This window comes from Grus americana, chromosome Z, assembly GCF_028858705.1.
Source record: "Grus americana isolate bGruAme1 chromosome Z, bGruAme1.mat, whole genome shotgun sequence".
NCBI lineage: Eukaryota > Metazoa > Chordata > Aves > Gruiformes > Gruidae > Grus > Grus americana.
The window spans coordinates 50,669,479-50,957,836 of record NC_072891.1 but is presented as its reverse complement, the minus strand read 5'-3'; the positions used below and the strand labels follow the sequence as shown (position 1 = coordinate 50,957,836).

General features: G+C 39.6%; 2 protein-coding genes across 3 annotated transcripts; both read left to right on the top strand.

The window, feature by feature from the left end:
* The first annotated feature begins 59,674 nt into the window (after positions 1–59,674).
* SPTLC1 (serine palmitoyltransferase long chain base subunit 1) lies at positions 59,675–97,320 on the top strand. The gene is made up of 15 exons (XM_054810285.1): positions 59,675–59,797; positions 61,827–61,934; positions 71,126–71,220; positions 75,229–75,322; positions 75,804–75,876; positions 79,169–79,301; positions 81,029–81,158; positions 83,017–83,106; positions 83,838–83,945; positions 85,315–85,410; positions 85,735–85,831; positions 87,184–87,238; positions 92,265–92,382; positions 93,035–93,108; positions 93,575–97,320. Exons 1-15 carry the CDS (start codon positions 59,738–59,740, stop codon positions 93,666–93,668), a joined length of 1,425 nt encoding a protein of 474 aa, XP_054666260.1. The 5' UTR covers positions 59,675–59,737; the 3' UTR covers positions 93,669–97,320.
* Positions 97,321–123,005: 25,685 nt separating this feature from the next.
* ROR2 (receptor tyrosine kinase like orphan receptor 2) lies at positions 123,006–282,826 on the top strand. 2 transcript variants are annotated; one of them, XM_054810550.1, is made up of 9 exons: positions 123,006–123,244; positions 233,900–233,977; positions 245,289–245,576; positions 246,659–246,689; positions 270,058–270,185; positions 273,539–273,853; positions 275,618–275,863; positions 277,551–277,753; positions 279,440–282,826. In XM_054810550.1, exons 1-9 carry the CDS (start codon positions 123,151–123,153, stop codon positions 280,880–280,882), a joined length of 2,826 nt encoding a protein of 941 aa, XP_054666525.1. In that variant the 5' UTR covers positions 123,006–123,150; the 3' UTR covers positions 280,883–282,826. The 2 variants fall into 2 exon arrangements, with proteins under 2 accessions (XP_054666525.1, XP_054666526.1); XM_054810551.1 differs by lacking the exon at positions 123,006–123,244 and adding an exon at positions 209,684–209,716.
* The last annotated feature ends 5,532 nt before the right edge of the window (positions 282,827–288,358 follow it).

Below are 288,358 nucleotides of genomic sequence, written 5' to 3'. Positions count from 1 at the left end.
TTCAAAGGCATATCAGTAAAACTGATTGGGACTGGTCCCATCTACTTACTCTCACAGTCCATGCTAGCACTGACGTTAATTTGGCTGCTCAGCTGACTGTATTGGGTACTGACCTATAGTAAAGGTTGCTTTTGGGGATAAATTAGTTTTAACCTGGATCAGTTTCTTAATGCTTATCCAGAGTAGACATGGGAGTGAGTGGCATGGGATCAGAAATAATCTGTTATGGGGAACGTTGATAGCTTAACCTGGCTGTGGAAAAGCATCGAGCTTTCTGAATTAAAAAAACAGAACATTCAGACTAGTGACAAAGCTTAGCTGCAGCTGGGGCTGTGAATACATCTACTGAAAAGCTACTTGCACTTTTTGGGAGCTCTATTTCCATGTATTGGGCTCACCAGCTTTGCCCAGGTTATTCTGTTTGGTTTGGGGGTGCAGAGCATGTTGAACACATCACCAGATGGTCAACTACATCTTCATCAAGAGTCAGCCAACCTCAGGCAATATGATTTATTTCTGCCATCAGTACTAATTCCATCTATCGCCACTACAGAAGACATGACTTTCTGCCTTCACAGAAGCTAATAGAAATTATGAGTTCAGACTTCAAGCAGATTTCCTATTAAGCCCAGAAAACACAGAGTGCTGGTGGAGTTGGCAATAATTTGCTGAATACCAAACTTGCTTACTTAAATATGATGCAGAATGGTATAACCACATTTATGAATGATTGAGCTGTCATGGAAAAGACACATTCATTTGTTTTAACATATCCGTTGTGGGAACTTTTCATGGTATGGATTGTCTACAGCCAAATTCATCTTTTTTTTTCCCAAAAATTTTATGATCTATTTTTAGACACAAGATACTAACAGAGCCTATTAGCAGAAAATAAAAGTAGAGTGTTATGTTTGGTTTATCAGTTCTTTCAAGTGAAGTGGATGCTTCACTTTTGGCCTTGGCTTGTAGTAGAAGATACTCCTGGTATGCCATGACACACACACACACACAGAGCAGGACTGGAGACCTCGGAGATAACACTGAAATTAGCTTACTCTGATTTTCCAACAATTCAACAAGGTCTTGGTATATGCAAGGGTCATGATAAGCTTTATCAGTTCAACAGTGACTTTATGGGTAGGAGATGTTTCAGCATGAAACAGTGAGCCACCTGCTATGGATACATGTCATTTTCCCTCAAAACGCTGAGCAATAAGAAAGCTTCATATATTGATGTCAGCAGGGACATTCAGGGAGTGCTGGTCTTCTACCAGTGCTCTGCATGTCAGAGTCATGGGCAATTTCTTCCCAGAAATGTGCTTTGTTTTGCCCATGCTATGCCTTAAGCGCGACAAAGGGGCTGTTGGCTTTTGGTTTGTTTTTTAAATCTGTCACCATTGCACCAGCCTTTTTAGGTCATAATTGCTTTGAAGTATCTGCTAGGCAATCTGAACGTATTTTGCATTTGTGCATTTCCTGGTGGGAAGCTCAGATGAATGACTCCTGTTGATAATAGCCATGGTGTGAGGAGCCCTCATGCACCACACAAGAGCTGGGGTTTGTCTTTACCATCTGCTGTCACTCACCACAATCCCCCACCAAATGCGTGAGATGATAGACTGTTATGCAAGGCCAGTTCTTAAAACATCACTGCTAGGGGGGAGATGTGTATTACTTGGAATTGATTTTGAAGTCCTCAGATTTCATGAAATGTGGCAGCATTAGGGAAAAGGCTATTCTGAAAGTTTTTTAGGAAATTATCTTTACAACAGCAATAAAACATGCAAAGAATCATAATCCTTGGAGAAAAGTACACTCTCCAGGTGGCTAATGCTAATGTACATTTTGGCACTCCGCAGCTTTCCCATTTGCCACAACTTCACCTACTGGAGCAGTAACAATCATCTCGTGTATGGTGTATGCATTAAGCAACAGAGATAATGCATGGATGTGGGGGCATTGTGCAGCATTTTGATTCACATTTATAAAGGAGAAAAACATTTCAGAAGGTGGAAATAAGGAATCAACAATCACATTTCAGCAAGCAACACTCTGGGTTTGGAAGGATGGAGGACTGTGGGGAAGGCAGATATTAATGGTGGGTGAGTGAAAAGAAAGGAGCGTGGAGGAGGGTAAACTTTGGTAGGTGTCCAAGCACTGTACCCAGGCCAATTCCCCATGGTGCTCTTTTCAAGAAGGACCTGTTGGCGACAGCCACAAAACCAGTGCCCAGTGCAGCAAGGCTTGTTCATTTTTCACTGTTTTAGGTAGAAGGTTCCAAGCCAATTACACTTTACGTAAGTTGCAGCTGACATTTGGTTTCCAGCTGGCATACGGAGGATCCATCATAACAGACAGGGTAGGAGCAGCCCAGGGGAACAGAGCTGGGAAATGAGGCTCTTTTCAACAATTTTCAAAGTCTTTATTAAATGCAAACTGTTTTTCTTAATGTGAACATAAATACAGTGGTGCAATAGATGCCCATGTGACTCCACATCTCTTAAAAAAAAACTTCAGAAGTCTGTTTCCAAACTCATTTGCTGGAGCTGGACAACATCAGGATGATAGTGCTGCTGCTGGTCCAAGTCCCAGTACTTCTTTTGATTGACTAGAACCACCCACTTCTATCTGTTTACGTCTATCTGCAATTGCACAGATGCTGTTTTCCTCAGAGACTGCCAAAATGCACCCATCCCAGTGCTTGGATGGGAATTAAATTGCCATGCCATGCTTTGGTTAAGAGCTTCCTCATTCATTCTCTGAATCACAATCAGAGCACTGGGAATACATGACAGAAGGAAACACCGTGGCTATTGCAACAGCTTTGTAAAACTTCTTAGAACTGCAAAGTTACATCAAGATGACTGCTTACTAAAACAATTTCAAATAGGATTTTCAGCCTCTTAAAACACACTTGCATACCCAAACACTTTAAGCGAAATTAAACTGTTCTGACCTACATAGATGCAGTGGCCCATACTGTCCCTAACACGCATGCTATAACGAGACATAATGATTTCTTCTCTAAGAATGAGTGCCTGGCAGTTTCTGGGGCATGAGGCACTTCTCAGCCACTGTGCGAGATGTCCACCTGCCTCGTGCACAGCAGCGCTGCAAATACCCATCCGACAGCAAAGCGGGGGCCGGCACAGCGCTGATAGGACAGACGTTTTGTCCCAAAGCCATTTGGCGCAAGGGACTTGCAACTATTTTTACCAGTGCTTGCAGGCATTGCAGCCACCGGCAGGTGAAGGCTGCCGCAAGCGCAGTGCCCCCAGCTCAGCTTCTGTGTGGGCCAGCGGCGTCTGGCACGGCGTGACTCGCTCAAAAACATGCAACCGCAGCAGCTGCCCTGCTCCACGGGCAGCTGACAGAACCCCAGCCTCACCCCAAACTAAACGAGTTATTTGCATCACATTCCTGGGCAGCGCTGCTAACTTCCTAAGTGAAAATTCGCATAGTATTGCACTGAGTTAAGAAAACTCGATTCAGCTTTTCTAAGTGAGGGCACTTAACTAACTATGCACAAAGATCCTCATCCCTGCCCACAGTTAGCAGGGTTATGCCAGCCCAGTCAGCTCATGGAAGGGTAACTGGAGCCAGTTATTATCAATACAATAATCAGTGCTGTCACTTCCTGGAAAACTGGGATCAAACATGCACAGCTGCTTATTTGGATAGCTTTCCTCATTGGGAAAGCTATCCACACCCATGAAGAAAAATCCTCCATGGGACTGACATGACTTCTAAATTTAAACTTCTCTGTAAGTAAGAAATTTCCACAGTCCCGTCCAACAAACCATGCCATAGGGCCCATAAACCCTCCCACCCCCAATATTAGCAATCTTGATGTTCTCATAACAAGATGTTTAAAAAGTTGCAATAAATATTTGGACAATTGGAAAGTGGACACTGGCCTCCATGGATGGGCAATTGCTTTAGATAGCTCATTGTCCCAAGGTAAAGCCAGTTTCTCAGCGCACTGGACCGTTTCCCAATTGAGAGCCCTGCAGTCCCATCCTCTGACCATAAATGAACATGCCAATGAGAACATGCCAATGAAAATGACCTTTTCTAATCAGGCCAAGAGGATCCAGAATCAGAGGGCTGCAAAGAGTTTGAAGGATTTTACAAAACTAAGAATGCATTTGCATGGTTCAGGATTTCATTGCCTTCTTTTTCCTGTGCACAACCTTTTGCCTGAATTTCTGCTACACCCCATCGTCTGCATTTTTATTCCTTCACTATGTACTACTTAAGGTTTGGGACTTCTGAGAACTATTTCTTAAGACTTTATGTGCTACTGATGTTGCTTGTTTCCCACCTGAGGTAAGTCTTAGTCCTCCCATCACAAATGGCATCATAGTCACATTTACATGGATTATCAGGAATATACACCAAGAGCTAATGAAGTGAAGCTTGAAATAACAAACATAGATAAATTGCCCTAAACATCCCCTAGAATGCTCTTGAAGTAGCAGTTTTTTCATATTTGGTCAAGACTAACATCCTATAAAGGGTAACAGCAGTGCCACATTTTGCTTTTGTACATTGCATCACATGATTGGCATCCCAGGTCTCATCCTCACTTCAGTCAGTAATACTGAAAAGTCACTTCAGAGCTTTCTTGTGAGGCGCACAAGCACACAGAGTATAATAGACACTTTGAAAAACTAATTTATTTTTTATTAATAATTATATAAATTGGATAATAATTTTTTTCATAAACTGATCATCCTGTCCCTTGCCTGTATTCTGTACCCAGAAAGATAATACCTCTTCAGATGCGGCAGGGTAACAAGAGAGTTCTCTCCTGCTTCAAAGCAATTACCACAAGGTAAGAAAAAACACATCTTCTGAGAAAAGTAAAAAGGGTCATAGTACTCTTGTCAAAAAGCCTCATTTGTTTTAATGAAATAATTTATTTGAACAAGGACTGCAAGAACTAAGCCAGGATAGGACAACTTGTCTCATCCAAGGTCACCGCAACTCAATTTTACTTTGCTAATTTATGTCAGTAAGAGCACTTAGGGTTGCCTGGGTGAAGAGAGAGAGAACCTTCACTTCTAATACAGCGTCAGATACAGCTTTTAGTCACTTCTATCACAAATGTTCGTTTGATGGGACATAGGAACAAGACCTATCCTCTGCCAAGCTGCAGCAGAGAGTCAGTCCTGTTACCAACATCTTGGCATGATGGAAGAAACACCAAACCACGAGAGGAAAGACTAAGGAACTTGCAGAGATAGGTGGTGTCATTCCTTTTCCTCTGCTTCCTATAAGCAACACCTCCAAGGGATGTGGGGAGGAGAGCGGAAGGGGAGCTGTCACAGTCATGCCTGCTATAAACAGCACTCTGTCCACAGGACTGCTCATCGGGCATTTTGCTCACACACACTGACCTGGTTGCAAGAGGCAGAGGGCTCTGACTGTGCAACCTTGCATGTTTTCAGCAAATCTCTGTCTATGGGTGTGCCTGCATGTGATTGTCAGTGAGGTTGTTTACAACACCAAGATGCCCCCTTAGTTAGCCCCAATGACACAACATTGTCACTCTGATGTAATACCATATTGAGCCCTTATCTCTGAGAACAGTGGTCTCAAAACATACCATCTATTTTCCTTACAGACAAGGTGATTAATGGAGGAATGCTATTGTGAATACAGCACCGTGTCCTCATTAGAGCTAAATGCTTCAAGTCTTGCCATTTTGCTCCTGTGGTTAAATGCAAAGTGAATATTGATTTTGATTGTGGTTCTTTAATCAGCAAGTGGGTTTGATGTTTGCATTCATAGGTTAAAAGCGAAGCAACAGAAAAATCCCAGCCTGCCTGGACGTGAAATTGCACAAGAAGGGGTGTGCTGCAGCATCAGTGGCTCTCTTAAGAGCCAGACCCACAGCATGGCTGTACACAGGGCCCAGGAGAAAAGCCCACAAGTACAAGCAGCCTTTGGTAGCAGTTCCTGGGAGTAAGAAAAGGAAAATTCAGCAGCTTCTGCACTTCCAGGCTCCACTAGCTTTCTTTGGTCAGGTAAACCTGCCTAGATAGAGGAAAATGGAAAAAGTCTTCGGATTGGTCCCACGGCTGGTCCCTGAAGGAAGGAACACTTTTGAGTTAGACACCTAGTCCTGGGCTAATGAAAACATGGCATTGTGCAAAGCCTCAGCTGGCAGATGACCAGGACTCAAGGAAGATGGTAGGCTAAGATGTGATCTCGTTGTAGCTCATGGAAAACCAGTAATTGGCTTTGAAGTCTGCAGCAGCATCCTTCAGAAGGGGTGTGGTGGGTTGACCCTGGCTGGGGGCCAGGTGCCCACCAGAGCCGCTCTCTCACTCCCCTCATTCACTAAACAGGGGAGAAAAGGCATAACAAAACACTTGTAGGTCGAGATAAGGACAGGGAGAGATCACTCACTAATTGTTGTCACGAGCAAAACAGACCGAACTTAGAGAGGGAATTCATCTAATTTATTACTAGGCAAAACAGAGTAGAGGAATGAGAAATGAAACCAACTCTTAAAACACCTCCCCCCCACCCCTCCCATCTTCCCGGGCTCAACTTCACTCCCGGCTTCAAACCTTCCCCCCCTCAACGGCACAAGGGGGACGGGGAGTGGGGGTTACGGTCAGTTCATCACACGTTGTCTCTGCTGCTTCTTCATCCTCAGGGGGAGGACTCCTCTCATCGTTCCCCTGCTCCAGCATGGAGTCCCTCTCACGGGGTGCAGACCTTCAGGAGCAAACTGCTCCAGCGTGGGTCCCCCACGGGGTCACAAGTCCTGCCAGCAAACCTGCCCTGGCGTGGGCTCCCCTCTGCACGGGTCCACCGGTCCGGCCTGGAACTTGCTCCAGCGTGGGCTTCCCACGGGCCGCAGCCTCCTTCAGGTGCCTCCAGATGCTCCAGCGTGGGGTCCTCCACGGGCTGCAGGTGGAATCTCTACACCCCCTCATCCTTCCTCCATGGGCTGCAGGGGGACAGCCTGCTTCACCATGGTCTTCACCACGGGCTGCAGGGGGATCTCTGCTCCGGCGCCTGGAGCTCCTCCTCCCCCTCCATCTGCACTGACCTTGGTGTCTGCAGAGTTTCTTACATCTTCTCACTCCTCTCTCTGCCTGCAAAAGCTCGCTCTCTCTAAGTGTTTTTCTTCTTAAATATGTTATCACAGAGGCACTGATTGGCTTGGCTTTGGCCAGCGGCGGGCCCGTCTTAGAGCTGGCTGGCATTGGCTCTATCAGACACAGGGGGAGCTTCTAGCAGCTTCTCACAGCAGCCACCCCTGTAGCCCCCCCGCCACCAAAACCCTGCCACGCAAACCCAACACAAGGGGCAAAGGGCTAGGTTTTGGTGCAGAGATGACTAAGTTGAATGACACAGCGGTGCCTACTGATGAACTGAAAGATTAGTCCATTGCAGGAGCCTTTGTGCAACTGGGATTTCCTCATCAACTTGCCTCTTGCATTGCGATGTAGTCTGAGGATTCATTATGCTGAAAACCAGCTTTCTAGTCCTGCTCCCTTCCTGCTGCACTTGACCCTTGTGTCAGTTTGCCAGTTCTGGTGGGTTAACCTTGGCTGGCTGTCAAGTGCCCACCAAGGTGCCCTATCACTCCCCCCCACAAGAGGACGGAGGTGGGGGGGGTGTTGGAAATACTATGAAAAGCTCATGGGTTGAAATAAGGACAGGGAGATCACTCACCAATTACTGTAACAGGCAAAACAGACTTGACTTGGGGAAATTAATTTATTGCCAATCAAATCAGAGTAGGATAATGAGAAATAAAACCAAATCTTAAAAACACCTCCCCCACCCCTCCCTTCACCCTGCGCTCAACTTCACTCCCCATTTCTCTCCCTCCTCCCCCCAGCAGCACAGGGGGACGGGGAATGGGGGTTGTGGTCAGTTCATCACACGTTGTCTCTGCCGCTCCTTCCTCCTCAGGGGGAGGACTCCTCACACTCTGCCCCTGCTCCAGCCTGGGGTCCCTCTCACAGGACACAGTCCTCCACCAACTTCTCCAACATGAGTCCTTCCCACAGGCTGCAGTCCTTCACAAACTGCTCCAGCGTGGGCCTCTCCCATGGGGTGCAGACCTTCAGGAGCAGACTGCTCCAGTGTGGGTCCCCCACAGGGTCACAAGTCCTGCCAGCAAACCTGCTCCAGCCTGGGCTCCTCTCTCCACGGGGCCACAGGTCCTGCCAGGAGCCTGCTCCAGTGTGGGCTTCCCACGGGGTCACAGCCTCCTTCAGGGCATGTCCACCTGTTCTGGCGTGGCATCCTACATGGGCTGCAGGTGGAATCTCTGCTCCACCATCATCCTCCATGGGCTGCAGGGGGACAGCCTCTCTCACCATGGTCTTCTCCATGGGCTGCAGGGGAATCTCTGCCTGGAGCACCTCCTCCCCCTCCTTCTTCACTGACCTTCGTGTCTGCAAAGTTGTTTCCCTCACAAATTTTCACTTCTCTCTTCCAGCTGCTGTTGCACAGCAGGGTTTTTTTTTTTTTATCCTTTCTTAACTATGTTATCACAGAGGTGCTACCACTGTTGCTGACGAGCTCAGCTTTGGCCAGCAACAGGTCCATCTCAGAGCCAGCTCTAGCTGTCATGGAGGCAGCTTCTGGGATCTTCTCACAAAAGCCATTCGTGCAGTCCCTCCGCTATCAAAACCTTGCAACATAAACCCAACAGACCAGTACATCCATGGTATTAGTCCCTCCCTTATGCCTGAGAACTTTTTTGAAAAATGTGGTGGGCAGACATTATCGTCTTTCACACAAGGTGGAGTGGTGAGTGCTAAGCCTTATTTTCTTAAAGACACTGCACAGAACAGGTGCTGTAAGATGTCTGTTACCCCCACTCACACTGGCTAACCGCTGAACTCCCTCCGAGAGCACACTGGTGACTTCACCTAGCAAAGCAGCGTGCAAGAGTTCGGAGGTCTCCCGGCGTACTGCCAGTGGTGGTGTGAGTCACCGTGTATGTCTCTGCAGGGTGCTGCTGCTGCCCTCGGTCCTCTACCTGTGTCTCTGGGTGAAAGTGACACGAACCAGTGAGAAACACAGTGACGTGGTATATAGGTTTCTTGTTCCAAGTAAGAGAAAAATAGAAACACATGAATCTAGGCAAAAATAATAAAACTCTGTATGCTCCCTCCTCCCCTTGACTTTGCTTTCTTGCATTGCAGAACACTCTGCAGCTTCAGAGAAGGTTATCATCTCAGATGTCAAACTTAGGGCCATTTCTCACTGAGAATTTGGCTGTCAGTCACTAAAAGGTCTGAAGTCCTGAAAAATCATGTATGTGAAGAAAAAAACCCAGGGTAAAGTTGCTTATCCACTAGATCCTGAACATTTGTTAAACTTCTCTCTGCTACAAATCAGCTTAAAACAGTTGGCTCAGTTGAGCTGAGTGAACCCAGGACTCCCCCTGTGCTCCCATCTGCACTGTGAGCCTCTCTTACTCTGGGCTGTGCCCTTCAGCAAAGCATCAGATTTTAGCAACCCTCTGTGACCAGCTCAGTGATGATGCTCCTGGAGCCCTCAGTTCACAGGAGAGGCAAAAAAAGACAGCAGAAAACAACGTCCCCTCTCAAGGTTAAAACAGAGCTGCTGTTTGACAGTGCCATATGTGCCATGTTACTCTCTGCTGTACTCTTTTTCTGCAGCTGAAACTGAAAATCCTAACTGGTAGTGCCCTTGGTTTTCTGCTGGCAGCCTCCCCTCCTGTTGCACTGTGTCTCCATGCTGCTAGCTTTGCTCCTGGGCATTTTAGCACCAGTTCCAGCCAGAGCCCATGACCTACCCATTTCCCACCAGACACACTGAGAAGAAGCATTTTACTGCCTTAAGTTAATTACTGCCTCAGAAACACAAAAGCTCTTCTGTGTGTCCCTTAAGACTGTTCCAAATCTCTGAAGACCAAACCAAAGAAGTAACTAGAGACTCTGCTGTTTTTATCCCTTCCCCTGAGCAAGACAGTAACAAGTTCTAACAACTACATAATGCAGAAAAAAGCTACATGTTTTCTGCTGCGTTTGGCACTCATAAATAAGCACTAGTTAGCACAAAAATATGGGGTAGGGAGAAGAAAATGCATAACTCAGACTATGATGCTATCCTCTTTCATCAACAAGTCTGGCTAAATTCTGGATCTCCTTCTCTTGCCTCCTCTTAGACCTGGCAAGCACTGTTGAAAACCATTGTTGGTTTTGGACACCTTCCACCTCCTATATATATATGTGTATATATATATATATATATTTTCATAGCGCTGTTATATGCAATCACCTTTATTCTGGCTAGGTGGAAGAGAAGGCACTTCTGAACTAGACAGGAAATATACTGGTTTTGAAATATGCTGTTCAAGATGAGTGTACACAGGACAAAAGAGTACATGCATAAGCACGCCTGGTTCTCAGGTTATGCCCCAGCCTGGTACTGGTTTTCAAATCGTTCATTGGCTCTAAGCTGCTCGTGAGAGAGGTTATATGAGATGATATTAATTAGTCAGCACGACTAGCTTCCAGCCTTAGCTCAGGTCTTCCTGTAGTGCTTTGTTCTCACATCCCTCTCCAACTTTCTTGCCTCAAAGCTGATCCTAGCAGTGTAGGACATGCTGTACCAGGATGGCAGGAACAGCCCAAAGCTTGACAAGTGGGCATCATGTTGAACACATCACATCCGCAGTAGCCCCAAGGACCTCACACTGCTCCAACACTGCCATGGCCTTTGGGAAGGCTCCAGTCCCTCTCTGCTTGGGAATGGCAGAGCAAACGAGCCTTTCCCACTCTGGGCCTCTGCACTTGCTTTGCCTTGAAGTGCTCCGCCACGGGGACAAGTTGGTTTCTAGCACCACATGTAATTTTCCCTACCAACACTGGGAACAGAAACTTCCCCACCCCACAGCCCTGGCAATGTACACTTTGTACAACAGCAAAGCTCACACACATGCCTCTCCAAATTGTCGCAAAGGATGAGAAACCAGCTCTGCAGACACATGAATTATTCTGAGACCAGATGCGAAAGCTGCTTGCCCAATTTACAAGGCAATCACTGTTGCAATTCTTGATGAAGCCATTTACATTTAGGATACTCTGGTCAGCTACAAAGGGAATAGCCACCCTGTGCTTTGTGCAGCTCTGCTGCCTTGGCTGTTTCCTGCACACTGAAAATGGTGGCAGTGCCGCCGCCGGGTGCAATTGCTCCATCAATCTACGCACCACCCAGTTCTCCACTCCCCATTAAACAGGTGTCTGCACACCTTAGACCGTTAGAAGGTGCTAGGCACATTTATCACACAGATGAGGCCTCTGCTCTCTGCAGTAAAGAGAAAATAAAGATAGTGCACTGTAAAATAAGAAGCAGAGTAATGTACGCTGCAGATATAAGGCAAGTAAAATGTCACGCATGCATTTAATCCACTTACAAAATTTGTTTACTTGTGCCAGTCTGTAGCAAGGCAAACTTCAAGGTATCTGTGCAGCAATTGATTTCTCCCCACCGTCCTACTTGCTCCCACACTCCTAACACTGGTAAAACCAGTCTAATCTCCTCTCAAGCTGCATTGCACAAAACGTGACTGAAGAGGCTTGAATGAAGACACCAGAAGAGGAGCATTTTTAATGCTCTGCTGAGGTTTGAGTGGCAACTCTGAGCTTGGGTCAGCAGTGTCAGAAGGAACCTCTCTTCCAGTCCCCCCCCTCCTTCCCCTTCAAGTCCTTGTGTGATGCTGCTGCCAGGCATGTCCAACCCTGTGATCAAAGCTTTGGCTAGGCTGCTGCTACTGCCGCCTTACACGCTTTATGCCTTGCCTCCGTGCTCTGACAGTCCCCTTTTCTTTTCTCCATGTGCTGCTCATGATGATTTTCCTTTCCTTCTCTTTAGCACTGTTTTAGCCTTGTGTTGTTGCAGCACCCTGTGGTGTGTGTCCCTCTTTCCTGTTCCGCTGTGCATGACCACAAAAGGGTAGTGCAAAGCACATACTCTATTTTTTCAACCTTTGACACAATTAAAAAAAAAAAAAAGCAGGGGGAGGAATAATGAATGAGCATATGAACAACACATCTGGAACTACAATTACTGGTAAGCTGTCTCATAAGTGTGATTATCCCTATAATACACAGATTCACACCATAGCCACCAGCAACTATAACCTCTAGGGTTCAACAATTAGATTCTCTAGAAGAAAGTCCCATGACTGTTGTTTATATAATGCAGGTTTTTCATGACAGCAATGGAGTACTTGGCAAAAGCTGGTCTGGAGAGGTATGGAAGAGAAATATTTTAGCTACTAGTATACTTTGATCTCTGGTGAAACATGTCCTGACCTTTGATGTTAGAGTTATTTCCATACCTTATTACCTCATCTGGGTAAGCTTCTCTTGGGTCCCATTGGGGAAGTCTCAGGAAGTGGTGCATATCAGGGGTGGAAATTTATGGGTGCCTTGATCACCCATACTAAAGCTATGAGTTTTTCTTTAGTGCTTGAGAGGTGGTTAGACACTTGAAGAAAGATGCAAGGAAGATGAAGTTTTAGCGTTAAGACCTCCCAAGTCCACGGCAGAGCACAGAGACTGACAAGACAATAGCATTGTAGATACTACTTTTGCACTTGAACTTAAAGCATTTGTGCAGAATACAGTGTTCTCCTCAAACACTGAAGACCTCTTCTGCGGGCAGTAGTGATGGGAATGTGCCTGTTGCAAAACAAACTGCTAAGTATACATTCAATTATTTTCCTTTATTTTCTTTTTGTGGTTTTGATTCTTTAGTTAAGAGTTTTACTATGGAGGAAGAAACGTCACTTTAGCAGCATATCTCATAAGAACAGATAAATGAGGCATAATGCAGCAAGCTCACAGGGCAGCTGTGAACTCAGCTGTGAGGTTGAGGGTTGTGTGGAGCCTGATGACAGCCAAGAGAGAACAGGGGCTGAATGCAGCCTGCAGCTACTGACACCAAAAACTTCCAACATTCATAGCACAAACGTGTATGTGTGGACTCGGACAAAAGGTAAAAAACAAGGGCAATGTTCTAACATTTCTTTGTAACTCTTGCCATCAGGGATAGTCAGGCTTCTCAAATTCCTTTTCTGTAGTTCATATATAGATGACATAGTTTTGCCAATTTGAGCCAGGATTGAGCAGTTTGGTGAAAAGTGTCTGCTCATCAGCCAGTAGCTGATGAGACACTTCTGGTACCACATGCCTGTATTTGGTATTCCTCCATTTGAACTTTCTGTTTTTCATGAGATATTCACCCACTGTATCAGACTGAAATCAATCTGATTAATACAATATGCATATGGAAACGAACAATTACTACCAACAGGAACTCAGTTGCTGCAGTTTTGGACAACGTGCTATAGCACCCATTCATTTCTTTTCCATGACTCACAGCAGTAAATGCAGTAAGAAACAGATGCGAGTGATCCGCGTACACTCGGAAGTGGTTAGCTGCCAATGCGACTGTATACCAGGGGATCCTAATTACAGACGCTTCTCAAAGTGCTGCACACCTTTCGTGATGTTTTTGGACAGAGCGGCAAGAATATGCAGACAGAAAAGCCTTTAGAATAGTGTCAAAACAGGAGCCAGAGAGTCAGAAAAATACGTGCCAAGAATGAGAAAAGCGTAGTTTGGGTTTGGTTTGCTTTTTCCTTTCTTTGGTTGTTCTTTTTAACTTACACTTTCAATACCTGTGCTAACAAATATCCATAAAGTTCATTATCCATCTTGTTGAATTAAGAAAATCACTGCCACGTGCAAGTATGTAGACTAAAATATTGGCTCTAAAATGAGAGCAGATTGAGAAGGGACAGTTATTTTGAAGTGAAACTTGGAGGCTGTTTCTTGTTGACAGTTTTGGGGATTTTGGAGGAAGAAGAGAACAGCAAGGACTGAGAGAGGACCAGATGTTCTATCTGCCCAGCTGAGCAGCCAGGTCAGGTCATTCTAACCTTTTCTATGTTTTTCGACTCTTCCTTTCCATTTAAAAGCAAGCCCAAAATACAAGAGCTTACTGTCACAAGCTAATAACAGGATTGGTACGCTTCTGAAGTCTCTGCTTATGTAAAAATTTTCCTTAACTGCTCAAGCCAACTAAACTTTCAAACACTGCCAGAAGTGTAGGCTGCAATCCTGACTTACAAGCATGCATAGTGCATGCATTCCCTCAAGGACAGATGGTGCACTGGACAGAGAAGTGTATTATCAGCAATCATCAGACTACATCTGCAATGTCATGCTTGTTAAATAATTAATATACTTAAAAATTAGTCTCAAAGGAGAACAAGGGCTTTAGGGCATCTACAAAATCATTCATGTAGTACCTTGGACTGTTTTTTGTAATAAAATTATGCCGAAAGGCTCCAGCTGAGACTGAGGACCCCATTCAGTCAGTAGGCTCTGTCTGGCAGATGGAGTAGTCACTGTAAAGTCTCCAGGGAAATCTGGACCAACAAAGCAAGAGATAGAATCATAGAATCATAGAATCATTAAGGTTGGAAAAGACCTCTGAGATCATTAAGTCCAACCGTCAACCCAACACCACCATGCCTACTAAACCATGTCCCAAAGTGCCACGTCTACACATTTTTTTTAACACCTTCAGGGATGGTAACTCCACCACCTCTTGGGGCAGCCTGTTCCAATGCCTGACCACTCTTTCAGTGAAGAAATGTTTCCTAATATCCAATCTAAACCTCCCCTGGTGCAACTTGAAGGCCATTTCTCCTCGTCCTATTGCTAGTTACTTGGGAGAAGAGACCAACACCCACCTCACTACAGCCTCCTTTCAGGTAGCTGTAGAGAGTGAGAAGGTTTCCCCTCAGCCTCCTTTTCTCCAGACTGAACAACCCCAGTTCCCTCAGCCGCTCCTCATAAGACTCGTGCTCTAGACCCTTCACCAGCTTCGTTGCCCTTCTCTGGACATGCTCCAGCACCTCAATGTCTTTCTTGTAGTGAGGGGCCCAAAACTGAACACGGGACTCGAGGTGCAGCCTCACCAGAGCTGAGTACAGGGGGATGATCACTTCCCTAGTCCTGCTGGCCACACTATTCCTGATACAAGCCAGGATGCTGTTGGCCTTCTTGGCCACCTGGGCACACTGCTGGCTCATATTCAGCCAGTTGTTGATCAGCACCACCGGGTCCTTTTCTGCCTGGCAGCTTTCCATCCACTCTTCCCCAAGCCTGTAGCGCTGCATGGGGTTGTTGTGACCCAAGTGCAGGACCTGGCACTGAGCCTTGTTGAACCTCATACAGTTGGCCTGGGCCCATTGATCCAGCCTGTCCAGATCCCTCTGTAGAGCCTTCCTGCCCTCAAGCAGATCAACACTCCCGCCCAACCTGGTGTCATCTGCAAACTTACTGAGGGCGCACTCAATCTCAATCAAGTAAAATATTACTTTCAGGTGTCAGACCAAAAACACAAAAAAAACCCCTTATTTCCCCCCCGAAAACTTGAGTGCCTTCAGGTTGTGGCAGAATCTCCTGTGAAGGAGGCAACAGGACAAACTGAGAAGTATTTCTGCAGAAACAGTTCCTAATTTCCTTTCATCAGTCCTTAAAACATGTCACATTTACAGGCTTCATTCTCCCTTTCCATTCTATCACAGAATGTAACTGATGCCCACACTGAACAAGAACTGGTGGATAAATAACTCTTACATTATCATGGGTTTTTTCTCTAGGTGAGAGGTGTGCCAGTCCAAGCTTTAAATAGGCATTAATCTAATTCTTTTTTTTCCCCACAAACCACCTCATGCTAATGAAATAAATACAAGCCAGAGGACTTAGTACATTATAGGTGGCATCTGATGTAATTAAAAATCTAGTTTAAAGGAAAACCACAATGGTGGTTTACATTTCTCCTAAAAATAGCTCTTGAAGAACTTTTCCAAGGAAAATATATTTCTTAGAAGAAAGCTACTAAAAAAGTAGGAATTAGACGAGAAAATCTCCACTCCAAGGTGCTTTCTCCTATTAAAATAGCCTGCCTTCTTCAGAGGTGTATCTGCTCATATCTGGTAGATCTGGAGTACAAAAGATGTTTTGTGCATTCATTCCACACAGAATTTCCTTATGTTTTCTTTCCTGATGTTGCTACACAATTTTGTTAGCATATCTTCATAGTAAACAAACCAATTCTACTTTATCTTCCTCTTCCTTGCATCCTTACTACATGAGTTCCAATGTGCCACCTTCCTCTTGATCAGAGGCACCAAAAGCAATTCTGTCCTTCCAACAACCCTTTGCTAAAAGAAAAAGTGATTTTTGGCTAGCTCACATAGGGTCATCCATGCACAAATGGTACCAGTAAGGAGTTTCTGCTACAAGGAGAGTAGATGAAGGTAAATGTGGCATTTCGTGAGTGAAGTCCTAAGGCTAAAGAAAGGCTCAGCAAACAGTCATATGTACGTTTTATGCAAATAATGGTGGATATGTACAGAAAAGCAGAAAAACATTCACTTAATAAAGGTTTTGTTTATTTTGCACCTTAAGTCAGCTGTCCCGTTGACTGGCAAGTTTGTCACTGGCTGGAGCAAGCCTGTCTAATGCTGAACCTCTCAGTCAGCAAAACAATGCTACTGCAAACAAGAGATTTAATTACTCCCGTGTAGGCAAAGAGATGGTTTCCATGCGTGTAAAAAATGGTTGATGAAAGTACATGGAGCTTCTCCATATGTTCAAATATATGCCTGACTATACACAAATGCACGCAGAAATGTACACATTTCATATCTGTCGGGGAAATTTTTATCAACTATCAGGGGAGAAGAGGTTGTAAGGGCCATCAGTTTATTCCAAAGCATTGTATTAGGTAATTCATAAAGTGTTGCATATTCAACACACCAATTTTCCTTCAAATCTCTAAGATCAAAGAAGAAAAAATAGCTTAAAACCCCACCTCTTTCTCTAATTTTATTAGACATAATTCAGAAACTATTAAAAAATTTGCATTTTACCAACATCAAGAAAGCTACTGTAAGTCTTGAGATACATTGTTACTAGATTCGCTGCATTATTGGCAAGAAACGACCTTGTGGCATTTGGTGAAGACAGAATCCCTGAGGAATCAGTTGTCTGGGTGTCTGGTTCCTTTGTGGCAACAGAATAATAAAAAGGATATGGGTCAGAGAACCCAAGCAATAATGGAGTTATTTATCTTGATGGATGAAGATATCAACATTCTGGGTTAAAATCATGCACAACAGGTGAAGGAACAGTGATGTTTTCCCCAAAAAATGTCTTTTCTTATTGTGAATTCCCAACAGCACTGTTAAAAATTGAGCATTTATTTTCAGCATGAAAGATAATAATGGGAATATTAAATATGTTTTACTGCAACGGCAATTCACTCTTGTCACCCAGCGTATACTGTCTTTCAAGAATTGAGATATTATTTTGGACAGTAAATTTTTTTAGCAGCCCTGAACAGAGGTTTCTGACAGTGAAGGTGGCAGATCCTTTTTTTTTTTTCTGTACACAGGACTTATCAGAGAAAATGTCATTCAACAGAATTAAATCTGTTTTCCCTTTTGCTAACAAAATATGATGCAACTTCTATGAATTAGCAGAAACTGCTGATTTAATGAACCATTAAGAAAGGGATGGGAAACAGGTTTACTTCAAACCAGCCAAAAGCTACAGAGCAAGCTCAGCAGGTAGCAAGAATTACATCTTCTTCCATGTTCAGTTATTGAAAAACAAGGTATGTCAAAGCATGGAACATGCACTGGAAACATTGTCCCATCTGGTTACTGCTCTGAAGCACAGAAGTGCTACAGACAGAAAATTGGGTAAGGCTTTAAAGCAAGTGTAAATGCAGATTTAAAAAGCATCTGACTTCAAGCATCAGTTTGTCTTTATGTGCACCACAGGAGTTTTTTCCTTCTTTGCACTTCTTGATTAAAGAATTTGGCCTAGCATGAAGCAGGAAACTTGGTAGCAAAGAGGAGAACTTTGCATCTCAACATGAATGTGTTCAGTCCCCAAATAATTTATGTTATCTGGCTTATGGTGTTAAAGACAACCAAAGTTAATAACCCATGCCAAATGAGGAAGATAAATTTAAAGAAAAAGAACATCCTGGAAGCTTGTAAAAGCAATTAAAATATTTGTCTTTAATGGCCAAGAGACAAAAATTTTGAAGCATTACTGTGTTCTGTGGTATAGCAAGGGCACGAAATGTGGACTGGGTATTAGTCATACACTGTCTTTTTTGTGCCTAAAGCCACCACCAAGGGACTGCCTGGACCATCATTACATAAGCCTTCCCAAGAGCTTATGTACTCTATACACGTTTCAATCATTCCACTAAAGACTGGACCACTAGCAGCACCAGAGGAAGGCTCTTGCCAAGGAAAAGCTGGAGAAGATGTGCCAGAAACAATGGGTTATGTGCTGTGACAGCTACGGGAGCAGTAAATCACTATGCAGAAGGAACATGTTAGTTTGCGTGGGATAACAGTATCAGCACCAAGAGGAAAGCAACAGAATGCGATGTCTGCCCAGGCAAACCCCTTCCCTTTTTGTTCTCTCTTTTGATATAGATCACTCTCTTCATGACTTCTGAGCATCTCTGTAACTCAAATGCCCTGCCCTAAATCATTCTGAGGAAGCAAAGCTCTCAGAATAGCAGTTTGCTGGCTCCAGGCAGAAGAGTGATAAAAGCTATGAAACGTATTGTTATGCTGTTTAGAACTATACTATCACAAGCCCCAGGGGTCTTTGCTTTAGAAGTTTACTGTTGGCAGTAAATCTCAAAATACTAAACAGTAACAGCACTCTGCTGACACAGGAATTGAAACAATTTGGGGATGCTTCTCTGAGCCCTTTGACTTACTGACCTCAACATACTTCTGTCTTACAAATACAAACCTGTGAAACATCACTCTAGTTTTCCTGGATCGTCAAACCAGTCACAAATTTCCAATTAACCTGCTGACCTAGCACTAGCAGATAGGATTGAATTGCTAATCAGATAAAGGCTTTGGCTGGGACAGCAAAGAGTTATCTTGTGGAACCACGTATGTGTTAGTGCTAACGCTACACTCATTCCTTGTACGGACAAATCAAAGCTCTAGGCAGCACTGTGAGTTAGGAAGCCTTGTTACCTAACTTCTACATCTTAAAGTGCACTTCTGGATAATTTTTGTGGTACTGCCACACAGCAAGATAGCTTCTTTCCTGCCAACAAATGTGGATTAAGCACTATTCTACCCAAAAGATTCAGACACCAGCAAGAGGAACTGACGCTATACTGACTTAGCCTGGCTATGGTTTTCTTTGCAGGTGTAAAATCCTCTGCTTTCCCTGACTCACCTGTAGCCTGGTTTTGGATAATTTAATAGTTAGATCTTCCCAGGTGATGTAGAAACAGGATGTTTCCTCATGAGTAGTTGCATAGAACTTGGCATCTTCATCACATATACAGTGTGGAGCAGCAATTCAAATCGACAATACATCTACTTGACATATATGCAAAGCCAGGAGCTGTTTGTGTTTATCCTCAGTTATATATAAGCACCATGTAGTATGCCCTGCTATGGAGGCTAGATAACAGGCCTCAGAAAATGGGCATCTCTATGTAAAAACATCTCAGTATTTACATCACAGAGAAATTTCCCAGACACACAGGTTATAGGAATCTGGGTGGGCAGAGGACTCTGTAACAAAGTTTTGCTGTATTAACCAGGGCTCAAGTAATAAAGTCAAATTGCTTAATAAGATTAAAAGTCACTCCAGCATTACAGGATAGAAATTCAGACATTTTTAAAAATGGAGTTGCTTATTTTTTAAAATGATGTGATTTGTTTCAGTGGTCTTTTTTCATCTATATTTCTAGCTCACTGCAGATTTATGTACTGATAACATGGACTTTAATATAGAAATCCTAAAGATGGTGCTCAAAAACATCCGGCCTCTGAGCCTAATATAAATGGAAGTAGTTTAACACCTAGGAAGACACTTGTGAACAGGGCTAGGGAGATTAACAGGGTATTCTGCAGAACAGCTGACTAGAGACACAAAGTGCTATGGACTGCTGAGTTAGTTCATCCTTGAGACAAATGATGGAGTTCACATGCTGACTAGACAAACACCGTTTAACTGCACTTGCATTAGGCTCAGCTGCAGTCACGGGAGCAGCTCCTGTCCCCCACAACCAACACTGTCCCCTGCCCTGCTGCTGGCTGTGGAGATACAGACATTTCCTGGCAAAACCAATGCAAAAAGTTCCTGCCTCCCTGTCCTCTGGTCTCTTCCCCCTGCCACATTCTCCCCCAATTTTGGTAGTTGTGAAGTTTGTCAGACTGCTTCTAACGCCACAGGTTAACAAAACCAAGGAACTGACTAAGGTTAAAAATAACTATTAAATAAGCAAATAAAAAGCAGCAGCTTTGCTCTGGGGTCAGATATCCATGGACCCACAGCTTTTATAGTGAGGATGGCACGTTCTTCACAGTCCTACCATTGATTCCAGCCTGACGTATAAATTGCTGATGACCTTAGCTTGTATTATGAAGTGAGGAGAATAAGGAGCAGAGAGATGTTCTTCTTGGCTGCTCCTGCAGTGCTGGGGACAATAGCCTCTGGTGAAGGCTGGAGAGAGGAAGAGAAAGCAACTACTGGATCTGAAGTTCCTTGTGATGGTGAGTCAGCGCTCTTGGGCTTTAAGTAGCAGTATGGATCTGGTTCAATTTCTCCCATATTTATTTTTCCTTTTCAGAAATAGCAGTATTAAAATGAAATTCCAAATTCTGGAGTGCAATTCTGTGGCAAGGGCTTGTGCAGAAAGCCAAAGAGACTTGCTCAGTAAATTGGGTAGGAGTCTGTGGTTGTTTGCTTCTGCAAATGTTTTACTTCCTATCACTTTAGAATAATTCCAGCTTGGTGCTGTGTAGCTTTTACCAGACTTTTTCATCCCCTTTTAGAACATGAGACCAAATTAATCTTAAACCACTCAGTAGTGGTGATTTCTGTTCCAGTTCCAAGAAGAAGAAGAAGAAGAAGAAGAAGGAGAAGTAATTCTTCTTCCACATTCTCATGACTAATCAGGAATCTCTGGTTTTCACATGATTAGTTTTACATTACAGACTTCTGTCACTAAACATTGCTCAGGCATCCATAGATCCTGTCACTACCCAACATAGGTAGGTCAGCAGAATCCCCTTATAGAGGTACCATTACATTGGTGTCTCTTGCTTCTGCAGGAGATGAGCAATGAAAAAAAAAAAAAGCTTTTACATTACCATGTATAGTTTTGTCCATATAGCTATGTCTATGCTATTGCCATTTTCCTGGCACTGTTGCACTTGTTGCTGTAAAAGACAGAACTTTCTGTTAAGCACCAGAAGACTTTTCATTAGGTAGAATTTATCCCTTTCAGTAAAGCCTGGTGCTTTTAATATATTAAAGCATACCTTATTTGTTTTTTTGTAACGATCTGTTAACTACTTTTGGCACACATAAAATATCTGAAGAAAAAGAAAAAAATCCCAAATAATATATCTTGCTTCTATCTAGAACTTAAAATTTTAAATAATGTACAAAAAATGATTTTTGTAGAAAAACAAGTGACACCACTAATGTATTTAATGTCCCAGATCTTATTCTTGGGAGTACAGCTTAAAAACAAACACATCTCCTAATGCATACTAAGCAATAACATCAGTTAATCATTATCTGCAGTCATATAATTAAAAAGAAAGGCCTTCACTAATTAATTCCAGCATATTTATGACAACAAGCTGGTTTTACTTCTGTAAAACTAAATCTGCTTTGACAATGCCTCCAGATTTCCCTCTGCTGGGATTATGGCAACATTGCTCACCAGAAATAAACCAGTGCAATCTGTTTGTGATAGTTTTGCAGGGAACACTGGGTTTAAGTTTATAAACTTAGGAAGGTGGTGCAATTTTCCTTATGCATTTGCAGAGAACTGAAAATAATCAGACTGATCGGGTATTACAATCTTGTCTCTGATGACAGCTTAGATGTATCAGCCACTTCAGTCTTCCAGGACGTACCTGGCTGTTGAGGGCTTGAGAGCAGATGTAGCAGAGGAGATGCTGAGAGATACATCGCAATGCTGCTATCCCTTTGGGAATTTTAGCTTTATGTTTTCATTAGCTGCTGCCCAGCACAACACTAAAACCTTGCTGTCATGACCATAGCGTCCCGTCTTCCATGTTCCCTGATCTCCCATGTGTAAGCACTTGCTCTGAAGGCTCCTTACTTGTTCGTGCTCAAGCCAGCAGAACTGGCATCAGCAGCTCTGGCTTGCATTCCTGTTAAGCCAATTCACTACTGGTACAAGAAGGTAACATTACACATCACAAGACTGATCTGACAAAAAATAAAAACTAACAGGCTAGGTCCTGTTCTGCTTGCTGGAGCTAAAGAGAGCAGGGTAATGAGGCACAGTGTTTGTCTTTGCGATATGCATTTACTTGCTGTTTTGGAGAACAGGGTGGTTAGTGAATTCAGCCTACTGAGTTTTCCAAACTCTTTTGGCTCAACATGATTGCAGAGGGTCACATGTTAGAGGATATAACTCTATCTGGGGAAAGCAGTGGAAAGAGTAGCTAACAGTTTATTAAGGCCAGTTTGACAGCTTCCAGTGAGGAAAAACTGTAAAACCCTTTTGTGCCTCCATGAGAGACCACAACAGATCTGCTCTGGACACAAGTTGGGAAGCTGCTATGTTAAATATTAAATTAGGTGCTTTACATATATTTTTCATGTTAGATAATATTTTGCTTCCTCTTACTTTGCAGTCTCTTTCAGATACTCTTTTTTTTCCCCTACTCCTGCATTTTCTGCAGAAAAACATGCATGTCACTGACATTACTCTTATCCCAAGGAGGTCAGCAGTTTTGGCTTGACCCTGCACTCCCACCAGCTGGAAGGTTCCTCTACAGCCCTAGATCCCAGTGCACACTGAGGTCCTGCTCTGCTGAATACAGACTGCATTTGCACTGCTTGGAGATTATTTCAGTATTCATGCATATGGACAGTATTATATTTGTACAACTAGATACCAATTTGGTTCAGGTATCATCACATTACGTAACAACATTTCTTTAGTTACTTACTGCTATAATTTTCATATGCTCTTGCAGTTATTCTTCGACAAATAACAGAGCTCACTCAGTTACAGTGTGGTATGTTTGACTCCAGGATATAGATCTACTCATTGTTCCCTGCAGCCTGCTGCAGAACTATACTACTCCAAGTAACGTACACAGAAAACATTTTCATCTAATACTTTCCATTCGATCCCATACCATCTCCTCTAACTCTCCTTTGAAGATCTATGTATTTTATAGACTTAGGATGAATTTTTGGATTGTCTAGGAATCTAATGTGTCTCAACTGCCTGGGATAATTCATCTTGCACAAAACTAGCAGGGTGAAAACTAAACCAACACTAGTTCAAACAAAACTGCCACCACTGACTCACTACTGTATCATGCACAGCTGGTGTATTGGGTCTGGCAGAGATGGAGTTAACTTTCCCCATAGCAGCCCTGATAGTGCTGTGCTTGTATTCCTAGCTAGAGAGGTGTTGATAACACACCAGTGTTTTGGCAACAGTGCTGCTATAGCATCATGGCTGTCTTCCAGCCCCTCCCTGCCAAAGGTCAGTAGGCTGGGCGTGGACAACAGCTTGGGAAGGGACATAACCAGGACAGCTGATGTAAACTGACCAAAGGGATAGTCCGTACCATATGACATCTGCTCAGCAATAAAAGCTAAGAGGAAGGTGTGGGGGGAAATTGTTAGTAAGGCATTTGTCTTCTGGAGCAACCAATACATGTTCTGAGGCCCTACTTCACTTGATGTCACCTGCTGATGGGAAGTGGAGAACAAATCTTTTGTTTGCCTTTGCTTCCACACACAGCCTTTGCTTTTTCCTTATTAAACTGCCTTTATCTTGACTCATAAGTTGGGGGTTTTTTTCATCTTATTTTCTCCCCCTCTCCATCCTGCTGAGGAGGGCGGTGATAAAACAGCTTGGTGGGCACCTGGTGGCCAGCCAAGGTCAACCCACCACAGCTGGTCAAAAGCAAATTTATTCCTAGTGTTGAGGTTACATTAACTTTCACAGCTTATTCAATCTTTCATCCTTCTGCTCAGATCATTTGGGAGGTAAAGCCACCTGATTGTGGATTTTACGTCTCAGACATCTTGTTCAGGAGAACTGAGTTTGCTTAACCTATTCTGTTCACAGTGGTTACAGGGTGATACCCAGCATCAACACCTACCGACCTAAACTCAGTTCATAGCAGTTTCTCATAAAGGAGACACACCCACAAAATCCTCAGAATTGGCACTACGTAGTTTGCTCTGGGTATAACCTGGTCATCTTATCTAGGGCTGCTCCTTAAGTTGAAATATTATTGCTAAATATTTACTGGTACATTTACTTGTACCCGTCTTACAGGTGGATTTTACAGTCCATTGTCAAAAATCACACTACACACACTGGCAGCATGAAAAGAGCTAGCATGGTAATCTTACTGTTAAAGAACTAAGGAAAGCAGAGAATTGAATGCATGAGCAAATGGTATGGCATGTACTCAGAGATTATGTGTTCTCATTCTACAATTAAAGGCTGAAGAACATTCACATGTCTGGTTGAATTTTCTGTAGCAACATTTAACTAACATTAACATTTAATTAAGCTTTTAATTGAGACAATGCATAAAACTTCGGATAGATTTTTTTCTGCCCTGCATGTACCCTTAAAGTCTACATTCTGTCATTTTTAAGATGTTTGATATGAAACAATTGGGTTCCAGAATGTTTCCACTAGCGGACTGTGATCCACAGAGCTGCAGCAGAGCTGCTTCCTGCCCAGGAATGCTGTGGTACACCATTAGCAGTTAGGGTGCAGTGTGGAAATCTCTAAGAGTGTGGTTTGTGCTTGCATCCCAGTGTCTGCTCTCACATACATCAGAAAACCAGGTCCCATTTGGACCTCTATTTAAATATACTGAATAGGACATTATTTTATTGTTGCCTTATGTTCTAGAAAGCACTCTGCCATTTGGAAAAGAGAAAATCATTCTTCCTACACATGGATCTATAAGGCAGAATAAACCTGAGCATTTTAGTCTGGAGAAAAGGAGGCTGAGGGGAGAGCTTCTCACTCTCTACAACTACCTGAAAGGAGGCTGTAGCCAGGTGGGTGTTGGTCTCTTCTCCCAAGTAACAAGCGGCAGGGTGAGAGGAAATGGCCTCAAGTTGCGGCAGGGGAGGTTTAGATTGGATATGAGGAAACATTTCTTCACCTAAAGTCTTGTCAAGCACTGGAACAGGCTGCCCAGGGAAGTGGTTGAGTCGCCACCCCTGGAGGCATTTAAAAGATGTGTAGATGTGGTGCTTAGGGACGTGGTTTAGTGGTGGACTTGGCAGTGTTAGGTTGATGGTTGGACTTGATGATCTTAAAGGTCTTTTCCAACCAAAACAATTCTATAATTCTATGATTCTATGATTCTATATCCAACATGCTTAATTAAGTTTTGTCTCAGCCACATTCACATTTTCTGCATTGCTGAAGTTTAGAGGACAAAATTTGGGAGAAAATTTCTAATAATATAACTTTGTAATATTGATTGCTTGCTATAAGGGTTTTATCCATCCAGGGACAGGAAACAACAACATGACTTAGTTAACTGAAGAGCGGTGAACAATGTTGCACCTATGGCATTCATATAAACCATTTGTAGTGATGTAAAGAGTACCCACTGGCATGGAAGATACAAATAGACACTACCCACCTTTCTTTCCTCAGCAAGTCTGCAGTCGCATTAGATGAATTGTAATAGAATTCCATAATTTTTAAGCAACCTGTGGCACTTATCCCCAAACTAACACTGACTACCATCTCCAAAGCAATACTGCCTACCAAGCCTGTCTTTTGTAGGGAGCTAGAATTTTGCTTTACAAAGCTCAAGAATCTATATCCTCAAAAAATTCAGAGCCCCTTAACTGTCATTAAAATCAAGTCTAAACAGTTAGGCATCATCCTCCCTTACAGATCCCCTCTCCTTTCTATGCTGCTACACAGCGGAGCTAAGGTCAAGCCATACCCCAGCTGGTTATAAAAAGAGAATACCTGAAGGGCATCTTTCCCCCTGCCTCTCTTTTTTATTTACTTCGGCAGGCACAGCTCCATCCAAAGCAATTTGAGTCCAAAGCATCCTAGGCATGCTGTGAAGCTGATCTGTGTGTGTGTGAGAGGGAGGGAGGGGGAGAGAGGGAGGGAGAGAGGCATTCTGGCTGGCACACGGAACACCAAATTGAACGGTACAGTGCTGGGAGGAGTGGAAGAAAAGGGTTACAAGGGTTACTCCGCTTTTGCTTCCACAAGGATTCCTGTGTTGTATTTGCATTTAAGGGCAAAGCTACTGGAAGACATCTCACTATCCATATCTAGACACCCCTCAGTACTGTTCCTTTCTCTCCTTGGCCTTCTCCAAATATGCTTCCAAGAAAAGATCACACTCGAAATTTTTTTCAGGTACAACTAGATGGGAAGATAAATGGCTTGGCTTTTCTTTAGTTACTTTTATAAGTTATTCAGAAAGAATGGCACATTTTAGTGCCCTTCTTACTTAAAATATCATTTTGTTTCATTCCTAAAAATACATGGGCTTGAACTAGCACACCAAATCTTTTCAGACATATAAAAAAAGTAGTTTCTTCCAAACAAAAATATCTCAGGTCAAACTTATCTCCATGAGAGTAGCTACAACTTAGACTTTTGTCTCCCCTAAATTTTATATATAATTTTTTTAGATTTAATCCAACAGTAAAGAATAAGAATAAGAATAAGAATAAGAATAAGAATAAGAATAAGAATAAGAATAAGAATAAGAATAGCAGCAGCAGCATATAAATAGATACGTTCTATGTACAATTGGAAATACACGAGACAACTTTCTGCAAAAAAATACCAAGCCAAGCAATCTGGCAAACTAATGTCATTCTATAATTTTCAATACTATTTTAAAAAGTTGTTTTCTATGTACTATTTATACTTCTGAAACTATTTCAAAGTACTTTTAATGAAACCAATACAGAAAAGGCAAAGCTGAAGACATTATACATGAAGAAATGTTATAGACTAGGATTTATATACTAGAATCCCAGTTTAGCATGACACTTAGTAACAACCTCATTTTACTCTTTTGGGCAGATCTCTCGATTTAGAGTAACACTACATGGTGTCAGTTTTAGACCTTCTAAAGCTAGATTTTTACAATTTGTAAGACAAGCGGTAGTCCCACTGTGTTGTCTTCTCAGACAGTGGAAAGGAAACTTTCCATTTGGAGAGATGTTTAGCCTCACCTAAGGATCAAAAACTAGACTAATTATAAACTGGCCACACTCTAGCTTTCTAACCAAACCAAGCTACCAAAACCGTGCCAGTTCTTTGGCGTCTAAAATACAGTGAAGTATACAGACTCAAGTCTTCAATTTGTAAGAACAAGCAGGCATAAGGCCAGTAATTGAGCACAAAAATTGAGACTTTGGGTTTTTTGAAATTACAATGTACCACAAATTGCCTGGGGGGGAGGGGGGGAGGAATCAAGCAAATTTGTACTAATTTTCTCATCTATTCCAAATTATGATGGAGTTAAATGCATTACTAATATTCTAATAATGGTAGTTGTCCTGATTTTCAGCTAGGATAGAGTTAACTTTCACCAGGAGTTGGGAGGGGACACAGCCAGGACAGCTGACCCAAACTAGCCAAAGGGATATTCCATACCATGTGACATCATGCTCAGTATATAAGGGAAGCTGGCCGGGAAGGATGCATCGCTGGTCAGGGATGGGCTGGGCATTGGGCTTCCGGGTGGTGAGCAAATTGCATTGTCTATCACCAGCTTTGTATATTCTGTTATAAATATTGCTGTTGTTATTTTCCTCTTCCTTTGCTGTCCCAGTAAACTGTCCTTATCCCAACCCACAAGGTTTACCTTTGTCTTCTAATTCTCCTCCCCATCTCACCAGGGCAGGAGGGGTGAGTGAGTGGCTGTGTGGTGCTTAGTTGCCAGCTAGGGATAAACCACGACAGTAGTTTACCTAACAAAAATAATCCAGAAAAGAATGTTTCTTTATGTAAATGTTGAATTTCTCAAGCTGAATGAATTGAACAGGATGCTAGGGAGAGGTGCATTTCAGTGTTAAAATAACCTTTGAATGACAAAGTTCTATTAAGTAATGCAGAGAAGTTTCTTTCTACTTTTTTTCTTTTGAAATTAAAGTATATTGAAACTACTACAGATTTGGATCGAAAAATTCAAATGCTGTACATAATCAAAGAGAGAGTGACAGTTTCCCCACACAGAGCTTAGAAAAGACTCAGCTGAGAAAGGAAGTCTGAGGTCTGTAGGGAAACGCAAGCCAACTTTCATTACTGAGGCCACTGGTAAACAGCCAGCTACTAGCTGCAATGAAAGTTCACTAGAAATAAACCAAGACTTAAAAAGCAGAATTGGCTGAGGCTCAAAATCTAAGCCAGCTGCAGCTTTTAAATGTTAGGCATTTTCAGGAGTAATTTAAAAAAACCAACCAAACAAACAAACAAAACAAAACACAACAGAAAAACCCAAAGCACTTTACAACTCAGATAAATTCATGACACTGTTGATTTTCAGCTCCCTCATGCTTATCTAAACCCCATGGCAAGCAAGGCTTTTTTCCAATAAGGGTTTCCAACTGACATTATAATTTGGGGTTTTCAACTCCATTGGTTAAAAAAATTATTACACTGACTTTTATTAAACTTGGCAGCCAGGGTGAACTCCCTAACCTAACACAAACCATGTGCCTGGAGAAAGTACCTTCTAAATAGAAAAGATTTTTTTTTTTTTTAAGTTAGTTATAGGCTGGCATTTTCGTAGAATAAAGCTACCTCTAAAAGTTTGTCTAGTTGACTTTTTCCATTTGGCTGACAACTGCTGCTTTTTCTAAAGGCAACAAACAATATGAGTCATGTTGATGTATGTTCATATTACTAAACATGAAAAAATTAAATTCAAGTGCATTTGATATGTAGTTGTTAAATGGTTTCAGAAATCTGGATACAAATAGAAATGGCTCTGTAGTTAATCGACTATCCAGTCAACTGCTATCCATACACAAAGTTTAGCAGACGCAACATACTGGGAAAGAAGTTAACTCTCTCATGGCATGTCTGGCTTGGCGAGTTACCTGAACCAAAGAGACAACTATGGCTCTTTAGGTGCCATAAAGGCTTAGTCAAGCGTTCAGGAAACATCACAGCTTCACTGTGCTGCTTGTACCCACATTCTGCCTCACTCAGGACCTCTGGTGCTGGAGATGGTCTTAGACAGAAAGGATAAGACAGGGCTCTGTTGAAAGCCAACAGACCGGAGAAAATGCAACCATTAACAGTGAACGATCTTGATGAAACAAATGTATTTTCTCCAACATTAACTATTCATGATAAAAAAAATTGTAAACAAACAAACCAACCCCTTCAAATAGGAACTTTATGCCCCTTAGGTATTCTGGAGTTGCTTTCCATATGTACAGCCACCTGCCAGTTTCCATCCTGGCAGTCTATTGTTACCGCTTCAGTCCAGCTACTGGTGATTTTTACAGCACTTCCATTAGGAAGTAAAAAATGCATAGAAGCAGTGTACCACACAGCAAGAATTCCAGCAGCAGCAGATAATAGTAATTGGCAGTAAAACTGTCCTTGCGGATGAGCAAAGACAAGACCAGTTAACTGCTGGAAAATCAAAGATGCTGCATGTTACTACAGGGTAAGTTGCACCTGGAAAAAGGAATCTGGTATGACCATTTAGGATGGGAAACACATGAAAACAAATTCAACCATATCTCTCCTAACAAAAGAAAAATAGACACTTTCATCAAAAACTTCTGTGTGAGGAAAGGAAGCAGAAACAGCTTCATTTCTCCTGCTTTCTGGGCTTCAAATATAAGTATCAGTAATGCAGAGCAAAGTCCAAGTAAACTTCACATCTACTGCAGTCAGTAAGAGTAGAAGTTAACTTTCTAGTAAAAGCTCATTTGTCTGAAAGAGGCATCAAAACACTCCAGGCAGCTAACCTCTCACAGCTTCTTACACTTCTCAGGTGGTTCAAGTTATCGGTTTTATGCCTCTTGTTTCAGAAATTAATTTCTTGAAATAGCTACCATGAAGTACACTTGTTTTTTTATTGCTTAGTTAATGACAGAGACAAAACCTAGCTCTAGAAGTGGCCCTCCAACTTTTCCGACAGTCATGTCAGACAACAATATATTCCTAAATAATTGCAATTTAAGACTTGAGAAATCTTCTGAGAATGCAAGCGCATGTTAAAAAACCCCTTTGCTTTTCTAATGACAAGTGTTTACTTTCCTTTACGATAGAATTAATTTAGCACAGTCCATGGCTTGCTTCGTAACACAACTCAGAGCTAAAGTAAGCAGAGATCTAGTACTCTCTAGACCAAACCAACAAGACAAGGAAAGCACATCCAAGATTTTTCATTACGAGAAAACTGAAAGCCATGTGTTTTTTCCCTCACAATGCTAGTGGCTAGAGCAGTTCCCTGCATCAGTTGCCCTGTGCCAATTCAAAAGGACACTAAACTGGACTGCTCTTCATCTACCCAGGACTTAGGCTGGTCACACGTTGCTTTTCTCCCCACAACGAGTCTATGTGGGAACAGGAGGGTTACAGTATTGGGCTGATGTGAAGAATGTATGCCCATAAAAAAAATCTCTTCCTTTACCTTCCCCTCACCCCCAAAAGATGTTAAATTCATCAGCCCTTTGTGTTGCAGAAGCAGTTACAAAAAAGGTAACTTTGGGTTAAGAATGCAACTCCAGCACAGATATTTTGCAACGTTTTTGGTGTTTAAAAATATCCAACACCTATTTCAATATTAAATCCAATTCAGTCATCACTACCCTTACTGATTCACAAGTTGGACCAATTTAGGATGTTTATATTTGCTTGAGTTAAATAAACATACACTTCCCTTAAATAGGAGTGGATGAACCATAACATGTATTTGTACATGCTCAAAGTCTGTTTTCTTTGGTGGTATGGTCCTTCCTAGCAAGTGATCTCAAATTTAAACGAAGTTGTTCAGGAATATTTTCAAGTCAGTAGTATTCATGTCACCACTCCAGGCAAGATACTATGGGTCTTCTCTTTTGCCTCTCTTTTCCAGTGTTTCTCCCCTTTTCTTTATTACATGTTTTGGGACAGACAGTTCACAGACCACTTGCTTGGTCCGATTTCTAACAATTTGTCTATTGCAGCAGCCACTTGAACAGAGTATTCATATATCAGATTCAAGAGCCCAGCCTTTTGATGGCTGGGGTTTCTCTCCTGATTCACAATTCTGCGCTCAGACAGTCTGAAAAGTATATTCTTTATTTCCCAAAAACTCACTTTCTGCAGACAAAGGCCTCCTATAGCTCAAGAGAATTTCTTTCAAATTGTGTTGAAGTGTTTATTGAAAGTGATTCATATTCAAGCAGTAGGCAATTAATAACTGGTTGTAAGGCCTAAGCTCATTCAAGGGGAATCCGAAGCTCTGTGCTCCATCACACTAAGTGGATGTGCTTTGCCAAAAAAGGAAATGTTCCACATTTTTGTCATTATATACCATATACAGTGTGACAAACAAAATCCCTGGTTTGATTCCCACCCATGCTGCTTAATTGTTAATATAGGCACAAGGTACACAGTTTTTTATTTAGGGAAAACCTATTTTTTCCCCGTGCAAAATGGACATACAAAACAACCACCTCTATTGTTTCATCATTCATATGACACTGCCTAATTTCTAAACTATTGCTTATGAGAGTTTGTAGTAACAAATCGGTCCTTATAAAGAATCTTTTTTATCCTGATCAGACTGAGGAAGGTACAATGAGATTTTTTCCCCATACAATGCTAACTGATTTTCTCCTGTAGTACAATTGTGTGATCCCAAGAACTACATGTAAAATAAAAACACTTGGTCAGGATTATAAAAATTCAGCATTATGTTTTAATATTTTCTTTTTTAGATTCATTACCTGAAAAATAGGTACCAGTCCAATTTGCTGGCATGAGACAGGAACTTTATTATATTTATTAAAAAGTGAGACGCAACAATGTAAATCACCAGATCCTACTTGCCAGTAAAAGTGCTTTACACACAGAATGGTGTGTAAACACAGATGCTAACACACAAAGATTGCCTGGTATTTGATGGAAACTGAATGTCCTGAGAGAGAAGTGAGGGGGCTGGAGCTTGGGTTTTGCGGGGGGTTGTGTGTGTGCATCTGAAATACACAATTTTTCTGCCTCTAGGGCACGCATCAGTTGGTCGTGCATCAGCTTCAGCACAAGGTTGGCAGTCCCCCTCACATGCAGCAGTATGTAGAAAATGAGTAGTGCTGAACAGACACTCTTTGAGGCTTTTAGGCTGATACGTCTTAAAAGCAACAGAGGTTTTTTAAGCAGCAATGAGAATGGCATGGGGCACAGGCAGAGGAGACCCACACTCCAGCCAAGGATTCTCTTGCCACAAACGGATTCAGTAAAGAGGCATTTCTTACCTACTAGTTTCACTATTTAGTAACTTTAAATTGGTTTTGATTCAAGCACTTCCTACTTACTCTTTCTCTTTTCTATTCTTTAAGCTTCCTCCTGTGCTAAGCTCAGTGTGAAACCACTAAAGAAGTCATCTGCCTTTTGAATCCAAACACAGCGTGTTATGAGTAAGGAAGCAGGATATGAAAGCAGCAATTAAAATTGCACTTTTTCTCCATGTTGTGTGTTACAGAGCTAGAAAAGACAGTAGCAATTGCCCTGTTTTATTCTTGTAGAGAAAGTAAAGTGAGGTAAAAAGAAACTCTAAGTAAGTCTAAGTAAAATCAGCACTCTTAAACCTGCTGCAAAATAGTGAAGATCACTCATAGTTTACAAGTATGTTAAAGACTATTTTTTATTCAAGTTACTTGATAAACACAGCATCTTTACCTTGGACCAGCGTTACTTATAGAATTATAGACTATCTCAAGTTGGAACAGACCCATAATGATCATTAAGTCCACCTTCCTGCTCCTCGCAGGACTACCTAAAACTAAACCCTGTGACTAAGAGCATCATCCAGATGCTCCTTGAACTCTGACAGGCTTCGTGCTGTGACCACTTCCCTGGGAAGCCTGTTCCAGTGACCAGCCATCCTCTCAGTGGAGAACCTTTTCCTAAGGTCCAGTCTGAACTGCTAAGAGAAGCATTGCAGAGATGGAATCTAATCTTGGTTGGAGATGAGCAAGTCTAGTAGAACTGAGTTTAGATAAGCATCTAAATAGCTAAACAGTTACCACCGGTTGCTGTAAGATCTTATCTTTATAATTTCTGCCTCTAGCAGGAACTTCTGAGACACTAGGTTTGGGTTTTTTAAATTTTTTCTCTTCCTACCTTAATATTAATTATTAATTTTACTATTTACATTTTTAAAAATTAAGTTTAAAATTAATTAGTTTCAAATTTAATTGTCTACTTAAGACAAAAATCTCTTTCTAGAAACAGTTAGTAGGCATGATGGATGATTCCAAGTCAGAAGCAGTAAACTGTACATCAAGAAAAGTTTACTTCTAGTCAGGTTCAAGATTGCAACTTTTAAGACTGCACATATTTTTGTGTGAGAGTCAAAATAAGGGCTAAAATTCATTTAATCAGAGCTTTTTATTAGCATAGCTATATAACAAAGAAATTAATTCCATTCTCATAGTTCTAGCATAGGCAAAGTTCCTCAGTTAATTAAAAGTTTTGTGTAAGACAAACTGCAGGGTAACTCTAGTCACATCTTTTGTAGAGTCATCCTGAGAACACTAATGAAGGACATTGAGAATCCAGATACCCTGCTGGCTAAGATAATTTAAATTAACTGGTGATTTTAGAGATCACTTGAGATGATTTTCAGGAAATGCAACTAGTTTCTGAAATAACCATTTCAAAATTTCAGGTAGGACAACCCAAATTGATACTTCTCAACTGTGAAAGTAGTGACCCAGTATGAAAGTGTTACACTCCATTGAAAATAAATAGCTTATTAACTGGGGGAGGAAACCTTAAACATGGTTGGAAGACAGACTCTCCCCTTCACTATTCAAACTATTAACATAGAGGAGAAAATATTCCATACGAATCTTGCAAAATGGCTGCAGCACTTTCACACCATATTATAGAGATAGGTTGAAAGACTTGACGTTCTGCAATGTTTATGCATTATTTCCTGCATATTATCGTTCTGTCCTGAAATGTATACTTAAAAATGTCAGGACCTATAAATACAGGGAGTAGAGGCACACAACACACACTTTCTTTGTTGGTGTTAAAGATTGAATATGAGACATCACTACAGAAATTGTTTCCTTAAGCTAATTCTTAGCATATCATTTAAGAGGAAAACAAAAGCCTTTTACATAATTGGACTATGTCTTCTGCAAAGCTCACCAGTGGAAAGAGTTTAGCATCTAGGATTTTGTGGAGCCACAGGACACACATGGTTCTTACAAACTAGAAATAGTTTTGAATAAACGGTCCACAGATTTTATTTTAAAATTTGCACTGTCAGATAACTGTCAGCTAGGTTTTCTATATTCTTATGTGAAGATTAGACAAAAGAAATCAAAGAGCAGCGTGAAAAGAGAGTGTTGCTTTAAGTGCTATTTCTTGGTGAAAGTTGAAAAAGTAACAATGAAAACATTAACACTTTAAAATTCCATAATATTAAGATTTTAGAAAGGAGAAAACCAAGCTGACAGATCAAAATTCATTATAAATACCACAATTCCTGGGGGCTAGGGGAAAAAATCACCAAAACCTAGCAAGTAAATGATGCATAGATGGAAGAAATGACAGCATAATATCCTTCAACTTCCAGTAGAAGTTTTTAATTGCTATGTAGTACTGCTAAGTAATTATATGAGAGATTTTTTGTTTTGTGGGGGCTTTTTTCTTGTTTTGTTTTGTTTTACAAAACATCTGTATAATTGTACGGTTTGTACCTCAATACTGGAGTCACATTGAAAACATCACATTTGTCATTTGTATGCAAAATTGTACTGTCACCCAACATATAAACTTACTGCATGCACAGAATATACATAGAAACTAAGCACTGAAGTTGAGCACTTGCAGTTTCTTATACCATATTCCAGCAATAGCTCCAGTTGTATGCAAGTTAAGTCAATGGACCTGCACGAGAAGCACTTCTAAACCCTTGCCTGCATAAATTACACAATTAGCATGCTGCCAGGTCAATACATTCAGTGAGAAGTTCTCCATTGCCCTTAAACAGAGAATCAGCTAACTTTGTAATGATGACTAATTCAGATTCAGAAAAGACCTTTGTAGATCTGTAATCTGACAGCCTACATAAACACAAGCCATGAAACTTCCATGCATTAGGTTCTGCATTGAATTTCCTAGATAGTTTAACATACTATTTTTTAAAAAGATGTCACGCAATCTTATTGCTAACATTGCTAAGACTTCTTGAGACAGCCAAATGCCTAGAAAGTCTATGTGAACGTGTGTGTTGAGAATTTTTTCACAGGGAAAGGAAGCAATACGTAAATTTCATCTGACCCAATGAAGTCCTTAAGTAAAGCCTCTTTTTAGAATAAAGTCATTAATATATTCATTCTGATAAGAATTCTGTCCTTCTGCATCAGTCAGCATCATTGAGGTGCTGTAACTTTCACAAAAAAATGGGTTCTGCTACTTACCTCCTTTATATATTTGAACCAGGCAATTAAGGAAACTATTCTGCTTGGACAAGAATTCTCTTACATTTTGTTTCCACTTCCCACAAATACTACAGTAAAAAGGAACAGTAAGCAGGCCAGATTCCCATCTATTAAAACATGGATTATCTGGAACGGCTCCATTGTGGCTGACAGAAACTGTCTGGGTTCACAGACTTGTCACGAAAATCAGGAGCTGGGTGACATATATTGTTAACTGGGCTCAGAGTTTTTCAGAAGATGAAGCTTAAAGTCACCGGAGTGACATACTGGCAACTAAAATACCTAGTGTTTTGCTCAACAGAAACATCTTGGGAGACTGGCAAAACCAACCAAAGAAACCAAAAGGAAAAAACAACACCGAGGGAGAAACCTGTGGAAGATGAGTATTTGCATCACTCCTCTTTCTTCCTGCCTCCCACTGTAATTTCTGGGCAATCTATGTCACTTTCTATAGCTAAGTTACAATTTAGGGAATTATTTCACTCTTAAAAATGCTGAGTCATCTTTGCTTAGACGGGTCTATAACATAATAGTGACACAATTTGGGAATAACTTGATGTAGCATTTCATGTGGTTTGGCCAGGATAAATAAGGGATAGACAGCCAGCCTTGTTCTTTGCAGTATTATAGGCTGTGGACTGTGCGTTAAACAGTACTTACAACACTACGCGTTGCCTGGTGGGAAAGGACATGTGTGGTTTAGCTAATAATCCTGACTTCATTCTGTGTAGGAAAAGAGCTTGACTCATCAGTACAAGCTGAACACAAGATGTTGAAGAGTGAGACAGTTACGTTTGTTTTACTAGTTACTGCCACTGCAGACTTACTAGGAATGACGACTTTCTCACAGGTTTCTACCAAAATCCACAGTATTTTGACGGAGTATTTTGTCAGCTGCATGTAGCAATTGCTTGTGAAAACTGAGGTAGAGAACAGATTTACTGACAGGTTTTAATCTTAATCTCAGAAGTACAGAAGCAAATTAATTGCTGATGCAAGACAAGATCCAATTTCAGCCAAATATCCTTTCAAAACCAGCACAGGATGGAAGGCTGCCAAACAAAACACATATATTTGGCACTCAAGAAAGGAGGACATCCTCCAGGTTAACAATGCAGTAAAACCACAGTTTTGATACTTTCTCAAAGGAGTAGGTCAGAGGATGCAAGGATGGTCCTATTGTTTTTTCTGTAATAGCTGACAAGCTACAAAAAAGCAGGATGACAACCAAAACTCAAACCAGTTCTTAGTTTCTCTGATACACATCAAGGCTCTAGCATGTCTTTAAGCTCACACTGTCCTTCATAGCCCAATTTAACACTAAAACCTGATTTTGGACTAGACATTCCTAAAAAAAGAAAAAAAAAACCCAGCAAACCAAAACCAGAGCCTGGAAACAGGAACCATAATCCAGGGCTGCTCACAACCAGTATTAGACAAGAGTCGTGATCCTTCTTGTGCTTTCTGTTGGCAATAAAACAATTTTTCCCCTTGGTTAGTGGCAGCACAGGACAAGGTGGAAGAAGAATGCTCTGCATTCAGCTTGTCCTGGTTACTTTGATCTTCCAGGAACTACAGAGATGGATCTGATCCTGAATCTCTTCTTGATGACAGCTTTCACCAACACCCCATTCTATTATGGGCAAAAGCACCAGCAACCCCTAGCAGCTTCACTGCTTGTGAGTTGGCAGAATCCTCTTCCCCCCGATGGCTATAGTGTACACCCTGATTTGGTGTATACTTCAGGGTATGTTGCTGTGCTGGGCTTCATGCATTTGCTGTCTCTGCTTAGCACAGGAGGTAAATAAGACTAGGAAGATTTTTTTTTTTTTTTTACAGTTATGAAGGTTGGGAGTGTGTGTGTGGAGGTGGACCTCACTATTACCAAGGTAGAAGCCACCTCTGCTTTCAGCTGGGCTGACCCTGCAGTTTATCATAAACCCGCAACATTACACATTAAATAATCTGGGAGCAGGTATACCATGCAAGGCTTCCCAGTTCACTTCAACACACCACCTGAGCCATTAGGACTTGTGCATTTCTTGAATGCACATTCTAGTTTTACAGTGCGTAATTATGAATGCATCCAAGTGAGGTCACCTTTTCACTTACACAGCATTCAGATGGAGGTTGCTCTAGATTTTAGTACTAATTATGTTTAAGTCTTACTTTAAATGCAATAAAGGGCTAAAGCATACAGCCATGGATTCTCAAAAAAACTTTTCAGATATCCAGTTCAAGTGAGCTCAATGCTAAAAGAATAAGGATTTATCTCCTTTTTCCCAAGTTTGTGTAAATGAATCATGATCATGAATCATTAACACTGTATAAGTGTAAACCATTTCATTAGTAAATAACTAACACCCATAAGGGCCTTTTTCTTTCTTTTTTTTTTTTTCTTGTTTGCTTGGGTTTTTTTTAACCTTTATTTAGGGGCCTAAGCACAAGTTCATAGTAACTTTTCCAGAACTGTCTGTGTAGGGACTTGCCCTTCCTCCAAGGTCTCTTCTGGAACAAGTGACCTAGGCAAGACAAAGCAGGATTGGCCCTGCAACGTGTGGAGCTGAGAGGTGTCTAGAAGAAGAAGAAGAAGAAAAAAAATCTTTAAACTTCTGAAGTTATGAATGAACCCCAGTAGGCAGAAGGCTTTTTATTTCATGCAATCACTCTTTTACTACACTTTTAAAAATCTAATGTATTTCTTCAAAAGCACCATTACACAACACTACATACTGTAAATCATGTGTGTTTAATAAGTGATAAAAAGAACAAAGAGGTTATATAGACAAATTAAACTGGAACTGTTTGAAAGGAAGTTAACAGGGCTTTTTAAATATCTTACTGGTTTAAAAATAACTCTTCCATTAGCTTCAAAGGAAAAAGACCATGACATCTGAGAATTATCTCTACACAAAGTACAAAATAACTTTGATGCTATGCAATTGCTTAAGTCTAAGGTACAGAATAAAACAATGGCCTAGATTCTATTTTCAGCAAAAAACATATATAATTTTAAGCCCACATAAACAAGTAAATGGTGAAGTGAATGAAAATGTGCTAGGAATATAACAGCTGGTAATGGCAGATAACACTACTTACTTATTTGAAATTGTACTCGGATGGAAATATTTTGGAAATATTGCCTAGAAAGCCTGTTGTTAATCTTTGAAAAACACTGTAAAAATATACTAGTATATCAGATAAACAAAACTACAATTTTCTTTTTGTATGCTATGAGTACTAAGAAAGTTTGCAGAAAATATATCATCTGTGGGGATTAATACAAGAGGCTTATTTCAATGTACTTAAACATCTACAAGGTAAAGAGAGATTAATGATCTTTCCTCTGCTAGCTCTTCTGTGCAGATATTTAAATTGCGTGGTTCATGTTAAATATCTTTGCTGCTTCTCTAGCACGTGAGTTCCTCAAAGTCATATGATATGTCTCCCCAGAGAAGTAAAACTATCTGCGCTTCTCTGAGAGGGAAATGAGACTGAGACACTTACAAGTATGCAGCTGTGCTGAGAATCAAACAGTCTCCTGGGTTCCAGGCTAATGTGTTAATTGCTGCACAGCAATAAAGTAGTATCAGATACACAACAGACCTTCTATCTAACATCAACATAAGGTTAAAAAAAGTCATCAGTACTGTAACAAAGTATTGCACTATATCAATATGCATACCAACATTCACTGTGCTTAAGGACTGAAGGCCTTCAGAGGAGGGCCAGCAAAAAAGGCTAGGACCCTTACTTAAGTTTCTACTGGAGTCCTCCCTAGTTTAAGAAATAAACACAGATGACAACCTTCAACCAATCCAAAGAATCTGCACATATCATATCAACTAAAGTTTATCTATTCTGATTAAATTTTAACATCACCAACACATTTTCCCTAGTTAACATATTCCAATAGATTATACAGTGATATATTGCAGTGCCAATATATCTCTGCAGTTTGGCATTTTAACAGTAGAAATACCTCAAGATGTCTTTGATTATGTTAATATTAGTTACCTTTTGAAGATACTCTTGAAGACCAGTACTCCATGAAGAAAGACAGGTTTATAATTTTTAATTGCTGTCATTAGGAGGCTCATAACATATTGTTTCACATTGTGTAACCATACATCCTAAGGCAGATGCACAAAGTCAACGCTATGACATATTCCTAGAAATTTCTGGCACATAGCAAAAGCAGGGATATTAGAAAGAATCAAAAATCCTTCAAGACTCTTCTCAGCTGGAACTAGATCACCGGATGGTAGCTCTTGCTTAACATTCAAAAGTTTAAAATAGCCCCTACTACTTTTTCCTTGAATCTCAAAGATCATTCTGCAACGAGCAGAAGCTTCTGACTAGTTACAGATCTATTTTTCCAAAATCTGTGGGTGTCTGAGCTTGGCATTTCCATTCTAAGCTCATCTTGTGATGAAAACTGCACTAAGGAGGACAGACAGAAGTGGCAAATGGAGTAGAAGGAAGAGCAGCAAGAACTCCAGCCTGCTTCAAAACTTACTGCACATGCTGGTTCACTTTCAATGAACCACTGCATCTCAGAACTTAGTGTCACTCTAACAACTTACCTTTGTCTAAGTTGTAAATGTGAGTATCTAAATAGTCAATTAATCTAGGCTGACATTGCTCTATCAATTGGTAGATGTATTCTGACTTCTAGCAGCCTTAAAAAAGTTGCTGTATTATGTCACGAGAAGTAATTCATAAGGCTTAGCATATTAGCTTCTGCAAAGTAGCAAACATTGGAAAACTCAGCTGGATAACGTAAGACAGGAGGAAGCTGTATTTTGCTTCCTTTTTTCTGTTGTAATATGAGAAATCAGAATTTCCCAGTGTGTTGATGGCCATAAATAGAATTACAGTTATAAAGCCTCTAATCAGAGAGCACTGTCTCTCTTGGTCCCACCTTCTTGTGATTAATGTTAAAATGGGGAAGAAACAGTAGTTGCACGTACTGTAACTATAATTAAGCCCAGTAATATGCTGCCTACTCAGCATGATAGATATGATTTTATTGTTGCACAAAAGTTAATTTGTTAAAGAACCATTTTGACTTCCTACTGTTCTAAGTATTTCAGGGCAACAGTTGGTTTCTGATGAGTTGGCTGCCCTTAGGACCAGCCTGATCAGGTTTGGCACATGGTTAATGCAAACTGCTGGTCCCCTCTTTCATCCTTGTAGTAAGGGCTGTATGCATGGCAAGTAACAAAGTGATAATACTTAAACCATACTATCAACATCCAGCTGAGAGTCCTAATATGGTTGTTAGACATAATGGGCATACATTTTGATGAAGCTTGTCTCCTTCTTTCGTGTTCATAATGATAGAGTTGCCTTACAGGAATAAGAGCAGCTAACACCTGAGCTGCTCCACAAATTGTGCCAGCAGCTGTTGAGGAGGCCAGTTCCCTCAGTGAACCCTAGCTGACATCAGCAAGGGTTGCTGTTGTGAGAGGCCAGTGCTGGTTATAGAATAATCAGATCCCAGTCACAGGTGGAAAAATCGCTAGATAAGGACAGTGACACCAGCTAATCTATTTAAACCTCTAATGTGTTTTACAAAGAATAGCTAGGGAAACAAACCAATTGTTTGATGGTTTAGGAAGAAAGAAAATGAGACATCATCTCATTGTACCTCATATGACAAGACTGAGCCATATTCGATGATTCTTTCTTGCCTCCTTTCTGAACTGCTAAAGAGAACTGGATCTCACCAGTCTGCTCTGTTACTCATGGTAACATTCAACCCTGCTTAAAATGCTATTAGGATATCATGTAAACCATGGTATTTAAACAGCATTGATATAATTTCTATTTATTGTACAGCAGACAACAAGCTGTATCTTCCTGGGCAGTACAGAGAGATGCCTTTTGTTCCCAGTCATCTTGTTTTCCAGTAGGAAGTCAATATCCCAAAGGCAAGAATAGTGAGAGTATGGTTGGGAATATGAATGTGGGGCAGCAGCATGTTAGAATATCTGAATTACAGAAGCTTTTATGGCTGAAGTTTTCTGAGGACATGCATTTGAATTCTTTTTCCTACTCATGTTTTACACATCTCAATTTAATTTGGTTTCCCGTGGTAGTTTCACCCAAAACACAGAACAAGTTTATGTTGAGAATGTACAAGAATATGTTCATCTATTTTTTTAGTTTAACAAGATTAAGTGAAATGAACATTTCTCTCAATCCCCTCACAGAGGGGATCTGTCACATGACTCACAGATAACTAAAATTTAACTTGAAATTTTTGTGGCTCTTACTATTCAAGCCACATCTGACACACCAGCTACACAGCTGAAATATGGGCTAGACCCTCTGCGTGCTTCTTAGGATCTGTAAGGTAATGCTAACTGAGTTCATGGGAGATTTAAAACATTCTCTGCCTGTGATACAGATCTTTTTTCAAATTTTCAGAGCTGTAATACTGCCATTTACCAGAAGTACATGTGTTTGAGTTGACAGAACACAGTGAAGAACTTTGAATAGAAGAAAACTTCACTGTTGAAGTTCTTCAAGCATCCTGCAGTGTGTGATTACAGGATATTATAAGTTGTGCTCCTAACCCAGTTGTTAAACTACACATGAATAATATGTACTGCATATATAGAATAATGAAAGCATTACATCACTGTTGGACAGTGAAACTTGTTTGTTACATTGATCATGTCAGTTTGTAACCTTGTTCAGCAGCACTTTCTTCCCCCCTGCTGTGCTAGTGAGGCAAGAAAGATACATTTAAGCTTCTAATACCACTTTCGGTATCTATTAACTGTCCTCAATTAAGGAATTAAATAGGTGTAAGGATATTTGCCCCACAGTAAAATCTGGGTTTACACCTATTTTATCAAAGAATTAGCACAACTACTGATTTTAACAGACTCAGGATTATGCCCCAAATATTACAGTTTTGTGGTGTATTTGGACAACAAACAGGGTTTCCTGAGCTTCCCTTCTCTGGCTTTGCAAAGTCTTTGTTCCTTTTAAGCAGTCAGAAAGGTTAAAAATATACTGTGAAAGCCCCTCCACAGACAGACAGACTCACTCTCTCTCTCTCTCTCTCTGCAATACCTCAATAGCCAAGAGGTATTTCCAGGTTGCTTCTAAATACAGCTTAATGGAATGTCCAAGTAAAGGAAGGTTGATTTAAAGGAGTGAAAAATTTAAGAATTAGACATAAACTAATTTGACCTGATCAGTTTCCATCAGTTCATACAATATTTACTAGGGTAGCATACTTAAAACAGTATGAATGAATGTCCTGTTCTTTCCTGAATTTCAGCTTAACATGAAGAGAATTGTAGAGTTCCACCGAAGTCCTCAAACACACATAATTCTTAACCATTACAGTTTCTGAAAGAAGCAATTTATAATCATCAGGGAAGAGTCTAAAGTCCATTTGAGAAGACAGTCATACGTGCGTATTACTACGTGATTGTATTTGAAAGTTTCATTTACAGGATGCTATTCCCAGCCCTTTAACATCTCTGGTGAGGATACACTATGCTTTATAGTGCAAATCTGCTCTCTAGTGGCAAAAAATTAGCACACCAATTTTACAGAAAAAATCCTTAGTTAATCCTGATGTAATGAAGTCAATTCATTGTTGTTTTGCAGAAGTGGTTAATAAGAAAAAAATATTAATGAAATACAAATTTGAGCAACTGAAACTAAGAGTATATAATTCTGTTTAGATCTGATAATTCTAGTTATTTCTCTGGAGGTACCGGATCAATCTTTTGTAACATAGACGTAAAATATATTTGAGGTAGGCTGGGTAATCGTAAGAAGAAATTCAACAACAAAGACCTAATTTACTGCTGGTGTGACCTGTGCAGGGTTTTATCAGGTTCAAATCAGCAAGCTTGAAAGCTTGTAAGACTGGAATGTCAACTGTTAATGCACATGCACATTATTACTCATTAGTAACATTTCTTTCCCTTTAAGTAACCTTAGAAATAGGAGATAGCAATGTCATTAGATCATTTTAATAATTTCCCAGTTACATCTTTCCTTGCATAAGTTTTCAAGAGAGACTTCAAGAAAGAGTGGGAAGAAATATTGCACAATTGAATTTATATAGTCTACTCATTTCACTTTGGAGACTTATAAACCTTATTATTAGCTCCTGAAATCACGATTGTGTTTAGATTAGGCTGAGTAGCACAACCCTTTCTAGCTTTTCAGCTACTTCATTCTTCATTTTAGTAATTCACACATAAATGGGTGTTCACTTGTGAACACTGGTAGATTAAACTAGAATAGCTAAATTGGCCATGACTCCCACACGTCAGTACTTGGCTAAAATACATACATGGGTTGAGGAATGAACTGCCAGTTTCCAGTCCAGAAGTAAAGGCTACCCAAAACTGGCCATTTTAACATCACAGAATCATAGAATGGTTTGGGTTGGAAGGGACCTCAAAAATCATCTAGTTCCAACCCCCCTGCCATGGGCAGGGACACCCTCCACTAGACCACATTGCCCAAAGCCCCATCCAGCCTGGCCTTGAACACTTCCAAGGAGGGGGCACCCACAGCTTCTCTGGGCAACCTGTTCCAGTGCCTCACCACCCTCACAGTAAATAATTTCTTTCTAACATCTAATCTAAATCGACCCTCCTTTAGCTTAAACCCATTACCCCTTGTCCTGTCCTGATAAGCAGTCCCTCACCATCTTTTCTGTAGGCCCCTTCAGGTACTGGAAGGCCACAATTAGATCTCCCTGGAGCCTTCTCTTCTCCAGGCTGAACAACCCCAACTCTCTCAGCCTGTCCTCATAGGAGAGGTGCTCCAGCCCTCTGATCAGCTTCGTGGCTTCCTCTGGACTCGCTCCAACAGCTCCATGTCTCTCCTGTACTGGGGGCCCCAGAGCTGGATGCAGTACTCCAGGTGGGGTCTCACAAGAGCAGAGTAGAGGGGCAGGATCACCTCCCTCGACCTGCTGGTCACACTTCTTTGGATGCACCCCAGGACATGGTTGGCTTTCTGGGCTGCAAGCACACACTGCTGGCTCATGTTGAGCTTCTCATCAATCAATCAATACCCCCCAAGTCCTTCTACTCAGAGCTGTTTCAATCCACTCCTCGCCCAGCCTATAGTTGTGCTTGGGAAATAAGCAGAAGTTCAGTAGCAGCTAGATGTGCATTTTCAACTGAGGGCAGAGAGAGGAGGGTGATGACCAGTTTGGCTATAGCCTCCAACATACCTGATACTTGAGAGCATATTGGCAGGATAAAATTGATTTTTATGAGGACTTGACTTAAGAGGATTTAAGTGACTTAAGAAATATCCAGAGTTCTCCTTATACCAATGTATTTGTATCATATTTGGTGGATTTCTCAGATGTTTGGTAAAAAAAAAATTAGTAAGACTGGGAAAAGAGTGGGTTAACACATAAAATGAGGTTGCATTTCATGGCAAACAGAGCCTTTTTAGAGTACGCTGACTTTCTTAATTGCCAGACCTCAAACCTGGGAAGATAAGGCACACCAACAGCTTTTGGAAACTCTCTTTTCACGCACTGCAATGAAAGGTTTATATCAGTTGCAGTCCTGATTCTGGAATTTCAAGACAGAAACTCATTCAGATGTGCAAAAGCAGACAGCTGCATAACCTATGCACCTGCCAGTCAGGAAGACCTATAAATAGCTAATCCTTTAGCACTTTCCCCCTGCTATGTTTTCGCACTGCAGTAGCACACAATAGTTCCTCATTGTGCATTGAGTCTTCTTATACTGTAACCAGGCAACAGCCCTATCTAAAAACTGGCTGATCCTTGCCCCAAACAGCTAGCAATCTAAGGAACCGATGTGACAACAGCTGAATATAATTAACAGAGTGTGGGAGACAGACAGACTGGTCTGCGTAACAGAAGCCGTCACAGTGCAGCAGCTGCCTAACTAGCAAAAATGCTCTATGCTGGCATGGTGCAAAGGATGATCTGCTGGGGGATTTAGAGGGGGCAACAAGGTTGTTTTGTGTTTGTACAAAGCTCCTTGCATTTTGCAGTGCTTGCAGATTCCTGTTATGACCAGGTTGCTGTACAAAGTCAATCAAAGTTCTGTGTGAAGTAAACACAGGTATTTTGTTTTGTGTATAGAAAAAAAGTAGTTATGGGAAACTAGTGGCTGGGAAAGCAAGCTGTTCAGTTCTGTAGGAACAGGACACCTTGTTGTTCTGTCCCAGATATACCTTAGATGGGTACTCTACAAGCTTCTGTTGATATTTCTACCCACAGTATTATTCTACAGCATGAAAAAAATGTCTGCAGTATTTAATTCAAACCTAGCTTGGCTCAAGATTACGCTACAGCATAAAGGGATTCCACTTCAACTCAATTTGACTTAAATCCAGAAATATTTACTTCAGGACCGATGTTAAATTTGAAGACACAGGTTTTTAGGAAAATTTGAGACAAAAGTTTTTAAGAAAAACTGAAGATTATTTCCTATGGAGTCAGTACTACAAAACAAACAGTTCAGATGACTTACCTGAATCTTCCAATGGGACTACTGAGGACAGTTAAGATGGTAAGGAAACAGATACACCTGCTGTTCCCTGGCTGATTTGTGTACATACACATGGTAAGTGTACAAGGAAATCTCATACTCTGCCCTCATAAGGCAATGATCTAGCTCAGTTCCAAATTACACAACATCACTTTTTTTAAAGCAAGGATTGCCACTTCTACTCACACCCTCTGATAATGGGATATTACTACTTTACATTGTTCCTTTTGCACAATGTTCTTTAAAAGCATTTGAATAGCCATAAAAGATTTGTATAACTGTAAAAGACTGTCCCTAGCTAAACCAGTCCAAAGTTAGCACATTTTTAAGTCACTGCTTCACACCTGTAGTTTCCAATAATTATGAGATTAGTACTGATATAACCTGATCCTTTTAGGAAGCATTGGGTCAGACATATTTGCACCACTTCTAAAAGACTTGAGAAAACAGAGGCAAAGCAGTGTTGCTCACAGCATGACTAACTGCAGAATTCCTCAGATCCTTGGCTAATGTTTTGCAGGAGGTCAAAGAGAAAGGTAATTAGTGTGCTGTAAGATATAGATATATAGATATATATATATATGCAAACTAAGCTTTTATCTGGGGAGCAAGCTGTCGTAAGACATTTGTATTAAATCTGGGAGGGTGAGGGGTGATCATCAAAAAGCAGAACACCAAATGCTGGAGAACGGAAGGAAGGATTCATGGTTAAGATAACATGCCTCACAGCAAGACAGTCAGGAATGAATTACTAGCCACAAGAAGAATGTAGGGCAGTATGTCAGATACAGGAATGATATTTTTCCAGTGAAATGGTGTCAGCATTTAATCCTTTCTGGCTTGATCTTCCTCCCTCAATTAGTTCTTTTTAATTTTTAAACTATTATTGAAAAAATGCTCTTGAGAGTATAACTGGCAGTTTGATCAAGGATAAAAGATGATGGTTTTGGAGCATTCATTGCTTTAGGACATTCATGTTTGCTGTCTTATAAGAAAATATACCACGTGTTTCATAAGAATGGAAAACTGTCTTGACCATCTAACCCTGAAAGCTGGCTGTGGAATTAGGTAATAGCTTGGATTTCGTTCTGGTCCCCACTTATTACCAACACTGAAATTTGGCAACTGCAATTTTTCCCCCCCACTTTTCTTCACCCAACTAAAATTTTTACTAATTCCTTGACTATAACATGGATCAATAGTGCTAAAAGAAACATATCCCAACTCTCCTGCTCCTGAAAAAAATACCAACAAACCAACCCACCTCCAAAAAAAAAAAAAAAAAACAACCCACCAGCAATTAAAACCAAGAAAAACCTCTAGTTTATACTAAATTCAAATGTATTAAACAGCCAATAAGTGTTTGTGGGCCAACTGCTATGACTTGAATAATAAAAAAGAGGCAACGAATTAATTATTCACATTTTAAGCTCCCCCTTCAATAGGCTATTTTCCTACAAACCCATCATAAAAGCTTTCTGCAACATCGGTGCATCTTTCTATTTCAGCACCTTGCAACCCCCCCTCAGAAATCACCTGGAGAAGACCACCTTTCTATTGCTTGTGTGTTCTCACTCAGCACCTATCCCCACAGTGTCTGAGCTCCTGCTAGGGCTTAAAACAGCATGGCTAACATCTGCCATATGTTGTTTGTACTCTCATCCCTCCCCCAAGGAGGAAACGTGCTGTAAAGAGTTCTGTTTGCAGGAGGATTTGCTTTTGTTGTTGGGGTTTTTTTGTAGCACATGTAGAAATTTAACTTATCAGATATTTGGCGCCAGAAAAGGGACATTCATTCAGACTGAGCCTGACAAATATCGCTCAGTCAGCAATGTTCCCTTTGTGGGTGGCAGAGCACACCTCAAGAGCCTCCTGAGCGCAGCTGCAGTATTACCTGGGAGATGGTCTTATCCCCACCCATAGGAGTGTCAGAGATCAAACCCCAATACCCTGAGTTTCATGTGGAAATTCAGAGACACACAATTACCTCAGTGTTATAGGTACTTGGTGCAAGGCACCAAGCAGTGACATGTTCAATTTCTGAGCAGTGTTAAGGTTAACTATGTATAGTGTTTATAACAGCCTAATTTTGTGGTGTATGCAACTTCTTTCTGTCATTAATGACTCATCTTACTTACACAGGAAATACATATAATCACAGCTGCCATCTAATAAGATCAACATCTGGCAAAGAGGGGGAGTGTGTGGTGTCCTGAACCTTTTCCTACAGTTTTGTGGGTTTTGTGGTTTTTTTCCTTAAAAAAAAAAATCCACCACCAACAAAACCAACAAAACCAGAGCCAGCCCATATAGTTCAGAGCACTAGTATCATTTTTACATTTTTTTCTGATACCTGTGATTAATTTGTTTAGCCTTCTCCGAAATTGCCTTAGCTAGCTAAGCTGAAATAGTTCCAGATTGCCACAATATTTTCATTAGCAAAGCACATGAAATGCTGTTACAATTGTGATAGTGAATACACTGATGATGTGTTACACTGGGAAGTCAAAAGATATTTGAAAAATCCCTCTGGCAGACATGAACAACGCAATTCTTTTTAATGTCTTGCTTTTGTCTTTACAGTAACTTGTTTGTCTCTTGACTTTTAGGTTAAATGCCTTTATTAATAGGAATACTGTTACTGATAGGAAATGCAGTTTCTTAGCCCCCTCAAAGAGTAAACACCGTAGAAAAAGAGAAATGTCTGTCTGAAAGAAGTTTCAGCAACTGTCTAATGATAGACACAGCAGTACAGATTTTCCAAATGGAAAACTAACATAACTCTGTCATCTGAAAGTTACATAACTACAAATAGTCGAGGTCCCAGGAATAAATAGTACATCATTTTTCCAGTGAAATATCAGTATGCACCAATGTAAAGTCCCTCTGATAATCACTCTGACAACGCCCTTTCCACACTGAATAGATTTAAGAAAAGATTGTCAGTATTACTGGTGCCTTTTACCCATTGAAATATTTGCTAGGGACTGGCTCAAGACTGCTAACATACACTGTAAAAATAATTCAGTTGCAATGAGACCACCACCAGGTCAGACCCAAACTGGTACCTCCCTGGTCCTACTGCTCATTCCCAGTGCACAGCTGTTCCATGTAGGACCCTTATATGGTTGGGCTAGCACCTTTCTTGGCTGAATTAAAGGGCTTTCAGGATTTTTAGGGACTGCAACAGCTATACCAGAGAACATAACCATCCCTTCAAACAGTTGCTGAAGCATCTGGGTGAGCAAGCCCTTCTTACAGCTCTGAGATGAACAAATCAAGAAATAAGATCTGGTTTTCCAGCTACCCCGTATTGTCTTCTTGCTGTCCTTTCCCAACACACACACACAAGAAAACTCAGATCGTTCCTGGAGTCTGGCATAAATGTGTCAGGTAAGCACAACGACCTCTGTTATTTTTACTTTCCTAAAACACTTCTGTGTGAACTCTAGCTTCAAGTGGCTTCAGTGCATTGCCTCTCACTGGCAGCAGATGTCCCCTTGTGCCCATCACTTTGCATTTGTAAAAAAGGGTAGCAATTGCAAAATTACATGAACAGTTTTCATCTGCTGAACAGCAAAATTTTTTTACTTCACTTATTTTCAGAAAGGTCTGGGACTATGCAAAATATGTTACTTCCATGTTTTTGCAAATGCAAGACTGAAGGATCAAGCACAAATATCAAAATTCTGTGAATCTTAATTCAGTTTTTACTTTATGCTTTCAAACAAAGAAAATTAGGATGATTATCTTTAGTTAACTTTGCCAATTTACCACAAAAATCATGAGTCAATCCATAAAAGACACTTCACTGGGATTTCTTGGCTGGATTTAAATACATTTCCTCTCTAACACAGAAGTTTCTTTTTGTAACTGAGCAACTAAATATCCATTCTCAGACCCTGGTTTTGGCAGGTTAGAGATCTAAATCAGAAAGCAAGTAAAACAACTGGAAAATTTTGGATTTGATGTCTTGTACTTGACCCAGCATTTCTGAGGATAGTTGAATTCATTTCTGAGTGTGCACTACTTTAAGTTAGCATAAGCTCACAGCTTTGGATATTGGAACACTACAGCTCTTCTAAGTTAGTGGGGGCAGGAGTAATCATCTTGAGTCAGTTAAAGCAGACAGCCACCGTTAGCTGTCAGAACTACTTCAGTGGAGTTATAGAAATTTACACCACTCACCAAGAATTGCTTTGGTGGCAGGGTCTCAGGATCTAACCAATAACGATGTTCTTTCAAACCCTGCAATGTATTTTTGCAGTCTTAGGGACAGCAGTCTGGTACAGAAGTTTTGCACAAATTTCTCTATGAGGCAATACAAGTGTGGTTAAGGGGGAAAAAAAGGCCTTGTTTCTGTAGCTAGCCACACATGTCCAATTTTGGTTAAAATATTTAACAGAAAAATAACTTGGAAAATGTACTGTAATTTTGCAAATGGTTTTTACACATTTGTTTCTCCATATGGAATACAGAAATGTGTCTGGGAATGCTGGTACCACAACTCCAAATTCTTATTGTCTCACTCACTTCCTGATGAGATCCATACACAAAAAGCCTTGAAATATGAATTGACTGTAAAAACTCCTGTTGCATAAGCCACCCGTTTCACGATAAGACTGTTGGGCAATTTAACAATGTATGATTCTTGTTTCACCAGCTGTGCTTGGAGCAGAAGGAAATACAGGTAATGTTACAGCATCAGAAAACTGAACACAGAAACCCAAGGAACTACTGAAGGAAAAATGCTGCAGAACCTACCTAATGGTTTCCTTTTCTTTCTACATAAATACAGACATGATCCAAAGAACCAGACCAAGACTTTTTACCTCCCAGGTAAAGAAGGAACTAAGATTTGCTCAGAAGTACCTTTAAACGTTCTCAGTGTGGGGTTTTTGCGGTTCTGTTTGGTTGGTTGGTTGTTTTTTTGTTGTTTTTTGTTTTTATGAAAAGGCAATGTGTTGTAATTGAAAAACACCACAAATCTACCAGGATAGAAGGTGACTGGATTGCTTTACATCCTGGATTTGACAGCAACTATCAGAGCTGATTCAAGTTGATCAGCTTCTTTGCACAGAAATTCAGCAAAAAGTATAATTTTCAAGAATGAAGCATTTATCAGACTTTTCTCCAGATTTCTTCCCCTCCCCCAAAGAATCAAGTATTTGCATTTGCATAAATCAGTGGTCTCTTATTTATAATAGTTGGAGAAAGTAAGCTCTCATCTCACATTCTTCTCTGTTTGATAACTTCCCAAATAGTGAACATGGTTGTCCTTTCCTGTCTCCTGGAAAACTAAATCAGAATCTTTGGAGAGTTGTTCCAATTTATTACTATGTTTAAGCAAAGACCAACTGATTTTAAGCTGCTTTAGCATCTTACATGTTAATTAAGACAAGTGTCATCCTTTTAAATAATCAGTCAGAATAGAATAGCAGTACAGAAATAAAAGTCACAAAGAAGGAACTGCAACTGAAAACTGGCTTGCTTGTATTCCAAACCAAAAAGGCACAAGCTAGGCAAACTCCAGTCCGCTGAATTTCTCAGAAGACTGTTCTAAGACATTGGCTGTCCTATTTTTAATATGAATTCTAAAGTGAAACGATGGTATAAATGGGAATTTATATTTAAATAGCTGCAAAATTGCAGCCATTTCCCTCAAGAGAAGGGAAAAAACCTGTTAGGATAATCAGGAATAACTAGGAGAATATTCAGATGCAGCACAAGCTAAGTTGTGCCAGTTTTTTCACTTGAAACTGTGCACTAGCTTCAGCAGCTGACATAGACAATTGCATGCAGCAGACTTGTCTTCCAGTGCAAACATCTTACAGAAGCGAAGCTACAAAACCAGTGTTTCACGATGCTGAAGAGTGCACTAGGAAATTCTGAAAAGATTTAAAAAACAAGTTACTCTTTTCTTTGGTTCCAGCAGACTTTCATTTAGATTTTCAGAGGTGTCAGAAAGATCAGAATCTGTCTTATAAAGCCACCAACATTCGCCCATTAATGAGGACTGGTGGTGTCTCAATTTCCTGTTATACCCTATAGTTCAGGTCCATCTGAAAGATACATTTCAACAATTACTTTGTGTGGGAAAAACGTGTGAAGGGGTTCTCGGTCACTTTATTTCCTGGCATTATCATTTTATCCAGTTTATTTTATCTTCTAGATGTCAACTTCTACAATTACATAGTTTTGTGAAACTTTCTGGGTGACTATGGATGCTTAATAACGGACAACACAGTTGGTGTTCCACTAATTGTCTAGGAAACAGCAGTTGAATAGGGAACTATGTTTTTACTCAGGCCTTACTCAGGTAAAATCATAAGGGGTTTACAAGCCAGGTAAGAATTTCAGAGCTTGAAAGAGCATTGCTCTATCAATTCAGACATGTTTTCAGCCACATCTGTTCTGAATTCGTAGCAATTATGTTGCAACTCTCTGGGTAGCAAACTTATGCAAGGTGTTGCCTGTCAGACTTGACTAGCTCTGCCAACACATGCACACACGTTTTACCTATAACCACAAAGAATTTCAGCTTGCGTTCTGGTATGCTTTACGTGGATCTGTAAACCATACAGTGCCTTTCTGTGCTTCAGTAGATTGGCAAGAAGGATGAGTCGGCAAAGGACTACTTTGTATTTTCCTGGCTGAAATTTAGTTGCTTCTTTTACACGCAATTTTACAAATATATCTTCAAGGGAGCAAACTCCCTGGTGAAAACTATGCATTAAAATGCTGAAGTTACCATAACTTTTCAAACTTCTCTCTACTCTGATAATGCAAGTCTAAAGTCTCTTGTTTCTAAACTCAAGCACAGTAGTAAGAGTTTTACAATCCCATGCTGCAGACTACACTGTTACCATTAAAATACAGAACCACCTAAACAGCAAAGGAGCTGAACTGAAGAAAAAAACTAACAAACAGAAAAAGCCCCACCAACATCTGTAGAAGGTGTCACAAAGTCGATGAATGCATTAGTAATCAATGCTTGCTACAGCTAGCACAACGGAGTTAACAAGAGCACTGAATATTCTGCAGACCTTAGTGAAGAAACCCGGTCATTAAAGGAGAAAAACAAAGATTACATTCTCATAGACAGCTCAACCTGCTCTCAAATCTCCTGGAAATGATTTGTGAAGATTTACAGCTTGCTTAAAACTTGAAATAAACATTCAGCCTGAGGATGCTAAAACAGCATGGGATACTAAAATACTTTAATGCCCCACGATGTTACAGGGTTGTAAGAAGCTGACAGGAACTGAGCCATGTGTAATACAAGGGAGGTATGATCAAGAGATGCTTTTGCTTTCACCAAAATCTGCAACTACTTGCCATCATTCCATTCCTCCTAAGGCCAACAAAAACAGCAACTGCACAGAGCACAACTTCATCCCAGTTTTGATCTGAGTTCTGCAATACTGCAGGCCTAAAAAAGTTCAATAGTTCAGAATTTGTTGGCAATTAACTGTGGAAGAATGAGGAAGATAAATCTGTTGTTAATTTTTAAATATGATCTGCTACCTGCATGGCTTTAACATGCATCCAAATTTAAGACTAGGAACTGGTTTTGTGGTACTTGATCCAAAGCCAATTCATTAAGGCTGATGCTGGAAGATAGGTATCTATTGCATTTCTTTGTATCAAGAGGAAAAATGATGCCATTTTAATCTTAAAAATGCAGCTTTAAATCCAGTACACACTGTTCCCATAAGGTTCACTGCTTCTGGACCACACTCTAAACCTGAAATTTTGGGGAACACTTACAGTCACAGTCCAGTGCAGGAAAGAGCTTGTCTCTCATATGGACACAATCTTTCACAGACTTTGAGTAAGACCTCTTTTGAAACTGAAGTAGGACATAGCCACCTACCTATAACATCATCACTGTGTAATTACCTATTCATCTGCCTATTCTTTGCAGGCAAATGAAATCTACAGTACACACTGCTCCACTTTCCCCCCAAAAATGGACTGATCTTAATTCAAAAGATTCCAATATCTGACTAGAACAACAAAATTTTTACCTCCATCCAGGAGTCAAAGCATACCGGTACCCTCATGACTTTAAATGGGCAGCTTCATGCTCATTTACTTTTTCTAGAGGCATCTAGTTGCAACTATGTGAAGTGAAGGCTGCATGCATCACACTTCTCTCAGTACTGCAATGTCTAAGGCTCTGTGCATCAGGATAATCAGCAAATGATGGTTCCGCTATTGTTGTAAAAGCACTCATTAGAGACCCCATTTTTATGTAAGACAGCCCATGGACAACAGGACTATAAAAGTAGAGGAGTTCATACAAACTAGTGTGACCTTTATGTAACCACACAGAGGTTAACAGGGTGGGTATTCAGGCTGCATTAGGAGACAGCCTTTTATCTAGTCAAAGTATCAGAAGATGAAATCCTCCTTTAAAACTTCTACAACAAAATACTATGCATGGAAAGCACTGCTGACAAGAAAGCTTCTTAGACATTTTGTTTTAGACTGGAGGTGCCAATCTTTAAGTAAATAAGCTGAATTGACTCAGGGTTAAAATCCCTCTGCTCCTCTTCTAGTTTCCTCCTCAAGAGAGGAGGCCTGCATGGTGGTAGTTAAAGGAACTGTGGAACGTGAACCGTTGGAGCCAAACCTCATGAGCCACCTTACCAATGGCTAGAATTTATGCCAATTGTGTTTTTCTTTCTCATCTTGCAGGTCACGAGCTCTACCTTGCATATGGTACTTGTTATGTGTGTTACCTATAAATTCATGTCAGATTGGCCCATTAGACCACTTTTTAAAAATAGCATAAGAAAATTACTGTTCAGCCTAGAAAAAGTCAGTCTGATGCAGACACGTACCACTATGACATATCATTCTTCACACACATTTGAATCCAGTCAGTTTGGATGATTTGCATGTGAAGAGCTGATAGTATTTCACAATACACTGCATTATTTATTTTGACTGAATTACTCTGTTCCTTAAGAGATCCTGAATTCATTGTGATCAACCTACTTTAACTCCATCAGAATGACTTTTGGTACAAGTCTGCCCATTGTGTCTGCCATGATTCTAATCCAAATATGCTGTGGGAAACAGCAACTAGTCAATTCAGTGTGACCAAAAAGTGGGACAAGAAGTGAATAACACAAATTCTAAGCTGTCCAATTAATGCAGTGCTCGTGTTTCTAAAGAAATGAGATTTAAACTGACACAATTTGGAGTAAAACATGTGCCATTTGGACTAAGGTTTTGAAGTAAAATGTGGACATCAGTTCAGCTGCATATTGAGGCAGGGGAGAGAAACAGGTGAGCCACCCACCTATTTCCTTCTCCAGTATGGGCAACCAACCCAGCAGAAATCTCTGGGCTGCAAATCCCCAACCTGAATGTCTGAAGTCTTGAATCAGAGATATATGTGGGATTTAACCACACAGGATACAAAATCTAGCTCTTCGCCAGCAATATTGCAGCACCACATATGAGTAACATGCTCTCTGCAAGGCAAACATTTCCATTTAAACATTGTCCATTCTGTTAGCAGTCCCAGCAGCCTGGCTCAGCGGCTCTTACAAGTCTCCAGTACAAGCTTTCTTGAGTCATCACAGAACTGAGCCTGTCCATTGTCAATTCCATTTTAAGACACTTAGTTCTGCTATGTGTTGGAAACTTAGGTGCTTAGCCCAGTGCTGCCAAGCTCACCTGGGGAACAGGCACTGAAAAGAAGCGTAAGCAGGAGACAGACTGCTGTGCCTACATCCATCTCTGTGATAAGTTAGCTTTTTGTTCCAAAGGTCCACCTTTGGCTGAATATGTTTTAAAAGAGGACACTGGACACTCTTACACAGTTACAATAGTCATTAACTCCAAACAGTTGAAGTCAAATTTGGTCCCCATCGTATGCCCTGAAAACATTATGACATTTCTACTTTATGCCACTTTGTCACTACAGTTGTTCAGGGTGTCATGGTGCAGTTTGGGATAGCTGGAATAGTTTGGGATAGTTTGGAATGCACCTCTGACCAGCAGGTACCCTTACTCCTACGCAAAGCTTGCGTCAAAGGTTGCGATCTCCAGATGTGTCCCAGGCAGATCTAAGACAGGTTTCTGCTAGTGAAGTTAATCCAGAGACAATTCACTACAAAACTAGGATTAAGCACATTTCCAAGATGCAGTGGTGCATGGCTTGAGATAACATTAAATTCATCCTGTGCTTTCCTTACCTTGTGAACAACTACTCCTCTGCATATCAGGTAAATTACAGAACTTGATATTCAAGTTCTTCTTGGCACTTGCACAGTGCTCTTGCAACATCTTTCTGCTTCCCACTAGGAGTTGGGACATGATTTTTGGGCTTAATACTAAGCTTCAAACTGCCTTTGGACATTTTCTGTGCTTGCTGCCAGCATCTTGGCTGAGCATCAGGTTTCAAGACAACAAAAACTAAAAAAGACTAACTACTACTATCCTGCTCTTCTACTTGCCAGTACAGGATTGTGTTTCCCAAGGCTTTATTTATTTATTTATTGAGGGTAGCCACAGAGCCAACAAGTTACAACTAGGCACACTAGAAACACACTAATATAAGCTAAGTTTTCGCCACCAAGAATGTGTGAGAACGGTGCAAATCTCCTAGGCCATCATGCCCCTTCTGTGTGTGTGTGGTTGGAGGAGGCAGGGGGGAAGTGAACGACTCTCAGGATGTATTCCCACATTTCCCACCATCCCCTCCACGTGCATATCTCCAACACAGCAATACAAGTAGGACGGCAGTGACCACCACCATCGTCTCACAGTTATGGGTCACCTCCTATTGCCATTCTCCTCTCTTCCTAGCTGATAAAGTAACAGGTCAAAGGGAGCCACGGGTGAGACCCAGGAGTGCAGAAAGAGGGTGGACATCATTCCCTGACTTCCACTTCCAGCTCCTACTATCCCTCTCATACTTGACAGAGTAAGGATCAAGCCAGAGGAAGAGCTAATAGAGCAAAGAGGACCAAAGATAACTGGCACTGGCTTCCTCTGTGATATTTGGGAAAAATGAAATTCCTGATAGCCATACCGAGTCCCATTTTTCTGCTTCTGGAGTGACCACAGAACGACTGCAGATAACTGGCATGCCAATGCTGACACAAGGAAATTGAGCTGGGAATACAAAGCAGGGTGTGGGAAGCAAGTGGGCTGGTGAGGAAAGCCCAGCATAAGAGCAGTTTAGGAATACCATGCAACTGGAGGACATAGGAGGAAGACAAATTTGAAACTTCCAGAGCAGGAATTTGCACAGGGCACTATCTCAGTAGCTTTTGTCAGGACTTTAAGTTCAGAGATAGACTCAAGATGTTTTTCCTCTCTCTTTTCTTCCCAGTCATAAACCGCCATTGTAAAGGACTTCTCCCTTCATGTCCCCCTCTTTTTTGCTGTCAGAAGTATAGCAGCCTTAAGCAATTAGCAGCAGCTTCCTTGTGTAGGAACAATGAAACTGCTGAACAATAGGGACAGGCTCATTATAATAAGAGACCCAGCCCTATGATAATCCAGACCAGGAACTCCAAATTCCCTGCCAGAAGAATTACTGGTTAGTACATTATTAACTTCACTGCATTTCAAGCTGGAAACAATTCATCCAGTGTTTCACAAAATCAATTTCTTAGTCTCCCAATCATACACATATATGTCAAAAACTGAAAGTCAGAATCTGATGTTGAGAGTAGGGGTCTAACTTAATCTGCAGCCCACTAAGACAACTAATGTGGTGCACTCTTCTGGGGGCAATTTGGGACTGGGATGCATACCAGACACATTCTTTGAGGCTGGTAGTAGCAGCCATCTCCCAAGAGCCCAAGACTCCTCTCCAGCACGATGCAATGGCCACAGAAGTACTTAACAGTGAACAGAATAATCTTCATGCAGCTAAAAAACAAAAGGGACATTCATTGTCTCTGTCTTGACTTCTCAGATAGCCTCAAAACACATTTTTTCTCTTTACTGTGTAGAGCCTGAAATTTAACAAGTGTATCATTAAGTTCAGAAACTCAGGGAGATTAACTATTATGCATTTCAGTCAGCATGAAAGTGAAGTTCACTGATTTTAACCATCTGCTACTGTAAAACTACAACTTAGTGTTTGGTTGTAGTTAGCCACAGCACCCATGGTTTTTGCTATCATTTAATCAGCTGCTGCCCCAGGTTCCTCTTCTATAACCATGGAGAAGACTAGTGAGTGAAGCCTCAAGGGGTGCAGTTCCATGGTGCTGTCCCAGAAGACCATCAGAAGCCCTCCACAGCTGTTTAGCTTCAATGAAGCAGCTCCCAAACAACCCCTTTAGCAGCAATGTCCTCTGTTTCCTTTCCATCAAGTGCTACCTGACTTCCTAAGCAAACTTCTTTCCAGCTCCCCCTCTTCTCCACTGCCTTTTAGTCAGTTGCTCAAGTCCTGCACAGCTGTGCACAGGGACTCAGTCACTTCTCCACACTCAGGTTCATCCATGCAAGGTCTTCACCATTATTGCTCTTTTTCTTCATGGGCTTTCTCTCCCAAACAACATTCAGCTTTTATGACTGCTCGCTTTAGCAAGACTCTTAAAGCCGTAATTTTCCTTCTTATTTGAATTTACTCATTATTTCCTCCATACTCTGGTTTTGCTTTTGCCATTCAATTCATTAGCCAAGTGTCAGAACAACAGTTTCTTAGAGCAACAAAGTCACACATTGCAGGTATAGAGGCAGCAAGTGTAATGTGTGTTGATGAAGTACCATAGCACAGGCTCTGCCCCTCAGCTGGGACGGTGTGGGGCCAAAGAAGCCTGTGGGTGTGGAGAAAGCAACACTAAGATTACACCAACACGTTGTTCAACAAACAGGACCGGCTTTGAAATGTAGTGAGGAACTACACACCAACGCATCCATGTTTATCTTCTTATATAAGCTCAACTTACAGCCAATTCCAATTATTTAACACCAAAAAGCACACCTTCCCAGTTAGGCCTCACTCCCTGATCAGGGCCGCCAGAGAAAACAGCAGCCTGAGACGACGCCGGGCAGCAGTAACTAAAGTTACCCACGCAGGAGCACGGCACTGCCGCACGCGCTGCCAGAACAGCCGTTTCCTTACAAACCACCATTACAGGATTTAAGGAAAGCGGACCCAAGCCCGCGCCGCCACCTCCCTGTCCTCCTCGGCGGTGTCAAGCCGCCCCCCCCCCAACAGCCTGAGCCGCTTCTAGGAATCCCGAGCTGTACGGCCCGCCCTGCCTCGACCATTTACGGGCCGCCTGGCGCCAGGCCCCGCCCCGCGGGGCCGACGGGCAGCTCTCTGGCAGCCGAGGGCCCGCCCCTGACGCCGGCGTACGGCGGCGGTGACGCCCGGGCGGGCTGCAGAGGCGGAAGCGGCCGGGCGCGGCGATGGCGGCGGGCATGGGGCAGCAGTGGGTGTTGGTGGAGATGGTGCAGGCCTTCTATGAGGTGCGGTCTCGGGCGCAGGCCTGGGGTGCTGTCCGATCGCCGGCGCGGGGCGGCTGGAGGAGGGCCGGGCGGCTGGAGGAGGGCCGGGCGGCTGGCACCCGCCGCCGGCACTGGGGGTGGGTGTGCCGAAGGGATCCAACGCGGGCGAGCCGAGCTGCCTCAAGGCGGGTGGGGTCCCCGGGCGCCCCGTGGCTGTCGGAGCTTGGGTGATGGGTGTGAGGGCGCCTTGTCCCTGGGCCGCCGGTTTCGGGTGCAGGGGGCGGGAGGGGAGAGCCAGGCCTGCCCCGGGGCTGGAAACCGGTGAGCCTCGCTCAGTGGCGGGGGGTGCGGGGTGGTGGCTGGCAGGGTGGCGCCGTGTCTTACCCGCGCTGAATCGGGAGCTGGCTGTGCATCAGTGCCGCGACTGTAAGGCTGCACTCGCAAAATTGTGAATATACACGTATGTGCACTGTATTTGTATATTGAAAAAATAGATGCACGCACTTATGTTTTTCTCTGTTTAAGGTTATTAAGCTACACTTAGGGTGTATACCAGAGCATTAAACCTTGTTAAGATTCACAGTGTTCCTTAAGTATGAGGTCAGAGTTTGTAACTTAGAAGTGTTATTTACAAAGGAAGAAACAACTTTTAAGTGTTTATGCTTGAGTTGTCTCCTGGAGAGGATCAGCATGGATGCTTTGTATCCAGGCTTTGTTTCGTGATTTTATAAAGGATGTCCTGATGATAGGTGCTGTTCTTGTATCAACAGTCTGTTTCCCTCCCTTCCTTTGATAAAGGTTGGTAACTTCTTAAGAATTTATACTAGGGTTTTCAGTACAAATATAGAAGTGCTTACTACCAAAGCTGGCAGCACAGCACTGAATTTGGGATAATTGTAGACACTGATTGTAGGCACAGGGAAGTAGTTTGTGTGGACCTCTACTGCTACAGTACTATGTGTTCTTTAGACGTCATGGTGTACATGTCTATTCTTAATATGCTGGTGAACTGAAAAGTACTGTGCAAATGATAAATTTGTTATTTGTACTTTGATATGCCATCAGACTCCTTACTGGTTTTAAAAAATTGAGTTCAATTTCCTTTAGTTTCTGGAAGTGTGGTGCCTTCCACTTCCTTTGTTGGCAGGTCAGATCGCACCAGAAAACATTGATGTGTGGAAGCTCTTCCGCTGAGTTGAAGAGGGAGTGCACTGGTCTGTGTGCACTTTGTGGATGTCTACTATTTTTAAAAGACTCAGTGTAGACAGGAGCCTTTCTATACCCATCATTAAAACTATATGTCAAATGCTGATGCTATAACTTCACATCTACTTTAAACTAGCTGTGCTGCCAGAGGAAGCTGATTTTCCTCTCTCCAAGCACCTGAAGAAGCTAACTTTAACTCGGATCAACTCTCCGGTCCCACTGGCTGTAAATATTGTCTCCACACAAGAGAGTAAATGACACAGGGGCAAAACTGCTTCTGGTGACTGTGTTGTGTTACTTACACCTGCTCAAAGTGCCTGTGAAACTAACAAAAGTGGACTATGAGGACAGGATTAGGTTTCTTTATAAATAATAGTAGCTGTCACTGCTGGTGGACTACAAGTTAGAAGAATGTAGGGTTGAAGTGAGTATGTATAAATGATAAGATGATACAGACCTTCAGTCTCTCAGGAGACTTCTGCTTGTTGTGAAAGCTTTCTGCCTTCACAGATACTGGTACAACCATGCAGTTTATCTGCCTTTACTCTCAATATTCAATTTATGTGCATGTGTGGAACTGAAACCACTTACCAATTTAGAGTGTGCCTTGTTTATTAACAACAGAATAAATCCATTCAAACTCAAGTTAATAGATACAAGTAGTAGTTGCAAAACAATCCACTTTCATATAATTATATTTTCTACTGATTTAGAGATACATATCAGGTGATGATCAGCTTTGGTTATTTTTCTGAGTGTACCTGTAGAGACAAAACTGTTGCATGGTGTCACAGTGATTCAAATAGAATTCTGAGTAGACTTATTTGTGTTCTTTTATTTTCAGGCTCCTGCTTACCATCTCATTTTGGAAGGAATTTTAATTCTATGGATAATCAGACTTCTTTTCTCCAAGACATATAAGCTTCAAGAGCGATCTGATCTAACACCTAAGGTATTATTCTTCAGATAAACGGTTTGTAGCTATTGATATATTTGGCTGCATCACAAATTGTGCTGGTTTTAAGGGTAAGCTTACTTTGCCCTAAGAAACTTATTGCTTAAATGCTTCAGTTCGTGCTTTTAGAGTACCACTGTGTTTGAGAGTCTAAGAAATATAAAAGAACTGATGTGACTGTGACTGCTGAGCTGTGAAAAGCTGGCATTAGCTCTACTCAATGGATGGCTTTATTTAAAAATGGAAGCTATACTAAAAAAAACCCCACCAGACAAAATTAACTATAAGAGTATAGAGAGTAGGAAAATGATCAGTCTGTGCACACGGTATCTGTGAGTAATAACTCTGATAGCTTACAGTGTTAAGTGGATTCCAGAAAACTTTGTAGTTTAGCAGCAATTTCCTTGTTTTGCAATGTAATTGTCTCAAGAATAAGGCTGTAATTGTTTGTGAAGACTGGAATTTCTCCCTGACTTCTGGCTGGAGACTATCGTGAATGAGTAGAGTTTGTTTTGGAGATATGTCCCTGGGCTAGTTTGTCTGAGACATGGTCTGTAATTGGACTTGCTACATAGTGTCAGAGGATGCCATTGGATATATTCAAAGGATGATTAGATGCGCTCTCTGTATGTGAAAATAGTAATTTTTCTCATTTTTCTCAGTCAAAGATGAACTACAGTGATGTATTGCAATGTGACAACCAGCTTGTGTATGTGAGGAATTGATCTGAATGGTCTGAAGTCCCATTTATGGGTATTATACCTTGTCATTCCCATCTATATCATGCACTTGCATGCTTTTTGATCTTATTCTTGCTAAGGATACATGTTAAGCATGTAGGCTCAGTGTAATGCATCAGTGAACAGTATGCAGGGACTATAAGCACAAGGCTGTAAATGTGAGCAAATCTACAGGCAGTGTCCTCTTTTGGGGAGTACTTACTAAATGGACTTAGAGTATTCTAGGGAACACTTTAGCATGTATTAATTGGAGGCATTTAATATTGGAGGCAAGAAGTGAGCTGAGCAGGAATCAAGAAAGGCCAATTCAGGTTTGTGCTTGGAAATGTTTGAATTGATCTTGGGATTCTTGAAGTTTGCTGCCTTTGATAAGAATGCAGAGGAGGAGCGAACAGAAAAGGAAGTCCAACGTGGTGAAGTGCTGAATGTTCAGATCATGTAGGAAGACATGCTGCAGCTTTAAAGTAGCCCCTGATTGTCTATTCAGAAACTATGATAGCTCATTTAGTAGAGTTTTCTTGTATCAGATGGTTTTGATCTCTGGTATTTTGGAGGATAACTTTTTTTGTTCTGAAAGATTAATTCTTTCTGCAGTAGATGGTGGGAAAAGGCTCTTTGCTACTCTTGCTTAATTGGTGACCTGAAAAAACTGAAACCTATCTCTTCCTTACAGAGTAAGAATTACACTCTGGTATTTCTATATGCATCTTGAATGTTATCATCCAGTTGCAGGTCATCTCCTTCATTCACTAACAGACCATTTTGCTGAAGCTGAAAGTGCTGAAATGCTCAGACAAATGTGGAACAGTGGTATGCAGGGAAGAAAATTGTTCTGTATCTTCTTAACTGGAGGCAAGAAGGAATTGGGAGATTGCATGTGTAGCTGGATTGCTGCAGCTCAGCGGAAGCAAGGGTTTAGAAGGGGGTCAAAAGGGGAAAAACATTTGGAAATGGCTCATGCTTAATAAGAATCCTACTTTTGCAGGATGACAGTAGTAAAGTTCACTGGCAGGACAGCAGTAGCAGACTTTCTGAAGAATAGAAGCATGCAAATATGTTAGTGCTGTTCTACTTCTGATGAGATTTATACAAACTTTACTGAGCTTGAAGGATAGAAAGGAATATGACTACTAGCAAAAATCCAAAGTGATCAAGAATTGCGCTGTATAGATACTGGATACCTTGATTCACAGTTGCAAAGCACAGAAGAAAAAAATTTGCAAAGTGCAAAGGGTTTGTCTTGAGATGTTAAGACATCAACATTTCTAGCTTTTTGTTACCTGTATCTTGAAGGCAAAAAGAATAGTATGAGGAAATGCTCTTTAGTCTGATGGTATGTTCAGGTTGGCTGACGATGAGGGACATTTAAGTTAGTCTAGTTGGATTTATCATTGATGTCTGAAGCTGGAAGCAGTGCGGTGTTTTCCATAGGAAGAACTGTATTTGGAAGGGAATGTCTTGTCTACAGATAGTTTGTTGGAAGTAAGCATAAATACAACAGTGAAGTGAAAGTGTGAGTAAGTCTTCTACAGTTGGAGGACTTAAGCAGACTGGCATGTCAGAGGTGTGAAGTGATTCCATCTTTCTACAGTGTAGATAATATTTGTGAGAAGACCTCATTTATTTTGTGTAGGGGAATAGCTCTAGAGGTAAAAAAACCCACTTTAATCTTCACTAAAAATCCATGGATAGTTGACAGTGGCCTGTGTTGTGGGTTAACCCTGGTAGGCAGCTAAGCACCAAACAGCTGCTTGCTCCGTTTCTCCCCCACCCCCAGTGGGACAGAGGAAGAAAGAAAGACTAAAAGTGAAAACTTGTGAGTGAAGATAAAATTGTTTAATAAGCAAAGGAAAAGTGGAAGAAGAGAGAAACAAGACAAGTGATGCAAAGGCAATCGCTCACCACCTCCCATGGATGGACAAATACCCAGCCAGTTCCTGAGCAAAAGATGCCTAACTTCCCTAAATCCCCTCTTTTCCCTTTTATTGCTGAGCATGACATTATATGGTGTGGAATATCTGTTTGATTAGTTTGGGTCATCTGCCTGGTTGTGTCCCGTCCCAACCTCTTGTGCACCCCCCAATCTATTCACTGTGGGAGCAGAGTGAGAAACAGAATGCCTTGACACTGTGCAAATGCTGTTCAGCAGGAGCTACACCATTAGTGTGTCATCAGCATTGTTTTGGTCACAGATCTAAAAAAACCGGCACTGTATGAGCTATTATGAAGAAAATTAACACCATCTCAGCCAGACCCAGTAGAGTATGTTTCATACAATATGGTATCGCACACAGCCAGGTTTCTCTGTGTGTGTTGAGCTGCATGTAGTAACACGCTAGCTGTTCAGCGAGGAGACTGCTGATTTGCCTTCTGATTTGTTCTAGTTTGATTCATGCTGTGGTGTCCAGTCTTTACCGCACCAGAAAGAAATACTAGGTTGCTCAGATACAGGTGCTGGAGATAGGCCAGCTCTGGCAGTGGAGCTCAGGCTACCTTTATGTCAGCCACTCATGTAATGATACGTGGGAGTTTATCTGTCAATTATTGTTGGGGATGCTGCCAGAGCAGAGCTGGCTCCACATAATAAATATTACTGAAGAATACCACTATTGCACAGCCATCTTAATGTGATCCATCAGGACCAGTCTGTCCAGGGGAACCAGAGGTAGATGATGCATTGTGCAACCTACTGCACTTAGGAGTCACGCTTCTGAAACAGTGAAGAAATCCACCCCAAAGGCAGCTTCTGGGTTTAGTCAAATGTGTAGCAAGAGTACTACGAAATCCAGTGCAGGAATTAGCTTTCAACTGACTGTCATCCTTTAATAAAACTATTTGTAGGTATTCCTATTGCTTCTGTTCCAAAATAATGAAATCTCTCAAATCATTGATTAAAAAGTTGGAATACTTCTCTGTGACTATAAGTTCCTGATCGTTTGGGATTTTGGGAAGTACAAAATAGCGTGTGGCCAGACAGCATGTTAGACATATAGATTCTTGTGGGATTTTCAACAAAACAAAATCTATAGAAAAGTGGCAAAGTGCCACTGAGGACTGGAGTGGGCTGTGGGAGATTGCATGGCGTCCTTTAACTACAAGCTCACTCTCCAGCAAGTAACCATTTGCGTGAAGGAAAGGTGCCCTCCAGATACGTGTCTTTCACTCTGCAGTAAATGATACTGAACTTTTCTCTCAAAATTTCTGAAGTCCTACTAGGAGCCATGTCTTTCTTACCATTTGTGGATGGGAGCAATGGTTGTTTTCTGTAGTTTTAGAATTTTCACTGCGGTAGTTGTATGGGAATAGTTTTATTAGAGATATATTAGTCAGGAGGCTGGAAAGTTCCTGGCAGAGACAAATGTTTAATGCATGGCTGAGAAATACTGTAGGCCACAAGAGTGGTCTCTTGCAGCAACAGCATTCAGAGATTGATCAGATGTTCTGTGGGGAAGAGCAGATGTAGCCTGTTCTTGTAAAGGTATTCAGTCATTTTGAACCAAGACTCCCTTTGTAGGTAAAGATTATCTTAAGTATTAGCATAGTTTGAAAGAAAGAAATTTCCAACTAGCATGACCATTGTTTGTGCCAATTTATGCCATGCTGATATATGATTTTACAAATAGTATGAAATTAAAGACCTGTTATTTGAGGACCAGCAAATAAAAAAAATATTACTATTTTTTTTATATTGACACAGATCCATGTATGACACTGTTTCAAAACCCAAGTGCTAACTAAGAACTGTCTTCATGAACATAATTGCTACCTTTTCTTAAAACCCAGGGTCAATAAGGCAACATATTTAAATAATTTGGGTTGCATGTGTTTACACCCAAGGATTTCTCTTACCCAAGGTATCTGGCATTTAAAAAGCAAAACCCACAACCAACAAAATACAACCACTTAAACCCATTTTATTTATATATATTTGTGTGTGTGTGTATAAACATTTTAAATATATTTCTCTATATGTGCACAAATGCATAAATGTGTATATTATTATTTATGAGATATACTTATAAACATTTTGTATCATATTTTTGTGCATATTGTATATTAGTCATAAATACATATATTCTATAGTGATATTTATATTTTATGTAACATTTATGTTTATATAAATTAAAAATAATTATAAAAGGAAAGAGGAAGAGCTGAGAGACAAGCTCACACACATTACAGCCCAAGAGAGTGGAAATTGAAAGTTTTGAGTTCATTCTTTTCATCAAGTAGATATTTTCAGTACAGTCAACTGAGGAGAAATAAGTGAATCAACTACATATTGAGGATATTATATTGTGAATTAAAATCTGTTTTCTCTGTATGTTTGAAAATTAACATTTTTATTCTTGGTCTGAAATTTAGTGCCTGTTTAGGAGGTAGAAGATGTTAAGTGCTGTTCTGAATGTGGAGTCACTGTATGAAAGCCTGCTTCTGCTTTGTCTTTTTGGTCAGGGAGAGATGATCATGTTTACCCTGAAAAGTCAGCAGGAGAGGCCAGTGTACTGAGATATTTGGTGAATGGAAGAAGGAAGGGGTATGGACTGTCCCATCTGGAGTGTGGATGGCCATTTTAGATTGAGATCGGTACTCATTTTAATCACCAGTATCTCCAATCCCCCACCATAATAAAGGAACTTCTATCACAGAAACTTTTGGTAAACTACTGCCTGTGCTAAGTACATGTGGAAACAGAAGACATAAGACATGAAGATGCAGTTGTTTGTCGTTTACATTCCTATGTCCATCAAAAAGCAAAACACCACGTAACGGATAAGGAGAATGAATGCGAGCTAGAATTAGTGAAACAGTGTTGTCTGAAATGAGGATTAGTCTTCTCCTGTATATTTTATTTTGTGTTAAAAAAAAATCAGGATATTGCCACATCTCATCTGTGGCTTGTCACCTGTGCTGTTTGTGTGCTGCAAACATTTCAAAGGGAAGAATGGAAACTTCTTACAACTTGGTATGAATGGGAGATAGATATACTAATTAGGAATTGCTCATTATCTTTATGTTCACAGTACTAAACTGTAATTGTACTATGCTAGTTTATTGTAGTTACAGTGTCCTTCTATAAATAATGTTTTTCTTTCTGCTAGACTCCATGGCAAAAATATTTTAATTGAATTTGTGTATCAATTGCTAAAATGCTTGGTGATGTTTTGTACCCTTAGTTCAAAAAATTAGATGTAAATGAAAAAGTTAAGTACATGCTTACACAGCTTTAATTCTTCCCTCTTTGAAGAAAAGGTATGTTATGTTGCCTGCTCTGCCTTTGAACTATCTTGTATAAAAGCTGTAAAAATGTTCTTTGTGTTCAGGTCTTATTTATCCTTCCATAACCGACAGGCTGCACCACTTCTCACTTGTTTTATTCTGCTTCCTAATTAAAACAAAAAAAAAAGACCCCAACCCTGTGCTCTAAAATGAACACAAAACTGTTGCTGCAAGCTACACCATACATTAGGGATTTGGGGCCTTTTGACACCAACTGTTGTAGGAGCCAAGTGAAGGCTGCGTGAGCATACATCGTGCTTTCTGATTTTCAGAAGTATTTTTGAACTCTTATGAAAAGGTACGAGATATTACTGGGCAACTGTAGCTCTGGATAGGGTTTCCCAGTAGCATCAGCCAATCTAGGTTTGAACTACTTTGTTGTGGGATCTAGTTTAGCCATATATCCATCCTGCTTTTGCTGAGTTAGTTTTCACATGGATCATTTTTCTGAATCAGGTTATTGTCTGGTTTTGTAACTGCCAATACCAGCACAAGGGACAGGAATGTATTTGTGGCTGGGAGAGGACTGTACTGTAGCAGCTGCTGGCTGGCAGTGCTGTGGATCAGCACAATTAGTGTTAGAACCATAGAATCATGGAATGATTTTGGTTGGAAGGGAGCTTAAAGATCATCTAGTTCCGCCCCCCCTGCCATGGGCAGGGACACCCTTCACTAGAGCAGGTTGCCCAAAGCCCCATCCAACCTGGCCTTGAACACTTCCAGGGAGGGGGCATCCACAGCCTCTCTGGGAAACCTGTTCCAGTGCCTCACCACCCTCACAGTAAATAATTTTTTCCTTGTATCTAATCTAAATCTAGCCCCCTTTAGTTTAAAGCCATTACCCTTCATCCTATCATTACAGGCCATTGTCAGCAGTCCCTCTCCAGATTTCTTGTAGGCCCCTGTTCGGGTATTGGAAGGCTGCTCTAAGATCTCCCTGGAACCTTCTCTTCTCCAGGCTGAACAACGCCAACTCTCTTGGCCTCACTCCAACAGCTCAATGTCCTTCTTATGTTGGGGGCCCCTGGAGCTGGATGCAGTACTCCAGGTAGGGTCTCACAAGAACGGAGTGGAGGGGCAGAATCATCTCCTGTGACCAGCAAGGATGTGGTTGGCTTTCAGGGCTGCATTGCTGGGTCATGTTGAGCTTATCAACCAGCACCCCCAAGTCCTTCTCCTCAGGGCTGCTTTCAGTCCGTTCTCTGCCCAGCCTGTAGTTGTGCTTGGGATTGCCAATTACATCTTTGATGGTTTTTTTTCAAAGAGCGTACAGATGCACACTAGTACCTGTTCTGAGACAAGGATGGAATTGCTACTCTCTGTCTTGGATCAGTGGAGTATAGCATACAGGCTTATGATTGTGATTCCACTCACATTAACCTCGATTTGGGTACTAGTTTTCCACCATTTTGGTACTATGTTGCATGTTAATCTTTATAGGGTGTATTATCTGGTAATGTTCTCCCTTAAGGGAGATATTTGCCAAGTCATGTCAGACATGAGGTTTGATAATAGAATGCAGTAATGAATAGTAGCCAATACTATTTACACAAAGCTTATTTTATTATTGTTCTGTTCTCTGGTGCTTAGTTATCCGTTTGGTTTTTTTAATTGAAGCATTAAAATCTGCTATTTGACATGCTATGAAAGGCACTAGTACAGGGTAAATTAATAAAACCCTCTCCTTTAATGCTTTCTTCGATGTGTGGAACAACATTTCAAAGCATACACAACTGTGTGCAAGGCTCCACCTGGGGTCTGTCCTGTGGTGGCTAAAGAAACTAAGCACTTTTCCTAACATAAGTGCAGCCACTTCAAAATTTTGCATATATTCAATTCTCTTGCACAGATTAATGGCATTTTATTTCCCTTGAAATATGTGCCCCATGGGTTAAATTTCAGTAAGAAATTTGACATGAGAAAGTTAAATAAAAAGGTATTTAAAGTACATCTGCAAAATATTAGAAACACAAGTGATTATGCTGACATAAAAAGGATCTTTTCTGAAATACAGGACTATTCAAATTTCCATTTGTGTCTTGAAATAGACCTTTGTGGAGCTTCTGGGATACTAATTAATACTCTGGAAATACCTAGAAACAAAGTTAGTCATTAGCTTAGTAAAAGTAAGGTGATGAAGATGCAGATGAGTTGTATTGCTGCATGTAGTTTTCTTTTGATTTTTTTCATATCTTAGTTTGGTTTTGTACTTTGGAGGCTTTGAAAAGTGTGTTTGGAAAAAATAAAAATGGAAAAAAATTTCTGTAATGTTTTAAAAAAATCAATTGCAGAATATATATTTTCATATTGAAATAAGTAGTCTTAAATATTCTGCTGCTTTTTGAAATGATAGAGAAATATAAACCCATTGTAGTCATACCATTCAAAGTTAGCATGTAAACAAATATGTTATCAGATGTGTCTTGCTGTACTAGTAAATAATCCTCCAGGAAAGTCCTGCTTTCATGGTATGAAGGATGATTTTGGTGGTTTGCCTGAGCGGTTGCTAATTTATGTGGAACTAGCCTAATGCACCTGTTATGCTGGTCTACTGCATGTCCTTTGGAAAATCATCTGACTGAGGTTTTCCAAATAGTTTAAAGCACTTGGAAAGTAAATATGCATTCAGTATTCCTTCATGGTTAGGTGAGGAATACGTGGTTTAGTAGTTGTTGTTACCATTTCTTGAGCGTTTGGCAGTTTTTCTCCATTGTGTCCTGTTCATGTATGTGTTACTTTGATGAGTATTTTTGTGCCAGAGTTGTTTAAACAGCACTGTTGAAGACTTGAGAATGTAAAGTGAGGCAATTTATATTTAATTATTATGTAATTTGTATTCGATTACATGAACTGTAGAGGAAGATTTTCATAATTAATAGATTGAATGAAATCTTGGCAGGGACACCAAGTCAGTATCTCTTCTCTTGATTATCATATGAGATCTTTAATGCACAAGCACAACTGGGCTATCTTTCTTTACATCTTCTTCCCTTTGAAGAATTCAGAGCCCCTCAGTTGAACATACGGACTGAATATCGATTCCTCAGAAAGGTGACACATATTAGCGTATATCATTTCTTATACGACTATTGCCAACTGTTCATTAGTGCATAATGTCTTTTCTAAATGGAAAGCCTTTTATAGCAGTATTTCTTTTGTCCTGTTCAGGAAAAAGAAGAGTTGATTGAAGAATGGCAGCCAGAGCCTCTGGTACCTCCTGTACCAAAAGATCATCCAGCTCTCAACTACAACATTGTTTCAGGGTAAATATAACCAAGATAAATTCCATTATTTATTTCAATTCAAATACTTGATGACCATATTTCTAAGCGTATTTCTTACTAAGCATTTCTGTATCCTTAAAACCTTTCATAAACAAATTGCGTTTTTACATAGCAGAACTGAATTTTCCACTGAAGAGATGATTTTGGCTTTGCAACATTATCAGGACTATCTTATTAAGAAAATCTTTCTTTCTTTAAATGTTATAATTCTTTTTTTTCTTTTTCTTTTTTTAATATTGGGGGTAGGGAGACAGAAAGTTTATCTTTGCCTTCATTGTGGGTGTGTATTGTTTGGTAGTAATTTGTTTCATTTTTTCTGAATATGTAGATTAGATCTCCAAAAGTGGTTACCACCTTCTGTGTAGGGGTTTGGGGGAAATTGTGTCATCACAAATCACTTCAGAAGAAACTGATTTTGTGGCTAGCCACTTGGCATTTCATGAAATGTTGTTCCTCTTTGGACAGTCAGAAGTGGAGTTGCTTCATGGCGAAGTTGTTTTCTGAGGAAATTATGACTCAGCGTAACTTATGTGTTATGAGGCTTTTAAAATGTGTGCTTAGACAAGAGTCACACTATTTCAGAATTGCTTTGAAATTTCTTTCACAAGCTTCAGATTTGTTTATGTCAGTAACTTTTACAATATAAGCAATCTTAATATCCTTCTAGTGACACTAATTGTTTAAAATAATTTAGGGACAGAGCACAATTCTTTGCTGTCATAGGGAGCTCCATTTTGATGGTTCTGCCACCACAGAAAAGTCTACCTTAGAAAAGGGATGCCTATTTTAATCAACTCTGATGTGAACAATCCTGTTATTGTTCAGAATTTTGAAACAAGCAGTACTGTGGAGTTAAAGGATGTGTTGGATGTTTAAAAAGAAATCTGAACAAATATATATTTTAGATTGATTGAGAAAATGTTTAAATTATTTAAAACTTTCCAGTGCTTAGAGCTAGGGAATGTATTGTGACAGAATGTTAAAGTGTTGTGGCTGTTAGTAGTGGCTATGGGGAAAACTTGGCATTTGTCTTGTAAGATTTAAACTGCCAGCTAACTACTTTCCCTTAAGTTGCTCAACAGCTATGAGATTGTAACTTGGGCTGTAAACTTAACCCATGTTTCAGATTTAATACAGGAATGAAAGGGTCTGCATCTTAATTCCAGCTCAAGAGACTTTCTATCCCCTTTTTTAATTAGTATTTTAGGCGGATCCCATTGATGCTAATAAGGTAGTCTTCTTTCAATGATTTTCATGTGTTAATGTCTACTATGAATGGTTATTTTTCATAAATCTTAATTGTCTTAGTATGTAGTGGTTTAATATTGCCTGTTGGGAATGATGTGTGGATAGGGTTTATATAGGCTCATAACTACTTAGGAAGTATTAAATATTTCAGTAAAAATTTTGACCCACTGTGGGGGTAGGCAGACTTCTTCCTCCCTCAATATGCAAGGCAGTTTGTGCCTTACGTTACTATGCTCCTTTCTGCTGAACACTTGTGTAATCCCAGTAATGTTGCCAAATGATAAGCAAAGCCAGTAATGCAGAGACTTGTCCTAACAAAAACTGTGACCAATTTTGAATCAGTGGTGAAGAAGTTACCCGTGATGGCTTGGTCACAGTCCAGAAATTAGTTACTTCTTCTGGTAGCCTTTCTGTGAACTAATCCATGCAGGATAGCTTAGTTGCACAAGATATCATTCAGAAAATGTAAACCTATTTCCTAAAACAGTATGTCTGCAAAATTTTCATGCTGATTCTCATTTTGCTTTAAAATAAAAAGGCACCAATGATATGGCTTTCAACTTTATCATCTTCTGTGACTGATTTTTCAATACATGCAACACTTAAGAGATGGGTGAGAGGTCCAAGTTCAGATGGAGTGCTTTAGGTCCTTAAAAGACACAATTTCTGAAGGACTTGCAAGTTCATTGAATATAGCTTGAAATTATATTTTTATTTACAGTTTCAGCTGGATCATAACTGTTGTCCCTAACCATGATACCTAATGACCTGTGTTAACTAGGGGAAGGGAGATACATGAAACTATAAAGAAATTGTTTGCCTTTTGCAAAGATTTGTTGGTTTTGATGTTGCAAGGAAGGTTTTATGTTACTGTTAGCATCCATGTTTTGGATATAATTATTCACTGCAATAAGGCTTTCCATGAGTGTTTTCTATCTAACCATGTGTGTTCCTTTAGAAGATTGGGTAAAATTCTGATAGCAAAGCATGGCCGTGTTTTCATGAGGGCTGCAGCTTTGTTAGTGGCAAGTTGTTGGTGAACGTTAGTGTGTTTTCAAGGTTTGAGAGCTGGAGCTGTGGGAGCAAATTGTTGTAAATTTACCAGTTTTAATAGTATGCTGGGAATATACTGAACCTTGTGTTAGTGCCAAAATGTATAGTTATAGGCCTGCTCTTGTGAATATCTGCAAACCTAAGCAGTTACTTCACTTAATAGGACTTCCAACATTTGGTACAACTCATTGGCGAGCAAGACAGAGAAACAGATCCAGGTGTATTTTTAACAACAGTCATTTCCTCAGACAGTTTGCTGCGCATCTGTATTATGCTATTACTGTGCAGAAGATGCACTGTAGTAATGCAGGATTGCCTCTTTGTGGGGTCAGGTTGTGTCAGTTTAATGTAATGAAATGAAAGCAACGAAGATGCATAGCATAGGCACTGTGTTAGTAGAAGGCTTTCCAAAGCTGTTTTGTAAGCTTTGCTATAGCTTGGTTGAAGCAACATGTACTTAATTTTTCAGTGAATGATACAAAATAACATCATGGCGGTTTTTTAAGAGAAGTTCAGGCAGTTCAATGCTTTTCTTAACTTGTAGTGTAGAGCTTGGACTTAGAATTTATTTGCTTTGCACACCAAATGTACCCATTGAAGCACTGTCGGCAACCAGACTTGGAGCAGCTATGCACAGGCATTTTGACACTTGAGCATCCCTGTTTAATTTTGGTTGTGAAAATTGCTCAGTGCTAGCTTCCACATGGGAAAAGCTTGTTGAAACTGTTGTGTTTGAGGAATAGTATAGGATCTCAACTGTAACATTTGACAACGCATACAGAAATGGGCAGACGTAAGGTTTTGCATTTGGCTTAGCTTTGAGACTTCTCAACACTCTTGAGTGATTAATTGAAACTTTTGATTCTGTAGTATTGAAGTGTATAATTGCCGAAACAAGATTGCTTTTAGAATACAGTACACAGATGTGATGCTTGTGTTTAAAGGATAATAACTATTTTTATCTTCAGTTTTTAAATAACTTTATGTAAATCATAATTTTTCAGGGCAGAAAATTTGTCTACCCTTTCTTTGCTTCATATATATATTGTGCTCTTGTTCATTTGTTAATATTAGGTTTTTTTCACACTTTCTGTGTTTCCTGATTACATGAGTTATTCAAACTATTAGGGATTAAACAGAACTGGAAACCTGAGATGACAGAAAATACAATACTTTTGTGTGCTTACGGCTAGTACCTATATTTCAGGAGCCTTATTCAGTACAAGATTGGTATTGTTGCTTTATGAGAAAACATTGGGTTTAATTCATTTTTATTATGGAAGTAAGTAACAAGGAAATTTCCTTTTTACTTGTAGTATTCCTTGTTTCAAATAGGTATCACTTTGGTTTTGAAGGAGAAGCTTTATTTATCTCTTCAGGAATCATCTTTGTATGAATTAAATTTTCAACAAGGAATCATTAAACTAAATATCTCAAGAAGGTATTTACAGGTTTTTTATTAAACGACAGGAATACAGTTTTTGCTGAGTGTGGTAGTATATTTGTGACTTGACACTGAACTTAAATATTGATTGGCAGCTGCAAAGGAAGAAGTGGAAAAAGGAGATCTTGAAAAAGTTGTGTGCCATTTATGTTGGAAAAACAAAACTCCTGTACTGTTTGACTGTTTATGAAAATGACAACTGTTTATTCATAACAATAGGTCTGTTTGGTTTTTTTTTTCAGTCCTCCCACCCATATAATCACTGTTAATGGCAAGGAATGTATAAACTTTGCATCGTTTAACTTTCTTGGACTTTTGGATAATGAAAAGGTTAAGGTGAGTTCTTCCAGTTACTGTATTTGTGTGATCATTCCTCTTTTGCTTTGTATGATATCTTGAAATTAAGAATGACTTCAGAAAGCACAAACTTTGTCAAGGAAGTATACTTCTAAAGCAGCAAGGAAGATTGTAAACCTTGTAATTTTGTGCTATATAAGTTTGTCTTTTTACTGAAGTTTCATCCAGTGTACTTAACTGCGTACTAGCTGATTATCAAGTTAGATTAGTATCTAATGTCCTTAATCATTAGAATACAATGATAACACTTATCTAAAATAAACACTTGTGTAAAATAGTTTTGATGTGAAATTAATTCATAGAATTCAGTACATTGTTATACTTTCTGTAAAGCCGGTCATGTTACATGATGCAAAACTGGCCTGTGTACATTGGTATAAAATTGTGAATGTGAAGTGTATAGAAGAGTTAGAGATCTAGTGTAGGAATAAATATTTCATGTAGTTCTTTTCTGTTAAAGAGTGCAGCCCAGGCATCTCTGAAGAAATATGGTGTTGGCACTTGCGGACCTAGAGGATTCTATGGTACTTTTGGTGAGTAACTTTCTTTGATCTGCCTTTAAAGGCGTTCAGAGTGGATTAGTACGCGCTTATTGTTTGTAGCTTTGTTTCTTATTCATTATACATGGTTTCTTACTCTTTCTATTGCTGGTCTTGGAGGACAGTTGTGAAGTTAGATATAATTTGCTTTAGTTCTGGTCACCATAGCAGAAAGAGAAAATAAACATTTAGAATTTAAGTGTAAATTAATAAGTTTCTAAGACGACCACAAGAGGGCAGTCTGATTTCTGTGGTAAAGATTATTAGTTGAGTTTCTCTAATGCTGTAGTCAGAATGAAGTTTTTCTTTACTGATAACTTTAATGTTGTAATTAAGTGATTTCATGACAAGAGCAGGTGTTACTAAGGGTTTTTTCATTCTTTTTAAGAAGTGCTAAGTTGTTAAATACCGGTCTCTGGAAATAGTTCTTTATAGGCATTGGTATTTTGGAATACTGCATGAAAACCAAAGAGTAATACATGAATAGCTGTACAATTGCGGGTTAAAGCCATCGACTCATTATCTTGTGAACTTTCCAGTCTTTTCCCAGAGGTGATGGAATTCACAGTGTGTTTGGACTCAAATAATTTCATAGAGTTAGCTTCCTATAGCCTTGACTTGAATTCAAGACTAACTTGAACTTTTCTCAGTTAATCAGTCTAGTCGTCTAAGTTATCAACCAGGTGCTGTACCTAATTCATTTGTTAGAATTATATGTATCAGAACAAAGTTGAGTCTTTGATATCAATCGTATGGATTATTCCTTACCCTAGAGCCATAATTCATTTCTAAAGAAGGTGATGGTAGCCCATTGATTAGTAGAGAACTTCTTTGTCACTCAGAATTATCCCTTCTCAGGGGCTGATATTTCCTATCAATATTACAGATCTCTTCATTTAGAAATGTAGATATCATGCTATAATTTATATTGACTTGATTCTTCATACCTCTGCCTGCTTGAAGGGATTTCATAGATTTAGTGAGTCCCTATTAAGACATTTTTGCTTCGTGGTCTGTCTCTAAAAACTGCATCCATGCTTTTCATCAAGGGAGTAAAGAACAGGAGAGTCAGGTAGTATTCTGTTTTTATTACAGTGGAATGGTAGTGAAGCCTTAGTTAATAAAGTCTTAAGCTTTTCAACCTCACAATTATATAAAGCATTCATTCCCTTATGTAATGATGTATCAAATTTTTGTATGCTGTATGTCATTCTGAATTTAAATGTTCTTGCCCTTGCCAAAATTTGCTAGGCTTGTAAAATTTTTTTCCTTAACACAAATCTGATTATATTCATTAGCTCATTATTGCTGACAGTATTTCTTTCACCCTCTATTTTTACGCAGCCCTTGCTCAATGTAGTGGTGGTCGTTGCTGAGTAAAGCTCGGTGAGAAGCATGCAAGTTTTCATTTTTAACTGTGATGGTCTTGTCATCTTTTCCTTTTTTTTTAGTTAGAGCATGTAGGTGGGCTTTTACACTTAAAAAAAACCATTTTTCCCCATTAGGTATCAATAGCTGAGCACTCAAAGTAGTAGTTCAGTACTTGTTTCCCCTGATTTGCTAATCTCTACTGTCAGGGCTTCAACAAGGAACATTTTTGCTGAACGTTGTTTATATTGCACGTTTTAAGTGCCATGTGGCCAGCCTCTTTTTTTGGTGCCTGATGCCAGGAAAAGATCTTTCCTGGGCTTATTGGTCAGTAATTGAATCAAAGTTCACCTATCCTGTTTTGAAGCCTGACTGGAGATTGTTTCATTGGTCCTGAAGTCCATGTAACAATAAAGAAAAAGACACAAAGATTCTGAGAAATGACCACTTGACATCTCTATCAGAAAGTAAATTAGATAACTCCAATCAGTATCCTTCCTTCCAAAGAGAGTGGAGAAGAAAGGCTGTTCTAGGTTTCTCTGAATGTTTGGTATATCAAATACAGCTGGATCAAAGTGATAGGTAGCAAAAGAAAACTTGCAACTAGTAAGTGATTAAACTTTTAGTTTCCATTTAAAACCAGTGGAAAAACAAATAAAAGAACTCTGTTCTGTTCTATTTTTTTATGCTCAGGTAAACATTAGGAAAGGATTGTTGAAGATTTGTAGTTTGTAGTCTGTGGATAAAATTGTTCTTGACTGTGATTGGGAGGCTGTTGTTTGAAGACATGTCTTTTGCTTTTACTGTGTAAAACATGAATCAGGTGGATGTGCCATTTTGGGGAAAGGTTATGCTAGAAAATTTTTTTAGTACTGCAGAGTTCAGATTTTTACAAAGCCCTTTCTTCCTACACCCTTGCTGTTGGTACCTGGCTAGAAATAGCAAGACTGACATTACTGCACCTCATAGGCTATTCAAGAATCTGTATTTTTAACTGATGTTGCCTCATTTGATTTTAGTTTCAATCAACTTTCAATAATTGCAAAAAGGTAACATTTGGTCAATGGTGATCTTTCAAGTCACGCTAAGGATATCTCTTTGCTGTTTAATCTTGTTTATTTTGAGTTGATAAAAAGCATAATTCTCTGACTAACATTTGCTAGCAGAAGCAGATAGTGGCAAGAGTTACACAATTAAAATAACTGTTTGATACAGGTTATTTTGCTTAGGCAGAATACGTAACACTGTGGTCACCTTTCTGCAGCAACAATCCACTCACCATGTGGTATTACCCTTCTTAATATTTTAATTTAGCAGTGTTTTCTTTCTAACATGGGTCACTTTGATCAAATTGGTTTGGGAAGTGCTTGTGTGTGTGATTGTGTCAATTTATCTTAAGAGTGAGTAATCTCTGGCATGGATATGGTAACCTTTTCAGTTGGCTGAAGTGTGTTCAGGAGATGCACTTCAGTTTTCTGTTATAATGATAGCTGTGCTATATGCAGTGGAAATACCAGCTTGGAAGAACTGACAGTCTGCCAACGGGACCACGTTAATTGCTATAAATTACATAGCTATTTGTTGTCTGTAGTAACTATGCTCCCTAGTCACAGTCCAGGAACCCTGCATCATTTACTTGTGGTCTAATCACAAGTAGATTTTAATTACCGTTGCATAAGAACATGAGAGAACCACATTACATAAATACGTTCAGACTTATCAAAGCTTCTGATTAATATTGGGTTACTTGTCAGGTTAAGTAAGGCTGAATTGGTTGCAGCTGGTTTTAGAGAAGTTACTTGTAGGAAGAGTGTTACAACAAGTAAACATTGTTTGCTTCAATTAGATGATCACGAAAAGCAATTATAGCCTTTTGATAGGAACACAAGTAAACGATTTCAATTTTTCTCTCAAATAGATGTGCATTTAGAATTAGAAGAACGACTAGCAAAATTCATGAGGACAGAGGAAGCTATCATATACTCATATGGATTTGCAACAATTGCCAGTGCTATTCCTGCATATTCAAAAAGAGGGGACATTGTGTTTGTGTAAGTATTGTTTTCTACTTAGGAAATTCCAGATTAAAGAGTTTTCCTTTCAATTTTTCTTTTTTGTTATTGTTAATCATATTAACAATTTAGAAAATAATGGTAGTTGTGATCAAGTATTTTGTTGTACAAAGCTTGAGTATCTTTTCTTTGCCAAACACTGCAAATCAAATCAGTTATTGCTTTTACAATGGAAGAGCAGACTTGGGCACTCAGCTGAAAAAAAAACAACAAACCCACCACCAAACTTGTGCATGCAAGAACTAACAGAAGTCTAATACCTAGTTTTGTTGTTAAGAAACTATATAGTCATATTTGCTTTTCTCCTGTTTACTGGTGGCTTTTCACCTTTCTTGCAGGACAGCTGTTCCCCTCATGCATATTTGCAATGGATTAGTTGGATAAATATTGGTACATATTAAAATAACACAAGAACAGCTATGCAGGGTCATACTAAGGATTCAGCAAGCCCAGTATCTGGTCCCTGAGAGTAGCCAGTCATAATTTGTCTATGGAAGCATAAAAACCCAGGAGAAACAATGTAACAATACTCAAAACTTACTGAGCCAAAGAGGAGGGTTTGGATTTAGTACTAGTTGATGGGTTTTTCTTACACCTTCTTATTCTTTCAGTACATTTGCAAATCTTTAATATCCATAATGCTTCTATGACATACGGTTTCACAGTTTAACTTGAACGTTTTATGAAAAAATATGAAGAAATACCCGTTTTGAATGTAAGACCTACTAATTTCAATTGATGCATTTGATTTTTAGACTGTGAGCTGATGTATCTTTTCCACGGGGGGAGTGAGTGAGTGGCTATGTGGAGCTTATCTGCCTGCTGGGGTTAAGCCACAACACACTGATACTTTTGTATTTGTCTGCCAAAATCTTTCTTCAGTGCTCTTTTTTCTAAGTGTAAGGCTTGCAGCCTATTTGACTTCTTTTCCAGAAGTTCTTTCATAACTTTGACCGTGTTTTTTGGTCATCTTGGAACATTTTCCACATCAGCTTTTTAAGATGAATGACCAGGATTGTGCACACTATGCAGGATTCCAGTGTGTCCTGGATTTAGCTATCTTGACTGTTTCAGCTTCTCACTGACAAAAGATCTCACTATATTTAGAAGCAACTTGGTTGAAATTGCTGCATTTAGCATGTGCAGAAGGTCTGATTTAGTTGCCCCTTTTAAAAGACTACTCGACTTAAGTAGCTGTGAAATTGCATACCCCATCATGCTCAGAGATTTGCTTTTCTAACACTTAAAAACGGTGGATAGTTCTTTGAACACTGAGGTAGTAATTCCAAAAGGATATTAAAAAGCAGGTTTTGAATACTTGGAGGACCAGTATAAATGTTACAGGCACATCTTTGCACTTTTTTCCAAAGACCCAGAGAAATGTAGTGAGAGGTTTCTGGGATGATTACCATGGTATTGTACCCAGTCCATGGAATGCTGTGCTCAAATAAACTGCTGTCACATACAAACAGTGTACACTTCACGAAAAAACCTGTTGGCTTCCTGTTAGTGGATATAGTGCATAGGAAAGCTGAGAAGCCTTGGAAATGAGTTTTCAAAATGTAAGAAAGATGCTTTAATAAATCTGGTTTTAACTACACCTAAGTACAGATATCTACTCAAAAGCAGGACAGTCCTAATAGCCAGCTTTCTTTGAATAATTGTTAAACCAAGTGCAAACTTAGAAGGGCTCGCTGTATTTACAGAGATGAAGCTGCCTGCTTTGCTATTCAGAAGGGATTACAAGCATCTCGTAGTAACATCAAGTTATTTAAGCATAACGATATGGCTGACCTTGAACGACTGTTGAAAGAACAAGAGACTGAAGATCAAAAGGTACCATTCCTTTGAAAAAATATTTGTACTCTTTTCTGCCACCTGCCCCATGTTTTGTTACTCGGTTGTGTAATTGAATTGATTAAATGCTTATAGGCAGTTATGTGGTTTTCATAAATCTCTATTGAGCAGTTAATGTTGCTTATGTATTAAGATAGATTTTTTAAATTGTTATTATTTGTTTATTTTCATATGGTTACATAACCACTGGAAGCGAGCTCACAGGCATTGGTAGTGGGGGAATATCTTTATTGGCCGATGACTGAAGTATAAGATTATTTTATTTTTAAAAAATATTATTACAGAGCTTTTTTTTTCATCTTTTAGAAATTTGTATAACTGCATTTACCTAAAAAATCATGCAAGTTTAATATCAGTTCAAATGCCACACCATAAAATCAACAGAAAAGTGGCTAGTTCTAACACTTTATAGAATCAACATGGTTCTTTTTTGTTCTTTTTTTTTTTTTTTCCCTAAGCTCTTCCCCTATCTTGCACTCAACTCTTAAGATGTTCTCATTTGAAAAATGTGGGTCAGTTTGATGGCTTGTTTCTCACTCTGACAATAATACAAAAGAGTATCCAAAAACAGCTACTAAAATCAGGATCAGCAAGTACAGATAACTTGGTTAAATGAATTTTGGAAGAATTAGTTGAAGAGCTATCACTGTTGTGTGCCTTGTTCACAGAATGCTGGAAAGTTACAGACAGTTGGAGGAAAGCTGATTTTGTGCTAACACAGAAAAAGTAAAGTAGATAAACTGCATAGTTATAAGCCAATCAGCTTAACATCAGTCTAAATCAGTAATTGATCTGATTAATAGCAAATTTATAGAAAATGTACTAGTTCACATACCTTCATGGAAAATACATTTTGTTAGGTAATCTTTTCATTAGTTTTTAGATGTGGTTGACAGACTAGTGATGCAATTTGTGTAACACATTTGGTTTGTTAGAGCAGAGTGCTTTGATTTAGCTACATGGTTAAAGTTTCTTGATGTAATTAGCTGAATGTGAACATAAAGTCAGTGGCCAAGAGCTTAATATAGACCAGGTGTGTATAACTAAGACATACTTGACTTAGAAGGGGTACCACTAGAGCTGCTCCAACTTGTAGAGTTGGCTGTGACTTGGTTTAGTGCTTACCACTCAGAAAAGTCAAACAGATGTCCTCTGAGTCTTTTTACAAGAACTGAAAAAGGTAAGAAGCATGACTTAATATCTTTGATCAGGAAATATCAATAAGGTTTAAAGTAAATACCAGGGGAATGGCATTTTGAAACAACAAAACTCAAATCATACCATTGAAGTTTAAACAGAAACCAGTGCAGGATATTCTTATGGCCTACCTTGTCCAGAGGTCAGGCAAGGAGATTGTAATTTGAATGTTATGAATACTTTTGGATTGTGTTTTATGAGGACACTACTTGTGAGAAGTTTGTGCTGCACTGAGTATCCTGGTGCACAAACTACTTGTTGAAAAGCCTTCTAAATGCACAGACTAATGATGAATGTAACAGAGACCAAGATTTGTAGTATTTGTTCTGTAGCTGTATTGTTTGTATTTTATTCAAAAATTTCAAATGGATTGGTTGTGATTTGTTGCAAAGCATCTTAAATCTTGTGTGAGAGTTAAAAGCTTTAACATTATTACAAAATAAAGAACTAGTCCAATGAGACATTGCAGCTTTTATTACCAATGATAGGTACTAAGTTTCAACTAAAGTAAAAGCTTACTTGAAAAAGAGATATTATCGTCCTTCCCGTCCCATTACTGTCCTTCCCCATCAAAAAAATCTTCAGAGCTTTGCTTGTTAGTAACAATTGATATGAACTGAAACTGTATCTTTCTCTGAAGAATCCTCGCAAGGCCCGTGTAACTCGAAGGTTTATTGTAGTGGAAGGATTGTATATGAACACAGGAGACATTTGCCCTCTTCCAGAATTGGTAAGTGGTTTCAGTTTGCCTTTTAAACTCTGCATATGAAAGCATGTGGCTAATGAAATAGTAGTATCATATAGTTAAGCCTACATAGAAAAGCTCTGCATGTAGTTTTTTTGTTTACCTTCTTTCTTTCTCAAACATTGATGAAATGGTGATCACAAATCTTACATTGTTTTGAAACTTCTGATCAGGATTAGGATTCCAAAGCTGTGTTATGAGACTTGCAAATTAATATCTGGTTATGATTTTAGTTTTTAACCTGTAAAATACAGTTTATTTTCAGCTTTACTGTATGATAGTAAATCGTTAAACTAAGTTATATCTAAAAGAAAAAAGAAGTTCAAAGAAACCCTCACACAGCTGTCATAAGCAATGACTCCAAGGAAAACATTTGCTATTCAGCCTAAATTGGCTTTTTGTGCAGGCTATATTCTAGCAGGTAATGGAAGAAATGCTGTGAAAATGCATCATCTTGAACGTACTTGATAGCCTATATAAAAAAAAAAATAAAATTTTTTTTTGGTACGTGAACATGTACGAAATTTAGTCTTACATGGTGGAAGAATTTTGATGGCTTTTAAGATGTATTAATGACAGAACACAACTCTAGAGCTGACATTTTTGCAGTATGCAGGATATTGTACTTGTCTGTATTTACATTATCTTCCTCACCCGTTTTGTTACCAAATTTTGATGAGCTTGACTTGTATTTTATATCATTTGCTCTCGTTTAGATAAAATTGAAGTATAAATACAAAGTTAGAATATTTTTGGAGGAGAGCCTTTCCTTTGGAGTTCTTGGAGAACATGGAAGAGGAGTTACTGAACACTTTGGAATAAATGTAAGTGCCTTTTTTGTGAGTTTTGTTGTGAACAAGAGACTTGTAGAGAAGCAAATTGCACAACGGATTTCTTAGGCTTATGACATTAACAATGTTTAGTAGTGTACAATAGAAATTTAAACATACTTTTCTTTATCAGTCTTAAAGCATTCAGGTCTTGGCACTTTTTGTGCATATGCTTACTTGAAATAATTTTACTTATCTTTAGTGAGGAAGATAAAAGAATTTTTACAATGCATAATTTTATCCTTTTTTTGGACACTCAGTGAGATGATGATTGCAGTATTTTCCAGCTGCATTCACTTAAAGTGTCATGCTTACACAGAAATATTTGGCCTAAGTCAGAAAAATCTTCTCAGTGTATAGCCAGCCCACTTTATTGCCTTTTACTCCAGTGGGGAAAAATAGGATAAAGCTTTTGATGGTCCTTTTAAAGATGTTGTCTTACTACTTTACTGGCAGATTAAGCCAAACTATTTTTCCAAAGGTCTACCTTTTGTGGTGTTTATTCAGCTGAGAAGTATTTTGGAAATCCAAAACTGTATCCTTGCAGCTGTTTGCTAACATAACCACCTGAGCTGGGGAAGGAAGAAGTGCTCTTTTGGTTGCCAGTGTCCCAGTCTGGAGCATCTCTCGCTGACAGTGTCTGAGTTCAGTGAAAAGTGAAATATCATTCACTCTGTCTTCCCCTATCTCCTATTGTTTTCACTTTTAAGTGTCTTAATACCAAATGTGGAAAAGAGAAAATGAATGTTAAACAGCTTTAGAAAAGGAAACAAACAGTGCTGCTGTGATGCTTGCCAAGTACCATCTGATTAATTGGCTTCTACATTAAATTCATTTATAAACATTATCTTTCAGTTTAGTCTGCTCAGAATGGGAATTTGTAACAGTGGTCATCAGTGTGCATTATAGAGATTGACAGAAAATATACTTGCAACTAGCAAATGAAATAAGACGTGTCTCTAAAGTTGAAACTCTGATTTAGCTAGGTTTATGCTCAATTTTAATCACATTCCAACCTATACTGACTGCAGTGGGACAACTTACGTTCTTAAAGGACACTGTCACAGCGAGTGCTTTCAGGAATTGTCACCAGTATCTATGTAATTTTGTTTTTTCGGTTTGTGTTCTTCACATTGCAATGCCTGAAAAAGAGTGATCCTATGTAAATTATCTACAGATCAATAAGTCTCAATTTCTAAAGTCCTTTTGTGTTGCTTAAAGTTGTTATTTCAATTGTAGCTTCATTTTAATATGTGATAGTTTGGTGGATCTTCTCTAGTATTCACTAGATAATAAGAAACAACATATATCTTTAATAGCTAATCAAAAGTATATTTTAATAACTTGTTAATTTAACTGGCAGATTGATGATATAGATCTTATTAGTGCAAACATGGAAAATTCACTGGCTTCTATTGGAGGATTTTGCTGTGGAAGATCTTTTATTATTGACCATCAGGTAAGCCAGGTCTCATTTTTATATGGTGTGACAGGATTAGTTGCTTAGATGTAAGAGTTAGTTACTAATACGAATTTGCAAGAAGTGTTATGACATAAATTATTATGCAACATTTGATTCCATACAGAAACTGTCAGGTTCTATGAAATATTGTACATGAATTGGAGACCTACTTTTAAATCCTTCCATGAACCTATGTGAAGAAGAGGTTGTTTAAATGTATGTGAATTAACTTTTAAAACACTGTCTATACTGCTATAAGCAAAAAAGTGCTTTTTTTTTTTTTTTTTTTACTCCCCACGTGTTGTTTTATTTCCCCCACAGCGATTGTCTGGTCAAGGTTACTGCTTTTCTGCATCCCTACCTCCTTTGTTAGCTGCTGCTGCTATTGAGGCTCTGAATATTATGGAAGATAATCCAGGTACTTAATTCAGGAAAATCTTATTCTCCAGTCTTTCTTCACCCAAAACTAATAACTCATACTTCTCCGTACTTTGATTCCTCACCCTTTTACTCTTAAGTCCTCTCTCTTTTTCAGCTAATTAATTTTACATGCATGATTTTTTCGTCGTATAATTTCCGATCCTGCTTTTCTTCATCAATGTTTCCTCCCTTTTCCTTCTTCCAGATGAAAATGAGCCAGTTAGTTGAGTCTAGGAGGTACAGAGATGGTTATCACTAAGCAAATAAGAAACTATTACTCTTCTTTATAGACTAGTGATGTGCTTCTTCCTTGAAAACAAATTCCTTCAAGACAAATGGAGGAAGGGAAGGTTAAAGAGAAACAAATGGGAATATAATTCCTCAGGAGTGAACAACCCTTTCCTTTCCATTTGCACTACATAACTTTTTTTTTTTCTTCTCCACTAAGAAAAGAGAGAAATAAGCATCCAGGCAAGAATCTCAGGAATGATCATGGTGCAAACACCTGCAATTTTGGCTGGACCAAGTACAGGACATTTGGATAAAGTTGGCAGGCAGGAGTTTCTACTCTATGAGTTGGAGAATTGTCTCTGTTGCTAGAACCGAAGAAAGACTTTCTGTGTGGGGCGTGGAGGCGGTGAAAGGCATATGAGAAAGGACAAAATTGGCCATATCTGTGTGTATTTGATTTTAATCTTCATTAGCATCAACAGATTGGAGGACATCTGCAGAGAGATGCAGTATTTAATTTGTCGCAAATAAATAAAAACTACTGGGTAGCCCACGCCTAGTCCTCAGAAGTTAAACAAAAGCAAGGAAAAATTAAGACTAAGTTATGGGACTGTTAGCTGTAGTGGAGGGTCAACCTTTATTGAGGAAATGAACCAAAGTTTACAGATCCAGAAGTCAAAGTTTTCGTGTTTAAGAATCTGCAGTGAGTTGGTGAAAGGATCAAGGAACAGAGTCTGCATGGCTGTAGATATTTTATAAATGTAAATTTCAACTGCTGTTTCAATCCCATTACCAAGAGTTTGTGTCATCCTTTCCATATGATCGTAAACCAGTGCAGCTGGAGTAATGAGATAAAGGGAAGTAATGCATTTGTCAGGTCTTAAAAGCCTGTCATTTCTTGGCAGAAATGGGAATTGGGAACATTACGAAGAGTAGTGAAGAGACTTAGTACTTCAATAGATATGTATATCTTAGTTTTCCCTCCAAATACTTTTTTTGAAATCTTAGACTTATAGAAATGTTTAGTAGAAACAGGAAAAAAACTAAGCCTTTTTCCTTTTTCTCTCTCTCTCTCTTTTTTTTTTTTTTTTTTTTTTTTTTTTTTGGGTGTGTGTGTAGACATTTTTCAGACTCTCCGGGCTAAATGTGAACGGATTCACAAAGCTTTACAGGGGTAAGTGTGGTTTTTTTGTTTTTTGTTGGGGTTTTTTTTTGGCTGTTGTTGATTTGACCATGCCTTTATAATGCCAACTTTAAAGAACTCTCCTTGCCCAAATCTGTTTCTGGTTTTACAGATGCTTAGACTGGCATCCGTACACCAAATTATGTGTGTATTAAAGGAAAAAAGTCACCCTTTCCCAACTGTCTCTGTTACGCTACTAAAAAGAGTTAAAGTTTTTAAAATCGCTTTACAGGTGTTCAAATGAGATTATACATTAATGCTCGTGAGGACGTTAGCAAGCCCTTACACATTTAAGTATTTAGGAGAGTGTGATAGCTTTCAGTGGTACAAAGTGTTGATAAGCATTTTGAAAAAAAAAGTCTAAGTAAAAATATTTGGGGTATTCCTTAGCAGATACTTTCAGACAACTCAATGCACCTTGCAATCACCTTTAATACAATATTGTTCTTACATAGGAGACTTGAATGTTAAATAGTTATAGAAGTATTCATTATTCTGGAGGCACATGGAGAATTGCTAGAATTAATCTGAAAAATAAGGATTCTTTTTAAAATTTCCCAACACTTTCCTGTTTTAAAAGATGCCTATACTGAGTAATTGCTTTTTTTCCTGACAAGTTTTGATACTAAAATATAGAAATTACAGTGACTATTCAACAGCTGTTTAATGTGCAGAAAAATATGTTAGCTGGTATTTTACAATTCATTTTCTTCTATTCTGTTATGTATTACAGAAATGAATAACATTTAAACATACACAAAATCTGTAACACATGATTGATTATACTAGCTGATCTTTTTTGTAGTATTAGTCAGTTATTCAGTGTGAGTTGCTTGTTATTTCAAATAAGCAGTTTCCTGCTTAGCTGATGTTTTATGTTAGAACTTTAGCTACATTCAACTTCTTTGGAATAATTCTGCCATCAAATAATCCTTGTCTCTTTTGGCTGTGTTCTGTTTCAGCACAGGTTTAAAGTGCATATACTTTCAGGTCAAAAACACGCAGATGTTTCTACACTTGAAATTAAAATTTTAGAGTAACTTGTAAACTGTTAGCGTCTCCTTTGCTAGTAATAGAATGTTATGATTGTGCTAGAAGGAGAATAATTGTAATATTCTTCTGTACCTGTCATTTTTAGGAGATAATTATAACTATGTATAAAATACAGGAAAAAAAAGTAAGAAAAAAATTATCAACTTTTTACTTGCTAATATTCACTGCAAAACAGAAGTGAATAAGACACGGCTGGTACTTTTCTATCCTGTGACTGATCCTACTTTTTCACTTAAATTCTGTGAGTAGTATAGTCACAAATCAACAAGTAGACAAAATGCCTGAGTGTCTGTTAAGGGGGACGTTTGTATTTTTGCCTTATGGAAAACAGTGTGGTAACATGGAGGTCAAAAAAAAATTGCAAAGGAAATAGTTCTTCTAGGTCATACTGTGAAAGAACTTTAAAGATTTAACAACTCTAGGGAACTGGGCAGCCCTGTAGCAAGAAAACTATATTAACAATTGCATAAAGCAGTATCAGAGAGAAGATTTGAACTAATGTTTGCAGGGTCCAGTGTGTTTATCTTTTTTTTTTTTTTAATTAGTAACCACACTAGAAAAAGTGTGTGATGGTTTGAAAAGGAGCCAAAGTTTTCAGAAGAAGATTTTTTTAATGCTGTGATGTCAAATGCACTCATCTTCCCTGCCTAACCATGGCTGCTGCTTGACTTCAGTTCTTAATGGTGCTCTCACTATGACAGAGTTGAACTATCTGTTGGTTTAAAAGAGAGCATAAATGGTGTTAGAACTGTCCACAAAGAAAGTGGGAAAGAATACAGTTTTTCTCCTTTCTCATAATAGAACAAATACAGTCAGAGGAACTAATTAAAAGTAAAGGAAATTTTTCTTTTCACCGAAGTGTAACTAACCCATGAAATTTAAGACTTGATTTATAAGAAACAGTGCACAGTTAGCATTCAAAAAAAACGGTCTTTATACGGACTATGATAGGGGAAGAAGCCATAGTGTTGTAAACTAGAGAAATGACTGGTGTTTATTGCTGTTCTGGGTACGAGCCAAGTGCTGGTTTGTGGAAGAAATGGAAGAATTCTTCTGAATCCTGCATAGAACTACTTTCTTATTGTCTATGGAAGTTTGTAATACGTAAGAAAATGCAGTAAGACATGGGATGATTTGCACAAATCAGAAATATTCTTAACTTTCTCAATGACCTTAGATAAAGCACATTTCTGTCTTGTATTCAAAACTATCTAGTGACTTAGTAAATAGAAATGAAGAAGCTCTGTTGCAGGGAGACAGGATGGATGGGACAGAATCTTGGGTTTTTTTAAAAAGCATGACAGTAGTAGCTAGTATCCCTGAAACAGTTTATTACTTATTGTATATCCTACACCCGTCTGAGAATTTTCCAATAAAGCAGGTTTTCATTGGGGAAAAGCAGATATATTTTTAAAGTTTTTCTTTCTAGAGAAACTTGATGTTTTTTTCAATGAAACCTCACTCTAGTTTTCTGTTTGTGAAACTGACGGAAATGTTTGTGGTGATCAGGGCAGCCCGGCTACACAGGGTTCCCTACCACCAAGAGCCTGGTCCTGCCACTCAGTTCTGCAACCTGTCCTTGTAGCTGGGTGAGGAGGGAGCTCCCCAGGGCTACATCCATACTGGTACGTTAACGTCAGGAAGCATTCCTGGGCACAGGATCTCAATTGTCTAGTCTGTCAAGTTGTTGATCTGTGGCATGGGTTTGGCCCAGGCCAAGCAGCTCTCTTTGAAAGGACTCTTGGAAACAGTTCAAGAGTAGGTGTGAGCAGGGAGCTGTTCCCAATAGTCAGTCTGGATGCGGCCACCCTGATGTGGGGACTCAGATTTTAAAAGTATGGATGTGAGTCATGCCATACCCATTCATCGCAGGGCTGGAAAACAGTCCAAGGCATATTTAATTTACTAACATAGAACTAGCCTTAAAAGGAGCATTGGTGTTCAGGAGGCTAGTTTTGTTCCTTTGTTACTTCAAAATCGGATCTTTCTCTCTTTTTTTGGTGTGGAAGTTGTACATTTTTGTTTGAAAATGAAATTTTCACAGCATTTCTCAGGAAGGAGAACTCTGATTTCAGGAAAGTTACAGTGTGCATGCATTGGATTCTCAAATACTTGTTGAATCTTAATTTGGCAGAGGCTCAGAAAAACATAGTTAGCACTTTACATGGAGGTAAAGTATTGCCATCAGAAGGCCTCATGTTAAACTCCTGGCTTTCTTCAAATAGGTAAAATGAATTATGTAGTTCAGTTTACTTCAGCTGTAACTGACAGAAAAAGTTTTAAGATTAAAATTGCTTAAAACTTGTAAGCAGCCTCTGCGACTAAGCGTATAGCAAATAGAAAGCATGCTGTTCAAGCAAAGACTCAGTTTGAATGGAAGTGATGCAAAGCCTGCTTGCTACTCATCTTTTCTCATTTATTCTTTGGAGGGGGGCACGTATGATTATCTATTTCGATTAAAGAATTATGTATATTTTGTAAGTAGAAGCTAACACTGTGTCTCTCTAAACAAAACCTAATTGTTTTAGTACCTTGTCTTAAAATCTGTTCTCCAGCAAATAGACTTCCATTACAGTGAAACTTCATCTGACTTCTACTCTGATTTCCTGACTTGTAGAACGCTACTTCTTAGAAGTCAGGTCACTCCTAGGGAACATAACTAAGAACAACTATGTTATACGGCTGTACTGTGTATTGTCTTTCTACTTTGTACCTGGACCTTGGACTGCTTTTCCTTGTCCTTTATGTTACCAAACGTTGTATCCGTGATCCCTAGATATGTGTGCAGTTGTGAGACAAATGCAGTGTGTGTGCTTGTCTATTAAAGAAATCACCTGTGTTTCGTTAGTTTGCAAGTGTAGGTGAATGTCACCAGAATGTTTGCAGTTTTGTGGCTAAAGAAGAATATCAGTTTGATTTGTCTTTCTGGAGTGGACTGTGAATTGAAATAGCGTTGTAGAAATCATGCAAGATGCTTTTCATACTAGAGTATAATTTTATTTTTTCAAGGTTATAATTGATTCAGTGTGTTTGTAGTGCCAATTCTCTCTCCTATAGGCTCTTACAGTTCCGATGTTTATGGATTTAACATCTCTTCTGCTCCGACTGGGTCTTGAACTTTCTAAAAACAGAAAAGTTAGTTGAAAACGAGGGTATAAACTTAAAATGTGTGTGTCAGGCAAGCTTATCAAAGTCAGGAAATAAAAATTATGGCTGATGGTAGACATGCATTTATGGGACCTGTTAATTTTGGAGACCAGATATTTTGCTTGGTTAGTGGATACAGTTTTTTGAGGGGAATAACTCAGTCCTGAGTGTGATGATATAATGTGTCAGGACAATGACAATCAAATGTCAATCATTCAATCAAATTCTAGGAACCTGATTAACAAATGTCCCCACAAAAAGATGTGGGTGCAATTCTAGTAATATAACTAGTTTTAGAGAGGTTTCTGACTAAGTGACAGATGATGATGTTGTAAAGATTTTCTACAGGAAATAATTTAAAAACAATAGTCTTGCCAAAAATTAAACCTTGTTTCTTCTTATCATGTGAGTAAAAAGACTTAGTATTATTTTCTTAACATAGACTCCAAAGACTTGATTTAGCTGGCTGTGTTTCTATCAGCAACATACAGGCCTGACACTAACATTTCTCCCACATCTTAATAAGGATCCATTCAAAATTTCTGAATCCTCAGTCCTTTTGCAAAAGGAGGAATCATTATTGTTACACAAGCTTACTGAAACTGCATTTAGTAAACTCCTTAGGAAAGACATTCACTTGATAAGTTTTGTTATCTTCACCTATTGCAAGCTGAAATGCACGTATGTTTTGTCTTCATTAGTATTAATAAAGTGAAATATCCCCTTCTCACTCACCACCTAGAAAGGGGAAACACCATCTAGAACCTTAACATGTGTTCAGGTAGGATGTGCATTAAAGGCTTTTTATTTGTTGTAGGATTTCTGGCTTAAAAGTAGTGGGAGAATCTTTTTCTCCAGCATTGCACCTACAGTTGGAAGAGAGCTGTGGATCTCGAGAAGATGATGTGAAGCTACTTAAAAGAGTTGTGGATTACGTAAGTGTCCCCATAGCAATTAAGATATATCATTGCCTTTGGATGTGAATAATGAATGAAGTGCATGTGGGTAGAGAGGCTTGTTGGGTAAGTTGTTGGAATGTCTTGCAGAAACGCTGCAAGAAGCTCAGTTTGTTTGCTGACTGTTGGGCTATATTAAAGACCATCTTCTAACCATTTCTTGTTGCAGATGTTTCAATCTGTAGCACTGGATAAAAATAAGTATTAGAGCTTTTTACTTCAGAAAATAATTATTTCCTGTTATGTATTTCAAAACTCAAAGTAAATTTGCATATAAAACAGTTGCTTAGAAAGCTTTATGATATTCATAAGAATACAGGTGGTCATTTAAAGACTTTAAAGATTTCCTTGAAAATATGCTTAAATATGATTTAATAGCCTACTTAATACAACATTTTTGTCTGATTGCTGATTTGTCTGTAGATGAAAGCTAAAGAAGCTACACCCTAATCCATTTTATATGTTTATGCTATATTAATATTAGAGATGATTTTGCACAACTTTCAAAACCTCCATTTGGGAAAGAACTTACACCAAACTCATAAAAGTTAGTTATATGTATTTGGCGATCAAAATGAGATACCATCAGAAGTTCCCAGATTGATGACTGCTATATTTTCTTTAATTGTAGTGCATGAATAGTGGTATCGCATTAACTCAGGCCCGCTATCTGGAAAAGGAAGAAAAATGTCTTCCTCCACCCAGGTTAGTAGAAAGTCAATACATTATTTCATTTTATTGGATATGACTCTCTCTTTTCATACAATGCTGGGGTTTTGTTCAGTAGACTGTATTGAATAGTTGGTTCTGTAAAAAATGGGAAAAGCTGCATTTTGAGGTATATTTTCAGTGACTGTAACAGAATGCTAATACCCTTACATAACTGTATCAAAACTACCTGAATCTCAGTGATGCCTGTTACCATGCACATTTCTGTGAACTGCACATCTGCAGGTAAAAAAAAGATAACAATCAAATTTCTGTGGTGTGTATGGGGGGAGAAAAAGTCATCTGATCATTTCTGTTTAGTCATATGTCTTGTTTCTGGTTGAATTTGAATTCATAATAATTTCCTCAGAGACAGTGATTTTAATGCATTAAAATTAGTAGAAGAAAAGTCTAAAGCTGAACGCAAGGAGTAATGTTTACTGTGTATGTTCTGTTTTTCTAGTATTCGGGTAGTGGTAACAGTGGAACAAACAGAACAAGAACTGGACAAAGCTGCATCAATTCTTAAGGAAGCTGCACAGTCTGTATTGAATTAGACTGCTGTTTGGATTCCTCTCTCCTCAAATTATCAGGATAAGTGTTTTACACACTGTACAGTGACTTTACTTCAGATATTCAAGTTCTTCCACTTCATGGCATTGAAACCTGACTAACGAGATTGTTCTAGAATGGTACAAATGCAGTGAGAGGAAGAATATTGAATTTTGGAACTGGTGAATGACACAATGTATTTGCAATTCAAACTCTACCATTTACTAGGATTCCTTAAAATGGGATATCATTGTTGCATACAGGACTCTTTCATAAGTTGCATCTTAAAAAGTCCTAAATTTATTTCTTCAAACCCTTAAACATTTTCAGAAATGTATATGAACATTGTTTTCCCCCCAAACATGTAAAATGTAGTTTTCTCTACATACTCTCAGAATGTAGGAACTTCAAATAAATTTCAAGGAATTACTCCCACCCCTAAATGAAGATAGACTGTTCCTAGTACTGCCAAAAGGGAGAAAATAACACATTAAGAGATAACTTTGTGCTATATTACATCATTTATTATTGAATTATAGGAAGAACTTAAATTGTTTTTTGCTTATATCTTTCTCTAACCATTTTTGGAAGAGAGTTTTTAAGAATGCCTGGCTAGAGAATTCCATTATCTAAATGGTAAATTCATAATAAATACTATTTGCTTTCATATGTAATTATATGCATGTTTCATATTACGGGTGAGGTTTTTCATATTATTAACTCTAAAACATCTAAACTGAAAACTCTGAATTGTGAAACTGATGTGATTCCGTTATAATATGTTCAGTTGGGGTGGCTTTGCACTAGTCTTGAAGAGGAATCTTAACCAACATGAAGAATGAACCAAGGTTTTGAAACAGCAACTAAATACTAGCTTAGTCAAACTGCTTTGAAGCACTAAAATCATGTGTGCCAAAATTTCTCTCTAAACGGCTCTACCTTAGAGAGCAAGACTCACAGCTAATAAGCATGTAGATGGTGCAGATACTATTGAAATACAACTCAATTCATGCACATAAAACCCCTATGTAACTGGATAGTAATATTTGGAGGTTATGCTGTCAGGATTTGCAGTAAGCACAGATGGACACATTACACCAGTCAGAGGAAACTGATAAGGGAGGATGACAGTAAGCTGTACTTTTTTATAAAAAAACCCTATAGCTATGTATTTCACAATTTTGCTTTAAGAATGCTCATTTAAATATTTTATGTTCTGCCTGATCTGTATTCTGGGTTGCTTTGTACTTACGTGCCTTTTCGATTGCTGCTACAGGGACTGCAGGACTGGTTTTGAGAAACATTGTTTAAATAAAAAGTTAGTCATGTTTCATTCAGATTTTCACTTATCATATAATTAGATTTTGTAGCATCATCAGCTGTATTTTGTTGAATATTCTGCATTAGATGAACATAGTCTATCTTGCCTCCCATAGTGACTGTCTCTGCACTGACTTTCAAACCTTCTCACCAGCTAAAGTTGTGTTGGGACACTTTTGCGATTGTTGCTTGACTATTTGAAATAGTCAAATCATTACCTGTGCAATGCAGAGAAACCTTCATCCCAATGTGAAAGAGTATTCCTGGTTCGCTCACATTTACTTTTTTCTCTATTAACTGTAAGTAAAAGCCTGTGAGAAGCCAACAATTTAATAGAGCAAAAATGTGGGGAAGGAAGCTGATTCCCATTTTACAGACTGGAACCAAAGTGCAGAACAATCACCCTTCCCAAGACCCTCGGAGATGTGAGAAATGGAAATGAAAACATCACTATACTTTAGGCTTGTGAGCCATTTTTGATTTTATAATTGAAACCTGAACGTTCAAGTAAACTCAAGCCTTTGATGTATGAGCTGAGAACAAATGACGTACTTGGATTCCAATGCAGCATAATAAATGGGCTTGGAGTTCAAGGTAAACCTGTGAAGGTAAGCAAATCACAAATTAGCAGTGAAATAATAGGTTGCAGAATCTATACTCAATTCTTGTGTTTTGTTTTAGGTTGTCTGCAAATGGAGGAATTTTTTTTGTTGTGCTTTTGAGGACTAGCAACAATCTTTAGATACACGGGTTTGTTTTGTTGGTTTTGGTTTTTTGCTTTAAAATGAAGCAATAACACCTAAATTAGTAGGAAGCAGAGTGGAATTTCTGGCAATTTCAAAGTTGTGACTAAGTAGTTCTGATGAAACAAAAGTTCAAATATATTGTTAAGAGATACAGTCATCTGATTCATTTGGCAAACACATGCTTATCATTAAAACACTGGTAAAACTGCCTTTGTCCATTTTTCTTGTTTACAAGTGTATAGAACAGAAGTATTTAGGTCACGCTGAAGTGAACACCTTATGGTTGATAGCACTTGAAGTACTGTTATAACGTGTGTTTTACTGACAGGTTATATACATGGTCTCTCTGAGAAATTAATATGCTTATGAGATGTGGCTGGTGGAGAGAGAGATCGCTGGTCAGTTTACATGTCTGACCCTCTTCATTTTGCCTTTTTTGATAAATGTCTCTGACATGTCAAGCGGATGAAGGGAAGAGTGGCTCTGGGGAAAAAAGTTGGTTGGGATTAGGAAGACAGCAGGTGATTCTGGTTAAACTTTTGACATTAAAAAATCAGAAGCCTATTAAGGTGCTTAAGTTCTCAGTGCTCTAGGCTGATAAATGTATGAACAAGCCTGTTTTAGTTGCTTTGTGGTTATGTTTGGATGAAGCAGGGCTTTCATCCATTTCTTCAGATGTGGAAGCGAGGCTGGGGTCTTAGTAAATAAATGGAAAGTTATTTAGCAGGATACTGTGAGGTGAATCAAACAATAAGGGCCTTATCCTGAACTTCAGAGTTTCTGTTGAAAATAAATATCTGGATTCTTAATTTTAATTAAACTAGTTTATGTGTTTTGCCCTACCAAGTACTTGGAACGGACTTTCAGCGAAGTGGAAGCATCAGGTTAATAAACAGTGATCAAAAATGAATGTTGGTGGTTTGGGGTTTTTTATTACTGAACATTAGTAGTTGAGAAGGAATGCATTTAACTGTAATAAGGTGACCATTTATTGAAATTGTCCTGATGAAAGCAATTGTTTGCAATATGTGGGGACTGGGATAGACTGGAAAGAATTTATACTTTGAAGATATTTTGGCTTGAAGAAACGTGTCTACGTTATATATATATATGTATATATTCCTTTTTTAAACAACAGAGAAATCTATTTTCCCTGAATATTTAAAAATATAGGTTCATTGTTTCTACAGGAAAATCTACAGATTCCTTTTCTGTTTATAATAGTAATTATTTTTGGATAGGAGGTGAAATGCATAAGGAGAATATTAAGAAAGAAAGAGGTATGGCTGAATAACTTTGATATTTTTTTTCCCCCACTTTTGAAATACAATCCCAGTCACTGCACAGAATGGTGTACTGTCTTCTTTCTGTCACTCCATCTGGACTTTATTATTTTAAACAGAGTTGCAGAGTGTTGGCATTCACTGATCTAGGAAGTTGCTACCACAAAAGTGTCTTGCATCTTAAGATGAGTCGAGAAATGTACATGAGCTGTAAATGCTGCTTAAACAAAGGAAATATTTACAACTAACACAGAGCATTTGTACATTAAACTGGTTCAGTGTCCTAATAAAAAGAAGTGTCTGGATAACATTTCTTGTTGTGTTTTTATGTTATTTGGCAGTTTTCATGCTAATAAGAAGATGGACTTGGTCTGTCTTGCTGTTGATGGATTTTTCAGATTTTAGTTTCCTGTCCAGTGTGCACTAGTTCATTGCAAAATAGGTGTAATAGAAGTCACATAAACTAATAAATAAGCTGAGCTACAGATTGCTGGAAGTATCCATCAGGGAAGGACAGTTCTCTGTATGACCAATTTCTAATGCTTAGGTAACAGATACTTAGGGAAAACTACTGTTAGAAACTAGACACTGGGCCAGGTACAGTTTTGCTGTGGCTCAGTATAGAATTTCTGACGTATCAACTAACTCTTGAGTCCAGGTGAAATATGCCTCAGCTTTGAAAGACCCTTACGGAAGAAAATATTGCAATTTAGCCTGCTGTGTTTTATTGATAAGATTTCTGTATTTACCCCTGCTATTAACAGTGTTACCACCTGATTTTGCATGCTTTTTGGATAACTGAGCTGCATTTTCCAAGAGGATGCAGTGTTGGCATGAAAACCCTAAGTATTGGATTCAGAGGAAAAACTTACATAGAATTGGAAATGTATAATCCACTGGTTAACTTAGATTTGACGCGGGCCAAAGATGAGAACAATTTGGGGCGTTACTAACAGAGATAGAGACACAATCATCCCACTCTACTCAGCGCTTGCAGACTGCACTTGGAGTACTGTGTCCAGTTCTGGTCCCCACAATTCCAGAAGGATGCAGACAGTCTAGATAAGGTCCAAAGGAGCGCCACGAAGATGACCAAAGGGCTGGAGAATCTGCCCGGTGAGGAAAGACTAAAGGATTCAGGTCTCTTCTCCTTGGACAAGAGAAGGCTTAGGGGAGACCTCATCACAGTTTTCCAATACTTAAAGGGCAGAGGTTCTCTCTTCACAAGGAGCCACATGGAGAAGAGAAGGAGCAATAGGAACAAGTTGCACCAGGAGAAGTTTCATCTTGAGATAAAGATATTTTTTACAGTGAGAAGAACAGTTAATCACTGGCAAACAACTTCGCCAGGGATGTGGTGGAGTCCCTATCACAGCAGGTTTTCAAAACAGGTGCTTTGGGTGCTGGGTAATCTCATCTACGTATTTCCGATGTAAGGTTGGACGAGGTAATCTTACGAGGTGCCTTCCAACTTGGGCTGTTCTGTGATTCTGTAGTTCTATGATTATAACTCAATACAGTGGCATACTTCTGACACCTGCACTATTCAAAATTGGGTTACTTTTGGAGCAAGCCCTTTGATTACTGAAGGATGTCACAGCAGGTGTTGAGGGGAATGCAAGAGAAAGAATTTAAACTCAGTGCATTGCAATAAGTACATGTTAGACTGATGCTAAAGAGAGAGGGTAAAAAGGTGAAGCAACACCAGCACTTCATGATAATCTGAGAGGTTGTTTTGACTTCCTATGATCATTTTTCAGTGGTTTGGACTTTTTCTGTTCTGTCACATAACAACATAATGAAATGGCTATTCTGCACAGTTAATTGCTGAAAGATCAAATAATAACTTTTTTTTGTTTTAACTCTGTCCAGGATATTTTTTTTAATAAGCTACCTTCAGTTGTGTTTATCACGTTTGTACTGAGTAGAGTTTTGCCTTGGTGTCAATGGTGAATGTGAACTTTAGTTACAGAATCTGAACAGACTATGATATCCCTTACCTTTCTACGCAGCCTTTACATTTAAAATCTGGAGTATTTAAGTGGCTGATATTAGGGAATATTCCATGGTAACAAAATTCCTATTTATGACTTTTCACATAGAATATTTTATTGGTGAAAGACTATAGATCTAATTTTGATCCATACTTAGATTTCCATGGTCAAGCTACACACAAAGAACTACTAGCAAACAGTAATCAGCATTTGCAGTAATAAATTTCCTGACTTTTTCATGGATAAGAGAACTACATGGAAGAAGTTAAGCCAATAGGCATGACTGTATGCACATTGTTTTATGTGCTGGTTTTCACACTTTGCTAATAAGTAAATTTTAAATGCTTTAATTGATATTACCTAAATTGCTATCTTGCGAATAAGAATTTTAAAATGTTTAAGGACTTTAAAAGATCAGAACTTTTAAATAAGTTGCTCTCTTGTTTCTTGAAGCTTTTGCTATTTCCTGCACTTTTGTCTTCCCATCATCTTTCTGCTTTTTTTCCTTCATTTTTCAGGATAGCCACCAAAAATAAATGCATTGTTAGTTGCTTAAAAACTATTTAAGCAGTTTGGTATACAGTAGACCTTGTTTTAGTAATTATGTCCACATTTCCTAAATGCACGTTGCTGTTGTCTGACTGGTGGGAGGCAAGGAATGTGCAGAAAGTTGCATTAAATTGGGAGTTTAATATGATGGTACAAATGAATTGGATTTATTAGGTGATGATTCCAGTGAAAATGTAATGACTCAGTTTCAGTCTAGTTCCAGTGCTCATCTGTTCCTTTGTGCATAGCGCTGGTGAACGCTGTGCAGCTTACAATACACGCATATTTGAGGTTTGAAGCATAAGTTGAAATCTGCAGAAACGCATCATGACTCAACTGTCAATGATCACCCCTAAGTACAGACAGAGACTTTTGCCGTTTTAGTAACTTTTTACTATTTGAAACCATAGAACTAAGTGTGGGTAAGATATCACAGCTGCAGAATCAGACATGCTGGAGTTACAGGTCAAAAAATGAAAGATTTTTTGAATGCTGTGAGGTGAAGACAGCAAGATAGGGGCGTTTTTTACAAAGGTGGAATTTGGTAGTATTTGAGGGGCCCTCAGTTTGAACATGAAACATAAAGTACTCGTTAAGTGCTGGTTATGAGTAATAAGATGTAAGAATGCGAAGTGCTGCAGTGGAGTTGCGATGGAGAAAATGGAGAGCAGGGTCCTAGCTATCATTAGTAATGAGACTAGGTTACAGAAGTTAATTGTCACCAGAGTTGTTGCTCATCCATTGTTGGTCCACTCATGTCTAGGGAGTAACAATGCACATTGGAGAATGGTGAGTTTGGTTCTGAGTACTGGAAATTGTTGCATATCAGAAATCGTTTGTGTTTGCAAGAAAAAATAGTGATGGTGACTCACCTCACAGCAAAACTAGATGCAACTGCAAAATCATATATAAACTAGAAAATAAATGAAGTTATATATACCCTTTGCAATGTGGGGGAAGAGTTTGATGTGTGATAACAAAGGGAATTTATTACGTATCCACGCATCTTTCTACAAATAAATTTGTTATGCTGGGCTAAGGAAAGAGTTGAAAACAGGTGAAAAAAACCCCTCATATTAGTTTTGAGCAGAGCTAAGAGATAGTATCAAATGGCAAGGTTTGAACAAGTTTTGGCTACTTCAAATCTTAAAATAAAAAAAATAATAAAAAAAAAAGTTCAGCATATGTGTACTGTTTTGGCCACAGAGATTCTTTGTGCAGCCAGAAGGGCAGAAGAAAGGTGTGGTAAGCTAACTCATGGGTGAAGGAGTTCTTGTTGTCACAGATGGAAAAATGGCAGCAACATTTGCCTTTGGGGTAGTTTACTGTGGAACTATTGATGGGCAGCATGAAACTTGCACAATGCCCAATCTGTTTAGCATTTGAGTATCTTATTTAGTGACTGAAGAAGGAAGGCACTGACACAGCCCTTTCCTTCCAGAAAACAGGAGTAGCCTCAGTAGAGTCTAAGGCTGCTAAAACACGCCTTTGTGTGCTTGTTTATCATCCCTTAAGGTAGTTGTCATGGTTTACCCCCAGCCAGCCACTGAGTACTGTGTGACTGCTCACTCACCCTTCCTGCTCCCCAGTGGGGCTGGGGAGGAGAATCAAAAGAAAAGGGTAAAACTCGTGGGTTGGGATAGGGACAGTTTACTGGGACAGCAGAGGGAGAGGAAAGTAACAACAACAGTACTAATAAAAGACTATACAAAGTGGGTGATACACAGTGCAATTTGCTCACTGTCTGGAGCACGATGCCCAGCCCAGCCCCGAGCAGCAATCCCTCCTCCCCAGCAAGCTCCCCCCCATACACTGAGTATGACAGCATATGGTATGGAATATCCCTTTGGCTAGTTTGGGTCAGCTGTCCTGGCTGCATCCTCTCCCAGCTTCTGGTGAAAATTTGCTCTATCCCAGCCAACAACTAGGACATCATCCACCTCTTATTCTATGCCAAGTACATCATGCCTAGATCCTTCACTTTCCAATTAATCACCACCAATTTTCCTATGATACACACACACACAGAGATATCATTCCCTTAGTCTATGGACCATCCCTCCGAAATGTCCGTTGAGTTCATTCAGTCCATGACTTTGGGCTCCATCTGTCATAACAGTCTCTCAGGGCAGGAGCAATGATGTGTGCTGTGGGACTGTTGCATGCTGCATCCAGACCTTGAGGCTGGTGTATCTGGTGTGGCCCATGCCCATGGTCTGCGGGTTGAAGGTGTCGATTTCAAGGAAGTTGCTGAAGTCAGTTCTAGTTCCATCATTGTGATGCTTTGCTTGGTTTCATGGAAGTTCATCCTTCATTAATTTGGGAGATTCTTACTGTAATACCACTGATACGGCATAGAGCAATTGTAGTAGTGATGATATACAATGGCAGCACTATTTACCAATTAATATAATAGAATTTAATTTATTGGCTATTCTCACCCGAAACCAGATCCCCTTGAGGATGACTTCCTCATCCTTCTGCATCACCCACCAAGTGCACCCATGTCCCTGAGCAAAAGCAATCCCATGGATGTGTTTGCCTTTGCCCGAAGCAGGGATAACCCAGACTGTCTTCCCCAGCATAGACTTCATGTGCACTATGGGGATTTTATCCCCTTCTACAGTACGTGGAAGTTTTGACTGGGCAGGGCCAGCTCGATTGGCAGACCCCCTACTGTTCATAAACCAGATGGCCTTTGCTAAATGTGTATCCTATGTTTGAGGGTCCCACTACCCATTGGTCTCAGTGTAGTCTTTAGCAGTCCATTGTATCGTTTGATGTTCCTGGAGGCTGGTGCATGGCAGGGGATGTGATACACCCACGCAATGCCATGCTCTTTGGCCCAGCTGTCTGTGAGGTTGTTTTGGAAATGACTCCTATTGTCTTTCTGGGGTGCCATGTCACCACAAGACTTGCTTTTCAAGGCCCAGGATAGTGTTCTGGGCGGTGCCATCTGATAGTTGCTTCCGCCTTTGTAAGCACATGATTTTTGACTTGGCGGGTTTGTGAGAGTGTGATGTAATCAATCTGCCAGGCCTCCTCATATTTATATTTCAGCCATTGTCCTCCATACCAGACAGGCTTTAACCACTTGGCTTGCTTGATTGCAGCCCATATTTCATATTCATGGATAATCTCTGCAATAGCATCCATGGTCAAGTCCACCCCTCGATCACGAGCCCATCTATACATTGCATCTCTTCCTTGATGGCCTGAGGTGTCGTGGGCCCACCCAGCTATAAATAATTCACCCTTATGTTGCCAGTCCAGATCCACCTGAGCCACTTCAATCTCAGCAGCCTGATCCAGTGCTGGTTGTTTTGATGTTCCTCAGTGGCCTGACTCTTGGGTACGTGGGCATCTACGTGATGAACTTTTACAACTAGCTTATCTAGCCAGGCAGCAATGTCTTGCCACAACGCGGCAGCCCACTTGGGTTTGCCTCTGCGCTGCCAGTTCCTCTGCTTCCATTGCTGTAACCACCCCCACAGGGCATCGGCCACCACCCATGAGTCAGTACAGAGGTAGAGCATTGGCCACTTTTCTCATTCAGCAATGTCTAAAGCCAGCTGAATGGCTCTCACCTCTGCAAACTGGCTCAATTCACCTTCTCCTTCAGAAGCTTCTGTGACTCATTGTGTAGGGCTCCACACAGCAGCCTTCCACCCCCGCTGCTTTCCCACAATGTGACAGGACCCATCAGTGAACAGGGCATGTTGCTTCCCATTTTCTGGCAGTTTATTGTACGGAGGGAGGGGCTTCTTCAGCACGTGTCACCTCCTCCTCCTTGCGGTTTAACCTGGCCGGCAGTTAAAAAAACCACACAGCCATTTGCTCACTCCCTGCCCCACCCCCACCTCTGCCCCCATGGGATGGGGGAAAGAATCGAAAAGAAAAAAATAAGTAAAACTCATGGGTTGAGTTAAAGACCATTTAATAGGACAGAAAAGGAAAATAATAATAATAGTAGTAGTAATAATAATAATGATAAAAGAATATACAAAGCAATGCACAGTACAATTTCTTACCACCCAAAACAGATGCTCATCTAGTTTCTGAGCCACAATCCTGCCTCCTGGCTGGCTTCCCCAGTTATATGCTGAGCATGATGTCATACGGTATGGAATATCCCTTTGGTCAGTTTGGGTCAGCTGTCCTGGCTGTATCCTCTCCCAACTTCTTGTGCACCCTGAGCCTACTCACTGCTGGAGTTGTGCGAGAAGCACAAAAGGCCTTGGCTCTGTGTAAGCAATGCTCAGCAATAATGAAAACATCTCTGTAGTATCAACGCTGTTTTCAGTATAAATCCAAAACATAGCCTCATACTAGCTACTGTGAAGAAAATGAACTCTATCCCAGCCAAAACCAGCACAGGTGTAGAGCACATTTTTTGCATCTGTTCCTGCTTGGACTGGCCCAAGGGCTACTGCATGAACTGTTTCCTGTTTAACTTGTTCAAAGGCTTGTTGTTGCTCATGGCCCCTTTTCAAATCGTCCTTCTTCCAGGTCACCTGATAGAGAGGGGTTACTATCAGATTGTCATTTGGAATATGCATCCTCCAAAACCCCACACCACCTAAGAAAGCTTGTGTTTCCTTTTTGATAGTCAGTGGAGACACGGCTAGTATTTTGTTGATCGCATCCATTGGGGTTTGATGATGCCCATCTTGCCATTTTATTCCTAAAAACTGGATCTCCTGTGCAGGTCCTTTGACCTTACTTAATTTTACAGCAAAACTGACTTTCCCTTTCTCAGAAACAGCTTCTGCTGTGTTGCCCCATACGATGTATTGCAGATGTTCTGGAACTTCACCCTGTTCCAGTGCAGTCTGGATCAGTCCATGGCAAATGGTGGGGCTGTGTTTCCACCCCTGGGGCAGTCGGTTCCAGGGGTACTGGATGCCCCTCCAAGTGAAAGCAAACTGTGGCCTGCACTCTGCCGCCAAAGGGATTGAGAAAAAGGCATTTGCGGTATCAATTGTGACGTACCACTTGGCTGCCTTTGACGCCAGCTCATACTGAAGTTCCAGCATGTCTGGCATGACAGCACTCAGCAGCAGCATGACTTCATTCAGGCCACGATAGCCTACTGTCAGCCTCCACTCTCCATCAGACTTTCACACCGGCCATATGGGGCTGTTAAAGGGTGAGCGGGTTCTGCTGATCACTCCCTGGCTCTCCAGTTGGTGAATCAACTTTCGGATGGGAATCAGGGAGTCTCGGTTGGTGCAGTATCACCGTCAGTGCACAGTTGTGGTAGCGATTGGCACCTGTTGTTCTTCAACCCTCAGCAACCCAACAACAGAAGGGTCCTCTGAGAGACCAGGCAAAGTAGACAGCTGTTCAGTTTCCTCCATCTCCAAGGCAGCTATGCCAAAACCCCACCGGTACCCTTTTGGGTCTTTGAAATACCCTCTCCTGAGGCAGTCTATGCCCAAGATGCACAGAGCCTCTGGGCCAGTCACAATGGGGTGCTTTTCCCAGTCGTTCCCAGTCAGACTCACTTCGGCCTCCAGTACAGTCAGCTGTTGGGATCCCCTGTCACTCCAGAAATACAGCTGGGTTCTGCCCCTTCATGGCTCGATGGCATTAGGGGACACTGTGCACCAGTGTCCGCTACAGCCTTATACTCACGGGGGTCTGATGTGCCAGGCCATTGGAGCCACACAGTCCAATAAACCTGAATGTCCCTTTCCTCCACCTGGCTGGAAGCAGGGCCCCTCTAATCCTGGTCATCATATTCAATACTCACTTCCTGTAAAAAATACTTAGGAATCCTTTCAAGAGGATCATAAATATGATCAGACCTTCCACTTGGTGTGGGGGACTGCCCGCTGGAAAGTGGAGCAGCATTTTTCCTGGAAGAATCTCTTTTTGCGACTGTTTTTCCTTGCCACTCATGTACTCATGCCTGTAGGGTCGAGATAGGTTTTCCATACCACCTCATGTTCTCTCTGTAGTTGCACAGGCAGAACTACAGAGTGCCTTGTGATGTGTACTCTCTATATGCTCACTCTTGAGCAGAGGAACGTTTGCTCCGAATAGCTGAGATACTGGTCCATACAGGTGGGGAATAGGACATATTCTCTTCAAATTGCTGGACAATTGCTAGAACAGTTTCTTCACAGCCAAGATGAGGGAGGAAGTCAGCCATACTCAGCCAGCCACCATCACTGCCTCTTCGCCTTCCCAGTCCATTACCGCCAATGAGTGGGCATATGACGATTGTGTGCTCTGTACAATCTTCCACCAAATGAGTTGTGTCCATTGGACTTCATCAGGATGTGGGTAACTGCGTGTCATCCAAGTCATAATAAACCATCTCCTGCACGGCCAGTTCCCTCAGGTACTGGATACCTCTCTCCATGGTGGTCCACTTGCCTGGATGACATACACCACCTTCACTGAAGGGATACCTTTCCCTCAGGCCTGATGAAGTCACCTCCAGAGGGCTTGTGTCTTTTTCCCAATCACCTTGTCAGTGCCCCCTTCCCTGGGCAGGGATCCCAGCTGCTTGGCTTCCCTGCCCTCTGATTCCAGGCTACTGGCCCCACTATCCCAGTACTGGAGCAGCCAGGTGACAATGAGCTTGCTGAAATCTTTTTGCGTATCTTGCAGCTCACTCAGGTGATCACCTCTGGTTCTGCCTCTTCCTCCTGTTCTTGTGATGGTCCTGGTTCATCATCATCCCATACTAAGCAAACTGATTTTTTTTTCTGTTTCTTCTTCTGTATAGGGACAACTGATACTGGCATGAGTTGGATTTTTTTGGTTCAGCTGCAGTGCCAGTCATCGGGGTTTGAGTACCCACAGTGCCTGTCGCTGGAGTTGGAGTAGCCACAGTGCCTGTCACTCCGTTTTCCCTCTCCTCTCCCTGAGGGTGCTGCCCACTTTCGAGCAGTGTCTGGTAGGTTCTGGCCAGGGCCCAGCACAGTGCAGTAAGTTGTGCCTCTTTGCAACAGCCACAGCATTTTCCTTTCAAATGTTCTATCACTTTGTCAGGGTCCTGTAGTTGTTCAGGAGTGAAGTTCCAAACCATTGTGTGTGATAAGCTCTTTAGATATCTGCCCATGTTCTCCCACATGCCATGCCACCCATAACTATCCAGCCTCAGAGCAGATCTCTGGGTGGTATTCTTAAAACCATTTTTTGTAACCCTAAACAAGACCTGAAACACATTCAGGAGACATAGCACTAGGAGCTTGCTGGCCTGGACATCCCAAGGGTATTCAAAATTCTCAAAAGCTGCTGTACCCAACCAAAAGGGAGAAGGGGAGGTGAAAGAGTGTTCCACCATCTTCCCCATAGACTGGGTGTAATGATTAATAAATTCTGAGAGATGTCATCAAAGGTACAGGCATGACAGCAATGCCACACACCAGCTTGACCTCATGGCCAGTGATGTTATCATATCATAAGACAATATTACACAGTGCAGCAAAATGAGAATCCTGATCCCTCTCCCAGAGGCAATAAACAGCGCCACAGTGAATACATACAGCAAGTGAGGATTTACATAACACAGCCATGTGAACAAACAAAATACCATTGTGACCAGTGACTGTTTAACTAATACGATAAATGCATATGACAAATTTATTTTAACACACTCTGGTCAGATCTGTCATTATCTCAACCCTTTGTGCCCCCCATTGGGTGCCAAAAGGGGCTGTCGTGGTTTAGCCCCAGCTGGCAGCTGAGCACCATGCAGCTGCTCGCTCACTTCTCCCCCCTCCTGGTGGGATGGGGAGGAGAATTGGAAGAAAAAGGTAAAACTCGTGGGTTGGGATAAGGAAAATTTACTAGGACAGCAAAGGGAGAGGAAAATAACAACAATAATACTTATAATATACAAAGTGGGTGATACACAATGCAATTTGCTCACCACTTGGAACACGATGCCCAACCTGTCCCCAAGTAGTGATCCCTCCTCCCCAGCCAGCTCCCCCTGCCCCTTATATGCTAAGCATGACATCATATGGTATGGAATATCCCTTTGGCTAGTTTGGGTTAGCTGTCCTGGCTGTGTTCCCTCCCAGCGTCTTGTGAAAATTAACTCTATCCTAGCTGAAAACCAGGACAGTACTACTGATAGATTTGAGGAGACATCTGGAGGAAGAGCATCTCGCTGTGGAAGCAGATTCTGTTCTAGCCACTGTGTCTCCATTCAATAAAGCATAGCCCAAAAGGCCACTAATTAATCCTGCTCCCTTACTCTTCACAGACATCACAGTATTGCTTTTGCCAGGCATGAATGGCAAAGGGAAAAGTCTGAAACATCTGTATTATGGGTGACACTGGAACAGCAACTTCTAGACCAATGGATAACTTTAAGTGCTCTTGTGTTTAACCTAAGAACCTAGAGGTGAAAGGTGCTTAATTTTCAGGTTTTCTTGGAAGATCCAGGTGTGGGCCCTGTCATCTCATTATCACTTTTCCTATGAAATTATCCACTACCTTGACATTATGAAATAATGAAGTCCATACAAGAGCATGCTAGGTTTCTCAGTATAGGACCATCATGCTGTGTTTCACAAATCTTAGGATGTATGACCTGCAGTTCTCTTATTTATTTTTTTAAAGTGTTTTCAGTATGTTGGGGTTTTTTTAAGATCTACGTGAAACTGTGGAATGTTCCTGAGCAGTAATCAAGGGACACAATATACCCATGAAGACAGGCTACATGAGTTCATACAGAATTACTTAAATTAACCAACGTGATTTCTTGGCTGCCAAATAATTATGATGTTGATGATGTTTCCCACTTAGAAGCACTCAAATGTCTAGGCAATATGCTGGGCAGCTACTATAAATATTTTGGTGTGGTTACCTAAAATTACTGATTTTCATAAATCCTGCATCCACTTGAAATGTCTCAACTATTCAGAGATGACTGGAATGGAAATATATGTTATTACATTGATGTGGTGTTTGTTATCCTTCCCTTGGTACAGGCAATTAGGAAAAGTGCTCTGCAGCAGAGAGAATATGTTTCCTTTGTTAAAGAAAAATATTTCACTGCTTCTGGTAAATATGAATAAATAGAAATATGTGTGTATGAGAGAGAAAATACGTCTTTGTTTTTCCTCATTTGTAACTCAAGTTTTTCTTATAGAAGTAAACACATATAATACACATGACCCCGTGTGCAAAAACAGGTTTAGCATTGAAGAAAGTGCAGTTAGAACTTCACCTGCTATTAATAAACAACTACTTTCTGAAGACATATATATATGTAAATTTTGTTTAGAGATCTGCAGAAAGAAACACGTAATCTTGCATGTTATCAACAGCTGAAATTTCTGATTTTGGAGCTCAGCCTCAGGTACGTAGGTTTGCCACAGAAATCTTTAGCAAGTGATTGCAGAGATCAAGCAGGCTGTCAGTCATACAGGGAAAGAGAAATTTTTAAAGCTAGTAATGAGATCACATGTTGTTTTCTTTGTATTTATGTTCACTTATAATTACAGGGCTTGTGTTTTAATTTTGAAAATAAACCAGTCTATTTAACATTAGCTTTTAATTTGTATTAAAGCTTATTTTAAATTACTAATAAATACCAAGTTTTTCATTAGTGTGGGAGAATTCTTAAAACACAATATAAGGGAATGTTTTGACATTTTGAAAGAGAGTTTGAATTTACTGTTCTTTTATGTACAAGCACATGAAATGTGATAATGGAAAACATTTGACTTATAGTTGTGTTGCTATCTTTAAAGTTCAGATCCTGGACTGCTGTTTCTGAACTTCATGAAACTATGGTAACTTGCATGGATTTTTTTAATTAAACATTTTACTTGTTTCCAGTGTTAGCCAGGTGAGCTCCCTGGCATCAGTACTATAGCACTTAAATCATGAGGTATCCCAGGCAAGTTTGGTGCACCACAAAATAATAACACTAAGAGTATGTAGAATCCCTGCCTCATGGAAGCGAGAGTATTGGTTTCAAGTCATGGTTTCACTGACTTTGTACATTTATTACTGCTAACACTCACCCTGTAAGTGAACTGGTGACCTTGTCGTGTGCATAAATTATTGGGTTTGATCTGTCTGTACAGCCAGGTCAACTATATATAACCCTAATATTGTAGGATTAGAGCATTTTTGTTAATATTCTGATCCTAATCCAGAAACTGTAGCTAAAACAAATTGTGTTGAGTAATAATGTTTCTTTTTACAATCAGAATACAAATGTGACTAATTCAGATTAGGAGATGTGAGCCATCTTGGCCAACTGACCAATGCTGGATCTCTAAAGGTCTACCCAGCATACTTGTTTCCTTTTGCTTGGGTTTTGGCAGTTCTGAGTTTTGGTTTTATCAGTCTGAGTTAGAATAGCTTTTCAACCAAGTAAGCAAAACTAGACTTACTTTTATGGGGTTCATCAAAAGTTACTGAAAATCTTGAAGGCCATGAGCAAATTGATGTTGAATATTTTGTTGAACCCTGTTGGTATTAACTGCTGCATTGGTTGGCTTGAGAACTGTAATATGGGAGGCAACTGTAGTATAACAGCTAGATCAAGAAAGCAATACTCTTACCCTCAGGCAGGTTGTTGTGTTTTTGACCCAATATAGCTTCTTTAATCATTTAGCTACACAGCAGATCTGAGAAGGCTCCAGATGGAGGCTGAACCTACGACCCCCTGACATAAAAACATCTATGATACCAATTACACCATCTGTTGGTCATAAAACCACATTCTCTATCTTTTCTTGGCTCTTGTGTTATACAAAAGCTGAAGGGTGATATTTGGAGCTGTTCTAGTTTATCCATGCAATTTAATGCAGAACACATTTTCACAGAGAGGGAGAACAAAGCACAATAACACTAAAGTTCAATTTACATTCTCAGTCAATGAAAACAAAAATGAAAATAAAAACCAGTTGTCTGAGTCATTATTTATACCCAAACTATGGCTTCAGTTGTAGTTTTTTCCCACTGCTTGTGACTTAAAAAACCCTAAAGAACAACTTCTACCACCACCAACCCAGCTTCTGAGGGCCCTGAATTGAAAGAAGATCTGTAATGGTAAAAATGAAATTATGGCAGCATTGAGCTATACACAGATCACATTAGTAGACAATGCATGCCTAATACTAACATTTAGACTTATTGAGGGATTTGTGTTTGGTGGTAGTGTTTGAGAACATACAGTACCTATCTCAGTGTGGAGTACTGTTAGGCTGGAGATTCAACCAGTCCACTGCATGTACCCTCAGATTCCCTCTGGATACAGGTCTCTCCTGTCTGAACTCCCTGCTCAGGCTCATCAAATCATCAACAACTATTCTGACATAGTTAATAGATTTTGAAATTGGTTCTCAAATTTTGTCCTCCTATGGGTACAATAGCTACCCCGAGGTGATTTGTTGTGGTCGTCAGAAATGATGATGGAAAACTGAGGGCTAGTATATAAGGAATGATGTACTGAAATACGAGGTGTCATGTATTGGGGATAAAACTGATGGCATAGGTCTATCAAAGCAAGGAAATGAGAGAAAGTGTGTTACTGGTGCAGAATGAATAACTGAGATGAGGTAAAAGTTTTACATCTTTCAGGGATATTCTGTTAACATAATAAAAATTTTCTTTGTCTGTAGTGTTTAACTGGATTGTAGGTCTAGATAGTAATGGCTGCTTATGGAGGCTGTATAATTAGATTCAGTGACTGCTTTTGCACATAATACTGTCTTACAGCAAGAACAGTTTGGACACATTTCTTACCATATGGTGGTGTGTTAGTCAATAGTCAAAAAGCCTAGAAAGTTACTGCCAGAAACATGCATGACCTATGCATTCTGGTACCATGTCTGATGGTTGGTTCTGTGCTTCGTGATCAATAAAGTCCCTACAACATGGATTTTTAAAAAACTTTGTGCTCTAATACTGCCATTTTCTGTCAACAGAAAAATAAATGCCTGCTGTATTATTTAAGTGGTCCAGATATACGGTAGCTGGAGGAAATAATTCTTAAGAGAAAGTCCAAAACCCCCACGTCTTGCTGGTCCTTTTGTGCTTTGGAAGGTGGCTTCCTAAGCTAAGAATGAGGCATTGAATAAAGCACAGTTGAGTTTACTGTTAATACACTGTTGTTTACTTATTGTTACTCCATCATTACATTTTAAAAAAATATCTTCTTTCTTAAAAATAATACATAATCCAAAAAAATGGAAGGGAAAGAGTTGAAAACTGAAATCGAAAAGTTTCTGTAGAATCTTTCACATTGGTTAAACTGAGGAAAATATTCGAGTTCTCTATTCCAATGTATTCCTTTTGTGTACATCTCCATAGGATTATACCACTGACTTGGCAGGTACAAGTGGCAATGCTGAAGCCAAAAAGAAGAAAAAAGTAAGTGCATGACAATCAGTAGGATAGATAAAGTGACAAAACCACAATTCAGATAGATACATTTTTCTTCTGCCAGGAGAATTATTGAGCATACCATTACCAGAACCTTTATCCTTCATTAATACTAACATGTGCCTTAAAAAAAGTTATTTTCATGATTTGTGACAAAATCTATACTCTGAAAAATAATACTGGCTATAACTTACAACAGCAAAAAAATATATCTGCTTTTTCTAAGAAGTCCTCAGTTCAGTCTCAACTTTGATGTATTCATCTTCATAAATAAATTTGGATACTTCAGTGTTTTTTCATGTCAGTGAAAAACACTTGTCTGTCATGTGGTAGAATTTAACATTTAATTGTGGTCACAGGATTTTTAATATTTTATGATGTATTAACAATAATACCCATCTTGCCATTTAAAAAAAAAAAAAAATCTTGGAAGGGATCTCAAAATGCCCTGCAATGTTTTGCATATATTCATGTTTCTGTAAGACCTCGAAAACCTCTGAACCAGTAAGTTGTGTAGTACAAAGTATTTATTATGAGGCAAATGTCTATTTTCAAGTCTTGTGTTTTCAGCGTCGATGCTGTGTAATTTACAATAAAGCTTTAGATCTCTTTGGGAAACAACTCTTTCATCTGAACTGCTTCATAACTTCTGAAAGACCTGTCTAAACACCAAATTATAGCAACATTGATAGTAAAACTTTAAATAAGTTTAAATATGGCAGGTTGTGAAGGTTATGGTTATCAGTGTATGCGTTTTGGACAGAAAAGTGTCTCCTAAGGTTTAATCAGACCAAATAAAGCCAGATGGAATAAAACTGGTAGAATTACATTGTATAAATGTTAATGTAAATATAGTTGTCACAGTGGAAAATAGTGAAAGATGACCTGATAAACAGATATGTATTGGAAATTATTTTGCTAATTGGCTATGCATTTTTCTGTAAGTTCAGTGCCATCAGATTGCACCAAGTATTCCTATATATGGTAGTCCTAAAAAATGTTAACTGTAATGTTTAATCCCTTTGTTGGAAGGTATGCATGGTTTTGTTTATATAGAAGTTAGTTATATTACTTTTGTTAGGCATGTCTGATTAAAATTTGCCAAGAAGGTTGTAGAATAGTTCCCATGTGGATATTAAGTTTCTTTTTATAACATTTCAGATTTTATTGTTTCCATAAGTTTTCAGCTTCATTCAATCCTTTGTTTCAAGTCTTCCCAACAAATTTTAGTTATGATTGTTCAAATCTTCTTTGTAATATATTGCATCAGATTTTAAAGCAAATGCTGACAGCAGCAGTATTATACCCTGCATACCAGGCGGATACCACATGGTTTGAATAACAGGCACCCCTGCTGAGTGTGGATCAAATCAAAATCCTTGCATACTCATGTAAAATGCACTGATAGAAATCTGTCTTTAAATCTGCTTTTTGATTTAAAAATGGATTCTTTTACAGTTTATGCTGCCTCTGATGCTCATATGTGATTCCCACTAATGCTAACGAAAGTTGAAAAACCTATGGCTTCAAGTAGTCCTAGAAGTCACCTCAGCCTTATATTGCAGTAAATAAACAAAACGAATTGCATGGAGTTTATTGTAGGTAATAGGAAGGCTAACTTTAAGGTCTTAAACATCACAGTCCTTTGGTGTTATTTATCAATGCTAAAGACAAGATTTTTTTTCTTAGGCTTTGGCCTGGAATTCTTAGCAACTGTTGCTTCTTTTCTGCTATTTAAACTGTTGAAGGTGTAAACTAAAAGTAAACAGCAAATGTTAAAATTCCAAGAATATTATTAGCATTAGCTCAGTCATGTTGTATATGAGAAATACATATGTGTTTTGGCTACATTTTTGTTGGTATTTTACTGCATGACAATACAGTAACAGATATTTATGAAATTGTAAATGTAAACAGAAACTGGAAGGAGAATGAATATATGCCGAACTCTGTTTTAAGTTATCTTCTCCTTACTGCATTGTTAAATTCTGGCTTCTTCATTTTACTTTAAAGGCATTGTTTCCAATGAATTTAAACAAAAGGGGGAAAAAAATGTGGATTTGGGATACTGGTGGTTGGTTGCATTAGAAGGTCTTGTAAGGTTCTTTATTTCAAGAATGCACACACATCAGTATAAAATTAATAAAATACGCATATACTCAGTATGCAATCTCCATGTTCTAGGAACTCAAGCTCCTGTTCACAAAGAAACTTCCTCAATGAGAATTCATGGCAGGCTGTAGGTTTCACATTCAGCCCCATTGGCAACAGTTCTGCTAAAAAATGTTCCAGTTTCCCCCCCCCATTTTACAGTGGAAAAAGTGATTTCTCATGGTTCTTTCCACCCAGATATATTTATTTATTTGTTTTTATTTCTAGTGCCATGCATGGCTCAGAAGCAGTCTGCTGCATTCGGGTTCATTTCAGTGAGAGCAACCCTGTACACTGTAAGTCACTATATGACAAAAGTCTCCTGATTCCATTCATACACTTTCAAAAGTGCAATTATCTATGCTGTCTTTTCCCCTTCCTGTTGAATTAAAAGCTATGCAAGTGTAGAAATGCAAAGTTTAAATAGACGACCTTTGTATGTTTTATGTTACAGACTAAACAGCAGCTTTTCTGCCAAATCAGTCTATGCCTTCTTGTCTGATTTCACTGCTATTAAATATTGAGTACTTCAGAACCAACCACACAGAGAAATAATACTATTTTCCATTGTCTCTGCTTTCCCTATTATCCACAACTTACAGGCAAGAGAAAAAGTGCTGTTCAGACTTTCCCCATTTATTCCTGGCGTTCCCAGAGGGCTTCAGCTCGGGGTTGGAAATGAGCTGTCCTGCTTCTCCACTTCCTATTTTTCTTAGCTGGGTTGATTCCCGTGCTGTTGGGTAGTTGCTGAGAACCTGACAGAGGAGAGTTGTGCTCAGGGTCTGAGTTTTTCTGGGCCAGCATTGCGTAACGTTAGCGGTTGCACAAGGCAGCAACTGGCGCATGCTGGGGCCTTTTAGATGAACTCTTCTCCACAAAAATGACACTGGTGTCTCAGAGATATCATCAAGTCTATGCAATAGCTCAGGGCATCTGAGTCTAATTTAACTGTGCTATTTAATTTAATTACAGATTTGTTGTGAGAAGTTCACTGCTGCTGCTATGGTTGGTTGGGAAAGAAAGATATCAAGAAGTGTTCATTTAAGAGGCTTTCACGTAAGGCAGGTAGGCACTTGTGTAGTACAGCAGCTGATGTTATGCAAGTATGATAAACCTCCATCAAAACCTGTGGCTCAGCAATTCCTGAACAACATAGGAACCACAGTAAGTTTTCTCTCCTGTTTGATCTTGGTCAAATTACAGCGGTGAAGGGACAACAGTAGTGACAGATCTGATAATCCATCTTTGCCTGTTTGCTCAAAGTGGGGAATGCTGACTGATGCCAGATGAGGGGTACTGATCCCTGTAAGCAGAGCCTCAGATCAGGCAGAAATTCAGTGTTATAAATGGGACTCAAACCAGCAAGTATATTCTCATGATTCCTGAAGTGAAACAGGACATGGTGCCACCAAAGTAGCTGTCCAGGTACAAAAATGTTGATTCCCGAATAAAAGGTGAAACAACCTACTTGTCTTCAGTCCATTTTCTCCTCCCTGTGTTGTGTATGGAGATAAGACCTTTCATTCAAGAGAGTTATCTAATCTGTCCCTAGGTTGAGGCAATTACCTATCATCTCCCTTGGTAGATCGGACTGAGCTTGCAATGTAAACCTAAGACAAAACATGAATCATTTTTCTAATTATTGCTAGTCTCCAATCTTGTTGTGTCTCTTTTGTGAATAAAAGACATAGAATGTAAAAGGGATGATAATAAGATCTTGAAGGGAAAAATATATTTAGATAAGGGTTTCTTCATTGGTAGAATTTAAAGAACATAACTGCACAGAAAAGATGGGATAATTAGATATTTAAAAACCCAGTTTAATAAAAATAAAGACATTCTAAAAGAGGAACAAAAAAGGCACAGTCTCCTTTTTCTAGTTATGTAGTGAATAACTGTTCAGATTGTTTCAGTTCCAGTAAAGGGAATGAGAAGAGGTACAGGGTATCTTCAGGTGAACAGAAGTATCTCACTTTTCTATTTTTTTGTAAAGTATGTATTTATGGGACTGGTGTACAGACAAAGAGAAGGTGAAACAAAAAAGGAGAGATTACTATATAACGGGTAGTAGCACTGCAAGATCAAAACCCATTGGACAGCCAATTCAGATACAGTGGAACTTTGTAATTGTATAAAACAAAAAAGTCTATTGAAAAATAATTTTACTTGCTAGCACTATGCTGCTTTTAATAGAAAAGAACCTCAACGATCCGTGTGGGAGCTGGGGACTCAGTTGTTGTTTTCCTTCCCGCTGATTGGCTTTGCACATCCGTCTGGGGAGAAAAGGTCTTTAAAATGTTTCAAAAGTAGAATCCATTGTAATCGCATCTTCTTTAGTGTACGTCAGTGACAAGTCCCTGTTATCTATACTGTTGACTAGTTTTGCTCGTGTGTGTGTGTTAAGCAGTTTTATTCATGCTTGTACACCTATTTGAGTCCATGTCACTCTCTCAGATTCCTCTTCCTTAAGCACAATGGTCTGTGAATGCTGTAGAATACATCATTAGCTTATGGCATCCCAAATACTTTAATATTCATCAATATACTGAATTTTCTTTCCATAAGTCTTGAAGTTCAGACTGTGGGTGAGAGAAGGGATAAATGTGGCAGACTGCCTTCCTCAGTGTTGTAGACCAAAGGGAAAACACTGGGGAATGTATACTGAGAGCCCACAGCACTCTATGCCACAGAACACAGCAGCAGCAAATGGATTTTTGTTGTATTCATGTTCCCATCACTGTTTGTGTGTTGTCTTTGAAGTTCTTCCCATGGCCGCTTTTTCTCCCTTATGTGTGTATGCCATATGTACCACTGAGTTTGGGGGTAGAAGAGGGAAGGAGAGGAATTTCATTTTACCACATGACTGATTCCTAGTGCAGGATTGCAATGTGTTCAGCCTGACTCTGCTAGATTGAGCTTGTTGTCCAACTGGGGGCTGCTTTGTGACTGCAAAGGCAGAGGAAGGAGTTGCAAGAAACTTCATGTCTGTGGCATAAGAAATCATAGCCAGTGCTGACTGCTTCTAGTTTTCTCCCAGATTTTACCTCTTTCTCAAGTATATCCATCTTTCACCCCATCCCCCACCCCCTACACCCCTCCCAAATCCAAGGCATTCTTTGCTGCACTTTTGCAAGCTTATAATGAGATGTCTCCCATCTGGAGTATTCATAAGTGCTCTTAGGAATAGAGCATACAACTTCCAATTCCTGTTTGTGGCCATGAAACCCCGTGTGCCAGTGTTCAAGACTTCCTGTTCTCTAGCTAAGGCTAGCTTTAAAAAACAAAACAACACAGAAAACCACCAAAACCCTAGCCCAAAACAAAACAAAAAAAACCAAACCACACCAAACCAAACCAAAAAAAATCCTCATCTTCTCTTTTTTCCCCTCTTCCAACTTCCCCCACAATTGTCTTTTAGACACTGGCATGCACATCAAGGCTCTAAAAAGAGCATTCTCTTGTTAGTTAGTTAATATTCCTTTAAAAATCTTGGTTCAGTTCAGTGTTTGTTTAACACCTTCATGTCCAGCTGATGACCTTTCAAAATAAAATAATATATAGCTTTGCGGTAACTTGCAAAGATCTGATGCATTTTGAAACTGAACTGTATTTTTATCCTTCATAGTGTACCATTCTCTGCTGTCTTGATCCGCTGACATTGTAGTGTCTACGTCACTGAGAGAATGTTGTATTTTTTTGTGTTGCTTTGTAAACTGCAGTACTTAGCATAGTATCCTAGTAATGAGAGCCTGGGTAATGAATTTATAGTCCTGTATGAGCTCAGCAAGTAATTTAGAGTGTTAAGGGCACATAGACATCTTTTTTTAACTTTGAAATCCATCAAATGGCTGAATGTTGGTGCTCCAGCTTGACAGCTAGAACTTCTTTGGGAGTTTACGTAAGTTAAATAATAGTTACAATTTTAATTGTTCACATGTTATTTATAAAACTGTAGCATTCTAGTGCCATGATGATGGCTGACATAAACAAATAAAATAAATACACACAAGTATGTCAGCACAGCTAACAACAAACAATAATGAAAATTGCATGACAAAAGAGCCTCAGTTTTACTTTTTGGAGTATGAGAGACTAAATGCTAAGATGACTCTTTGGTGTAATCATAACAAGGTCAAGGATTAGTTGAGCTCTAAATTAAATTAATTCAGACATTTATGTTCTTGTTTAATTTGTCTAATGGAAACCTAAATCCCATTCTCTATTCAGATTCTTATCTTCAATAAGTCATTCTCTAATTGTTTTACCCATAGGAAAAATAGAGAAGAGAGATGCAGCTTTCTCCCCCTTTCAGTTTTTACAACTGAGAGGATTGAGAAGGCATCGGTCTGAAGACACTGCATGTTGCTCAGACCATCAGGTGAGTATGATTTTACAAGTTAGGGGAATCACCTCCAAAACTATTTTTGGTTTTATTCAGTGATTCTCCAACTGTAACATTTATCAGGGTGACCAGTCTCATAGACTTCCTACACCTTGCTCAGTGCCCAGAGACGGAGCTTCCCCTTGTGACTTCTCACTTCCATCCCAAGACTCTTACATTTGTTTCCTTCCAAATCGTGCTTTTCAGAAGACAGTGACTAAAACTGTTTGGGTGGTCAGACTCAGGCACAGATTGTCAAGAGCCTCAAGCATTGTGCCAAAGTTTCTGGACCTCAGTGGAACTGGGCATTTGGTTACTATGGCTGGGGTAGTTTCGGCAATGAATAAATGTCCGGATGTGTACAGAATGTTTACACCAAAGAGGACAAAGAATGTTTACATCAAAGCTAATGAGACTTTCAAGATTAAACAGGTACATTTTTGGGTTACAAATTTGGACTTGGGTGTCTGAAGCCTGTCTGAATCCTATTTCAGACGCCTAAATATTTTTGTTTTGTTTTGTTTTGGGGTTTTTTTTTCAGTTTTGGCCCATAGCAGAATTCTGTGGAACATAGTTTACCGTTGTAGAAGAAAGTCCACGAACTGATCCTGCAAATGTGAAGCATGCAGGTAAAGTTTGCAATAATGTTTTCTGTGCTGCTTTCATCATAGAAATAGAAGGATCACATGTGGAATGAATTTTTTGAATATAGATAGTGCACCAATTAAAACCTACTAAGCTTGTACAATGGTTACAGGAACGCAAAGACCTTGAAGTTTGAATCATTTCTGATCTTACACTTTCTCTAAAGTTACTTTAATTATATTTACTATGAAAGCAGACACAAAGGGAATCCATCCAAATTCTGTCAGGGATTTCCAAGCAAGTTCAGCCTGAATTCCAGCTTTGCCCTCTGCTCTCAACTACTCCTATGTGGCATGTACCATATGGTCATGCAAACAAATACACGCACAGCTTTTTCATTGTCAAATAGTGACAAGACAGTTTGGGACCATATGCTGCAGAACACAAGTGAGCACTCTGATGGCTTTCACTAGTAGGGTGAACCAATTCAAAAGAAATGTGCAGTTGTCCATGCTTCTTTGCCTGCTGTACATATTTTTCTACAATATAGAGCAAGAATTTGTACTGTGGTTTCTTCACTGTAGTGACTTCACCTCGGTCCTGCCAAGTGATTCTCCCTGTAAATGTGAAATATGAAATGGCAGTTTTTGTGGTCAGTGACAAAATCATCTGTGGCTATGAAGGAGACTTAAATTCTCAATAGCTAACTTGGTCTAGTCATTTAGTCTTCATAACGTAACCAGTTTCCCCGGCCAAGTAAGAAAAATAATTCACAACTGAAGTTTCTATCAAATGCTAACTTATCCCCAAATGCAAAAATTATCAGAGCATCAGAGAAAAAACCAAAACAGTATTTCTTGGGAGGATTATGCAAAATTTATGCAAGCAGTTTTATTCCCTGTTACGTTTGGAAGGTAGGAAACTCGGCTGAACAATCATAAGCTCCAGAAGAACATAGACTCAGAGCTTGTAAGGTTTTAGGTAGGTAACTGCTACAGGTTTTAACCAATTAAACTTTGTTGTAAAAGTCACAGCGCTATCTGTGCTTTAGTCTTGGGCACACTTTTTGGCACTGAGTTCTTCTATTGCCTTGCATTAGAAAACTAATCCCATCACCTAACAAGAAGCATGCTTATCATCACAACCGAAGAGCAGATATTGCCAGAATTGTGGAATAAAATAAAAATGAGGGAAAGGAGAAGGAGTACATTCAACTGCAGGCCTAACTACGTTTTTTTCTTTCCTCTCCCCACCTCTCCCATATAATCTACTGAAGGAGGTATAGTATCGTTCAGCTGGGAAGTAATAAACACACTGGCTACTTATAGCTACTTATACTTATTTTGGAGAGGAGCAGAAGAATATATGGTCTGTTTGTTATCCTCAGTCTATGTGCTGCATACGCTTCCTTTATCATGTTATGTGGCTACGTGATCTTGCCCATTTCCCGAGAGATCAAGGCTTTGTTCAGCTCTGTAGATGATATTTATGAAGAGTGAGAAAAAGTCATCCAGATACCTACAGACCTATTAGTCTGGCCTCAGGAATTTACGAAGCTCTGGAACAGAGTTTGGATGAGAAAATAACATCATGGAAGTTAATAAAATAAAATATATTTACTAACGAGATATCATGTTAGGTGACCTTAATAGCTTCCTTTCAGTGATTTTTCAAAACAAAGACCATACTAGATCTCATTCATCTGGACTTGAGTTGAATATTTGATATACCTCCATATGGTATGGGTTAAGATGGAGCTTATGGGGATTCCTTGGTAGACTGTCAGGAGGATGATGAGCTTGCAGATGAGAGGACAATGAGAAAATTTGAATTGCAAACTATTAGGCGGAGGGATGCTCTTCAATATTGTTCTCTGATATTTAATATAGATTTAATGTATTCACAAAAGCCTTAGGACACATTATCAATGTGCAGCCAAAATTTTTTGCTGATGTAAAAAAGGTATTCTTGATAAAAAATGGAACAGGATATCTTGCAGAGAGAACTGGTCTTGATGACTTGAGATACAAAAAAAGGGGGGGGGGGAGGGGGATTGTGAGGCCAGACATGGAGAATTTTGATGCAGTTCTCTGCTGTTAGATATACACTGGAAACAATAAAGAAAGAGAAGATGTAGATTTTCTAACATATCATAGCTTATCTGTAACTGGAAAGGTGCTGTAATCATCAGGATGTATTAGTTAGTCTTTTCAGCGCAGAAGGGAAATTGGAAGTGCTCTGGTAGAGAAAGCATCTGTGCTGAGCTCGAGCCACCCATCTTCAGAAAGATTAAATCAGACTGCCAAAAATACAGGGACATGAGGGGTAGGCAGAGCGGCAGGTAAAAGGATTATTAGGGTGATCAGGGAATGCAGAACTGATCATTTCAGAGGAAATTTTAAAACTTAGATGGTTTTAGTTTAACAAAATAAAGGTTGGGGTGTGATTCTGGTCATTTTATACCATAGAGAGGGGAAGTGGGTAGATATTTATGTGAAAGGATAATGGTGGCACGAGAGATAAGAAGTATAAAGTGGTCACGAATACATATAGGCTGGAAATGAGGAGTAGGTTTCTAACCATCAAAGGGGCAAGGTCTGGAGCAGCCTTTAATCTGAAGAGTGGACCTTATAGAAAAGATCCTCGATACTTTTACATTAGTTTTCATATGTTTATGAAAGGGATTATAAAATGTGTTGTTGTGATGGCAAGGGACTGAATTCAGTCAATTGTACATTACTGTCAAAGAGGGATCAGGACCTCCCTTTGTCCTCCGTAGGTGTCAGAAGAATTTTCAAGATGGAACTGGAGACCTGAGAGGAAAGAAACAGCGTGCAAAAGAGGGAAGAAAGAATATGTCGTAGTGTTTGCCTTTGTTTGCAATAAGAAGTAAATTTACTGGAAAATGAATTTCACTGAAACAATTGTGAATTTAGAGCTTGATTTGGGGAAGAAATTAAAGAGATTTGTTTGTATTCAAGGCTACTCAGCATCAAATCTTCAGAAATGAAGTCTAAAACGGTAGGAACATTGTATTTATAGAGAAAACATCTGATTAAATTTGCTGCTAAATTATAACTTTAAAAATATGGCAAAGATTCCAGTGTTACTGTGTTGTTGGAGTTTATATGACATAGGTAACAGATGCCTGCTCACAGTTCTGCACTATCTGAGAGTACTGATTTCTCTGAAGTGCAAAAATAAAAACTAAAAAGGATTTTGAAAGGCATATTTAAATTGTTCTCAGAATGCCCTTATTTCTGGTAGTAAATAACTTTGAAATGTTTTGAAGCTTTACTGGAGCAGAATTATTTTCTGCCTGTTAAAGACAGAAAGTAAAATTTACTTTTGATACCCTAACAAGAGACAACCAGTAGAGCGCGTGGAGTAAGACCCCAGCCGTGGTGGTCCTTGCTTCCTGGAGTACGTGCTGCGGGGCTGACGCCCCTGGACGTTTTTGGGGGCAGGAGTAGCAGTTGTCAATCACTTAATACTGTGTGGATGCAAAAAGCCATCAACTGTGCAGCGAGGGTGGCAAAGGAGAGAAGCAGTAGTGGTTTTGGCCGATATGTCCCCGTCCCGCTTATTTTTGTTTTACTGGGGATTTTTCTGAGGAAGCTTGAAGGCTCTCGAGGCTCCCGGGGGCAGGACTCGCCATTCGAGGGGGCCCAAGCCCTGCTGGCTCCTGGGGGTCGTCAGGCCCCCCTGCCCCTGCGCGCAGGGAAAGGCGGGTGCGGTCTCCCCCGCGCCGGGGCCGGAGGCGGGGGCTGCCCCCGGCAGAGGGTGCCGGAGCGCAGGGACTGTCCTTGTCCTGTCCGCCCCTCCGCGCCTCTCCCCTCCCGTGTCGGATTTGTCCCGGGTGACGTTGGGATGCTGGGGAAGGAGGAGGAGGAGGAGGTGGTGGAGGAGGAGGGGAAAGGAGCGCGGCTTCCTCCGCCCCCAGTCCGGGACAGTCCGCTAGCGGGAGCGCAGGGCCGGTGCAGCTGTGCCGAGGAGAAGTTTGTGGCGGCGCCGAGCCCCCGCGGCACGGGCAGCGGCAGCGGTACCCCGCTCCGCCCGCAGGCACTGCTACCCCGCGGGCTCTGTGCCGCGGCGGCCGGGCGGGCAGCATGATCCCCGCGGTGGCGGCGGGGCGGCGGGGGGCGGCGGGCCGCCTCCTGGCTCTGCTGGCGGCCGCCTCGCTCCTCCGCCTCCGCGCGGCAGGTAAGGAGCGGGACCCCCGGCTGGGGGGCAGGATGCTACTGCTTTTCGGGAAGGGGTGTGCGGGGAGCGGGGCGGCAGGGAAAGCTGCGCGTCTTTCTAGGAGAATTGCGCGTATCCGTCTGGGACCGGCAGAGCCGCCAGCATCCCCAGTTGGTGGTTGATGCTGGTTACCTTTTCTCTTTCTTTCCCTTTCTTCCTTTCTTTCCTTTCTTTCCTTTCTTTCCTTTCTTTCCTTTCTTTCCTTTCTTTCCTTTCTTTCCTTTCTTTTTTTTTTTTTTCTTCTTGGCAAAATGGAAACCTGATGTTGCGGTTTTTTATGAGGGGGCGGGGGTTGGCAGGAGACGAGGGCAGCGGTGGCCGCGCTGAGGAGGGCTCGCTAAAACTTTTTTCCCCGAGCGCATCCCGCCGCCCCTGCCCTGCTCGGGCGGCGGGCGCTTCGTGCCCCTCCTCGGCCGCTTCAGCGCACCGCGGCTGGTTGGGGGCGACTGGGGGGAGGGGGAAAGAAGGAGGAAACAAAGGAAAAGTTCGAGGTTTTGTTGTTGCCGAGGGTGGATAGCAGTGAGTGCAGCCTCCTCCTTCACTCCGCCCGCCCTCCAGCCCTCCCCTCGGAATGGTTATAATAATGTGTTATTATTTGGGCCGTTGAGTGTTGCCAGAATCTCAGCGGGAACTAGGAGGAAGGGGGGCGGGGGGAGAATTGAAGTTGAGTGGGAGAGGGGGCAGCCGCCGTGCTTGCAGCTGATGGAGGCTCGGTGGGGTCTATTTCTGTGTGGTTTTGAGCTGTAGAGGGTCCCATTTCCTCTGTGTTCCCGGCCGACCCTGGGGGACTGAGGAGGTCCGTCTTTCGGCTCAGGAAACACTAGGACTCGGTTCAGCGAGCTCCGCGATTGTTTTTAGGGCTGAATAAACTGCCCTTATTAACATCTGACCTTCCGCCGTGGCAGCGGCAATACGGCTTCTGAACAGTTGCCAGTTTGTCCGGCATCTCCGAGGCGAGCGCCGTGATTTATAGGGACCTTAGGGAACGTGTGGGGTTGGAGAGCCGCGATGGTGTAAGAGTTACAGTTCCTGTAAAAGAAGCCGCATAAACTTTTTTCTCCCCCCCCCCGCCCTTCCCCGCGCACGCCTAAGATGTGTAGTGCTTTCAGACCAGAAAAGGGGAGGTTTAACTTTTTCGAGTTGTTTTCTTTTTTTTTTTTTCCTTTTTCCCTGGGATGTGAAATGCACCGGGGAGGCAGGAGCTGCCGGATTCAGCTCTTTGATCTTTCGTGAAACCGTTCTCTGGAAAATTGACCTCTCCCCCTCTGCAGCAGATAAACCATGCTCACAAACTCCTTCCCGGGGCGCTTTGCCCAGGGACTGAGGGAGGAGATGACAGGCGGCACCATTTCCCTGCCAGGTTTGTAACCCTTCCCGTGCTGTCCTCGCTGGGCAGTGCGGGAGCTCGGTGAGCAAGCAGCGCCTTCCCCCCGCAGCTTTCCCGGCTTTAACTTAATTGCACCAAAGTGCAGGAGGAGACCGATGATGTCTTTAAGGAAAAACAGTGATGCTGCAGATTAGAGGGGACTTGTTAATCAATTGCACGTTTGAAAGGGCTTTTCTTCCCTTTGTTGCTTTCGCTAATCCATTTACCTCTCCCCGGGAGGTGACAGATGCCTATATTTCCTGTTATTCAGCTCCGGGGTCCTGGGTCTTGCCATTTGTTGCATTACCGTGAAGGGAGAGGGTCAGCAGAAATCTAGAGGTCTGGGGGTTTTCCGGGGGGGAGAGCGGAGGGCGAGCGTGTTATAGTTCGCGGATTTGGGGTCAGTTCCCGTCGAGTTTATTTTTCCTAGTGCTTTTATTGCTCCCTTTGAAGGGAGGCCCGGTAACAAATTGCGCGGCCTGCCCCGCCGCCCTGCCCCACCCTGCGAGGTCCCGGGCTTCGGGGATCGCCGGGCCGGGCGGGGGAAGGCTGGGGGGCTGCGGTCGGAGGCAGCGCCTCCTCCCGGGGCTGCGGGGAGGATGACGGTCCTCTGTGGGATGTAAAAGGAGATGCCAGGCTTTATGTCCCCCTCCCCACTTTGCTCCCTGAGCTGTTGAAACTGGTTTTTTTTGGACGCAGCGGGAGGGAGGCGTGCAGGGTGTCCTTCCTTTGCAACCCTTCCCCTGGCCCCTCTGCAGCCCGTGGACACCGACGCTTGCACATCTGCCGCTGCCAGCCTCTTTCTGCCCTCGCAGAGCCTCCCCGGGGGTGATGGGGATCCCCGGGCACCTCCTGGCCAAGCGCGGAGCTGCCCGCGGGGGAGCGCGCCGGGAGCGGGGCAAGATGGGCCAAAAAACCACTCGGGCGGCTCAGGTTGCGAGCGCGGCAGCGCATCTCCGTCATCTTTTGTGGGCAATTTTACTGCTCTCTCTGCCTGCATGTGTCATCAGGAGACGTTTCAAATTTGGTGAGAACGTTTCAACCTTCTCGGAGGCAGTATAAAATCACCAACTACCATTAAAAGCGGATTTGTGTGTGTGTGATTTTCTTTTTTTTTTTAAATTTTATTTTTATTAAATGCTACCTGTAAACGGGTTTGTGATAATCGTCTCAGCCACCTTTGGAAAGTGTGGGTTTGCTATACTTCGATAGGCGTGAAGTTTGAGACTCCCGTTTTCTTCACCGAAGAACCACAATGGTTGAGAGCCCATAATCACAGCAATAAATACTTGTGCACTTCTATTGTTAAGCGGTATTCTTCTGTTTAATTAGATTTGCTTAATGGTGTACAGAGTCTTTGTTAATCTACCTTTCATTTAAATGTTCATTTTTGAAAATGTTATTTCAGCCTTTTCAGTGTTCACTTTACAATATGGCCAAGAGAGAGGCAACAGAAACTAGAATGGTCGGTTGCTGGAACTGGTGATGCACAATGTACTTAGCCTACAGACTTTTGCCCCCTTACCATTAAATAGCAAAGGAAGTTTCACAGAATGGTTTGGGTGGGAAGGGACCTCAAAGATCACCTAGTTCCAACCCCCCTGCCATGGGCAGGGACACCCTCCACTAGACCAGGTTGCCCAAAGGCCCATCCAGCCTGGCCTTGAACACTTCCAGGGAGGGGGCATCCACAACCTCTTTGGGCAACCTGTGCCAGTGCCTCACCAACCTCACAGTAAAGAATTTCTTCCTAACACCTAATCTAAATCTACCCTCTTTCAGTTTAAAACCATTACCTCTCATCCTATCACTACATGCCCTTGTAAAATGTTTAATCAACCTGAAGTTAATACTCACGTGACTTGTGAAGTATGCAGAACGCTGTTTTTTAAAAAAAAAAACATCCATCAGCAGAATGTCTGGGAATGAAAACATAATGGTAACTCTGTGCTATGATTTTGCAAGCCTTGAGGTTTATAAACTTCTACCTAATTTTGTAAAGAAAAACCCCCTAATTTCTTAGAGTACAATATTAGCAGAGAAAGGAATACAAGTACATATTACTTCTGAATGCCTTTAATTGACTAAATACAAAAGGTTGTAAAATGCTTAAATCTTTAAAGTTGCATGAGAATTAGCTATAGCTCCCTCCTGACTTTAATAAATGAGATTCAGCTCTGGAAATTGTACATAGGTCACCTGCTAAAAGTCAATACAGCTTTGAATAAAAGAAGTCTTTGCATAGCTTTTAATAAATGACATTGACTATATTAAGTATTTTTAGGTCAAACCTTAATCAAACCTTTTCTAACATTAATTAAATCGTTAAGTAGTTTAGTGGTGAAGTATATCCTTGGGTCAAGTGTTGCCACTGAATGTTTTTTTCCCCCGCTGAATGTCTTGATTATGTTAAGCATTGGTAATGGCATTGCAGTTTTCTCCTTAATCCTTGCATAGAAATGCAAGATGCAGAAAGAAAAGGACCAGTTGACCTACCAGGCAAATTAATCCTGTTTAGTGAGCTTCCAGTTGTTTGCAGGAAAGCTGATCTTCTTTCTAAACTCACTGCAGTTTCCAAAGGTGTGAATAGCCTGAAGAACTGTCATTGGCATGGAAATTTATTTGACCACTAATTAGAAAACTGACAGTTTTAGTCCACTAGCCAATGAGAATGCAATGGAAAAGGAAAGAATGGTAATAAATACTGAGTTTTGTTTGATAACTACAAAAATCTTCTATATAGAAGACTTGTAGAGTCCTCTTCATGGCTTACCTTCAGTCTTACATTCACATTTTATATTCAATAAAAATGTCAGCTAGAAGCAGTCAGCATCTGAAGGTTTTAATTATGCTTTTGATTAAGAAAAATTATTTTAAAGAGTCTCTTTGTATTATTTTGAACATTGCAGGCAAAGAAAAAATGTTACGTAAACTTCCTTTGGTTTCTATACATAAATCTTTCTATAGATGTTCTGTGTTGTGTTGTGTGGCTGCTCAGAGGGAAGAAATGCTACTTACTGTATCCCGTCTAATTTATAGCATCTGTCACTATGTTCTCTGTGCAAACGATGGCTTGCTATTTAAGTTTGTTTATTCATTGTGAGGCTGTTGCTTTGTAAAGGAAGTTGTCATTAGGCTCAGCATGTCTGGAAAGTATGCAAGTCCTCAAGTCTTCTAATCCAGTGATTACAAAGTAGTTAAAGCTTCAAAGAATAGGAACGACAGGATTTTGCTGCACTGAAAGAAGATGCATTGTTTGTTAATCCCGCTTTTAGTTGTTACTCATACTGCAGACTGCTGCAGCATTGCTAGTAACCATTCGGGACAAACAGCAATTTAGCTTACACGATTGTCTTTCCTCTTGGAAAAGAGGAAACTCGTCTAAACGAGTAAGTAGTTTGAAGTGAAATGTCTCTTAGAAGTGAAATGTCTCTTACTAGCTTTTTGCATTGACTTTTTCCAAGCCTTTGCCATGCACCAATATTGATTTGCAAATATCCTGCTAGAACTTTTTCTGATGTTCTCCACAGACTTGATTCACAACCAACTTGTTTCTCTTTACATCTGTTTGTCCTCCTCAGCTAATTTGGGAAAGGATTTCCACTTTCTTCTCCAATTGATGCAGGCTGGTGATCTTTCTTGAAACTATGAGTGGCTGTACGCGATTTTTTTGGTGGCAGTGAAAGATGCTTCTGAAAAAGTCAGGGTGATCCCTTAGCTATAGAGTGTGACTTTGTCTTTTAACTGGCAGTGGACAAAAGCTTTCCTTTAAGAACACAAACAAATTGCATTGTAATTTCAGTGAAAACAAGAAATCACAGTAGAAATGCATTTCACTAATGGTACACTGTTATTGTGATGGGGGCAAGTACATGTATTCCACCGATCTTAGGCTTAGCTAACTCACAGGGTGGTAGCACTGGTCTTGAGCAGTTGGAAAGTCTGTTGAAGAAGCGTGTGGGTATCCTATAGACAGTTCTGTGCTTCTGAGCTGGTTTAAAATGTACTTTGTATCTGCATGAGCTGTTGTGCACATGTATCAATACTGTGCACTGCTTCATGAAACAAAGGGACTGTACTGCTGTCTGCTGATTGAATTAGTCTTCATTTATATTCATGCTTTCTGGTTTGCTGTATAAACTGTCCCAATGTGCACTTGTCTGTGAAGGTGAAGAAGTGTGGTATACAATAGCTGGTAGAAGAGGAAGGACATCGTGATATTGCTGTTTCAAGAGAAGGTATTTGAAGAATGAGCATGGTCTTACGCACCTGTTTCCTCTGAGTCCAGAGCAGAGCCAGTTCACATCTACTAAAGGTTGTCTTGTGAGGGTGCAGTTTCACGGGCACCTGAAGCTCTTTGTTTATTTAGTTAAATGAGCAATCAGACTCTGCTGGAAAGAAATCATAGGGAAAAAGATGCTGCAGGAGTGAAAGCTACACAGGCAAAGGTGAACAGAAAATTAGCATGATAAAAAGAGATAAGACCTTTTATTTTTCCACTATATTGATTTTGCTGGAGCAATAGGAAGATGTTTTGTGAGGGTACTGCTTGCAGGAACAGCAATTTGAAATCAATGGGGACCTGTTCTAGACTCCAGCTTGGTCAGTGTCTAGTTTTAAAGTGTGAGTAGTCCAATCAGGAAATTAGATTGGGTCCCCAAAGGTATTGTGTCTAAGTATCTTTTAGATTTGATACTTCCACTTCAGGTGATGTGAACTTGTAAAGAGAAACAACAAACACACATTCAGTATCCTTTCTTGAAAGAAAAATGCTCATGTGTTGTCATATCTATGAAACATCTAATGAACTTAGATTTCTGTCTTTTAATTGCTCTGTTTGGACGCTTCCTTTTATATGAGCAGCATAAACATTGAATTCTGTAACTCTGGGTTATTGCCCCTTGTCCTCATCAACACTGCTCTCATCAACACTGCTCGAGGCTGTTCATTTAACAGTTCATCCGGTAAGTATTGTTTCAAGATGAAGTGACTTCTATAAATGATTTTCCTTGCTTTTAGTACTGTAATGCCTTAACATTTTTCCGTGGTATTGTGTATGTAAGTAGGATGACTTGACTGGTTGTATAAAGAGAGAATAAATTCTGTTAGAGTGAAATTGCAAAGTCTTACTTTTCAAAACAACATACACAACTATCTAATTGAATCATAAATCAAACTATCAAAGGACTAACTCCTTATCAAAGTAATAATGCAGTCATGTATTCAGTTATAGAGCAGATAGAAAACAGATAACATATAGCAAAAGACAGGAAGAATTTTATTCCCATTTCTTTAGAAAAAAAAAAGAATAAAAACTTTGGTTGTAAATAATAGATTAGATTTCTACTAGACAGAAACATTCTGCAGCGCTGTTACCAAGCTGGGATGTAGCAGGGAAGTCACCTATTTCATGAGCTCACTTTGAGCTTGTAGCCTTTGACGAGAGAGTTTTGCTGAGTAGGTAGGAGGAGGATGGGAATAGTAGCACTAGTAGTATCTTCCAACAGCAGAATTAATGAAACTCCATTTAGCTCACAGTGTTGGTCTCTGTCAAACACTTTCCTAGTTGTTTTCTTCATGCTTTGTAGGAGCTTCTCATAAGTACCTGCAAAACTAATTGTTATCCTTCCTTGTGGTGATGTCTCTAGAAATCCCTCATTTAAAGGTTAGGCTAATTGTGTGCTATCATGCTGGTCACTATTGTCTGTTTCTCTGCATACTCTATATCTCAAATTTGTCTCATATTGCAAACTGTTGAATACAGTTTAATACATCATTGACTAACCCTGGTCAATGCCTGGATTTCCAGTAAAGTACAGCTATAAAGAAGTAATAATCTGTTACTGGGACAGTAAGTCCATGTGAGAGCACTGCAATAAAACTAGTTGTCTGTGGGGTCACCAGTGCTGGCAGAAGGGGTTGCGCGCTGAGGGACAGGAGGTTTGAGTCACAGCAGTGCCACCTTAGATCAGATTGGAGGTGTTGTGGGACCTCACTGGTTTGTTCTTTTGGATGTAGAATGAACGAAGGCCAGATACTAGAAGAATTATGACATCTCTGACAGGAAAAAGCCAAGGACAGTTTTAGAAACATTCACCAGATTTGTCTGGATTTGCATGAGAAATTACTCTTATGAATGTATCAAAAGTTTTGCTGTATAGAGCAAGATCAGAAAATGAGGAGGGGAAAAAAAGTATTACTTGACAGCCCGGGACTATAACAGCTGAGTTACTTTAAAATAGGTTCTGTGAATCTCTTGTATGAACCAATAATAAACAAAACTGCTTGAAAGCTTAAGAGGCCCCGACAATGTTTAAAATTTTATGCGTGCTTGATCATAGTAAAGGTTTAGCAAGAAGTTATACAACATCAAGAAAATGCTGAGATTTCATAGTGTTTAAAATGAGAGAGTGAGTATTCTGGGAGATAAGTTAACAAATGGTTTTACTGTGGTTGTTTCTGGTTTAGAAAAGTGACATTGTGTCATAGAAAAAATAGGCGGAATTGTATTACAGAAAAAACCCAACAGTACTAGAGCTAATAACATGGCAGCCATGTTTCTGTATATAGTAAACGTCATCTCTTATTAAAAAAAAAAGCTTAAAAAGACCAGTGAAGGCTATGCCAACAGATTTTAGGTAGATAACCCAAATATAATACCATATACTCTTTTATTTCAGGCAGAAACTATTATGTTCTGATTCTAAATGTGTGTTGGTTTTCACATTTTGCTGATATATTAAAGAAGCATTTTTCTTTGTAAAAAGTTGCCTTGAGGTGTGCCTACCCTGAGGTGTAATTGTCAAGTAACGCAAAACTACCCAAACTGTTTATCAGAGAGCTGACTGGACAAAAACCAACCCTGCAACATCCAACCCAGTGCTGGCTAGGCTGCCTGCATTGGCTTACCTCCTGTCCCCAGGAGCTCCGATGCTGGCGCTGGCGTGGAGAAGAAGCCAGACTGGGTGGTTGCGGGGCTGGGAGGGGGAGCACATGGCAGCCCTAGCACAGAGTAGCTTAAAATTGCCGTGGGACTATGCTCTCGGAGATAGAAAATGTGATATGTAGAAATATTAACATAATTGTGTGGGCTAGAGATTTTAGAGACACTTTCACAATATCATTATAACTGATGGCTGTCTAAGATTTGGATGCTGCAGCGCTGAGCTGAACCTGTGCAGTTTAAATAGAAAAATCTCACCTGCCTCGAAAGTCTAGTCTGCAAACAAGTGTTTAATTAGTTGTCAGGTAGTTATTCTCACCACAAATACTCTTTCTCATTTCTCTTTGTTTAATCTCCAGCAGTTGTTGCTTAAGCTGAATGTTAGGATTCCAGTGAGTTTTGTGTTGCATTGTACGAGGTAAGAATGAATTATCTTCTGAAATTAAATGTGTTAATAAAACAAGGGAGACTTTTTTTTGTATAATAAACAATGAAATGGACAGAAAGAGAGTTTTGACAAGGTTCCAAAGATTTATCAAAGCTTTCAGAGTGCTATTTGAATAAGTTGAAAATAACATGGATCTTGTAGCATCCAGCCGTAATTACTCTTTTAAATCTTACAACTTTCTGTTGAGAAATACAGATCATGCTACTTTAGAACAGACATGAAATATTTTTTTCATGAAGTTGAAAAGAAAAAAAAGAGGAGGAGTCTATGATAGAGAAACCAGAGAATTATGTTCATATAAGAAATGCCTTTACTGAGGAATGGGAAATAAAAATTGTTTGGGTACCTTAGGAACTCAATAGCTGAAGGGTGAGCTTAAACACTAAAAATTATTTTAAAAATTGTAGTTATAGTGGTGGTTAATGATGACTCCTTTCATGAGAGACCAGAATCCCTTACAAAGGGGAAAGTGGTATTACGTAGATAAAATTACAAGCTTGAACAGGATCTGAACCAAACCTACATGAGGAAAATATATCTGCTGTTGTTTTAATTTTAAAAATAACTGTGCTTCCTAGCTCTGCCTGGAAGCAATTTAATGCAACAAATTGATTTTTTTTTTTTAAGTATTTCCAGCCAGACCAGAAGCAGCAGTTAATAAATATCTTGAGAGGGTGAGTCTGTTCTATACGCTTGCTTTTGCAAACTCAGTGAATTTGGATATTAACATCTGAAATTGTAGATAGTAATTCAACCTGTTTTTCTAAAGCTGATCTCACATTTATCTTTCTCTCTCTGTGTCAATGTAGAAGTAGGATTCAGAAATCTCTTCCCTACCAGAGGTAATAGAGAATATGTTACAAAGTTCATGATACTGTGGTTTTCAAAGCAACAAGAAAAAACCCAACGCATTTCTTCCAATTTTCATGTCTGGAGAGCTTTTGGATAATGTTGCTCTTGAGAAAAATATGCATATTTCTGTCAATGTGTTATTTAAGAACACATCAAGTGTAGAAAATGCTTTGGAGAGGATCATACCAGTGAAAGACAAGAGCATGTTGAATTAGGAAAGGCAGATTTCAGAAGTTATCCTGGTTTGTAATTCAAAGGCCAAATTTAAAGCTAGGAGCAGTTTTGATTCTGGAACTTGGGGAGGATGTGTTTACACAGGAAAGTACTGCAAAAAGCAAAGATGTTGATTTACAGTGCATTTTCAAAATTACAAAAAATGGAAAATGTTACCTCACATTTACTGAACGCTCACTGTGCCCTCAGAGGTAGTTATTAGAAAGTACCAGTTCAGTGTGAAACCACAGCGTAAACTAGATGTAGTAACTTCTTCCTGCAGACAAGTCTTTAGTGATCAGTGAAATACTTGAAATGTGATCTTTCTTTCTGCTGGCCATTGGCATGTGATTTATCATTTCTAGAAATAAACAGAGAAAAATCAAACCTCAGTACTATAGTGTTAGACTCCATAGAAATTCTTCAAGTGTTACATTTTCTAGGAAGCTCAAGATCTTCTGTAACCACAGTATGATTGGGAAAAAAAGGATTGGAAAGGACCTTGAGAGGTCAGATTATCTGTTCTTGAAGGCAGAATCAGTTGTACCTGGCATAACCTATTCTCAAGAGGTGACAGGAACAGAGGTTCAGTGACTTCAGCAGGCAAGTATGCAGGCTTAGTGCTTGCTTACTTAATGGCAGAACCATGGAGTGGTTTGGGTTGGAAGGGACCTCAAAGACCATTTAGTTCCAACCCCCCTGCCATGGGCAGGGACACCCTCCAATAGACCAGGTTGCCCAAAGCCCCATCCAACCTGGCCTTGAATTCTTCCAGGGAAGGGGCACCCACAACCTCTCTGGGCAACCTGTTCCAGTGCCTCACCACCCTCACAGTAAAGAATTTCTTCCTAACATCTAATCTAAATCTACCCTCCTTTAGCTTAAACCCATTACCGCTTGCCGTATCACTACGTGCCTTTGTAAACAGTCCCTCTCCAGATTTCTTGTAGGCCCTGTTCAGATATTGGAAGGCTGCTACAAGGTCTCCTCGGAGCCTTCTTTTCTCCAGGCTGAACAACCCCAACTCTTTTAGCCTGTCCTCACAGAAGAGGTGCCTGATCCCTCCGATCATCTTTGTGGCCCTCCTCTGGACTCGCTCCAACAGCTCCATGTCTTTCTTGTACTGGGGACCCCAGAGCTGGATGCAGTACTCCAGGTGGGGTGTCAGAAGGACAGAGTAGAGGGGCAGAATCACCTCCCTCAACCTGCTGGTCACAGCTCTTTTGATGCAGCCCAGGATACAGGGACACATTGCTGGGTCATGTTGGGCTTCTCATCCCCCAACACCCCCAAGTCCTCCTCCTCAGGGCTGCTCTCAATCCATTCTCTGCCCAGCCTGTAGTTGTGCTTGGGATTGTGCTGACCCACGTGCAGGACCTTGCACTTGGCTTTGTTGAACTTCATGTGGTTCGCACAGGCCCACCTCTCCAGCCTGTCAAGATCTCTCTGGATGGCATCCCTTCCCTCCAGCGTGTCAACCGCACCACACAGCTTGGTGTTGTCAGCAAACTTGCACTCAATCCCACTGTCCATGTCGCCAACAAACATGTTAAACGTCTTGGCTGTAATTTAAGTGCATTACTTCCTTTTATAGTTTATTCCTCTACCTCTTGTAGTTGTGCTGCTTTTTTTTTTTTTTTTTTTTTTTTGTGACTTCTGGAACAGCTCTTCAAACTTTGAAACAAACACTTTTCAAAAATTATCTCATTTCCTTGTAGACATTTCTCCTTGGACACCCCCTTTCCCCTCCTGTTTTCTCAGCCTTTCCTCTTACATCATGTTTTCTGAATCTCATGGTCGTGCTCATTCCTCCCCGCTGGACTTTCTCCAAAACATCTTTCTTGAAATGCACTAACCAAAACTGGCATATTCCAGCTCAGGCTGCACCATCACCGGCTAAAGGAGGAGGATTATTTCCTATATTTACCAGATGACGTTGTTTTTATTTCCCAGAGTGATGTCTGACTGTTTTGTGGCAGGATGGCATTGCTCAAGTTCTGATCTACTCCAGATCTTTCATGCAGAATTGTTGCCAAGTCCCCATTTGGTACCAGTGTGATGGTTTAAGCACAAAACCTTCTGCTTGTCTTCACTCAGTTGTGCATCCTTATTCCCACCAGCTCCATACCGGTTTTTGCTGACATTTTATTTCACTGGCCACGATCAGAGTATTGGCAACACCGAACACCTTGGTGATGTCTGTGGAGTTCAGTAAGGCAGGTATCCGTAGCACTGAAACTTGTGAAACTCCATCATATCAGTTAACCACTGAGAGTTAACTCTCATTTTGGTTTCCCAATGCGCTGGCATTCGCCTCTATATAATTTTTTCATATTTCACCTATGAGAATGTCATGTGGGACAGTTTCCCCTCAAGCTAATTATCACCTTCATTTCCTGCTGGCACCTCTGCTTCATTCTGTCATTCAGTGCAGGATAGGAGCTGTCATATGATGGTCCTTGGGAGCTAAACTTCCCTCAGAAAAAACTCTTGTGACATGTCTAAATCTCTGCTTCAGTGTTTTTTTTCTTAAATAACTTGCCTTTCTGTAACTTAACTTTCTGTAACTCTGGTAATGTGTGTGGTCATACTGTACCAGAGAATGAGATTCATCAATTTGAACGGCAGAGTTCAGACCTCACTATGTTCAAAGATTCAGGTTGCTGGGTTTTTTTCTGAGTTCAGACAAAGTTCATAGAATACTTTTTGCAAACGGTAGTTTCTCTTTTAATATTTTGTCTGCATCAGTTCAATGGATTAAAATTGTATCCTTCAGTCTCATACCGGTTAATGTTTTCCTGCTTCTTTTGCTTTTTATAATCCCACATTGTGTGAGTAGTTGCATGTTGCAAGACCAAGGCAATTAACTAAAACTACTGTACATTTGGGAGCATATGATATAATTTTAATTTTAAGCTTTAATCTTTATCTGAAATAAATTATGGGCTTAGAACTATAGAAATAAGGTAAGAGTAAATATGTGCACTTGTCACTGTCTCTACAGGGTTGTCCTCAGTTTCTTTAATTGCCATCATTCCATCCTTTTCCTTAATTTTACTTTTCTGTTCCTATGATTTTAATTTTTTTCCCTACAGTACATTTCATTCTGACACTTTTTTTTTCTTACTTTTTTTTTGTTTCTGACTAATTCTTTGCCTGTGATGTAGCACTTTAGATCTTAGGAACTCACAAATATGCTGTGGTTGCCTACCAATGGTAGGAAATACTTCAAAGCGATCTACAGTGGCTCCTTCTAGCCATCTGAAAAAAGAAAAGAAGAAAAAAAAAAAGCCTGAACAGCAGGTAGGAAACATGCCTCCGAACAGATGGTTTTCTGTGACTGACTGAGCCATTAGCGTGCTCCTTCATAACAGATGTTGCCTGAGAAACCGTGGGTATCAGCATCTGTACTTTTTCTGCCTGGCATGGAAAAGTAAAACCGGGATGGGGTGAGATGGGGAGCACAGCTCCAATGAGGTGGACTGGGGTGGATGGGCTTGTCTGAGCAGAGGACCTGAACTGTGATCCAGTTTATGCGGAAAATAAATGTCTGTGGGGTGAGGGTTGTGAGAATGTGTGATAGCAAGTGTAGGGGAGGCTAACATTCTCATGAGTGTGCACTGGCAGAGAGTTAGAAACTTCTGCTGCTGTTGGCTGCTCTGCCAACATGGCTGGTGGTCTGGGCACTGAACATAGCACCACGCTGTGCTCGGGAAAGCCGTGCCTTTACTGTGGTTACTTTTTTCTTCCTCAGGACATATAATGTAAGCAATGGCCATGTCTTTCACCGTGGGTTGTATGGCAAGTTTTACTTAAGAAGAAGGAGGGAGATGAAGTTGTGTCTGCTGCGATGGTTGGATATTTCAAATACCTTGCCCCATTTGAAACACTCAAAGTGGATAGAGACCTGAAGGAAGTCTGCCAATGCTACCATCTACAGGTCCTGTCACTCTGAGAGCTGTAACAGTGTAGAAAAAATAGTGGACTCTGCTTATGTAGGAAAATACATATGCTTTTTTCTTCAGGTCATAACTGTAGTTATGAAATACTGAAAATTATGACCTCCTTTATCTTTGTGCATGTCTGATGCGTGCAACTCCCTTGTGGGGTTTTTTTGTTTTTTTTCTCTGTGCTGTTTTTCCTCACGTGTTTGTTTGGTGTTTCTTCCTCTTCTTCTTTTTTTTTTTTTTTTTCCCCCATTTCTTTTTCTCCTTTGAACTGATGAAACCGCTCTCTCTGGTAATTTTGAGTCAGTTAGGTCAATCCTGGGCTTTTCAGTGGAGAGACTGCCAAGATTTTCTAAAATGTGGTGGTTTAGGGATTTGGATGAATGTCCAAAAAGGGACCAAGGCTTAAGAACTCCAAATGTCTTTATTTTAAAATCGTAATTTGGAAAGGATCCTTCCTGAGTCCCGAGAGAAAAAAAAGCCAGTACTTTCATTTATACTATTAGCCATCATTCTCTCCACTATCAGGGTTCCTGTCCCTTCTGAAAAGGCTACAGTTTGTTTTGCTGCTTTAACGAAAATGAGTTTAGTTGATTTAATGTTCTGTTTTGTGATGAAGTGTCTTACCTAGGTCATAGTTTAGCTGTTAACCAGATATTTATGAAGTGGTAAGAATTCTCTGCTCTGTGGTGAATTTAGTCTCTCGAGTGGGGCAAAATGCTATTTAACTAGCAAATAAAGTAGTTCAGCTTCAAATTATATGTTGAAGTTAAATGCAACAATTTTAATCTTGTAGTAACCCCCTAAATAAATAGAATAGCTGGAACTCCTCAAAACTTATGTTATTTGACCTCTACTAAAGGAAAGGCATTTCAGATAGATTAATATTGCAAGTAGCTATCCAAGGGAGGAAAATTTTTGATTTAGAAACCAAGTTTCTAAATTTATACATTTTTTCTACATGCAAACTAAAATATAGCTGAAGACTAAGAACCTATTCCTGAGCTCATTTTTTTCAGTACTGAAGACTCATTTGACTGACTTATCAAATACTGTGCTAAATCCTTGTAAGTATTTGAAGCTGGCATTTGTGATATTAGCTTGGCAGTGTGTTGTCTGTCATGTAACAACAATGTTATCAGCAGATGTTTCCCTTGGTTTTGCATAGTTTTTATTGGCATTTAACATGATTACAGCTGTAGAAGTTAAGATCCAAGCAGTAGAAGCCTTCACATTATAGGTGTTCCCCAGACATGCAATGCAAATACAGTTATTTTTAAAGGAATTCTATATGAACCACTGTTCACCATAAAAAAATTTGGGAAACAGCACTGTCTGGGATTTCAGTTGCATCTATGATCCAGTAGCGGTTTATCTCTGTGTCTCTCACATGTACTAAAAAAATTGTATGTGAGCCCTTTCTCTCCCCACTGGTGTATCAGCAGACTTTACCAGGCATGATTTATGATATATTGAATTTTGTGCTAAATAATAAACTAGCACTTACATGATAAGTAAGTAATTAGTGAACTATGTCACTAAGTCATTGGCCATGTTTAATTAACTTTACAGTACCAGCTCAGCTTTGCAGAAATAATTTTTACTGGATTCTCAGAGGCTTCATTTTACTTGAACTTCTGTTACCTGAACATCAATTTCTGTTTAGTCCCTATTTCTGTCTTGGTCTAGGTAGGCAGACCTTTGTGTAATGTAGAATAGTTGCTTTGGTCTCCACTCTTATTTTCTATTTTCACTCATATGATTATAGCTCTGACTGAAAAGAAATCCTCAGGAAGATTTGTTTTCCTGACTCTAATGTATGTTTTTGCATTAGGATGGTTTCCAGTTCACTGTACGGTTTTATTGATCTGGCAAACAATACGAGTGAACCCTAACCATCTAAAGCCAAGCTTTAGATGTGTCTCTATGAGACTGGACAGCGAAGGAGGCACGTGAACCATGAGTTGTTCACAACTAAGAACGTACAAAACTATTTTAATAAAAATCTATAGACTGTTCTGCCATTTCCACCCCCGCAGCCATCTGCTGAGATAAACTTTAAGAGACCTGGTCTCAAAAACTCATTTTGCATTTTATTTTGCTTGTAAGCCAGTTATCTTATATGGTTAACGCTCTCCTAAATGTATCTCTCATAATTAGTGCCACAAATAAAACAATTTTGCCAGTGGCTTGCAAAGTTCATGCATACATACGGATTGTACAACAAATTAGAATCCTCTACTCTGTCTGTATAGGAGTCTAGCAATTAATAAAGCAATGCTGTGCAAGGCTGGAATAGGTGGGGAAAGACATTCATCTGTCATGTAATGGCATTCTGAATTGCATGAGGACCAGTGCTGTTCTGGAGGCAGTCTCTACCTCTTGTATAAGACAGACAGTGAAAGTTTATTAATTAAGTTAGCATTTGTACCTCTTTGATGAAGGTAATTATGAGTTTTTAACTTTGTAAGAAACCAGATTCTCTCAGTGAACATACAATAATTAATTTTTTAAATTAATTATTTAATTCTAACCTGAATAGAAGATGCATTAAAAAAAAAAATCAGGCCTACATGATTATTAGTATATCTTTATCAAATTGGAATGGAAAGGCATTTCACTTGCCAGATATGAATTTCTGTGTTACTTATTCAGCCATGAGTGTTCAACATCTAAAACAGAGCAGGGAGGGGCAATTCACTGACACAGTTGTAGGTGTTAGTGCTATCTCGTTTTGTGGAGTCAGTAACACCTCCTGAAACTGCTGTTGCAAAGTGAAAGAACTTTATAAATGCTAATTAATTTTCAAATTGCACAAGAAAGTGAGATGGTTTCGTTTGTCTTATAAGTGAGGAAACTAAGGCAGAAGGAAGGTATGTGAGGTGTGCTGAGAGCAGAGAGGTTTTTGTGTGAGCAAGAGTTTCCGTACGGTGTGTCCGTGAACATGTGGCACCAGGCATGATGGACAGCTTGGTAAAATTCTAAGAAGAGAGAATAACAGATCAAAATGCTAAAATAAAAACCGTGTATCAGAAATTGAGTTGGATTCAAGTAGAAGTAAAGCAATTAGCTTGCTTACATTTTTATCCAAGGAAAAATTAAATTTAAGTTTTTCTTACTGCATTTAAATATCTTGGCATTTATGTACCCTACTGCATTTAAGTAGCTTTGGCCTACTGCCGTGGTTCATTCTCAATGATTACTGGGGGACAGACAACACAGCATAAATGACAAAAACTTACAGCATTTCTAGAGCAGTGACATGATCAAGTTAATATCACCAGAATTGTAGAGAGACATATACAAGTCTGCTGATCAAAACAGAAAGCATACGAGAAAAACAGGCATGTCGTAACTGGAAGGAAACTTAACAGTTGTTCTAAAATCATTGAGTTTAAGATTTTCTCTTGTTAAAATTGATTTATTACAAAATACGAAAATGTACATGTACAGTTGGAGAATAATTGAATCATGGAACCATTGTAACATTTGTAGTATATGTTTGGAGAAAATGAGTATTTTTCATATGGATATATCTAGTGAATAGAAAGTTCCTGAGATAGTTGCTTGAAATAATTTGGGGAACAGGAAAAAGCAAATTTGGCAATTTTATTTTATTTTATTTTTTTAAGGCAGTTTCAGCTTCCATCGTCACAAAGTACTTGACCTTTTTGATTCCTGTTGGTCGTTATTTCCATATGCCATCTCTCACTCAGTAAATAGCAAGCTTTTAAAGTTCTTCTGTGGAGGACAAACTTTCAGGCTTGGGAAGAAGTTTAAATTTTTATGGGCATAGGAGCAGGGATTTGGTCTGAAAGAGGAGTGTAAGTGGTAGAGAGCTTTGTTGGGACCAGAAAGCTAAAATGTCATCCAGGCACTCATCCTGCTGCTGTCGAAAGGAAGCAGCAGCTGCACCAGGAGTTTAGAGAAGTAGCTTTCATGGATGTGCAGGGTGGCAGTGAAGATATTTGGTTTCTTCAAGGTTTGCCTTGAAGAAAGAGCTTGCTCACAATAAGTGCATGTTGGGTTGTGGGTTTTTTTTAATTTACAGGAGGAAGTGCATGCAAAGAAACATGCACATCTTTAAAGGAAGTGGCAGGACAGTTTCTTTTCTCCAAGTGGGATTTTGCATACTGCTGACTGCAGAAGGAGTGCCATGCACTACCAGGACATCTTGTCTGCAATTCTTTTTTTTCCTCTCATCCTTTATTCTGTGTTTATGATTGCAGAATGTAGAGGCTGATGCTGACTACAGCGTAGTACTACAAAAAGTGTAATGCCTGTCTTCAGCTGTTGTAAATTGGCATGCTTCTATTGCAGTCAATGAAGTCACACTGAGGATGTTATTAAACATTCAAACGAAGATTAAATTTAGGGTCTCTTAGACTTGGCAGATGATGTTTCTAGTTCCTGAAGATGTTTTAGATTAGAAAGTTTGTGTTTAAGCCAATGGGGCCTCCCCTTGAAGCAATATAGATATTGTAAATAACAACATTCCTCTGGCCACGGATCAAGATATAGGAACTGATTTAATCTTGGACTTTTGTATGTCTTTGCAATTGCTTACTATTGGATTTCAAAATACCTGGTTTCTGTCTTTCTATTAATATTTAGTTAAGAGATGCCTGAATGCTATTGTTTGGATTACTTGATTACAGCTTATAACCATTCATTATTTGCTTTGTTTTTTTCCTAAGTGTAAATCAGAAAGGTGGGGTATTTTAGATTGCTAACAGGATAGAGATTCTTTTCGGCACTAAAGGCAAATTGGTTAAAATTAAATATAATTTGAAGATTTGGCTTTGTGCCTCTAATTCATGTTATCCTGGTAGAAACGCTAATGAATGGGTAGATTTTTACCTGCATAGAATGAAGTGCAGGCTGCTCTGAAGTTCGATAGTTTTCATTTGCCTAAATGGCTAGTTTTCTGGCTCAGTTTAGTATTGTCCTATACCTCTTGCTCTCAGGTTCACTCATCAGTATGAGGCTTGTGGAGACAGAATTTAAAGCCAGATCTTGGTTTTGCTTTTTATCTTACTGGACAAAGCATCACAGGAAATTTTTGGTTTGAGTCTGCGTTAATTTACAGCAGTTTGATTACATTCAGGTTTATCCCTACGTTTTTACTGAGGGAAGTCCTTCTGAGAGCGCTGGAGCCCGGTCAATGTCCACCCGTGGGGTGGTTCTTGACGGGCTGGTTTTACAGCGGTGGTCAACCTGAAGAGGCAGATGTTCAGTTGTGAGATGAACTGATGACCAAATGTAATTGCGAGAGGAATGACAAAAAGTTAAAACAACAGATATTAGTTAGGCTAGACACTGAACAGACAAATGAAGTGGAAATATGCACAATCTGGGATAAATAGGGTTGGAAGGGACCTCAGTTCCTCATGGGGTCCAGGCCCTGATCAGAGCAGGGCTAACAATATTAAATGTTAAATATTCTTTTGAGCTTTATTTCAGAGCTACCCTTTCCTAGACACATTTTCTTGTCCAAGTACCCATCCACAGCTATGGCTGAGAGCAGAAATAACTTCTGATTTCTAGAGGCCTAAAGAAAGCCTCAGTTTTAAGACAGTCTCTTAACCTTGCCTTTTCCCACAGTGTGTTGGTTTGCGAGAAGAAAATAACTGAAATACTGAAAATACACATTGTTTCTCACCCGTCTTTTGTTTTTAGGGCCCTGGGATATTACAGCTTTCCTCTCAGCCTTGGAGATCTTCCCCTATAACTACTCTGCCTTTAAGTTAAACACCCAAAGAAAAAACAGATTTCACTAAAGCGTTGTTCATTTCTTTTGGTAGTTCTGCTTTACAGTGTCTTTAATCTTTCCTTTTTTCTGACCTTTCAAGAACCATAATTTTGAATTGAAAAAGCATCAGTCAAACTCCTGCCTGTAACGCTTGATTTCGTGCGGACTGACTTGACAGCCTGAGGTTGCCATCAACACTTTAATTTCTCTCTATGCATAATAGGAACGATACTCTGAGTCAGTGGGAAGCTGACCATCCTCATTGTTTAATGCTTTGAAGATGAGGTTATATAGCTGTAGGTACTGATAATACTTGACCCAAGCCCTTTCCCTTTAACAGGCAATGTATCCTTTTGTGATTTCTTTTATTTGCTTTGTATACTTTAACTAGTTTCAGAAAGAGTTGTTAAAGTGTTGTCTAACGCCAGGAACTCTCGCTCTGCCTAAACCACTCTTCTGCCTAATTGCCCTAGACCTGCAGGATCTGAGCTGCCATTATATTTGCCTAATATAATCTAGGTGAATGTCCTCCTAGCCCATATGTTTCTTTGAAAGGCTCACAAATTTGGTAATGGTTTCAGGTGAACTACTCTAGTCCTCAACCTTTCATAAGAGGTTCCCCCCCGCCCCTTTTTCTGTTATCAGCAGAGTGTTCAAAGTCATGCAGTTTAGAGTGTAAGAACAAAAGGGAAAAACTAGTTCTTTGCATTCCAGTCAGTATGACCTATTGTAATTCATGTTGCATTTTGCAAATTTGGGAAACATTTACTCGTGTATGCTGTGCAGTTTGTCCGAAAGTTTCTAACTTTGACGTTTAAAATTGCTTATTAAATTTAAGTGACTCCATTTTCAGAATTACAGTGTATCTGTAGGTTTCATTGGAAAAAGCATATGCTTTTGAAATTTTTAAGTATTCTTTATGACTTTTTCTCTCATCATGACACATTATGTACAAGAAGAATATTTTTGGTAGAGGAATCTGCATAGTATTCTCCCATCAGAAATCTCCAACATACTGTTGTAACTGTGGCAAGCATATAAATTAAACACTGAATAAATTTTATATATATATATATATAAAAAAAAATATTTTTTTTCCCGGTAGTTTACAGTGTGACTCTTTTGATATTGATTTTGCAGCTAGTATTAGGCCCAGGATTTTAGCCCTGAATATATTCAGACTCAGTTGGAAACCTGTCCTGCTGATTCTTGGCCAGTTCCAAGTGGATGCAATTTAATAACCCTTGTGCTGTATTTGCCTCCCTCACCATCTGGTCTATAGGTCTCTCCTGCCTTTTTTTCTGCTTTCTTAAAGGATAGTATTTTTTCAATAATTTAAACTTTCAAGCACGTCATCTGAAAATGTAGCTTGCTCCGAAATTTCCACGTGCAATGTGTCTTTTGAGAAAGAAGGCTTTCTGTATACAGAGGAAAAAGAACATGAACAGGAACCTGTGGACAGGTTGGAATGGCAGGAATGTAGTACACAGTAAAGATGTCTGTTTCTTCACACTGAAATATTATTTAAGCACATTTCAAAAGTAGAATTATTTCGAGGTCTCCTGGATGGCTCTCTGTGTTTCTCTGCTGGCCTCCACAACATATGCAATTACTGGAGAGTGGCAAGAGATCTTTTAGAAATCCAAAACTGCACAGCCTTTGCTGAGATGGAACTTAAGTGCTGTGATGAAGCTTGTGGTTTATTAACTGGCCTTATATATACTTGGTTTAGTGATGATAACATAGAGTGATGCTGCTTGGGTTTAGTTCTGTTTATCAGGATGTTTGGAAAATAATGGGTCAAAAGTTTGTGCATGTTGTGTGAAGGCGCAAATTCTTGACAATGTTTTCACCGACCTGTTGGCTGGTCATCCTAGGGGATGTCTTCTGGGCACCCCTGTACCTCATATTCAAGCCTGTGTTTCAACGCCGTGACACAAACTCTGATTTTATATTGGCAAGCCTCATTCCTCTCCTCTCAGAGGAGGAACTGGCTGCTTTGCAGTAACACACTGCTACCGCCCTTGTCGAATATGCTGATATCCATGAGCTAAATTCTCAAGTGTGGCTTAATATTGTCTTCCCTGATAACAATTCTTGGTGCTGTACATGTTTCAGATTTAGATAGCAAGATTTATTTCCATGCCCCAGTGCTGTCCGTATGATGACAGAAAGGTGATCTTAAGGCAGAATGTCAATGTGTACGTACAGTCTCCATTTTGCCTAGCTGGCAAAATTGGTCAGTCTGGTGACATTTTGATGGAGTCCCACCTACTTTCCTCCCCTCCCCCTCCTCCAGCAGCCTGGTTTCCCTCATCAAAAGCCAACTTTTAAGTTTGCCAGACTAGCGCTCCTGTCTCCTCAATCAGCTTGTGCAAGATAAAGGCTTGGCTTTCAGTTCTGCTTCAGTGAAGTCACTTTATCCCAAAACACAGATCTATAAATGCCAAAAACTACACCTGAGCATGTGCCATTCCTGTAAATTTCACTGGGACTTAGTACAAATTATTTTGCCATTTGAATAAGCAAGTATTTTATTTTACTTTTCGTATAAGAAGTCATGAGGTTTTGTCACATTAGTAATATTAAAAAGAATCAACCATGCATGCTTTCACATACATCTATCCTGTAATTTTCTGAATTCTGTTTCATGTGCAGTCTCTAGTAGCTACCATGCTTTTATCCAAAAGCAAAAAAAAAACCCCACCCGTACATAGCTATTGGAATTTTTAAAATGTTATTTGTACTACACATTATTTCCTACCATTTTCTGCTGTACCAAGGGCGATAATTTCAGCTTGGTTGAGAAAAAATTCCTAGTAATTCTTTCCAAAACGAGGTTTTCAAGTTGGTTCATCCTGACAGATTTCAACAACCAGTCCTTCTTTAAGAACAGGAGTGGGGCTTTTTTTATTTGTTTCATTTTGAAACATGAGTTAGGATCTTATTCTTTTATTTTTTTTTCTCCTAGTGATTTTTATACTTCTGATTTTCAGAACAATGGTTTGATTGACTTTTATTCCATATATGTGACCTTTGTAGAGAATCTAAGAGATTCTTTTCCCCTAGTTATAGTAGTGTTTTGTTTCTCTCAAGTGTCTAGTAAATGTTTAACTTCAAGTATACTGGCACAGTGTGCCTTTGTAAATGGCATTTCAGGAGAATCTCTGTTCCAAAAGGCTTTATAGCCTCACCTTAAGTTAAATTTGACATCCCAGTTTCCGTAATAAAAATGGACTGTATCCTAGTTAAGGTTACCTGAACTTTTAGCAGTGTCAGTTACTTTGATGCTGTTTTCTTTTGCATTGATGTCTTTGATGATGACAACCTATTGTACGTTGCATATGGATGCATTTCAGCATGTGCCTTGCTGATTCTGGTCTCCCGATGTGCGTCCCAGAGTGTTTTGATTCCAGGTCAGGGTGAGACTGGGTGTGCATTGGTCCTACGTACTTTGTCTCCTTTTGGAAAGATACTTAGGCTCTTGGGCAGATGTACATCAAGTTCTGTGCTCTGGAGACAGAGGGTGCTCACAGCAACGGGGTGTTCTGCAGGGCATTCATTCCCCAGGATGCAGAGGGCAGATCGTGTCTCCGTCCTGCAGATCAGATTTCTTACAGGGGTTGGGGCATTTACGTTGCCACAGGGAGCCACATAAACATTTTAGGATCTGGCTAAAATAAAGGACTGGTTAAAATAAAGGTATATAGGATGTTCGACTGTGGCAGTATGTTTATCATGATATGTGTGGGTGGAGCTCTTGTAGCAGTGAGCCATCTTCAAGGTTGGGAAGGAAAGGGAACTAAGTGAACAAAGGAGTTCTTGACATGTAACCTGATTTAGAAACAGGTTTTTGTTCCATGAAAGTCTATTAGAAAAAGCTTTATTGACCACTTATTAATGCTCCATCTTTCACTACCATCGCCCATCTCAATTATTATGAAGGGATCAACACTTGAAAGATATTTAGCAATGGAGTTACTGTGAGGCTTTTATCACCTCCATAATCAGGTCGCTCCTCTCCTAATGAACCCCCAGTTTCAATTTGTAATTTCAGTGAAGTACATTACATAGCAATAGATCAAGGTACCCACCACCTTAAAGTGGAGCATTTTGAAGAGAAGGCTCATCTAATGAATTCTGAAGAAATTGGTTTGCTGGGGAATGCAGTACTCTACAGAAAATAAAAGTACATCCCTGTAATTTTTCTGTGGTGAAGCACTGATTCTGCTCTCCAGAGACTGTTAGGCCCTCCTGTGAGTAGTACCGGCGATGGAAGAGTGCCCTTCTCTCGTTTGACAGGCCATCATTTGAGGCTGGGAGTTTTGCCAACTAGTGACCTAGTGTATCCCGTTTCTAATTTGGGGGAAATGTTATTGAGAAGGTGGTGGCCTGACAACTCTGGCATTTCCTGGGGTTCTCAGATTACGGTGACACCATCTGATTGGTTTTTCAGGCTGAGTTTTACTTGGATTGAACTAGTTGTATTGCTTGCTCTGCTGAGAGATCACCTGTGATCTGGAGACTGATTTTTTTTTTAATTGTTACTTGATCAGTTATGAGTTTTGTTGTTGAAATTTTGGGAACAGGGGAGCGTTTAGGTGTAGGTGTGACAGCTCAGTATCTTATCTTCTAAAGAAAGCCTCAGAGGAAAACATTTAGCACTGGGAGCTCAGCTACCAGAAGTTTATCAGACTTTTCTTTTACTGTTTTCATGAATATTATTTTGGTTTGAGTAGTACATTTACTGAGCTAGACACTTTTGAAGCATGAGACTGCCCCATCATGTCTTGGTTAGAACGTTGTTGATAGTTAATGAGGCAGCACATGTGCTGATATGGTCATGAAGGAATGAAATGAATTAGTGTTACTCTAAGATAAGGCCTAAATGAAGCCTGTTTTTTTCGCTTGGAAATGGAAAAAGAGAATGTAGGCGGTCATTTGTCAAGTAAACTTAATGTATGGATGTGTCATGGGACTCCTCTGGGATCTTCTGAAGGTCTACGTAAACCTCCAGATAATGAGCATCATCTCGCTTTCAAAACCTTCACACTTGAAGCAGAGCACCCCGTGGGTTGCCCCGACTGTGACGCGGTTGTGTACTGCATTGTGTACTGCAATGCCTGAGTGTCCGACCTCACTGTCTGTGCCCAACTGGGAGGGAAACCTCTTCCCAAAGGGGGTGTGTGGCAACAGCCAGGTGAGGATTTCCTGTGTTACCAAATAACACTGAAGTCGATGATGATGGTAACACATGGCCCATGGGAGCTGTTTGAAAGGTGTATTCAGCCTGCACCATTCTGCGATAGAGGTATAAATGGGCTTAGGGTCAAAACATAGAAAAGTTGACATGTTTGTGGTGACAGACGTGTGTGTGTTTGTGTAAGTGATGGACTACTGACAGTTTGTGAGCTTGCTAGCCATTTCCATTTTCAAACACAGCCCAATACATTTTGCTGACATTCTAATGACAAATTTGACACTTCATACTCCAAAATGTTTTTGGGTTTTTTTTAAAAAAAAAACAACCCAGTCCCCACAGAGTTACTTGGCAGTGTTTGAAAATAATACTGCAATATGAATGTATTTTACCTCTTAAGAGGAAAGGAAGTCTTGAACTGTGCAAAATCTTTGTGGCAGTCATTGCACCATTCCATATAGAATAACTAGTATTGTCATTAACTCATCAGGTGCATACTCATTTAAGCACAGTATGAACTTGTTTCAGTCTTCTTTTATTGAAGTTGTGGTGGCTGCAAAACAAGGAAAAACCATGCTGACAGAACATGGAAGCAAAGTTTTACCTTCAAGAGAGATGTTCAGAGTCGGTGATGATTCACACTGACTGCTAGAGGCCAGACTCTCCTCCTGTGATTTAAATACGTTACAGGAAAGACTTGCTTAGGTTCATAACCTGCTTATTGCATTACTGACCATAGTAAAAAAGGTGTTTAACAGAACAGCAAAACTTTTTTTTTTTTATTTAATGTAGGTGGCTTTTTCTGTGTTTTTATCCATGACAACAATGTACTATATTGTAAACTCTAGTTTCTTTTATATTTTACATTTTGATGCATTAAAAGTTTTCTTGTTCTGTTTTGGGAGTGTTTTAATCAGAATTTTTAGCAAGTTTCATGTAGTTCAGAGCAAATATAATGGAGCTTTTATTTTTGCCTTTGTTAACATTTGCTTTCATATAAACCCTGCAGCAAAAGTTAACATAAATAGGCACAAGAAAATTATACACCTAAGTCCTTTGGCTGGTCCTACTGATTAAGGTCAAACATCAGGCTTGGAATTTTGATAATTTACCGGAACAAGAGCCATAAGGTTTATCTTTAACCTGAGTGAAAAAAATGTTATCTCTGACAACAAAGCAAACAAAGTATTAAAGATTTTCCTAAACAAAAGAATTGAAGTGTGCCTTGATCTGTTTATATAATTGAATGAGAAAAAAAATTAATCCCTTTTTTCTTAGGTTCCTAAGTATTTATAGTTGTTTACAATATTGACGATAAGATTGTTTTTATTGACTTCTCAAGGCAAAAAGCACTTACCATTCTTTTCATTTTCTTAACGAGAACCCATAATGTGTGAGTTACTGGCGGAAAGGCTGTGATCAAAAGGGATGGCCATTAGGCAGCAGACTAAATTTTGGCTTGACAAATATCGAAGTTACTTTATCTTGGAAAATGTTACAAGTAATGCTGCCCTTGTAAAGAACGGCCGAGCCCTGTCTGCTATTCTTGTGCAAATCTTAGGTGGTTAAAAAAACCCAAACCCCCAGGCCTGAGGTAATGAATGTGTCCTAGTCCGACCAGGCTGTCTGACATGCTGACTCGACATTGCTTGCTTTGTTCAGCTAGCTACTGTGTCTAATGTGCAAATGAAGTACCAGCTTTACAAGACTCGTATGGCTGCCAGCCGGTTCGAGGAGAATGACGTCCTGGGGAAAGGATACGTGCAGCTCAAAAAGAAGAGTCCCTCGTTTCAGTTCCTGTTGCCTGGAGGGGGTTTCTGCCTCACCTGTCAACAGCTTGTGGTGTCAGTTTTACCTGTCTGTTTGTTGCATTATTCATAAAATGTGCACACTCGTTCCTGTGGCGAACGCGCGTTATCTTCTGCTGCAGTAACAACATACAGCCTTAAGCGTATTAGCCAAAGGTGTTTGGGACTTTTCTCTTGTGATTCACAAATTTTTTTGTTGGAAAAACACAACTCAAAATATAGTTGTCTAAGGAACATCTAATTTATTGGTTTCTATAAATTCCTGAGGGAATTATTAAATTTCTTCCCCCAGCTCTGTGTCACAGGAGGAAAGTGTTGTGTAAATGTTAGCATGAGTAGACTCTTTGATGCCACTTTTTTTGTAAACACAAAACTACTTCATGGGCATTGCTTTCCAGGCGGATTAAGACCTTACGAATATTTCAAGAGAATATACATATTTAATTATTGTTATGCAGAAATGGAAGTATGGATGAATTGTTTGTAAAAGTCTGAACTCCTGTGTAAATTTGATGCCCAGTATAACCATAAAAACATTCTGGTGTAGAGAAAGAAAGGATTAATAGCACTTTTTGTATTCCTGTCGGGGAGCATCCATTGCATTTTGCAATGCTCTGTAAAACTCTTCAGGCCCAAGCAACCCTCCAGCTGGTTCTTTTCTTCTTGCAGTGCCAACATGTGAACTGCTGAAGGTATGGGTTGTTTACGTGCTCCAAACTGGAGTGCTTTTGGGGCATTACACCCAGGATCACATCATATTCTGTTCCTATACAAGTTCATAAACAAGTTGTAAGCTTAATTCCTTTGTGGTTGGGTGATGGAGTCCTTCCCTTCCCCTTCCCCTTCCTGTCCCCCTTCTCCTCTCCTTTCTTTTCTCCCCTGCTGCTCCTGCTACCAAGGCAGTTGTCTCAGACTGTTCTGACTTTGATCAGATATTTTCAAAATCTCTTCCCTCAAGTCTTCCTCTGATTCTTCTAGCCACCATGATGTATGTTTACCAACATGACTGTGTCTAAACTGAGTATGAAATGGCACAGTGAGATTAAATTAGAACTAGAGGATGCTGTCTCTCTTGCAGTGGAACAGCTTTCCAGAAAGAGCAGAGGAGATGGCTGAAGGAGACATTTCTGTTACTTAAGAGAACTCTGTATACAAAGCAGATGTATAGTCAGTATTCTCCTCAAGAAAAGACAGCTGTAGCATGAAGTTAAAATTTCATCTCCAGGGTTTCAGCATGGTGGATGAAAAATAGAGCCCCAAATTGCACATAATTTAATATGTTGTTAAGGCTACTGGCACTTCATCTAAAGTAAGGGGCAGAGTAACTCTTTTTAATGGATTTTGGATCAAACCCATCAGCCTAGAAAAGCTATATATAGTTTTAAGTATTCCTATTCTCTGAGATGGGGATTTTTTTTTTTTTTTTCATTTTTTGGTGGCAGAAGGCTTGCTCTCTGAAAGGATGTGCCTCTGCACATTATTATTAGCATTATTATAAAAATATGTGTGTACCTTTTGCTTTGCCAGTGGTGTGGTACTGGAAAATTATGTCTCTGTTCTCTACCATCACACTTGGTGGTGTTGGGCTGGGTTCCCAAATGGTGATAGCTGTAGCAGAAGTAATATTTAGATTTTATGTTTTATCTATTTATTTTGTAATAATTTTTGTTAAATACCAAATAAAAGTTGATGAACATGAAAAATCATTGATCCTGGAACACACTCTCAAGTTTAGGTGTGTTACAAAACAATGAAGATTTCAATAACAGGCTATGGCAATGGATTAGGCAGACTAAAGCTTAGTTTTGCAGCTGGTTTGGCCAAACTTCAGATTGAATGAGAGCAGTATTTGTGAACCAAACCAGAATTCTTCTTGTGCATCAATTATTCAACCTCTAATTTAACCCTTACAGAAGCCTGGAGTCTTGCTTTGTAGCAGAAGGTATGTTTTGAAATAAAGTATGTGACCCAAAGGAAAAGAGAGGTTATGGAGAGAAATGGTGTGTAGTAGAGCAGGACTGTGTTTGCTGGGGCTGGGCCAAGTAAAAAGTAGATGCATGTCAGGACTGATTAAAGAATTCCATATTGTAAGAGTACAGTATTTTAGGATGATAATGGAAGGATGGGAAAATTATGAAAAGAATGCAGGTTTGGACAGAGCATTGTTTTGTTTTAATCAATTCTAAGTCTAAAGAAAAATAGAATTGCAGAGGGATTAAAATAATTTTTTTTTTAAAAAAAAAAGAGACATGCTTTCAAGCTAGTATAATTTAAACTCAAAGTATCTTAGAATAATATGGTGTAATATTTCTTTTCCTCTTACATGAAAATAACATGGTAGTGGAGATGATGGGGATGGGTGAGGGAAATCCAGGGAACATCTGAAAGTAAGTGTTAAATTTTTTGTAATTACACATTCTCAGTAATAATCACAGACTTTAATAGTTCTGTACGTAAAATGAAAGCAGATGTCAGAAATAAGTCCCTCTTTAAAAGGAGTCATGAGAAGCATTATTCAAAACATACTTTTCCTAGGAAAATTCAGAGAACTAGCACTGACCTGTGATTACAATTCCTTAACCGTCCTGGAGATTTTTTTCTCCAGAAAATTTGTCCTTTTAAATTTTTTTCCTTAAATACAGGTAATGGCTAACTATAAGGAAAAACCTCCACCAAAAAAAACCACACAAAAAAAGCATTTTTATTCACTACAAAAAAGGCCACATTTGGTGGTAGTTATTCTGAAAGGTTGCAGCAAAACTCCTCCATAAGTCCTGAATCAGATCTTTAAGTCTCTACAGGTCTTTTTTTCTCAAATAGGGAAGCATGCTTAAAAGTCCTAGGAAAAGCATGTATTTCTGACTAAATAAGAATGCTATGGAAAACAGCTAAACAGGGGAAAAAAAAAAATCAGTACCTCTTAAATGCATTTTGAATTTTATCTCGGTGGCTAAGAAAACCAGTGTGCTCAGTTCTGTCATTTCATGCTTGCAGAAGTTAGTCATAGGTTCGTGTCAGCCTATGTAATTTTTCATTTTATTTTTGTGTACTTTGAAGACTGTTTGTGTCTGTGCCTCTGCAGCAGAACAGGTTCTTGCATTCACTCATGTGCTGCATGCTGGGTTTTCCTTCCAGAAGTTGCTTGGTGAATCCAAGATCCAAATGCAACTTTCTGCTCACAATCACTTGGAAAACAAAGTTTTCCAAATACAACCCATTTATGTTGCTTCTTCCTGCAAGTTTGCGTGTTTCAGAAAGAAATGCTATTAGTAAAGCAAAGGATAAGGCAGTATTTTACTTCCCTAGATGTATAAATGCACATGTTTTTCCATTTTTGGAGGGAGGGAGTCTCTGGCATGTCGCAGGATCACAGTGTCAATCATTTTGAGCGCTGCACCTATGTTGCCAGGTTGAGAGAAGATGCTGTCAGTTTCAGAAGCTGCTGCTGACAGCTGTGCGCCAGGCACAGTTCCTGCTCGCTGGTGCTGTGTGGCCAAAAGCTTTTGTTCTCTTTTCATGTATAGCGATTATGGCATTTCCAAGAACAGCAACTGCTGTTGGAGGAGAACAGCTAACACATTCTCCCTGCAAATACCTTGTAGGCTCCTCGGATGTCTTTTTCAGATTATTTGTCAAGCGATGACGCTGAAATACAGAGTTTTTAGTCTTACTCTAAGTCGCTTATTTAATCAACCAGACGAACCTGGCAGACTGATGCACTGCGGTGCTGTTGCTACAGTTCACCATGGGAGGTGAGTTACAGGTCCAGGCAAAAAGTACACCTTGTGAGGTGGGTGCTGGACCTGGGGGTGGCCAGCTCAGGTCAGTGGCAGAGCTCCCTATTGACTCCACTGAGGACTGGGTCAGGGCACCGTTTGCAGGGAGAGCTCAAAAATCTCCCTCTGTCTGAAGCCTGCAGCAAGCAGTATTTAAAGTTTTCTTCAAAACCTGTTTTACTCTAAATATTAGAGTGAGCAAAATGATGGTAAGACAATTCCAGGAGCAGTTGTACTTTATTTCAATAACAACCTCTTATGTAAAATTAAAATCAAGTTTTCAGGGGCTGCAACACTGTTAGCATTGTTTCTCAGACCCTCTGGAATGTCATAGTCCGTATTTCTTCAATAAACAATTTCACATCTTATTTTTAAATTAGCATGTCTACTTCTGTGATTTTGGAAGCCTTCAATGAACTTTCCATCATAGGCTTACATCCTGCGTTCTGCTTTGAAATGTTCCTTTGGCAGGATTTTAAATACAACAGGAAATGGAGTTAAAAGGTGCATTCCTGGAAAACTCTATTACAGTTTGCAGGCTATTTCAGAAAGTTAACTGGGCCTGGGAAAATGAATGTATAAATCTCCTGCAGCTTTCAGTATCAACTGAAAAGTGAACAGCTCAGTATTCTTGGGATATAAGGGTGAAGTCTGGACTGCAGACTTGATAGTATGCAAGCGTTTGTAATGTTGTGTCTTTGTTTTAAATGTCTGAGGTGGAGATAAAAACGTACTTATGACCTTCCATGTGTACAATATTTTTAAAAGATGTTGAAAACATTTCTTTAAACTGAGATCCTATGAACTCACAAAAATCATGATATAAAAATCATCATATATTAAGATCTTATCTAAAATAAAACTACCAACCTGATTTTGAACACATTTTAGGAGAACAGTGTGCTGGTTTTTTCATACCATCTTTGCTTGCACAAGAATTTTATTTTCTGTGGTGTGAGACTAGTTAGCTGTGTTAGATTTAGGTGCTTGACAAAAATGGCTTATTTTTATGAAGTTCTGACTTCTTTTTTTTAAAGTAGAAATTCTGTCATTGTAAAAGCTTCAATAAGATTTTGCACAGAAAGAGTATTTGCAGTTCTGGAATATTTTTACTTTCCTTCATTTTGCAGATTATAGTTTTCAAAATATCAAACTGTTTTCTTCTAACCATGTGTACCTACCACATTTTTCCATGTACACATGGAAGATCATAAGCACACTTTTATCTCCACAGGGTTCATATTTAGGAAAACATGCCAACATGAAACAAATATAGTGAATTACATAATAAAATACTTCTAATCATATTGAATTGACCATAAAAAATCAATTGGAAGATTAGAAAATTATTTTAAAGGGTTAGAAGACCAAAACATCACGTGGTCAAAACAGATATTACAATACTTTCAGGGGAAAGAAATTATACAGACAAGTGAAAAAACCAAAACCATCACAAGTATGGTAGAAAAATACAATGCTATTTGGGAGGGAAGGGGGGAGTTAAACTCAGTGACACACCTACACACAGAGAAACTCAAAAAGTTAATGAACATTCCATCACTAGCCTTAATTCTGAATATACATATACTGACTGCCTAAGTCAGTCTGACAGCTGAAGTTGGGAAGCCAAGCAGAAGCAGCACAGAAGTCAACAGAACAATGTTTTAGAAATGGTTGCATGAAGTCAGCTGAAGGAACAACGAGGCCCTTGTGATTCTGTTGCTTTCAAATGACACCTTGAACCTATGCTTAAAAGAGTGCTTTACTGAACCTTTCTTTTCTCTTCAGTTTTTTATTTTGCTCACCTGATGTATATTCTGTTTAAGCCTGCTGAACTTATGGTACATTGGGCTTTCATAACAGAGGATTAAACTGAGAGTATGTTCATGTCTGAAGATGTGTATGTGATGCTTTTCTTATTGAAGAATTAATAAATGTACACCCCAATTTAAATTAATGAATTTTTGAAAATAACACTAGATCATATTAGTTGGCTTCCAGTTCTTACACTGGGGTGTATATTTCTTTCTCTCTCCCCCACCCCTGGTTTTTTATATGAACATTTCTTTTGGAACATCTGTGGGCTATGAACTATAAATACCAAAAGCTTGTTTATCTGATTTCATTGCCATAGAGTTGATCATTGCTGCATCTAGTGAGAATCATGTAAGGGTTTTCTTTGTTTGTGGTGTGTGGCTTGTGGGTCTTGGCTTTTTTTGTTTTCTGTTTAGTTTTTTGTTTTGGTTTTTTTTTTCCCCCCTGGAAGAGCAGCTCAGTCTTGAAGTGCTAAGGGCTCAAAAGAGCTGGAACATACAGCATATACTTGAAACCCATTTTCTTCATATACAGTTCGAGAGAAACCTTGAAAAGCTAAATGGATTCAGTTTGATCAGGATTTACCCTTATGTGCCTGAAGGTATAGAAAACATTTCTGGAGGCTGGTTATGAGGGATGGTGCCTTCTTCTTGCTCTCTCCCATCAGCCTCATCACCTCCTATGCCATGAGTGTGGGTGCTTCTGCTGGATGTTGGTTTCCTAGCAAAATTGTAAACACTACTTCTGGCTGTAGGTCTTGGGGGAGAAACTGTGCATCCGTCTGGGTGAGCGGGAAGTTGTGCCGCTCCCCACATGTTGCTGGCTCATGTAGGATATTGATGAGGCGGCACAGAAAAACACTTGCAACTCCCAGCCTATATCTTTTGGGTGTTTCTCCTCTGATAATAACTTGGGGTCCTAATTTCATGCTTCTTTGCAGCTTTTATAAGCTATGGTAGTTCTACTGCCTGTAGGGTTGCAGACAGCAGTTGTAAGCTTACTCAGAGTCATAATACAGTATTGTTCCAGTTGTGAATTTGGGATGAAAACCTTGCATTGTTTTTTTGGAATATTATCTTTGCAACTGCAAGGGTATCATTTTGCAAGCAGAAGATGGAGGGAGAAGGAACAGGCAATTCATTTTAAAATGAAGGCATATAACTTTAAGAAAAAACCCCACCACATTTTCCAGGGTTGGATGGGATGCTGGTAAGTCTTCATTTTTTAATTGATGTAAAGAATTTCCAGTACAGAAGATATATGTGTTTCACTGTTTTAAGAAAGTGGGGCCTGTTTTTCTTTTTTGGTTGCTTTTTTGAATGATGGGTTTATGTTTTCCATTATTGCACTAGAAATTACTTTTTTGGTCCAACCACAGATTTCTGAGTGTGTTTCTTACTGCCAACAATCAAGGCTTCTTTCTTCTGCCAAATGGATTGTTGAGGCAGTAAAAAAAAATAAAAGAATAAGAAAAGAAAAAAGAAAGCCTTGCTTGCTTCTAATCCAGCAATTTCTCCACAAGCAAGGACAGTACCAGATTTAAATGTTATTGTAATCTTTATTATTTCTTCCCCAGTTAAGTAAGGAATTGAAAAGGCGTCGGACAGGAATTAATTATACACAGTTATTAAGAAATAACTAAACAGTAACTAATATTGGACAGTTCTTAGCTGATCCTTCAGAAACAGTTAGAGTAATATGTATGAAGTAGGTTGGGATAATTAAAAACATTAGGGGTGTCTAAGAGCATTTCCTTTCTGACTATTCTTGAGAATGAATCCTCAGCAACTATTGGTTCAGACTTGCCAGTTCTAGCTATTGCTCCTTTTGGCTTTAAATCCAGTATTTCATCTGCCTATTGTAAACAATACTTTTTATGCATCTGGCTCTGGTGTAATGATGTTTCAGGTACAAACACCCGATACCTGATAAATCTGATTGCTGATAAGTCTCAGAAAGCAGCTGAATAAACTTGTTGGCCATTAATACCCCTGACAGAGCTGCCTGTCTGGTATCTAGCCCTTCAACAAAATTGAGAGGTAAGGTAAGGTGGTGAAGAAGTGAAGATCATGGTCACTCTCACTTTGCAGTTCTTTTTCTTTCTGCAGTACTTCTGCTAAATGTTTTATACAGCATTCTCCTAAAGGTCGTAATCATATCATATGGATGCAATAGCTTCTGCTCCATGGGTGGTGCTAAGAGAGGGTGGAGTCTGAGTTTTCCATGCCTCTGCTGTGTTAGGCTGCTAATACTCTTTTAGCCTAGTGAGTTATCAAAGATTGCTCACTGGCATCTCCTTCTCACGTCTTCTAACTTTGCACTTTTGGACTGTGTAACATCACTTTTATGTAAGTAGCCAACGCACGAATTTTTATCCCCCCCCCTGCCCCCTACTGATGGACTCTGAAGTTAAAGAGAGATTAAAGAGCAGCAGTTATCCCTAAAGCTGGTGCTTTGTATTTTGGACCGAGTATGTCCTGAATACAGTGAGTTCTATCACATAATAAACAAAGAAAAAGACCCAAGGAATGCTGCTCAGCAGTAAAAGTAGTGATGTGATCTTCATGCCGTTATTTGGAAAATCAGGTGTGGGGACAACCACTAATATTTCTTTTGTCTGTCAGATTTCACTTAATCTGCTACCCTTGTGATCCAGTAATGCAAATTCACTGAATGGAGGTATAAAAACCAGTTTTATTTCCAATTGTGATGTCTAGCCCTGCAGATCACTCATCGTGAAAAACACTAATTGGTGAAGCATTGTCAAACTAAGTCACCTTAAAAAATAAACCAAGATGTAGTGTTCCCCACTTCGCTTAGTTTGGGCTTCTAAAACCAGCTGTGTCTAAAAAAATGGATAAAATACTTTGAGGTGCATTTGTCTGAAAGGATTTTTTACAAATTTAGTAGTGCTTACTTTTTTTTTTAAAATTAGAACTGAAATTTGCAAGAAATGTGCTTTCTTAGAATTTTATATTCTCATTACACAGTGTAATTTCTGGGACTAAAGATGTGTTTGAGTTAACAGTGTATAAGGTTGTAAAAAGATGTTAGGAAATAAAGTTTTTTCATTCCTAACATTACATGTTCTGGAAAATAATAGTCACATTATGATGATGTCAGAATAGACACGCTTCTGCATCAAGTTTTCTCAAAAAGAAATAGGATTTTTATTGTCAAATTTGTCCCCTGCAACTTTATCATGTTTTTCATGGGCTTCTGTGATGGTTTTCGCAGTAGACTTCTTGTAAGGCCACCTTTCCTGGTGGCCATTGTAATTTTTCTCTGCCTCAGCTAGGGTTACCTATGGATGCAAATAAATTGCAGGTCAGAAGTAGTAAAGGATGGCTTGTCTACTGGATTTGGCATAGTCCAGGCGATGTGGTCACTGGGGGACAAGAAATAATCTCTTTAATGTAATTTTAAGTGGTATCTCTGGTGTCCTTATGTTAGAAGACAAAACGAAAGTCAATTTGTCAGAGGTAATTTATAGTCTGAGCTCTTTCAAAAAGCAATTACTCCAAGGAGCGTGTGGCTAAAGAACAGGGCAGCGTTGATGATGTGCCGAGGATGCTTTTTGACATGGCTTGAGGCAGCTGTGCTCCAGTGCATAAATTGCAGTTCTATCAACAATTCTGCTTTTACTCTTGTTGAGAAGGGACACTTTTACTTGGTTAGGAAAAAAGCCTGTGTATGTCAGCGGAAACTTTGTAGATGCCATTCAGAACGCAGAGAGCTTTTTTTCAATAAACTCCTTACAGACTTAGTACCTTACTACCTTAGCAGATTTTAATTATTTTAGGATTAGGAAGGTACCTAAATGCACTTCTGTAACAGAGATGTTCTTTAGTGGAGTTCTTTTACAAAGAGAGCTCTTTTAACATGTGGGAGGAGGGACAGCGTAAAATGTAATTTAGCTGTGGATGGATTTGAAGTGGCTGTCATATTTTATTTAATTCCAGGAAAGAAAAATAGACCGTGATCTCTACTTTAAGTGGTTCAGATTCAGTTTGCATGAACTAAAACTTTCCCAGTGTCTCAAATAATCTAGTGGTTAGATGCAGGAGCACACTAATACGAACAGGGAGATGTTGGGACTGCATGGCAGCACAGGAATGTATGTTTGTTTATATATTAAGCTTTCCATATAAATGAAGAATGTTGGTACTTTAAAATGTCTGCTTTCCTGATAAGGAAGCATTGCTGGTTCCACTCTTGATTCTGTACAGCATCACACACCCTAAAAGTCCAGCATTTGGAATTACCGCAAAGCTGGTATGGCATATCATGAATGCTTGTTCTGGAAAAAACATTGGTGTGGATGAGTGAGTCTGTATATGACTTTTTAAAAGGGTAGATTTATGTTGAAGATATTAAAACCCTAAGTATATGTTTACATTTTAAAGTTATTAAATGCCTAATAGAGGAAAACTAATTACAATTGTGATGCATGGAAACCTAAATTGTCATTGTAAAAATCATATTGCAAATACATGCTATGAGAGTAACTGTGTAGCAAATTTGACCGTGCTGCATGAATATCCTAGTTGCTAGTTCAATATGATATTTCTTTTGCTAAGTTTTGTTCATAAATTTTAAAGAGAAGAAGCTAGCTTAAATACAGTAAGTGTCTTTCAAAGATTCCACTGAACATAATGCAAGTGAGTCCTCAACATGTTTGGTGGCCGCAGATCTGGCTGTTGCTTGGATAAATATTTTTCCCAGGTGCACAAAATATTATGCAGGCCAACACCAGTTTTCATTTAAAGTCTACTCTGTAACTATAGCCAGAGGCAGTTCCACGCTGCCTGAAATAATGCACTCCAGACTGGCCAATGCGGCCCCCTCCCCCCCCCCGCCAAAACCCAGGGGATTTCTCTTCCTTTTGCCATCTGTAGTTTGAACATTCAACATTTTATTCAGCTTTAAGAAATATCTTTAACTTAAGCAACCAAAGAAATACCTTTAATCAATTAACCAAACCTATCTTTTTCATGTAGTGACATCGTAGTCTCAAAAACTACTATCTTGGCGCTAGTTATGCAAAGAAGATCTAACTACAAACCAGACACAATAGGAGAGACTTAACGGGGGAAGCTCAGTGTGATGACAGATGGACCTTGTCATTGGTAGTGGCAGCTACTTCTACTTACGGGAGGAATGGACCACTTGTGTACTTTACAGGGTCTGTACACTGTCCTTGTTGCATAAACCTATGCAGTCCACCTATTCCACCCACCAAGGTCTTTGTGTGTGATCCTCCCGTTCCTCCGTATTTAGGGGACTCCCTATGACTCCCCTAGGTTGTCTTTAATAGCGAATTTTTGTCCCTGTTGTCTTTTGCCAATGTCCATCACCTTCTCACTCCAGCAGCTTGGGCCACGCCCTTACCACAAAGAAACAGGATCTAGGTGAAGCCTGGATGCCAGCCTGCAGTTGGCTGTGGTTTATTGCGGAGCATGCTTTCTGCCCTAGTTTTAGCCTGTAGGTCTAACTCTGGCAGTGCTGGAGTATAATGAGGGGGGATGCAGGGGGTGTGGGGGGGGGCTGTGTGAGCATGTGACTAGGTGTGTTCCCAGGGTTAGCTTTGATATGGCCAGCCTCTTTGGGGGTCAGAGAAGAGATTGCAGGTATGTGGGCATGACCTGTGCTTTTTCACTTGTCCTCAGGGCCAACGAACTGCCTCTGGCCTTTTCTGCTCGGCAAGATTCAATGCCCGTTCAGTTAGAATACGTTCTGCACACCCTATCCATGTTTCCAGTGATTCCCAAATTTCAGCCCTCAAATTTCTTTCCCTTGCTGTCTTCCCTCCCCCTCCATGTCTAACAACACCTCATGCCTCCATACCAAAGATATCTTAACTCCCTACTCTGTCATACTGGGATCTCTCCATGTCTTTCTCATAAATCCTGCTCACCTGTCCCTACTTCTAGGCAAGTCTGCTGGTGCATCTTCTCACTTTGCTCTGCTGAGACCATATTGTCCCTCTTCTCCCACCACTTCCAGTTTTCTATGAGGTGCATCATTTGGGATATTGGCATATTTAACTCCTTGAGAAGATGGGTGGAGGTGGTGTCCTGCTTGAATGTGCTTCATTTGAGTGAGTTAAAATACAGGCAGCCTATTCACAGCTTAAAAAGTAATTGATGGTTGTTCCTGTGTGACCAGCAACAAGTTCTGCTGCAGTTTAGCTGGTTAAAGTGAGTTTTGGTTCCAACAACTAAACCAAGTTAAAACTGCAAGTTGCTGTGCCAGTTCTTGGACTTGGCAATGAGTGACAATACTGGTTGTACTTTGAGGATGCTGATCCTAGTCTTCATATACGTCTTGCCTGTATTACATGTGCCAGCTAGCCCAACTATGAAGGTAGTATCTTTCCCTCCTGGTATCAGTCCCAACATCTTAATTTTTTCCCAGCTTATTTGGCAAATTGAGGTGCTGGTCTTCAGCGTTTCTGAAATAAATCGCATATTCCAAAGAATATGTTTTTCTATGGGAGCAGCTGTGCTATTGGACTAAAAGTCAAGATCATTTTATAACTGAATAGTTACATTCTAGGCAAAGCATGTTAATCAAAATAAACATGATCGTGGGTTTGTTTAATTAATTTTTCTAATGATAGTAGTGCAAATCTGAGGAATGAACAATTTTTCACTTGTCAGTGCTTTAGTAGTATATTAGCTAGAGTTGTAATTGAGAAGTCACTTGTCTAACTTCTTGCCTCCAAAGTTAACCCCCTTATTTTCTTATGTTCGCTTGAACAGGATTTATGTCTGATTAAGTTACTGTCTTTTATCATAATTAAAGAAAAATGTTGTGGAGGGAGAACTAAACCCTCTGTTCAATGGAAAACAGATTGTTGTGCCTGTAATGAAACAAAAGGGATCCTGTCACACATAGTGCCTTTTTCCCCCCGTCAGAATAATCAGCAGTCAGAAAGATTTATCTGCTGTGAGAATGATTCAACTGTCCAGAGCTAAGGGTGTGGGGGGGGAGGCCACATATTTAAGCTTTTCAGAAAGGAAGCAACATGCTTCAGAGTTTGCCTGAGATCGCAGGAATGGTAGCTCTAGCAACAGTGCTTATAACCTGTATTTGTAAACTATCTTGCCTGTTTGCAGTTCATGCCAAAAATGGATTAGTAGATTTTAACAACATCTCTCTTCAGTACTGTAAGTGAATTACTGTATACAGTATGCCCTTGATTTATAAAGGGTTTCTTCTTGTGGTGCCTTAGAGTCTCATTTTAAATAGCATAGCATGCTTGCAATTTTTTAATTTGTTTTAACATATAACTCTGGCAGAGAAAACTCCACTGTTGCTGTCAGCTTTCACCTATTTGAAGTTACTTTCAGGCAGTAACACACCGGATAGAGATTTATAAGAGAACACTAAAAAGTGAAAAGAAAATGTAAGCCAATCACTGTTGGATTATTCAGTCTGTCTGGCAAAATAGAATATTCACTTTTAATCTGACAAACTGTAATAGAACTTCTGTGGTTGATCATACTTTGTTACAGTAACTTAAAAAAATCTTGTGTCCTGCTGTACTTTAAAGTTTGAAATAAGTTTCTAGTTCTACCCAAGAAAAACTGTTTTCAAGTATCAAATCAGAAAAGACCTGAATAAATTACAGATTCTAAAGTCTTTTTGTATGCAATTTTGGCTACATTCTTTGTACTTATAGTACATGGAAATATACATACAAATAAATACATCTGATACACATTTTCTCTCTTTCTATATATATTTACATCTACTGTTAGAGAGAGGAGCATTCTGGCCCAGGCCATAGAGGATTGTTGGTCTATATCAGGGCTTTATCAACTCCTAATGCTGTGATGACAATTACACAATGTTTCTCAACATAATATGACATAATTTATCATCAGAAATTACAGACTGAGTCCAAGAGCATATTGTAAACATTACCTTAAAATTACTTCAAGAAATAATAAACTATGTTTCTACTCATGAATGTGCCAGTCTGGATTGTGATGTGGACTTTCATTTTTAGATGTTTGAACTACAAGTAGTACAAGTCCAATTGTGAGGACCACTGTTGATGCTTTTCTCTTGGTTGTTCCCTTTTGTACTCTGTCATAGGTGTTTAGCACACCTGTAACAGAGGGACATTCCAGTTCATAATTCATGACCAGATCAGAATGGTTTGTCCAAAAAGCATGGGTGAGACACATTATGTAATATTTTCTCAATATGTCTGAAGCTGTGCCTTTGAGGGAGAAACAACCAGCAATTCTGACCATGGAAGGGGACAGTCTCTTCTTCTTGTCTTTCATGTGTTAGGAAATCTCTTTAACTGTGTTTCCCCTTAAGCAGAGAACTCTCTGTTTACCCATCTGGTTAGCTAGGTAGCTAGAGAAAAAAAAGGTGCAATATTGACCAGTGCTAGCATACTGGTTTTAGATTGGGGAAAAAAAAAAAAAGATATATTTTATTTAGTGTTTCTTCTTGTTCTTACTAATACAGAAATGTTATCAGGGCATGATAATGGCAATTGTAATTTTTTTTTTTTTTAAGTTGGCGCAGTTTATCTGGTATTTCCAAGCAGATGTTGTACATGAGTTTATAAGCCATCAGCCTGGAATAGTATAAAATGCAGAAATTTCACAGGTGTCAAGACCTTTTTTTTTAATCGTACATGGCAGCAAGGGAGATGGACATTTTCTTATTAAGCACAGTGTTTGCTATGTATTTCACATTAAGAAAGAATTTATGTATCTGCACCATAAACTATACCTGCAGCCACCTTCTGCCAAGGTACTGAACATGTCCACATTGCCTGCCCGATTTGTCTGAACTCAGCCAACTTAGCACATATTGCTAATGAAATCAATTTGAGCAAACCTGTCTGGCTTTGCATAGTGTCTGTAATCATGTCAGTGTCTCCAGTTGAGCTATGAAACACAAGACTTACACCAGTGAGCTTCAGTGAAGAGCTGGATGGAGATGGTGATGTTTCAGCTAAAGCTAGAAGACATCTACCACACTAAACCATACATAGTGATAACACGCTAAACTGGTAATTCTGTCATCCATCTGAGCTTTTTATCTTCCATTTTATTTTCCTTCCTCATGGTTCATCTTTCACCTGGTTTACTGACAAGGCAGCAATGCAATCTCTGCTATGCTGGTGGAGATGATAGATTTTCTGAAGTGTCACATATGCCAGAATTTTGCTCATCTTTATTCTTGATTTTTATACAAGGAGGAAATATCTCAGCTTGATGATTGGGTTCCAGGTCAAATTTGCAGAACTGGAATACAAACTGAGCACCCTGCGTTGGAAATCATTGAGGCAATAACCCTGGCATGCAGCGATGACTCTTGTGAACCTCCTCATAGTGGATCCATAATTAGTATGAACATGGGAAGACTTAAACAAACCTGTTCTTAAGTTCCAAGTTTTTTTTTTTTTAAAGTTGATCCATTGATTTGTTGTTGTTTTTGTTAACTCACTCTTTCAAGAATTACAGAAGTGTCATCAGATTTTTGTAAGAGTTCTATCATTAAAGAGTATTTTCTTTTCTTTGGGGTGTTTTTTTTTTCCCCCTCCCAGCATATGCACAATTTTAATATCCTTAGTCAGCTATCATTAATGGAGAATGAAAAGTGATGTCAACATTAGTTCCCAATTTGACTGAAAGATTCCATAATATAACTTTCTTTTAAAGCTCATCTGTTCTGCATTTAGCAGAGAGTTTATGTACTATCATGAGATTTTTAGCTTGGGAGTTGCAATTGAAATATCTGTGCTTCCCTTCTTATGAATTAATTGAAAAGCAGGTTTCCATCAACATCAAAGAAACTCTGACCCATAGAGGGCTATTCTGGTCATACTGGGATATAACTGGGAGTAGTTTTTCAGCAATGAAAGATAATATCCTGCTGGTGATGTTTATCTTTACATGTTTGAATTAAGGGTCTGAGGTTTCTTTTTGAATGTGTTTTCTCAGTCACTGTCATGATCAGATACAATAAAATAAGTCAATTTGAGGAGAAAAAAGCCTCTTCTGGTTTATCTTTGGCTCCTCTATCTGTGTAAACACAGAAATCTCTTTAAAAAAAAAAAAAGAAGAAATAGAGGGAGCTTGGTTCTGTTCTGGGACGGGTAGGAAGATAACTGGCTTCCTTCCCCTACAGTTCAGGATTATTTGACATGGAAATGAGGAAAAAAATAGTAATTGGAAATACCATTTGGACTTTTCATAACATGCATGGAAAAAATTGCTATCCTATTAAACGGTTTGCCCAGAGGTGAATGAGTTTCTGGAAGGAAGTGGATAGGAAAATAAGTCTTACTCCCTCTTGCCCTCTTCCTGTTCCCCTTGTTCAGTGGCAACCATTCCCAAGTAGATTCCCTTGTGAACAAAGGGGAAAGAGTTGTCGTCTTCCCCTCAATGTTCTGCTAGGGTCTTTGGGATGTGCTTTCTCTCCCATGGGCTGTGGAATTCCACAGTTCAGTGTAAAACCATGTTTCAGCTGTTCACTGCCAGGGGTGGAAAACCTGTCAAATGTCATCTTCGCTTCTCTGGCTCTTTGCTGCACAGAGGGGGATCCCTTCTGGGGAGACACAGGTGGCTTCAGCCCCTACCCATCTTGGAGGGGCTATAGAATACAAGGCAAGACAAGGCAGAGGTGAGGCACAACTTTAGCACTGATGACAGTGCGGAGCAGCATTGCTGTCTAACAACAGCAGTAACATGACTGTACACAGTTTTAGGACTAGATAAGAGTTTGGCTGAAGAATGGGGGTTTTTAAGGTTGGATTACTTGTTTATGTTCCTATATTGGCATCATTCTTTTATAACATAACTTCTGTAGTGGAAATGCTTAGTAACCTTTTTATCTTCACAACTTTAGAAGATGAGAAAGCTAAAAATGTATGGGTAGTAAATGTAGAGACAACTTTAAAAAACCCGAACTTGTTCTGCTTTTTTGCAATGCATAGCCAGTTCGCAGAGTTAATTTCTTTATTGAGAAGGGGATTACATTTACACACTGTCTAGCAGGGGATCCGGTTTGAACTGGAACCACATGATGTTATCAGCTGTAAGCAGACAAAATGATCAGATAAGTAATGGCTTCATCCTGGGAGAGGGAAAAGAGTGTGTCATCATTTCAGGGTTATCCACACTGCAGAAAGTAATTCTTCTAATGTTTATTAAGTGTTCATGGCAGTGAGATAGTTACCCACTTTGACAAATTAGGTGGGGAGAAAATTTGGGCTAAAAGCCAGTAACTTGAAACAAAGCAAAACATAGTGATTATTTCCATGTAACACACACACACTTATATGCACACACACACACACACACACATATCCCCCAGTGAATAGTATCATTTTCCTACTTAACTTTTTCTTCATGATAAATGAGATCAGTACTGAAATTTTCCTATTTGCATTAAATTTAAAGTGGATGAAGGGTTAGTAGCTCATCATATGAGAATAATAAAAAGCTTTTTTTTGGGGGAAAAAAAGCTTCTTACCCTCAAATTCATGCAAGGTTAGTGTTTCAATCTGTGTTTCTTAGAAATAGATATGCTTCCATGAAGCGCTTTCAGATTGAGATCTATGTCCTCTTTAGAAATCTCAATTGTTTCCAAAGAAAACTATTTGAAAACATCACAAAAGGTATGCCAGCAACCAAGAGAGAAATAAATGGTATAAAAAGTAGTGAATGGTAAGGGTCAGGTCACATCCTCCTTATTCTAGCTGTCCACTTTCCAGACAGTCATGGAGTATGCTATCATGTAGCTGGACCACCTAACAATCAATTAGATGTGCAGAAAGCATGCAGTGGGAGCACAAAGAGGGTATGGATTTCTTTATGTTTGGGTCACTTAGAAGAAGCTTCCTAAGGTTAAGTAGCAGCAGAGCAAATTTTTAGTGGAGGTTTAGATAAGATTAATAATTTTAGCTGAAAATCATCTAAAACTGGTTTCAGTGCAGAAATACTGAAATTAATTGGTTTACCTTCTGGGGCTTTTTTTTTCTTTGTACTTGGTGATACATTTTGTTGTTAGTATGGAAAATACCAAAGTATTAAACTATATTGTGGAGGAATCTGATCTACAAAATAGATAGTTTTGATAGAATAGTACTGGTGAAAGAGCACTTCTGTTAACAGGATAATAGGACAGAATTGAAACAGACTCGGGCCTAACTTTTCTGGAGGGTAATGTCTGCATAATGATGACAGAATTTTTGCTATAGTCAAAGTTAATTTAATCAAGTTATTTAACATTTTTTGAGGAGGGAACTGAGAAACCAATGTGACTCCAATTAATATAAGTGCAGGTTAAGTACCTTTAGATGTTAATATTTGACTATTTAATTATGTAACTCATTTAATGTTGCAAATGTATAACCACTTGTATAGAAGAAAAACATGGTTATTATATTTCTGTTTTACTACTGTTAGTTGCATTATCTTGGTCAATCATTTTTATTTGTTAGTGGAACAATTCTTGTGCAAGATATCAGAGACACTAATATTCCACCTCTACAGTTTTTGATAAGAAGAGACTTAGTGGTGTTTTCACTTTTCTCCAGTGTATGCAATCCCACAGTTCAAGACTGAATGTTTTTTCTCAAAGTTGGCTCATGTACTTAAACCTGTTTTTCAGTATATTCACCCATCTTTAAAAGATTTCCAGCTTCACCTCTTTTCCAGTGCAAAGACAAACAGAAAAAACTAAGTTCAGGAATTAACACGCCCACTCATCTCCTCTCCCTTCTCCCAGATTAAATCAGCCTCTGGACTGTGATCAGAATATACTTTCATCTCCTGCCAGTATGACATCAGGCCTAATGTAGCCTCAGTGGGTGTCTAGAGGCAACAATTGCATATTAGTTTTGCTCTTTTAGGTAGGAAGGAGTGGAAGAAACAACAGAGTATTGCTTATTGGAAAAGACACTTCTTGACAGCACCTCTTTAACAGCTATTAAAGCCAAATTCAAGCATGTTAAATCAGGAAGGGCTTTAGAAGAAGGTTATTGACTTCAAACATGAAAAAGATGAATTCCAGGTTCTTCTTACTTGTCCTGTTGTTTTAAAGCACTTCATGTCTGTTTAGGCCACACAAAGAAGCTTTTACTGATTGCTTTTCTTGTGTCCTTTGAATGAAAACTTAATCTGTGTGAGTGGTTTCCTCTGCAACCTGGGGAATGGTACCTCAGAACTGCCAGTATCACGGGATTCTTCAATTAGCCATTGTTCAGCCCTACTCTGTCCCTTACCTTCATTTTGCCTTTTTATTTGCCCACGAGATAGCTACTTTGTGTCCAGCAAGTTTTATCTATGTCTTTTCTCCTTCCTCTTCCACCAATTTCGGGACAAACGTTGGTAGCCATTTCATTTCAATCAAGCTTGTACCAGGGAAGAAGAGGTTGGTATAAGAATTATCTAGGAATTCTCTAGGAAGGAACTTTTAAAATATTAGGAGTTTAAATACCTTCTTTTAAAACGAAAAAAAGTGTCAGTTCCTTGTAGATACTTCAGTTGTAGGATAAAAACCACAATGAAGTAATTAAAGGTTTGGGGAACAAATTAAGTTTAAAACAAACAAGAGGTGATGCTGTTCAAGCTCATGCTCTAAAGCAGCCTATGTGTGCTTCAAACCAGCCCTGACAGATGTTTATCCTGCTCCTTAAAGTTTCCAGTGAATATATTGTGTGTCTTCCTTTGCCTACCTATCCTCAAAACAAGATACACTCTCCTGGTTTCTGACCCAAATCCTCTGGGTTACAATATTAAGCTGATCTCTCCTTCTTCTTCACATAGTAGAAATTAAAACAGATGCTCTCTGTCCTCTTTATAATAACCTTTTATACATAGGACAAATGGTTACCTATGTCTTTTTATGCTTAAACCTCGTTGTGCGATTTTTCTTTATGACTCATGTTTCCTGTTGCTTCTGGAGCTGTCTGGTAATCACATTTTTTCAGTGGTGCCCAAAGTTGGACAAGGACCTTGGCACTTAATCAGCAGAACAATTATTTCTCGTTCTTGTCAACATCTAGTAGAGCAAAATAATCCTCTCTGGTACCTCGGTATGATAGCTCCAGTAAGATTTCCTTGAGTTTTAAATCTTAAGTACCCACAGCCTACTTTTTTATTGTCTGCAGCAGCCAGAAGTTCTTCTGCAGTGTTGCAACCTGAGTAGTATTTCCTTATTTTGTACTGTTGTAGTTTTTAAATGTTGCTAAATTTTGCATATGTTCGATGATTTTAAAGTTCATCTTTTTTGATGTTAGACCCTTCCTCCTGTTTGTAAGCATCATTTTAGACTCTGAGCCCATTCCTCAAGATGCTTATGATACCTCCTGCATGGGAGTTATTCACAGGTTTGATACTCGGACTCTAGTCTACTGTTCAGGTTACTAATTAAAATATTTTATAGAATAAACTCCAAGACAGTAGACCTGTGAAATCCCACTGGAGCTTCTCTTCTGGTTTGACAGTGGAGAATTACTCTGCAGTCAGACAGTTTTTCAGTTAGTTGTAAGTCCACCTAACTGATCTTTTTGCCTATGTTCCAGTTCTATATTTTGAAGAGAAGGTCAGAAGCTGTAGCTAGTCAAGACATATTGCATGACTGCCATTCAGGCATGCCCCTTCAACTTTGACAGTCACATAACCCTACAGGCGCACAGCTGGTGGTCATCTAACCTTCTATGCATACACGTGGTCCTGCCTTGAGATGACATACCCATCATGTAACGTGGGAACTTGGGGACACTGCCCACATCTGATGGGCCTTTGAGAAAGAATCTGGTGGGAGGAATTTGGTGGGACAGAGGATGACAGATCATACCCTGATGGTGACCTGAATAATAACTCCAATTAATGTAGCATTTGCTTGTTCTATCTCTATTCAAGCTTATGATCATATTCCTTTCTTAAAAAAACAAGTCACAATTAATTGATTTTTAAAAACAAGTTTCAGAAAACAACTTCTGCCTTTCTTCTTTCATTTGTTTTCTTTCCCAGTTAAGTATGGACCTTACTTTTGATATTTTCTTTAAACATACTGTTTATAGAGAACTTGTTTTTACTGTCTTTTGTATACATGCTGACTATAACTCATTGCATGCTTTGGCCTTTCTGATTTTACCCATATGTGTTTCTGTAATTCCTCTATACTATGACTAATCATTCATCACAGGTCCTTATTCCTAGATTTTTTAAAAAATTCTCTTTTTTTATTTTCTGATTATAAAGAGGCCCTTACACAGCTGTACAGGCCCCTTGCTGTTCTTCTTGTTTCTTCTGGGTTGGGACAAATTCTCTCTTCACTTCTTTTTACTCAAGATTTTTATCCCCAAGCACTCTGCTTAAGAGTATCCTTAGCATGTTATTGTATCCCTATCTGAATACAACATTCCTTACTATATTAGGGTGGGTTTTTTATCTGTCAATCTTGCTTCTTTTTTCCCACAAAATAAAGAATTTGTCATTTTGTGACTACTTTGGCTTCTGTTTCTTGACTTCTTTACTTAGATTTAAATATAAAATCAACCTCACCTAAGAAATCTTCTCAAAAATCTTGTTTTACTGTCTGTATATTCCTGTTTGTCTTTTCTCCTCCTCATCTGTGGATTTATCATAAAATCATAGAATGGTTTGGGTTGGAAGGGATCATCTAATTCCAACCCCCCTGTCATGGGCAGGGACACTCTCCAGTAGAACAGCCAATCCAACCCGGCCTTGAACACTTCCAGGGAGGGGGGGTACCCACAACTTCTCTGGGCAGCCTGTTCCAGTGCCTCACCACCCTCATAGTAAAGAATTTCTCCTTGTATCTAATTTAAATCTACCCTCCTTCAGTTTAAAGTCATTACCCCTTGTTCTATCACTACATGCCCTTGTAAACAGTCCCTTTCCAGATTTCTTGTAGGACCCATTTAGGTACTGGAAGGCTGCAATAAGGTCTCCACAGAGCCTTCTCTTCTCCAAGCTGAACAAGCCCAAGTCTCTCAGCCTGTCCTCATAGGAGAGGTGCTTCATCCCTATGATCATCTTCGTTGCCCTCCTGTGGACTTGCTCCAACAGCTTGATGTCTTTCTTATGTTGAGGGCCCCAGAGCTGGATGCAGTATTCCAGGTTGGGTCTCAGGAGGACACAGTAGAGGGGGAGAATCGTCTCCCTCAACCTGCTGGTCACACTTCTTTTGATGTAGCCCAGGATATGATTGGCTTTTTGGCCTGCAAGCACATATTGTTGGGTCATGTTGAGCTTTTAATCAACAAATACTCCTGAGTCCTTCTCCTAAGGGCTGCTTTCAATCCATTCTCCGCCCAGCCTGTAGTTGTGCTTGGGATTGCCCCAACCCACGTGCAGGACCTTACACTTGGCCTTGTTGAACTTCATGTGCTTCACACGGGCCCACCTCTCCAGCCTGTCAAGGTCCCTCTGGATGGCATCCCTTCCCTCCAGTGTGTTGACCACACCACACAGCTTGGTGTCATCGGCAAACTTGCTGAGAGTGCACTTCCCACTGTCCATGTCGCTGACAAAGATGTTAGACAGCACCAGTCCCAATACTGACCCCCGAGGAACGCCACTCATCACTGATCTCCACTTGGATATTGAGCTGTTGACCACAACTCTTTGAGTGCGACCATCCAGCCAATTCCTTATCCACCAAGTGGTCCATCCATCAAATCCATGTCTCTCCAATTTAGAGACAAGGATTCCGTGCAGGACAGTGTCAAATGCCTTGCACAAGTCCAGGTAGATGATGCCAGCTGCTCTCCCCTTATCCACCAACACTGTAAACCCATCACAGAATGCCACCAAATTTGTTAGGCACAATTTGCCCTTAGTGAAGTTGTGTTGGCTGTCACCAATCACCTCCTTATTTTCCATATGCCTGACCATCGATTCCAGGAGGATTTGCTCCATGATCTTGGCAGGCACAGAGGTAAGGCTGGCCAGCCTGTAGTTCCCCAGGTCTTCCTTTTTTTCCCTTTTTAAAAATGGGGGTTATGTTTCCCCTTTTCCAGTCAGTGGGAACTTCACTGGACTGCCACAACTTCTCAAATATGGTGGAGAGTGGCTTAGCAATTTCATCCACCAGTTCTCTCAGGACCTATGGATGCATCTAATCAGGTCCCATGGATGTGTGTGCCTTCAGGTTTCTGAGATGGTCTCAAACCTGATCTTCTCCTACTGTGGGCAGTTCTTCATTCTTGAAGTCCCTTGCCTTTTCTTTCTGAGGCTTGGGCAGTGTGGCTAGAGCACTTGGTGGTGAAGACTGAGGTGAAAAAGTCTCCATATCCTGAGTAACCAGGTCTCCTGTATCACTCTGAAGAGGGCCCACATTTTCCCTAGTCTTCCTTTTATTGCTGACACACCTATAGAAGCTTTTCTTGTCGCCCTTGACTTCCCTGGCCAAATATAATTTTATCAGGGCTTTAGCTATCCTAACCTGATCCCTGGCTTTCTCTGTATTCCTCCCAGGCTATCTGTCCTTGCTTTCAGCCTCTATAGGCTTCCTTTTTCTGTTTTGAGTTTGTCCAGGAGCTCCTCGTTCATCCATGCAGGCCTCCTGGTGTTTGCCTGACTTACTCTTTGTTGGGATGCATTGCTCCTGAGCTTGGAGGAAGTGATCCTTGAATACTAACCAGCTTTCTTGGGCCCCTCTTCCTTCCAGAGCTTTGTCCCATGGTACTCTACCTAGCAGGTCCCTGAAGAGGCCAAAGTCTGCTCTCCTGAAGTCTAGGGTAGCAAGCTTGCTGTGCGCCCTCCTTGGTGCCCTAAGGATCTTGAACACCATTTCGTGGTCATAGCAGCCAAGGCTGCCCTTGAGCTTCATATTCCTCACCAGCCCCTCCTTGTTGGTGAGAAAAAGGTCCAGCATGGCACCTCTCTTTGTTGGCTCTTCTATCACTTGGAGAAGGAAGTTATCATCAACGCATTCCAGGAACTTCCTGGATTGCTTATGCCCTGCTGTGTTGTCTCTCCAACAGATATTACAGTGATTGAAGTCGTGCATGAAGACCAGGGCTTGCGAATGTGAGGCTGCTCCTACCTGTTTATAAACAGGTAGGAGCTCATCTGCTCGGTCTTCCTGGTCAGGTGGCCTGTAGCAGACCCCCACTATAGTGTCCCCTGTCCCTGCCCTCCCTTTAATCCTCACCCATAAGCTCTCGGTTGGCTCCTCATCCATCCCCAGGCAGAACTCCATGCACTCCAGCTGGTCATTGCCATAGCAGGTGACACCCCCTCCTTGTCTCCCCTGCCTGTCCTTCCTAAACAGCCTGTATCCTTCCATTCCAACACTCCAGTCATAGGAGCCATCCCACCGTGTCTCTGTGATGCCAATAAGATTACAGCCCTGTAGGTGTGTGCATATCTCTAATGCCTCTTGTTTGTTGTCCATGCTACATGTGTTTGCATAGAGGCATTTCAGTTGGGTCCCTGATTAAGCTGACTTACTGATTGGAGTAGCTGAAATTCCTTTGATGTATTTTACCGGTGTTTCCCTGCTGGCTCCTATTACCTCAGAAGCCCCTGGCTTATCTCTGTAAGACTTCAAGTGTGCTGCAGTGTATCCAGCATGTCTCTGAGCAACAGGCTGAGGGGCCTCACTAGCATCCCTTGGCATCTCATCCCACAACTTGTCACAGGCAAGCCTGATATTATCCCCCTTCCCCTACAAGCCTAGTTTAAAACTTTGTCAATGTAAGCTCCAGGGCAAAGACCCTCTTTCTCCTTTGAGAAAGGTGAATCCCATCCGACACCAGCAACCCTGTGCCGTGTAGGCCATCCCATTATTGAAAAACCCAAAATCGTGGTGGTGACACCAGCCACAGAGTCATGTATTAATGGACTGGGTCTGTCTGTTTCTCCCAGTGTTACTGCCCACAACTGGAAGGAGAAAGGAAAAATAACCTGTGCACCCAATTCCCTCACCAACCTTCCCAAGGCCCTGAAGCCTCTTTTGATCGCTCTTGGACTATACAGTGCGGCTTCATCACCAGCCACATGGAAGAGCAGTAGTGGGTTATAGCCCAAGGGCCATATCAGGCTAGGAAGTTTCCTAGTGTTGTCCTTCACCTGGGCCCCAGGGAGGCAGCAGACTTCCCCAAGAGGAAGGTCTGCCCGGCCTATCAGACCCTCTGTTCTCCTCAGGAGTCACCTACCACTGTAACCTGCCTTTTCTTCCTTGTGGAGGTGGTCAGGTTACAGGGGGGAGATGGGCCTTTCTGACCTTGGCTCTGGTGTAGATGGACTGTCATCCATTGACTGGCCTTCCACATCCAGAGCCTCGTACCTGTTGTACAGAGGCACTTGGGAGGGCGAGGTGGGCAAGGAGGAGGTTTGCCTGCTGCCCTGAGCTCCTTTCCTTTAAGCTACTGCCTTCATCCTGGCAGGGGGAGGATACAGGGTCCTCTTGATCTTGGGTTTTGTCTGGTGGCCATCCCTGTTTTTGTCTTGGAGAGGGCTGAGCACGGCTCCACCAGTCTATCTCTTTATCGGCCTCCCTGATGCTCCTTAACCTGTCCGCTTCCTCTGGTAGCTCTGTCACCAGGCCGAGCAGATCCTCCACCTGGCCACCCCTCACACAGCTGGTCTCACCACTGCCACCCATTCCCAGTGGCGGGCTCTGGCTCTCCCTGCAGCCTGAGACCTGGGCGGCTGCATGTTTTCCTGGGAGCTCCCTCTGGGTTGCCACATCCGTTCTGGCGAGCGCAGAGGACAGAGCTTTCTGCGAAGCTCCTTCCGAGAGGGTGACGACCACCGACGGCACTCACCTCCTGAGCGGGGACGGCGCCCGCACCCTCCGTTTGCAGCGTGCGGGACCCCGGCGCGCCCGAGGGCGGCCTTGCGCAGGCGCGGGGGTGGGCGCGGTTGCTCTGGCAACGCCCGGGCCTCGTCAGCGCCTCCCGCCAGAGCTGCCGGCTCCCAGCGGGCCTCTCCGCTCCCCCGGCGCTTCCCCGCCTGAGGAAACCCCCGAGCGCCGCGATCTGCCGCTCCCTGCGGGCCGGGCCGGCTCCGGAGCAGCTCCCCTCGACGACTTTCTCGGTAAAGTCCCCATTACTATCAAGTCTTTTGTTCTGGATGCCTCTACAGGTTACTTAAGGGGAAAAAACATTATGCATTTCTCCCTCTGATGGACTGATCTATAGCAGGTCTACAACAAGATGTGATTGTCCTTGCTCATTTCACATTTTATATTTGCTCAGAGGTATTTACAAGTCTGCTTCCCAGCTCTTCCTGAACTTCAGAGCAAGTGTATGCATTCTTGATTTACAAAGTAAGACCACCTCTCTTTTTCACCCTGCTGTATTTCATCAGCAAGTTCTTTGCATGCCTCCACACCAATTCAAGCCCTGTGATTCATCCCAGTCTTTGTGATGTGGATTCAGCAGTAATTTTGGTTGATTCTAAAGACTTGAAAGTTCTTCCTGTTTATTCTCCTTACTTCTGACATTTCTGTATAGACATCTCAGATGTGGGTCACGTTGCCCTATTATTCTCCCTGTTGTCTCTCCCACGACCCCCTGAAAATTTTTTGACTGAAAAATCTAGTTATTTTCAATAGTCAACTAGTGGCACTTCAAAGAAAACCAGTTTCATGAAGTTGCTGGGTGATCTCTGCCATAACTCAGGCCTCCTTAGAATATGTCCTGTTGATTATTCAAAAGTGGAGGTGTGCAACATTATTAGTTTTGAAATTACCAACTACAAATCTAGCATGAACTCCAGTCAATTTTTAAAAATGTTATCTTAGTTTCCTGCAAAACAATTATGGTTAGGGAATCGAATGGCATAGATTAGAGTGAGTCATCAAAAGTTAAGAGCTTTAATAGTCATTTATTTTGGTGATTATTGACTTTTGAATATCTGCTGTGGTTCAGATTGAATGGTTTGTGCTCTGTGACAAGTTTTCAATAACCATATTCTGATTAACAGCTTTCTGGGGTATAATTTTGAATGTTCCCATCAAATGCATACGGTGACTTGCCAACCAAGGAGAATCAGCAAAGTCAGAGCAGCGTAGCAGTGTAGGTAGAACTCCAGTGGGTGTCCTAGCTTCCCTTCTGGGCAGAAGATAGAACATTTCTAGGGGATAAACTGTAATTTGTCTACTGCTTTCTGCTGACTCAAAGTCCTTTTGTGGCTTGTTTGTTACACAACATTGGAAAGCAAAATTTATTATTATTTCTTTTACTGCTCTTTTTTCTCTCCCCTGATGCACTCTTTGGAGGGAGGTTGGTGGCAATGCAAGTTAAATGTCCAGTATGTAGGCAAATAGGAATGGGTGGAAGAGTGGAAGTCAATAAGAGACATGGCACAAATCCAGAAGTCTAACTACCTAAAGTAATACTTCTGCCAAAGGGCACTTTTATCCTTTCTGGTTGTAATAGCAGACTTTAAGTCTTACTCATGGGGATGGGTCTGTATGGAACCTGGAAGTGATTACTTAAATGGGAACATAGTAAGGATTATATTTTTTTTAAAAGGAAAGAAATGGAAACTTTGCAATATTTATAGTAGCTCATGCCAAGTGGACTTGTCATCAGCCTAAGCTTTTTTTAAATTTTTTTTTTATTTTAAACTAGAAAAGATTTATGAAAATAGGGATTGAAGGAGAAATCTCAATATGGAATAACTATTTGAACACAGTCATCTCTGTTGCCTGTATATTCCTTTATGATAAATCTGAGTTTTAAGTTTTTTCCTCTTGATTTTTGGATTGTGGTAGTTATTTTGCAATGTGTTACTTATTTACACCTTACCTTATTTTTCATGTGAGCGATTCTATCTTTGTGTCAGGTTGCATAGGGATACATCTTCTTAGCTACCAAGGCAATTCAGGATGTCTAACCTGATTTTCAAACCTGTGAGTTTTATTGAATTTGGTTGCATATGGTTTCCCTGTTCCTGCTAAATTTTCATGAGTATCATGCATACCTGTATTTCTATGCTCCTTTTAAAATATGACTGTAGATGCCTTCTCTCAAACACCATCCTGTACCATTTTGGGAAAAATCTGGGATGCAAGAGTCCAGAATTGTATCTGTTGGCAGGCCTTGTACAGCAATCCGTGATACATTATTTTTCTTTTCTGTTCTTTACATCTCTAGTGAAAAATGGCCCCATTTCTCTTCCTTGATCTCCAAGCTGGATCATTTTACTTCTTTTTAAGGCAGTTTTATGAGCAGTTTAGGGGATTTTACAAAGAGGAAATTAATGCAGAGTAATATAAACAATGTAACAAGAAAAATAAAAATGTGAATGTGAAGCTTTATTAAATGCATATAACTGCAATGTGAAGTGTGTGGGGTGGACTGAGGCCTCAGTTTACAGGAAAAGTTCTTGGCTCTTGCAGCACAATCTGGAAAGTTTGCTGTAAATATGCTATGCTTGTGGTTCCTTGCTCAACCAGTGGCGCCAGGAATCAGTCAGGGGCGGGGGAAGGGGAGTTTTGTTTCTTTTTTTTCCTAAAAATTACTTGATATTTTATTACATCAAAGTTTTAAGTGCTATTGTTCCATATTTGAATCATTATGGGGTTTGAGGTATGCCTTGCTCTTGAGAAGTATGGATATCATCAGAATCCTGTACAGTGTGTGTTTTCTGTATCTGTATTTTAATGTATTTTTTGACTGTCTGCCCAGGATTTAGTTATTAGGTTTTCCTCTCTGCTGAAACAGAAGTTAATCTAGTTTTCACTTCAGAGCACACAAAGACACCTCACCTTCCCTCTAGTTTTAGTGAAGTGCTGTTGTAGAGTATGTAGCAAAAGTGGTGTGGTCTTGTTCTTTAATACACCTCTTTTGTTTGAGAACATGATATTTGTATTTCATTTGCAAAACCAAAATACAGGTATGGTTTCTGTAATTATAGTATCTAAATGGCTTTGACCACATATCCACTTTGTTAATTTTCATTTTTTTCTGGCTGAAATACATTCTTTGTGTCCAGATTGCACTTTTTAAAGAAACATATGAAGTAGTACAGTTCATTCCAGGCTCAGAATACGTAAGAGACATCAAATAAAGCTGTTGTGAACCTGCTTCTAACAAGCAAAAGATGAGTCTTCATGGTTCTGGCAACAGAGGTGTGGAACCACTTGCCAAAGGATGTTGGGGATGTTGGTTGCCAAAATGTAGTTTCAAGAGGAGCTTTGGTCATGGTCATGGAAGAGAAATCTATTGAGGGTTACTGAGCATACATGTACGTCAAGAACTTCCTGAGCTTGAAAACAGTTCGAAGCTGGAAGACTATTAAGGGAAAGGAATAGATGGATCCTTGGTTGGACACAACCTGTCCTTTCCTATTAGAGTGTACCTGAGCAGTGCCTCAGTGCTGATCATTACATGGGTTTCAGGTGGGTTCAGCAATAAGTCTTAGTTATAGTCCTCAGCACAAGAATTTGTAGTTTTCCTTTGTGATTGAAAAGCATCTAACATGTTTTAGGTTTTCCACAACAAAGATAGAGTCTGTCAGGAGCTGCATGGTGTGTACCAGAGTGATGAGAAAAAAATATCTGGATGTAAAATTTGATGAAATAAGTGCTTTCAGAAAGATAGCAGTTTATACTGATGTTTAAAAAATTATGTCTTACAAGTCTAACTTGACCCTTAATTTCACTTTCTGATGAAAAAAAATTCTGTGGGTATGCAATTACTACCTGCCTTCCATGTGAAAGAAGCTGCAGCGTAATCTAATGATATTCTTTTTGTAGGGGTAAATCTGTTACTCTTCACTGTAAATAATTTATGTATGAACACTGATCATAACTGTTCATTCATGGGCTGAGGGAGAAGAGCATTCAGGCAAGAAGAAGGAGTGGTTCTTTGTATGCCTGTTGAAGTTATGACTTCTTTCACCTCAAACTTGGGAACCCACCTCACAAACAGTGCTTGACTAGGGAAACACAACATTTATGAAAGGGAGAAGTGATGCTTATCTGCCCTTTCCTTCTTTATTATTCCTTAATGGGTGTCTGGAATGTTCTTATCTTCTTGTCCATCTGTCTCTTTTTTTCACCAAAATTGCATTATGGCTATTTCATTGCTTTGTTTCCCATGTTCATCATCAAACAAACCCTTATGAATGTTGGCTCTCAATGAAGAAAAATAATCTTGAATAAGCATTTGTTCAAAGTCAGGATATCAGATCCATAATCCTCAATATGAGGCAAAATATAATATGTGAACAGTAGTTACTTTGCAATACTTGCCACTGCTCAGTAGTGAGAAAATCAGCAACATGAGAAAAGAAGACTGGCTAGTTAGTATCTCTTCGGTCTAGACGGGACACATATAGAAGAGTGTCCCATTCCCGTATCTTTATTAGAGAGCTGTTGGAGCTTGTATAGTGTGGAGGTTTCACAGCATCGTACTTCTGGCGGAGTAGATCTTTTTGCACCTGGACCTCCTTGAGGTAATGCTATGAAGTAACCCTAGTTGAAGTGGCTACAGGTGCTCTGTGGTAAACATCCGGTCCTTGTCCTTGTTACTTAAGAGCAACTGCCTGACAACTGAAAACATTTAGGGGATAAAGTGATAGGGTAAATTTTGTGCCTTGTCACTCAGGTCAATAATTCCTTGTGCTATTTGGTTAAGATGTATATGTGTTTTGATAGCTCCCAAAGTGATGCAAGTAGAACTACCTGCTGAGAGTTACGCTCACCTCTCCTACCATGCTGAGGGTCTTACAGATATATTTATAGAAACGCATCTCCAATTTCAGGTGCTCTGATTTTCTTCCCTTTGAAAAATATTGGCCTTGGGAGCAGTGCTGCCTTCAATGTTGTCTGTCTCTTTTTCTTAAGTATGCAAATAACCTCTTTTGCTAAAAGTCCTGCTTCCATGCTCATTCCCTTCTCTATTGAAATATTATAGCTTCTTCCTGAACACAGAAGGCTTTGGATGGGTGATTTGGTTTTTTTTTAATATGATATGTTTAAAGCCTAGAAATGAGGTTTAATTGCAACATCAAGTGAATTCAAATCCATATATTTCTTTTACTGTATAATAAAGAGAATACTTATGAAAACTTTGGCTTAGTTTAATGTATTTTATAGTGAGGTCTCAGTTACATGATAGATGGCAGTCTAATAAATTGAACTAGAATGCACAACATAATAGCTTCTCAGAAGACAGTTCTCCCTTGAACATGGTAATATATTAAAAATGCTGAATTTTAAAATGACATCAGTGCTGGAAAATGTAGAGGATCCTCTTTCTGGATAAATCCAAGGCTAATGGAAGACACTAAACTAGAGACGCCAGGGCTATGTAGTCTCTCAAAGAAACTGGCTGCTCACAGTTTCCTTGTGAAATTAAATAAATCAGTCTCAATGGATAATCTGTGAATACTCAGCCTGTACACTCATTGCTTCTCCAAATGCATATTTAATTCTTCAGATTGTAGTAAAGTATTGTCACAGAAGTCACAGTAAACTCTAAATTAGCTTTAAGTATAAGTCAGTATTAAGTTTGGTCAAAACCGCTTATTTGAAAATGGACTTCTGTATTGAAAATCTATATTCTATTAAATACTCTATTACATATGCTTGGATTATGTTGTGTGTGCGCCCACACACACATGCAGACATACACCCTACCCCTGCACTCTTACCTATGGACACCCATCAGCACAAACACACTCTTATACTTCCCCATCTGCACACACGTCTCTTTACACCTCCCTGTGACACCCCATTCCTATACACGCACACGTATTTCCTATGTACTGCACTACACATCCATAGTCAGGCACAGAAACACAGACCTCTGCACACATATGCCCTACACTCTTCACACACAGGCACCTACACAAAGTCCTGTGCACATGTGCATAACTGTACACAAACTCCATCACACACTTGTACAAACCCACGTATACTTTCACACATATGCATCTACACACACATGTACCTATACATCCCTGTACACACACATGTACCTGCACACAGATGGACATGTACATCGATGTGTCCCTGTACCCACGCATACTTGCACACACATATCTGCAAATACCTACTCATCTATACCCCCATGCACATACCCTCCAACACACAAACCCACCCTACATGCACACCTACATCCATTCAGAACCACCCCCCCAAAACACGTGTGCACCCCACCATACGTGTATGTGCCTGTGCACGTGCACATACATACACAAACATCTACCAGTTCTGTAGGCCTGGATTTAGATTGAAGCATAGTCTTTACATTTCATGTGGTATTGAGGAAAGTATATTATGCTACAACTACGTCTGTATAATCCCACTGCCTTTAATGTTTGATGCACCTTTTTACTTATTACCAGGTAGTCAATAAATATTTGATGGGCATTAATGAACAAAATTAGTCTTCTGTCTTGTCTTTTGGGGATAGCTTGAGCTCAGAACAAGTTTTTATGTTCTTCACCAGTGTGAGGGTACAAGGCTGTAATTACATGCCTGCGAAGCACAACCTCACGCGGTGCCACACAGAAACACTCCAGGCAGCCCTGATGGCCATGGACAGTGGAAGTCTTCCAGCTGCTTTCCCCCCCCCCCACCATGAGCGATGCTGTGCTGGCTTGTGTGATTTTTATACTGGCCACTGTGCTGTGTTGTTTCATAGGCATGTCTTTGATCACCCTAAGAACTAAACCATTGAATTAAAATGTCTCCTGACCTGTGGGGAAAATCACAAACACTCTTTTGTTAAGATTTAAGATAGAGCCATGCTTAAATCCTTGTTCATGGCAGACTGTAACCAAGAGTTTTCATCACCATGCAGAAAGATTCAGGCAACAGTTTTATAATTTACATTAAAAAAAAAGAACAGAGTACGATGAATTTAATTATGTCAGCCAAGGGATTCCACTGTAAAATTTTAACAGTTATAATTATAATTAAATAATTTCTTTTATTTTTGTGCTACAGAAAAATATATTTTACCTTTCCAGAGGACTATGCAATTTAAAAGTTAAAAATATTTATATCTTGAATGCAAGTCAAAAAATGTTTCCTCCTCCTTCACAGGTGCAAATGAAGAGCGGAGAGCAGTGAGCCTTACCTTTTCTTGCCTTCTTTGCAAACTAACCAGAAAAATAAGTCCCTGTATCCTGAAGATTCTGAATGCTGTTGCTTTGTTCCCCCAGTTCTGTGTAGTGCAATGATCTATTTTAGATGAGAAAGAGGAATTAGAATGTTTCTCAGTTCTTTGTGGTGATTTACAGATGATAATTGCCTCTCAAAGGAGAGAAGCCCATAGCTCACTGTAGGCTGTGCATCAAGTGTGGTCTATTATTGTAGCAGGAGTGCCACAAGACCTGGCGAGTCTCCTGTTCATACTGCACAGCTCTGCACCATTGCTGAACCTGTGTAAAACCTGGGAGTCACAGACTAATGGCAAAACGATGACAGAAATGAGGTAGCAGCTTCTACCTTAGTTTTAGGTATTGTGTTTGCCTGCTTAGCAAGAAGAGGTAGAATGAAGAGGCGCTTTAAAAATATCCTTGGAGTGCTCATATAATGAGCATCCACAGGACAAGGATGACAAGGATCTTCTATTAAGAGTTCTAAATTTTTCTTCAAGCAAAAAGCTCTTTTTAAAAAATAGATTCAATTCAAAAGGCAACCCTTCTTGAATACTTTTTGCTCTGTTATGGGTGGCTTGAACACTTTTGCCAGAGACACAATTACTTCATTCTGGATTGCTTGTGTTTTTAATTTTCACTGGTACAGATGGAAGTTATCAATATACAGTTAAATTTAGCGGCTATTGTTATGCTATGTGTAAATGACCATTTCATGTATGTTTTTTCTCTTTTGCTGTTGTAGTTCAGAACTACTAGGTTCTGAACACCTTTATGATATAAGGATGTAAACATGAATGTAGGTAACAGTACAAAAAATTATTGGAAGAACTTGGGTCCCACTCCTGCAAACCATTGCTTTTATTAGCTTTGCATTGTGAACAGATATTGCAGGACAAAGGCCTCATTATGAAGGATGCACTGGAAGTTATAATAAACTATTTATAGTAAGTAAAGTTTTAAAAATTATTCTCACCTTCAGTTCCTGTCACGTCACCACAGTAAAAAGTCTTATGAATGTGATTTTTTTTCTGAAACTATAGTGTGACTGAAATTTTTATTCGAGTCCCATGCTTTTCTTTCAAAAATAATTTTCTTGGTCCCAAATTATGATGTTTTTGATGTTTTTGGAAAGAAAAAAAAGGAAGAAGGGAGATTAGGAAAGAGTGGTTGTATTCTTTTCCACTCCAGTTTGTTTGAAGCTACAAATATAGACTTACAGGTACTTCTTGCTAAGATTTTGGGTTTGGTTTTGATTATGTATGGACTATATGTCTCAGGGACCAGGAAATACAGGACAATAGACATTGGAAGAAAAACTAAATAATTCAAATAAAAAAAAAATCTTATTTCTGTCTTACATTTTTCCTGTGAGATTGTGTGTCTTGAAATAGTTAAAATACTGTTTAAAGACATATAAATTTACTGTTGTTCAAATGATTGAACTTTGTTGTGAACTAGTCTTGCACTGGTTCTCATTTTAAGTTTGTGAAATGATATCCCATACAAACATCAGCCCCATGGAGAGTTTTACATTTCCTTTTCTAGGCATCAGCATGCAAAGAGTTAACATTACCACCAAAACTCTGCAGAAAGAATTCAGCTACTTTAGTACAAACAATACTCTTGTGTGGGAAGATAAACTGCAGAGAGCTTGGTGGGATGAGAATCCTTGTCTGTTTTTACCCTGTGTGCTTTTACATGAAGTTGCTCATCTGTTATGATACCCAGGATTTAAGAAGCTTGGTTCTGTAAGAAAAGCAAAGGTCATCTTTTCTTTCAATGCTGCTTTATGGTGTGTTCAGAAGCTTCATTTGTGATTCTGTCTGCTACGAACTTGTCTTGAATATCTCCCAGTGTCACAGCTTAACAGTGAGACTCTATGACTGGAGAGATTATTGGGGAGGATCTGTATCCTGAAGAGATCCTCAGGTTCTATGAAGTCAACAGGCATGCGTAAATATACACTAACTGGAAAACATGGAATTAATCTCTGTATCTTGTGCTTCCCAAATAAGTTCACTGATACAAATGTACTTCACCCTACAAAAGAGCCGACTGGCATCGTCAATGTATTATATGCCCGAAAGGTGCCCAGTGTTTTTTTATCTAACAGAGTCCCACAGCTGAAATTACTATGAATCATGTCAAGTGGTGTGTATGGTCATATTTCTTTGCTGTCTCCCTCCTTACTGTTTTCACTTGACCTTTATTGCTTATGGTAAGATGCCATTATAAGGGAAGGGTTTATCAGAGGGATGGTTTTTGTATTTAGATCTGGAACTACCTGCTTTCCTGTGATGTAGAGTTTTGGAAGCAATATTTTATATTTAATAAATGTGCTTATGATTTTTCTTTGCATCAAACTCTCACTGAACTATTGATAGCAGTGTAAGTCAGAACTTTAAATTAATCATGAAATTAATAAGCAGCAAATGAAGTTCAAGGAACATTGGTCTTAGGTGTTCCTAACCATCTTTGCTGGTTCATGAATGTGGCTCATGAGTTTCAGATCCATGGTGGAACTGTCATTTATCCTCAGATAAGCAGAATTAAATAATCCGTTCTAGAAATGAAAAATACATTGATTTTAGGGGCGGGCAGTTTCTTCATTTTAGAGCAAAGGATTTTTTTTATTTTCTAGCAGAAAAGAAATGGAAAATGAACCTTTGTCCTTTGTGAAGTCTGTGTGTGTTATACAGCAAGAATTAGGAAGAGCTTAATCATAGAATCATTCACATTGGAAAAGACCTTTAAGATCATTGAGTCCCACCCCACCATTAACCTAACACTGCCAAGTCCACCACTAAACCATGTCCCTAAGCACCACATCTACACATCTTTTAAATACCTCCAGGGGTGGTGACTCCACCACTTCCCTGGGCAGCCTGTTCCAGTGCTTGACAACCCTTTGAAAAAATCTTTCCTCATATCCAATCTAAACCTCCCCTGGCACAATTTGAGGCCATTTCCTCTTGTCCTATCGCTTGTTACTTGGGAGAAGAGACTGACCCCCACCTGGCTACAGCCTCCTTTCAGGTAGTTGTAGAGAGTGAGAAGGTCTCCCCTCAGCCTCCTTTTCTCCAGGCTAAACAACCCCGGTTCCCTCAGCTGCTCCTCATAAGACTTGTGCTCTATACCCTTCTCTAGCTTCATTGCTCTCCTTTGGACATGTTCCAACACCTCTCAAATGCACAAGAAATACCTTAGAAAATTTATTGGATGTTTTCTTCTTCCAAGCAGTTTTTTTCTGCTTTCCTTCCTGGGCTTTGAGTAGCTGCTATTACGCTAATGTTTTTGGCCTCTGTGACATAAAATGTTTGTTTATAGCAGATACCGTGTTGGTGGCTGAAATATAGACCTCAGCATCATCGGGATATTGCTCCCACTGAGTACAAATTCCTACCTTGGGAATATTTCTATACTCATTAATCAGAGAAATAATAATCTGCTTTCATAGAATGATACACCTGAGGAAGCTGAGCATCCTTCAGCTGGGAGAAATATGCAAGCTTGATGACTCCCATGTGCTATATAGGCATTAATACAGTATATTTATGCTGCTACAGCAGTTCATTTCCTTACAGAAATTATTGTTCCATCCACTTTTGAGAAGTCTTTAGGTATACAGGCAGCAAAATCCTTATATGGTTGCTAGCTGCAGAAATCAGAGCTGTATAGATGGACATGCTGTGCTTGACTGCCAACAACCAGCAGCATAACAATGTTATCAGTAAGAAGTTGTGATTAAAAATGCAGGATGTCTTTAACCAGTTTTTTTGTACTGATTCTGACTTTACTGAAGTTGCCTGTGATTCAGGTGTGAGTAGATCTGGAAGAAAAATGTTCACTTTTTCAATAACTAGCCTAGTCACATTAATGTCAATAGCTTCTAAAAAAAAATTAAAATTCCTCATGCTTCCCAAGGCTCTGTTTAAGTACTCTTGAAGCTTTCACTTATTTTTCTGGTTAAGAAATGTACCTCTTTTCTAAATATTTCTACTTGCTACTATTGTTGGTATGGTCTTCATATCAGATCACTTCTGTTTCCAGAACAGAGTTTCTGACATGTCTTATGGCTAACCTGCTGCCCTTTTCAACTGGCTAAAGTAACGCTTCAATTTTCCTTCTTAAATCCTTGTAATTTCTCTTCACAGCCCTCTTTCTTCCCCCTTCTCTTCCCCCTCACTTCACTTTTGGCTTAAATCTTTCCTGGTCCTCCTCTGCATCACATTCCAGGGATATTGCTACATTCTCTCTCTATAAGATGTTGAATTTTAAGATTATATAGTTTCCAGCTTTTCCTGAGTACATTATTTGGCTTTTAAAAAAAAAATTAAAAAATTAGGTTGATTATTCTTTTTACCTTAAAAGCCCTTCATACATCAGAGATATTTCTTCTGCCTTTATGTCTCTAAAATGTCAGTATTATATTACTACTCTGCTGTTTTTCTTTCCCCCGCAAGTATGCTTTTTGCTATATTTTTGTTCCTGTTCTTGAGACATCTCATTTCATTTTGCCCAGTTATTCTGTATGTAAAGCCCTCTAGAAAAATACAGTTGATGTATTAATTCCTCCCACAGTTGTTCTTCCTTTAGGTCTCTACATCTTCCTTTCTCTGAAGATATTTATGTAGTCTGTCTGTTGTCTAGTGTTAAATGCTGAGCTCCTTAGGTTAAAACAGTAATATTTCTTCATTCTACAATTAGTCTTTTTACCCAAAGTTAATTTTTCCCTGTTCTTCATTTGCCATCAAAAGCTTTATGTTGCAAACAATTAAAAAATTCTAGTGGCAACTGAGACAAGATACTGGCAGAAGTGTGTCCAAGAAGAGCTTGATTTAAAAAAAGTCCTTCTCCTAAGCCTGGGAGCTTAGTTGAGTAATGCAGAAGGACTTGGAAGTAAACTGTTTAAGCTAAATGAAGGCCTCCAAGTATCAATTTAAGAAAGCTAATGTTTGAGTTGTGTGTTAGACATTCGTCTCCCAAATGTCTGTTATGTGCTTTGTGTTAATACTTCAAGAATCTAGGGTTTGGGGTTTTTTTCTGGTGCTCTGTCATTGTAAACACAGTTGTTATAAACCAGGTCAATTCTTGATACAAATAGCTTGATACAAATTTGGCATAATGCTATTCTGGTCCTTTTTGATTTAATACAACTCTGGACTACTTCTAATAGTGTTCTCAGTTCTGGATAAATTGTTAATGAGACATGGTTTCACACATCTTTCTGCAGCTGTATTAAATTGTAGGAAGTATTTTTTTTCCAGGGGTAGACTTGCACATCTGCTTCATCTGTGAGTAGTCAAAAGTGTGACCTGAAGAGCTGTGGGCATGGAACGCTCACGCCGTTCTGGTTTCCCCACTGAAGCTATTGGAAGCTGTTGAAAGGTCTGTAATTATGCTTGACTTTTTTGGTCAGGCTGTGAAGGTAAGCCTTGCTACCATGGAATTATTTTAACAACTGAGCCTCTTATATAAAAGGCTCAGTGATAGAATTGTTTTTCTGATAGCCTAGTAATAGGGACATTTCAATTTAGATGTTCACATCTTGCTTTTCTTTGTAGAAGTTCATTTAAGCTGTTTTCCCTCTCCTTGCCCTTCTTGCTTAGATATATCCATCTAAATTTTCCACAGCTGCATTGTTGATGACTATTTCTTTCATCTGTCACTGTTCTTGCAACTGTTGTGGCATTTCCTCCTGAAATGATTCCGCTCTGAAAGGTATCTAATGAAAATATGTCCAGATTGTTATGATGTTAACTCCTGTAACCTGGTGTTAAAAATGTGCATTGCAGGGGCAGGGGTAGTAGGTTGAACACACGTATGTTATAGGCTGTAAGTAGGAGGGGGAAGCAGTGGTGAAGGACCACTCCTGGCTGACCCATGGGTGGACCGCACTTGTGCCGGACACCCCCAAAAGACCCCAGCCCATGGGCAACCCAGGCCAGGCTAGGAGCTCCCCTGAGGGACTGCAGCCCACAGGTGGCCCATGCTGGGGCAGGGGCACCAAGGAACAGAAGGGCAGAAGCTATCATGCGAAGCTGCAACAGACTAGTGAGGGTATGGCAGCAGAAATCCTAAGCACAGGGTAGCAGACAAAATCCGTTACATGAACCCCTTCAACCTCCTCTATTGCCTGTTGCTTTGTCAGAGCCATGTGAATGGATTGAGTTTAATCTGTGGTGAAAATTAGGTAAATTGAGACTGGGGAAGGAAGAGGATATTTCTTTAGGTAAGTGTTTGCTTAATAGTTTATGTCCTTCTTCTCCATGCTCAAATCAGTAATCAGAGGTTTGTGTTGCATGGTGATACATTAACTGAAGTAAAATTACCCAACTCCAGACAGTTTTGCCTGCAACAGGCAGGATTTTATTCTGAAAAAACTATAATTTTTCTCCAAGTGAAGAAGTCAATGTACGAGTAGAACAATAAATGGAGTGTGATTGTGTAGCACAATTCCCTTTATATTCTAGACTGTTCGATGATTACAGAAAGTTTCAGGCAGTGAAGTGTAATTCTTTAACACTCTGACTTACACAGGTTTTCTTCATAATTCCTCAAGCCTGGGAAATTCTCAGGAATGCATTTACAGTATGTAGCTTAATGTTGAGACCTTTTGCTTTTGGGCGCAGGATAAGGGGATGTGTCTGTGTTAGAGATACAGGGAATACTGGCAGCATGTTCCACCACAAGTCTCCCTGGCAAGAGCACTGTATGGTGTCCTGCAGCAGTACCTCTTAAGTAGCTTGAATGTCTTTCTCTTTTAGGAGGAACCAATTTCCTTCTCTTTATTAAATGGTAGTACTGTGGTACATTGCAAGACATTTACATTACAGCGCTGTTTTTTCATTACATTGATCAGGAAGGATCTTCTGCAGTAAGGTGCAAGGATTTTTCTAACCAGAAATCTCTAAGGATATAGTGACTTCGACAGGAGAGCATGTGATACTGTTACCATGCTGTAGGAAGTTAAATAAATCATACCTGCTTGTGGTTTTGTTATTGTAGACCTGATTTTGATTCGAGTGGACATGTAGTGAGTAAGTGTAAGGGGGAGAAAAACAGAAGCCTAGTAAACTATGTAATATGTTGTAGTACCTTCCTTGTTTGTCTGCTCATCCTCACAAACCAGTATGATAGGTATGGTAAAATTTAGGACCGAATCTTAATCCTAGCACCATTATCTGAGGCCTAAACTTAGCCTTTGAATCCTCCTTTTTTAGCCCAACCATAAACAGAGAAGTTGTTGCCAGCAGACATAAGGCAGAGCAACATTCTTGGGTCGAACTGGGAAAGCAATCATTTCCTGGCAGAGAACACACTTGGTCAAGTTATAAAGTGGTTTCACTTGAACAGAGCCCATGCTATCAACTTTTATTAGGGTACTGTTTATCTTGAGCCTTGTGGGAGTAAAGAGAAATGGAAATTTTAGGTAAACCCTTGTGCTGCATCTAAAGGTTCTTGCCTTTATGAAGTATGGGACTGGGGAGAAATGTTTTATTTAATTTTGAAATCACTTTCTTTTCAATTGAGAAATTGCCTCTTGTCAAAACAATGTGTTAAAAACGTAGAAAAAAAGAAGAGTAATTCCATTTCAGAAGCCCACTGTTGCTTTGGTAGATGGGCTTAAGAATTACGTGATGCATGTTTCTGAAAGGTAAGCTGCACGCTTTTAGAAAGAAAAAGTGGCTGTTTACAGCTTTTATTACAACACTAAAAGCTATGATCTTTGTGCTCTAGAGCAGTGGCTTCATGTTGCTGTGGCCTAGCTGAGAAAAGAAGTGTTTGAGATTCACAGGGTCTAGGTCTTCATCTTTAGCCTCTTCACCCCCATGCCCAAAAGCTGTCACACCCAGCCAGAGGATTTTCATCTTCAGGTGTGTCTTCACTGCAGCTAGATCTGCACCAGAGTGCTGGGATCAGCTAATAAACTCAGCTGGACTGAGCTGTGTGCTCTGCTTTTCAGAGCAGTGTTTGGATGTCTCCAGATAACACTCCCCAGAGCTCAGTACTATAAGCACCGCGCAGAGCCACCCAAGCTGGTCTTGCACAGAATTAGCCCACATTCAGCATGTGTTTAGATTTGATGTTGCAGTTAAGCTGATGTAACATTGCTGCTGCTAAAAGGGGCGATCACATTCCCCTCTGTCTCCAGCTTTTTTCCTCTGGCACTGTTTTTGGACCAGCATTTTTCGCAGTCCCATGTGAAATTTAGTCAAATCAGAACCCTATGGCTGGGGTGACATGCCTGTCACCTTCTCAGTCAGGCAAGACCCATCTGGGGGGTATATCCTGCTTGGGTCAGTCCACATCTGCAGGATGAAGTGAGAAGCACATTGCTGGCTTCTTATTTCCTCCTCATTCTGGCGTTAATCACTGTGACTCTTGGTGGTCATATTCTGTACTGTCTCAGGGACTCCTTTTTCACAGCCAATAAGTTGTAACAGGGATCAGCTGGAAGGGAAAGAGTGGAAGTCCAAATTCTTTATGAGCTGTTGAACCCAAGGGGAAAAAAGCAGGTTTCCTAGGACTATAAGGAACCTCCTGCACCACTGAGCAGTTTTCTGCTGTTGAAGGCACTGTGCCATATAGCTCCTTTCTTAAACTTATCACAATCTATATGAAAAACAGCTAATGTTTTCTTGCCTCTGCTTCTCGCATTGGAAAGGCTGTTCCAGGACTTGATTACTTTAACAGGTAGGAATCTTCAGTTTTGAGCATAAGTTTATCCACTGCTCGTTTATATCTATTTATTTTTGTGCAAGCAGTTATTTTTCATGTTGCGCTTACTTTCCTTGAACTTTCCATGGAGAGCAGACATGAATTCTCTTTGATTTCATTTTGCTATGGGAAACAAGCAAATCTTGTTTCCATGAATTCTGTAAGTACTGTCTCTCAATTCCTTTTTCTGCATCTATTCTATTTTCTGTTTCATTTTTTAATGTATGTGATATTAATTCACGGTTCTATATAAGATATATAACAGCTCTAGTTGTTCTGCAGTGTTGTCAAGTCTCATCTGATATGTTTAAGGATTTTATTTTCCTGTTTCACATCTGTGTTTTACTAGTGCATTCAGATCCATCTTCACCTCAATTAAATGATGAGCTCACAGTATACTATGCAATTTTATGTTAGTTCCTAACTCCATAATCTCATGATTTTGATATTGATTCATTCCATTTTTCTGACCCAGACCTCAAGGACATTCTTCTTAGGCATTTTACAGTGCCATCACTGCACATTGTAATTAAATGATTTCAGCATCAAACTTCTGATATTTGTTCCAGCATTATCAGTAAAAATATTAAGCAAGATTGGTCCAAGCACTAGTATGTGTGGGACCTCCCTAATGATCTCCTGCTAGTCTCAAACTCATTTTGTCAGTCCTTATTACCATCTCTTTTTCAGCTTGCTCTTGTAGTACCTCATCATTCATCTGACAGTGTGCATAAATTACCATATATCAAATACTTTACTTAAGCTAAGCTAGAAGACATTGTCTGTATAATCGGTGCTGTTACTAGAGAGGGATATTGGGTAAAACTGATAGAATCATTATAGGTAGTTATAATCTGTTTTGTTTGCAAATTATCTGCACATTAATTATTCTTTCCTTAAAAATCTGTTCTGAAGCCTTGCCTATTAATGAAGTCCTGGCCAGGAAATGCCTGGATCATGTTTTGGTTGCTTCTGATTGCTTACACTCTAGATCTAAGTCACAGTCCTATCAATTACTTCTTTTGCATACCTGATTGCTTTTCTCATTCGTATTGTGACATTCCCCTTTCTTTCCATCCTTTGTTTACTGATTTTTATTTACCTGTTGCTGTACTCTTATCTGCCTGATTTACCATCTCTTGTGTATTAGGTGTAGAAATTACAGATGTATCTCAACCTTTTCCCCATCGCTCAGTGTAAGACTCCTCTTGTCAGTCATGCCAGCCTTACTTAGGCAAGACTGCTTCCCCAGATTTTCAAGTGGAGCTGAGCCTCTTATTCTGTTTATCTTTACATTGCACCTAGCTTTTCATGGCTGGCTTCCTGTAAACACAAAGGTAAATCCAAATCATAGAACAGATTCAGCTTCCCTTCCTGTACTATCCAAGTCTATGTATCAAGGGTAACTGCAAGGCCTTTCTGTCATTCCTCCCATTCAGAAAAGGAAGGGGAGCAATAATGATTGCCAAAATAAATTTGATCATAGTAAGGGTTTTGTTGCTCTGTGGCACTGCCTTTGTTTTAGCTTTTGAGATAGTGCTTCAATGACTCAGTCTGCTATTTCTTGAATTGCTGTTTTCCTTTCCACCTGTCCTTTAGAGAAAGGGAGGAAGGTGCCTGTAGTGTAGGTAACCCTGTCAAAACAGCAAAGTGAATTTTCACTTAATGTGTTAAGGCAAATGTTATCGTAGAGGAGGCAGAAGTGTGATGCACAGGTAAGGAGCCACATAAAATGAGATCTTTAAGATTTTCTTAAGAGAAATGTCGAAACATAAACAAGGAGTACAAAAGAAGGTGGTGAAGCTACCTCTGCAGGGCCAGCAATGAAGCCTTTGCAGCCTTTTTTTATGCAAAATTGTCAGCAGTATGATATACTAGATCTTTACTGGATGATTCATCTGCACAGCATTAGGTTCATACTGTTTGCCTTCCATATAATACAGAAAAGGTTTTGCAACAAGCACAGGCATATTTTTATGACATAGTCTACTTTGTACTGAATAATCACAAAGCTCTTTCCATAACACTCTTTCATCTTTTGGGTGGGTGAGGATATATTTCATGCCTTTGTTACCTGGAGGGTAAGCTATTGCTATGTGCCGTGCTTGGATCAAAACTGAAGATTGTTTCAGTTGGTGCAAAATGTACTTCTTTAGTTCATGGACTTTTCATCAATCTTTTGTATGTATTTCATCAAGTTGATAATCTATTTTTTCTACAGGCTGCCAGTTCATGTAGTGTTGTCATTTGTCTTTGAACATTTATTCTGTCTCTGCTTTGGATATTACTGGTTTGGATGTCTGACCTAAGCAAGACTTTTGATCCCACTGCACGATTTAAAACCAATATTTGTTCAAATTTACTTTTAATCACCTACTTTGGAATTGCTTGAAATTCTTTTCCTGAGTAGTATATATTTTCAAAGATCCTGTTAAGGAAGTTAAATCTTCTCGTGTGAGTGTGTAATAAAGTTCCCTGAATCACAGTGGAAGTTTGATACTGTTCTCATCTGCAGAAAGTGAAATAAGGTGTCACAGCAATGGAATTAATGTAAGTACTTACGGTACTTATGGTAGCAATAGTAAAAATCAGTCAGTACCTTTTGAGGATCTGAAGTAGGGAGAGGAAATTGTCACTAAGTGGAAGAATGCTCATCAATAAAATTCTCTTACCAATAAAACTGCTATTTATGCATATTATGGAGTAAAAATATTCAGCTTTCTACATAAAGATGATACTTAATATTTTGGTTCCATTTTCTGTGAAGAAGTGTGAAGGACAGTCTATGTTCAATTACCATGTGAATTAGTATGGTTAAGTAGCCTCTGAGCATGACCTTTGTTTGGAAGGCTGTGGAGAAAGGGCCACAGACGGTGAGAAGGAATTCTCATTAGGGCACTGTAGCTGAGAGTCTATGAGAAGCCAGAACAATGTTTTGCAAAGAGTGATAGCAGAGCAGAAAGAGATCAAAAAAAGGGGACGTAGAGGGAGAATATAGTGGCTAGAGAGGGTAACGGCAACTGTTCACGTCCCAAAGGAGAACATACCTAAGTGACATTTCCTTCTGTCGGTAAATTTGAATTTTGTATTTCTTCAGGTTATATTTTTAACCTTACAGTGATGAGAGAAAAGTGAAGAGCTGTAGGTTCTCAGGCCTTTCTCAGTCCAGGTTCCATTTTATTAACAAAAAGTTAATAAAAACAGTGTGATTTATTATAGTTTTGGTGTCTTGTCACTGGAAGAAATAATCTCTGTCAGAGGTTTGGTGTATCCAACACAATCCATAGACACCTGGATCCCAATTAGCTTAAATATATACTTATTGTAATGAATCCATGGGAAATATTTTCTTTTTTTTTTCTCAAAGCTTTTGGGTTTTGTTTTGTTTTGAAGATCTTTCTTAGTTATTAAAAGATGAGATTTTAAATGAAGAACCTCTTTTCTAAAGGCTGGGATGTTTGTAAGTCATCGTATCGGTGATCCTGCTTGCATAAGCATAGCTGAAGCAACAGAAAAATGTTCTGTGGAAAGGAAGGGTAGGAATCCTTACACTAACTTCACCAGTGGCAAAAATATACTGCCTTGTTCTACTTTTAAAGATATACATTGCTTTATTTGGAATGCAGAATAAAAATAGACCCTCTCACCTGATTTCGCCTGTATCTCACTTACACCAGTGAGTGTTTCTTTGCACTTCATCACAGCGCAGGGCTTTCCGGGCAGGCGATGAAGTGCAGTTCCAGGCACTCTCTGGCAAGATGTTCTTCTTGGGAAGATCGTATAGTTTCAGGGCCGCGTCCTTTTCTGGCAGTGGTATTTTGCACTGCAGCCGTTGCTTTCTGCTGCTTATTCCAATCTCCAGAGATCCCATCAATCAACTGGTACACCAGGGTATGCACCTGTTTAGTGAACTGGATTGGAAAACTGTTTTGCATTAAAAATAACCTTTTCTTTTTATTTTTCCCTGGCGTACTTTTAGCCTGGTCAGTTTCTTGATCCAAATTACACCGTCCTGGATAAACTGATACACTGCTACCATAGACATACAGGGAAAAAGGGGTCAGGACAGGGGCGGTAAAGACTATTTAAGGCGGTGTGACTGCTGAAGGAAAAGTCTCTGAAAATGCTTGAGAAGGGCTGGGCTGGCAAGCAGACTGCATAGAAACAATTTTGTGTAAAACAATCTTCTCTGGGAGGTGGGAAAATATTTTGCTATGTTGTTGTGGATGGGAATTTGCCATGAATAGAGAGATATTAATGAATTGAAAGGAACTTGGAGAAAAGCAAAAAAATAATCAGATCCTGTGTATATGTGTGCAAATGCATGAAGAGAATTGGCTAGATGTGAGCATTTTGAGGAAGTGATGATGGCATAGGAAAGTGCAAGCACAGAAATACATGGTGTAGGTGTCACAGGGTAATGATAAAATAATGAACAACAACAAATTTAAGTGAGGGGTTTTTTTGTGGGTTTTTTTGTTTGTTTGTTTTTTACTGTCAATGTAATGCATTGTACAATCAGAAAGTTTCTGTCACTGTCAGGAATAGTTGCTCAAGGGAGGTTCCATTTCTTGGAAATCATAAAACTGAGCTGGATAAATACTAGAAAACATACTGTATGCAGTAATTCTCCATTGGCAGAGAGATGACTGACTGATCTGTTACATATTTATATCTCTTAGCAACTGTGAAGCGTAGGTGGCAAATGCTGTTGAAGACCGTAACTGAATTTTGGATGGGAAATGCAAAATAAATACAGAGTGTGCTGTGCAATCATATTACTTGCCATGCCTACTACTTTTTGTAGGCTTGTTCCTTCATATTGCAAGCATTCCTTCACTACAGTCAATTGTGAATGAAATACTGTCCTGGATTCCAGTTAGGCTTGAGGCTTGTAAACTCTGGAAAGCAACTGACATTGGAGGTCAGTGTGTTACAGCAACATTAAGGTACACTATCTGCTTATAAAGGGAACCTCCTTGTGTGAACAGAGGTGCTGATGATTGGAAAATTTTGAGACAGGAATTTTCAACTACTTTCCTGGACAATGGTGAAATGATTTGTAGCCTTTCTGTTGTTCACAATAAAGTGCACACAAGAATGTATAATCCTGTACCGAACCAGCAATACAGATTTTCACCCCTCTGTAGAGTAACATCTCAGTCTTGATACTCCAGGACTGTAAGTAACTGATGGACTTTGATCTTTTCAAGCAGTGTGCATGAGGATCTCATTTTGGTTCTCTTTTGTTGTCCTTCATTATGTAATCAAAGCATTTAATTTGTTTTTCATTTGCAACAGTAAATACTGTTAAAAAGTACAATTTAATTTGCTGTCCTTATGTTTCTATTCAGGTCTGTTCCTGTCATGTATTTCATAGTACAAATATTGGAGATGAACGGCAAATCTGAATCATATTTCACCTATAATTTGGGCTCATACCCAAATCCTGATACTGATTGTGCCTGGCTTTAATTGTGCTAAATTCCTGGAAGCTGCTATCAGACTTTTTCATTCCCAAATGGTAAAAGTATCATGAAATCAAATTTCCTTGTAGGCTATGTCTCTATTTGACTCAGTACTGGAAAAACTAGATTGCATTTGTTTTTTGGATCAAACTCTTACTTCCTTCCAGGCACTGAAGAGGACTAGATGTTAGACTTGCTTTTTAACCCATCTGTATTAAATATATAATATGGAGATATGGTTTGAATGTAATTGGTTATGGTTTATGTGTAGCTATGGAATTTGAGAATCATCTAATAATTTTCCCTTTAAACAGACTTTTTTAAGTACCACCATGGTATGCTGCCTTCCTTGAAGACTGCATAATTTTAGATTCTTCACTTTCATCCAGTCTTTTTCTCATCTGCCTTGTGTTGTTAACTAATCCCGACATTTTCTTAATTGAAAGCCTAATTCATAACATCAGTTACATTTAGTCATGTGAATAGTCCTACTGATTGTAACTCAGTGTGAAAGCCCTTTGCAGAGTCAACTCTTTTGACTATATTCTCTCCTGATCTTCTACTTTAAAATGCATATATATCAATGGTGCTCTAAAACAACAATCCATTTTATCCTCTTTATGATTACATGTTGCTGGTCTAGCTTGTATGTAGAAGGATGAAAGGTGAAATGTGTTGGACTTGTCCTGAATTCGACAGCTCCACAAGCAGAGGTTTTCCTAGTCTGATATATTTTAAATTCCCTCCTATTACCATAACAAATGAAAATGACAGGTTTTATTGTGTATTTAAGTTGTTCTTCTAACAAAGAAAATCAAATGAGTTAACTGCTGCTACTACTGTCTGTGCATCTGATGCTTAGTATGGACTCAGTTGCCTTTCTCTGGTCATGCAGACCAGAGAACAAGCAGACCATAACAATAGGATGACTTGGACAAGAAACAGTGGCTTATAAGTAGAAGTTAGGTTTATTCTTGTTCTCTTCAGATGCTCTTGGCCATCACAGGACAGTAATATGCGGATATCAGAGTCAGCTGGTCAGATTAATTGCAGAACCCACATTTTGTGCTACAACTTCAATGCTTACTTTGTTAAGTTCATGAGCCACATAAACCATAAAGGGTGGTTTGGTTAGTAAATTAGTAATCCCATAAGACCTTTCTCTTAGACTCTAGCACTTTACTCTGCACTTTGTTTATTTTTACCTTTTGTATCCAAGGATTTTAAAGTAAGCACTACAATTTTAATTTCGCTGAGTAGTGGAGACAGCCTACTGAAATGCAAGCATTGTTTATAAAGTTACTTAATCATGTTGTATTTCTTTATTCAGTGCTAGTCCTGGATCCAGCATGTTCCCTAGTGTTGTTGCAGTACATTATGAGTAGTCCTTAATGCTGTATCTGGTTGAGGATATTTGGTATGTATGATTATTCCACTAGTGTTCATAAACCCAGCTACTTGTAATTATGAGATATAGGCAGTTAGGTTGATATTTAAGTTATGTCTGATGTAAAAGAACAAACAGAAATGTGGTATTTTGATGTATGTGTGGCACGTCATGCCACATGTTCCTGAAGGCTGTGATGATTTACTCCAGTAAGATGTGGGTTGCACCTCTATCATGCACAAATGAATGTATTTCTTGAGATGCAACTGATAGTGCATTAATTGGGCAAATGCTTACAAATCTTGGAGGGGAATACTTAACTAACTTAATTTCTTATTTAAATAATTAGTGCAATGAAATTTCAGATCAGCAGGGCTTGAATCCTCCCCCATATTCAGTGCACTCTACACACTACAGCAGCTAAAACCAGATTTCAGAAACCTGTGCTTTGCGAGGCTTCTGCTGCTTGGCATAGGTTGCCGAAAGCTGCACAATTGCATTCTGAGGCCCTCTAGATCTAAAGCACATCCAGTTTTTGCAAAGGCAGGCAGATAAACTCTTCAATTTAAGGTATTTTTTGATATATATATATGTATGGGAGCCTACTATTTAGCTGTGTTGTTATTAAACATGCTAAGATTGAGTCTTGGTTGTGCAGAGGGAAAAAACCCCAAACCAGCCACGTCTGGAAAACAGCCTTCAATAACCTTTGCTGCCAGAATAGTTAGCCCGCTAACTAATTGCAAACACATGGGAATATTTATAAAAAGCAGGGCATGGGCTCAGAAAGCGACTGATCTCCTGCTCTGGTTCAGAATGTATGAATGACAGCCCTTAGTAACCCTGTTCCCTGTCAAAGCGGGTCTGCTTCATCAAACTGTGACACAGTACAGCTGCTCTGCAGGCAGTGAGCACCCCAAAATATTTCAATGAAAACAGCTTATGCTAAGGGGAACAGATTTTGAAAAAACACAGTTACCTTGCTAAGAATTAAAAAGGACAGTTTACTTTTAGTTTCTATCATCTATCAGTGCATTGTCTGCATTTGGAAACTTGAGGAGAATTTGAAAATCTTCTGTATTTCTGTTATCTTTCCAGTGTTACTTGATGCTTAGCAAGAATAAGTGATGGCTGTAATACAAATGTTGGCCTCTGCACAGCAGGACCCTAACATCATAGCCTTAAAGCATGTGAACACACAATTCATTTTCTCTTCCCCTGTGAACTGTTCTCCTCCAGAAGAGTCATGTTTAGTATTAACAGAACATGGAAAGAAGAAGAAGAAGAAAAAAAAGACTGTCAAGTTTCTAGTTATTTTCATGTAAAGACTAGTTTATTCACTGTGCAAGGGCTGGGGTTTGTGTTTTGTTTAGTTTTTTTTTTTTTTTAATGTAAAGTGGTGAGTACAACAAAGATGTATAATTATGATTCCTTTGCAATGTCACTGTTGAAAAGTGAATGCAACTTCAATTTTTAGTAATGTTCAATATGTTCTGAGGACTATTTCATTCATTTTTGGGAAAATATCACAGATTATTACCAATGAGATTTTTTTCATCAAGGGCCCAAAATTTGGGGTTCTGTCATGAGCAACACTACAGCTTCATAAGGTCATTTGGTGTCTGCAGAACTACTTCTGAAATCTCAGGAGGACTGGAAATTTTGAAACAACTCTTAATGGTATTTGGCATTTGTTCAGCTACCTCTGTCATCACCAGAAAGTACAAAGTTACTTTCACATGCTTAATAGCAAGAAGGGTTTTGAGAGAGAGATTCAAGCTGTTGTTTTAATAAGAGCTATTTTATTTTAGCTCCCAGAAGTTCTGGCTTCATACTGCCAGCTTTCCTAAGAGCTGGACGTTAAAGTTTCCCTGTTGTGTGTATGGCTTGAGTTCTGTCATGACTTCAGGCTTGCTACTTCTACTATAGTCAAATGGCATCTGTTTGCAGAGTATGCTCTGAATTACTGCTTGGGTTTCAAAAGCTCTGGAAAGCACATCTTTTTAATGCATAGTCATATCTGAGATTGAGAACTTAATTTATTCACTGTATGCCTAATCTGTGTGTTGTACTTATTTTTCTTGTAGTGTTTGAAGTAGCACTATAGTATCAGGAACTCTAGTGTCCCATATATTGCCAAGTCAGTAGTAATTATTTTAATTTTTTATTGTTGTTAATTATTAATATTATTTATTATTATAATTACTTACTACTTATTACCAGGAAGTTCCTCACTGACTTCAATGCCTTTGTTTCTGATAAAAGTTTGCATTAGAAGAACGCTGGAAGTTGTTGTAGCATAACAGGCCTTCAGAGTTTTTATTGGTGTGCTGGACTATGTAGCCTTCAAAAATATACAATTTACTCTCAGTTTACTGTGAATCTGATAAATTTTCATTCTGTTTATTTTGACTTTTGCTATTGGATATACAGTGACTAAACAAATCAGGCATATAGCAGAGAAAGAGAAATAAATTATTTTTACTATTTCAGCTTGTAAAAGAAATGAAATACTGCATTTGTTGGTACAGAAGTTTGGGACACAACTGAATTTCTCAACACATGGCAAATATTGGCTAAAACAGATGAAAGCGTAATTTTTAGGCAAATGATAAGAGAAAATAATAATTTTCATTCCATTAATGTTTTGGAATTAAAGTGAACAAAAAAACTGTCTGAAAAAGATTGGGCATTGCATTACACATTGCAAAAGAGACATTCCCATTTGTCCTCCAGGCTGGATACCTCTCCTATGTTAGAACCACAAAGTGATGCACCAGTTTCCTCCTCTTCACATAAGTGTCATCTGCATCGGGAATCCTCACCTACATGAGGATCCTCACCAATACTGAATGGGAATCATCGAACACTATTTTAATTTTGGTTGTTTTGAGCTTCTAAGGTTGTCTTTTTCTTCAGAGTGTCTAACTAATTTGGCTGGTTTTTTCCACGTTGCAGTCCAGTTGACTACTATTGATGGTTTACTAAAGGTCATTTCTACAGTGAACACTGTCAACATGTACATAAATGTGGGGCCCTACCCAGTAAGATTATTTTATGACTTCCATAATTTATCAGTATTCTTCTGTTGTTCTTTTTTCCCACCTGCCTTCCTTTATGCTTGTCAAAACTGGCTAATGTTTTTCAAGATTGTTTTTCTTAAATGTAAGAGTCATGAAGTTGGAAACGAGAAAGCAGAGGGGGAAGGTGCTATCAATGTGTAATGTACATATGTAGAATATAGAAAAATCAGAAATAGCTTAGTTTGGACCTTTAGAAACAAAATATTTCACAATTTTAGTGAAATTAATTTTTCTTTTTCCTCGTAACTTGTAGTCCATATAGTTCAGCAGATGTATAACTCCTATTGCAATGGATAAGAAATTTCTCCCTTTCTTATAGCAAAGCCCTCTGACCTACACTGTCATTTGGGAAGTAACAACATTCTGATTTTTTAACATTTTTCACATTTAGTTTTTTAAAAATGTGTTTAGCACATTCTGACTTTTAAAAAATATTTTATAGCTCTTCATGAGCAAAAGAAATATTTTATTTGGGAGTCCATGTTTCTGAATCATTTATGCTTCCGTTCAGGACTTCACACAAAGGAAGAGTAAGGTATAGCCAACTTCTATGTAGTCAGAAGACTGGAATGTTCTTTGGAAACATGATCAACTTTAAGTTATTCATGAAGAAAAACATTCCCAAATGCAGTTTTAGAAAGTATTTTATACAATTTGATAATATTATTTTATACTACTAAGCAGTATTTGAATTTCGGGGTCAACAGCTGTATTATCATAACTTGATATTATCTTTGGCAAATTTAAAAAAAACCCAAGAAACCAAAAAACAACTCAACAAAAAAAACCCCAAACAGAATAAAGAATACAGAAACACCATTCCAGAAGAAATGAGTGCTTGTTTTCCTAATTATTGAGTAAAATGAATTAATTTAGATCTGTAACACTAACTTACTGTTGTCACACACATCTGAACATTTAAGAAGAATTCATTGTAAAGGGAGAAATTCATATACATTTTCGTTGACATTCTTGGAAAAAAGTCAGACTTCAAGTATGACTGGGAAAATTATGACTTATTTTTTCTTAAAAAGGTTTTCAAAGACTGGATTCATTTAGTTTGGCAAAAGCTACAAAATGAATATGTATTTAAAAAAGCAAAGACTTAAATGATCACAGCTTTTGGCTCTTAGGGAGAAGGAAATGCCTTTAAAAATTCCGTATTGCACCAAAGTTCATTCTCTGTCTCTCCCCTCTTTCTAGCCCCTATTTAATGTTGTGTGGAACATCTGTTTAAGAAAAGTAAGGCTAGAAACAAATTTGTTAACCCTTCAGCTGGTAGATATCCAGGTTTATCGTGAGATGGTTGTTTTCTTGGGGGACTACTGTGTTTTGGGTACCTTTTACTACTTTATCTTTTGCTGCCTTTCACCACCTTTATTTTTTTTTTTTTATTTAATATGGGAAATGAGAAATGAGAGAAGAAGAGGATACATTGCAATTTTTCACTGCCTGAGGGAAAACAGAAGAGATCATAAAGTTAGTGAGAAATAGATGCATTAGATAGCTGTCCTCTCCCTTCCTGTCTTCGTTTTGGGTGTAAAGCTCTAAAATAACTTTTCTGCATCTGAGTGCCTTTTTGTGAAGAGATGCCTTATGACTGTATTACAAACGTTCTGGATTTCAGTAATGGCGTAAGGACAGAAAGACTTGACGGGGACTGAAAATTGAGGCTGCAACTTTGTATATAGACATATTTTAAAAGCAGAGCATATCCAGTGGATAAGCATGAGGCATCCCTGTAACATACCGCCTGGGGATTCACAAATAAGAGAGGTGATTGTCTGGATCTGCAGTCTCTCCCTCTGTTTTCTTAAGCCCAGTGTCTTCCCAGCCCTTGCACGAGGGCCCTCGCACAAGTTACATGATGGTCTTTAACCACAGTTCTTTGTCCAAGAGCTGGCTCTGGTATCTCTTATTTCTGATGCCTGGGACCTGGCTAGCTTTTGACAGAAGTCCATACTATGTCTCCTCCTGCTGCTAAAAAGGAGGTAAGCCTGAGATGGCTGTGGCCTCACCTGGTTATACCAGAAAGATGTCTTTTTGATCCCTACAAATGCTGGCATCTGAATGCTGCTCTTCGCTGCAGGAACGGAGCTGCTCTTATCAAATACCCTCATTTGAATGCATTAAACAGTAGGTGTCTCTGGGGTGCCTGGGTCACTAGCTGAGCTAAAAACTTCTCTTTCCCAGAAGGCTTTTTCTTAAAGCACTGTCTCTTTATTCACTTGACTCAGCTAAAGTCCTCACCTACTCGCTGTGTAGTGCCCTCGGTTTTGTTTTTTTCAGGTAATTCTGCTAACAGGGTCATGGAATGGAAATGAAAGTCCTCAACAAAAAGAAACATACTTTCTATTAATTTTTCTTTAACTTACGGTTCCTTTTCCACCCAAGTCCATGCCTATTGTTGATGGGAACTGCAAATTTAATTAAATTACTGTTGCTGAGACATAACTAATGAGGTAAGGAGAAAGAGCTGGATTAATGGCGTGACAAGTCTGTCTTTCCTCATGTGACTCTAGGGACCTGCCTTTGGCTTCTGAAGAACATTTCTAATATATGTTTGAGAGGGGTTCTCTGGCAATGTTTTCTTAGGAGCATGAGAGTTAGCTGATTTGTTTGCCTTCAGCTCACAGAGGTAGTGTAGCACAAGATTCATAATGTTTTGGTAGATCTTTAGAAAACAGATGAGCAAAGATGTGCTGAAAACTCTCATTAAAAATATAAAATAACAATAAACATTTAATAAGGATTTTCTTGTTTAGCTAGATTGATACTTTTTGGAATATCTCTACTAACTATGAGATCTTTTGAAAAGATCTCTAATAAATCTAAAATTGTTGAATATCAGTGAAAACACATTTTAACCAACAAGAGTTTTTCTCTGGTGGGGATTTCTTGTAAGTGGTAAAGGTTACAAAGGTTGCAAATACCAGATATCCATGCTAAAGAAAGAAGGTTCAATAATTTGGGCAAAGCTTTGTTTGAATTATAGAAACATAAATCAAAAGTGTAAATTAGAGAGAGACTGGGGGCCCTGCTGACTATAGAACCTGTAAGAAACTTGGTCTAGCATCAGTCTGAGCCAACAAATCCCTATTACACTGCATCATTAGATCCTCCAGCCCTCATCTATGAATGCAGAAGCATTCTTAACATGGACTATCAGACTTCTTGCCAGTGGATCTCAGACATAGGCAGTATAAAATTTGTATTTGTTTTAGAAAATTAATTATTTCACAGTAGGTTTATTACATGTAGGCACTATGAACTTAGATTGTACTTACACACACCTCTCTCTCTCTCTCACTCTCTCTCAAACACTCTCATACTCTCACACTTTTACAATTGGAAACAAAGGCCTAAAGGCCTTATGGTAAGATTCCCATATACCCAATGCTCAGCAGCTGTGAAAAGAATGTTCTTTGAAAGACACTTTAGGGATGATGACTTCTTTTGAAAATCCAGCCTTTAGCTTTTGCAGTATTTACCAAGGGTCAAGTTTTCATTTTTGTCTCTTAAGATTATTCTTTTTTTTATATATAGAGAAAGAGAAGATATTTCTGCTTAACCACACACTCTGAAATACATATTAAATATATTGAACTCAAGGTATTTAAAATCAGTTCTAGTGAGGTCTTCTGGATTACTATTGCGCATTCTGCTTGAATGACAGAAGAAGATAAATACTGTGTGTTGCAATTCAGTTGCTGAATCCTGCATTTACTATTTTGTTGCTTACTTATGTTTCTTTACCATTCCTTTTCTTCCCCAGAACTGTCCCTGTTTGGTCAATACAATTATATTGTTGCTACTGCATAATTACAGTGCTGCAGGGTTTATACGCTTAGTATTTGCATGCTTGGGAAAACACTGAAAATTGAAGTGTGATGATTCACTGACCGTTAGACCAGCGTGACAGTGTCCACAACTGTCAATTTAAGCCATGTGTAGTGACGACTGTGCAAGAAAGTAACACGTTTAAAAAAAGATATGATTAAACACATTAATTTGACAGAACATATCACAGATTTTTATTTCAGCTCAAGAGTGGCCTGATTTATTTTATCTGGGGTCAGTGATGCTTATTGCGTCAGATGCAGGCCACATAACCACCATAAGCTGGCTTTAGCTGCTATATCTGAGCTATATAGGTTCTGGGATCAAGCCAATATTGCTGTTACTTCTGGTTTGTGTTTAACAAGCATTTAGCTGCATTTCTGAACTCAGTGTGTAGGGCTTATTTAATTTCTACCCAGCTGGAGGTGACTTTGCCCTTCCCATTTGCTTTCAGATGTTGCAGGTTCCATGTTCCCAGGTACTTCTGCTCCTTGTCTCCTTTTTATTGTCTAACTGAAAACCATTTTTATTGTTCTCTGCTGCATATGGATACTGTAGAAAAAGAATCTCTCTTTGGGTACCAGGAAAGAAAACTTTTGTTGTTTGTTCACTTGCACATGCCAGTGCTCCAACCAGTTTTAGCCATGTTTGGTCATATGGTTTTAGGTCTGATGTCATTTCATTTACTGCAAACTCCTCAGTGCTGTGACCATTGAGGTGTTCCCAGGAAAGACTGGACAACCTACATTTTCAGCAAGCTGACTAGGTTTCCAACTCACTCTAACACATTCCTGCCAACCTCTGAAACCCCATGGTGCAGGTCGCCAGCTTGCATGGTACTTACATAGCCTAAAGTTCTTGCTGTATAAACTCTAGTAAGATCTGCTTAGCCTTGAGCCTGTGGAAGGCCAATGCATACACCATCAGGTCCCTGGAGAGGAAGATGAAGGGAAAGGTGGTTCTGAGTGGAAGGCAAGCTCAAGGGGAGCAGGTGAGCAGGCAGAGTCCACAGAAAGCGTCACTCAGGTCTTTGCTGTGTTCTTCCATACCTTCATCCTATGCCCCAGGTGCATGTTCTACCACTGACCCATCTCCTGTCATAGTGGAGGTGAATACCTGATGCCATGCAATGTCTGCAAAATGCCTGATACCGGGAGCAGTCAGAGTTACTTTAAGTGTGTGCTTTGGCCTTGTGGTGGTGCAGGGAGGAAATGGCTTGGAAAGCTGAAATGCTGCTCCAAAGAATGAATTTTTACTGCTGTCATGCTGCATTTGTCTTCAATACAGTCTCCTATGTCCTCAGTTTCCTCTTTTGCTGATCGTGTGAGCAAATAGCTGGAGGACATTGGTGACTGCCCACTGACAACCAGAATGTCTATTGGGCCACACGTACCTGAGGAGGTCATGGATACAAACATCTTTGTAACAGTACAGTTTTGTCCATTTTGCAGCATTTTTACTACCTAAACTGGTATCAGAGCTCAGGCAACATGAGAGTTACCTCAGCATAGCTAAACTGGAGCAGCTTCATACCTTTCAGGTAACTTACTCTGGTTTGTGAGGAAATTGAGTTTTATAAGACAAGTTGCTTGCTTTTCTCTGATAAGTAAAATAGTTGTTAAACTACTATCATAAGCAATTATGTATTATATATATCTATATGTATGGCTCAACAATATATCTATATGTGCATCTGCAATAAAAAACTTAGTGTTTATTCTTCTGCATTACCAGGTAGATGTTGGAATGGATTTTTCTCATTTGAATTGCAATAACTTTATCTTTTAAAGATATTGAAGATATGCAGTGGAACTGTTGAGGCTTAAACTATATAATATCAAATGCTATTTGCAGTACGAAAATCAAAAGTGTGAGGAAAACCTCTAGTTAAATATATGCCAATAAACAGTACAACAGTAAAATACATTTGATTTTAATGCCAAGCCATATTAGCAAGGAAATCAGACTTGGGGAAGGAAAGCTTGGTTAAATTGGCAAAGTAATGGGAAAAAAATAGTACCTTAGTACTGTGGTTTTACTCCAGAACATCTAAGTTGTATCGCAATCTGCCATTTCCATTCTTAAAGAATTAATATTTTGCTTACGTGATGGAACTGCCTGGTTAAAATACAGACATTCAGACTGGGATCAGGGATGCATCAAATTGACTGAGCCAGTGGTATGAGTTTTTAGGTAACTACGAAGATGGCTGAGCTAGTTCTGCTTCTGTTGCAGAAATACAACTGTAGCAGTTTGTTAGGAGTTCAAATGGATTAAAAAAGGGGGGGGGGGGGGGCGGTAACGTTAGTTTATGTCTTTGTTTTGCTTGAAATTGACCTCAGCATGTTTAGTAACATTGTTTAATATGAAACTGACGGCTGGCTGTACTAGGCACCTAACCCACACTAGGGATTTGAAGTGGTCTGACTTCATCTGTGCAACTGGACTACTGCAGAAAACACCTCCTGGTAGCCTGAACGGGCCCTTTCAACTCCCTGCTCATTTCTCTCTGACAGAAATCTGAAGATAAATTTATAACATCAAATGACTGAAAGAGACTTGATGAAGTCTTTTCACTGTACAATCTCAGTAATTATGGAGGTGTTGCGATATATCAAAGCGGTTATTAGTCTCCCACCCTGAGACTTTAAAGCAATGGCATTCTGTGGCCTCAGATTGGGTAGGCTAGTTCCTCTCTTGTCCTTTTTACTGATGTATGTTAATTTTGGGGGAGTTCCCTTGATATCCCCCTCTCCCCCCACCCCCAGGGACCATGCCTTGCTGTGTGCGGGTGAAGCGAAAATACAGCTCCTATGCCATGAGAAAGGGAGGAAATTTGTCTTACAATGGAAATGAGCTCTTTTAAATTTTTTTTAAAGTTCAGATAATGGGGAGGGGTGGTGCCAACCAGCAAATCCCACTGTCAGCTCCATACCACCATATTTTTAGAGCTTATATTTTCAGCACTTTGATTTTATCAGAAGAAGAAAATTAAATTTTGTGCTCTTTCTCAACAGAAATAATCCCAGCTCTGCATCAGGACTCTTTCCTGCTGCTATGAAAGAAACCTGAAATGTGTTCAGCAGAGGGGCTAAGTTGTTTCCAAGGACTGTAACTGATCTCCCTTTTCCTCCAGGTTCTAGGCAAAGAAGAGCAGGGTAGAAAAACTGAAAGTAACTTGAGTGGTTCTGACTATAATTTAAATTGGAAAATAAGAAAATTGTTGCTTTCAATCTTTTAATTTTGGGGGTTTTTTGTGTTAGGGAAAGGTTGGCTCTCTTTGATAATTAAAACAGTTTAAAGGTTTGTAAGTATGTTACTGGTACCCCCTTTTTCTAACGGGGCAGCAGTAATGCAGTTTAGAATACATTTATTATGTTTTTTCATTTTCACAAAATTTAAACAATGTTAGTGTAAGCATTTATTACCCGTGGTTGTGCTGTTTGTGCACAAAACAAGCCTTGGAAAAAAATAGTAAAATAAAATCTTTTTAATATGCGTATGGAAGAGAAAATAACTTTCCAAAAATATGTTTTTAATTTGAAACATATTGACTTTGTAAATACAATTTTATCTATAGTAGTGAATTGAATTGATTGTTTCTTGTTACCATGGGCTTCAAGATTTTAAAACTGGATCTCAGCCTCTCACCTCATTTTTATTCATGGATTGTAAGAGGAAAATAAGGTTTCCTGGCTTTTAAAATCCCAGTTGGTTTTTCAGCTTTGAATGAAGTAGTTCAAATTTGGAATGAAGCAAATATTCACTATGCACCTGCGGAATAGTCTGTTTCTGTCAAAGGCTGGTTTAACATTTCAGCTTATTCGAGCTCCAGTTGCTTTGTCTTTGGCTTCTACTTCTTCAGAGATTTGATTTTTCTTAAACATTTTAAATACTACTGAATATTTATTTTTTAGCTTTAATTAATTCTGTTTACTAGGTTACTACTTTGCACAGGATATAATAATGCCATATTTAAATATAAATGGGGAATTTGAAAAGAAAATGTCTTTAAAGAAAGCAAGATCCAAAAGCCAGCTATTTTAAAAATTCTTTCCTTTTATCCACCCTGCCTAGATCCCTATGGAGATCTGAGAAGCTGGCTCTGAAGAAAGGAAATTTGATAGAAAGGGTTGATATGTTTTCCCGCTCCACTAAACATAGTTTTGCTTGTCACTTCAAAAGCAGACAGATGGGTGGTGATGTAATTTCATTCTGTTAGTCTGCCATATATACAAGTTAATTGTTCTGTCCAAGAGTTAGAATAGATGTTTTAGTTGAAATTATTCTATGAACAATTTTTGCCATTGCAAACTTTCACTTTAAAGCACAGAATGGCATATACACCATGTTTTTGCCCCACAAGCTTGTTTGAAACAGACATGTATCATCAGGGAGTATGTGATCTTGGCTTTGTACACAAATAAAAAAGTTTTGCCATATAGTGCAGGTGGTACTGTTACCCTGCCAAATATACAGGAAGCTTACCAAGCAAGGCAAGTCTTGTTCCAAATACCATGCAGAACTCTACCTCTTACAGGTGACAAACTAACTTTAATGTTAGGCATCTTTACAGCCTGTTGGAGAGGGATGACAGGCTTCATTTTCTTTTGCAAAATAATTCCAGCTTCATGTAATCCTTCTTCCTTCCTTCACAGTATGTTTTTGAATGTATTTTTCTCCCTTGATCCGGAGCATAGAAAACTCTTTCAAGATCTGCATTGCTAGGTAGGATTTTTGTATGTTTATGACTTGTATCACATAATATTTCTTTTAAACTGTGTGCTTACATAGAGGCAAGCTGGAAAATTGAGTGTTTCTAGAAGGCTGCCTGACAATCAAGGTAATGTCATATTTTCCAGCAAGAATACCAGATCTATGTCGTGTGTGATTTAACCAGCAGTTTCTGCATGAAGAACAGTGTTCACTTTGTTTATTGGAGGATTACTGAAAATCCTATAATTCATCACTAGTCTGTCAGAAGCAAGTTTTGGCTGATTTAGTGCCTCATTCGGAATTGAAATGTACATATTTTACCTTAAATGTTGAGTGTTCTGTTTCAAGTCCTACATTCTAGCTTTGTGTAGAATACAAATAGCCTTAGTATATATTTTTGTAAAATGACAAACTATATTAATGAAAGAAGATGCTTTGAGGCATGTTGCTACGAGGTTAAACTGTACTGCTTACTTACTATAAAGCTGTTTTCAAAAGAAAGTAACTGTTTGGACTGTATCGTTATTATAATGAATGATGAGGGTCTGTAATACTTTTTCACACATAAACTAGCATGTATAGCATTAGAGATCTGGACTGGATGATTTAAGAAGAGTAAATGCCTGTATTTAATATCCTGTTTCTTACATCAGTCACAACTCTTGCATCTGCTTGATACCTCATTATGTTAAGTGGTAAGTATAGGCTGCTAAGAATCAAAGACGTTTTAAACTTCTGCTTCCTTAAAATCCTTTTGGCTCTCCTTGCTCTCTACTGGCACTTTGGTTGCATGGTATAAGCAAGATGATAAACAATCATGGCTACCTCTATGGCTGTTTTATCCAAAATTATTTTCATTTTCCATAACAGCAGAAGCGTTATTCTGATTGTGGAACAACTGGGTTGCGTAGTTCTTATGAACTTGTAGATTACAGCTAAAACCCTGCTTGAAGCTGAGGCAGGTACCTAGACTAGCATTTTCGACTAGAGCATAATTTGTTGTCTGTGCAGATTACATTTTCCTATGACAAAGCATGTGTACTTTTCCCCTTCCCTGGTTTTGGTTCTGTTGCTGTCAGTCTGCTCTCAGAGACAGTAAATGGGAAGCTTTAGGTTGGCTTATGTTTCCTCACATGAGCTACCAGGAGGTTGAATGACTTTATAGAATTAGATAGCAAGCTGTTCTTTCAAAAAGAGTAGTTAATGAAATGACTCAGTCTGGCACTTTACAGCACTTTACAGCTGCAAGTAATGAGCTGCAGCTAATAGCTTTTCCCAGATATTAATTAAGAAATTGAAAAGCTCCAGGAAGAGGATTAGCCATCCAACCTTTAATTATTCTTGTAGTTAAAAAGTATTTTACCCAAACATCTCTCATTCTTGCCTTTAAATTAAGCTATTAGTGTATTCTTCTATAAACAAACTCAATGCTGGTGCTCATGCAGACTCAGTCTTTTCAGCCTGGGATTAAAAATGGAACAGTGTACCAGTTGAGATTACGATTCTCCTTGAGCAGAGTAGTTGTGCACTTGATGTTGTGTACCTTACTCATCAAGCGCTTTCTAATCGGGGCCACCAAATTAGATCTCAAATGCCATGGATTACTTTTGCCTTTCACTCTCTTTTCATGGATCTTCTGAAGACCTTTCCAAGACTTAGCTTACTTTTAACTGTCACTTCTTTGATCTGCGAGAGTGAGGTTAGAGTAGTTGAGGCTGTGCAGGCCAAAACTCGGTGCTTAGGTGATATGATTAAAGGAGGTTATGGTTATACTAGACAGGTGGGTAGGTGTTCCGCTGAGAACTTCATTTACCAGCTAGCTTCTTGTTTTTTCCCACTGAGACCTCTTCTCCCTCTACATATATACCACTACATCTCAGCTTTTCTCCTAGAGTCCTGCAGTCCCTCCATATCCAAGCTCCCCATTCCCTTCTGAAGACTTCTCCAGACTTCCCCAGGTCCCCTGCCTCTCCTTTGCCTTCCTGTCTTTCTTTTTATTCATCTCTATATAGAAGTTCTCCCCTTTGTTGTTTGGTTTGCCAGAGCAAAGTTGCAGCACATGCTGCTTGGCAAAGGGGCTTGGCTGATCAGCCAGATGTGTATCTTACAGCTGGCAAATACGCCCTTACCAGCCAGTCTGCACTCTCCAATCAAGAGACTTGCATGCTTTGAGAGCCTTGGGCTAAACACTACAGCCTGCCTCTCAATTGTGGTAAGGCAGAGTTTTAACTTTGTGGCCCACGTGTGTCATAGGCCTGAGATGTGTCTGTTTACTTAACAAAGGAACAGTGAATGAAAGGAGTAAACAAGATACCTTTAAATACTGCATGTGATTTCTGGTATAGTTGGCACCTTGCTTTTACCGTCTTTGCCAGTATTAAATGTTATGAGAGGGAAGTCAGAGTAACATGTTTTTGCCATCCTATCAACTCAAAACCCAAGTGGCTCTGAAAAAAACCCACTGTGCTCTGTGAACAAGAGCCATTGTTCCAGAGATAGCAAATCGGAAATCAGTGTTGTGCGGTGACCATGGCTGTTGATGGGCTCGGTCTTTGGAACAAAAATGCATGCAGTGCTGCCCAGAGCTGGGGAATATGGGAGTCACCAGCGACTCCTAATACAAAACTTCACAGTTGTGCTTTCTTCCTCTCCTTTCTGACCCAAAGATCAGCCGCACCACAGTTACCATCATTGTCTTGGTCTAGTTACACAGGTCTTGTCTCCAAGTCCCCATCCCCATCCCCCCCACCCCTTCTCCACACCTACTTTCCTTTGCTTCCGCAGAAACAGACATATTGTCCCATGGGCGGCTTCTGTGTAAGCGTTAGTTAAGAGTGCGGGTCTGATGTCTTGGCTCATTAAAGGAAATGGAAATCCCATCTCACCAAGGTCATAAACACTCACCTTTGTGCTGGGTACATGGTCACTACCAGTGTTTTAGCATGAAACCCTTAACTTCATTCTTAAGTGGCTTTTAAGGTCTGAAATGTAGGATCTGGAATGCTGTTTTATTAACTTTTTGAACTATTTTTCAGAAAATTACTTTCTACATTGTTGAATATCTCTTAAAAGGAACATGCTTAAATGATACTGGATGAATGGGATTGGAGAGAGAAAAAAATCCAAATTATTTACTGTGTGCATATTTATGCGCATACAGCATACTCCTACCTATGTTAACACTCTCTTTGCAGTACAATACAGACTAGCTGTCGTTCATAGTCAGTCCAAGTTTCCAATTGCCTGCAAATAATGATAAATTCTATTGATGCAGTCAGTTTTGAAAGGAGATAAGATATGCAAGAGTTCTGCTACTTCTGTGGACTCTGTGAATCTCCAAGATCAAGAAGCTCCGTATTTGAAAAGGTTCACCCATTTCTATTTTTGAAGGTCTGCAGAGCGCCAGTCTCAGTTTTAAGTTCAGTTAGGAGATTGTTTAGTATGTAGGTAATAACTCTTCCATAACACATGTCTCCAGAGCTGTTGTTTACACATGAGCAAAGTTACATATTTTTGAAAATGAAGAGAGACTTGAAAATGTAGCGGCGTCTGTTTATAGATTTAACAATTTTAAATCCTAACAGTCAAGTAACGTGACTAGTAGATGTGAGAAGTAATTTAATCTACATCGTTTGCTTGCAAAAACTATTGCAAAAGATTTTAGGGAAAAATATTTTACTCTTATGATTGTACAAATTGAAGTCAACTCACTTTGGTCGATGAATCTTGATTTTCTTCAGATACATAAAATGCACAGCCCATCTCTGCACAAATGCACAATTCCTAAAACAACCCAGTTACTGTTTAAACAGCTAGTATAAATAATGAACCACTCCATTACCAAGAATATAAATAAATGTAGACAAGTAAGACTTCTCTAGAGCTGAAAGTTTAGGTTATGCAAAAACTTCGACAGCTGTAATTTGTAGGTCCTTGTAGACTGAGGGGTGTGAGTGATGTAAACTCTGGAAAGCCGACATTTAATGTATGTCTATTTTGTCATTTTGCCAAAAGGCAGGACTTCACTGTTATGTTTCTTTTGCTGTGTACAAATTTTGAATAGGGCAACATCTGGCAGAAAACATTCCACAAAATGCATTAAGCTTTGCAGTGCTGTAAACAGAGAACAGTGCTCTATTGCATGATGAGTGATGAGTCAACATTTTAGAGAAGTCTGGTCATAAACATCTTTTCCCTGGATAAAACTAAGGAAGAAGAAGAGTAGGAGAGCAAAAGGTATTAATTGAAATGTATTTCTTCACATGTTAAGATTTAGGGTTAATATAGTACTAAAAGCTAGTTGAGTCAGAACTGTGCTTCTAATTAGATTATAATCTAAAAAGTTTGGTCTTTCTTATGCTTAGCTAGTTGAAGAGATGTAAGATCTTCAGATCTGAGCCTCTAAGTCCCCATGTCTAAGGATGTAAATGGAAGCAGCTCACTTCTCCCCTCCACCCTAAAGTAACCACACACCTGTAACTTAAGTGAACCACAGTGGAAAATGGCTTAACCAACACCTCAGAAATTCAGTCAATTTTGGTGAGAACATAACTTTTTAAGATCTAACTTTAAGCCAGCAAATTTAAATATTTTCACTAGGGTTAGTGCAAATCCTTTGGCTTAAATTGGTAAAGTGAAAACATGAGGAAAGTTAAGAGCTCTCCTTAGGGTGGGGGAGAAGGGGAGAGAGAGGGAGGGAGGAAAAGAGGGAAAGATGAATGGAAAGAGAGAGAGGGTAGACTGACCATGAGCACACCAAGGTGAAATATCCTTGGTCCAGGGACTTTTTTAAATGAACAGAGAACGGTTCATATTTTATGGCCCTTGTCCAGAATATTTACAGAAACACTGTAGTCTCTACTGTCATTTAGTCAGAGAATATGACTTGACAAGCAATCATAAAATACTCAGGTGCTGTGCTACAGTACTGAGTGAAGGTACAGAATTAAAGCAGGGCTCTCTTCTTAGCTGTCTGTTTTGAAACACTCACACTGAGAATCTCTGTTAGTTCACAAGGTTTCTTTTTTTCTTTATAAATGTGCTATTTTTTGAAAAAAACCCTACCTTCTTTGATTAGATGGCTGAACCTTCACTTTTTTTATTGCAATACAACAGTGACATGTCTCACAGCAAGCAAGTCTGCTGCTTCTGAGTAGACTGTCCACCCACGTTCGTCGGGGTAAGGATTGCCACGTAAGCATTCACCCTTCTAGGAAAAGAACAGCTAGGTGGGGAAATGCAAGTATGAAGAAAACAATAAATTTATTAATGGCTTTTAATTCTAGTGCTATCAGGGATTTTGAAAGTGGTTCTGAACAGTAAGTGGCAACTTCTGTGGTCCTTTGCATAAGGAGTGGTCAATGTGATGGTGATACTCCCTTTGATTCTTCATTTCCAACAGCAGCAAGCCTTACAGTACACACAGAAGAGGCAAAGCTCACTGATACAGTTTATGTCCCTTACATCTGCCATTGGGAAGGTTTCTGCGGGCTGCCTGGGAGGAATTGCAGCTCCAGGCAGCAGGGGTGGAAGGTGCCAAGACGTATGTCTGCAGTGTTGCTGCCCTGCTGCAGTTCGTGCAGGAAAGGGCACAACTCTGTCGCTGCAGGCTTTCTTCTCTACTGCCGTGGGGATTCAAGCTGCACTTAAAACACAGGTTGCAAAGACTCTGGGTTTTTTGCATTGTACGTTGTGACTCATACACTCCCCCAGCTTACTCAAAAATGTTACCAAATGTGTGAGTTCGTATGGCACCTTCTAAGGAGCTGATCTGGAGAATTATTTTCACTGTCACAATTTCTTACTTATTTTTAGGCATAATGAAAATAATGTCTAATGACTTCAGCCATAGCTAGGATGTCACAGGTACAAACAGGAGGTAAAGCATTTTTGTCTGGATTGATATCAAGACTTAGAGGTGAAAGAATGGCAGAGACAAGAATTACTACACCAGGTTTCCTGACAAGTTGCAGCTTGAGGTGAATGCATAGACTCTCATTAATGCTCCTGTTCTCCCCATGAAGAAAAGAAAAAAACATTTATTAACAAAAACTTGGAACACTTTTATATGTGTAGCAATTGCTTTCTGCTAATCTAATAAAAACCACATTTTCAAATACTTTGCATCTGTAAATATTTATGTCTTAATCACTTCTGGCCTACAGTATTTGAGAGACAATATAAATACAAGTGCTTTTCTTAAATTGTCTTATTTTTGAAAACTTTGAAGTCTGAATGAAACTTTTTTTCCCCTAAAACATCTTTTTCTAGGTGGATGTGAATTATTTGAACTATTTCGAATTTCAAAGGGCTTCTCATTTGCACAACTAACACACCACTTTATTCTCCCATCCTAAAGACCTGCTTCTTTAGGCCCATTACACTGGGTATAGCAAAGAATTAACACATAAATTTTTGACACAAGCTTGTTTTTTTCTATCCTCGAGTTCTGTAATCATCTTCAAATTGGTTATGCATAACTTTTACTCTTGAAAAGATTTCCCACGACTAAAATATCAGAAACTTTCAGAAAATTGCAGTGTCTAATACTATGAAAAAGGCTGAGGTAATGCTGAATTGAATAATTTAAGTCCCATTGGTACTGAATTATAATTTAGTTTCCAGGCATCCTCCAAGCAAGTATAAATTTTGATCAGCCTTTTTTATATTCTAGTTGACTGAAGTGGGATAAGTAGTAATTACAGCCTTTGTTCCCGCTATTTTTTGCCAACCTGTGCTCAAATCTCCCAGAGCTAATTCTCTCGCAAACCTTACCTAGAAAGTCTGTGGAGGAAAATGTCAACTTAACATAAAAGCTTCACCTTACTTTTTTGTTCTGTGTTAAGGATTACTGCACCCAAGCAGCATTCTTTTGAATGCTTAGTCACTGGAATGTGGGAAAATTACAGAAATTCAATCATACTTGTATCCTGTAATAAATGATTTTGCTTAATATACCTCATTAGGCACACTTTTGCAATGAACTGACATAACTGGATCTTATACTAACCTAGCTGATATAGTAGCTGTAGATGATATGCCAGCACTTTGAGGTTGCTGTTGAGTGTTAGATTCTTTATTTGAAAAGCAAAATGCGTATGAAAGCAGTTATTGACTTCTTTCTTGTGATTGTACTGGAGCTCTGTTAATAGCATCACGATAAATCTCTTTTAAAAAAAATAAATTACAAGTATAGCAATCAGAATGCAATAAATCAGGATGTGATATAGCCTTTTGTACTAACTAAAGCAGCAAGGGGCTATTGTTCAAGTCAAATTTTACCATAAATTGTAAGTCCACTAAGAATTACCATTTTATGACTCAGGCCAATAAGGTCACTTCAAAACTGCTTAAAAGCCTTGTTACAGTAACATAATACAGTATATGTGTTGCCTCTTTTGTTTATGAAGCAGTTTCACAAAGTCCTGCCAAGCCAAGTGACTGAAAGTTTGCAGTAGCCTTTGTCTCATGGAGAGTGATCGGTAGAAGGGTGGATTATGGTAAAGGAATTCGGTCCTTCTGTGGCTACTAAAAGTTGAGTTGCTGTGCTGTGGCAAGGGTCTTCCTCAAAGCTGACTTTTGCGGTCTATGAATCTCCTTCTTCATCATTACGATTTGATTTTACTTTTGCCATTTTGTAGAACTTTTTCTGGAATGGGATTTATGCCAATTAAGGACTTCATCTGTTATTATTCTTTTCTGAAACTCCTATTAACAGCTGTAAGCATGCAAGAATTGCAGTGCCAGATACCCAATTCTGACTTATCTTTCAATCCCTGCATGAGCTGTGAAATTTACATTCTTTTACTGGTTTTGGAGGAAGGGCTTGGATTTTTTGTTTATACTTATTTTTGTGCAGAAGAGGAGAAAAATAGGAGGAACAAATATGTGTATGTAGTGCAGCCTGTTTTGTTTCCTCTATACACACAACAAATTTTTTCTGTTCATTTATTATATTTAGATTGACATGTCATGTTTGTGTGTTCAAGTTTACTGCTGCTTTGCTCTGTTAGGAAGACTGGTATATGCTGTGTTAGTGAGGCAAGTATAAAGAGAAAATGGAGTTCATTTACCGTGTGTTATAACTAAGATTTCCTGCATTGGCAGTTTGACTGGCTTTTAGTTTTACCAGAGATAGATATGTTTATAAATATATGGATAATTTTCTTTTTCAAGGAATAACATAAGTTCCTGGGTTTTTTTCCAAGTAGGAGAAAATGCAAATAATATATAAGTTCATTTAATAAATAAAAAAAATTAAAAGAAATATTCTTAGAATATGTTTCATGTATGACTTTCATTATCCTAGGAGGCATCTTAATAGGCTTTTCTAGTTATATTTTTCTTCTGAAAAGTCATACTAGCAAAAATGATGTCTCTGCCATATTGCGTAGTCAGGAGATACTCATGGACAGCCAAATAACTGAGCAGAGCACTTAATAACCTATTATCTGTACAGTGCTTTATCAAATGAGCGAGGTTAGGTATTTCAGATTAATATATACAAGACAGAATACAGAGACAGAGCAAAGAAAAACAAACTAGCCAAGAATGACAAGGTCGAGGGCAGTATATCAATCGGTTGGCTTTCTGGGTCATAGTAGTTTTAAATATTTGAGAAGCCATTCCAAGAGTAAAACAGAGTTCTTTGTTTTGTTTTAGATTTTTGACCAGATCTTATCTACATTCATAGAGCTGGACTGTAAATCACCAAGTCTCTTTCATGTTTGCTGCTTTGTAGAGGCAGTAAGTAGTAGACGTAGCGGAAGATCCAGAGAAGCTTTTTCCCAGTGTTTTCTTAATTTAATGTCTAGCGATAGAAAGTGCAGCGCAAGTAAATAACCACTCCAGTCTTTCCAAAGATGCATTTCTTCAGTGCCACAGCAGACAGCTAATGGTTAGGTTGTGGTTAGCATCTCACTTGGTGCTTTGAACAGAACTCCCTAAGTATTTTCCAAAACCATGGGAACATGCATACATACCAGGAAAAATAACCAACCATACCTTTAGTAACACAGTAACTGCTACCTAATGCAAGTACTCTGCAAAGATTTAAAAATTTGGCTGTAGTTGAATTTTGTTATAGGAAGGTGTAGATTCTCATGTACCCCCAAAGAGTGAGGAGGAAACCGCTGGATACTCATAAAAAAAAAAAAAGAGTTGTAAATAACAAACATTTTAAAAAGGTAAGTGCTGAGAAATTAATGCCTGATAGCACTAGAGAAGAAAAAGCTCTGTTTTCATGAAACTGGTGACATATATCATAACCTTTCCTGGTCTTTGCTACTATGATAGAACACCTCTGACCATTTTAATGATGGCATTTCTATCACTGCTAGCAAAAATAGCTAGTGGTTGCTAATTTTTATGGTAGTCTTTTGTCATGTAAATGTTATTTACTATTAATGAGGCTGAGCCCCCAGGCAACCATCACAGAACTATTTCTAGTGCTGTGGAGCTTTCTCAGGTTAAACTCAAGCAACTGGGCTTATTTCATAACAGGAAATCTATGCTTTTGATGGGAAACAAACTGTTGGCCTCATATTAATGTTGACTAGCATGTGAAGCAAAATGATCAGATGAGCGAGAAGAAATGCACTCTGCTTTGAAGTCATCTCACCAGCCAACTGCCTTGTAGTGTTGTGAGTTTCCCTCTTCCGATCTGCTTGACTGGGCATGCCGCTGTCATGCCTACAGCTTGGCTCCTTTCGATCTTTACTGAGCCCATCATCTGTGTGTGCCAAACTCAAACTGCCATCTTCTCCGTTTCTGGCATTTCCCTCTCTGAATCAGCTGCTGTGCCAAGTACCGCAGATCACAGCCTGTGCAATAGTGCAGAACCAGCTGGTAATTATCTGACAGGCCTGGGAAATTCACATAGTGCAGCGAAAGTGGTTTGACTCCATGTGCAAGCAAGGATGGAAAGATTTGATTCAACTTCTATTTTAATACTGGAGGAAACTCAGTTAGTATTTTAGAATATACCCAGTATTGAGAACAAACAAGACCATTTGCAGTTAAAAAGTTGCCCATTAAGCACAGCAGTTTTCTGTCTTTCCATTGTGCAGTAAGTGCCAACTATGTGTACATCGCTTCCATGTACATCACACAACATGGGACACTTCCATTGAAGCTTCATTATCAACAAAAGTCTTAGATTCCTACAAGTACTTAAAATCACGTAATTTCTTAATTCTCTGCTATAATGGCTGCCTTGATTGCTGTGTATACAAATGTATTCTGGTTCTAGCATCCTCTCCTGCTTATTAGAATTAGCAGGCTTTTTCTATACTCTGGAGCTAATGCAGTTTTAAAGCTGTCCATAACTAACATGAAGGCGGGCAACTGCTTAGGCACATGAAACAATTTATTTGGCAATTGCTCACACTCATTACAAGAAGTTCATATTTGAGGACATTTAGATTGGCACGGTTGGCTTTTGCTTGCAAAACTTCATGGTAATGTATTACACAAGTAATACCTGTGCAAATATTTGCTTAAGGATAACAAAAACCACAGCTGTCCACTTTGATTAAGTAAACAATGGTTGCAAGGGAATGTATCAAATATAAAAGTAACATTTGGATCTGAGCAGAATACCTGCTATGTATATTTTGAAATGTTGAAACATGATAAAATGCATGAAAACAGAATACAAGTATGTCCCAATTCTAATTCTCACAGTAAAGAACATTCTTCTTCCTTGAAACACAATCTTTTTCAATCCCAAAGCTGAGGGATCTGCATTATGGCTCAGAAGTGTTAGGAATGAAGACCAGCATGTTTGGCAGTTGCTTGGAGTAGCTGTCAGCTTTTGTGCGGTTTGCACTTCAGGGGTGGAACCAACAAATTTTCCAGCAGTAAATGCTGCTGGTTCCACACAGCTTGTTCCACTCCCATCTATGATTATGACTGCAATAGTTTACTCACAGATGTGGGCTTTCTGTTGCATTTGTTAAAAATAAGTGGCTATAGCTTCAAGTGAGTGCTTTTCTGAAAACGCATCTATGAAATCTCAGCTGTAGTTGTATGCGACTTTCTGACAAGATATGTTCAATATATAAGTAAGAATTTGAGGTCATGGCTCAGTGCCACAATTTAACCTTGCAATCTAAAATTAGGTTGTGTGTGCTGTTTCTTGCTTACATGTTAGATGTTTTACAGCCACAGCATTTTCGATGATGTAGAAACAAAACTGACCCACGTGATGAACAAAAATCTATGTCAATCCTGCCATCACAGTAACAAAAAGGTGGGAAAGTGTGTAGTTTGCAAAACAGGAGTTTATACTAGATTCAGAGCTCGTCGGTGGGAAGATGCAACTTTGAAAGTGCGCTACCCTTTACACAAGTGTTGCTTTCAGGACTCATTGAAATGGCAGTGTGGGAGCCTCGAATGTTGCTGCTGAAATGGAATTGTGATAAAGTGGTTAAGGCTGATCTTGTGATTAGCATCAGTTGCAATCATTAAACTGGATAATGACGAATGATAGTGGGAGCTCAGGAAATCCCTGCCTGGCTTGGGGAAATACGTAGCAGTTGCGTGGAAACTGCCAAGTGCTTTGAGCCTGCCTGCTAGTGAGTGCATGCCCAGCGGTCCTCCACACCACTGGATGAGGGAAGCCACTCCTTGCTTCATGTGCAGGCAGATATGGCAGAAAAGGTGCCCTATGCATCATTATGTCATCTGGAAATGGCCACATTGGCTGGTGTCAGTGGGACTGTGACCAGGTTTTCATGTAGTTCGTTCACCGTCCACCCACTGAAAACGGCATGCATCCACATCTGGAAGCACTCTGCTCACTCTTTTCCACCTCAGGGCTCTACACTTTTTCTATTATTGTTTTTGAGAAGAGTATAAGCAAATAATATCCTATGTCTTTTCATGCAGAAAAGTGTTGCTTGAGTCTGTTAATTAAAGGCAAATAACAAAGCAACTGTATCGAAGTCCACTTATGCATCTGAGCTTTTTTTTTTTTCCTTGTAGCAGCAAAGGCAGTTTAACCAACAGGAGAAAGAGAAATGGGATTTTCTTTCAGAGCACACAACTGTTATGAATTCACTGTATGCATTCAGTTGTAATCCAAGAAGTCAGTTTCTGCAGTAGGAAGAAAAAGATTTTTCCTGTCTAGACTGGACAAGCAGCTTATTAGCAGAAATATTGTGTGGTCTAGATAATTACTTGCAAGTCAATAAATATAGATATTATTTAAACTTTATTATTAATGCTATTTAAATAAATAACTCCATATAAATAACTGTGAAAATGTAGAAAAAACTACTAAAACAAATCAATAACATACCTTTTAAGCTTTCAGTTAGAATAACCGGTTTGCATTTTTCAATGGCTAAAATATAGATCAGGTGTTAGTTTCCTTTACATCCTGGCATCCTTTCTTATCTTTATCCTCCATTTTCTACACACACAGGCAAATGTGCACATGCACACACACACACGCTCACACAGTGATGTTTAGCCACTTGTGATGTGGTCACAAATGCTGGGAGTGCTCACTTGCCTGGCCACACCACCTGCACACTAACTTGCTTCCTCCATACTTGCTCCATGACCATCAGTACATGCTGAACTGTAAATGGGGAAGAAGAATTACTCTTTTTTTGTGTATATAGACCATAACTAATTACTCATTATAAAGTGGACTTTGAATAGAAAATTAAAATTTTGAGCGCTTGAACTGGAAAGATATTTGTGCTCTCTAGGAATTGAATCTGGTGTATTTAACTTTATGCCAAGTGGTCATGTGCAAAACCTATAGTAAAAAATAATTTTGACTAATGAGCAGCTGCTTCTCTTTGAACACAGCATTTGGTGTTACATATTAGCAGCGTAACTTTGTGAAACAATGTTCTAATCTGACTTAGTAGAGGCAAACCTTGAGTGGGTAGGTAGAGCTCCAGATAGCCAGAAGCATATTGTTCTATCTACCTGCGTCTTTTTAAAAATTGTGATGCTTGATGATAGGAAAGAACATGATCTTATTTTAGAATGAAAGTCATTGCCCTATCATTGGCTTATTTGCCAGCCTTGTTTTTTTAGAATATTGAGAAGCCAGGCCTCCTGCCTGGGTGCCCAAGTTTCTCAAATTAGTGTTTAGCATTAGGCGCTGGGGCGTGAAAATTAATTATTTATTGGACTCCACTGTATCCTTTCTGTCAGGAAGATGGTTATACTACTTATCCATAAGTACTTTTATCAGTAAAAAAATGCTGTGATTAATACAAACGTGCTATTTACTCTCACTATTTTCCAGAGAGTAGAGTGGCTGGCTGTAACGGCCTTACCTTCCAAGACTGGTGCTGCAATTCCTGCTTTTGAAATACAATTAGAGAGTGAAAACTAAACACTATAGGAAGTTTATTTTTAAATTACAGTAGTTCCACTGCCTGTAGTTGTTCAACCCAGCGTAACCATTAGGGTAGGTAATAGCAGCTTCTACTATATTCTGTTACAGTCAGTTGTGATCTGTGCTGTTTTTATATTACGACCTAGACTAAGGGAGATTAATGTTGGGGTTTTTTATTTCAAATATAGGAAGGCATTATAAGAGTGTGCTTAGAAATAAACCCATTTTCAAGTGTCTGTCTGACTAGGAGTGCTTTTCTGAATTGGAGTCTTAAAGATTTCAGCCTAAGGCTGCAAACAGGACTGGCATTTTTGGATTCTAAATTATTTTTCAGAAAAAAAGAGCACTGTGAAAATCATTGTTTATCCCAGTTGATGGAGTGTTATACTCATAAATCATGATTATTTTTAACCTTTTGGTTGAGACTATTTTGTTTTCACAGCCAGAAGCAGTAAAATAATCAATCATGCAATAATGCCATGGATAATTATCATGTTGCTTGGTGTTCTTTGAGCTACTGCAGGTGTGTTCAGAGCCTCTATTGGTTGTGTTTAAACTGCAATTTTACAGCTGAGGTGGTGAAGAGCTTTGGAATGTATCCACAATTGCTTTACTTTTTTTTTTTTTTACTTCTTTTTTTTAGCATAATGCATTACCAACAAAGACCATTTGTTATGAAATCCTGAATGACTTGTGTTTTTCCCATGGTTCAAGGCTTTTATATGCTCCTCAGTACATTGACTTGGACTGCTCAACATACAGTTCTACAGAAAAGCTACGTTTGTGATAGCTAGTAGACTTAGTTCCATTGTTGCTAATTTAGAAATGACATTGAAATGCATTTGTGGTTTAAAAAGCCTCAAGTATTTTACGCTGTAAATACCGTGGAGTTCATTCTTACTTATTAAACATTCAGAACAGTTTTATTGGCATAATTACATCTTAATTTGTTTCCAAATAGTGCTTTAATTTTTGCCTTTCTTTACTAGGAGCCAAGCTAGCGCTTTGCAGTGACGGTAAGGTTTCTCTGCCACAGTGTGCAGGAATAAGATTAAGTCTGGAATTGCATGATCAGTTGAAAGTGGCATAAATCACCACAGTCATCAAAAAACTCTCCCGCCTTTTTCTGCCCCAGCTTCTTGCTTCCATGCTGCTCCCTTCCTTGTGCTGACTCAAACACTCACGCAGCTGCACTTGGAACCACATCAGGAAGCTAAGCTTTCCCCTTGTCAGCCCCTGGGCAACTGAAGGTACAAAAGATTAAGTGATATTTACTGCAGACATGAGATTTGGGTGCCCACATGCTTTTAAAAATCCTAGTAGACATCTGTCTGCATCTTTTGGCATCATATGCTTTTACCAATCTGTCCTTAGGTGACTTGGCCAGGACTTTGCAGGAAGTCCTAAGAATTGAAAGTAGGATTTGGATATTCCTTCGTGCAGGCTGGGTTCCTGTTTAAAGATCTCCACTCTGAATTGTAAAATAAGAGGAGATGGACTTTGTTGTAACTTTATCAAAAGAGTATTTTGGTTGTGATTTAATAGAATAATTTGTAATCCAAAGCTTATCATCTTCAGAACTTGGTTGTGCACTGAAAATGGTGACTTAAAATTAGTATCTTCTTTTCCATGGGTGCTGTTTGTTTTACTGTAATGTTGTGACAGCTGTTAATGAATGTTAATTTTCCTCTGTGAATGAAATGTGAATAAATCTTTATCTTTGCTTTGTCTCACTAGCATTTATGCACTCTCATTTTATGTGGCAAATATGAGTTGCAGGAGGAAGAATCTAAGTTATTTAATAGCTAAGCTCAATGAGGGTTGTATAATGAAAGGGTAAAGATTGACGGTGCAGTTGAAAATGCAGCTGTGTGGTTAATGTAAAATATGCATTAACGGTACGAGGCATTAAAATAAATCAAAGTATTCACTGAAGTCTGTGTTTGAATTCCTGGTAATAATATTTTAAATTACTTATCTGATTTTGTTCTTTTCACACTGACTTCATAATACGTGGTGAGGCATCTGGCTGTTGACTAAGAAGATAAATTGCATGTTCAGTATAGTTTTTTCTGTTTTGGAGGTTCATTGGAGCTCTGTGTGGAAATCCAGAATCAATCCTTCCCTGCAGTTTTGTGCTGATGGCCAGCTGATTTCTTTTACTGTGTTTTAGAGTGGTTTGATGATAGGTTAATACGGATTGTTTTATTAAATGAGGAAGTTCCTGCAGGAGCCTTGTGAAATTTGTGAAGCAGCTTTTGCATCATGCACTCGACTACTAGTTTTCCAGAACAGACGACTAGTCTATCTTGGATCAGTCTATGATCACAAATATTCACAGTAACAGAGATTAATGCAATACGCAGATTCCCTCTATGCAGCTAATGGACAACAGGATGACAAAGTATAGGAGTTTGAATCTCTGTTAAGATGTGTTTGAGAAATGAGGTCTCACTGTGCAGAATGAAGGTGGTTTAACATTTGTGTTTGTTTGGATTTTTATTTTAAATCAATGATAAATTTTCTGTCCAAAACAAATAATGAAGCCCTTTTCATTGCTGCAGATCATAAACCTCAGATCTGCCTTTGTCCCCTAGTGTAGTTTCCACATATTGCAACAGAACATTTTTCCTGATGCTTACTAAAATGAAACAATTTCAATATAGCTATTAGGTAAAATAGAAAAAAATCTAAAGAGGGGAAAATTCACACTAATGGAACAAGAGATTTGCTTCAATAAGGAATGCTTATAAATAGTGGGAATTTATTCTGTGTAACTCAACCCTGGCTCTTGTAAAAGGTTTCTTGTCTGCATTTTCTACCAACTTTCTTAAGGTTCTGTGACTTGCAGGCTGGTGTTGGTTTTACTTTAAATATACTTATTTAATGTTATTTTGATGTTATAACAGAGCAGGCTTAGAAAAGTTTACTCCCTTTCTAATGGTCTCATAGTGAGAGTTATTGCTATGAATTTAGCTGAAAGTAATTTTAAAGAATTATTGGATGGCTAAAGATTAAATTAACAAGTTAACATACTATCCTGTAAATAGTATGCTTTGCGAGCATTTGCGAGCTGATAGCAAGCTAAGAAATGCCTGTTTTTCAAACTTCATAGTTGTCTGAGTAGAGCAACTGCGACAAAAAGTGCAGATTATTTCCTTCAACTTCAGCTATTTTTATGTGAAGCTGCAGCAGTTCAGCAACGTGTGCTGTGGAGGTTCTATCTGCCATCACTATGAAAGGGGCGCACTGATTTTATGCTACAAACTGCATCTTTTGTAGACTATTTACCACCTTTTACAGGTCTGCCAAGCCCACTCTGCAATTGGTTGCCAGGGGCTGCAGATGTTGGAAAAGAGAAATTTCAATGAAAGGCCCTGATTCAGCAACCCAAGCAGCCTGCCTCCCCCAGCCAAAGTAATCAGATTGGCAGCTGAATCAAAGGGTACAGTGGGCCCTTTGTTTAGGAGCTCCAGAGGTTAGTAATTGACAGAAGGTCAACAAAGTTTTATGAAGAAAAGAACAGAATATTAGAGAGTATTAGGCTAAAGAGAGGGAGTTTGGGAGTTTTATGTTATTGGAAGAAAGTTAGAACCCAAGTCAAAGGTTACAGCCACAAGAAGCAAAGGTTGCATATTGCTGTTTAAATCTGAAAATCGTTTCAGCTCCAGAAACAGGATTATTGATGAGTGGAAGGAATGGCTGAACAAAAATCTGCAGTTTCCTTAATTGTAGCTATGTGTAATTGTTAGTGTTGAAGGATTTATTTGTAAGCTTTGGGATTTAACATACAATGGTAGAAGGATGGTTGTTTTCCTCATAGGATCATGAGACTGGAAAAGATCTTAAGAGGTCCTGTTTCACCCTGGGAGAAGAAGCATTAGCTGTATCTGTGCAGTATCATATGCAATAGATGCTCGCCTAATCTGCTGCCCTGGAAAAGTTCATTCACCGAGATCTGTGTGTTTGAAGAATGCTAGCTCTCAGTCCATGCCTAATCTCCTTCAGACTAAGCAGACATAGTAGTCATTCATTTTTTCTTTTTGTTAGTCATGTTTTGTAGACCATCCTCATAGCACTAGTTGTTGTATTTCAGTTTGACCTGCATCCATCTTGAAATGGAATACAAAAAAATGGAGAAAGCACCCCAGGGCCTTACTAACCTTGAGTAGACTGGAAGGATTACTACTGTTTATGTATCCCAGTATGATGTTTGCCTTGTTTGCAATAGCTTGAGATTGTTGACTTATGTTCATTTCTAATCCATGTAAGCCAATTCAATATTGGCTTCTATGTTGGTTATTACTCATCCCTCAGCTTTATTGTAAATGCTTAAAAATAACCTCTTTGTTCCATTATTTTTCCAGGAATTGAAGTTAAGCTAATGGGTCTATAATTCTCTGGCACTCCCTTTTACCCTTTTTAATAAATAATAGGAACTATTTATGCAATTTCCCATCTTTTAAGATCTCATCTGTGCTCAGCAAGAACCAAAAGACATTTATTAACATTGCTGGGCATTGCGTCAGCCAGCCCTTAACTGCTCTAAATTAATCAGGCCCACTCTGGTTGAAAATACCTGACTTCGTTATTCTCTTCCTGTGTGAGGCTGAGGCCTTGGTTTGTCCCTGGTATCAATTATGATAACTGCCTCCTTGTGACTGGCTTTTTGATGAAGATTAATGTATTGTTTTGATGTCTGCTTATGGCCATAAGCATTTTGAAATCTGTTTATTGCAATTACCTCTCAAGTAATGAATGATCTGTGAACTCATAACCAGTTCAGAGGGAAAAATGTAGCTCTTTTATGATGAATGGTGTATCCCCTGTGAGCTGGCATTGTGATCAGTCAGGCAATTTAGTTTTTGAATGTGTGAAAGGGTATTCCCGTCTCAATAATAAAGGATGTTTGCTGGCATATTTTGTTGGTCATTGGTGCCTAAAATGGAGCAGTGGGGCTACCTGCACTGGAACTTGTCAGTGAGCAAATCTTCCTCATATTTTTTCAGGAGAAGTGAATTGTCAAAAGAAGCAATAATTATTTATATTCAGTTTGGAAAAGGATTTTCTATACTGCTTGTTTTCTTGCTGCAGTTTGCTATAGTAAGTCAAAGGATCAGAATGTATTTTGTACATCAGACTTTAAGTATGGTTTCTCTTTTGGATTTGGACTTTTCATTAAATTGAAATAGCTTCCTTTATTGCCCTGAAAAGTTAAGAAATTCTTTTTGTGTAGGTAAGCAGCTTAAAAGAGGTACTATTTACAGCATCTTCATTTTACTTGGCTGTGTGGTCCCTGAAAAGAGGGGTATTCCTGGGGATCTGCATGTGGCACATCTGGCACATACATTGTCCCATACTGGCAATTGGCTTTCAGGCTGAGTTCTGGTTATGTTGGTCTTGTCTGGTCATGCAATGTGCAAGAAGGACAGACACTGATGATCTTTTCTACCTGACACTGTCACTGCGTATGTAAATTGAAGAAGTGTGTGTTCAGAAATAAGCTGTGATACATTTCATGTCTGAGCAGAGAATATATGCAAGTGAAAAATGTGACAGTAACCATGCTGGAGCAGATGAGAGATCTATGCAACCCTCTGTCTTGGCTCTGACAGCAGCAAAAAGGAGATGCTGAAACAGACGTGTAAAAGAGGTCTGATGTACATAGTACTACTTTATGCTTTATACTTTACCTGGCCTTCATCCATTTTGTGCTCAGGGATTTCCTTGCTTGCGTAGGATTTTTATGAATTAGTTAGGTCTGAATGGATTTTTCTCCATGAACTTGCTCGATCTTACTTGTAGCCCATATGAGCTCTGTACCCATTCTGAGATGAGAGGACCTCAACAGCATGCCATGTTCAATGTATGAGAGCAAGCCATAGATTTACACAGCAGCATAATGATGCTTTCAGTTTTACTCTTTATTCCTTTCCTAGAAATACCCAATACTGACTGGATTTGCTTTTCTTACTGCTTCTGAGAACTGAGCTCAATTTTGATGGAACTAACTGGTCTGAGCCCAAGATCCCAGTCCCCAGTAGTCACAGGCAGTTCTGAACAAATCTTGTATTAAGAATAAGCTTTCCCCATGCGCACCTCTTTCTACTTGTCTCCATTATCTCAGTCAGGTCTGTCTTTACTCCCATTCCCTGTCCACTTTGCTTTCTTTAGTAGGCTTCAGTAAGAGAGTTTGATAGCCTGTTTACCCTTTAGCCATTTCTTTTTTGTCTTTTCCATTCCAGGAACACCTGGGCCACCCAAAGCCCTCTGCCAGGAACTCTTTCAGGCTTGGACTGTACAAGTCTGTGCAGCTGTTTTCTGTACATACCTGCATAGTTGTCCAGCCTGCTGTGGGGGTTCCTCATACTCCAATGTGGCATTGAGACACTTTCCAGACACCATGGTGATTGATTTGTTTTCAGTTAGTTATTTATGTAGAAGCATGCTAGTTAGCATACTTCTTGGCCAGTGTGAGTTGATAGTATCACATGTAAGGTTCAAATATTGAGCATTTTTCTTCTTACCAGTTTTTAATAACAATTGTTATGTGGGTTGCTGCTGTTCTGCCAGTTTTGTGTTTTGCTAGTCTACCTTTTTTCTTAGCATTGTATGACAATGCTTTATTTGTAATAGATATGAAAAAAGATGTGACTATCTAATATCTTAGTTACATCTAAAATCAGTTTAATGAACAAGTATATCTTTTCTAGCAGTAGCTGCTTACTGGTCAAGACTGACAGTGAAAGTTGGACACCTAAAATTACTTTGTGGATTTTTCTCCTCTCCAGACAGTGGAATAACACATAAAAATGCTGCCAGGAAAAGATATAGAAAGTAGGAAGAATAAAAGCAAATTGGGATACCTTTACTGAAATATTGAATAAACAAAGTGGGAAAAGGAACATAAATTAAAAATAAGGTGAACAGGAGCACAGTTGTGTAGGGGTCTTCAAACAAGATTAAGACTTCAGAGAGTTAGTGATGGCACGTGATCAGGGGTGCATCTGCAGTACAGTGAGGGGAAGTGAAGAAAAAATGACAAGAAGAATTATTATCTGTTGAGGAAAACACCATGGATTTACTTTGAGCAGGAAATATGTATTAAGTTATTAATGCAAAATCAGAAAGCACTGAGAATAGTATTCAACAGGAATATACAGCTTTTTCCTTGAAATTTTTGACTGCAGGATTTTTAAATTCTGTTTAACTCAAGAGGAAAAGGTTTTATTTGGTTGTAGTTACCCAGAAGCATTTATGGTGTAAAAAATCTAATATTTCTTATTGATAACAACTTTTTTGTGTTTTAAGTTGTGGTACAGAAACTTTAGGGTTAAACTTGGAATTCATAATAAATGTGGTCAAAGTGGAATTTTGCAGATTACAGAAAATATACATGTTTCATAAAAGTGAGTTTAAGTGACAGATCTGTTTTGTATTTATAATTTACAAAGTACAGAAAGGATTTTCAATTTTAACTTTACTTAGGTAGGGAGACTTTGCTGATAGGTGCAGTGTATGGTTTGTAATTGTTCTCTGGTAAAGCACATCTGGCTATTAATGTCTTTTCCAGATATAAACATATCAAGCACAAGAGTGAATTACACGAAACTATTATTGAAACATTTTCAAATCACCAAATGCTTTTGTTGCTTTCCGTCATTGTTTTGAAAACCTTTAAAAAATTAAGAGATACGGGTTTGGGGAGGAGGAAAAAGAAAAGAAGACATTTCTGTGCTCATTTATATAATCATTTAGGTTGGAAAAGGCCTTTAAGATCATCAAGTCCAACAGTTATCCTAGCACTGCCAAGTCCACCACTAAACCATGTCCCTAAGCACCACATCTACACGTCTTTTAAATACCCCCAGGGGTGGTGACTCAACCACTCCCTTGGGCAGCCTGTTCCAATGCTTGACAACCCTTTTAGTGAAGAATTTTTGCCTAATATCCAATCTAAACCTCCCCTGGTGCAACTTGAAGGCCATTTATCCTCGTCCTATCACTTGTTACTTGGGAGAAGAGACCAACACCCACCTGGCTACAACCTCCTTTCAGGTAGTTGTAGAGTGAGAAGCTCTCCCCTCAGCCTCCTGTTCTCCAGGCTAAACAGCCCCAGTTCCCTCAGCCGCTCCTCATAAGACTCGTGCTCTAAACCCTTCACCAGCTTTGTTGCCCTTCTTTGGACATGCTCCAGCACCTCAATGTCTTTCCTGTAGTGAGGGGCCCAAAACTGAACACAGGACTTGAGGTGCAGCCTCGGCAGTGCAGAGTACAGGATGTTGTCAGCCTTCTTAGCCACCTGGGCGCGCTGCTGGCTCGTATTCAGCCAAGTGTTGACCAACACCCCCAGCTCCTTTTCCACTGGGCAGCTTTTCAGCCACTCTTCCCCAAGCCTGTAGCGCTGCATGGGGTTGTTGTGACCCAAGTGCAGGACCCAGCACTGAGCCTTGTTGAACCTCATAGACTTGGCCTCAGCCCATCGATCCAGCCTGTGTAGATCCCTCCGCAGAGCCTTCCTGCCCTCAAGCAGATCAACACTCCTGCCCAACCTGGTGTAATCTGCAAACTTACTGAGGGCGCACTTGATCCCCTTGTCCAGATCATTGATAAAGATATTAAAGAGAACTGGCCCCAGTACTGAGCCCTGGGGAACACCACTTGTGACTGGCCACCAACTGGATTTAACTCCATTCACCACAACTCTTTGGGCCCGGCCATCCAGACAGTTTTTTACCCAGAGAAGAATGTGCCCATCCAAACCATAAGCAGCCAGTTCCTCCAGGAGAATGCTGTGGGAAACAGTGTCAAAGGCTTTACTAAAGTCCAGGTAGACAACATCCACAGCCTTTCCCTCTTCCACTAAGTGAGTCACCTTTTCATAGGAGACCAGGTTAGTCAAGCAGGACTTGCCTTTCATAAACCCATGCTGACTGGGCCTGATCACCTGATTGTCCTGTATGTGCCATGTGATGGCACTCAGGATGATCTGCTCCATAACCTTCCCCAGCACCGAGGTCAGACTGACAGGCCTGTAGTTCCCTGGATCCTCCTCCCAGCCCTTCTTGTAGATGGGTGTCACATTTGCTAACCTCCAGTCAACTGGGACCTCCCTGGCTAGCCAGGACTGCTGATAAATGATGGAAAGTGGCTTGGTGAGCACTTCCACCAGCTCCCTCTGTACCTTTGGCTGGATCCCATCCAGCCCCATAGACTTGTGTGTGTCTAAGTGGTGTAGGATGTCGCTAACCTTTCCCCCTTGGATTATGGGGGTTTCATTCTGCTCCCCATCCATGTCTTCCAGCTCAGGCGGCTGCAGACTCGGAGAACCACTGCTCTTAATATTAAAGGCTGAGGCAAAGAAGGCATTAAGTACCTCAGCCTTTTCCTCATCCTTTGTCACTATGTTTCCTCCCACATCCAATAAAGGATGGAGATTCTCTTTAGCCCTCCTTTTGTTGCTCATGTATTTGTAAAAACATTTTTTATTGCCTGTCACAGAAGTAGCCAGATTAACTTCTAGTTGGGCTTTGGCCCTTCTAATTTTCTCCCTGCATAAGCTCACAACATCCTTCTAGTCCTCCTGAGTTGTCTGCCCTTTCTTCCAAAGGTCATAAACTCTCCTGGTAAACTTAAAGACAAGTTAGCTAAATCTTCTGTTCTCAAATAATGGGTAAAAGCATAAAGGAAAAATAAAAAATAATTGCAGTCTCAATTCTTTTCTCCTTTCATAATGTGGTGAAAGATAGGGATGGGGTTACTTGTGTTTCATCACAGTGACTTGGAGTCACAGTGTTGTTGTAGGGTTTACTCTGAAGGAAAGGGAATGGGGACAAAAGGAAGAGGGAGAGCCTTTTCCCTAAACATTACCATGTACACCCCTAACAAATCTACAACAATACCCAGGTCTGTCACTTTGGACCCTGATGACCTTAGATTTGCATGCTCTCTTGGTGATATGCTGAGGTGATAAGGAATTTGGATGACTGAATGTAAATTAGGAAATACAGAAATATAGAGGATGTAATTTGAGAAGTTGTTTTAGTAAAAGCACCTCTGTAGCTTTATGTGATTTGTAAGTTCAGCTCTGTTCCTCACAGCATCATATTTTCAAAAGGCAGAGCAGACAGGTGAACCCCTGTTTTATAATGGTCAGGGTTTTTTAAGAACTGGAAAAGCAAAGGAACGTGGAAGTATTGTCTACTGTCTGCAGCAACTGCTGGCTTACATTGTTTCTAGCTTGTTCTGATATATGTTAAACACAAACAAGGGTGGAACACAGATGTCCATCCATTTCATCACCCTATGGAATACTTGGCTAATGGTTATTTTATTTTCATTTCTGGGAGATAAAATCTTTTAGGGACATAGCTGAGAATAGGATAAGAAAGTCAGCAGAGATGATGAGTCTGACCTCCAGGAATATAATCTGAATTACTGTAATGTAATTTAAAAAGTAGATTTATGCTATTTTGTAATTGAGATTGTCACTGAAGCTCAAGTACTGCTTAATTTGCTGGGCCAGCACTGCTTTCAGGAAACGTTTGCATTCTTTGTAAAACTATGTTAATTTTCTTCTTGTAAGAACTGGAAAGTAGCTTTTAATGCTGCCCATAATTGCCAGGCACAAGGTAAATCCACAAGGTAAATTATTACAAAGTTTTCTAATCTGCGATGGATAAATCCTTACCTTGTTACTAGGTGTTTCCTGTGTGCTACTCTGGAACCAGGATCTGGACTGAATGAGTTTGCTGAACTCACTGTTGTAATGCAGTTTAAGAGAAAGATTAACTCAGAACCTCAATTCAACAAAATCTTTCTTTTTTTCCTAGGTGAAATGGAAATTCCAGATTCAAATGACCCCTTAGGTCATGCAGATGGCCTTGAGAGACCAATTCCAACACCTAAAGGTAAAATTAATTGCAGTTACTTTTTCTTCCCTGCACCCAAATATAAGCATAGTTTAGAAAGAAACACCAAAATCCTGTTATTAAATGTTCACTTGATTTACCTGTGAATACAAGTCTGTAAGAAAGGCAGCCTTGTGTGACTTAATACTTCTGATTCTGAGCAGGGATAGCAAGGTTACAGGAGTCTATAAAAATTAATTTTTAAGCATGTTCATTCCCCCTGCACTGAGGGATTAAATGTTTGACACAAATACAGAGTGCTATTATTACCTTCCTAGCATATTTTCTGTCACGCTGGTGCCATGGAAATAATTTAATTTTGTACAGTGCCACACTTGGCATCTATAGGTTAATCTTAAGTATTGGTATCTCTAAATATCTTTGGTTTGAGATAATTAAATCTAGCCCATGGCAATACAAGAATACTTAGTTTTAAGTAGCTCTGTGCATTAGTGATTTTTTTTTTTTAAAAGACTGTAATGGCAGAATTTCTAACAACTTGTCCAGTAAATTTTTATGATACTTTATCACTTAAACTATCCAAATGCTGTTCTTGGATCTGAAAATGCACATATTTACTGCAGATTGTGATTCCAATTACATTTTGGTGCAACTTCCTAAAGCAGGACATTTTTGGTGTTCTATCTGATGCAACATGTTTTCTTACTCTTAATATAGATTTTTTCTTCATATGGATGCACTGCTCTAGTACTAAAGTCAACCCTTATGCTTAGAAAAAATGTCAGATAATCTTGTTAATGTGAAGAGCTCAGCCTGCTTTCTTCCTTATCATTAGCATTCTCAGCAAGTGAGCACATGTTGAAGCCTATGAAGCTCTGAGGTGCTGGTCAGATGTAGCTGCTCTTTCAGAGGAACATCAGTTTTGAGGCTACCTTGGAATACGGTCTCTGTTCTCATAGATACCCAATGTCATGTAATCCTTATCGTGCTTCACCTGAACACTAGTTAGATTTCTTACCTTGACTTTGCTTATTACAAGATTTTTTTTCAGAATCTTCCATTAATTTCTATCCCTAATTGGGTAAAAGAGCACATGTTTATGCTTGCATATCTCTAACCACATTCCTACTGATCATCAGCATGGGAGTGTGTTCCTCCCATTTGGGAGGAAGACTGGTGTACTCCTCAACCCTTTTCCACTTCCTGAAGTTCCCAAATTATTTTAGAGGATTAAACTTTGTCCTCCATTATGGGAATAAATTTCAGTAACAGTCATTCCTGTATACTACAGCTGTTTTGTCCACCTCACACTCACGCACCCACTACTTTTGATGGGAAAAGGTCCATGTTTAATCTTTAACTGCATCTGACAGGCTTGTTTACTTGGCAAGTTGGTCCCACTTTATTCGTTTGTTATGTCTGAGCTTTTAAGGGTACAGACATAAAAGAAAATGCTTTTTCATGTGACATGACTTGGTTAAATTCTTGCTGAGAAAGGAGTTGCAGTTATTTCCTTTTTTTTTTTCAGGGCCACAGGCAATACCTGTCTAAGGAAGTAATTAATCACATCTCAAACATTCCTACATCATAAGGATTTTGTATTTCCTTCAGAAAAAAAAGAGACCCTTGTTCTTATATGACTCATTGGTATAGGATCAGTTGTTAGTTTCCAGCATGGCTGGTGTGGAAATGGCCTCATTTTGCTCCCCTTTTATTTTTGTGGCTACAAAATTCTCCAAATAAGCAAAAGTCCCTTGGTTGAAATTTTTTGTTTCTGTGATTGGAATGTTAACCCATGTGTTTCTGTATCATAGTGAGGTAGCAATTTTTGTTTCAAAATATCATTGGACAGTTCTACTTCACATTGACCTTCTTTCCTTCCTTGAGAAATGTGTTGTTATTCTGATTTGTTTATGACTTCTATTTTATTTCTGATTGTAAAATAGACCCCAAACAGGCATGAAAATAATAGTAAATAGGCTTTAATAATGCCCAAAGTTAAAGCCACTTTAGAATTACTAAGTGTATAGTTCATCTTCTCCTCTAAATCCTCCGGAAGTCCTGAAAAATGGTTCTGTCTCCAAAGAAATAACCAAGTTAAGCAAGGTGTTATTAATAATGTGCACTTTAAAAAATGGCAAGTCTCTTCCTACAAGTGAAGCTAGCCTTCTGATAGTTGGTGGGATAGGACTATGACCTGGCTAGGGCTTTGAGGAGAATTTATCTTCCCCTCTTTCCTTTAAGTGAGTACCTGAACCACCAGAAGAGCACTGCTTCTGAGCAATATTTTGCTGAAAACCAGAGCAGAATAGTGAGCATTTGCTGTAGAAGAACTTAGGTCTGCCTTGGAATAAAAATAAAAGGATTTGAACACAAATCTCCTCCCAGTCCAGTGAGTCTTTGCAAAGATGATCCTTTCCCCAATCTCAATTTCAATCGAGCGTCTCTTGGTGGCTTTCTGTTTTGCAACAAACACTCTAACGAACTCTCCCTGATTCCTAAAAGGTCAGCTCCGTGCTTCTCTCCAGAAACACCCAGGCTTGCTGTCAGCTGGGTCTTGTGCTGCTCTCTGCCCACCTTCCTGCACTTGGCCAGCATTTCCTGCTGGTGATGCTGGGGAAGGAGCAAAGTTCCCTCTCTCTCTTTCTCACTGCAGCAGAGGGTTGGCCAGGACAAGGCCAACAGGGAGCTTTCCTTTCTGAAGCCCAGAGGAGAAAAAGAACAAATAAATGCAAGAGTTGTGGCATAAGCCAAAAACAAGTTTTTCTTTGATGATGAGCACTGTTGGTGCATCATCACAGAGGGGTTCACTGCTCACAATCTTGTAGTCTTAAAACAAACCTTGGGAAGGTATGAAAGGGTAAAATACGAACTCTTCATGCGTAGATGAGCTGCCAGTAGAATCTTATGTCATAAATAATGTCTGGTGCTTGGAATGTTAGAGCAATACACTTTAATAGTTAAAGAAATGCATGAGTAAGGGCAACCTGCAATAGCTGAGACATTGAGTTGGGTTGCTCCAGGAGACGTGATGCGTCAAGTCTCTGACCTTAACTGTGGCTTCTGCACAAGTCTGTCTGGGAACTTACTTTGGTTCAAAAGGTACCTATATGACAAATCCAAGTTACGACTGGACTGTCCTGGTTGCTTTGACTTGACATAAGATAACCTGTCAGGAAACATTCATATGTATTCTAAAAGTGATGGCTTTTGATCTACACAACTAGTGACCTAAAGAACAGTCCACATCCTGACTGCACTGTAGTGCCCCGCAAAGATCTGCTCCTAAAAGGGCAGTACCCTAGGACAGCTGGTACCTGCCTCTTCACAGTCTCATCTGGGCGTTCAGTAAACAAGAAAACAAAACCATTCCACTCCGTAGAATTGGACTCCTGGGCTAGGTAAGATCTTCAGTCCTTCAAGTATGAAAAAATACTGCTCAAAAATAGGTTTCCTTCTGCTGCTAAGAAAGCTTAAGCCCACTGATTTCAGTGTGGAGGATAATGTGCACATTGTGGCAGTATTGCAATGCTAATTTTGCTTCATTCCTGAACTGGCTATAATTTGTTCCAAAGTACAGTTTATGTGCATGTTATCCAAATCACTTTATTTTACATGCTTCTGGCTGCACTTTTGTAGATTGAGATCACAAATAGTATGGAAGATGGGGTGCAAATAATGGGATTAAATTAGGCTATAAAGGTATCAATTCATCTGGAAACATTATGTGGCAGTATATAACAGTGTAGTTTCCTTAACTGCTCATGTATTTGGGGAGAGCTGCCAACATCCCTTCCATTTCCTAACCTGGCTCTAGCATGTTGTAGATTGCTCATCTTCATATTGTGGTTAAATAAAGCAGAAGGGTGAAGAATTGGGAAGATTGCCTTGTATTTAGGAAAACAGTGTGCAAGAAATCATGAGTCTTCTCTCTCCCCTCGTTGTTAGAATGGTGTCTCTCTGTATTTCCAGTCCTGATGTACTTGTGGAAAGAGTCGCTTTACTGGACTCCCGCCACCCACTAAGATGTGATGGTGTGATCCACGTCCCCTAAACTCTTGTACTTAGCGCAGTGTTGCTATACATACCTCTAGAAATAAATGCTTTGAATTTCAGCAACTTTCACGTTTGTTTTCTCTTATGATAGTGTTCAGTTCTTTTATAAGCCCAGAACACTTTGCAACTCTTTGATATTTTTTATAATTACCTGTTAACACTTTATACTTATTATTTTATTCATAACAAGTAAATTTGGGAACAGTGCTGTCTTCCTCAAGTCATTCCTTGTTAATAATCGGTCATTCCATAAGCTAAAGTATGCTTCCTAGGTGAAAAATTATGTCTTATTATAGGAAATTATGAATTCACTTCTAATGGAAATATCATTAGATTACTCAAAATGTTTTCACAAAAAATCTTTTGTATTGGATATAAAATTATATTAGTCTTAAAACCCCATTGCAGAAGGTTGTCATTTGAAAGAGTTTTAGTGAGAGAGACAATGTTATTTTATTTATATCCAACAAAATGAACAAAAAGTTGTTTGAAGACAAAAAATGAAAAAGGGTCAAGAGGGTGAAAAAAGGAAAAAGTGAGGGACTGGGGGGGAAAAAACCCCACATTGCTTTTTAAACAAATTATAATACGCATATTTTTAGTGGTTTTGAATATTGGAAAGTTTTATGTTGTGAATCTGAAAACGCTCTAAATTGTATGTAGTTATGTAGACAAAAAGTATTTGCCTTTTTTTTTTTTTAAACAGCTGATTTTAAATTTTGAGTACCTAAAGCCAACACTGCTGTACGTTGTGATATGTTCTGTAATACCAAACATAGAGGTTTGTGGACTTTTTTGACTGTTGGAGCTAAAGTTATTTATATATAAATATGTTTTATCAGGAAATATATATTCTAAAAAGCGATAACACATAGATGTAATTATTACTACTTGTTCTGAAGAGATTGTTGTGTCTTCAGTATCTAGCAATTTATGACCCAAATTTTCATTTATTTTTCTCAGAAATTCGACATTCACTGTTTGTTTCCTTTATGCAATGCAGAAATAAAAGGGAATCAACTGTTCCACAAAAATGGTTTATTATCTCATATCCTTGTTATCTTAGGAACACAGAAAGATATGAAACTCTGAATAGTATCATACATATTACCACTTAGTCCATTTGTAAATTTGGAAAGTTACTTACACTCCCCTTGCTTTAGTTTTCACATTTGGAAAATAAGGTTGATGATATCTGCCCGTCTCATGAGATTTCAATATTCGTAAGTGATTTACAAGTTCTGAGATAAAAAGAATTGTAAATGTTTAATAATTGCTATTCATGGAAGCCATCGGGAAGCTGGTTTGAAAATTATGAATGCACAATTATTTTTAAAAGCATATAGGGAAAAAGGAGCAACAACAACAAAAAATGAATAGAAACCAAAACTTGAACTGAAAACAGCTAAGCCATAATTAACTTGATCTAAAGTAACTAAAGAGGTTTAAAATATTTCTTTTAGAATGAACTTGAAAATCACAGCTAAGATCTTAAAATAGCAGAAGCAGAGCAATCATTTTGTATTGTATTTATGCCAAGCATAGCACATATTTTTTCAGCCAATAACTTGGGAAATCTAAGTGCCTGAATAATATAAATAAAACTAAGAAAAATAATATACATGTGAGGTCTCAATGATAGTTGCACCCTTTATTTTTTTAGCTTCGTATCTATTCTTGTGCATATCTCTACAATGATTTGACACATACGGGAAAAGTTGATTGTTGTATTCTTGCCAAAACACACAAAATAGACCTGTCATCTTAATTTTGATTTGCTGTGGGATTCTGTTTGATATATTTATATCAAATGTATGCAATTTAAAAATATGAAGTACTGGCAACCTAACAAAGGCATTTGAAAATATGAAAGAGTTTTGCCAGAATTCATGTCAGTCATTTCCCTAAGCTACTTTATTCTTACAGTACATACAGTTTGATAGTATAACATAATATATAGCTTAGGTTGCATTGTCCTCTCATAGCTTCTTGAGAGAACAGTTTTTACTCTGTTCAAGCAAAATAAATATTAGTATTGGTTGTACAATATGTTAGAAACCATAATAAAAGATAAATTTAATTTAGAGCATCTTGGCCTACAGCAAATGCAGAAATATCCACCGGAGAGCTTTTCCCTTTGAAGTACTTTGAGCCAAGCCAAAGACCACTGAAGGCATAGGAAACATTTTCCTCCATTTCAATGACCCTTGGAACCAAGCCAGAGTATAGAAAATAGTATATAATAATAGTATTTGTGTAACACAGAAAATTGCTGACAATTATACCTAGATTTTTTTAAGTTCTATTTGTTATTCATATCCCAAATGAAATATAATTGTTTATAATATGACATTTACAAGTTTAGTAATGCTGTTTATACATAGCAAACCCAAAATATTTTATAGTGTGTATTTATTCTTTGTTTCAAAGGTATGTCACTATTAAAAGAGAGTAGCAAATCAGTTCAAGTTTTAAAAAATTCTAGTTGACTGATGCATAATACAAAATATAGGACACAAACACAAGTTCTAGTGCCTTCACATTTCATCTTCCTCCATACCTGTGCAAATGGGTATTTATTAAGAGAGAAGGAAAATTACATTGGAAAAAAATGGCTTTGCACATTGTTGAGGTCCCAGTTTATCCTGGGAAATAGTTTGTTTTTTCCCCAAAGCATTGCATCAAACTGGCATCCACACAGTGTTTGTGGTGTGACGTACATCACAAAAAGTAACTGCTGATTATCACCACAGAAATTAAGAAAAACATTCTTAAGAACATGGCTGGTTAAATTTTCCACTTTGTTTGGAAGATTTGCAATTATGGGTTATCTAAAGCGGCCACCAAATAACAGAGCAGCACAACAAATGGCTGCCTGCTCTGTCATACAATTATTTCAGATTCAGTAAGTATATAAACACCAGACTTCAGCATCATTTTTCAAAGAGGAAATGAAACTAGCAAATAGAGAGTGTGCACTTCAGGGTACAAACAGAGACAGTGGATAGGCAGTGAGTTGCTCTACTGCTCCTAAGCTGCTCTGCAGAACTTTGAAGAAAACACAAGTGCTTCAAAGTTCAGTAGGTTAAAATATTTATTACTTGATTTGTAATAACAGGGTAATATAAAGCACTGCAGAAAATGGCTGTAAAATTGGCAGGAGAAATAATGAACTAAAGCCAAATTCTGACCTGCAGGAAATGGATTCAGTTACACTGACTTCAGGGGAAGTGTATCTAATCACACTGGGTCTGAATTAATCCATAAATCTTTGGCATTGCTTTTGGTGGTAATAGTTTTGTTCTAGTTATTAATAAGATCTGATTCATAAATTCATATGAAATATTTTGGATTGCTTAAAAGCTATAGACCAAATTACTTCCTACAGTAACTCTGGTTTAATTGGTAAAATGGAAAGGTCTAACATGGATTTAATCTTCAGTTAATAACATTTGTTGGTCCTAATAAGTATATTTAGTATCTGTTTTCATCCAAGTTTATTTGAATGTAATATCCATGGCTAACCTGAAGTGAAGACTCAACCTGGCTCATTTTAAATCAGGAAAATTGAAATAGCACTAAGTGTTTGAGCAAGCTGTAAGCTGACCAATGGCACAAGAGCTGTCCAATGGCACAAGAACAATGTAGACCTTTCATATACTTCTATGTTAAGAACAAAAAGTTTATTGAAGAGGTAAACAACCACACTTCCTGGCTGTCAACTTACAGTGCTTTAATTGGCCCCACCTTTACTGAAAGCATCTTCTCCACCTCTTTCACTTCTTAGGAATCAAGAACATCTCTGAGCCAGATGATTGTACCTCTGTGCTGGCTCTGTGCTGAAAGTGGCCTAACTTCTCAAAAAAGACCTTAAACCATCTCCTTTGCCTCCCTTGTGTGAGCACATTCAGGCCACCCCCATGACTGCTGAATCATAGACCCATAGAACCACAGAACAGCCCATGTTGGGAAGGGCCTGAAAAGATAATCCGGTCTGACCTTTTTTTGGGAAAGGGAGCCTAGACAACATCATCTAGCACCCTGTCCAATTGCATCTTGAAAATCTATAGTGATGGGGACTCCACCACATCTCTGACGAGGTAATTTTCCAGTGAATGATTGTTCTCATTGCAAAATATTTCTTTCCTCTATTGTGTTGAAACCTCTCCTGATGCAACTTACACCCATTGCCCCTTGTCTTCTCCATGAGGTTCTTTGTGAAGCGAGAGTCTCCATCCTCTTTGTAGATGCCTTTTAAGTACTGAAAACTGGGATGAGGTCCCCCCTGAGGCTTCTCTTCTCCAGGGAGAAGAGACCTAACTCTTTCAAGTCTTTCCTCTCAGAGCAGATTCTCCAGCCTTTTGGTCATCTTTGCGGCCTTCCTTTGGACACTCTCCAGTCTTTCTGTGTCATCTTTGAATTGTGGGGACCAGAACTGGACACAATACTCCAGGTGTGGCCTGACAAGCACTGAGTAGATTGCGCTGATCACATCTCTGTCTGTGCTAGTAATGCTCCTGTGGACACAGCCCAGGATCTGATTTGCCTTCATTGCTGCAGTGGTGCTCTGCTGACTCATGTTCAGCTTGTTGTCCACCAAGACCCCCAGCTCTCTTTCAGCAAGGCTGCTCAGCCACACGAATCCTAGCCTGTACTCTGATTACTGTGATCCAGGTGCAGGACTTTGGACATATCTGTGTTAAACTCCCCACAGTTCTTGCTTGACCCCTCTTTCAGCCTGTCCAGGTCTCTCTCTAAGATGGCTTTCCCTTCTGCTCACATCACCACCCAGTAAAAGCCATTGGTCACCACCCTCCGGGTGTGGCCTGTGAGTCAATTTCCTACCCATCTTGCAGAACACACATCCAGTCTGTATCTTGCCAGAAGTGTTCCTTGAGTTGATGCTTTCATGGCTTCACATTGTGGCTCCACTCCTCTTCCATCCAACAGCTCAACACCATGACCATGGCTGGATGTCCTTGCACTTGCTCAATACCCCAGTCATTTTGCTAGAATTAGAATTTTTCAGCTTTTCCACTTTTTCACTTCTTTTGATAAATTGACTCTTCATACTCAAGCAGTATTATTGAGTATGAAAAGTCTTTTTTGAATACATTTCAAAGAAATGCAAACAACTTGTCTTTCTGACTGTATACTCTGCCTTGACAGTGCTGATGAGAATAAACTACATACCGATTATGAAAAAGTGGCAAAATAAGTTGTGGTACTCCCTAAATAATGAGCTAAGAGTGAAATAGCAATGGAAATTCCTTTTCTAACTTGTGGTGGGATTGATCATGCGTTCTTTCCTGCTGCTAGAAATGCTAATGTATGTAAAATGTTGGCTTAAGTAATAGTTTTCATCAATTGCTTCTATTCCCTATATCAGCAAGGTAATTCGCTGTTTTTCTGTTCCCTTCCAGAATGTCATCATAGTAATTCTAATTCTACAGCTATGAAATGTGACTGGAAGCCACAACAAATAATATTGTTGTGGCATGACATTGCAGAAAGCATTAATGTACTTCTCCCTTTTTTATCAGGCATTTGAAAAAAAAATATTTTTTGTGTTCCGTCAAAATGTTTTTAAGTCTACTAAAGATTTGTAGGCTAACAATAGGGAGAACTAATATAAAATTACATATAGAATAATTTATTATTTTATGAGGTAAAAGGATGACAAAATAATTTCCCTGTAAGTTTGCAATGTCGTGTGGAGACTACATATATTTGGGCTTACTTAATTTTCTGTTTAGTGACATAATAAATTCACATGTGCCTACATTGTATTTTCATATTATTCATTAAAACAGGATTTCTTTTGAGAGAACAATGTAATACTCAGGAAAACCCAGTTTTTCAGCAAAATCTGGCTTTGCAAATTCATTATATTCTGATGTTTCTACTGCTCCCCTTTCCAGTGCTATACCTAGCCATTACAGAGGAACTGATTTTCATGGTCATGTCAAACATAAATCAAAGTAGAGCATCAATTTTCTTAAGGTATTTCAGCAATTAGACTGCGAATGTTCACCATTGCATTACTGGTGTTAGATTCCTGCACAGTAATACGCTATTTCTTAATTAAAAAACTGCAAAATAATTTAACTGATAGGAAATGGCACATGTGGATATCCATCAGAGTTATTTGATATTTGGATCCAGCTGACATAAATATGTAATGTAATATGAAGTATTCCTGATGCTTTATGTCTAAATAGTATAAATTTGTCAAAACAAACATATGAGCATGAAAGCTAGATACTTTTCTTACTTGTTTTGACAATCACATTATTATTTCAGTGGAATTACATGCTTTCAAGCTTTCAACGTGTGATGTGTGTCAGTTGCAGGACTCCTAACACCAAACTAAGTTTAAAAATAATAGCCTACAGAAGTTTTGATTGTTAAGTTTTGACAGTGTTCTTCCATCAATTATTTTTTTAATCACTTGCAATAATAAATACAGTATATGTGCTTCTTGACAAGCCCTTTGCTTTAAACAAACCACAAATCAGTGCTTTTAGATTCCATTTATAAGACTACATCCATGAAACCTGAATATTCAATAACCATACAGACCTTTCTTCGTCCAATTTAGCACTATTTTATGACTTGATGTAAAAAATGGAAGCCTATTATGGATTTAAAAGAGCCCTCTATATCACAGGTTACTTCTGCAATTGAGATATCCTTTCTTTAAAATGAATGTGAGATTTATCATCTTTAAAATTCAATTGTAAGATAAACCTACCCAAATCAAGCTCCACTTAAGATTTTCTTGTCAGATGACTATCTGGCAAGTCAAATTAATATCTAAAGGTAACTTTTCCAGTTCTAGTTATTTTTAAGAGAAATGTATGACCATGTAAGAAGATTAAGTGGTAAAATTATAATGATATTCTAATATGATTGCAACAGGGATTACTCTTTTATGAAATAAGAGTCTATTTTTCTGTTACAGCACTAACCGTTTCCCAAGAGATGTAGAAACTAACCAAAGTCATTATTGCTTCAGAATAGGTGTCCACAAAGGGAGTTAGGATTATAATGGTATTAATTCATGCTTGACCTTCTAATTTGCATACCTAAAGTAACATGAAGTCAGTCATGAAAGACAAATTGAAGTGTGATGCTATGGTGTCCCTAGGACAGTGAATTACATTTTTTAGAGTATATGTTTCAAAGACAACTGAAACTCTTTCTAAGATCCTCTCTTAGAAATGTGCCTTTGGGCAGTCTTTTATCACAACCCAAGTGAAGTTTGATCTTTTCTGACCTTTTACCCTCTTAGGTTACTTCCTGACCTTTTTGGAACCAGTAAACAATATCACTGTAGTCCAGGGGCAAACAGCAATCCTCCACTGCAAGGTAGCAGGAAATCCATCTCCAAATGTCAGATGGCTAAAAAATGATGCTCCAGTGGTTCAGGAGCCAAGACGGATCATCATCAGAAAAACAGATTATGGTTCGCGTCTGAGAATCCAGGATCTTGATACTACCGACACAGGATACTACCAGTGTGTGGCTTCGAATGGGATGAAGACAATAACTGCAACAGGAGTGTTGTTTGTAAGGCTTGGTGAGTTCCTGGCTTTTATAGTTACTCAGACTGCTTTATAGACTAGGTATTAGTTTTCACAATAACATAATGAGAAATGAATTTGATGTTCTAAGAACAATTCTCAACATGAAATGAAATAAATAAAGCCGTTGCCTGGGGCCTCTCCCCCAGCGCAGAACTTCTTGGTTGAACGTGATACCCATTTAGTGGTAATAAAAGAAAGTAAATACAGATGGAAAGGTCTGTAAATATGTAGTGAAGAAAAAATTTTAAAGAAGTGCCAATACAAAGTACAAAAAGGTAACATTTCATTGCCTGGAGTTGTCACTCTACTGCTGAACTCAGTCTGTAAAAAAAAAAAAAAAAAGAAAAAGGAAGAGAAGAATTAGAAGCAGTTTTCTGCGTGATGTTCATAGTGCTGGGTCCATCTTTGTGAAATATCACATCTGCACTGCTACGTGAAGCCTGGCCTCAAATGCTGCCCTTTGACAGCTGAAGGTACACCACACCTTTCAAGAAGTACTTATATTGCATTTTGGAGATTTAAGCATCCAGCTTGGAAGGCAAACTTTTATTTAGTTTGATTCTGAAACAATGGGGAAAAAGTTCTAGAGACATTTTCCTAAAATTTTTTCTAATTTTGTAATGAAAATAGTTAACTCCACAGTTTAGTTTGTAGTGATTCATTAAATGCTGGGTATTGGACCTTGTTCCTGCTGTGACAAAGGTTAAGAGCATGCCCTTGTCATACCATAAACTCTGATAGCAAGGCTCAGGTGGGGCGTATTAAGAGGTAAGTGATGTGTCAAGATAACACATTGTCTTTTTAACAGCCTGGGTTTTTATTGCAGGTGACGTTTCCTAACAAAAGTCCACTCAAGTTGCTGCCTGAGCAGACAGAAAATTCATGTGATTTTTATTTGTGGCTTTGAAAATAGCAATATATAATTATGTGCAGGAACACAGAGGGTTTTGTTTGAATCTTGAGACAAAACTTCCTTAAAGAGACAGTTTCCTTTAGATTGCTGTTGACTTTTTTTTTAATGCTGTTGTCCTTGAGCCAAGCTTGCCAACAATGTTTGCTTATTTTATATTTACAGGTCCAACAAACAGCCCAAATCACAATCTTCAGTAAGTACTTTTTGCAAAATTATTTAATGCACTCTGACCAATTTTATTCTGTAAGAATTTAGTATATTGCTTATTTCATATTTTGGATGAGCAAAATACCACAAAGTCATAATGTTTCAACAGTAATTGTTTACAGGGCAAGTACGGGCTGGGAGAGTGGTTAAAAATGAACGGGTAAAATGCTTAGGTTGCTGCGGTTGTAAATTTACCCATGTTATATTATTATAGCTTGAAAAGTCAGATAAAACAAGACTAGAATCCTGTCTTTGCATAGCTAGGTAAAACCTTTGTTTGTTAGTGTCATTTTGACTTCAGTGGTGATTTGGTGATTTTTGTTAGCTGCCTGGGTTCACTTGCTAATCCAGTCATAAGGATGAAAATAGATCAGTTCTGTTTCATTGTCATTGCTTTATGTGTTAGTTTTAATTTAGATACCACTTATTGTATAATTCCTTGAAATAGATTCTGCAGTTGATCAATTAATGGAGGGAGGAATGCAGTCTGAGGCTTTTTTATGTGTTAATGACATAAAATTAGTGTTGGTGATGGACTAATTAAAAATAAGAGTAAAAGCAAATTTGTAGACATATGAATGCTTTTCAGAAAGCATTATTGGTCAGTGTTTGTGATTTCTGAACTCCCAACATCTTCAGTCGAAACACTTTAAATAACTGCAGTGTGCTGACCACTAATCCATCCATCTTGTATGTACCTCACTCAATCATCTTACATATATCAAAATAATACCCCATGGTACACATTCTTTAATTTGCTATGCACAGAAAGTGTAAATTAATTTAAAGGATTTCACCATTATAGGGATTTAACAAGTTCTTGGGTTTTTTTAAAATTGATTGCTAACTACTGAAGATTAAAACCAGCTGTTCATGACCGAGTACAAAAATTGTAATCATTTTCATAACCACTGAAATCCTGCTTCAGATCTTACAGCACTTTAGAAAACCGTTTTGCACCTGTTCTGCAAAGGAGACAAATAGTGAGATACCAGGAAGCTGTCTGATCTTTTATGAGATCAGAAAGCAAAGAATGGTACAAGAGACAGCAAACTGAAATATGTATAGTGAAGCACTGAAGTTCAAAGAAAAGTTCTCAAAGGCAGCTGTAGTATAGCAAGCTCTGAGCACAAGGTGAAAAGCTAGGAACCAAGTTTTACATTACTTAGCTTTTTGTTATTGAGCAGATATTTAATCTTATATCTTTTCATTTCCCTAATATTTCCTAAGCTCTTCTCCTGTACTGAGCATTAACTTATTAATCTTTTACAAATATCAACATAAATAAAAAAACTCCAACTGATAAAGTGAAAAAACCATTAGTATGGGACACATATTTCTTAATTACATGCCCCTCACAAAGTGGAAGTGAATTAAGGTTCCCAAGCTATTTTTCATTCTGGTTTCGCCTAGGTTTTGAATGCTTGACTATTCAATCTTTGCTGGTTTTGAACTCTAAGTTAAAATAAAGAAAGAAATAACAAAAAAATCCTGTCATTTAGATTATGACACCTCTGGCCTTGTACCAATGGTTTCGGTGGTGGACCTGAAAGCAGTGGTGTGTCATCATTGTTTTGGACCTGCCATTAAAAGGTGAAGAGTACACTGCTGGTAGATTTTTTTTTTTTAAATATTCACTAGATTGAATAGAAAGCTGAGGCTTGAGAAAAACAAGCTCAGGTCAAAGGCCTAGTGAGAAGTAGTGAGGGACTTATCATATGAGGTCCAGGAGCTTTCAGGGCTTACAGATCTTTGCTTCATTGCATGCCTGGTCCTGTTTCAATCTTTTTTTTCTTTCCTATTTAACCAGCTTTTGCCCACCTTTCCAAAGGTCCTGTTCTTCCTTTTGATACTGTCTTTCTTTTTTTGTCTCTTCTTATGTCTCACAATTATTCCCATGTCCGTCTGCTCCATGCCTCCTACCTAGTCCTTCAAATAAAATGCCATAATTTGGCAGTATTTTTTTTTTTCAGAAGCAGATTATTTTTTTTTTACTGAATATTTTGTATAAAATTGTGCAGGTCAGTTTGTAAGCCAGAAAGGAGGAAAGGGGAAAAAGGCGAAAGAAATACCTAACTGCTTGGAAGGAGCCCGCACGGAACAAAGGGCTCTTTCTGTTTGTTGGCTGCACAGCACAGTCTCGTGTTGAGCCACCCGAGAGCTGTTTCTCCTGGCATTAACGCTTCCAAAAAGGCACGCTTCACTGGAAGTGCTGAAACCTGAACCCATTGTAACTTGGTTTAAAACTATACCTAATGAATTATTAAGGGATAAAAGACATTACCTATGTAGATACCATCTAGCAAGGTACTTTTATACAGTCCATGTGTTCTGCAGTGGATTTCTAGAAATTGTCTACAATTAAAGATTGCCAGAGATCAAATGTGCATTATGCAGTCAGACTTGCCAGTGCAAAAAAAGGCCCTGACCTTCAGGTAGTGAAATTGAGATTTTTCTATAAAAATCTAAAACTAAAGATTTTCAACCAACTGCATAGTCTTAAACTGGTATGGACTTTTTTTGACGGGGTGGAGAGGTCTATATTTTCTGTGGAAGTCTGTAATATGTAAAAATTTCTAGGGATTTTTCTCTGGAAATGGAAAAATACAATCTATCCAAAATACTTTATTTATCAAAAGTATTAAAATTATTGAAAGTATGAATAGTTAGCACAAATTAATTTATAAAAGAAATAAAATCAAAACACAGTCAGAAAACTAGTTTCTGACCAGCCTTTGCTGTCCAATGCACTGTGCTACTAGAGGACTGTTCTACTAGAGGACAAGCTAGCAGGCTGTATCCTTTCTCTCACTGCGTAATGCTATTACTTTTTGTATCATTAACCTTTTCAGCTTTTGCCCTTCTAAAGAGAGACATCCTGTCTGTTGAGAAAGGTAGGAGTGTGTGGAAATAAAATAAATGGGTACCAAATACTGGAGGATGGGTTTTTTTAGCGTGATTTAAAATTAAGCAGCAGATGTTAATCTCTTGGAGTCTAAGAGTGGGAGGGAAGAAACAGTTGTCTTCCCTTCTAGTGGTGTTGCTCTTGCAAGATAACATCGTTCTAAAAGACTACGTGTTCTCTAGCCCAATGTATTTTTATGTTGAATTGAACTTATAGACTGAATTTTACCCATTGGGCAAATTCCCATTTTGAAGCTGTTTAGATTTCTTATTAAGGCTGTGACTGTGGTGGTGCCACCTTGAAGGGAACTTGGGATAGAAGGTATCTGAGAGTCTGTTGGCACTAAGGGCTTCTGGAAAATCTGATGAGGCTTTAGCAGAAGTGACGAAGGCACAACAGAGTACAGGCAGAAGGAAGTAGCTATAAACTCAGCCCTTGCCAAGTGTAGGTGAACAGAACTGGCTCTGTTACCAGTGCTGCTCTTTTCCCCACATGACCTTTCTGCAGTCTACTCAGGATGCCAGGAGGTGAACATCTCCTTTCAGAACCCTGCACAGGGGAACCGGGCTTTCTAAGAAACTTTGAGGTGTCCCTGTTTTATCAAACTCTGACTAAGATCAGTTCTGAGTTTGCAGTCACTGATGCCTGTATGCTGGACACTTAGAAGGAGAAATAGGTAGGAAGAAACACTGTCATCAAGTAGAAATTGTCATTACTTTGGGGAGAAATTTTTGAGGTATTAATCATTCAGAATAAATTTGCCCGCTCTCATGCCTTATTTTCTTCAGGTAGTTTGGGGCAACAGTAAAAAGTTTAAGATTCAATCCATTGAAGAAAAGTGATGAAGCAAGTGTAGTTGAGGAAAAGCAGTTCTTTCTAACAATAGAAAAGAGAATGTCTTTAAAAATTAGTATCATGTCTGAGTTAAAACTCTGGTGAGGAACCCTGAAGCTACGGTGGGCAAGTAATTCTCTATGGGTCTGCATATCCCATGGCTTTTATCATAAAGCCAAATTACATCTCTTCTGTCACCCCAAAGCAGACCTTCTGCATGATGTAACGGGCACTCATACAGCTTTATGATGGGGGCAAGTATGTTTTTATTATGTGATAAATCTCCACATAAATATAAGGTGGAAAATGGAATATGGGACCTTGGGAAAGAGGGTGAAAAGGAGTGGGTCATCAGAGCACTTCATCCTGAGACGACCTCCCTGCCTGTGACTGGGGTCTTCTAGGTAAAAGACAGTAGCTGCAGGGGCAAATAATTTTGTAAACTGGATCTGTCTGGCAAACCAAAAGTACCCAACATCACATTAAAAAGGAAGAATACTTTTCCTTACTGTCACACAGCAGCACCACTCATCTTCCTCCTTTTTTCAGGTGGCGTGGCAAATACTTTTTAGTCTCAGTGCATTTCAGCTACTGATAACATTTTTAAGATTATCTTAAAATTCACATAAACAAATGTTTTTATAACCAAGGTTGTCTCAACTCAGAAGTTTGAGTATTTATTCAGGCCTACAAGGACCAGGTGTTTAATCATGGGTCTCCTCCAAATGACATGCATGCCTTTTGTTTCATCAAAATATACACTTGGCTGAGATGACCATATTTGAAGTATATGTATTTTTCTAAGATATTTGTGGTAACATGTTGAAGTTACAGAATAAGCGCATACTTTTTGCTCTGGTTTCCTGTTTTAATCAAGAAAGAAGAAGGATTTTGTGATTAAGACGCTGGACTGTAATTTTAGAGGTCTGGATTCAATTTCTGGCTGTGCTCCTGTCTCTATGTGCGATTGCAGCAAGTTGTTTAGCTTTTGTCTCTCCATGTTTTGTACATCAAATGGAGATGGACGATCTTGGGAATTTTTTGCCTTCCTCTATTATGGGTTCAGATCGCTTCAAAATGTTTAGGGTATATTCTCTCCCCATAAAGCATGGAATGTTATTCCTCTTTTACGAATGAGGAACTGAGGCGCAGATTATCTCAGGCTGGTCTACATTAAACAGCATGTGTTTGCCTTGGCAGATTTCCTGGCTCCCTGACAATCCAATTTGGGGATCTGGCTGGAACATGTTGCAATTCCCCCTTAGCCCCTGTGTGTCAGTTTCCTTTTTTCTTGCAAAGGTTGGGGGAGAGGCTGTATTTCACCCTGATGTGGGATTTGGGCTCCTTTCAGGGAATTTTGATCCACAATCTCAGATCTGTTTCTGGGTCCATTGGTTTAAATGTCCTTTGGCAGTTGCTCAGGCCGAGACAGGAAATTTGTAGAGGAAGGAGGGAACCGAAACCAAGGCTGCACTAAACCATTTTACGTACTCTTTTCTCTCGTATCTATATTAGAGTGTAATTTTTTTGATACAGTGATTGTTTTTACTCTAGCTATGTAGCATACAGACTAGTATGGCTCGTATGTGTATACCATATCACAAATAATGTATAACTAAAAATTATACTCTGGTCTGTCCAGAGCTGTAGAGTACACTCAGAAGAAGCTGACCCTCTGTCTTGTAATGGAAACTGCAAAATTGGTATCCTAATCTTGCTTTTGTGTTTCCAAAAATGTAATTTTTGTCATGAAAAACTCAGAATATGTGTAATTCAAAACGGAGTTAAAGAGCAGTGGAAGTATTGGTTTGAGTTGCTTTGCACCACACCAGATCCCAGCTTCTTCCCACGCTACATTCATTAGTTCTTCAGCTTTAATTGTCCACTTAAATCTTTTCTAATGACAAATAAATGATGAACAATCTAATACATTTTATATTATTTAGTGATAGAAAGAAAAATCCAATATGTGCTTACAAAATTCACTAATTTTAAAAGCCATGTATGTATTTAAACTAATACGCATAGCATCTTGGAGTAAACACAAATGTCCCTATTCCTGCAACTTGTTATCTGGGGAAACTATTGCAAGTTGTAGTTTTTACCTTTCCTTCAAGGAAAAGAAGAACAAAGGGAAGAGGCTGACAGGGAACATAGAAAAAAGGGTAATAGTTGGTTTCAATCTGTTATGCTCACTAATCCATATTGTTCAGAAACCTCCAAAAACCAAAGGCAAGCCAAGCATGTGCAAAGGTGAATAAAAATAGACCTCCAGGAAAGCTTTACCTTCTTTGTGCTACCGTCTAAAGCAAATGCCCTTGAGAGTTATGATGTAATGCAGCTACTTTGCACTGCTTTACTGAGGGAGGCTGGTTGCAAAGACAAGAAAGCAACCCTATGGGACTTGCCAGCTGTTAGGCAAGGTTTCCAAATTCCTGAGGAAGAAGAACAGATGAGTTACATTTCTGTCTGGTTTTACAGTTAAGCTAACTTAGGGTTCAGTATGAAGAAGCATCTTCCCACTTGTGATTAGTACTGTCAAGATACTTTTCAATTGGTTGGATCAAGCAGCTTAATTAATGTAATGCTTACCACTTTGCATTCATATATGGGCCTGCAGCATGCAGTATACCAAAGCACACAAACACTTTCTTTCCTAAGAGTTCTGCTTTCCAAAATTTAGAAATTTAGCTTGTAGGTGGATATTAAAGGAAGTTAATGGTTTCTGTAGGAGAAAATTTACCCACAGTCTGTGTTCTGGGAGAGCCTGCTTCCTACTCTGCAGAGCAGTGGTTAGGTTTCTGATAGCCAGTAGACTATCATATCAGACAAGCTGTAATGTGCAACTCTGAGACGTGCAACGTACGGCGAAGAACCAAATACAGCTCTGACTTTGTAAATATGTAACCCAACATGCCCTTTTCCAGCAAATTCCAGATCAGCAGCAGGTGCTTAGGTTTGGGCTGCTCAGGGAAACAGTTTGTATTAAACTACCAAAGAAGTTGCAATGAAATAAGACATTTGTTAATCTGCTTAGGGATATATGGAAATTGATATTCAAAGTTGTAATGGCCCTTGAGCTTTTGGCAAGTAGCTACTGCAGCTGTTGGACATCCCTGCTATAACCAGCGATCTTTAGTTTGTTTTGATTTTACTTCCTCCCTCTCTCCCTCCCCTTCTCTCCTTTGTTCAGTAGCTAAAATGTCTTTCAAAGTATTTATTGTATGTCCTACAAAAGGACAGTTATATGTCCCTGAGACTTCCTGTCAGCATTTGATGCCACATTGAGTTTAATTAGAGTTCTTTAGGATGCTGAATAGCCTCTGAGTGCATACAAGGGAAGGGTGAATGTTGTAGTTAGGCATACAGATAAAGGAACACTATTCTAATGAAAAGTAGGTAATTTAACAAAATGAGATAATGTTGAAACATCACACCATAAATTATCCTTTCAATTTTTATGGCTTTATGGTTAATTTTTTTCCTACTTTTCTATTATTTTGTTCTCCGTTTCATTTTAAAAGAGCCAAACTATGGATGCAACTAATTTAGTGTACTAGAGAAAAGGGGAAACAGATGGTACAAACACATAAAATTTGAACATTTCCATTAACTAAATAACACTGAGTGATAAAAGACATTGTTTTAAAAAAGCAGAAAGAAAATTTACAAAGACAATCTGCTCTTTTATTACTGCTCTGTTAAGTCTAAAATCTGAAGTATTTGAGGTAATACTAATCTAAAAATAAAAGTTCAAAGAATCACATCTCATCAGCAGTCTCTATCATGCTCTTCAAATAAGTCAATCATAAGTGTCCCATTTCTCATTTTTTTCAATCTGATAACACCACAGAAAATGCAAAAGATTACTTTAGGTGGGACACAAAAAGTATTTGATATATAACATAAACTTTGCTTTTATACATATGTGTGCACACATATACTCCCCACCCCCAATGTTTTTCTAACTATTCAATTTGCAGGCCAGAAAGCACATTTACCCCTGCCTCACTGTGCTTTCCTTCAAGTTAGAAAATGAGCCTCTTCAGGTGGGACACTCTCAGCAGACTGATCTGCATATAGAAATCCTGATTCTTTAATCTGACTCAGTTTTGCAAAATTACCTGGAAAAATCTCCATTTTTTCACCTGCCTAATGCCAATAAAGTGGCTACAGATTGAAAAAAAATGAGTAGAGGGGTAAAGGAATAGACTAGACTAGTCCAACTGCCTGACCACTCCTGGGCTGACCAAAATTTCAAGACCATCACAAAGGGCTTTGTCCAAACGCTTCTTTGTAAGGCACTGACAGGCATGGGGCAGCCACCAGCTCTCTAGGAAGCCTGTTGCAGCCTCTGACCACCCTCTTGGCAAAGAAACACTGAGACTTGTTCTGTAGTTTTCATGTATTTCCTTTATTGGGATGTTGGGATTTGGGGGGCTGGGAGCTCTTGAGGGCTGGTGCAGGCCCCAGCTGATGGCCCAGTCCTGGTCTGGCCGTCCCCCGAGGCACCCTGCTGGGTCACCGCCGCGGTGCTGGCCTCTTGCTGGCTGGAGAGGCGTCGGAGCTGCCGGTCCTCCTCTTTGGGGGTCGCCGTGGCCCTTCAGGGGAGCCTTCAGTGCCCCGGCTGGAAGCGGAGGGCCCGGGCACAGCCTGCCCTGGCTCCTCCTGGGGCTCCTCTTGCTCCGTGGGGATGGCAACGGGAGCAGAGGGCTGGCTGCCGGGACCCCCACCACTGGCAGCGGACGAGGTGCTGGGCAGCTCCTCTGTGCTGGGTCTCACAGGGCTGCCGGAGGGGGCTGCGCCTGGGGCAGCGGGGCCCGGGGCACCCGCGGGGCTGCCCTCCCGCCCCCCGGCAGCACGGGCGTCCTGCCGTCCCAGCAGACGGTGGGCCTCTCTGCTGCGCCCTTGCACGGCGACACGTGCACGCTGTCGCACCAGTGTCGCCGTGCGGTTTTGGTGGGAGGCCCCCAGCATCCGACCCGGCAGCTCTCTCTCCAGCCTGCGGTTGTTCGGGGTGCCCATGAAGGCGGCAAACATCTCCTCTTGCTCCCGATGGAGCAAGGGCTGCAGGATCTGGATGAGCGTTGAGTTGTTTTGCAAACCACTCATCCAGATTGGGGTGTGGAGGCCACCCACAGGATGCCTGGGCAGCCCTTCTGCAGCCCACCGTTGGGGTGCTCCAGGGTGATGGAGGTGGTGGGCGGCTGGGTGCCTGGGAGCTCCTCCCCGCTGGCGGACGACGGCTGGTGGAGTCGCGGGTGGTGTGACGACGTGCTCCACGTAGTCATCGTCCGCCCGCACCGAGTGCAGGATGGAGCGGATTCCCCTCTTGCAGAGGGGGCACTCGGGCTTGGTCTCAGCCCACCGCAGGATGCAGGGGTAGCAGAAGCGGTGGAGGCATGGCATCACGAAGCTGGGCTCCTCCCAGCTGCCCAGGCAGATGGGACAGCGGTCCTCCAGCTCCGTGGCCATGGCCTCCATGTTCTGCGGTGGGCTGGAGGGAGCTGGTGATGACGAGCCGCTCCCTCTCACCGGCGCTGCAGCAGCGGGCGTCACGCTAGAAAAGGAAGAGAGGCCATGAGCATTGGCTGGCCTGTTGGCTGTTGGAAGACATGCCCAGGTCCCTCAAGGAGGAAACCCTGGCAGCCCCCCAGGGTGAGGTGCCCCCTCCCAGCTCACCTGTGCTGCTGCGAGGGCGCCTCCTGGGTGCCCCGGCTGCCTGAACCTGGCAGGGCCGGGGAGAGTCCTCCGACGGCTCTGGGGTCGGGCACTGAGAGCTGCACAGAACAACTCCCCGAGCACAACACCAGCACCAAAGGCCTCGCTCAACACTCCAAACCTCGCCAACTGCTCAGCCGGAGTGCGGGCACAAACCGGCTGGGTGTGGCCCGGCGCCCGAATATAAGCAGCGAGGGATGCGTGGTCACAATCCATCGCTAGGTGACATCACAGTCCGTCGTTCGGGGACATCTCAGTCCATCCATCGGTGACGAGAGAGCTCATCGCTCAGGGACTCGGTGACATCATTGATTGGCCTCTCCAGTAGTTCCCTGTCTTTCTTGAACTGGGGAGCCCAGAACTGGACACAGAACTCCAGATCTGGCCTCACCAGGGCAGAGCAGATGGGGAGGATAACCCCCCTCGAGCTGCTGGCCACGCTCTTCTTTATGCACCCCAGGATACCACTGGCCTTCTTGGCCACAAGGGCACATTGCTGGCTCATGGAGAACTTGTTGTCCACCAGGACTCCCAGGTCCTTCTCTGCAGAGCCGCTTCCCAGCAGGTCAACCCCTAACCTGTACTGATGCGTGGGGTTATTCCTCCCTAGAAGCAGGACCCTACACTTGCCCTTGATGAATTTCATTTGGTTCCTCTCCGCCCAGCTGTCCAGCCTCTCCAGGTCTTGCTGAATGGCAGCGCAGCCTTCTGGTGGATCGGCCGCCCCTCCCAGTTTTGTATCGTCAGCAAACTTGCTGAGGGTACACTCTGTCCCCTCATCCAGGTCAGGACAGGACAGGACAGGATAGGATGTAATGGAATAGTTGCAGGAACCTGCTACTATCATCTAGTCCAACTTTCTGATAATTCCAGGCCTGGCCAAAAGTTAAAGCCCATTTTGAAGGGCGTTGTCCAAATGCCTTTTTTCAAGGCACTGACAGGCATGCGGCATCAACTAGCTCTCTAGGAAGCCTGTTGCAGTGTGTGACCACCCTCTTGGTAAAGAAATGGTTCCCAGTATCTAGTCTGAACCTCCCCTGATGCAGCTTTGATCCATTCCCACAGGAACTGCTGCTGGATCCCAGGGAGAAGAGATTAGCAGCTCCCTTTCCATGTCCCCTCCTCAGGAAGCTGTAGAGTGCGATGAGGTCACCCCTCTGACTCCTTCTCTCCAAACTAGACAAACCCCATGTCCTTGGCTGCTCCTCATAGGACATGCCTTCCAGCCCTTCCACCAGCTTTGTTGCCGTCCTCTGGACGCATTCAAGTACCTTAACAACCTCCTTAAATCGTGGGGCCCAGAACCGCACACAACACTCAAGGTGAAGCTGCGCCAACACTGCATACAGCGGGATGCTCCCCTCTTTTGAGCAGCTGCTTATGCTGTGCTTGATGCACCCCAGGATGCAGTTTGCCCTCCCAGCTGCCAGGGCAGACTGCTGATGCAGATTGAGCTTAGTGTCAACCAACACCCCCAGATCCCTTTCTCCAGGGCAGCTCTCCAGCCTCTCCTCTCCCAATTTATACTTGTGTCCCAGGTGCAGAAGTCGTCATTTGTTTTTGTTAAATTTCATGCCATTGATGATTGCCTGATGCTCCAATCTGTCTACATCCCTCTGCAAGGCCTTTTGTCCCTTGAGAGAGTCAACAGCACCTCCCAGTTTAGTGTGATCAGCAAACTTAACAACTGTGAATTCAAATCTTTCCTCCAGATCATTAATAAAAATACTGAACAGAATTGGCCCTGGAATTGAGCCCTGAGGAACAGTGCTAGTGACTGGCCACCAGCCAGACGTAGCCCCATTCACTCAACCCCTTCAGCCCTGCTGTTTAGCCAGTTCTTCACCCAGCACACTGTATACCTCCCCAAGGAACACATGCAATGTTTCTTCAGTCCCCCAAATAGAAGGAGTCTGTCTTTCCTCCAAAGTTAGAAGAGTCTATCTCAGCAGCAAGCAGTATAAAAATATATTGTTTCACACAGGAACAAAACTTCTATGCTTTCAACAGGAGTGCAGACTGTCTTTTTACTTTCTTCTCTAATAGATTACAGTTTATTATGTAAAATCATAGAATCATTTAGGTAGGAAGAGAACCTTAAGATCATTGAGTCCAACTGTAAACTATTACATGTTACATAAAAGCACATTCTTAACTGTAGGATCTGTTAAATTATACAGGAATCTGAAACTTAGAAAAAAGGCATGCTTGTGAGTTTGCTGTGTTAACAAAGCCAAAACTTTAGCTGCTTTTTGTCTCTGAGCTGCTGTGGTGATATTCCGCATTTATTATTGGTAGCTGCAAGGTACTGTGTTCATACTGTGTTTGGTAAATAATACGGAAAGACAACCTCAGTGGGTAATGAAGTTTAGTTGCATTTCTTAATTTCAGCTTTAGATTGAGGAGAAGAGAGAAAAACAAAAAATGTATTACAAAATCAATAGTTCCAGGAGTCAGGCACTCCAGCAAGAACATGCAATGGGTGTTCGCTGTACTTTTACATTCTCTGCCATTCATACTGACAGATATATCAGTATATACAGGATCTTAGTTTTCAAGCATTAAGAACTAAATGCTGAAATGCTAAACTTGGAGAAGCATTTGATTTCCTAATGGAGTTTTCTACATGTTATGATTCATGAAGAGTTTATTAATGTTAAGTCTGATTAGATTAATATACGGAGCTGTGGTGCTGGTACAATTGCTACTCACAGCCTGTCAAACTAATAATGTTTGCGTAGCATCATGTGTGTGCCATCCGAAAATAAATTATAACTCTCACTTTGGAATGTGAGCTATTTTGCTTTGCCTGAGATATAATGTAGTATCCACTGTTATATTGTGGGAAGATTTAAATAAAAAAATGTGACATTCAGCCATTAATTGGTTATACATAGGGGAAAAGAAGAGAGGAGTCTTTGGAAATGAGGTCTGATAAACATTGGGTAAATGGTTTTAAGTCCAAAGGAAGAAGAGTAAGGGGAAATTCTCATTTGGGATTACATGAGAGCTGGATGAATACCCAGGCCTCCCAGCAGTTTTGGGTGATTCAGGGTGCTGTACCCCCAGCACCAAAAAAAGGTAGCTGCAGAGCCAAAGGTTGTTCATTTCTACCCTTTTCCAGTGGATGAAGTAGAAAAGTGTCTGTTTATTTTTAATTCTTGAGAACTTCAGAGGCTTTGTTTGAAACTGGCATAGAATTTCCTGTGCAGAAAAAACTAAGTTTGCTAATTTGGAAAAAATCAACAATCCTATTATGTGGAATCATGATGACATACCAGAATTATTTAATGAGTTCTGGATTCGTTAGCCATGCCACCCAGACCTTGGTCACTGGAGCCAGCAGACAAGCAGATAGTGCTAATAATAGACTGCTGTCTTCACTACAGCCCAGCCCAGAAGAGGAGACACACACTTACTCATCTATCAACAGAAAGAGATGGTGAGACACAAAAAATATTAGGTTTCTCTCCAGATTTTGTAGAACAGTGTGCTCTCCTGGTGGTATCCCCATTATGCATCCCTGGCCTGCCTCTTCCTCCCACTTCCATAGCCGCTGTCCTCCTGGGCCCTCAGCAAACTCCTCATACCACTGCCTCAATTAACCTTAGGCACCAGCCCCGACAAGGGTGCCAAGCGGTTTTATTTTCTCACACATGTCTGCAAAGCTTGCTGTAGATGGGCTATTTGGAGAATGTATCAGCTACATTCTCCTAGGCTGGCCTGTGCACATGAAGATGGAAATGACGTAAAGGCTGGACAAATTTGGGTAGTGTTTCATGGGAACAGCAAAAGGTATGTTCCAGCAAGTCTCAGGTGTCTGCTCAATAGCAAAACGCGATAGCATCACAAACAAATGGCTGCTCCTTTTCCTGGTAGTGGTTTTGTTTTCAGTTCTAATTTTTTAGAAAAATGATAATTTTCTCTGGCCTCATTTTTTGAAACACCTGAACCATTTCTTTTGAAGTAAAAAAGAAAAAAAAATAAAACTAGCTTTAGACTGCGGAAAATTTCAGCTCAATTTTTCACATGGTTAAGAACAGCTATGAAAACAGCCTCTAACATTGGGAAGTATTCACAAACTGTAACTTTCTGCAACATTGCCTAGAATAAGTAGTTCATATTGTATCCATAAAAAGTAACAGAGAAGCTAAGTAGAGAAGTATTTCATATTGTTTAGATGTTTTGAACAAATTAATTTAGTTGATGCAGGGGGAGTTTCTGATAAATGGCATATGCTAATTTTTCTTTAAGACTGGAAAAATTACTGTGAAACTGACACTTCAGTATTATATGCTTAGAAATAGTTTATATTTCTGTAGTTTTAATAAAAATGTTCTGTGAAAGACTTTGAGTATGTACACTTGCATATACATATAATTATGTAACCAATTTATAGCTGATGCTGTGATAATTTCTGGCTGGTTTACAAAGCTCTCTGCTATCAGATGTATAACCTCTGTGTTAGCTGAAATAGAAAAGCCACCTTTGTTACGTTAAAAAGAAGAAGAAAAAAACTATACCAGTGCAGTTTTTTTCATTTTTTCATTTGCTGAGATACTTTCATAAGTGATCACATTTTTTAATGGCATGGTCAGTTAAAACATTTTTAATTCTGAAGCAATTTTTAATTAGTAATGTTTTTTAACATTTTTTTTAACAAAAATGTCTTAACTTTTTAACCTCTACTAAAAAGCTAGGAAGTATTTTGCAGAATACTTACATTGCCCATCATTCAAGAAAAAAAAAACCCAAAGCAGAATGCTTGAGGCACTTCCATGGGATTTCAGTTTTTGTTTTAAATTATTCCTTTGTCTTTATATAACTGGCTATTTTTGACCACACTTTCTTAGTCTTCTTTTCTCTCAAGACTTTCTACCTCCTACCTGTCTTTCTGGCATATGTATAAAATTCCATCAATGGATTTTAATGAACCGAACAATAATATAAAATTTCTATTTCTGCATAAAATCTGCCTGTGTAGGTAAATCACAATGCATGAATATCTACCTGAAAACTTTAAGGATTTTCTTTTTTTTAAAAAAAGAATATATTATGTCATGATTATCCTTGGTGTCTTTTATGGAGCGGAGTGAGGCTTGTGCTAGGCAAGTTCAGAGCAGCATGGCGGGAGGTGGGGTGCCCTTCTCTCACCCACTGCCAGATATGAGGAGGGACCCCTATGACCAGCTCAGCCCCCTTGGTGAGGTGCAGCATCTCTCCTTCTCTCCTCCTCCCTTCTCTCCTTCTTCCTTCTCTCCTCCCTCCCTCCCTCCCTTTCTCCTATGGCATCAGAGCCATCAAAGCTGCCTTTCACTCCCTCCTTTCTCCCCTCCATGGCTTCCCCATGCCCCCGGGCAGCTGACATGGCCTCTTAGCTTCTGCCCTCTCAGTTGGATCCCTCCTTTGGCTTAGCACAGCAGCCTGGGTGGAGACCTCTGTTCCCTGTGCTGACCCCAAGGCACTGGCAGCCCCATTGCTGAAGCCCTCCCTGGGCTGCCTGGGATGACCCTACCGGTTTTATTGCTACCTGCATATGGCAGCAATTATTCAGACATTTTCAGCTGGTGGACTCTTCCAAGACCTTTTTGGAGCTGTACTTACTCAAGGTGGCATGGCAGGAGGAGTAAGGATAAAAGCGAAGAATTTTGCTTTCCTCTGGCAGTGGGGTGAATAGGGAGCTGCTTGTTAGAGGCTCTTCAGAGGGCTCGTCGGCCCTGCTGTTTTTCCTTGCATGTTGGAGGGACACAATTTATTACAGTCGTAACACACCAAGAGGGAAAACTTGCCTTAAAAAAAAAGGGTGGGGATGGAGACTCATAATGATTTCTTTGGTGAGTGAGAAGCTGGAATGCTGCATAGCCAGGTCCATGTTCCCATATGTTGAAATTAGTTTTCTGAAGGGTTTTTTTTCCCCAATTCTTCAGTAAACCAGATTGTAACAGAGATGTTTCTGTTAAAAATGTCTGACACTCAGCGAAACAGATCTGCAGCCTTCCTTGGATTGCCAGCTGACTCATTGGATTTCAAGATTTCATCCCAACATGCTGACACCTATGAAAGCAGAGGGAGAATTTACAAAGATGTCAGCTGAGTAAATTGAAAGAGAGAGTTTGTAGGTAGAAGTAGTATTAGATCATCTGTTTGAAGTTACGTGCAATAATCAGAGGATTATGGCTGGTTATACCTCCAGGGACCATCCTCTGTTCCTTGCAGAAATTCAGGATGTAGATGTCCTTGTTTAGCTTTGCTCCTTTGACTGTTTTACCCAAGTTACTGTAGTAAGAGCCATCCTGCCACCCATGTCTATACTGCTGTATGTGATTCCTGTACTTGGGAACAGCAACAATTTTACATTTTTTGGTACACTGAAACCTTTTCTAAATATGTAAAGCAATAATAAATATGTGAATGCCTGTGATACTGTCAAACCACAGCAGCATGTAGTGTTACCTAATGAGCATCCTGCCACAGTTTTACATGTTCTTGCCTACATCTTTGCTAGTGAGCACTGTGGTTTTTTCTTGTTACAGGAGTGATGGAAGATGATTCTCTGAAAGAAAGGAAGGCAATACCATTTTCCATTGATTTTATCCACTTAAGTAATTGAATGGTATCTTTTAGCAAGGACACAGCTCAGCTAGAAGTGCTGACACCCACTTAAGGCAATGCCTAGTGAGAACAATTTGGTTCATGATTCAATGAAGGCATATGCTTAAACCCTATTGATGTCCTTCCTCTTTCTAGCATTTAATTGTTTTTTAAATACCTTACATTAAAGGCATCCTCCTTGCATGGTAACATCAGAATATATGTTTAAAACATTATTCAGATTGTGTTTTAGAGACAGACTTTGGAGCCTAGGTTTTATGCTTAAAAATACTGATTTTATAATCCATTGTGGAAATAATGGCAATAGGCTAAAAATAAGGTTTTTGTTTACAAGTTGCTGTTTGACAAACAACTTGCTTTTCTTTAGTGTGTCACAAATGCTAAGTGCATTTGCAGCTGTGTTTTTACTAGTGACATTTCAATGTCTTTATCTATTACCTGGCTTAAAAGGGTGTCTCAGATCATATGATTATCATGAACAAATTAATCATTTAGTAGAATCAGTAGAATAAAGATCAACTGTTATTTTCTGTTCATTCTAGACATTGAATCTGGAGTTTCAATTCACAATGTACGTCTTTTGGAACTAGCAAATAAACATTCAAATCAAACACAGCACAATTGCTCTGTTCAGTAAATGTGACTTTAAATAAATTTTTTTAGGGATACTGTTGTGTGCTACTTTTCAGATTAAAAGCACAAAATTAAATACTATTTGTTAATATTTGTCTAAGTTGCGTGGTAGACATCAGAGAATCTTGCTTTTGGGGTCTGTTGTTAGACTCAATGAGCATCTGGTAGCAAAATTCACGGGCCATATCCCTGGTGAGTGTAAATTGTCATAGGTCCATTGACTTCAACTGAGCTATGACTATTTATACAAATTCCCCTGCCTGTTAGTCTTTGACTTTCTAACACTAGAGTCCCCTTCTTTTCTGATACTATTTATTACATTTCTTTAGTGTATGGGAAAAGATTTTACATCCCTCTTGTACTTTAGTGAAGTCTCTCTTTGAGATGTTAATTATTTTGATGGGTATTTTCTGATATCCCAGGAGCGCTGATCTTTAGACGTGGGTAAAGATGTGCAAACATATGATTTTATGTGCTGGAAAGGTGGGTTATTTGCAGATAAACCTTTAGTCATAGAATGAAACTATTTGTTCAGTAAACAGGTAGGGCAGGAAGCCTGTGCCCTTCTCCCGTGATGTGGGCACAGGGTGCCTCCATCCAGGCAGGGGCCTGATGCAGCAGTGAAGTTGTCCCTGCCATCCTTTTGCTTTTTGGCTTCAGTAGGCAGGACACATGTGCACGTGTGTGGGGTTTGGTGATCTATGGTTTGTGGGTTTGTGTTTTTGGTTTGTTTTGGTTTGTTTTGGTTTTTTTTACCCAAGGTTTTTCCTGTACACCTGGGTTTTGGAAACTTCACTAAAACCTCCAACCCATTTGTGTGTATTACTGAATTTCTGCCCTGAATGGGCAGAAGTTACGGGTGATGTCAGGAGCAGCTGGAACTAGCCCAGCCCTTCTCGATGGATGAATAGTAATAGTTCAGGCAATACTGGTTTTTCCTCCATCAAATATTTATAAACCAGACTGTTGCCTTGAACGTCAGTAGTAAAACTTCCATTGATCTCCTGTGCACAACAGGAGGTCTATGAGAAGGAGCAATTTTATAACCTATTGTAATTATTACTTTAAGAGACAATGCTCTTGACCGGAAAGTACCAAGTATTTTTCTGTAACAACATAAATTCACTATGTTTTTGAGAGGAGGCAAATTGTATAGATGTGATAAGGCATATGACAAGGGCACTATGTTTCTCTTCTCTCAGATCTTCTCTGTGACCTGTTTCAGTGGGAACTCATTTTAGCCATTGAAAAGTGATCCCCTTGTGACTTGAGTTCACTCCATGGCACTATGATATGATACATGTCAAGAGTAAGGGTAACAAATTGCAAGGGCTGTAGTGCCAGATTGTAAGAGGTCCTGATTTTGAAATGCAGTACAAACAAACCATGAATAAATATGTATATTAAAAACAGAAATTCCTGAGTTTTTACTGCAGGCCTTTATAATGCCCTTCCCATAAGTCAGAGTGATTTGTCTCTTTTTGATTAAACATAAACCCTTTATTGCTTTAATTCTTTGTATTGCAGGTCATTTACCTTGTGTGCTTTATGAAGTAGCCACACACTGGGCTAAACAAACTCATAATCTGAAATATGATGCCTGTCCTTTTCCCTCTGATCTTACTGATCATCCTCTTTACATGGCTTCTGCCATCAGTTTTCAAGCCGTAGCTATCAAAAACTCTTTCCCACAAGATTAGTGACCATATACCAAATGTTGTATTTCTCTACCCATAGCAAATAGGATGACATAAATCATTTGTCCTTTCCATTGTCTGTCACTGTCTAACTGTGGTTTTCTGTGCATTTTTCCTTGCTTTGCCACTCCACTTGTAATGGAATATGAGGGGGAGTCCTAATATCCTCTCTTAGTATTTGACAGTTTTTAATTAAAAGCTGTTTAATCCCTGGACAATAGGAAAGAGGGTCAAAACTTCAGGTTTGTTATTTGTTGTGGGAAAATGTATAGGACATTTTAACTGCACTTAGTTTGCTTGTGGGAAACTGCTGTAACAAAGTTTCTATTATCTTTTTTAAAAACTAACCTCTGGAATATTGTTTACTTTGGTGAAGTGTAAGCTGAGGATGTATACCTCCAAATAACCTCTAAATTTATTATTTGAATATATTAAAATAAATTGTTCTCAAATTATAATTTTAAATAACATTTTTGTTCATTTTATCACAAAGATAGGTTGGTAGGGTATTATTAAATTAGTGTGGTTTTTTAATGTATTCAATCAAAGAAGGGTTTTTCTGAGTGTTCTGGAGGATTTCTGAGTTTCTTTTTATGGCTGATGCACAGTGTTGTGTCTTTTCTATTTTCAGGAAAATAGATTTAACTTACAAGTTTCTGTTGTCTTCATAAGTTAAGTTTGTGGGATGCAATCAGAAAAAAGATATCTTACTAGCAAATAAATATCTAGTAGTTCTTAACTCTGCTTTCAGAATTCCTTTCATGAACCTGTGCTAAAGATTGCTATGCCTTCATGTGTTTTCTCTGTTTTTCAGCAAAACGGCTAGGTCTGCACTCACTGTGTTTTCAGGGGCACTAAATACATACTGAAAGCTCTCATCAGTCTTATGTGCTTCACAAGGTGATTTTAGTATTGAACAGAGTTTCCATAGTTGTCTTTTATTTACTGAGACTTTTTTGTTTCCTATGCCCTCTGGACTGTTCAGCTGTGACAGTTGCATACAATAGATTGTGTTACATAGATATCATACAGTGTATTGTGCCCTGATGTGTTCTTTCAGCATTTCAGAATTTCCGTTAAGAAAAGCCTCTTTGTTTCCTCGGTATTTTCTTTTGTAGTCTGCTGTTCTGTGTTCTTTCTGTGTCACATGTGAAATTAAAGTAATGCATAATGGGAGGGTGGCAATGTTCACACTGTTCTTCCAGCACGTGCAGTACGCCTAGAAATCTCTCCATATACTCCTAGAGGAGATATCTGCCTAGATGGAAGTCTTGCATGACCTCCATCTAGAGAGATTCCTATTCATGCATGCTATGTTTTATTGCTATTCAGAGGTACCTGCTTCTTCCAGTGCTTCCTTTATAGACACAGATGTCCCTGGAAGTTATGGTTTCTGTCAGTGGGAGGAGATTCAACTGGCACTGTACCACTGAACCTGCACCTTTCTTCTGCATTGCTTGTTTGGTTAATTCTCCATTTCATATAGACTTCTGCCCACAAACCTGAATGCAGACTGTGTTTAATCAGGTGGTGCAGTGCACGTGTGATAAGGAACCTGTAAATGTCTTATCAGTGCTTGACTATTCAAGATATTTCCGGACTTGGTAAGCCTGGTCAAACTTAGAGACACTCCATGTTGTACATAAAAGTAATATCCATATTTTTGTTTCATTTGTGTGTGCCTGAAAAGATTCTCCTGCTTTAGCTTTATATTTGAAAGGCTAGTTCTTAACTTTATTGTTCTGGCAGAAGATCACCATATGGACCTGGAAAACTAATGTAATTCATCCTAAGAAATTGAAGCTGGGGTTTTAGGAATAGAGTATCTGTTCAGTCAGACTCTTTATGATTTTATTTTTAAATCCAAACTCTGATCAAACATCTGACAAGTAGTTAGGAGGAGAGTTCTCTCAGTAGGAGAATATACCTTACCTCCACTCTAATTAGTGCTGAGAAAATTCACGTTCCAGGTGCGCTGTCTTTGAGACTGCCCTGCAGCAAAGGTGAAAAAAGAATGTCAACACTTAGGATGTTCCTGACTCTGTTTTGTGAAAAAAATAGTTATATAAAAATGTAAGAAAATCACTAGTGAGAAGAGGTGATGCCATCTTGAAACATTCAGAAAGAAACAATAAACAACAAAGGTAGAAAAGTACCCATGGCAGTTTGCCTGTAAGACTTCTGCAAGTGGAACAAATTGAACTCTTCTGGATTCCTTTTGTGGAGTCAGATTTCTGCTTTTACCAGGGTTCTTGATCAGAGGAGACTTTACAGCTCAAGCAGCAGGAAATTGAGGAGTTGGTATTTCTGCCTGTTTTCAGCAGCTTTTAACTCTTACTCTGATCAGCAAATGAATTGCTGGCATATGGTTTTGGGTACGAATCAAAGCTACACATGGTTCCAAAGACTCTTGTTTGAACTGAGCATGACGCTGCTCCTGCGCTGTTTTATCAGATTCCCCCCAGCTTGCATTTTGCTGTGGATATTTTGCCATGTGCTGAGCATACATGTAGCTGTAAGGGGACTCTATGTGCTGCTACTTCTGCAGCTTTGTAACTGTTTCCTAAGAAGACTAATGTAATTTTGTCCCCTTGATCACTAGTACTAGTCAAACTGTATTCATTGAGTTGCCTGACCTGACAAAAATGATGTAAAATAACAGCCCAGTTTCTGTCAGAGTATCTGACATCAGGTTACTGTTTACTTTTGCTTGCATTCCTGGTAATGCATATCCAGTTTAGTTTAATCAGCAGTTGACTATAACATGGGAGAGAGGAGCATATGTGTGTGTATATAGTATCTAAGCTGTATTTAGAAGTTCTTGACAGAAATAAATAAACTGAGCTAAGTAAGAGATCACACTGCTTTTGTCACCATACCCATACTGTTTGGAGTGCTATTTTTTATTGATTTTTTGTATGTGTGTGTGTGCTGACAAGAGAGCCCTGCACTGAGAGTTGAAGTGTGAGGTACAGTTTCAGTCAGATACATTGCAGACTTTGTTCTGCAGGATAGGGGTATGAATTTACTCTTGAGAAAGAGGTCAAATAAGGGTTTCATATTCATTCAGTTCCTTATGGGAATTGCTGACTTCCTACTGAGGTGGTCAAGGATCATAAAACAGGCATAGACAAAATGCTTTGATATTTTTGTCCCTTCAGGCATGATGCAATTGTTGCAAAATTGGAGGTTTTGTTATGAGAGTGAAAGAATTTCACTGCAGGAATTAACTGATCCTGGAAGACTCCTCCTTTACTTTATCCACCATAATCAAAAACTTACATATCTTTGTGGAAGCAGAACTTGTTTCAGAGTTTGTAGAGAAAATGATGCTTTATGAATATTTAACAATCATACTGTGATAGGGAATAAAAACCAGATCTGGACAACAACTGCATGAGACACTTCATATCATCATGGTTTATCTAGCAGCTATTTGATGGATCAGGTCCCATTAAGTCATTGTCTTTCTGGGAGGAAAGAGAGGGATGCTGCTCGAGTGGTGATCGATGGTTCCAGCTTTTGGCTATACTGTACGGACAATCCTGCCCAACCTTCCACTGCCAAAGAGTTTATACTTTCAGAAATAATGGTAACTTTTCCCTGAAGAGATGAGCTTTATCAGGGAGACATAGCAGAGGAAAAATGGAGAGAGGTTACTAAGACAGAATAAGATATGGGAAATAACGGGCTGCACTCAGCACTGCATAGGTGTTGGGCGATGTGCTCATCATGGCTAGCTGTAGTCAGGCAGCAGGTTTTCGTGCTGATTTGGCCCAGCTGAAGTTAGGTGGTTTTACACGTATTCACTGACAGTTTTGTCCTGCTCATGTGGCACGCTAAGGTATTTTTAAGAGAAGTGGAAACATGGGTGACCAAAACAGGTATTGATACCCAAAGGTAATAAAGTACAAAGCTGAAGAAGAGTATTGAAGTAATACTTCAAAAATCACTGGTACGGGAGAGGTACCTTGGACTTTTGAACTGACTGTTTAGGTGCAGAAACTGATTAAGCTTTTGGGTGTCCTAGGATTACTCTAGAGTCATGGTTTTCTATATTATGTTGTATAGCTTTTTTTGGTCCATCCTGCAGTGAATGATGTGATGTGAATCCATCAGGCTAGTGAATTCTAGCAGAGAGGCTGTGCCATGCCAGAGGAAACACACGAACACTCTCACTCTGAAGCCCTTTTTCAGTGCTCAGACAGTTATGATCTGCAGATCAGCTCTGTATTATTTACTGGGGCTTTGGGGATGATGTGTTGAACCACTGAGCTTTTAGGCTAAGTGGTTTTATGCCAAAATATTTATGTTGATGTAAGGGAGCAAAATTTGGCCCAAAACTTCATTGAATCGAAAAATGTATTAAAATACATATTGGAAGAGGAATTTGACATTGACTCTGACTAGAGGTAAGAGGAAAAGAGGTTAAAACCTTGATTACTTTTTATTCTGTTTACTTAATTCAGAGTTCAAAATTATTTTGAATTATTTTAATTAAAGCTTGGCGATGTCTCTTCTGCTGTTCACTACAGGAAATGAAGAAAAGGGGAGGGAGGGAGGAAAGGAGAATCAACTGTTTGCCTAATTGTACTAGGTGCAGCTAGATGTGAAAAATGCATGGGCACACGTAACAATACCTAGTTGCTGTCTCAGTCTAACAGCTTTTTAATAGATTCATCTGTCAAATCCCATTAGTATTAGCATATGATTTTTAAATTAATCTTTGATTTCAGTTTACTTCTTTCTCTAACGAGTGATTTACAGGTTGCCTCATTAATACTTCTAATGTAGTGCAGAGAGAGTTGGAGGAGAAAGCTGCACCTGGGGAATCGAATGATTTCAGATTTACAGTCTTTTGGGGTTTTCTCCTTTTATAAGAATATATTTTGTAGAAATTCATTGGGGACAGCTAGACTTCTGCTTATAAAATCCTAACCTATCTTTTGCAGAGAAGATTACCATGAAGACGGGTTCTGTCAGCCATACAGGGGAATTGCGTGTGCACGAATCATTGGAAACAGGACCATTTATGTGGACTCCCTCCAGATGCAAGGGGAAATTGAAAACCGAATTACTGGTAAGCTTACACATCTCTGTAGCACGGCAAAAAACATTTGTGAAAGTATACAATTCAGGTACAAATAGTGCTATCATCCTTTTCAGTTTCATTGATCAATGACTAAGACATACTTATATTAAGGTTTAGAGGAGGTGAGCCAGTTTCCCACTTGTGCAGTTAGCAAAATTTGGAGCAAAGATGAGTATCTGCTGTCATGTGTAGAAGCTTTTTCCATGTCCTTAAGTAAAATGTCAGAGCATTGACTTTTTAACAGTCTGGAGTTTATACTGAAGCTTTTTGCATGATGGATTCAAAGAGAATATTTTTTTAAAAAAATAAATTTGTGATATGTAATAAAAAATGTCTGGGTTTTTATTTTCTTGAAAAATGTATGGTGGCTTTTCCCTGGGGTTTTCTCCCCTGTTGTGTAATCCCAGCAGAGTCTGGATTTCACATTGATTTTATATAAGAGTCAACCTTCCTGTGCTCTGCCCCTGCTGATTCTTTTTCTGATCATCATTTTGTTACAAAAACATGCATCCAAAACCCTAATGACTTTTAGTGGGCTGTACATCAACATAGATTTTCTTCACTGGACCTCAGTTAGCCAACATTAGCAGCTGTGACTCTGATATACACAAGCAGAGCAAACAAATGAATCTGTGGAATAGAGCAAACTGTTTATTGTCATGTATGACCAAATAACTCAGTCCAGCAGGAGCTTATTTGCATCTGGCCAGATATGGCTAACTAATTAAATCTGCGATTTTAACATAACTAGTTGCCAAAAAGAGTTTGACTTCCCTTGTGAGCTCTATCTCCTTATAGATATTACCTTAAAGGCTCATTGTCAAGCTAGAAATCCAGGTCAGGTTTTTTTCTGTTCTTGCAGTGGTGATCAGATTCTGGGACTGGCAAAATCCAGGTGCTGACCTTTCCTTGTGCTGTTATGACTTATCCCCCTCCCTCCTTTCTCCTGTACTCTGCTGTAATTCCAGGCTCTTTTATCATTATGTCATTAATTAATACATACTACTGATTCAATTTTTTTTTTCTATGATACAATTTCTATCCTATTTGGATGTTTTTCAGCAATATGGAAATGTTCAGCTGTCTGAAATGATTAAATTTGTAACTCTGTGAATTAAGTTCATAATGTCCTTTCAAAAAAACCAAAAAACCAACAAACGAAAAAACAACAAACAAAAAAACCACAAACAAAAAAATGTCATATCTTCCAGAAAATGTTTATTGGTTAAGTGATACTTGTTTCTGGAATATACAACATGGACATTCATGACCTGGCTGCTGGATCCCTACTACCACTGATGATCAGTTAGATTTTGGAGCCTGGGGGCTGGGACTCTCTGTCCTGGAGCTGAGGAGAATTTCTGATGGAACCGGTTTTTTTTAAGGAAAATTCTGCAAACCACCATGTAGAGCTGCAGAGTGCCTAGCTAGGCAGTAATGATAATCCTTTAATAACACAGCATTTTCAAACTATATGCACATGAAGGACATACCAAATGCCTTATGCAAAATAACTCTTAGGATTTCACAGCATACTTGTTTCTTATGAGTCTTCTTATATGTAAAACAAGTATTGCAAGAATCTGCTGTAAAACTGCTGCTGAGATTTTGCCTATACTTTTGCCCGTACTTCCTAAGCGCAGTTTTTGGTGGAAGGTCTTTCTTTGTGCTGAGAGCCCTAGGGCATTCAGGGGAGGCTGTGCTTGGGAAACGGTGACACCTACTGCCCAACACCAAGAACATTTCACGAGGTTACAGGCAACTTTTATGGAGAATTTTCATTCTGGATTTTCATTTTCCTGCTGTGCTGATGTGTGAAATACATTCCTTTTGTGTCTACAGCCCCTGGTGCTGTTCAGTCCTGGCCATGTGGTTAGGTGAGAATTGCAGCCTTCTATTAAAAAATGAAGGACAGTTCTGAACAAAAACTTGAGGCATGACTTAAAAGACTGGAAGGCCAACAATAAAGAGTGTGTGCACCTGACCCCTGACCTGTGGATATATGTGACTAGCAGTATCTTTGCTGTGCTGTTTAATAATTAAAAAAAATAAACCCCTTAGTTGCCACCACACAGTCCTTCTGGCTTTTGCGCCTCCCATCAAAATAAGGACATGACTGTGAATTGCGCACTCTTCATTCATGCCAATCTAAATTATGTAATGTCTTCACAAAAATTAGTTGGTGTTTCAAATAGCCAACAGTAACCACTTCACTCCTCCAGGTTTATTTTTTCCCCTTAGTCTTTGGGACAAGCACATTTCACAGCTATCTTTTGAGGCCTGCATGCAGTGTTCCCTATATTCCTGTGTTAATATTCCTGTGTTAAAATAAGTAAAGGTGTAAACAGTACAAAAGGCTGGAGTTGGGGCTGCTTGCTGCATGTGTGATGTTTAGGAAGAGACAAGAGACTCTCTGATAGCAGGTGGCAGCAGAAAGTAGATGGTCGAAAGGAGAGAGCTAGACAAGTGGGAAAGAATTGATTCGTAAGTTTTAAATAGACTGCTGAATGACTTGAACTGCTAATTTCCTCTCTTTTTACAGTGTGCATTGGTGGAATGTGCAGTCTAGCAAGCCTCACTTACAAATGATGTTTTCCGGTGTGGGAATGAGTATTCCTGCATTTAAAGCTTGATTTATCCCCTGATACATGTTGCACATGCACATTTGTCTGTCTTTGCAACGTGCAAGAAAACTCTCAGATAAATGTTAGTGTGTAGATGCTGAGAGCTGAAGAGGAGGATTAAGTTCCTAATTCATTATGACATTCATCTCAATGTGATCAGTATGCTAGACTGATTACATTCATTTTTCCCCAAACTGCTGCCTGTTAGGCTTCTCATGTGTATTAATAGCATTATCTCCCCAAATACCAATGGCATGCTTCCTTTTGCCTGTCAAAACTTGAAAAACACTTGTCTTGTTTATTGATCAAAATGTCAACAGGAGTAAGAAGCTAGGTGATCCTCATTCAGATTTTACCTAATTAGGAACTTTAGAAATATATGTCAGCATGCTGGCAGGTGTATCTTGCCTTAGCTCTTTATCCTTTCAAGGGAAAATTAGTCAAACATCAACAGTTGGCTCAATACTAGTCACTTGGGTACTTCCTAAGAACTGAGGTCCTGCAAGGTCTGTGCAGATGTCAGAGGGACACTGGGTTTTCTTTCTGCATTTGTAAACTCTCCTTTACAGCAGAAATAACCTCATTTCCCTCTGCTCAGTAGGCTTTCAGACCCTCAAGAAAAGATGGAAGTTGTAAAAGGCAAATGACATGAAAATTACATTGTTTCCCCTGCTTTTTGTGAATTAATACTTAAGCAGCATTTTTGTTCCTTTCTAGCCGCATTTACCATGATTGGTACTTCCACACATTTGTCGGATCAGTGCTCACAGTTCGCTATACCATCCTTCTGCCACTTTGTGTTTCCCCTGTGTGACGAGCGCTCTCGGAACCCTAAGCCACGGGAGCTTTGCCGGGATGAATGTGAAGTTCTGGAGAATGATCTCTGTAGGCAGGAGTACAACATCGCTAGGTCAAACCCCCTCATCTTGATGCAGCTACAGTTGCCTAAGTGTGAGGATCTCCCACGACCTGACACCTTGGAAGCTGCCAACTGCATAAGGATTGGGATCCCTGTGGAGAGACTGAGTCGATGTAAGTCTGGGTGTTTCATCACTGGGAAAAAGTAGGGTTTGTTTCTTCCTCAGGTTGGGTCTCAGAGACAATGTTTTGTCAGTCATTCTTTTTGTAAAGAAAGTACTGCTATACTGGACACTACTACTTTTTATCACATTGATACTGCCCATAATCTTGCACTGTTGTGAGGTATAGTTAGGATGTTGAGGAAGTTTAAGGGATGCTACTTAGTACTGAAAAGGGTTATATCAACCACCCTTGGCTGTAAAACTCTGTGTTCAGACAACCGACTTGGCTCAGATTTGTGAGGGGCAGCAGTGCATTGCAGGCTGCAGGCTTCGCTTCCCACATGCCTGCCCCCAACTCTGGCTCAATCCTTGCCTTTCTGGATGAGTCCCCCCCCATACAGCTATTTGTGAGTTCTGTTTACCTATCAATAAACCTCAAACAGGCTATGGAAGCTTCACTGGAAAAATCTGTTAAGAAATTAAACATATAATGTTCATTCTTTCTATATGGAAATCCACGAGAATATTAACCCTGTAAACTGAGCATGGAGTGTAATTGTCTTTCTTCACCCACACAGGATGGGTGAAAACATTGATCTTGCTTCCGTGAATTTATATTTGCATCCAGGAGTTGCATGGCTGCTCTGTTGTCAGTAATTATGTGCTGACAATTTTTCTGCCTACTGCATTTTCCTAGCGATTAGTCACCACCCCTTACAACGTTCAACAAAGAAGCTCCAAGAGACTAAAAATGTTTTTTTTAAGTTCAAAGTGTGATAAGATTATTCTGAATATCCATTGTCTGACCCCGCAGCTAGGAGCAGGGGTCATGGCATAACGGTGGGCGTGAAAGACTAGCTGTGTGCTAATAAGGCAATAATCTAGTGTGGTTGAGAAGCAGAAATAACTGAAAAAACTATGACAGAGATAAATCAGCCAGGGAAGAGGTATCAAGCAAAAGGAATGAGAATAAAAACAAAAGTCTGCAAAAGTTGTCTGTGATCCTCAGAGCCAGCGGTGCTCCCTCTGGCAGAACAGCTGTGGTGTGAGTACCCTGGGGGTTCAGAGGCAGGGGGTTGAGAGCGCTGACTTGGAAAAATGGAGATGGTAATGTTGCAAACATACAGAAAAATGCATGCTTCAGTTCAGGTGATTCATATGGGAGACAAGCACTCAAAAATTATGAGGAGACGATAGCAGCAGAGCAGAAAGAGAATAAAGATAGGATTTCAGCAGATATGAAAGTGATGTGTCTAAAGAGATGAAAAGCCTGAATTCCTTCTTTCTAAAGAAGAAAATAAGGAAAAATTGGCAAGAAGCTTTAGAAAATACAGCACTAATTTCTCTAAGAAGTGAGCAGTGTGAGGAAGACAGGAAGATTATGAGAAATAGAAGTGGTGGGAGGTTTACACTGTTGGCATCTGAAGACTTTTCCTGAAGTGAAACTCGTATCTCTCATTTAGTTCCATTTATCTTGTCCTGTGTCTAAAGGTCCACACATGCTCAGTAACAACTTGCATTCAAAGTTACCAAATATTGGTGTATATAGCCGTAGAGCTGAGACGCTCCAGGGCAGAATTTAGAAATAACTGGGTGTAAAAGTACAGATTCTTGCAGAACTGAAATTTCAAACCTCATAGCTTTCATTTAAATCCTGAAGTACATAAATTCAAGTACTTTTTGCATACATGGTCTATGCACTTTAAGTCTTTTGGTCTTGCTGGCCCTTGACTGTTTTCTCATTTGCAACACTTTGTCAAACTCTCTGTTGCAGATCATCAGTGCTACAACGGTTCTGGAGTGGACTACAGAGGGACGGTCAGCGTTACAAAGTCTGGCCACACTTGTCAACTCTGGGACTCCCACAGTCCCCACAGCCATGATCTGACTAGCACACAGTTTCCAGAATTAGGTGGAGGTCATGCATATTGCCGAAACCCTGGAGGTCAGATGGATGGGCCCTGGTGTTTTACAAAGAATAAAAACGTACGCATGGAACTGTGTGACATACCTTCTTGTAGTATGTATTCTCTTTCTTTTTTCCCCTACTACTGTCCTGAATCCTATGTAATGTTGAATGTTCCCTGTTTTTACAATTCACTTAGGAGGGTTATGCTTTCAAATGTTTCATTTGCTGTAATGAGGCTCCCTTGTTTTGTGTTGTAGGAGTTTTAATATTTTCTGGAGATCAGAGCTTGTAACTGAGATATTGTGACATATTTTATTATGTGTTGGGTGCTTAAACTGAGGTAATAATTAATGATACTGCTGCAGTTTGCATTCTAACTTGTCAAATGCCAGACTTGACGTACTTATCACCTGTATGTGTTTGGTTTGCTCACACTACTCAGTTGTGTATTGCTTTTGCTCTGTGTGGCATCTTCAGGCAGCAAGGATTTTCATATCCTGTAGAGGGAGATACAGCACCATCCTTGGCTGGAAGGAAAATGTGTGACATGCAGATGCAGAGATGTCATGAAAAAGATGATCTTATCCGAAAAGTCCTACACTATCTGCTAGTGGCTCTGTACTGCACAACTGATAGCAAAAATAAAAAGCATAGCTCTTGCAGCTTAATACTGTCCCACTCACTTTCCTGTATTGGCACAGCCTTCGCTCTAGAGCTGTTACAGTGGTAACAGTGTTTGGACATGACAAAGCAACTTAATACTATGCTTCACTAGGAAGAAGAGCATGTTTCCTGCAGCAACGGATGTATCGTGGAAGGCATAAAAGTGGTTTTGTTACAGATTGCCTGGATATTTAAGAGCGCTCAAAATTGATATTTCTTAGTTACTTCACTTTTTTACAGTAACATGATTTGACATTTATAATAAATTTCTGTGTTGCATGTAGCACGGTGTAAAGATAACACTGGGAAGTGGTTGTGGTGAAAGCAGTAGCCACAAATAGCAAAACCACGGGTTGCAGAAAACATCCCAGACGGTTCCAATGAACATTTTGGACATCATTATGCTTTCCTAAAGTCTCTAAGTATCAAGAAAAAAAGCATTTTAGTAAGGTTCCAGAACAGTCTTATTAAGTGTATTGATTGCTTTTTCATGTCTGTCTCACTGTAACATAAAAGCACTTTAATTCTATTAAGTACAGAACAAATAATCACTCTGCCAGCAAGAAGTGAGATTTATTTTATTCTGGGCAGAAGTAGTACCAGTGGAGGTAAAAAGTGAGCAATATGCTAATGAAATGGCTGAAGTTGGGCGAGAAAACCAGACTGCAATGTTGTGCAGCAGTTTATCACATTGAGTTCACTGGTTTATATACTGTGATGAAGACTACTCACTTGTTTTTTATCCCTTGAACAAGATAATGCAATGATACTCTGGTCTATGTTCTGCAGTTTCCATAACCAGAAGCCTCAAAAGTAAAGTGAAATAAACTGCATAATGTTACAGTCAACACATTAAATGTGGAGCTTCTAGTTTATCTTCATACTGCTAGTTGCTATGTCCATTCAAAGTTCTTTGAAATATTTAATGGAAAATTATGGAGAAGGGGGAGAGGGTAATGTGGCTTCTGTTTTCAAGCTATATGAGTTTACTTTTTGTTTAAAATGTAGTATTAATAATCAAAATAATCATACAATTGTTCTTGTTTGGTTGTTTGCTTGGTTGGGTTTTTTTGCTTTACTATCGAATGCATTAGAAGCACCTATTGTAAACAACGAACATTTCTGTGCCTGACAGGTCCACGTGATAACAGTAAAATGGGAATCCTCTACATCCTGGTTCCCAGCATAGCCATCCCTCTGGTTATCGCCTGCCTTTTCTTCCTGGTCTGTATGTGCAGAAACAAGCAGAAGGCATCTGCTGCTACACCACAGCGGCGCCAGCTGATGGCATCTCCTAGCCAGGACATGGAAATGCCACTTATTAATCAACACAAACAGGTATTTTTTCCAGAATTTGCTTAGGCCACATATTTCCAAAGTGGTGTGATTTTCAGTGTCTCAGACTGATGATGTTTGAGTTGAGCTGTGTTGTAAGGGACCTAATTTTCACACTGTGCTGACCATCTACTTCAGTGAAAACCAGGTCTTGCACTCTCTAGCTGTACCTAGAAATCCTGGCCTTGGGCAAGAGCTTTCAGGACAAAGTATTTTATGACATTTGCCCTTACCTGTCAATCCCCATTCTGCCTGTTGTCTCAGTGACTGGAAATGTTATTTCTGATCCAGTCTTCAGCCTGCAGCTCATTTTCGCTTCTGCTAATGATGCAGCCGGTTTGCTTGTTTAAAGCAGGATGCACAGTGGGGTTTCTTGTCTAATCTGTCGGCTCAGTTTGCCAGTATTCTGAACCATCACTGAGGGGGGAGCTGAGCCGGAGTGCAACATGTCACTAAGGCTGTGTATCACAAAGGACGGTGAAACAAAAATGGCTTCTGTCTACAAGTCTCAGCTCCTGCATACAATTTCCTGGGTCAACTAACTGATGTCTGTGCTAAAATCCTGTTCAGAGCTAATGTTGAATTTTTAATCACAGCATTTACAAGATGCAAGCTCTAAAAAACAATGCTTACTCTGGAACAACTGGCAACATCTGTTTAGGAAACTGTAGAATATTTGTGGGATATTACCAATTGTAACACATTGCATTGATTTTGTGTGATAAGGGGAAAGTTTAGTGGCTGAGTCTGGGCTGTGCAGGAAACTGTCTGGTCCAGTCCACAGTCTGTTGGCCACTAAAATAAGAGCTTGTTCCCAAATCACCTGCTAAAGCCTCTTTCCAGCCTGCCCTGCTCCTTCCTGCTGTGGTGCCCTGCATGTGAAGCTGTGCCAGCTGCATCTGGCTCGGTCAGGGACTCCTCCAGCCCACACTGGTCAGGACAAACCCATTCGATCACCATCACAAACTCCCTTGCTTTTCCTGCCAGCTCTAGGAAGGATTCTCTGGGGATTTCTCACTCTTGGCTTTGCCACCTTTTCCTTCATGTACCAGAGGGATATTCTTTCTTCCTTCTGCTCCTCTTCCACCCGCCTCTTCATGAGAGCTACTGTGAGGTGTCTCAGTGGGGGTACTGTGTACTGCTACCCACAGGCAGGGGCCGTTCCTGTAGTGCAATGGGAGAGAAAGGGCATATCTGCTACTGCAGAACCGAAAGAGAGATTTTGTTCCTCCTTCTGCTGGAAGGGATATTTCAGTTCACTCAGAGGCTGCTACCTCCTCAGCCAGTGCCCACAGCTTTTCTGACAGATCTCCAGTGGACACCTGTGGGCTAATCTGTAGGGCAAGTGCAGCTCCAGTTAATAGAGCTCATCATTTGCCAGATTTACTCTGAACCAATTGTTCATTTAGCTTGCAGGAAATATGGTTGCTCCTTTGTAAAAATAATTATACTCATCATCTTGCAGCATAATTCAATTTACACTTCTGATAATAGTATAACTCATTTCAAGGTTAACTGTAAAATCAATATACTGATGTGAATATACAAAAAGCTGAAAAGTAATTTTGACCCAATTTATCTCCCATTTGGAGCAGCTAACCACTGGGAACTTTTCTTTAATAAGAGATTCTGTTGTTTAGAAAATATTGTGATTTTTTTTACTGACTTACTTTCTTTACTTCATTTCAGGCTAAACTTAAAGAAATCAATCTGTCCACTGTGCGGTTTATGGAGGAATTAGGAGAGGAAAGATTTGGCAAAGTCTACAAGGGGCATCTCTTTGGTACAGCACCAGGTGAACAGACACAAGCTGTTGCTATCAAGACACTTAAAGACAAAGCAGAACTGGCTCTTCGGGAAGAATTCAAACATGAGGCAATGATGAGATCACGATTACAGCACCCAAACATTGTTTGTTTGCTGGGAATAGTGACAAAGGAACAACCCATAAGCATGATTTTTAGTTATTGTTCCCACAGTGACCTCCATGAGTTCTTGGTGATGAGATCTCCCCATTCGGATGTTGGCAGCACTGATGATGACAAGACAGTAAAATCCACCCTGGAACCAGCAGATTTTTTCCACATCGTGACTCAGATAGCTGCAGGAATGGAGTATCTTTCAAGCCACCACGTTGTCCATAAGGACTTGGCCACTAGAAATATACTGGTGTTTGATAAACTGAATGTGAAAATATCTGATTTAGGCCTTTTCAGGGAAGTTTACGCTGCTGATTACTACAAACTGATGGGAAATTCCCTTCTTCCTATCCGGTGGATGTCCCCTGAGGCTATTATGTATGGCAAGTTTTCTATTGATTCAGATATATGGTCATATGGAGTTGTGTTGTGGGAAGTTTTCAGCTATGGCCTGCAGCCTTACTGTGGTTATTCTAACCAGGATGTCATCGAGATGATCAGGAACCGACAGGTTTTGCCATGTCCTGACGACTGCCCCACATGGATATACACTTTGATGTTGGAGTGCTGGAATGAATTTCCCAACAGAAGACCAAGATTTAAAGATATACACAACAGGCTAAGAACATGGGGAAACCTTTCTAATTACAACAGTTCAGCGCAAACCTCTGGAGCAAGCAACACCACACAAACAAGTTCTCTCAGTACAAGCCCAGTTAGCAACGTCAGCAATGCTAGGTACATTGGACCAAAGCAGAAAACTGCAGCTTTCCCTCAACCGCAGTTCATACAAATGAAAGGGCAGATGAGACCGATGGTCCCACCTCCTCAGCTCTACATTCCAGTCAATGGTTACCAGCCAATGCCTGCCTATGGTGCTTACTTGCCAAATTTTTACCCCGTCCAAATTCCAATGCAAATGGCTCCTCAGCAGATGCCTCCCCAGATCATTCCCAAACCAGGCTCCCACCACAGCGGGAGCGGATCCACCAGCACAGGCTACGTAACAACTGCGCCTTCCAATGCGTCGGTGGCCGACAGGGCTGCTCTGCTCTCGGAGGGCACAGATGACACGCACAATGGAACGGAAGACATCGCCCAGAATCCCGTCCAGGAGGAGGAGGAAGAGGAGGGCTCTGTGCCTGAAACAGAGTTGCTGGGTGATAATGACACACTTCAGATGGACGAAGCAGAAATTCAATCAGAAGCCTAAGGAATTTGACCTCATTACTAAGAATTTCACATCACTTCCATGCATGGAGACTGTAGATCCTTAGGCTTAATAGCAGTGATTTTGATCTGACTAAAAGAAACAAAACTAAAACACCTATACCCATGTAAAGTGCAGCAGTAATGATATACCGGGTTTATTGACCATTGCCACCATCAGATTTTGCAAATATGATGGTATAGAATAGCTGGGTTTAATCTTTTCTTACTGTCCTACAGTTCTTGAGGGAAGCTGCTTTTCGGTTATGTACTGTTGCTGTGCAACATATTGCAGAGTAGCATTGCACATCATGTATATCATGATATGTGAGTGTAATGTTAGTGAATTATGCTTAAACCAATAACACAAAAAGGAATCCAACTATGGTTGCAGAATTGCTCTGAGCATAAAGAAGTGCCCTGGATGTGATGGACAGCTTAGTTTATAGTATTTATCTCTTTGATATAATGGACACGAGATTGTTGTTTGCTTTTTGAGTCTGAAAAAATAACAAGTTGAGTATACTGATCCGTGCTTGTATTGTGATAACGAGAAAAGTAGGGAAACTGAACATAAAATTGGCTTTGCTGAGTAAGACCATGGGTCTGTCCAGCCCAGTAGCATGTCTTGAAAGGCCATTGCTAATGTCTGCTCAGGGAAGACTGCAAGGGCAATTTCCCTTGTAGAATTTCCCCGGGGTATTTCCTCAGCCTCCAGCAATTTGTGGCTTAGGGACTTCCCTAGCCAGAAGTGGATTTTTTTTCTGTTTAATAGCTCTCAGTGGAATTTTCTACCATGAATTTATCCAAATGATTTTGAACCCACATAAACTTATAGCATCCACAACATCCTGTGGAATAACATGAGAGGAGAGAGGATGGCTTGCTTTCATCATTCCCAATGAATGACTGTGACAGAAGCTTCAAAATGAGATCGTCTGACTGCATTTGTGGATGAAAGTATTCCTTCTCTGCTGTGTATTTTCAGCAGCAAGCAGCCTTAATACACTGTTAACCAAAAATGGGGATATTGTAGGGGATATTGTAGGTGTGCACTAACTTAACAATCCAACTTTAATTGCATATTGGTTATCAAGTATAGAAAAGGGCTCCACATGTATGTTACTACATTGCAGAAGTGTTGGGTTTTGTGCGGGGTCATAGACTTACTTGATTTACCGCAATTACTGCTGGATTGCATGTGAAACCATGTTTTTTCCTGCCTCTTTGGTGAAAATGAATCTTTGAACTTTAGAAGACCAAAATAAGCAACACTGTACAAAGTGCTGGTTTTGTGCTTCTATTTGCAGGATGAATCATGTACAGACCTTTAAATGTAATTTATGTTTTACTACATTTTATATACTTTTTTTCATTGAAACATTTGGATTTGTGAATGAATGACTTTATAACTTAACCATTTACAATATTCACATGCGGTGCAGTTTTATTGTATTGCTGTTTCATTTTGTTAAATATGCAGACAGGTCCATACATTTCACGACCCTTTCTGTAATACAAGCAATACACATTCTCCTTGTAGCATTGTAGCCAACACACACTATAGCTGTAAGTTGTACATCCAACATGGATTATTCAATAAAGTGATGCAAAAAGTATGATTAAGTATGTTATCTTTATAGGTCCTACAGCAGCTGTTTTGTTATGGTACTTTGTGGAAATAGAAATGGCCACAGTTCTTAGGTTACAGCTTTCGTACCTAAACTACAACTTTTTATTTTATTACATTGGGATTCACTTGTAAGTTGTGTAATCATTGTGATCTACACCCTGTGTTCATGGTATGGCAGCATTACTTATTTCCAGCATTTCACCTGGATTTGGAAATGCACTGGTAGGAGTAAAATATGAAAGCTTTATTACTTGTGTTAATATAATGCAGCTTTGGGTGCTATTACTAAATAAAGGATAAATAAATTAAAAAAAATGTGAAGTTTATTTACTTTAAGTTATTTTTTCTTCTAGGTTTCATGTTCTCAGATCAATGAATTTCATTAATCAACTACATTGGCTTCCTTTGCTAACTTACTGTCCAAAAAATGGAGAGTAAGTGGTCTGGTTACACCACAGAGGCATCAGAAAGAGAAAAAATACAATAAACGAGTGAGTGGCAGTCAATGGAAGTGTCTGTACAGCACTGTCTGAAGTTCAGCCCATTCTGTAATCAAAGAGCATTACAACTTCAGTGCTTTGGTTACAGTTTACTCCTAATTCCCTTCCTCAAACCTGATAAATTCAGACCTATAAATCACTATAGTCAGAAAAAATAGGACAGATTCCTGTACTGACTTTCCCATCCCCAGTAAGATGTGGATGCATTCTCCACGTGATGGAGCGGTATGCAGTCCCCTGGGCCAGCGTTGGTAATACACACAGTAACACAGAGGGGTTTTCTCCCCTCTGTTTATGTGGATGCACTTCTCTGAGTTGCCACAATCGGAACTATGACGGCATGCAAACACCTCATCTGCGGCTCAGGTGAGCACCTCTGCACCAGTGGTTACCACTACCAAGTTGGTGGCTACTGTAAGTCATATGGACTGGCAGTAACTCATTACTTTGCAACTCCCCAGGCTACTTCCCCTGTGATGGCTGCTACAAAGACCCAGCCAGAGTCAGGATCTGCTTTTCCTCCTCAAGATTTGGAAGCAAGGCCAAGGAGGAGCAGGGAAGGCATGCGGCGGTAAGTGGATGGGAGAAGGTGGTAAGCTGGGAATAGGGGAGAGAAGGGTTGGGGCTGAGGCCCAGCAAAGCCAGCTCAGTGCTGCTCACTAGGGCGTGCAAATTTACTTCATCCTACCAGGGCTAGCAAAGCTGGAGTTCATCCTGGTGGCAGAACAACTCTTCTGGCAACAAATACACGTGTGGATGGCCAGGAGAGGGCAAGGTGTTTTTGAGAAGACTGTGGGATGTTTTCTCTGGCCTCTTGCTAGTTCCCTGCTCTGCTTCAGCCAATATGATCTTCCTAAGAAGACAGAGACTGACCTCGGAAAAAGTGGATAGAGCATTGGTAGTGTCCACAGCAGCCCACTGATGAGGCAGGAGGCTGTGGCTGACAGAGACTGCCTCTTCCCCATGTCCAGTGGTATATGACACTGGACCTGGTGTGTGCTCTCCCCCTGCCCATCCCAGCTGGTTTACCTGTCCTCACTGAAGCCCAGCTCTCTGATACAGTGTCTGATCTCAGCTCAGACTGTTGTAAAGACAGAGCTGTTGGAGAAAGAGGTGGAAGGAACCCTGGTGACATCAGCTCCTTCTCTTATGTGCAGCCTGTGCCTGCAGAGCACGAAAATGCTCCTGGGATTCACCTTGGAGCAGCGCAAAGCACTCCTGTGCTGAACAGGTACCTGGCAAGGCTGGAGATCAGCCCAACATCAGCAAGCATGAAGGTCTGCACTGCCTGTATTCATGAGTCTTGGTGAGGAAGAGGCAAGGAAGGAGAAGCTGAAACATGAGGCAGGAGAGCTTTGGGTGTAGCACAGTCACAAGTGCTAAAGCAAAGTCTTGACCCATGACGGGACTTTCTTAGGGTTCATGTGTCCCAGAGCATAAAGAACCATAGGATCCAACAGTGCCTTGGTCAACTGGGTATGTGTCTGTGCCTGAAAACAGGCGTGGGTCCCTGTTTGCAACAGCACTTGGGGAAATTAAGTGACTGTAGATTTGCACACCTCCTCCACCACGCCAGTGCAGCCTGGCAAGAATATGAGTCTGAATCCCATTCTGATATTGTCCGAGATCTGGGTTATTGCAGGGTGTTTTCATCTGTATTATCCATTGGGACTATAGGGAAGACAAAACTGTAAACAATGCAGTTTTAGTAGCTGTGTAAGAACAGAGGATTCACCCACAGTGCAAACTGGTAAGTACAAATGGGCCTTATTATTACAAGCTTCGATAGGCAGCTTCATTCCTTCACCTTCATCTAAATGTGACTACCCTCAGTTTCATCTAATGATTTCTCTAAAGGCTGATCGAGAAGGACATGCTCACTGTGGAGATATGAATCCTTTGCTTCTGTATCTGCCATGGCTATGAACGTCATAGTAAGTCAAAGGCAAATTACTTCACAATAACAGTACCTTGAACTTTTATTAGAGAGATCAATTTGAATTTGTTTTTCACTCATTATCTAAGTTCATTAGATGTCACTTGCTTCTGTGTTCAGAGAAATCATCTCACTTTGGCCACGTGGGAATGAAGGGAGGAGGTCTGATGCTTTCTGGGAGAGAGCTCAGGGACACTTCTTGAGTTGGAGCATTCTCAAAAAATGTCAGACCTTGAGGTGTTTGCCAAAATAAATGTGAGGATGAGACACCCAGCTAACAAGTATGGTTGTATCTTCAAATAAAACCGCGCTTTACTGTTTTTAAGTCATAGTTTGACCCTGTGTAGACAGTAACTCTGTTTTTAGACAGGCAAACTCTACCACAAATGGTTCTCAAAAACAGCATTTCAGTTACCCAGCATGTGAAGAAAAAAATCCGCTAGCAAAGCCATTCTTGATTTGAGAAAAGGGACTAAATTCATATTGTAAGGAACAATTTATGTTACTGTTCTATAAATAAATCTGTGAAATGTTAGTGGAATGTCAGGAATCAGGTTTTGGGGATTTTCTCAGACACTGGGAAAGGGGTATTAGAAGATTAGAAGAGTCATGACATACAGCATGAACAATGACACTGCTCAGTGAACAAGGTTCAGTCCCGTCTTACTAGAAAACTGAATTTTGTTCTCATTTTTTTCAAAAGTGACCTAGTGTAATCCTTCAGTTTTACCCAGCTTGCAGATATGACAAATTGTTGGCTCCTTCAATCAGCAATATGAGGTCTGAGCAATCTAGGGTCTATCAAGCAATACTAAATGTGCTCAGTTGGCAAGATAAACCAAGTCCATGATATCCTGGTGAGCCAGATCTTTCTCTCAACCAAAATGTACTGTATCTACTGTGATAAAATGTAGGAGAGGTGGTTTGGCAGGGTTTCCTTTCCAGAAAAATGCTGTAAAAACATTTTGCACCTAATATTCTTGTCTTGCCCTATGTTTGATGTTGAAGAGTTGTAGTGTCTGGACTCTATAACCACTGCTCCTCCTTGATAGATACATGGTGGGGGCTCCCAGCACTGGGTTGCCACTGCAGAAGGCTGGGCCCCCTGGCTTGCTTTGTGATCTCAAGTAGAAGGCAACCCCTGCGTGCATACATGCCAAGTTTTGGAAGAAGAATTATCCTGGAATATGAGGCAATAGCTCTGTGTTCAGCGTCAAATGAAATGTGTGTGCATGCGCGCGCATGTACACATGTACTTACACACATACACATGTATGTACACACACGTGCATGCAGACACAAAACAGCAAGGGACAATGCATATTCAGATAAATGCAGTTCACTACAGGGTGTTTTTCCCTTCACCTTCTCTGCAATGTGCAGATGCTCCAGGGCTGTGTGAGATCTGCAGCTCTGAATCCAAACCCAGTTCCTCCTGGCGCAAAGAGAAGTCCTTCGCTGGCACCGTTTCCAGTCGGTCACAGTGCTCGGGGCTCTGCCAGGTGAAGGCTCATGAGGTGAGCCTGGCACAAGAAATCCCCTAGCAGCACCCATGGGGTACTGCCCCCGTGTAGGATTTGCAGAGGGGGGTTGTCACTGTCACAGTTACGCTCCGGCTCTCCCTCCGACACCCACGCTGAGGGTCCCGGTGCTCTCCCTGACCCAGGCCCCGTGTGGTTGCTTTAAACAAAAAAACGTGGCTCTAAATCTTAGCTGAATACTGCAAGATTGCACAAGCAGGGGGAAGTAACATAACTGAGGTTATGGCAGGAGCTGGAAATAGTATGGGGTTCACAGGGCTGTAAATCTCCAGGAGAGTCGGAATTTAAAATAATATGATACTGAGGGAACGCAGAATCCGATGTAGCTACTTCTCATTTCTATTGATCTGAAAGAGGAACTTTACTTTATCTCAATTACAGTGTACCTGATGGTTTAACTGTCCTTTTTAAGACCTGTGTCTAAAACTGGAAATAACCCATCTGTTTGGTAGGTTCTTTTGTTAACTCTAAAAGTGATGGAATTAGGGGGAAAAACTAGATTAAAATTACCACATTCATTTAATTGAATGCTTATTCCCATACAACAAGTAATAAGAAATCATCATGGAAATTTACAGAAAGTGTTTTTGTTGCCACATATTTTATATTTGTTACTGAAGAAGATATTTTTTCTAGGAGCCACCGTCCGCTGGCCTTCTTGCAAATTTCTTTTCAAACTACTGAAGTAGCCACTGGAGATGTTGGGAGCTGTTGTAATTTTGACTCATAACAAGCAGTTTTAACAATCTTATGAAGAAATCCAACTCTAAGTCTGCTTTAGAGGTAACTATTTGATATACACCACCATTAACAAATGAAAGGAATTCCTTTCAGAACCACAAAACACTTTGTAATTAACAGATGGGATGGTGGGTAGAAAAACAGACAGCAAACTAAAGAAGTAATTGACCACATAGAGACTGTGTCTAAGTCATTTAAAAACAGAAGCATTTCAGGTGCATAGCATTAATTTAATTTAGATGTAATATGATTTCAGCTGAGGCTGATTATTCTCAAACTTAGTCTGAGGTTTTACAGCTACGGTAAAGATCTTTGTCTTGCTCTGTTTTTAATCCTATGAATACATTTTTCATAACTTGATATGGTTTACCATTTAATTACTTTCATATCAGATTTAAATTAAATATATATCTGAGATGTAACCTGAAACGTTGGGAGAAATGTCTTATAAAAGAGCTGTTAGCCATGTGCTTTTCATACCAAGGAGGGGATGTTGTGTTCCAGTTTTTCCCATTGTCTTGTTTCCATGCCAAACACATGTCTCTTCAGTGTATCTTTCTGTTCCCCGCTCATTTAGGTGATCGTTTTGGTACAAATTGCTGAGGAAACATTTCAAATTACACAGTGAGAGACTGGCAATAAAGAATTTGTTTCCTTATGAAGCGAAGGTATTTCATGCTGTCTTTGCTTCCTCTGTTCCTTGTTCCTTTAATATATTCCTTGCCCTTGCCCTCTGTCAGATATTTCTCAGAGGACAACCACAGCCTTCACTAATGCATTTTCTCCACTTGAAATACTGTTCTCCGAAGGCAGACTAAAAGACATCATTTATATATTTATAAATAGGTATGTTTATGAACTGACTCAGTCTTGACATGTAGAAAAGCACGTGGTGGTAAAGAGGTGAGGATTTTGTTGTTCGCTAACTTGCAAACCCAAACATTCTCAAACGAAAGGGTGTATGGAAGGAAGGTCTTTGGTTTTCAGCACAAGTTTGCTGCCGACTTTACTGTGGCCTGCACTTTTGCATCCTGTTAAACATAAGTACTGGCTTTTCATCAACATCCTACAATGTCTTTGCTTATAATTAGTGAATATTTTTGTAATTTCTTTACCCATTCTGTTATGC

Bases quoted from the DNA above. Each gene is read 5' to 3' on its own strand.
- SPTLC1 (XM_054810285.1), top strand. From the start codon at position 59,738: ATGGCGGCGGGCATGGGGCAGCAGTGGGTGTTGGTGGAGATGGTGCAG. The intron at 59,798-61,826 runs GTGCGGTCTCGG...TTTTATTTTCAG, and splicing joins TGGTGCAGGCCTTCTATGAG to GCTCCTGCTTACCATCTCAT. The intron at 85,832-87,183 runs GTACTTAATTCA...GTGTGTGTGTAG, and splicing joins TATTATGGAAGATAATCCAG to ACATTTTTCAGACTCTCCGG.
- ROR2 (XM_054810550.1), top strand. From the start codon at position 123,151: ATGATCCCCGCGGTGGCGGCGGGGCGGCGGGGGGCGGCGGGCCGCCTC. The intron at 245,577-246,658 runs GTGAGTTCCTGG...TTATATTTACAG, and splicing joins AGTGTTGTTTGTAAGGCTTG to GTCCAACAAACAGCCCAAAT. The intron at 246,690-270,057 runs GTAAGTACTTTT...TATCTTTTGCAG, and splicing joins AGCCCAAATCACAATCTTCA to AGAAGATTACCATGAAGACG.